The sequence below is a fragment of the Muscardinus avellanarius genome (genome assembly GCF_963383645.1).
Source record: "Muscardinus avellanarius genome assembly, chromosome: 4".
Lineage (NCBI taxonomy): Eukaryota > Metazoa > Chordata > Mammalia > Rodentia > Gliridae > Muscardinus > Muscardinus avellanarius.
The window spans coordinates 104505972-104794329 of NC_137789.1; the positions used below are offsets into that span (position 1 = coordinate 104505972).

General features: G+C 41.8%; 1 protein-coding gene, 1 long non-coding RNA gene and 1 pseudogene across 3 annotated transcripts; 1 reads left to right on the forward strand and 2 right to left on the reverse strand.

Annotated features, from left to right (window-relative positions):
* Positions 1 to 10032: 10032 nt before the first annotated feature.
* LOC308262379 (large ribosomal subunit protein uL18m-like) lies at positions 10033 to 234446 on the reverse strand (annotated as a pseudogene). The gene is made up of 2 exons: positions 234133 to 234446; positions 10033 to 10212 (listed from the first exon to the last, which is right to left on the reverse strand). The product of its transcript is annotated as a large ribosomal subunit protein uL18m-like (transcript).
* Positions 21181 to 28977, reverse strand: LOC308262224. The gene is made up of 4 exons (XR_013961690.1): positions 28870 to 28977; positions 25670 to 25728; positions 21283 to 21325; positions 21181 to 21204 (listed from the first exon to the last, which is right to left on the reverse strand). It is a non-coding gene; the product is annotated as an uncharacterized lncRNA (long non-coding RNA).
* On the forward strand, positions 194269 to 196332 carry LOC308262223 (protein SDA1 homolog; the record flags this gene model as incomplete). Its single annotated transcript, XM_080694671.1, has 1 exon — positions 194269 to 196332. The coding sequence occupies one exon, from the start codon at positions 194269 to 194271 to the stop codon at positions 196330 to 196332; it is 2064 nt and encodes a 687-aa protein (XP_080550797.1).
* Positions 234447 to 288358: the final 53912 nt, after the last annotated feature.

Here is a 288358-nt window from a genome sequence, read left to right on the forward strand (position 1 = left end):
TGCTCTTGAGAATTATCAATTGCTTTTGTCCTTTTACAGGTGGGTCTCGCGCCCCTGTTATTTGCCCTGCGTGAGAATAGACCACAAATGGCAGCATTTTTGCTAGGGCAAAAGGCCAACATACACGAGGTCGATCTACTGGGAAGGTATAGTAGTATGATCTTTTCTTTTTGAACTGAATGGTGTGGTAACTTCTACTACAGAATATCTCAGTGGGACAAGAGGTTTCCTACTTGTTTTTTCCTTTTTAACTTAGAGTTAATGTATAAAGATGAACACTTGAGTTCCCAAAATGCTGACCTCTGTTACTATGGGTTAAGTGTTAATTCTACATTGGCAACAGATTTCAAATATTAATAAATATTAATTTAGCTATTTAGCTTTAATATTATAGGAGGTAAAATGATCTTTTCATTATTTAGAACAACACTAATGTTAGCTGTAAATTGCAAATCAAAGGCATCATCGACTTTCTGATTCAACAAGGAGTAGATATACATCACAAGGATGGCCGCGGAAGATCTGCACTAGGGTACGCAGTTGCATGTGGCCATCATATGTAAGTATACATCACAAGGATGGCCGCGGAAGATCTGCACTAGGGTATGCGATTGCATGTTGACTGTGAATGGGAAGTCAAGAGACATCGTAGACCATTTAATTATAATGGAGTCGACATATGGTGTAAGGATGCACATGGAAGATCAGCCCTGGCATATGCTCTTGCTTGTGGCCATCATATGTAAGTATTTATCTTAAAATGCTAGTGAACATTAAATGGAAGTTTACAATAATTGCCACTGTCTCATTTTATATGAGCTGGGATTTCATAGCTCAGGTAGTTGTGGATGGCAGTGAGTTAGTTCACTTGATCAGCCAGAAACCCTGTAAACATCTAGACAAGGTAGAAGGAGCAATGGCTACAGGAGCTATCACAGGACTATTGTGGCTAAGCTAGGGACCCAGCCCAGGGCCTCACAAATGCTAGGCACATCCTCTACAGCTGATACTCCCAGCCCCTGCCCTCGTACTTAAAAAAACTTTATCATAGGGATTCCAGCACTATTAATTTTATTCCAAGTTTAAGTGCTATAATGGTGCACAAATAGTGGCACATCTTTGCTTTTCCTAATTAGGTATTTGGGTCTTGAAATATTCTGTTTATCAATAACTTAGCAAGACCCTCAGTAAGTTTGTGAGAATATTTCAAAATAAAAAGTAAGAGGAGCTGGGAATGGTGGCACATGCTTGTAATACCAATACTTGGGAGGCTGAGATAGAAGGATGCCAGGTTCATGCCCAGCCTCAGCTACTTTGTGAGGTTCTTCACAACATAGTGAGATCCTGTTTCAAAATAAAGAGTAAAAAATAGGCCTAGACATGTAGCTTGGAGGTAGAATGCACCTGGATTCAATCGCTGGTACTACAAAAGAAAAAAGTGAAAAGCAGGGGGGGGGTGTAGTTCAGAGATAGAATGCTTCTGGGTTCGACCCCCAATACCAAAATAAATTAATAAATCAAAAAATACTTAAAAGTCTAATTTAGCAAGAAATCTCATCACTTTCACTTGGGAGCTATTTTCTACTATCTCCTTGAATTTACTAAGAATCTAATGGGTTTCTTGCGTACAAGGAAGACAACCCTCTTTCACAAGTCAGGTGGAGGGGGGGAAGGACTTCTTGGTCAATGTTTCTAATTTTTTTGCTGCAGTGCTGCTGGCCATGGAGTCCATGATAATTAACCTCTCCAACCAGCTTGTCCTTCCTGATCCACACTTAAACCTGAGAGTTGATATATGTTTAGGTCACTTACACAGATACCTTTCTGCTCAGCTATCATTCCCAAAGCAGCAGCACCCTGCTTTGGCAGTAGGGCCTCCTAGCTTTAGCCACATGAATAGTCAGCAAATTGAACCTCTCTCCACCCCAAACTTATGAAGAGGCCACTTGGTGGCCTAGACCTTCATGGTGAGTTATCCTTTGAGGCTCTTGTTTATCTTTTTTGCCCACAAAGATTAGTTGGGATCATTTGGGGTTTTTTTTTTTTTTTTTTTACACTTTTATTGGCGCATTATAGTCTCCCATAACAATGCAGTTCCTATAGATAGTGGCATCCATGCACACACAGCTTGGTGAACTTTCTGGCTTCCTCCCCATCTCTCTTTCCCCATACAGGCTATTGAGATTGACCCTGGGGATCTCACATATGTACATCGTGTCTGTGGAAGGAATTCCTTCAGTGATTCTCTTACTCCTTCCCTAGACCAGCTCCTGGCTCCACTGGAGTTTCTCCTCCACTGTCTGCAGTCCCCTGATATTTGTTGAAATCATTTGAAACTATCAGATAGGGTTAAATAATGTTCCAGGAGAAGATCAGACCTGTGTCTCATCTTAACTTTAGTTGTGGGAGCCCATTTCACAATTTCCAGGGGTGGGTTTCACATTTTACTTGGTACTCTAAGTGACTTGTTTTCCATAGTAAGGAACCTGTCCCCAACTACGTGCACCTCTGCCTCTACTTTTCAGGATATTATCAAAATCTGCCTCACAAGGAAGCCATTAAACACATTCATTCATTGATATTCAGAGAGCGATGCCCTCTCATTACTCGTCAGTATTTGTGTCTGAAGGGATTTTGTCTTCCATGTCACTTGGAGATAGACATGGATATTAGTCACCATGCTCATAAAGATCTGTGGGTCCAGTTTGATAGGTGGAGAAGGAGAACAGCAGTCCAAGTCAAATTGCTGCATTTATTAGTTTGCAGCTCTTGGTGCCATGGATGAGTTTCATCAAAGGGGGCGCTTTTGTTATCTAATTTAGTGAAATATCATACTTATAAGCAAATTCAATTCTAAATTATTAATCAGCTTATTTTCCTTGTGTTATAAAGCACAAGAAAGAGCTAATAACCGAAATTAACATTCAATGACATTATCTTTTTTTATTTTTGAGGTATTGAGGATGGAACCTAACTTTGAGCAATACCCTCAGCCCTAATTATTTTTTCTTTATTTTGAAAGAGGATCTCACTCAGTTGCAAAAAGCCTCATTAAGTACCTTAGGCTGGCGCGAACCCTTATCTTCCTGTCTCAACCTCCCAAATGCTGGGATTATAAATGTGCACCACCATGCCTGTCTTCCATGATACTTTCTAACAAGTGTAATATTCGAATTCCTAGAGCCTGGGATTCCAAATATGTAAAAGATTATGCCATCACGTTCCTTTTCCTTTGAGTACGGTCTTCATATTATCTTGTTAAATCTTCCTAACAACCTAACAGCAGTATAGTCCTTATTTCATAGAAAAAGTCTTTGAGCCTAAGAGAAAAGACCCGAGCAAGAACAAAGGGCTGTTGGTGACAGAACAAGAACATCCTCTGTGTGAGGACACTTCCTGTGATGCCAGGCTAATCTAGACAGTGCATGGAGCTGTACTGTCCTCTATGCATGGTCCTTTCACCTTACTTTTTCCCTCTTCAATTACAGTCTTGCAGGCACAGTAGCATATACTTTAATCCTGGCTACTTGGGAGGCTGAAGCAGGAGGATGGCTTGAAATTCAGAGTTCAAGACCAATTTGGGCAACATAGTGAAACTCCGTCTCAAAAACAATCAAAAGCAGAAGCAAAATACATTTACATTTTGATGTGAGACTATAATACACCCTTCAAAGCACATAAAACCTACAAATATACTTAATGACATGTTTCTAGAGTTTTCAAATTTGAAATATATGGGATAAAAATTTTTATATTAGCTCTGGTGCTTTCGAACATACTCTTAAGAATTTAATATAGTTGGTTAATGTTTTTCATGTCAGTATTAAATACTAATTTTATTCCTTTTGCATGCATGAAATAGGCATATAGTTTTTGAATATTCTAAAGGGAGATCTGCAAATTTTCAACAGATCAGTCCAAGCAATCCAGGTAAGACTTCAAGTGGTGAATTACTCTTCATGTTTCTAACAAGTGTAATATTCAAATTCATTGTAACTAAAACCACCACATGTTCATGCAGTGTTAAGATGGAGCTGAATCCTCATGCTTCACTTTGGAAATAATTATGTTTGCTTTTGGAGTTTTTCTCTTTTTTTTGTAGTCTGGACAGCAACATGACAGATATATACTGAAAAAATTCAGGAATATATGTTTAACATCGCATGCACTAAGATTACAAAAGTAGCCGATTTGCTGGTGCACACTGGTAAATCCAGCATTTGTGGGGCTGAGACAAGAGGGTCATGGTTTGCAGACAGCCTCAGCTACTAAGTGAGGCCCTTTGCAACTCAGTGAGATCCTGTTTAAAGAATAAAGAATAAAAAATAGCTCAGAGGAAAAATGCCCTATGGTTCCACTAATAGTACAAGAAAGAAAGAAAGAAAGAAAGAAAGAAAGAAAGAAAGAAAGAAAGAAACAAACAAACAAACAAAGAAAGAAAAGAAAGAAAGAGAGACTGCTAGCATTTCATATGTTGCAATGTACTTTTTTCACAAGTAGCTCCTATGGAGAACTTTACCTGATCTGTTTTTACATCCTTCATTCTTTCTGCCATATGTGAAACAGAATCTTCCATTTCAGTGGTAGGCTGGATGGTTTTAAAACAAGATGTTAAAAAATATTGCATATTTCATGAAATATATAGCTAAAAATTTGAGATGAAATATCAATGTTATTACCGGCAAATCAGGATCTTTCTCAAGAGTCTGAAAAAGGACATATAACCAATTACATGTCAATGTAACAAAAACCACCATCCATTCATGCAGTGTAAACATGGAGCTGAATCCTCCTGCTTCACTTTGGAAATGATTACTTTCACATTTAGAGTTTTTCTTTTCTTTCTGGTTTGAACTACAACAAGACAGAAATAGACTGAATTAAAAAAATAATATATATTTAACAAAGTATGCTGTTAACATTACAAAAGTAGCCAAAGTGGTGGAGAACACCTGTAATTCCAGCATTTGGGAGGTTGAGACAGGAGGGTCATGATTTGCAGACAGCCTCAGCTACATAGTGAGGCCCTTTGCAACTCAGTTAGACCCTGTTTCTTTTTGCTATTGAAAACCATACATTTAAACTGTGCTTGGTGCCCTCTTCTCCCATCCATTTTCCCTCCCCCCAACAATGAGTGTCCAGACTACCATGCTATGTTCATACTTTTACACATATTCGGATGAAACTCCTCCATTATCAACCTCAGCCTTCTTCCTATCCTTCCATTCTGGCTTTGCTGAGACTTCCCCTCCATTATCTGGAGTACCTCTGGTATTCACAATGCTCCCTAGTTTGGGCATAGTAGAGGAAACATATGTCCCTTCTCCTTCTGTGCTTGGCTGATCTCACTTAACATAATGTTCTCCAGGTCTTTCCATCTTCTTGCGGATGGCATGACTTTGTTCTTCTTTATAGCTGAATAGAATTCCATTGTGTGTATTTCCCATAATTTTGCAATCCATTCATCTATTGATGAAGACCTGCGTTGGTTCTATTTTTTGGCTATTACAAATTATGCTGCTATGAGCATGGGTATGCATATGTTACTGTAGTTCTCTGATTTTAACCCCTTTGGAAAAATACCCAGGAGTGGTAGAGCTGGATCATATGGTTGATCTATTCCCAGTTTTCTACAGAAACTGTGTGAAAGGTACCATTATACACACACACACACACACACACACACACACACACACACACACAAATGGAAAAGTAAGGGAGCATGAGAAATTTTTATTTCTGAAAATTTCAAATCCCTAGTCATCTCAAGGATGACTTTATTAACAATCAGCTTTTACTAGAATTTCTCATGCATATTCACTATAAAAAAATCACAAAAAAGAAAGAGGAGATTTGAACATATAATTTTTCCAAAAGGAATCATATGGTAAGCAATGTGGCCTTGGGAGCTTTGGAGATGTCGTTCACAGTAGGTGACCTGAGTTGGGACACACCTGAGCAAGAGAGTTCATGAAGCACTTGCAAAAACCCAGGGTGCCAAACAAATCAGGGACAAAGACAGACAGCTGGCTGATCCTAATGGCATGAGATAGCTTCAAAAGCACAGGAGCAAGGGACTGACGCTCCTGAGAAATCAGCAAACTCTCTTCAGGCGTGAAATGGCTCCTCTAAATAAAATACTGTCAAATAACTAAGATTTTTTATTGGTGCATTGTAATTGTACAGGATAGCTTCCCAGTGGTACATTCACATGTGCACATAACATTATTTGGGCGGCTTCCCTCCCCATACTTCCACCTTTGCTCTCTCTTCCTCTCCCATAACTGCCTCTCCTCTAGAGGGGTCTCCAAAATTCCACGAGGTCCCTTTCCTTTCCTTCTTTCTCTCTAGCTTCCACACATGAAGGAAAACACGTGGTCCTTGCTTTCCTGAGTCAGGTTCATCTCACTTAGCATGACAGTTAAGGAACCAACAGAGGGGTCTGTCAACAGGTAAAGGAAAAAAGGAAATGTGGCATACGCACACAATGGAATTCTACTCAGAAATGAAAAGGAAGGAAATTATTTTTTCTGCAAAAACATGGATGAAGCTGGAGAACATCATAATAAGTGAGATAACTTAAAAATAAAAAATAAAAAGTAGGGAGCCCTCTTCCCACCTCAGAACTTCTACTTAAGGAACATTTATACGTGGGTATATACTGACACAAAGAGATTCTATCAGATTTTATTCAAAGATTTCTTAGCCCTGAAGTTGACATATTATTGAAAATATTTTTATTATTATTCACTTTTCCTGCCATGTATATACCATGTTTTCAAAATATGTACATTATGCTGGGCGTGGTGGCACATGCTTATAATCCCAGCACTTGGGAGGCTGAGACAGGATAACCGCACAGGTTCAGCTACAGAGTGAGGCTCTCAGGAACTTAGTGAGACCCTGTTCCAAATAAAGTATTAAATCAGTCTGGGAGTATAGCTGGAAGTACAAAATCACCTGGGTTCCACCCCCAGTACCACCCAAAATAAATAAATAAATAAATAAATAAATAAATAAATAAATAAATGAAATACATACATTAAGTTCTGTGTGGTGGCAAATGCCTGTAATCCAAGTACTTGGGAGGCTGAAAAAGGACAATCTCATGTTCCAGGACAGCCTCTACAACTTATGGATACCCTCAGGACCTTAGCAAGACCTAGTTTCAAAAAAAAGAAGAAGAAATATAAAAGCCTGGGCATGTCGCAAATAAATAAATTTTAAAAATAAGCTGGGGAAGAGATAGCGAGGAGGTAGCATGCCCTATAGGTCCTACCCCAGTACCAAAAATAACTACTGCATTAAAAATAAATTCTATAAGTTCTTTGTTAACTTGCATGTAAATATTAAAGTACTCTACAGGAAACTTATAAATGGATCAGAAGCCAACTAAAGTTTTCTGTTTTGCTTCTGATCCTGAGAACCTTCTCAGGCTAGCAAATCCCAGGTGATTTGTTGTTTTGTGGTACTGGAGATTTAATCTAGGGGCATTCTATCTCTGAGCTATACCCTCAGGCCCAATTTCATTTTCATTTTGAAACAGAATATCACTAGTCTCACTCACTACTTGCTGAGACTGACCTCGAACCTCTGATCCTCCTATCTCAGTCTCCCAGTACTGGGATTACAAAGCCCCTGGCTGGTCTGATGCTGGCTATGAAGGAGTGGAGGGTGGGGGAGCACAGAAGCCCCCTTGCTTCTCATAGTCACTTGATGACCCACCTCCAGGCCCCCGGAAGCCCCCTTTACCTGTTCTTCCTGTCTTTCTCATTTTGGCCACTTAGCCTGAGAAGAAGCAGGCGCTGCACCTGGACGCCATTGTCGGCCCTGGCGGCCTTGTTTAGCTTGCCCACCACTTTGTACCAGGCACCCTTATTTGTGAAGCCAAAGCAAAAAGTCTCCATCTTGGAGCCCAAGAGCTTCAGAGACACCTTCCCTCTGCCTCAGCTTTTTACCGTTTGAGAACGCAAAGCTTCTCATTACTCAATACCAAAAACACTCAATACAAAATATTCAATACTAAATACTAAATACTCAAAAAATGCCAGCTCAGGCTCCTGTGGCTCTGCCCAGCAGCACCACAGTGGCATCAACTGTCGTTGCTAAGCAACTCAACTGTCCTAACAAGCAGGGCAAGCCCACTCCTGCAGGGTGCCTGGGTGCCAGGGGAAGGCACTGCACCCCTCCTCCTCCAGGTCCCTCTCCTCTTCCTCCTCCTCCTCTCTACTCAGCCCTGCACCCTTCAGCAGCTCCTAGTATTGGGCCCCATCCCCAACTTTCCCCACCCTTCCTCCTGTCCCTCCCTCCTCCTGCCTGCCTCTTAAGGTCCCCCCCCCCCACAGGTACGCAGGGTCTCTGTTCATTACCTTGTGTGCTCCCTGCCTCCAGGCTCCTTGAAGGCTGTTTCAGCAAGTGTGCAATCAACGAATGGTTTAGAAAAAAAATGAGAAAAAAATCTTTATAATAGACCTACATTTGTATTTGTCTAGAAAACAAAGGGAAGGGAGAAAAGATAAAGCAGACATGTGGGGATGGTGGCTGACTGGGAGCAGCAGGCTTCCTCACTAACACCTCCCAACATCAAGAGAGCCCTAACAAGAATCAACCTTCAAAACTTAAAGTACACAGCACCAAAGAGTGGAAATTTCTTTGGCCAATCCATCCTAAAATGAGGAACCTTGGAATAAGGATATTCTAGGCAGAATTATCATTTTTAATCACAAAAGTTTAGAACCAACCTTAATGCTCATCAAGAAATAACAAAGCAGCCTCTACAATTCAGGAGCCAGCTGGGCCTGGTTGTTGTCCTGTTGGACATACCCAAGTTTACAAAACACAAAGAATATGGACAAGGTCACATGATGGCCAGTATGGATCAAGACAAAACAAGGCCTCTCACATCACATCCAAATATAGACACATAGAGCCGGGTGTGTTGGTGCACACTTGTAATCCCAGCACTTGGGAGCTGAGATCGGAGGATCTCACAGCCAGCCTCAGCTACTTAGTGAGGCTCTCAGCATCTTAGTGAGACCCTGTTTCCAAATAAAGTATAAAATCAGTCTGGGGTATAGCCCAGAGGTAGGAAAGCCCCTTGGCTCCACCATCAATACCACACACAAAAAAGTATAGACAAATAAGCTGGGCATTGTGGTGCACACCAACTCATAATCCCAGTATTTTGTAGGCTGAGACAAGAGGATCACAGTTTCGAGGACATCCTCAGCAAATAGTGAGACTCACATCAACCTAGTAAGACCCTATTTAAAGAAAAACTAAAATGGGTCTGGGGGTGTAGCTCAGAGGCAGAATGCCCATGGGTTCACTGCCCAGTACAAAATAAAAATAAAAATAAATACAAATGCCTGAACATGGTCCCAAGCACAAACCGTGCAGGTATTCCCCCGTAGAGCTACTGCACGGCCACATCTTCTTTACTTAGGTCAGCTTGAGCCTCCCTCCTTCTACATAACATTGAGACACTCCACCTCAGAACTGCCCCGCTTCCTAAGAGCTTCCATCCTGAGTGAGTCCACTCTCCACTGCTGTGGCACCTACCCCAGATCATCAGCTTCTCTGGAGGGAAAGTTTGCTTTGTTTTTGTGGTATGGGGGGATTGGACCCAGGAGAGTTCTACCTCCCAACTACACCTCAACCCGTCTTTTTCTTTTGAAACAGGGTCCTCCCTAGTTTTGCTAAGCATCTCACTAAAATCTTTTGTTGTTTTGATTTCATAATGTGCCTTTATTTTGTAACTTACAAATTTAAATTTTTTCTTCAAAAGTTTATTGATGATTTCTTTAATAGTTCTCTCATGTCCAAGAAAGGGAAGAATTTAGCCCTTGATTAAAACAACAAAACTATTTCACACAGAGGGCGGGGCAGATGACCTTAACTACACATACTCTTCCACTGTTCTGTGACTGCTGTCAAACTTCCAACACGCTGATCTTCCAGATGTGTGCTCTTTTCACAGCTGTGGTAGCTGATTGTTCTGTATACATACATGTTCAAAACAGTGCTTCTGTTTCACGCATAGATTCTCCAAGGTTCCTGCATCACCACACCACCTTATGTCATGGCACTTTATAGGCGTTTAATGGAGTCTGAGGCTGCCTCCCAAGGGGTTGAGGGGTAGACCATGGAGATGATTCCTGCCTCCAAGCACCGCCCTGCCAGCACTGGTCTGATACACTCACAAGCCACCACGTTTCTCATACTGTAAAGATGCTTTTTAATAGCCCATTCACAAGTGGATGCTGGAACCACAACCTGGCCGTTTTAGTGTTTATCACACCCTTCTATGTGATGCTGAGTCCTTACGACTCATAACCTGGGCCAGAACTCACAAGAGGGCCACACTGAGTTTCAACCCGCTCTTTTCTGGCTACACCCAAGAGCTCCAGATTTCAGGGGTTCCGGCTGGTAAACTCTGGTGCAACAGCTTAATATTCCAGAGGCTCCCCTCTTTGGGCTTCAGAGAGGAGTGGAACTGGATGAGAGGGGTGTGAACCCACACTCCGTGTCCCTATGAATCCACAACAATTTCCAGAACCACCACTGAAATGCCGTCCATGAGAGGAGCTTGGACCAGTGAACTAGGTCCAGTGAACTAGGGCTGTAGCTTAGTGGTACAATGCCCCTGGGTTCAATCCAGTGGTGGAAACTGAGTTCAGTGTCTGTCTGTCTGTCTGTCAGACTGTATATCTGTTTGTCTGCTTGCCCTCCTTCTCTTTCTTCTCTCTCACTCTTTATCAAACACACACACAACACACATACACAACTTATTCCTGTTTTTCTTTGAAGAGTCAATGAATAAGATCTTTTGTCATCACTTTGCTATAGAAAACAAAACAAAACAAACCTAAGACCTTGCCCAAACTAGCAGAATTATTTTAAGGCTTCTCATTAAATCATAATATGCCTATGGAAAAGCACACCCATGGTGACTGTACAAGACAATGAATTTTCACAAATGTAACACAGCCCTATAATCAGAGCTCAGATAAAAACAAATACATCACTGATGGCCTAGGAGGCCCCTCTTGCTTTTTCTCACCCAAGGCTATATGGCCCCGACGCCTGAAATCACAGGTTAATTCCATCTATTTTTGTGCTTAACAGAAAGAGGATGACATATCCTCATTCTGGTTCCCCTAGGAGCTGACCCCAGTAAAAAGGACATTACTCACGTCATTTATTGAGAGGCATAGGTAACACTGAGTGGGGCACCAGGACACAGGAGGCAGCAGCCAAGGGGGTGTGTTAGGAGGGAAAGCCTCTTGGGAGGCTGGAGCTCTGCCCACAGGAAAGCTCTGAAACACTGCCCAGTCCACTCCTTGGGACTGCCCTGCTCAGGGGAAGGAGCGGGCTATTTGCATACCTGATCAGGAATGGTCCACTAATGCCCTTTTCCTGCTCCAGCACCCACCCCAGGTCCTGCTCTGCGTTCAGATGTCAGGTCTCTTCAGTCCCCTTTCTTCTGGGATGGTTCTTCAGTCTATTTTTGTATGACCGTGGGCTGTGGAGAGTGCTGCTCAGTTATTTTATAGAATGCCCCATTCTATAAAGATTCTGGTTTCTCTGCATTGCTCTCTGTGTTGGTGAGGTTCATATAGCATATATGTAACCAGAAAGGACTCAAATTCAGGGCGTCTGTCTCCAGAGAGCTGGTTTGTGATCACTGAACCCTGGTGAGTTCTTAACATATTTTACTAAATTAGTTTCCATTACAAAGTGGAAGTAGCTGCTCTTGTCTGAAAATGGCTTTTTCTGGACTTTCAATGTATGTTTCAAAATTAAATGAATCACCACATGTGTGATTTTAAAGTTGGGAGATAATGAGTACATAAACAGTTGCTGGGTGCTATGTATGGATAATAAGAATATGAAAAGAGGCTCAACAACAATAATGACCAGGGAAATGTAAGACAAAATCACAATGGGATGCCCATCGGGGATAGTTACTATTTACAAAACTATAGGCGGTGTGGAGGTGCACATCTATCCTGCCAGTACTTAGGAGGCTAAGAGGAAGACTGCAGAATCAAAGCCAGCCTCAGTACCTAGTGAGACCCTGTTTCAAAATAAAAAGTCACAAGGGAAGTGGGTGTAGCTTGGAGGTAGAATGCGCGCGCGCTGGCTTCGAACCTGCACGATCCTCCTGTCTCTGCTTCCCAAGCGCGGGGATTACAAGCGTGCACCACCCCGCCCAGCGAGACAGCATTTATTAATAATGTGGAGACAGGGTCTCTCCATGTGGCCCAGGCTGATCCTGAAGTGTACATCCTTCTACCTCAGCGTCACCAATAGCTGAGATTTCAGGCCTGCAACACTGTACATCTTTTTCTGTTTTTTTTTTTTTAGACAAGGTCATGCTACATTAACAAGGCTGCTTTCATACTCTTGGATTCAAGTGATCCTGCTTCCTTAGTCCCCAGGAGATGAGACCACAGCTACACTTCAGCGAGCCTGGTATCGAGCATTATTTCTAACAGTGTGCTCACCAGATCCCTTAGGCAGTTTAGGTGCCCAGTACCTGCATGGGCCTAAATGCACTAGCCTTATAGCTGCTCGCTCCCTGGAACCCACTGAGTCACCTTGTGATAACTCTGAGTCTTCCCCAGATCCCTTTCCGTATACTGGATGGCAGTGATGGGTTGACCATGAATTATTGTTTTTAATTTTTAAATTTTTTATTGGTACACTATAGTTTCACATCATAATGTGGATCATATTGACAGTGGCATAATTCACACAGTACTTGGTGCCTACCCTCCCCCACCACTTCCTCTTTCCCCCTCTCAACAATGAGTGTCAGGTTGACCATGCTACCTTCACCCTTATACACATATTCGAATGTAGCTCCTCCATTATTTTTTGCAGTACTGGGGACCAAAGCCCAGGGCCTGGAGCATACTAAGCTAGTGCTCCATCCCTGAGCTGCACTTCGGCCCTATTTTTGTCTTTTGTATCAATGTTTTTATTCTACCACTAAGCTACACACTTTTACTTTTTATTTTTTTATTCCTCTCTTTCTTTTGAAACAGGATCTCACTAGGTTGATGAACGTCTTGCAAACTTGCTGAAGATGGCCTCCAACCTGTGACCTCCCTGTCTCAGCCTCCAGAGTACAGAATCTTCTTTTCAAAACACACCACTCCTTCCACAGCCCACTCTCAACTGTGGGATTTCAACCTCTACAGAGTATGTCAGGCCAAGCATTCTCCCCCTGACTTCCAACTGCATGGAGCCACTGGAGGTAAGAGGAAAAGTTGGTGTAAGAGGAGAGAGAGCTCAGGGCTTGGTTCTCCTGGCTCCTTCCCTGATGATGCACACTTTAGTAATAACAATGTTTTTTCTTACTCTATCCTGTGCCACTATGATTATCAGACTATCTAAGACTGAGGAATTTATTTTTGTGCTTTTCTTGGTGCATTAAGGTCTCATATCATAATGTCAATCATGTTGACAATGAGATACTTGCACACCCTCTTAGTGTCCCCCTCCAATTTCCCTCCCTTCCAATATGGAGTACCCAGATTGATGCTGGTATATATTCACATGTATACACATAGTCTATGGTAGTATTTCTATTAATGAGCCTAAGTCTTCCTCCAGCCCTACCCTATATCTCCTCCCTGGCTCCCCTGAGGTTTCTCCTCATCATCTGGAGTCTCTCTTGTATTATAACTACTCCCTATCCTGCACATATATAGTCCTTCACTATGATTGGCTATTCTCACTTAACATAATATTCTCCATGTCCTTCCATTTTCTTGCAAATGATATTTTATTTTTTTATTGTTGAGTAGAATTCCATTGTGTGCATTTCCCATACTTTTGTAATTCATTCATTTGTTGATGGACACCTAGGTTGGTTCCATAGTTTGGCTACTGTGAATCGTGCTGCTATGAACAGGGGTATGTTTCTGTAATTGTAGTTCTCTGGTTTAAACCCCTTTGGAAAGATACCCAGCAGTGGTGTGGCCAGATTATATGGTGGATTCATTCCCAGACTGGGTAATTTATATTGAACAGAAATTGATTTGGGTCATGGTTCTGGAAGCCAAGAAGACCAAGGAGAGGCTGACCTCTGGGAGATTCTTCTTGCTGCATCATCACGTGACAGAAGGCAAAAGGACAAGAAAGCAAGAGAGAAGGAGGGACCAGAGATGAACATAGAGGAAGAAGGAAAACCTGCTTTTATAGCAAACCCACTCGCATGACAATGACATTAACCATGATCTCATTACCTCTTGAAAGCTCTGCCTCCCAACACCCAGCACTGGGGATCAACTTGCTAAGTCATACACTTTGGGGGACACATTCAAACCACAGCACTCCTTCACCACGGTCTTCCATCTGGACCCTCTCTCAAGACAACAGATTTTTTGCCCCAGATTCCAATGATGAGCCCATCTCTGCTGCTCAGGCTCAGGGTTGAGGGTGGCTCCTGGTTACTGCAAGTCTCTGAGAACACAGATGTCCTGGAACTGTGTAGGCCTTGTAAACAACTCCTGTGCTAACTGTGACATCTGTGCATGTGTAGCCATTCTTCTAGCTGGATTCTCAGTGATGGAGCAGCCAAAGAAGGAGGAGGAAAATGAGAGGGAGAAAAAGGAGAAGCAAGAAGAAAACGAAGCAGGAACAAGAGAAGTAGGAAGATGAAGAGGAGAAAGAGCTAGAAGGAGGAGAAGAGGAGTAAGAGCAAGGAGAGGAGCTAGAAGAAAAAGGAGGAGGAAGAGGAACAATAAGAAAAAGAAGATGAGGAGCAAGGAAGAGAAGGAGGAGGAGGAAGAACAAAGAGAAGGAAAAGGAGGAGGAAAAAGGAAGAGCAAGAAGGAGTAGGAGGAGAAGGAGGAGCAGGAAGAACAAGGAGAAGAAACAGAAGGAGGAGAAGGAAGCAGGAGGTGGAGGCTTGAAAGCATGGGAAATGTAAATCTGGTCCTGACTCACTGGATACTATCAGCATTTCACCTTTGTTATCTCGTGTAATCTTCAAACTGACCTGTGATTAAGAATTTGTTCTCTTTACTATCTCATGGGGATAAACAATTGCTCCATATCCTCCAGTCAGTAGGACCTCAACTTGGGTCTTCCTGTGTTTTCTTCTGCCTTTAGAGCTGAAGGAGTTATGGAAAATTCACTACAGTCTGTGCAGCAAAATTTTCAGGAAATAGACATCAGTCTGTATGTGCAATGTCAAGTTCCATGTGAGAGAGTCACATACAAAATATTTGATTAACTAAACAATATTTAATTCTGTTATTTTTAAATCTTATAAATCTAAAAATTTTAAAGTTTAGAAATCTAAATTTTAAATCCAGATTTAAAAATGTACATTTTAGAAAAATCTTAACACAAATTGCATCTCTATTAAGAACTTGGATCGTTTCGCTCTTCCTGGAGAGAACTGTGTGACTTTCTTTGATTTATTGTCTGCCTAAGTTCTGATGCAGACCCCTCCACTTTCTGGAAAGTGCTATTCCCACTGTATGGACTTTGTTTAAAATTGCTTTGGAAAAAAGACATGAAATCAATCATGTATACATAAATATATATCTAAGCTTGGACCAAGATGAAGATGAAGACTCGACTCAGGCCAATAATCTCAAAGAAGGATCTTAGAGGATCAGAGTTGGGTTTAGACCACTGCCAGCCTGGACAGGTCTAGCAGACATCAGCAGAGTTGTCTTTCTTTACACAGAACTTGCATTATACTATTACCATGATCTTCAACTGTAATGAGCCAGTGCTTAATTAAGGGAAGAATCAACATGTATTTACCTCCCACAATTTAGAGCCAAAAGGCATATCAGCGATTTCCTTCTTTCAACACATCCTGTTTGCCAAATGTTTTCCAAGAGTAATTTGTCATGTAAAGGTAAAATCCTTAAATGACACATGGTTTACTTACACAAAATGGATCAGTTTTGAGAGATTGTTACTCCCCTTGATGTGGTTATTGTGAAACAAATGGTGAGAATTTGAATTCGTCCCTCTAATTACAGTACTGAAATTAAGTCTACCTAATTTATCAAGTAATGTCCATGGCCTGATTTGATAGAAGTTTTTTTTTTTTTTTTGGTGGTACTGGGGTTGGAAGCCAGAGGCTTTCTACCTCCGGGCTATACTCCCAGACCCATTTTATATTTTATTTGGAAACAGGGTCTCACTAAGTTGCTGAGAGCCTCACTAAGTAGCTGAGGCTGGCTTCGAACCCACGAGATCCTCCTGCCTCAGCCTCCCAAGCGTGGGGATTACAAGCATGTGCCACCACGCCCGGCGATTTTACATAATTCTGTCTATCAATAAACATTGTGATACTTGAAGGAAAAGAAGAAGAAGAAATCCTAAGGAGCCCACAGCTAATGCGGTGGACCAGCAAGGTTGGAAAGATGCCTTAGTGACACGTCACCCCAGTCATCTTTGACAGCCACTGGGTAATGGAAGTTCACTCACGGTAGAGACAAGTGCAAATGACTCTTCCGAAGTCTCTTTCAGTAACTCAGACAGATGATTCCTCAAATTAAGCAGGCTATTTGTCAAGTTCCGGCTCCTAAATTGCTCATAGTTTAAGATCTGAGAAAGCCAAACTTTTTTTTATAGTGGCATATGTGTGGATTAAGGGGGTTTGTTTTGGTTTATTTGTAATTCAAAGTTAACTGACTTGGCTGGGCATGGTGGCATATCCCTGTACTTAGGAAGCTGAGACAGGAGGGCTGCAGGTTCCAGGCCAGCCTCAGCAACTTGGCAAAACCCTGTTTCAAAATGAAAATAAAAGGGCTGGGGGGTGTAGCTCAGAGGTAGAATGCCCTGGGTTCAATCCCTGGTACCAAACAAACAAAAAGTTAACTGACTCTAGAGGTCAAGTAGATGTTAGCCTGATCACACGGTGTGAGGGTAACTGGGGAGAAGAGGCGGCTGTTTCCTTAACTTGGGTGTTTACTGTGCAACCAGTACAATAATGGGAGCCATTCTCATGGGCAGAGAAAGTTCCCCATCTGGCACCTTTTCTTCTCTCCCAGGACTTCCAGGTGGGCCTTCGGTGTCTGTAGCAGCCCTCAGCAGTGCAGGCTTGATCCTGCAATTGCCGTGTCTTGGCAGCTCTAGGACATGGAAGGCAATCCTTTACAACACTGTGAGTTTGTCAGTCAAATTGCCTAGGGTGGAATCTATCTAACAGCGACTTGTGGCCGTTGAAGCTTCTTGGCCGGCTGGGCTGAGCCTCTCTCTGCACCAGGTGCGCTTGGTTCAAATTGCTGACACTGTGGGTGTGGGGGGCAGCCAGGCCCTGTGCACCTGCTGGTGCTGCTGCTGCTGCTGCTGCTCTGCCCTTCTCTGCACATCAAGGCTGCAGCTGCCTCCTCCCCTTCCCCCCTGCCCATCTCTGATGATACCCCTCCTACAAAACCAACTCCTCCACTGCAGGCAGGGTAGGGGGCTCCCCTCTGACAGGGCAGGGGTCCCCATTTCTGTCTCTCACCTTTCCACTCGAAAAGTGTCTGCTCTAGCAGCCACGAGCCCAAGGCCATCCATCCATCCATCCATCCTACCATCCATCATCCATCCCAATAACCCTCTTGTTATCTGTCCCAGCTTCACCCTTTCTTGGGCCTCAGTTTCCCTTGGGGCCTGGTTCCCATAGGGCCCTGGGGTTGGGCTCCCAGGACCCACTGAACACTACCTGTAGTGCTCCAAGCTCCCAGGGTGAGTGGCAGGCCACGTGACCAGGACAGTTGCCCATACAGTGGACTGAGAGCTGGGGCTCTAGGAGTTCCCTGAGAGGATGAGGCCAGGGGAACCAGGGAGGCTTCCTGGAGGAGGCCATCCAGCGGATGCCTAGGGTAAAATCTAACTAATGGAGACTTGTGGCAGTTGCAGCATCTTGGCAGGCTGGGCTGAGCCTCTCTGCACCAGGAGCCTGTGGGTCAGTGGTAGCAGAGGTGGAGCAGCTGGAGAAGAGGAGGCCAGGCCAGGGAAGCCCAGCGGGACCTTGGGGATAGTCTGCAGAGTTCTTTCACACGGGAGGGAGGAGTCGCTTGGGAGCTGGATTAGGGAATAGACTGCTGGCTGATTCTGAAGGCAAGGACTCCCTGAGGAAGGTCGCAGGCGCTGAGCTGCATGGGGGAGCGCTTTCTAGAAGGCGGTGGGCAGAGGCCCCGGAGTTGGCGGTGGAGGCTTTGCCTGCTCCAGGGAGCATGCCATCTCCACAGCCCCCACCCCTGCCCACCACCATGCTCCCTGCCCAGCCCAGTCTCTAGTGAGAGCTGAGTCTGACTCAGTGCTTACAAGCTCCTTCACCAGGAATGCGCTGAATAAAAGTGGGTGCATCGCTCCTAGGCAGGGTAGGGAAGGCACCTGCCAGGGACTCTCAAGAAGGCCACAGAGGAGCAGGGAGGCGACCCTGACCTTCCACCTCTAGAGGCCAGAGAAGGACAGCTTTCAGCAGGACTCCCTGTACTCACCAAGCAGGTTCTGGGAAAGTACTTAGCGATGAGTGGTCAAAGGTCCATAAGACCTGGAATTAGCTTGAATGGTTGCTGCTATTCTCACCTGGGGCCTGTGAGCACCAAAGTGAGCTTTCCCTGCTCCTCTGTGTGCTAGTTTGTTGTGCTGATCAGTGTAGAAGGAATGAAAGACTGATCATTTGGCACACAACATAGTAAAAAATTGATGCAAGCAGGAATCATCAAGGAAATGCGAAATCCAGGGGGTGAAATTTTGAGGAGCAATCAGATATTTACAGGCTCCCAAATCATCTCCACCTGAATTAACGGAGGACATGCAAAGAGTACATGGTAACTTTACCATGGACCCACCTGACATGCATCCTAGAAGAACTCTCTTCAAGAGTCAAAGTCACAAAGGTCAAGAAGAAACTGAGCAATGTTTGAGACTGCAGGTGTCTAAAAAATACAATTAAGTGCAATGCATGGATCTGAATGGATACTTTGCTGTAAAGGACACTATTAGACAATTAGTGAAATTTAAGAAGTTCTGAGGATTAAGTGATAGGGATTATTACTGTTACAGTGATTATTATGAAGGTTGTATTGTGGTTCGAGATCATATTCTGACTTGTAGTACATATACACTAAAGTAATCATGAATGATAGCATATGTCAGCAATTCACTCTCCAATGGATTGGGGCAAAGTTCTCTGTACTAGAACCTGGACCTTTAATTTTAAGAGTCTTTCCAAAAAGTAATCAAAGTTAAACAAATAAACAGAAAAGGTGAGAAGCAGCCAGGCATGGTGGCTCACACATGCAATTCCAGTACTTGGGAGGCTGAGACAGAAAATCACAGATTAGAGGCCAGTATGAGCAATTTAGAGAGATCCTCACCAATTTAGTGAGACATTGTTCAAAATATAAATAAATAAATTAGGGCTGGGAGAACAGCTCATTGATAGAATGCCCCTGGGTTCAATCTCTAGTACTACAAGTAAGGAGGCGGGAGAGGTGGAGGAAAGAAAAAAAGAAGAGGAGAAGGAGGAAAAAGAGGAGGAGGAGGAAGAGGAGGAAGAGGAGGAGGAAGAGAAAGGAGGAGGAGAAGGAGGAGGAAGGCAGGGAGGAAAGAGAAGAAAAGGAAGGAATGGATGAAAAGCCTCAGACAGCATTGTTTCCCATGAAGAAGGAAGTATAAATCAACATTTAAAAGTATGTAAGTTCAGTGGCACAAAACAGTGAAAAAACATTAAAACATCGGCAATGGCTGTTATCACTGGCATACCAAAATAATGTTAGTCGAAATTTTTAGTGCATATATAGTAATGAAAATTGGAAAATATAAATAAACCACCATTAATGTGTTGCTTACTTATTTATGTATTTATTTAATGTGGTATTAGGGATTGAACCCAGGGATTTTCTACATACAAACCAAACCCAAGCTGTATTTAGTTTTTAGTTAGTTATTCATTTGTTTATGCATGGTACTGCGAATTCAACCTAGAGGCATTCTACCTCCAAGCTCTACTCCCAGCCCTATTTTTTTTGAAATGAGGTCTCACTAAGTTGCTGAAAGCCTCACTAATTTGCAGAGGCTGACTTCAATCTTGCAGTCCTCCTGTCTCAGCATCTCAAATACTGGAATTAGAGGGGTGTGCTGCCACATCTGCCACATTCTTTTTATTTTGTAATGAATATCGCTGAATTGCTGAGATTGGCCTTGAACCTGTGACCCTTCTGTCTCAGCCTTCCAGATACTGGGGGTACAGGCATATGCCACTCTTCTCAGCTTTAGCATGATATTTAACTCACCAAAGTGTTAATGTCTGCTGGTTAGCTGGCATTTCAACAGTTGAACCATTCCGACTCAACAATACTGGTTTGTACTTGCACTTAAAACTTTGTCATAAATGCCAGGAAATGTTTCAAATGTTTTATTAATATTTATCATATATACATAATACAAAACTTATTTCATTCAATAACATTTTCACATTAGAACTTAAAGGGGAACAAAGTATTAAGCCAACAATCCAACTAATAAAATGCTATTACGATTCAGATAATGTCGATCTTCTTTAAAATCTCCTTTTGTGATATTTCTGAAAGTAGATGTTGGCTTCTTAGGAGCGCATCTGGTCCAGAAGCATTAAAGGATCCAGATTAGAATTCTTTATTCACTAGAAAGAAAATTAATTATATTCTTTACCTCAAAGGTTTCATAGTTGATAAACATTAGCCAGTAAATTTGAGAATTTTACCAGTGTTTCTAAGAATAAAAAATACGTATGTTCAAGTCCAGTACAAAATTACTCTTAAATAGAATTTGCCCTTAGTAGCAGACTGAATTTGTTATCCTTGTGACTGAGTAGCAGGGCTTCTGGTTTTTTGCATTCTTCATTCATTAAGTCCGCAACTGCGTGCTGAGTTACTGTGGCAAGCACGGGAATGCCAAGACAAAGATGGCTCCGGCCACTCCTCAACAGTCACAGAGCAGAACTCCGAAACACAGGGGATGAGGCGTTCTGCATACAATGTCCTAGCTACACGACAGGTATAAAACAGGGCAAGCCTGGAACGCAGAGACAGGATTGTGTCACAGTTTTATGCCCCTATTGGGCACTTTCTGGTGGACGTGACATGTAAGTTCATACCTGAACAAGAAGGAGTAACCACACTAGTACGACGCTTGAGAAGGAAGGTGGGTCGTTGAGGTCGGGTAGAAGCCCAAGCACAGGGCTGCCTAGGAGGAATGGCAAGAGAAGAAGCTCAATAACTGCAAGAACCAAACTGGCTGGGGTCAGAGTCCTTTGGAACATACCTGTTAGGTTTCTGTTGACACGTTGTTCCAACCGCTGATGCATCTGAAATAAGTATGATTTATATTGTTTAACATAAAAGGGACATTATGATGGGTGTGATATATAACTTATAAAATGTGGCCTTCTTAGTAAGACATTTAGTGTCTGGACCCAACCTGAGAATAGCTTACTCACACAAGAAAAATAAAATTCCTAAGCTTGGCATGGTGGAAGCTGAAATGGGAGGATCCGAGCTTCTGGGACAGCCTCAGTGATGTAGTGAGGACCTCAGCAAGTTAGTGAGACCCTATTTACAAATAAAAAATAAAACAGGGCCGGAGGTGCAGATCAGAGATAGAATGCCTCTGGGTTCAATACCCAGCACACCCCCCCCCACACACACACATCTACTTATTTTAAGTTGAGAGAATTGATATATGCAATGACAATTTGATAAAAATACAACTAAACTTGGTCTGAATTATACATCATCTCAGAAGAATGCTGGTTCATCTTATTAATACATTACTATACATTTTATACTGAATGCAGTTCAGTGTGATTCTTTGCAAAACTTTGCCCTTTAGAAAAACTTAGGGTTTTTTTTTTCCGTTTAATGGATTTCCCCTTAAAATGAACTTTCATTTCTACTATCATAATGTCATGTAAAGATGTACAAGCAAAAGATTGGAAATGTTATGTGGATGATGACCAAACATTTCTTGATTAATATGAACACAAATATTTCAGAAAGTTTGTCTGAAAATAGAAGTGGGCACAGTGACACACGCCTACAATCCCAATGACTCTGGAGGCTGAGGCAGGAGCACTGCAGGTGGATTTTGTGTTTTAAGCGGTGGGTCTTCCCTGTGTTGCCGAGAGTGGCCTCGGACTCCTGAGCTCCAGCCATAACACTCTTGCCTCAACCTCCGGAGAAGCTGCCCTACAGGGCGCACACGACAGCTCTCCAATGAGCAAAGTTAAATTTTGAAGAAATCTTAGAGTCTCTTAATCGACCTCTGTGAGTCTCTAACTAGTACATTAAATAGGAAACTTCTGAGTGAAAGATTTTATTTAAAAAGCTTTTTCTTTTTCAAACATGGATATTCCCCTTGTGTCAAATCATCTCATCAAGTCTGGAAAAAAGGAAAAGAATTAAGAATGAGAAGACAAGCCAGGCCTGGTGGTGCATTCTTGTAATCCCAGTACTTGGGAGGCTGAGACAAGAGGATCACAGTTCATGCACAGCCTCAGCTACTTAGTGAGGCCCTCCGGAACTTAGTGAGAGATGTTTCATATTTAAACATTCGGCTCAGAGATAGAATGTAGTGCTGATCTTGCCATGGTCCTGTCTTCTTAAATGTCCTGCTTTTTGCTCACAAGCCTTCCACATTTTTTTTTGTTTTGTTTGTATGTTTTTGCACTACTGGGGACTGCACCCAGGGGCATTTTACCTCTGAACTATAACGCCAGCTCTACTTTTTATTCTCTATTTTGAAACAAGGTCTCACTGTGTTTCAGACGGCCTAAGTAGCTTAGGCTGCCTGGCAAGCTGAAATCCTCCTGTCTCAACTTCCCAAATACTGGGATGACAAGTCTATCTTTTAACCTTATATAAAAGATAGACTCTGATGATGTGAAGACAACCTCCATGCTCCATGATGGGAGAAGCCTGCCCTGCTCTCAGATCAGAGCAGTTTCAGCCCCTGTCATGTGGCAACAGATTTTGTCCTCCTTGATGTGAGAGTGGCTTTGGTCCCTCCATGACGTGGGAGCAGCTTCCATCCTCTATGCTATAAGAATGTGTTCCAGCCACTGTGATGTGAAAACAACTCCCATCCTCCATAATGGAAGAGCAGTCTCCACTCTCCAAAATGTGAGCGTGACTTCTAGCACCGTGATAGGAGAGCGGCTTCTGGCCTCTGTGATGTGAGAGCAGCTTCCGGCGTGCATCATGTGAAAGCGGCTTCCCAACCTTCTATATTTTAAAATCAGTTAAAAATAACAACTTTGGTATTCAAGAAATAACTTTTAGAGTGTCTTTTGTTTCCAAAATCATTTTGAGTTGGAATGCCTTCTCAGTCTCTAAAGGATTTTGCTGAAGTGACTATCTTATCAAAAAATTAGCTACCTTGGGCTAAAGATAGAACACCCAAATTAAGAAAATGGGAGACAAAAGAGGAATATTACAACAGAAGCCACAAATTATATGCCAAAAAATGGAAAAATCTAAAAGAAATGGACCGATTTCTGGACACATGTGACTTATCCAAATTGAATCAAGAGGACATAAAAACACGTAAATGATCAGGAACTAAGCAGGTGATTAAAAGAACAATGAAGAACCTCCCAAGAAAGAAATCCCAGGACTGGATAGATTCCTGCCGAATTGTGTAAGACTGCTAAAGAAGCACTAACACCAGTGCTTCTCAAACTATTCCATCAAACAGAATGGGAAGGAAAGCTTCCAAACTCATTCTACAAAGCCAGTATTGCCCTGCTAGACAAACCTGGGAAAGACACACTAGAAAAAGAAAACTCTACCAATGTCCTTTGTGAACACAGATGCAAAGATATTTAATAAGAAACTTGCAAACTGAACACAATAACATATTTCAAAGACTGGTACACCACGGTCAATTTGGTTTCTTTGCAGGGATACAAGGATGGTTCGACATACATGAACAATAAATAAAATACGACACATAAGCAGAATCAAAGATAAAAGTCACATGGTCATCTCAAAAATGCAGGAAAAAAAAGCCTTTGGTAAAATTCAACGTCCCTTCATGACAAAAAGCTGTGAATAAATTAGGTGTGAAAGAATCATGTCTAAGAGTAATAAAGGCCATCCACAACAAATACTTAGCCAACATCATACTGGATGGGGAAAATTGAAAGCATTTTCCCTAAAATCAGGAAAAAAAAAGAATTTTCACTCTCAACACCCAGTATGTACTTAAAATTATAGCTAAAACTATCAGACAAGAGAACTAAACAAATAGTATACAAGTAGAAAAGGAAAATTTCTAATAAGGCTTGTCTGCAGAAAATCAGGTTCTATACTTAGAATACCCTATTAAAGACTCTACCAAAAGACTATTAATTTAAAAAAATTGGTAGATTTTCTAAGCACTAATAATAAACCTGCTGAGAATAAAATCAGGAAAACAATGGTATTCACAACAGAAAAAAAATAAATAAAAAGCTGGGAATGGGGGGTGCATGCTTTTAATCCCAGTGTTTGAGAAGATGAGATAGGAGGAGCTGAGTTTACAATCAGCCTCAGCTAGTTAGTGAGGCCTTTTGCAACTTAGTGAGACCTTGTTTCAAAATAAAGAATAAACTCTCAGAGGTAGAATGTCCCTGGGTTTCATTCCCAGTACCGCACAAAGAGTAAAACCCAAGGAATAAGCCTAACCAAAGAAGGTAAAAAACTTTTACAATGAAAATTATGAAACACTAAAGAAAAATCAAAGAAGACATCAGGAAATGGAAAGGCCTCCAATATTTATGGATTGGGATCATTAATACTGTTAAAATGGCCATACTGATGAAAGCAATCTATAGACTTGATGCAATCCACATCAAAATACCAATGGCATCTTCATGGAACTAGAAAGTTCTACACTTAATATGAAAGCCCAAAAGATCCCAAATAGCCAAAGCAATTGTGAACAAAAAGAGCAATGCTGGAGGCTTCACAATGCTTGACTCCAAAACATACTGCAGAGCCACAGCAACAAAACCAGCATGGCACTGGCATGTAAAAACAGACATGGAGATCAATGAACAGAATAGAGGACCCAGCAGAAAACCCATGCAGATACAGATAACTGATTGGGAACAAAAGCATCTCAGATCAAAGACATCCTTTGATTTAGCAAATGGTGCCGGGAAATCTGAATATCTGACTGTAAAATATTGAAACTAGATCCTCATCTCTCACTCTGGACAAAAGTCACCTCAAAATGGATCAAAGGCCTTGAGGGTCCTTTGGATATCATCTCTGTGATTCCCATGATGTACAATGTTTTTTCATACATTTATTTGTCATTTGTTGTGCTTCTTTTGTGAAGGGTCTATTTAGTTTACTTGCCCATTATTTAACTGGGTTATGCAACAAAATTATGTCCTTTGCCGTAAAATAGATGGAGCTAGAGAATATTATGTTAAATGAGGTTAGTCAGTCCCAGAAGTGAAGGGCCATATGTTTTCACTCCTATGTGGAAACATGGGAGAAATTGGGAAACAAAACACACGTCAGATAATCAAGGGGAAATATTGGAAGAATGGTGGAAGAGGACTTGGGGAGGTGAAAGGGGAGATTTGATGAAGGACACAGTGCAAACAATCTTTTTATATAGGGTAGGAACATGAAGAGTAATTCACCACTTAAGGTCTTACCTGGATTGCATGGACTGCTCTGTTGAGAATATTCTTTGGAATATTGAAAAACTATATGCCTATTTTATGCATGAAAAATTAATATTAGTATTTAATACTGACATGAAACATATTAACCAAATATATTAAATTCTTAAGAGTATGTTTGAAAGTACCAGAGCTAATATAGACATTTTTATCCCATATATTTCAAATTTGAAAACTCTAGAAACATGTCAGTAAGTATATTTGTAGGCTTTATGTGCTTTTATGGGTGCATTACAGCCTCACATCATAATGTAAATGTATTTTGCTTTTGATTTTGTTTTTGAGATGGAGTTTTACCATGTTGCCCAAATTGGTCTTGAACTGTGAATTTCAAGCCATCCTCCTACTTCAGCCTCCCAAGTAGCCAGGATTAAAGTATATGCTACTGTGCCTGCAAGACTGTAATTGAAGAGGGAAAAAGTAAGGTGAAAGGACCATGCATAGAGGACAGTACAGCTCCACGCACTGTCTAGATTAGCCTGGCCTCACAGGAAGTGTCCTCACACAGAGGATGTTCTTGTTCTGTCACCAGCAGCCCTTTGTTCTTGCTCAGGTCTTTTCTCTTAGGCTCAAACTTTTTCTATGAAATAAGGACTATACTGCTATTAGGTTGTTAGGAAGATTTAACAAGATAATATGAAGACATACTCAAAGGAAAAGGAACGTGATGGCAAAATCTTTTACTTATTTGGAATCCCAGGCTCTAGGTATTCGAATGCTACACTTGTTAGAAAGTGTCATGGAAGCCAGGCATGGTGGTGCACGTTTGTAATCCCAGCATTTGAGAGGCCAGACAGGAAGATTAGGGTTCGCGGCCAGCCTAAGGTACTTAATGAGGCTTTTTGCAACTCAGTGAGATCATCTTTCAAAATAAAGAATAAAAAAATCTAGGGCTGAGGGTATTGCTCAAAGGTAGGTTCCATCCTCAGTACCGCAAAAATAAAAAAAAAGAAAGATAATGTCATTGAATGATAATTTCGGTTATTAACTCTTTCTTGTGCTTTATAACTCAGGGCAAATCAGCTGTTTAATAATTTATAATTGAATTTGCTTATAAGCACGCTATTTCACTAAACTAGATAACAAAAGCGCCCCCTTTGATGAAACTCATCCAAGGCACCAAGAGCTGCAAACTAATGAATGCAGCAATTTGACTTGGACTGCTGTTCTCCATCTCCACCTATCAAACTGGACCCACAGATCTTTATGAGCATGGTGACTAATATCCATGTCTACCTCCAAGTGCCTTGAAAGACAAAATCCCTTCAGACACAAATACTGACGAGTAATGAGAGGGCATTGCTCTCTGAATATCAATGAATGAATGTGTTTAATGGTTTCCTTGTGAGGCAGATTTTGATAATATCCTGAAAAGTAGAGGCAGAGGTGCACGTAGTTGGGGACAGGTTCCTTACTATGGAAAACAAGTCACTTAGAGTACCAAGTAAAATGTGACATCCACCCTTGAAAATGGTAAACTGGGCTCCCACAACTAAAGTTAAGATGAGACACAGGGATAAAAGGCCTGATCTTTTCCTGGAACATTATTTAAACCTATCTGATAGTTTCAAATGATTTCTACAAATACCAGGGGACTGCAGAAAATGGAGGAGAAACTCCAGTGGAGTCAGGAGCTGGTCTAGGGAAAGAGTAAGAGAATCACTGAAGAAATTCCTTCCATAGACACGATGTACATAGGTGAAATTCCCAGGGTCAATCTCAATAGCCTGTATGGGGAAAGGGAGATGGGGAGGAAGCCAGGAAAGTTCACCAAGCTCTGTGTGCATGGATGTCACTATCTCTAGGAACTGCATTGTGATGGGAGATCATAATGCACCAATAAAAGTGTAAAAAAAAAAACCCACATATGGTCCCAACTAATCTTTGTGGGCAGAAAATATAAACAAGAGCCTCAAAGGATAACTCACCATGAAGTTCTAGGCCACCATGTGGCCTCTCCATAAGTTTGGGGTAGGAGAGAGGCTCAATTTGCTCACTATTCCTGTGGCTAAAGTTAGGAGGCCCCACTGCCAAAGCAGGGTGCTGCTGCTTTGGGAATGATAGCTGAGCAGAAAGGTATCTGTGTAAGTGACCTAAACATATGTCAACTCTCAGGTCTAAGTGTGGGTCAGGAAGGACAAGCTGGTAGGAGAGGTTAATTATCATGGACTCCATGGACAACAGCACTGCAGCAAAAATGTTAGAAACAATGACCAAGAAGTCCTCCCACCTCCACCTGACTTGTGAGAGAGGGTTGTATTCCTTGTATGCAAGAAACCCATTAGATTCTTGGGAAATTCAAGAAGATAGTAGAAAATAGCTCCCAAGGGAAAGTGATGAGATTTCCTGCTTATTAAACTTTTAAGTATTTTTAAATTTATTAATTCATTTTGGCATTGGGGGTCAAACTCAGAAGCATTCTATCTCTGAACTACATCCCCTCCCCCCCAGTTTTTCACATTTTCTTTTTGTACTACCAGGGATTGAATCCAGGAGCATTCTACCTCCAAGCTACATGTCTAGGCCTATTTTTACTCTTTATTTTGAAACAGGATCTCACTATGTTGTGGAGGACCTCACAAAGTAGCTGAGGCTGGGCATGAAATTGCCATCCTTCTGTCTCAGCCTCCTGTCTCATCCTGCTGTCTCAGTAGTGGAATTACAAGCGTGTGCCACCATTCCCAGCTCCCTTTACTTTTTATTTTGAAATAGTCTCACAAACTTACCGAGGGTCTTGCTAAGTTGTTGATAAACGGAATATTTCAAGACCCGAATAGCTAATTAGGAAAAGCAAAGATGTGCCACTATTTGTACATTATCGTAGTAGCACTTATACTTGGAATAAAATGAATAGTGATGGAATCCCTACGATAAAGGTTTTTGAAGTCTGAGGGCAGGGGCTGGGAGTATAGCTGTAGAGGACTTGCCTAGCATGTGTGAGGTCCTGGGCTGGGTCCCTAGCTTAGCCACAAAAGTCCTGTGATGGCTCCTCTAGCCATTGCTCTTTCTACCTCGTCTAGATGTTTACAGGGTTTCTGGCTGATGAAGTGAACTAACTCACTGCCACCCACAACTACCTAAACTATGAAATCCCAGCTCATATAAAATGAGACAGTGGCAATTATTTTAAACTTCCATTTAATGTTAACTAACATTTTAAGATAAATACTTACATATGACGGCCACAAGAAACAGCATATGACAGGGCTGTTCTTTCATATTTATCCTTGTGCCATATATTAACTCTATGTTGAATTAGATAATCTACAATTCTTCTCGACTTCCCCTGGACTGCCAATATTAGCGTTGTTCTAAAATAATGGAAAGATCATTTTACCTTCTAGGAATGTTAAAGATAAACAGCTAAATTAATATTTATTACCAATTTAAAATCTTGTTGTCAATGTAGAATTAACGCTTTATGCATAGTAACAGAGGTCAGCATCTTGAGATCTCAAGCGTTCAACTTTATAAATTGTCTACAAGTTAAAAAGGAAAAAACAGGACCGAGAAAAGCGAGGCTTAAGAGCCCCGCTAACAACCAATCTCCATTACCACAAAATCAGCGCCTTTCATAGACAGAAAACACCATCACCAGAGAAACAAAAAAATCACCAGCCGCCCCAGAGAGGAGGGGGCTCAGAGCGGAGCTCAGAGCCATAAAGGAGTTACGCCAGCCTCACGCCCGAGGATGCAGCAGCAGCGCCTTGCTGCCAGCGGCAGCGGCGAATTCACCAGACGGCTATGGCTACAAACCAACGCACTCAACAGCCCACCAGGCTCCAGAGAGAAGAGGCGGACAGCGAGCCGAGGGAGTCAGAGCGGAGCTCAAAACCAAAGAAATACGCCAGCCTCACGGCCGAGGGCGTAGCAGCGGAGTCATATTGCCACCGGCGGCAGCAGCAGCGAATTCACCAAGTCCACTACAGCTACAGCTGCGTACTCAACAACAGTGAGTCAAATTGCGGGCCCCAGAGGAGAAACCCCAGTACTGATTCCCAGGGACTTGACCCAGTGAGGGAGTGGCGGTGGCAGAGATATCATACCATAGGAGAACGCCCAACCTGGCACCCCCCCCCCCCATAGTCTAAAGAAGCCTCTATTGACTCCCTGGGTCTGAGACTCTGTGATACAACCCAGTAAAGGAGTAGTGGGGTCTGAGATACCACAGACTCGAGATCCAGAGCACCTTAAGTGAAGTCGTAGTGACCCAAGGGAAGAACCCAGAGAAGGTACAAACTTACAAAATCATGGGAAAGAGGAATAACAATGGAGCAATGAATGCCCACAACCCCACAACATCAGAACCCGATAAAACAGAAATTCAGAGATTTCTAGAAGATCAAATCAGGAAAATAACTGTAGAAATATTAGAGGTGTTTCGAAAAGAATTCAGAGAGAGCCAAAGAGAGATAAAGGATGCAATTAATGAAGTAAAGGCCTCAATTCAAAGTACAAACAACCGATTAGACCACATGGAGAATAGAATCTCGCTCTTAGAAGATGACCAATCCAAAATGAACGCATAGTTTCTAATCTAGAAAAAAATATCCAACAGCAGGAATCTGACATTGAAGAAATATGGGCCCATTTTAAGAGAGCTAACCTAAGAATAATTGGAATAGAGGAGGGAAAAGAAAGTGAAACCAAAGGGATCAACAATCTCTTCAAGGAAGTAATAGCAGAAAATTTTCCAAACATAGAGCAAGAGGTCGATACACAGGTCCAGGAAACTTATAAAACTCCCTTTAGACAGGATCGGAGAAGAGGATCCCCACGCCACATCATTGTCAAAATGACCAATGTGGAAGCCAAGCAGAGAATCTTAAAGGCAAGAAAAACAAAGGGCCAAGTGACATTCAGAGGCAAACCAATTAGAATCACTCCAGACTTCCCAAACCAAGTCATGAGAGCCAGAAGGGCTTGGAGTAACATATTCCAAACTCTGAAAGAAAACAACTTCCAGCCAAATATTTCCTACCCAGCAAAACTTTCTATCAAATTAGATGGAGAAATAAGAAGCTTCCATGACAAACAGAAACTGAAGGAATTTATGTCTTCAAAACCAGCGCTAGAGAAAATACTCAAAGAGATTAACTACAAAGAAGAAATAGGTAACACACACCAGAACCAGAGAAACAAGATTTTCCATCCAACAGACAACTAAGATTAGTTATCTGTGGAGATTCATTATTTATGTTAGTCTTATACCTATCTCTAAATTGTATTGTTTGCTTTTATTGTTGCTAAACTTTTAGGATTTCTAGTTGGGATATTAATATACCTTCAGATACAGCATTTGTAAATATTTTATTCCATTCTATCAGTAACTGTTAACTCTTTTTACATTGTCTTTGGATATACAATATTTTATTTTTTAGGGAGTTTGTATACCCTTCTGTTGCCTCTGCCATTGAAATCATATCCAAGAAATCACTGCCAATCTCAATGTTGTGAGATTTTATGACCCAGATTTTCTTCTAAAAGTTTATAGTCTTAAGATTTATATTTAGGTCTTTTATCTATTTTGAGTTAATATTTGTATATGGGATTAGGTAAGGGTCCAATTTTATTCTTTTTCATGTAATTATTATTTTTCAACAATATTTAGTTAAAAGATTATTATTTCCTCCACCAAATGTTCGTGGAAACCTTGTCAAAAATAACTTGACAATATATGGAAGAATGTATCTCTAGGCTTTTACTTAACTCCAATGGTTTATATATCTGCCTTTAGAACAGTACTACACTGTTTCAATTATTGTAGCTTTATATGGTTTGAAATCAGAAAATATATATCTTCTAGCTTTGTTCTTTTTTGAGATCGTTTTGGGTATCTAGAGTCCATATTCCATATTAGGATAGATTTTTTTCTGAAAAATAAATATATAAATATATGATAGTTTCACCTAAAAAAAAAAAAGAAAAAATATTCTCTGGTAAGAAAGAAAGCAAAAAGAAATATTGAAATGTTATCTTTAAGTTATCAAAAGCTTGGTATTAGACAAATGAAACTGTTATGTGAGATTATCATTTTTAATTTTGGATAAATTGCTATAATACTAGATGTCAACCACTAAGCCAAGCATGGGAAGGAGGGATGGGGAGGGAATGGGGTGGGGATCGGGTGGGGGCTGAATGGGCGATGTGTGCATGTATGTCTACAAAAGTTTGTATCCCACTATGATGTATGAATACAGTGCACCAATAAAAAATTTAAAAAAAGGAAAAAACAAGTAGGAAACTCTCTTGTCCCACTGAGATATTCTGTAGTAGAAGTTACTAATGAGGGTCCTTTGATGGATAGTAACACACTGAGGTCATTAATGTGAAGTAGCCAAACATTTACACACGAAATTTTCCATTTCTTCCCTAGTCTGAGGTAAGATATTGCAAGTTACAGTAAGCTATTTGTCATAAAAGTAAATGCTATTTGCAGACTTAAAGAATACTATTAATAAGAGTGATAATAATAATGGGCATAGTAGTTTCAGGCAATAACACATTTGATAGATGCTGAACTAAGATTATATATGTATATAATCTTTCACTCAAAACTTCAAGCAGACATCCTCCTCCTTTCATGCTAGAAAATATATTTAGTGATAAGTAGTATTTCCAAAGTAACATAGTTAGCAATGGGAAAGACAAGAATTCAATCCAGTCATGCATGCATCTAAAGCCTACCCCTTTATATCACCCACCTAGGACATTTCTTCATTAAAGGAAATGTTTATTCATTGAAAGCTATTTTTCTTTTACCTGCCCATGTCAATTAAAAAAAGCATCAAAATATGTTGGAAATTAATAGGAAAAGAAATGAACTGCATCTGGCAACAGCAATTAATACTCACTGAGGAGTAACCCAACACCAATGTTCTTCAAAGAAAGTAACTAAAGCAGTCATTCAAAAGGCAAACTGAAGAATTGTTTATACATAATCATTACATAACTGTGTGTAATTATTTATGCCTAACGTAGAATTCATGAAGGAAAATATATAGGAAGTTAGAATACTATGAAATGGTTAAGAATAGCAATATTGAATCAAATAGTAAACTGAAAGTCTATACTTTATAAAACTAATATAAAAGCCCCTTAATTAATAGACCAGATGCCCAACAAAGTCAGATTCTAAATAACACACAGAAGTCATTATTATAAGGGAATTACTACTATATTGTCAATAGAATACTACTATATAATGTTTTTGTCCTGCTCTGCATAATTGTTTTTCTGCCAAACTGGTGGTTTGTGTTCAGATTTTTCACTCGACTCGATAATTACAAGTTAATGTTTGTCCAATAATGAATTTAATGCTTATGACTTAAGTGATTGTTACCACACCATTCAGTTCAAAAAGAAAAGATCATACTACTATACCTTCCCAATAGATCAACGGCGTGTATATTTGCCTTTTGCCATAGCAAATATGCTGCCATGTTTGTTCTATTTTCACGCAGTGAAAAGAGCAGGGGCGTGAGACCCACCTGTTAAAGGACAAGAGCAATTGATAATTCTCAAGAGCACATATTTCTCAGCCAAACTGCATCTTATAAAAGACCCCGTGAATAGCAACAGAGCAGGAAATCAACAGGCTCCTTCTGTGCTCCACTGTGCTTTCCCATGTGCTGCTCCTGCCCTTGCAAACCGCCCTCTGTAGGGAGTTGCCACACATTCCAGCCATCTCCAAACTCACTGCACACATGAGCTGGCTCCAGGAATTGTGGCCTCTAACACAGCATTTATCATGGGACTGTGGAGTTATAGAACTGTTAAGGACTCTTGAGGACAGGAACTGTATCTTTCATCTCAAAAGCCCAAACCCTGAAACTTAGGAAAGGGTTGAAGTGTTTTACTGAAACCATGAGCTAAACTCTCAGCTCTAGTGCAGACCTTCCCAATCTATGTTCTAAAGACTCCTGGCATTCTCACAAGTCCATGACTCCACAGATATTCCTTGATTCACTGTTAGAGAAATATCACAAAACTGTGTGCAAGTCTTAAAGAAATCTCTTTAATGTTGCTTCATGCTCATTTAAAATACTTTTCTGTGGTAAAGATTAACATTTCAAATATTCGAGTTTCAGGGATACAGTATTGAGAGATTATCAGTAACATGGAGTTTCCTCCATGTTATATCAGCTTACTTGACTTCTTCTACTTGTAATGTCAGGATTCCAGATAGCAATGTCAGGCCCTCTGGCTCCCAATTGGTCATTAAGGAAATGGGCTCTGAATTAAAAGGTGTAGGCTTGAAATGAACCTCAATTACTTATTAATCATTGGCCCATGGGTTTTCTTCTTTTAAAAGATGAAAGATGCCAGGCATAGTAACACACTCCTATAATCCTGCTCCTTAGGAGCCTGAGACAGTAGGATTGTGGGTTTATGTCCAGCCTCAGGAACATAGGGAGGCCCTCCACAACTTAGCAGGATCTGGCTTCAAAATAAAAGAATAAAATATGGCTAGGGGTGGAGCTCGGAGGTGGAATTCCCCTGGGTTCCATCCCCAGTACCACAATAAAAAAGCAAAGGGGGAGGGACAGGGAAGAAACATGGAAGAAAGGATGGCGAGAAAAAGAATTAAACCTCAAACTCTCATCCTGCACAAGTGTCAACTCAAAATGGATGAAAGACCTGGAAATTAGGCCAGAGACCATGAAGAGAGCACAGGACCCAAACTCTAATATATGGACACTGGTAGAATCTTCCTCAATGACATCCTGCAAAGGTCAGGAAATTAAAATGAAAATTAATAAGTGAGGTGACCTAAAATTAAAAACTTTCTATGCAGCAAAGAAAGCCATCAAGATTTTAAGGAGGTGACATGTGGAGATGCAACTCCTCTAACCCCAATACGTTGGAGGCTGAAACAGTAGGATCACAGGTCTACGGTCATCCTCAGCAATATAGCAAGATCCTCTATAACTTGGTGAGATTCCAGTTTACAATAAAAAATAAAATAGACTAGGGGTATAGCTCGGAGGCAGAATTCCCCTGGGTTCAATCCCCATTATCACACACACACACACACACACACACACACACACACACTCACACACAGAAGTTTAAAGGGACAACCTACTGAATAGAAGATCTTTGCCAGCTACTCCTTTGATAAAGGACTAATATCTAAAACATATAAAGAACTTAAAACATGAAAAAAAATCTAGGCCTGTTGTGGTGGGCCACACTTGTAATCCCAGTGTTTGGGAGGCTGAGACAGGAGGATCGTGGTTTGCAGTTAGCCTCAGCTAACTGCTAAGACCCTGTTTCAAAATAAAAAATACAAAATAGGGCTGGGTGTGTAGCTCGGAGATACAATGCCCTGAGTTCGTCCCCATCACCACACACACGCACAAATAGTTCATATAATCAAGTAGGCCTTTTCAGGGATGCAAGGCTGGTTCAAGTTACACAAATCAGTAAATATAATTCACCCCATTAATGAGCTAAGGACAAAAATCACAAGATTATCTCAATAGATGCAGAAAAAGCATTTGGCAAAGTCCAACACTGTTTCTTCATAAAAATGCTGGGGAAATTAAGAATGGAAGAAACTTACCTAAACACCATGAAGGCTATCTACAATAAATCCAAAGCCAGCATCATTGTGAATAGGGAAAATTTGACAGAATTTCCTGTAAGATCAGGAAAAAGAGAAGGATGGCCACTGTCACCACTCCTATTCACCATCGTACTTTAAACTCTAGCCTCAGTAATAAGACAGGATAAAGCAATCAAAAGAATACAAATAGGGAAAGAAGAACTGAAACTATCTTTGTTTGTAGATGACATGATCACTTTCTTAGAAGATCCAAAAACGTAACCAGAAGAATTTCAGAATAGTTTCAGCAAAGTAGCATGATGCCCAATCAACCTACCAAAATCCTTTGCATTCCATTACACAAATCATGAATTCACTGACAAAGCAACATAGAAAACAATTCCATTCACAATAACTTCTGAAAGGATAAGATCGTTAACAATGAATATAATTGAGGAGGTGAAAGATCTCTACAATGAAAATCATAAATCACTAAAAAATTAATGAAGATGGAAAGATCCCCCCCAATGCTCTTCGATAGGCAAAATTAGTGTAATAAAATTGGCCATTCTAGCAAAAGCAATCCCAATCAATATACTATCATCATTTTTTACAGACATAGAGAAATCAAGTTATAAAATTCACATGGAAAAATAAAAGATCCAGTAGAGCTAAAGCAATTCTCAGTGTAAAGAACTATGCTAAAGGCATCATAATACCTGATTTCAGATTATACTACAAAGGAATAGTACCAAAAGTGGTATTAGCACAAAAACAGACAAACAAAGAAATGAACAGGATAGAAGACTCAGAAACAAAGCCCCATATCTATAACCAGTTGCTCTTTCTAAGGGAGACAAAGACATACAAGGAAGAAACAACCTTTTCAACAAATAGTGCTGGGAAAACTGGCTATCAGTATGTAGAAACAATAGGTTTAAACCTAACCTCAAGCCGGGCATGGTGGCCCACGCTTGTAATCCTCGCACTTGGAAGGCAGAGACAGGAGGATCGTGCAGGTTCAAAGACAGCCATGCTGGCTTAAGAGACCCTGTTTCCAAATAAAAATATAAAAATAGGCCTGGGAGTGTAGCCTGGAGGTAGAAGGGCTTCCAGGAACCCCACTACCACCAAAAAAAAAAAAAAAAACCCAACTTAACCTCTCACCCTGCACAATAGTCAACTCCAGATGGTCCAAAGACCTAGAAATCAGACAAGAAACTTTGAAACTGCTTAAAGAGGGCAAAGGATCAATACTCCAACAAATAAGTACAGGTAGAAATTTCCTCAATAAGATTCTGAAAGATCAATGAATTAAAACTATAATTAACCTGGGCGTGGTGGTGGAGGCTTGTAATCCCCGGGTTTGGGAGGTGGAGACAAGAGGATCTCACAGGTTGGAAGCCAGCAGCGCTGGCTTAAGAGACCCTGTTTCCAAAATAAAAAATCATAAAAATAGGTCTGGGAGTGTAGCCCGGAGGTAGAAGAGTTTCCAGGAACCCCAGTACCACCAAAAAAAAAAAGAAAGAAAGAAAAAAAAGTATTAACAAATGGCATAGCATTAAATTAAAAGTTTCGGTGCAGCAAAGAAAATCATTAACCTACAGAAAGAGAGTCTACAGAATGGGAGAAGATCTTCAACACCTGACCATCAAACAAAGGTCTGATCTCTAGAATATGCAAAGAGCTTATAAAGCTTAACATTAAAACATTGTAAAATAGGCAAATGAACTGTTTCTTTTCAAAAGAAGAAATGCAAATAGCCTACAAATATATGAAAAAATGCTCAACATCTTTAACAATCAGGGAATTGCAAATTAAAAGTACACTAAGATTCCATCGAACTCCAGTTAGAATGGCAAACATTAAAAACACAATGACAGCTGGGCATGGTGGCACATGCTTGTAATCCTGGCACTCAAGAGGAGGAGTCATGAGGATCACAGTTCAAGTACACCCTTAGCTACTTCATGAGGCCCTTTGCAATTCAGTGATACCCTGTATCAAATAAAAATAAAAATAAAAACACAATAATAATAAATTCTGGTGAAACTGGGGAAAGGGAAATTCTATTACACTGTTGGTGGGACTGAAACTAGTACAGCCACTATGGAAGTCAGTGTGGAGGCTTCTCAGAAGATTGGGAATGAAACTACCACAAGACCCAGCAATAGCACACTCGGGTATCTCCCCAACAGAAGTGAAATCAGATTATGATACTTTCATATCCATCTTCATAGCAGCACCATTCATAATAGTCAAATGATGGAATCAGCCTAGATGTCTGTAAACATGAATGGATCACAAAAGTGTGATATATGCATACAATAGAATTTTTATCAGCCAATAAGAACAATAAAATCACACTCCATGCAGGAAAATGGATGAAACTCAGGAATATGACACTAAGCAGATATGGACAGTCTCAAAAACTGAGTAGATATATGTTTTCTCTTATATGTGGAAGCGAGAAAGATATTTAAGAATAAGGGCAACATCAGATAAATGGGCCCACACTTCAGGGGAGTGGCTGAGGGGTTTAGGGACAGGAAGAGGGGAGACAAAGTCATAAATCATGCAATAGTTGAAATAACAATATGAAGGTATACAAAACTACCAATTTCAATCTCAAAGACATGAGCGTGGAGGATGAGGGAGGAGAGACCAGGTGGGAAGGGCACAGAGAGCTGTGTGCATATATCTTTCTGATATTCTCTACACCGATATGAGGTAAATTTATAAAAATAAATAATAAGCCGGGCATGTTGGTGCATGCTTGTAATCCCAACATGTGGGAGACTGAGACAGAAGGATCACGGTTTGTGGACAGCCTCAGCTACTACTTAGGGAGGCCCTTTGCAACTCAGACCCTGTTTCAAAATAAAGAATGAAAATAGGGTTGAGGGTGTCTCCCAGAGGGAGAATACCCCTGGGTTCCATTCTCATTGACACAAGCACACACAATATATATACATAAATAAAACAAAAATAAATGAATGCTTAGCTAGAGAATTTGGACGTTATCTCTAAAATATAAGTCTCAGATGCAATAAATTATTTGCATGCATGATGCTTTGATGCATAAAAAAGAGATGGACAATTAAACCAATAGACACTTCACAAAAGAAAAAATACAAATGGCCAATCAATATATGATAAAAATGATCAACATGATTAGCAAACAGATAGATACAAATCAAAAGTACACTGAGATTCCATCTAATCCTAATCAGAATGGCAATCACCAAGAGGTCAAACAACAGTCAATGCTGCCGAGGATGTGGGAAAATAGGAACTCTTCTACACTGCTGGTGACATTGCGAATTCATGCAGCCACAGTCGAGTTCAGTGTAGAGATTCCTCAAAAAACTGGAATTGGATTCACCATATGATCCAGCTGTACTACTCCTGGGGATCTTTCCAAAGGGATTGAAATCAGAATATTATAATAATTCATCTATATTCATGTTTAGAGCAGTACAATTCATAACAGCCAAATTTTGGAACCAGCCTAGGTATCCATCACCAGATGAATGGATTGCAAAGTCCTGGGATATACAGACAGTGGAATTTTATGCAGCAATAAAAGGAACAAAATCATATCATTTGCAGCAAAATGGATGGACCTGGGGAACATTATGTTGTGAGATTAGCCAGTCTCAGAAAATCAAGGGTCATATGTTTTCTCTCTTATATGGAAGCTAGGGAGTAATTGAAATAGAAGAGGGACTTTTATCTTTGCTGTATGTATTTCCAAAGGGTCACGTGAAAAGTGAAAAGTTATTTGCGCATAAAACACTTCCTTTATTTTCTTCCTTCCTTCCTTCCTTCCTTCCTTCCTTCCTTTCTTTCTTTCTTTCTTTCTTTTTTTTTTTTTTGCAGTACTGGGGATGGAACCCAGGAGCATTCTACCTCCGAGCAACACCCTCAGCCCTACCTATTTTTATTTTTTACTTTGAAACAGAGTTTCACTTAACTGCAAAGGGTCTCATTAGTAGCTGAGGCTCTCCATGAACCGCAATCCTTTGGTCTCTGCCTTCTAAATGCTGGGATTAAAAATGTGCACCACCACGCCGGGATTATTTTATTTATATCTGTTTATTTATTTGGTGCTGGGGACTGAACCCAGGATCATTCTACCACTAAATTACACCCCTAGCCCTTGAATTTTTATGTGCAAACAGGTTCTTGCTAAGTTGCTGAGGTGGATATTGAACCTGCAGCCTCATGTCTCAGCCTCTCAAGTACTGGGACAACTAGCATTCACTACCTTCCACACATGGCTATTTCTTTGTTTATTAATTAATTAATTTATTTATTTGTCTTTGTAGTACCGGGTAGGAACCCAGGGGCATTATACCTCCAAGCTCCACTCTCAGCCCTGTTTGTATTTTAATTTAAACTTTTTTTTTTTATTAATTCATTCACTCATTTATTTGGTGGTACTAAGGGTAGACCCCAGAGGATTTCTACCTCCAGGCTATACTCCCAGCCCTTTTTTATATTTTGTTTGGAAAAAGGGTTTCACTAAGTAGCTGAGAGCCTCACTCAGTAGCTGAGGCCGGCTTCGAACCTGTGCAATCCTCCTGTCTCAGCCTCCCAAGCATGGGGATTACAAGAGTGCGCCTCAACGCACAGATGTCTTGTTTTATTTTTGAAACAGGGTCTCACTGAGTTCCGAAGGGCCTCAGTAAGTAGCTGAGACTGTCTGCGAACCAGGATCCCCTGGTCTCAGCCTCTTGAACGCTCGTTTTTTTCTTAATGGTGCCTTGTAATCACACACCCTTATGAAGTTCAAAGTGATAGAGGCATACATGCACACAGCACTCACGAGCCCTCCCCCAGGCCCCACCTGCTCCCTCTCTTCCTATCCACCTTCCTGTGCTCAGCACACTGATTGGCTTTGATAAGTTTGTCTACGTAATCATGTCTGTTGATGTGTTTCCCTCTTCAAGTCCCCCTCCCCACTCCTGCCTCCCTCAGTTAGGCCCCTCCCTCACTATACTCAAGTTCCTCCTCCTTTGTTTGTGGTCACCTCCCCCCGACCCCGTCCCAATTTTTTCATAAGTTCCACATGATGGAAAATAGCCAACCTTTCAGGTTTTGTGACTGAGTAAACTCACTTAGCATAATATTCTCCAATTCCATCCATTTCTCTGCAAATTACACAATGTTGTAATTCCCGATGGCTGAGGAGATTTCCATTGTGTGTATATCCCATATTTTGTGTGTGTGTGTGGTCCTGGGAAGGAAACCAGGGGCAGTTTACCTCTGAGATACACACCCAGCCCAACCAATATTTTTATTTTTTGTTTTGAAACAAGGTCTCACTGAGTTGCAGAGAACCTCACTAAATAGCTCAGGCTGGCTACAAACCTGCCCTAACAAATTCAATGTTTTCTCAAATATTTGCTAAGGAAGCAGAAAACAAAGCTGTACTGTTGAAAATGTCTTTTAAAATATCAGTACGTAATAGGTGTCCTTCAACAGATAATAGAAAACAAAAATGTTTTCCAACGTATATACACACAGTGGAATTTTACTCAGATATAAACAAAAAAAATATGCCATTTGCAGAAAAGTGGGTGAAACTAGAAAATATGTTCAATGAAATCAGCCAGTCTCAGAAAGTCAGGAGTTGAATGTTTTCTCTCACTGGGGAAGCTCGAGAGAAACCAGGAAACAAAAGAGACTTCAAATATAAAAAGTGACCAGAATAGTGGACGGGAATAGAGGGAGGGGAGGAAGAGAAAAGAAATGATAAAATAAATTGATTACATTATGCCACATCCATGGAGGAAGGTATCACTAATGATCTATTTATGTACGAGGACCAGTGGGCAGTGGGTGAGCTGGAGGAAGACACGCAGAGTCCGTGTGTGTGTGTGTCTGTATGACTTTGAACCTCACCATGATGTATAATTACAATGCACTAAGCAAAAGTATAAAAACTATCAGTATTTAAAGTGAAGTCAGAGCCAGGCGTGGAGGTGGACACTTATAATCCCAGTACCTGGAAGACTGAGACAGGAGGATTGCAAGTTCAAAGCCAGCCTCAGCCACTTAGTGAGACTCCATTTCCAGATGAGAAAATCAAGCTGGGGATATAAGCTCAGAGGTAGAATGCCTCTGGGTTCAATCCCAGTACCAAATTAAATACGTAAGTAAGTAAATAAATAAATAAATAAAGTGAAGTCTTCAACAGTCTATGCACTGCAAAGCGTTTTCTTCCGAGGAAAGCTGGAGCTTCTAAATAGAAAAAGTGGACCCCACGTATGTCACTGTTAAAACTAACGTAGTTGAAATTTTTTTCGAAATAAACGGAGCTGTTGTATACCTCGTTCTTGGCTTCAATGTCTGCGCCGTGTGAAAGAAGCTTGGCGGCGGTCGACTTGTCATTATGATAGATGGCGTAGTGCAGGGCAGTGTTGCCAAAGACATCCTTAGCATTCGGGTCAGCACCATTTTCCAGCAGAAGAGTGGCACATCCCTCTTGCTGGCTTTTAATGGCCTGTTGACATTGTACAAAGAAATGGACTGTACATTCAAGGATTCGAGATGACCTCTCTGCAGTTTTCACTAATCAGATATATTTCAAATGACACTGATCCCCTTTTTTGTGTGTGGTACTGGGGATGGACCCCAGGGGCATTGTACTTCCGAGCTAAACCTCCAGCCTTATGTTTTTGGTAATATATTTTTATGAGTGCATTGTGTCCAAAACTTAATGGAATAAAAAACTTGTGGAGATATACATGCACACATCACCCAGTTAGGCTTTATCCAATCCCCATCCCATTCCCTCCCCCTTCCTCGTTCCCATGCTTGATTTAGTGATTGACTTTGATATGTTTAAGTACATCATGTGCTTTAAAGAATTTCCATCTTCCCTGCTCCTATCTCCTCAGATAGGTCACCTTAATCGATCCCTTTTTCATCTCAGCATTTACATCCAACCCATCTGCTGAAAGCACTGGCTACTATTTACCAGAATGAGTGGTGTGGACATGCTAGTGTCACGGGCATCCAGGTCACACTTTCTATCAATTAGAAGAGCCACCACTTCTGGTTGGCCACAGGCACATGCAACATGTAAAGCAGTTCTATGAAAATATAAGGATTTGTTAGGATATGAGAGAGCACTCTGAAATGATACAATTACTGTGCAATTCTAAACATTAAATAGCATCGGATTCCTCTGCCTCGAAAGCAAACATTTAACTTTCGTCTGAAGAAATAATAATATTTACTGTTGTTATTGCATTAATGAAAAAAGAAGCACACTTCATTGATTTTTTTTTTTGCACGAGGAATTGAACCCCCAAGGGGCATTCTATCTCAGAGCTACACCCTAGCAGTATTTTAGGCTTCATTTTGAAATCGAGTCTTGCTAAGTTGCTGAGGCTGGCCTCAAATTGGCAGTCCTCCTGTCTCAGCCTGCCAAATACTGGGAATGCGGCCACTTGTCGCCACAGCCCACCTGCCTCACTGACTTTTTTTTGTTTTGCTTTTGTGGTACCTGGAATGGAACCTAGTCACTTGAGTATGTCGAGCAAGCACTCTACCACTGAGCCTCATCCCCAGCCCAGAGCAGCCTACTAGTTGAACAGGAAGAGCATGGCCTTTGTGCTCCACCTGCTCCTTCACAGCCAGCCTCAGACCAGCTAAGCACCTTGTAATCCCAGTACTGGGAGACTGAGATAGGAGGATCAGAGGTTCGAGGACAGGCTCAGCAGGTAGTGAGTGAGACTCCCATCAACCTAGTGATATTCTGTTTCAAAATGGAGAGGAAATTGGGCCTGAGGGTGTAGCTCAGAGATAGAATGCCCCTAGATGATATCTTCAGCAGCACACAACAACAAATCACCTGGGATTTGCTGGCCTGAGAAGGTTCTCAGGATCAGAAGCAAAACAGAAAACCTTAGCTGGCTTCCAATTTGTTTATAAGTCCCTTGTAGAGCACGTTAATGTTAACTTATAGAATTTATTTTAATCCTGATTTAAGCTCTGTGGACACGAGCTATTCTTTAGCCCATCTCTGCTTCAATTTCCTCACCAAATAAAGTACAGATTCGGATGAATAGCTACCTCTCAAAGCATAACAGTGATGCTTAAATGGAAAACTTGTGAAGCATTTAGACGTTTCTAGCACAGACATCACTTCAGTAATTGTTAATACTATAAGTATTACAATTACCATTAACAAAGACAATAGTTCAATTAATAAAATACAATTATATATATTATAGATATCATTTAAGGATTATGTATTGTAATGAATCTAAGATGCTTTTTTCATAGTTTAACACTTCTGACATCGGTATGACATTTATGATTCATGATGCATTACAGTTAAAACGGGTAGCTTTTAAAAGACATTCTTATCTGGGCGTGGTGGCACAGGCTCTTAATCCCAGCATTAAGCATGTGAGACGGAGAGACAGAAGGATCATGGTTCATGGACTGCCCCAGGTACTCAGTGAGGCCCTTTGTAACTTAGTGACACCCTGTTTCAAAGTAAAGAATAAAAAAATAGAACTTGGGGTGTATTTTGGAGGTAGAATGCCCCTGGATTCCATCCCCAGTATCTTTCTTGTTAGGCATGGTGGTACACAACTCTAATACCAGTACTTTGGAGGCTGAAGAATATGCACTCTGCTGCTGCTGATTGAAATATTCAGTATAAACCTATAGGCCCATTAGGTTATTAGGTTTCTTTAGTTTTAAAGTATCTGTAATCATCGTTTGCCTTGAAAATTGATATAGTGGCATAAGTGGTGTGTTAAAATCTCCCAATACGCTTCAATTTGGGTCTATTGGAGACCTGATGTCCTGAAGAGTTTGTTTTGCAAATGTGGTTGGAAGTTGTTTTTTCCCAGTACACTTATATTTGGGTCTATTGGAGACCTGATGTCCTGAAGAGTTTGTTTTGCAAATGTGGTTGGAAGTTGTTTTTTCCCAGGGTCTGGGTTACATCATACCAGTCTTTCCCGGCATTCCTGATTTGGGTAGGAAATCTGGTGTGATTTTATTGCTTTTTCCCTGAAAGTCATCCATTCTCACTGCTTTTCAGATTCTTTCCTTAGCCTCTCTTTCGGTCATTTTAATTAGTACATGACATGGGGAGGTCCTCGTGGGGAGGTCCTCCTTTGATCTTGTCATAATGGTGTTCTTTAGGTCTCCTGTACATGAATGCCCAAGTCTTTTTCTATGTGTGGAAAAGTCTCTGAGATTATTTCTCTGTAGAGATTACAGACATCCTTGGTCTGTGCCTTTATTCTCTCTTCAATGCCTTTTATCCATGAGTTAGGATGGTTCATATTCTCCCATAGTTGTTGGAGGTTTAAGTGCTGTTGTTGTAATGTATTCTGTGTACTGTTAACTGTGCTTTCACTTTTGAATGAACTGTCTTCTAAGAGTAATATTCTGTTTTCCATGTCAACTGATCCTCTAGAATTTATTTCTATTGCTTTCTTCATTTCATTTATTGACTCCTTCATCTCATTTCAACCCTCCTTCTGATTCTATCTTATTATCTTAGTTTTCTCTTTCATTTGCTGTACATTTACTGTGTGGCCTTTCATCATATTGAAGATCAGGATTCAGGAGTCTCCTTTGGAAAGATGTGATGCAGGGAATGAGACAAGCGGGCCAAGTAAACAGAAAGGGGTGCTTTATTCTTCACCCCTGGGGCAGGTCCACTGGTCCAGAGGCGGGGCCAGTGAAGCATGCATGTAGGGAGGGCAGGTGGAGGTTTTTCATGGGGCTGTTTCTTTAAGGTTGGGGGAGAACGAGGAATTGAGAGCTCTTTGGGCTGATAGGTGGTTGTTTCTTTTTCTATTCCTTTTTTTTTTTTTTTACTTTTATTTATAAGTGGAGCATATGTGATCTCCTGCCTGTGCCTCACTGATTGCTGGGATTTTCGGCATGCTGCACTGTAGCCCATCTTGCTTTAATTTTCAAGAAACATAAAGCCATGTGAAACATGGAATCAAATGAGTAAATATGGCTCATTTTCTTCAATGGGATCACAGAGTTTATGGAATGTATGAAAATCAGATATTATGAAATGTATGGAAATCATAAAATTACAGAATATATGGAAATCAAATATTTATGATGCTTAATATCAGTATTCAATACCACTGTAAGTTTTCAAAAAGGCAATTTGCAATTCCCTGCCTTCCTAAATGCTTCTGTTTGAAAAGAAAGAGAAGGTGCTTCATTTGAAATTGAATCCTGTTACTTCAATTCTAAATCTATCAACTTGCTAGACTGGTTGGGAAAAGTGAAGTTCGGAAGGATGGAAAGGTCCAGAGAGATACAATAATATATTCACTGTGTAACAAGTACTCTGGTCATGCTTGGTATAAAAATGGGTTCAATGAATGAGCAAGTCTGGTTGGGGAGTTTGATGTTTGACTTATTTATTTTTTATATTTTTGGTGGTACTCGGGTTCCTGGAAACACTTCTACCTCTGGTTTACACTCCCAGATCTATTTTTATACTTTTTATTTGGAAATGGGGTCTCTTAAGCCAGCGCAGCTGGCTTCGAACCTGCGCGATCCTCCTGTCTCTGCTTACCAAGAGCGGGGATTACAAGCGTGCGCCACCATGCCCGGCGAATATGATGTTTTAAAGAAAACCTTTATAAAGTAAAGCAATACTGTTGCAGTGGTAATAGGCATTTATATTTACTATCTCTTATTTTCAAAAGTAGGCACCAAAATCAAATTGTTTATATGTAATAAATCCATATATAATAAAACATATATAAAATATATGCATAGTAAAATCTATAAGCACAGATTAAAAAATGCTCTTCAATTCTGAAGCGGCTCAAAGTTAGCAGAAGATACTTTTACTTACAATTACACACACACACACACACACACACACACACAGAGAAATTAAGGGAGCATGAGAAATTTTTATTTCTGAAAATTAAAATTGCTGATAATCTCAAGGATGACTTAATTAAAAAATTAGCTTTTACTAGAACTCTTATGCGTATTCACTATACAAATCACAAAAAAGAAAGAGGAGATTTGAAGGTATAATTTTACCAAAACAAATCATATGGTAAGCAATGTTCCCCTGGGAGCTTTGGAGATGTTGTTCACAGTAGATGACCTGAGTTGGGACACACCTGTGCAAGTGAGGCAATTGAGTTCATGAAGCACTTGCAAAAACCCAGGGTGCCAAACCAATCCGGGACAAAGACAGACGGCTGGCTGATCCTAATGGCATGAGATAGCTTCAAAAGCACATGAGCAAGGGAGTGACGCTCCTGAGAAATCAGCAAACTCTCTACAGGCGTGAAATGGCTCCTCTAAATAAAATACTGTCAAATAACTTTAAGATTCTTTTATTGGTACATTGTAATTGTACAGGATAGCTTCCCAGTGGTACATTCTTATGTGCACATAACATTATTTGGGCGGCTTCCCTCCCCATACTTCCACCTTTGCTCTCTCTTCCTCTCCCATAACTGCCTCTCCTCTAGAGGGGTCTCCAAAATTCCACGAGGTCCCTTTCCTTTCCTTCTTTCTCTCTAGCTTCCACACATGAAGGAAAACACGTGGTCCTTGCTTTCCTGAGTCAGGTTCATCTCACTTAGCATGACAGTTAAGGAACCAACATAGAGGTCTGTCAAAAGGTAAAGGAAGAAAGGAAATGTGGCATTCGCACACATGGAAATCTACTCAGCCATGAAAAAGAAGGAAATTATTTTTTCTGCAAAAACATGGATGAACCTGGAGATATCATGATAAGTGAGATAACTTAAAAATTAAAACTAAAGAAATGGGAGCCCCGTTCCCACCTCAACACTTCCATTTAAGGGACATTTATATGTGGGTATATACTGACAAAAAGAGATATCAGATTTTATTCAAAGATTTCTTAGCCCTGTAGTTGACATACTATTGGAAATATTTTTATTATTATTCATTTTTCCAGCCATGTATATACCATGTTTTCAAAATATGTGCATTATGCCGGGTGTAGTGGCACATGCTTGTAATCCCAGTGCTTGGGAGGCCCAATTTCATTTCCATTTTGAAACAGAATATCACTAGGTCGATGGGAGTCTCACTCACTACCTGCTGAGCCTGTCCTCGAACCTCTGATCCTCCTATCTCAGTCTCCCAAGTACTGGGATTACAAGGTGCTTAGCTGGTCTGATGCTGGCTGTGAAGGGGTGGGCGGGAGCAGAGAAGCCCCCTTGCCTGTGCTCCTCATAGTTGTCTGCCCGCCTGCCGGCAGACCCCAGAACCCCCCTTTACCTGTTCTTCTTGTCTCTGTCATTTAGGCTGCTCAGCCTGAGCAGTAGCAGGCGCTGCACCTCAGCGACATTACCAGCCCTGGCAGCCTTGTGGAGATTGTAGAAAGCTTTGTACAAAGCGGTGAAGGCCATTTCAGAGGCCACGGGTCTAAGAGACACGTTCCCCCTGAATACAAAAAATATACTAAATACAAAATATTGTAATAGTACAAAAATGCCAGCCCAGGCTTCTGTGGCTCTGCCCAGCAGCACCACAGTGGCATCAACAGTCGTTGCTAAGCAACCCAACTGTGTGAACAAGCTGGGCAAGCCCATTCCTGCTGGGTGCCTGGGTGCCAGGGGTGAGCACTGCGCCCCTCATCCTCCAGGTCCCTCTCCGCTTCCTCCTCCTCCTCCTCTCTACTCACCCCTGCACCCTACAGCAGATCCTAGTATTGGGCCCCATCCCCAACTTTCCCCATCCTTCCTCCTGTTTCTCCCTCCTCCTGCCTTCCTCTTAAGGTCTCCCCCCTCCCAAGGTACTCTGGGTCTCTGTTCCATTATCTGGCCTGCTTCCTGCCTCCAGGCTCCTTGAAAGCTGTCTCAGCAAGTCTGCAACCCATGAATGGTTTAGAAAAAATATGAGAAAAAATCCTTTAAAATAGACCTACATTTAGGGAGAAAAGATAAAGCAGACATGTGGACTGGGAGCGACCGTCTTCATCACTGTCCCCACCCAACATCAAGAGAGCCCTAATAAGAATCAACCTTCAAAACTCAAAGTACACAGTACTAAAGAGTGAAATTTTCTTTGGCCAAACCATTCTAAGATGAGGATCCTTTGAATAAGGATATTCTGGGCAGAGTTATTATTATTTTTAATCACAAAAGTTTAAACCAACCTTAATGGTCATCAAGAAATAGCAGAGCAGTCTCTACAATTCAGGAGCCAGCTGGGCCTGGTTCTTGTCCTGTTGGACGTACCCAAGTTTACAAAACACAAAGAATATGGACAAGGTCACATGATGGCCAGTACGGATCAAGACGAAACAAGGCCTCTCACATCACATCCAAATATAGTCATATAGAGCCGGGCGTGTTGGCGCACACTTGTAATTCCAGCATTTGGCATCTGAGATCGGAGGATCTCACAGGTTCAAAGCCAGCCTCAGCTACTTAGTGAGGCTCTCAGCATCGTAGTGAGACCCTGTTTCACACTAAACTATAAAATTGGTCTGGGAGTATAGCCCAAAGGTAGAAAAGCCCCTGGGCTCCATCTCCAAAACAATACACACACACACACACACACACACACACACACACACACACACAGAAATATAATCAAATAAGCTGGGCATGGTGGCACACACACATCCATAATCCCAGTACTTGGTAGGGTGAGACAAGAGGATCACAGGTTGGAGGACATCCTCAGTAAGTAGCGAGACTCTCATCAAACAAGTAAGACTCTATTTCAAACTAAAACTAAAATTGGACTGGGGGTATAGCACGGAGGCAGAATGCCCATGGGTTCACTGCCCAGTACAAACTAAAAATAAAAATAAAAACAAATGCCTGAACATGGTCCCAAGCACAAACCGTGCAGGTATTCCCCCGTAGAGCTGCTGCACGGCCACATCTTCTTTACTTAGTGCAGCTTGAGCCTCCCTCCTTCTACATAACATTGAGACACTCCATCTCAGAACTGCCCCGCTTCCTAAGAGCTTCCATCCTGAGTGAGTCCATTCTCCACTGCTGTGGCACCTACCTCAGATCATCAGCTTTTCTGGAGGAATGTTTTGCCTTTGTTTGTGGTTTGGGGGGATTGGATCCAGGAGAGTTCTACCTCCCAGCTACACCTTAACCTGTTTTTTTCCTATGAAACAGGGTCCTCCCTAGGTTGCCAAGAATCACTCTAAATTTCTAAGGCTGACCTCAGACCTGTGATCCTCAGTTCTCAATCTCCCAAGTACTCTTCTAAGGGCTGTGGTTGTCACCGGAGAAAAGCAAAGACAACAGAAAGGGAAAATGGAAAGAAGGAAGGAAGGAAGAAAGGAAGGGAGGGATGGAAGGAGGGAGGGACGGAGATGCACTGGACTTTTGTGTCTGGAATTCAGATCATCAAAAGTATTGCTATTGTACTGTTGGGTATCTAACCAAAAGAAAAGAAACCAAACTACCAAACTAATGCATGTGTATCTATGTTCATAGCTGCACAATTCACCATAGCCAAACTATGGAACCAGCCAAGATGTCCATCAACAGATGAATGGATTACAAAACTGTGGGATATGTACACAATGGAATTTTACTCAGCCATCAAAAAAACCTCACATCATTTTCAAGGAAATGGATGTAACTGGAGGACATTATGCTAAGTGAGAGTAGTCAGTCACAAAAAATAAGAAATCAGATGCTTTTCCTAATATGTGAGAGTTAGGGAGAAATGGGTCATAGGAGGAACTCTTGAAAGAGGAAATCCTATAGAGGAGCAAGCAAGACAACCTAAAGGAGGAGAAAGGAGGGGGGAAGAGGAAAATCTCTAAAACACACAATGTACTTAAACATATTGAAGTCAACCACTAAGCCAAGCAAGGGAGGGAGGGACGGGGAGGGAATGGGGTGGGAGTTGGGTAGGGGTTAAATCAGCGATGAGTACATGTTTGTACACACAAGTTTTTTACCTCAATAAATTGTATGAACACAATACACCAATAAAAAAATAGTAAAAAGAAAAGTATTGCTGTTGTTGATCTGAGTGTTTTCCCTACATCATTCTACAATGCCTCTAATTAGATTTGTCCAACCGAAGGATGCATACAGTACTGATTTAAAATAAAGTAAAACTTTTTTTTTTTTTTGGTGGACTGGGATTCCTGGAAACCCTTCTATCTCTGGGCTACACTCCCAGACACCTACTTTTTATATTTTTATTAGAAAACAGGGTCTCTTAAGCCAGCGAGCCTGGCTTCAAACATGCAGGATCCTCCTGTCTCCGCCTCCCATATACGGGGATCACAAGGGAGTGCCACCATGCCTGGCTCAAAGGAAAACTTTTAGGTAGCGAAAAGCATAAGTCTATGATTAATTGGCGGGGGAGAAGCTGAGATAGAGTTGTTCTTTTTCACTGCCAAACTTCAGGAGAGATATTCTCTCCCATTCTTGGTGTCTTGTGTCAGAGTTCAGAATGTAGATAGCTCAAGGGGTCAGAGAAGAACCTAACCGGATTACTGGCTAGAGGGCTCACTGTTTCTCTGAAATCTAATCTCAGTCTAACCCTCCAATCATCTGAGAGGACTCCCACCAGCACTCACACCAGGCTTGCTTAGCAGGGTGCTCAGGCCCTGTGCATCTAGAGTAGGTGCCAGACCATGAGCCCACAGCCCAGGTGTGGCAGCTCCTCACCTTCCCTAAGATTCTGGCTGGGTGAGTACTGTGAGATGAAAGGGAGGGAGGCCAGGAATCTACATAGCCCATTCCCTGGCCACCTGCCCTCATATGGTTTTGATAAGCAAGTCTCCATCTGGGTCAAGGCCTGCCACCCAGGAAAGAGAGAACCTGGTCCTCATCTGAGTCATCCAACCAGTAATGCGTAAGTAATTTTAGTTTCCTCAAAAATGTAGTCAGCCTTTGCTAAGAATACCACATTCCTCACATGTGGCTTGCAAACTCTTTTCAACTTGACACATTCTGCTCATCTGCTCCTTCACCTCCTCAGAAGCAATCTCAATCATGACTTTGATGTTTAATCGTTTTTATTTCTTTCAAGGTGTTTATGCACATAGGTATATCAATAACAATACACATCTACCTTCTTGTTTCATGTGGCTTTACACATATAGAATAACTTTATACCTTTCATTATGTGAATTTTAAAACATTCATAACATGCCTATCTATATTATAAAAATAAATCGACAATACTCATTTTAAATATTGAAGAGTATTCTGTAACGGGAACATGGCCGTGGTTCATGAATCCGGCTAATCGGGGAGCATTAGACTGTTGTCACGATTTCTCTGCTGTAAGCTATGCTGCTAGAATAGGCTTCAATCTCTTTATACACAAATACAGATTCTTTGATTTAAATAAATACCCTAAATTGGCTTCCTAATTGACTGCAACCATATACACTCCCAGTGCTGGGATATGAGGGGTCTCTCTGCACAGCTTCTGTCTAACACTTGATATTGTCAACATTAAAAATACTCACCAGCCCCACAGGATGAAACACACTTGTAATCCCAAAACTTGGGAACCAAACGAAGGTTCACAAGGCAACCTCAGCTACTTAGCTCTAGCACTTAGTGAGACTCTTTCAGAATAAAGAATAAAAAATAGGGCTTGTGGTATATCTCAGAGGTAGAATGCCCCTGCGTTCAATTCTCAGTAAAAAAAAAAAAAAAAAAAAAAAAAAAAAAAAAATCCTGCCAATCTTTCTTTCTATTTTTGTCCCCATTTCTGTTTCTGCTGAGTTAAATGAATTTTCTTGTTTCATCTTCTTTTTTCTCTATGGATGAAATCTCTACATTTCCCTCTTGCTGTTTTAATAAGTTACTCTTCATGTTTAAATGCATACATAAAGATACATTTATCTACCAAAGCAAAAAATGATTACTTTCCTCTGCTGTTCCTCCCCCCACTATACTCTTCTGGTATCATCCAGAATTCCAGTATTAAGTTGTTTTTGTTTTGTTTTGTTATGTTTTTGTGGTACTGGGGACTGAATTCTAGGGCATTCTATCCAAGCTATACCCCCAACTCAATTTTTCATTTTGAAACAGGGTCTCACGAAATTGTAGAGAGCCTCACTAAGGAGCTGATGCTATCTGAGAACCTGTGATCTTCCTGTCTCGGCCTCCCAAGTACTGGGATTACAAGCATGCACCACAATGCCCAGCTTAAATTGTTGATTTAAGCATGTTGGCAATCAATGTTTATTTAATCTTATTCTATAGGATTATTTGATTACACCACTTGGTGCTTCCCCCCTCCCTGCAATGCTTCTTCCTCTTAGTTCTTTATTAATTATTCTTTGCCAGAGCTTGTTTTAGAGCCAGGGTATAGCATTTGCCTAGCATGCCCAAGGGGGCATACTCAAGGGGGTGGGTCATTCCCCAGGAACACACACACACACACACACACACACACACACACACACACCTCAGCAACCTTTGCTATTTACTTAGGAAAGGAAAGATTATCAGTTATGGAGTCATGGGTGGCAGGTTATATGTGCACGGACATGTCACCCGAACTTGTCTAATAATTACAATGAATGTTGTAGTAGTATCAGTGCAGTAAACAATTTGACTTTTAATAGGTTAATCCAGAACCTTATTAGATTTGCTCTGAGTGTTAGTTCAAAATATCAAGCATTAATATCTGTAATGAAGACCTAACAGGAGTTGCTGGCAAAGGTGTACAGACCTCATGATGATGTTTGTCTTTGATGTGAACCTGTTGTTCAGTCCAGCCTAAAATGCGTTCACAGTGGGTTGTCACATCCTCCTTAGGATCTGCCAAGGCCTGCATGTAACTCTCCAAACACACACTGACACCTCACAAAATACCCTCTGCCTTGGCTTTCAACCTGGAGTCCTTTATCTGTGTTAGCCTGACAGGCCACGAGGTAGAAACAGGATGCTGGGGAAAGCGATGTACTTCTTTTTGTGAACGGGGATTAATGCCAAAATTTCCTTCAATGACACTTTCCTTATTGAGTATGAGACAAGATTATAGGAAAATTTCTTTGTTGAATGTGGAAGAAAATCACTTCATGAGTTCCTGTGCTGCTAAGCTTTGGAGAGGGCCTTTAAAGGACATTTGATAGTAAGGAAGGAAAAACACTTTGAAAATATAGAGATAAAAAAATGTCAGAAACAGTGTGTTCATGTATACATATGTATACTTTGCTAACTCTTGCTTCCTTTTATCTCTTTCTTGTTCTGTATATGTTAAACCTCCTTTAGTTCTTCTTTCTTCTTTGTACCTGCCCAACGTCTAATCTTCTTAATCTTTGTCTCTTCCAATTTTATGACCATATATAAGCCATAAAAACAATTATACAAAAGAATTTGTGGTTTGTTTGTTTGTTTGGGCACTAGAGGTTGAACCAAGAGGCATTCTACCTCTGAGCTACACCCCCAGCCCTAATATATTTTTAATTTTGAAACAGGGTCTCACTGCGTTGCTGAGGCTGGCCTTGACACTGAGATCCTCCCTGTCTTCAACCCCGAAGCACTGGGATTACAGGCCTCGTAGTTTGATTTGTTTTACTCAGTGCAAATGTGTGGTGGACACTCCTCTGATCTCAGCCTTTGAGAAGTGAAACTGCAGGATCATGGGTTTGAAACCAACTTAGGTAATTTAGCGAGACCCTCTTTCAAAATTATAAATATAGTGAACTAGGGCTGTAGCTGAGTGGTAGAATGCCCCTGGGTTCAATCCAGTGGTGGACACTGGGTTCACTATCTGTCTGTGTGTCTGTCTGTATATCTGTCTGTCTGCCTGCCTTTATCTCTCTCTTTCTTCTCTCTCACTCTTTCTCAAACACACAACACACACACACACACACACACACACACACCTTATTCCTGTTTTTCTTTGAAGAGTCAAAGAATAAGATATTTTATAATCACTTTGCTATAGAAAACAAAACAAAACAAACCTAAGACCTTGCCCAAACTAGCAGAATTATTTTAAGGCTTCCCATTAAATCATAATATGCCTATGGAAAAGCACACCCATGGTGGCTGTACAAGAAAATGAATTTTCACAAATGTAACACAGCCCTATAATCAGAGCTCAGATCATACAAATATATTGCTGATGGCCAAGAAGGCCCCTCTTGCTTTTTCTCACCTGAGGTTACATGGCCCCGACTCCTGAAATCACAGGTTAATTCCATCTATTTTTGTGCTTAACCGAGAGAGGATGACATATCCTCATTCTGGTTCTCCTAGGAGCTGACCCCAGTAAAAAGGACATTACTCATGTCATTTATGGAGAGGCATAGGTAACAATGAGTGGGGCACCAGGACCTGAGCCAGGACACAGGAGACAGCAGCCAGGAGGGTGTGTTAGGAGAGAAAGCCTCCTGGAGGCTGGAGCTTCTGCCCACAGGAAAGCTCTGGAAACACTGCCCAGTCCACTCCCTGGGACTGCCCTGCTCAGGGGAAGGAGCGGGCTATTTGCATACCTGATCAGGAATTGTCCACTAATGTCCTTTTCCTGCTCCAACACCCACCCCAGGTCCTGCTCTGCATTCAGATGTCAGGTCTCTTCAGTCCCCTTTCTTCTGGGATGGTTCTTCAGTCTATTTTTTTTATGACCGTGGGCTGTGAAGAGTGTTGCTCAGTTATTTTTTAGAATGCCCCATTCTATAAAGATTCTGGTTTCTCTGCATTGCTCTCTGTGTTGGTGAGGTTCATATAGCACATATGTAACCAGAGGACTCAAATTCAGGGTGTCTGCCTCCAGAGAGCTGGTTTGTGATCACTAAACCCTGGTGAGTTCTTAACATATTTTACTAAATTAGTTTCCATTACAAAGTGGAAGTAGCTGCTCTTGTGTGAAAATGGCTTTTTCTGGACTTTCAATGTATGTTTCAAAATTAAATTAATCACCACATGTGTGATTTTAAATTTGGGAGATAATGAGTACATAAACAGTTGCTGGGTGCTATGTATGGATAATAAGAATATGAAAAGAGGCTCAACAACAATAATGACCAGGGAAATATAAGACAAAATCACAATGGGATTCCCATCAGGGATATTTACTATTTACAAAACTATAGTCAGTGTGGAGGTGCACATCTATCTTGCCAGTACTTAGGAGGCTAAGAGGAAGACTGCAGAATCAAAGCCAGCCTCAGAACCTAGTGTGACCCTGTTTCAAAATAAAAAGTCAAAGGGAACAGGGTGTAGCTTGGAGGTAGAAAGCCTGTCGGTTCAATCTCTAGTAAAAAAAAAATCATAAAATAAAAAATAAGCTAAACAGGAAATAGGTATTGTTGGGCTTTGGAGAAATTGGAGCCTTTGTTCACTGTTGGGATGTGAAATGGCAGAGCCAATGTGGAAGACTGTAAGGTGCGTCCTCAAAAGTAAACGAGTTAGAAAGGAGAATGGGGGGCCAGGCCTGGTGGTGTAACCTGTAATCTTAGTACTTAAAATGCAGAGACAAGAGGGTCACAGAGCCAGCCTCACAAAGCCAGTGAGACTCTCAGCAACGTAGCAAGACAGTGTTGCAAAATACAAATAAGAAGGGCTAGATGTGAACCCTAAAGGTAGGATTTCTCAGTACTAAAAAAAGAAAAAGAGAAAAAAACCTCCCATCTGGTAGCTGGGGCTGGTGAGAGAGTGTTATTGCGAGGTACTCTATGATTGGCACAGAGATTCAGTTGGAGAAGATTAAAAAAAAAGTTGTGTAGATGGATGATGGTAACAATAGCAATGCTGATGTGCTTAAAGTCACTTAATTGTACACTTTAAAATGGTTAAAAAGGTAAATTCTATGTTTCATATTGTTTATTCCCTCCTCCCTATTAAGGAAGAAATGTGTATTTTTTTTCAGCAATTGAAACAGAATAGGTTTACATGGAAAGTGTGCTAGTCAGAAACACTGGTCCATCTACCCATCCTCATCCCACAGTAGGGAAAGCATCTGGCTTTTCCCCGTGGTGGAGACAATTGATTGGAAAAGGCTTCATCCAACAGGTGAGAGTTCAAAGACCCTGGGGGCCTCTGTAACACAGAGCTTGAGACACTGAAGGCCCTGGAAGTCCAGGTCCAGTTGTGGGCTCTGCCCATAGGACCTAGAAGCACCACTTCTGGAGATAGGTCCAAAAGAAGCATGGGATTTGTCCACCCTGTTGGCTTTCTACAGTGTTGGGCCATGAGACAGCATTTATTAATAAAGTGGAGACAGGGTCTTTCCATGTTGACTAGGCCAATCCTGAAGTTTAGATCCTCCTAACTCAGTCTCATGAATAGCTGGGAGTTCAGGCCTGAACCACTGTACTCATCTTTAAAACATCTTTTTTTTTTCCTGTTTTTTTAGACAAGGTCATGCATGCTACATTAACAAGGCTGCTTTCATACTCTTGGGTTCAAGTGATCCTGCTTCCTTAGTCCCCCAGGAGATGAGACCACAGCTACACTTCAGCGAGCCTGGTGTCAAGCATTATTTCTAACAGTGGGCTCACCAGATCCCTTAGGCAGCTTAGGTGCCCGGTACCTGCATGGGCCTAAATGCACTAGCCTTATAGCTGCTCGCTCCCTGGAACCCACTGAGTCACCTTGTGATAACTCTGAGTCTTCCCCAAATCCCTTTCCATATACTGGAAAGCAGTGATGGGTTGGCCAATTGAATTATTGTTTTTAATTTTTAAATTTTTTATTGGTACACTATAGTTTCACATCATAATGTGGATCATATTGACAATGGCATAATTCACACAGTACTTGGCGCCTTCCCTTCCCCTTTGCCCCCACCAAAAAATGAGTAATGTCAATCATGTTGACAATGAGATACTTGCACACCCTCTTACTGTCCCCCTCCCCATTTCCCTCCCTCTAAATATGAAGTATGCAGATTGACGCTGGTATATATTCACATCTATACACATAGTCTATGGTAGTATTTCTATTAATGAACCTAAGACTTCCTCCAGTCCTACCCTATATCTCCTCCCTGGCTTCCCTGAGGTTTCTCTTCATCATCTGGAGTCTCTCTAGTATCATAACTACTCCCTATCCTGCACATATTAAAGAAAAAATATGATCCTTCACTCTCTATGATTGGCTAATCTCACTTAATATAATATTCACCGGGTCCTTCCATTTCCTTGCAAATGATATAATTTTATTTTTTTATTGTTGCGTAGAATTCCATTGTGTGCATTTCCCATAATTTTGTAATTCATTCATCTGTTGATGAACACCTAGGTTGGTTCCTTACTTTGGCCATTATGAATCGTGCTGCTATGAACAGGGGTATGTTTCTGTAATTGTAGTTCTCTGGTTTAAACCCCTTTGGAAAGATACCCAGCAGTGGTGTGGCCAGATTATATTGTGGATACATTCCCAGACTGGGTAATTTATAATGAACAGAAATTGATTTGGTTCATGGTTCTGGAAGCTAAGAAGACCAAGGAGAGGCTGACCTCTGGGAGATTCTTCTTGCTGCATCATCACGTGACAGAAGGAAAAGGACAAGAAAGCAGGAGAGAAGGAGGGACCAGAGATGAACATAGAGGAAGAAGGAAAACCTGCTTTTATAGCAAACCCACTCGCATGACAATGACATTAACCATGATCTCATTACCTCTTGAAAGCTCTGCCTCCCAACACCCAGCACTGGGGATCAACTTGCTAAGTCATACACTTTGGGGGACACATTCAAACCACAGCACTCCTTCACCCATGGTCTTCCATCTGGACCCTCTCCCAAGACAACAGGTTTTTTGCCCCAGATGCCAATGATGAGCCCATCTCTGCTGCTCAGGCTCAGGGTTGAGGATGGCTCCTGGTTACTACAAGTCTCTGAGAACACAGACATCCTGGAACTGTGTAGGCCTTGTAAACAACTCCTGTGCTAACTGTGACATCTGTGCATGTGTAGCCATTCTTCTAGCTGGATTCTCAGTGATGGAGCAGCCAAAGAAGGAGGAGGAAAATGAGAGGGAGAAAAAGGAGAAAAAGAAGCAAGAAGAAAACGAAGGAGGAGTAAGAAGAAGTAAGAAGATGAAGAGGAGAAAGAGCTAGAAGGAGGAGAAGGAAGAGGAGTAAGAGCAAGAAGAAGGAGAGGAGCAAGAAGAAAAAGGAGGAGGAGGAGGAACAATAAGAAAAAGGAGAAGGTGGAGGAGCAAGGAAGAGGAGGAGGAGGAAGAGCAAGAAGAAGGAGAAGGAGGAGGAAAAAGAGGAAGAGCAAGAAAGAAGAAGGAGGAGAAGGAGGAGCAGGACGAACAAGGAGAAGGAACAGAAGGGGGGGAAGCAGGGAGAGGAGGCATGACAGCATGGGAAATGTAAATCTGGTCCTGCCTCACTGGATACTATTAGCATTGTACCTATGTTATCTCATGTAATCTTCAACGTGACCCCGTGATGAAGGTTTTGTTATTTTTACTATCTCATGAGGTTAAATAATTGCTCCATATCCTCCATAGTCAGTAGTGGAGCTAGGACCTCAACTTGGGTCTTCCTGTTTTTTCTTTCTGCCTTTAGAGCTGAAGGAGTTATGGAAAGTTCACTACAGTCTGTGCATCAAAATTGTTAGGTAATAGACATCAATCTATATGTGCAGTGTCAAGTTCCATGTGAGAACGTCATATACAAATATTTGATTTATTAACTTAAAAATATTTAATTCTGTTATTTTTAAATTTTCTAAATCTAAAAATTTTAAAGTTTAGAAATCTAAATTTTAAATCTAGCTTTAAAAATATAAATTTTAGAAAAATCTTAACACAAATTGAATCTCTATTAAGAACTTGGATCGTTTCACTCTTCCTAGAGAGAACTGTGTGACTCTCTTTGATTTATCTTCTACCCAAGTTCTGATGCAGTTGTAAAGGCCCCTCTACCTTCTGGAATTCTGCTATCTTCTATTCTTAACCCGATATGCTATTCCCACTCTAGGGAGTTTATTTAAAACTGCTTTGGAAAAATACATGAAATCAATCATGTATATATAAATATATATCTGAGATTGGACCAAGTTGAGGATGAAGACTCAGCCCAACAATCTCAAGGAAGCATCTTAGAGGATCAGAGTTGGTTTTAGACCACTGCCAGCCTGGACAGGTCCAGCAGACATCAGCAGAGTTGTCTTTACACAGAATGTGCACACTACTAGTACCATGATCTTCAACTATATTGAGACAGTGCTTAATTAAGGGAAGAAACAACATGTTACTTACCTCCCACAATTTAAAGTGAAAAGGAATAGAAAAGATTTCCTTGTTCTTTCTACACATCTTGTTTGCCCAATTCTTTTCATGAATAATTTGCCATGTAAAGAAGAAATCCTTAAAAGACACAGGGTTTACTTATACAAAACTGATCAGTTTTGAGAGATTGTTAATGCCCTTGATGTGGTTAATTTGAGTGTGAAACAAATGGTGAGAATTTGAATTGGTCCCTCTTTTTATAGCATTGAAAATAAGTCTACCTAATTTATCGAGTCGTGTTCATGCCCTGGTTTTATATAATTGTGTCTATCAATAAACATTGTGATACTTGAAGGGGAAAAAAAGTAATCCTAAGGAGCCCAAAGCTAATGGGTGGACCAGCTAGGTTGGGAAGATGCCTTAGTGACATGTCACCCCCAGTCATCTTTGACAGCCACTGGATAATGGAAGTTCACTCACGGTAGAGACAAGTGCAAAGGACTCTTCTGAATGAGTCGGTGTTTTTCAGCAACTCAGATGAATCATTCCTCAAATTTAAAGGGCTATTTGTCAAGTTCTGGCTCCAAAATATCTCATAACTTAATATTGGAAAAAGCAAAACTTTTTTTAAGTGGTCTATATGTGTCTTAAGGAGGTTTGTTTGTAATTGAAGTTAACTGACTCAGCTAGGCATGGTGGCATATACCTGTACTTGAGAAGCTGAGATGGGAGGATTGCAGGTTCCAGACCAGCAAAACCCTGTTTCAAAATGAAAAATAAAAAGGGCTGGGGGTGTAGCTCAGAGGTAGAATGCCCCAGGGTTCAATCCCCAGTGCCAAAAAACCAAAAAGTTAACTGAATCTATAGGTAAAAGTAGAAGCCGCTAGCCTGCCCAGATGGTGTGAGGGTAATTGGGGAGAAAAAGGGGTTGTTTCCTTAACCTGGGTGTTTATTGTGCATCGAATACAGTAACAGGAGCTATTTTCATGATCAGAGAAAGTTCCCCATCTGTCACCTTTTCTCCTCTCCCAGGACTTCCAGGTGGGCTTTCAGTGTCTGTACTAGACCTTGGTAGTGCAGGCTTGGTCCTGCACTTGCCAAGTTTTGCAGCTCTATTAGATGGAAGCAATCCTTTTAAACAGTGTGGGTTTGTCATTCAAATTGCTAACACTGTGACAAAATACCTGAGCTAATCAACTAGAAAACTTTAATTGGGCTCATGGCTTCTGAGACCTCAGTCCAGGGTTGTGGGGATCTGTAGTTTAGCAGTGCAGCACGGCTGGAGGGTGTGGCAGAGGAGGTTGACCTCTTATGTTGGTGTCCAGGAAACAAGGACAGAGATAGGAGGAGCCTGAGGCCCAACATCCCCTTTAAGGCAGTCCCCTAAAGACCTAACTTCCTTCCACTAGACCCACCTCTTATAGATTCCACCACCTCCAAAAGCACCACAAGCTGGGGTCCAGGCCTTTAGCCTGTGAGCCTTTGGGGACATTTACCATCCAGGTCCTAATGGTAGGGCAAAGGGAGCTCCAGTTCTAGATTAGAAAGGATGACAAGCAGCATGGTATTTGAGGAGAGATCTGATTTTGGAAAAAGGTAGAGCTGGGGTGGAGTCCTTTATTGGGCAAGGACTTGTAAAGGTCAGTCAGTGTGACCCTGGGCAAGAGCAGCTCTTATCACCCTACAGAATGAAAGTATATGCCACAAAGAGGAAACTGTAAAGGACGTGACATTTCACACTCATTGCTGTTTAAGGAAAATGTTGCACGTGCTTGAATTCATCTCCCTAATTCTCCTCATGTACTAAGAGACCTGCCTTAGGATGCTTGGAACTTGTGCCAAGAACACCTCCTCCACTTCCTTCCTCCCTGCACTCACTGGCCTGACCGGGTCAACCACCTGTTCCATCTGTGCGCTGATCTGTGTTCACATGCTCAGGAAGGCAGTGGCATTTACAGCTCCTACCGCTGGCAAACATGAGCTTCCTTCAGGTGGAACCTGCCAGAGGCATTTCTTGAGAGACCCTTTGATACCCTGAGGAAGACATTGAATTGGAGTGAGAATGAGAAAGGAGACGTGGCATTCCCAATGTGGAACAAGGGGGAAGTTCATCTGTGTTGCCTGAACCTTATGAACAACCCTGAAGACTTTTCATTGATGGATCTATGTTACAAATGGAGAAACACATTCAGAAAGGGAAGCCACTGATATGGGGAAGCCAAATTGAAACCCAACAATGGCTGACGAACTTAGCCAATTTACTAATTACTTTGGAATGCTGACTCACCAGGTTTTGAAAAACTTAGGTGAGTTGCATGCTTTCTCTAAGATATATATGGTGTGGAGATGGAACACAGGGACATTCTAGCACTAAGCTACAGCCCTGGCCCTTTAAAAATATTTTTTAAAATTTTGAAACAAGATCTCATTAAGTTGATGCTGGCCTCAAACCTGTGATCCTCTGTCTCAGCCTCCCAAGTACTGGAATTACAGGTGCACGCCACCATGCCTGGCATGACATAAGAGTCAAAGAAGCAAGTGTGAAAGCACTTTATAAACTCCATGATTATACTCATCTAAAAGAGTTCCAGGATCTAATGGGCCCAAAGAAACTCCTAGGAACATAAAAAAGGAAACTGGATTATGCCAAAATTCATTATTCATTTTTTCATCCATTTCTCTATAGCTTGAACAATATCTGAAATTCCACCCTTGGTTCTCTCTGCCCCCAGATGAGAGCTGGGCCTTGAAAAAATGTAAAGACTGAGAAGGTGAAAGTGGGTTGAAGACATACATCCCTTTTTTCTTTTCTTTTTTCTATTAATTAATTAATTAATTAATTAATGTATTTATTTATTTTTTGTGGTACTGGGGATGGAACCCAGGGCCATTCTACGTCTGAGCTATACTCCAGCCCTGTTTTTAAATTATTTTTAAATTTGGAAACAGGGTCTCACTGAGTTGCAAAGGGCCTCAGTAAGTAGCTGAGGCTATCCAGGAACCACCATCCTCCTGTCTCAGCCTCCCAAATGCTGAGATGACATCTGAATGCAGAACAGGACCTGGGGTGGGTGCTGGAGCAGGAAAAGGACATTAGTGGGACAATTTGTGACTGGGTGTGCAAATAGCCCCGCTCTTTCCCCCTGAGAAGGGCAGTCCCAGGGAGTAGACTGGGCAGTTTTCCAGAGCTTTCCTGTGGGCATAAGCTCCAGCCTCCCACAGGCTTTCCCTCCTAACATACCCCCTTGGCTGCTGCCTCCTGTGTCCTGGCTCAGGTCCTGGCACCTCACACAGTGATCCCTGTGCCTCCAATCAATGGCATGAGTAAAGTCCTTGTCTGGGGTCAGCTCTTAGGGGAAACAAAATGAGGACATGCCATCCTATTTCTGTTAAGCACAAAAAATAGATGGAATTAACCTGTGATATCAGGAGTCTGGGCAAGGATACCCTTAGGTGAGAAGAAGAAAGAGGGGCCTCCAGGGGGATCAGCATGTTTCTTTTTTATCTGAATTCTGGTTATAGGATTGTATTCATTGTATTAACTCTAGTTAGTTTGGGCAGGGTGTTGGAGGTTTTTGATTAGTTTCCTACAGTGAAGAAAAATGGCAAAAGTACTTATGCATTAACTTCTGCAAGAAAAACAAGGTTAATGTAGTGTGTGTGAGTGTGTGTGTGTGTGTGTGTGTGTGTGTGTGTGTGTGTGTGTGTTTACTGGGGATTGAACCCAGGTGCTTTCTACCATTCTAAACCTGAGCTACATTCCAGCCCTTTTGTTTTTTATTTTGAAACAGGGTTTCACTAAGGTACCCAGAATGGCTTTGGGCCTGGGATCGTCTTGTCACAGCTTCCCAAGTATTAGGATTACAAAAGTGCATCACTATGCATTTGCATTAAGTAAATCAACAAACCACTTTTTACAGTGATGGTTCTGGTGTAAATATTGTCACAAAATCGGAAGAGACAAAGAAGATGTGAAGTGGAGCAAGTGGTTAAAAAGAAAAAGATAAAGATGGTTTAGCACACAGAGAACAAGAGATTGAAGGAAGAAATGGGTAGCCATGTATACTTTGCATAGGTGTCTATGATTTACATAACATAAATACATGTATATATAGTGTTTCTGACGTTAGAAACACAGATAGTTTTCTTTCTGTACTGTAAAATGGGTTATAAAGGCCCCTTTCCAAAGCTTAGAAGCAGTAGCATTTGCAGATTAAGAGTCTGCCAGGAATTACAAACATACTCTATGGTTCTGGAAGGAATTTCTGACCCATAAAAACACATGAAACAAGTGATGAAATTCGAATGAGGTCTATAGACTGTTTGATAATAATGTATTAATGTTAACTTCATGTGTGGGAGGGAGGTACTGGGGATTGAACCCAGGGGCATTCTACCTCCAAGCTCCTTTTTAATTTTGTTTTGAAACAGGGTCTCACTAGGTTGCTGAGGGTCTTGCTACGTTGCTGCGGCTGGCCTCAAACCCTGTTTCAAAATTAAAAAAAAAATAGGACAGGGGGTGTAGCCTGGAGATAGAATAATACACTCAAGTTCAATTCCAGTACAAAAATATTAAAATAAAAACTTGAACAAATAATCTTCAGATATGGAACCCTGTTATTTTCCCTGAAAAGTGTGACCTCTTTTAAGGCAATCGTATTGATTATGTTATTGAAACATAAACTGAGATCATGTATGGAAGTGTTATTAAAAGTCATACAGTGCCAAAAATCTAAAGACTTGCAGCAGATTTGAACTTCCAACTCTTTTTATAGTTATTTAAAATTGTTAACTTAGCCGGGTGTGGTGGCGCACACTATATTCCCAGTACTTGGGATGCTGAGACAGGAGGATCTGGGTTCCAGGACAGCTTCAGCTGCTTAGTGAGGCCCTTTGCAACTCAGTGAGACCCTGTTTCAAAATACAAAATAAAAATAGGACAGGGGCATAGCTTGTAGGTAGAGTGCCCGTGGGTTCCAACCCCAGCACTGTCAAAAAAAAAAAAAAAAGTTAACTTATCAAAATAAGCTTGAGCCGAGTTTTAATATATTGGATAACAGGTAGGTTGATTTGAATTCTCATCATGGTTATGACAGTGTAAGTTCTCTCTGAACATGAAAAACTCACAAAAATGTGCTACTTAGAAACATTTGGGCTGGGTCAGCCAGGTGCTGTGGCACAGACCTGTATTTAAGTAATCCCAGTACTTGGAAGGCAGAGACAGGAGAATGGAAGGTTTGACGCCAGGGAATCTGTTTCCAAATAAAAAATATAAAGGCCTGGGGATGTGGCTCAGAGTTGAAATGTCCCTGGGTTCAATCTTCAGTACAAAAAAAGAAAAAAAGTGCATGCCTAGTATGCAAGAGGTTGTGTACCCAGTGGGAGTGAGGGGTACATGTGAAAAGACCAGTGGAAAAAGTGCAAGAGGAAGTTGAAAGCTCCATCCCGCAGAAGGAAGATGTAATTCTATCAACAACAGGCTAGACACTGGCCTTAGGCAAGAATGGGGACTGCCTTTCCAAGACTAGAAGAACAGGGCTAATTGGACACATCTCCTGTCGTTTTTATTTGCCTGAATGACTCAGTCAGTGCCTGTCAGTTCCTGTCTATGCAAATCCACTTCTCTCCCTCGTGATGTGTGCATGTATAAAGTATCATTTTGAATCGCACCATGATGTATAACTACAATGCACCAATTAAACTCTCTTATAGACACAGAGAGAATAACGGAATTAGTGAGTACCAGCCGGGAGCTAGATGGGTCCAGGATGCTTTTAAGTGGATTTTTGCCTGTCATAGGAAGTTTGGCGCTGAAACTTAGGACAACGCCAAGAAGCGAGCATTTTTAAGACGACCCTGCTCAGTGAACTTTAGAATGGAGCAGGTTATCAGGAGATGTTGTTGCCCAGGATATCCAGGATTCTCCAGCTCCAGAGGATACTGAAGAGTTCGAGATATGCTCACCTTCCCAAATAACGGAGAGTACACAAAGGATGTAATTCCAAGCAGGGTTTAATGCTGCAGCATGTTCCTCACCGGCAAGGGGCCTTCCCGGATCGACGGCACTCACCTGTGTGTGTATGGGGGGGGGGATCAGTCGTAGTCCGGTGGCCCCTAGCCTCTGGTTCCCTCTAACTTTATAGCCGGAGTGGGGGGTGGGCACACACACCAGAGCCCGCCAAAGAGAAGCCTGCAAAAGATACATCCAATCAATTAAACTGGTAAACAGGTACAACCGCTAAGTTTAAAGCAATCACACATCCATTTGAATTACAGCAAATGGTTTCACAGAGCTGCCTCCCTACGTCATTGCCCACCAAGGGTTTCCTTTGTCTTCCCTATGGCTGGGGGGATGTGCGCCCCTGCTTCAGGAGCCGCCCCTAGCTGGCAAATGTTTCCCTTCAGATAACTTTTATGGCTTCCAACATTCCTTCCGTATCACCCCTGTCTGAAACAAATGGCTATCTCCTCTGCTTGGACAAACGGCTATCTCTTGACACTTATCTCCGGTACCTCAGCCAGAGTCTTAAGCAGGTTATAACAGAAGTAAGAAGTTTGCCCATTTATTCAATTCATTGCTTACACAAACTGCTACCTTCTTATCCTAACCTTATATAATATCCCTTAACTCTAATATTGGCAAGGGCTTTCTTAACTAAAACCTCAGGCTGGGGAAGACTTTTCTTCCTGCATTCCTACAATACAAACCGCACCGATTGCTGGCCGCCATTAGCCCACTTTGCTGGCAAGGAGAACACCCAAGCCCGAGTTCTCCCCGCGACCCTGAGCGAGGCAGCAGCGCCCTCAGCCGGTCACGTGCGCATCCCTTCATGTGAGGGGCACCATGTCACCTGAGTAGCATCCAGTGCGGTCGATCCACAGAGCTGCTGCGGGATGGTGAGCAGCTGGGGCTGTGAGAGCGACTCGCCGCATGGCTGCCATCCCGGTCGCCTGGCTCAGCCCCTCTTCCCTTTCCTCCCTCCAGATGAACCCCTCAACCCCGATGGGGAGCGGGCGGCCGTCTCGGAGCCCGTGTGGGAGCGGCCCTGGTCGGTGGAGGAGATCCGCAGGAGCAGCCAGAGCTGGGCGCTGGCGGCAGACGCGGGCGTGAGAGGCGACACGGGCACCTGGGCGGAGGGCGGGAGGGCCTGCACCCCGAATGCCGTGCCCCCGCCGCCTGCCCTTTTTAGCAGCAACATGCCCCCTTCCCGCCCCGTCCCTGGCCCGGGGCCCTGGAAAATGCCAAGGTGCCAGGACACAGGGCCTCAACCTGCCCAATGCGGGGTTCTCTTCCATTTGTGGGCGTCCTAGCGCTGCACTCAGCTCCGCTCTATTGGGCACATCCATTCCTGAGGGTTGCACTCTTCAGGGGTCGCCTAGCATTGTGTGGCTATCCAGAAGTGGGTCTTTTTGAGCTCACAGATGAATGAGATTTGAGGAGTGTTTTGTTATCTTACATGTGATCCCTGTAGAATGCCAACCAAACAAAACATTAAAATTCCTTTAGATAAGAGATAGCAAGTGTCCTTTGGCTGTTAATTTGATGTGCTTTTTAGTGGCTGAATACTGTCAAAGCCATCATTCCTTTACCATCCCACACCAACAAAAGTGCAGGAATGTCGGGCTTGGTGGCACATCCATGTAATGCCAGTACTTGGGAGGCTGAGACAGGAGAATCTCTGTGTTGAGGTCAGTCACAAGAAGTAGTGAGACTCATCAACCTAGTCAGACCCTGTTTCAAAATAAAAATAAAACAGGACTGGAGGTTTGGCTCATAGTTAGAATGCCTTTGGGTTCAGTCCTCCATATCTTTGATTCTTCTTTGTTTTGGCACACAGAATAGATGAATAAAATGTTGATATGTGTTGATCTTCAAAATAGCTACTACAGTTCCTACAGGAATGCTCACAGCAGACTATCTCTCGAACCCATGAAATCAAGAAGCAAGTGGATGGGCTAATTGGAGAATCAAAAGCCACAGACTGTCGCCTGCACAATGTCTTCAATGATTTTCTTATGCTGTCTAATATCTAATTCATTGAGAACGTGAGTTGCTTAGTTACATCATAAACAATGCTTGGGAGGCTGAGACAGGAGGGTCGTGCAGGTTCGAAGCCAGCCTCAGCTACTTAGTGAGGCTCTCAGCAACTTAGTGAGTCCCTGTTTCCAAATAAAATATAAAATAGGTCTGGGAGTATAGCCCAAAGATAGAAAGCCTCTGGGTTCCACTCCCAGTACCACAAAAATACATACATACATACATACATACATACATACATACATACCTACATTTTGGGAAGCCAAAATTGTGGTAATTTTAAGTTTACTTCTAAATTTTGATGGATATAGTGGTCATGGGTTATTGAACCTTCTTTAGGCTCAATGCCTGTTTTTTCTTAGTGAGAGTTTGGGGTATTTTCACATCGTTAAAGAAAATATAATAATAGGGTTTTCTCATATTCCAGTTTTTGTGTTCCGTTTTAGTTTTGAGAGTAGTCAGCAGTTGGCTGAATTGTGTGGCACTTGGGCCCTGTGGTGGCACATTCTTTAAGGACAGCAGTATACCTGGTCAACCCTCTTGGCACCAGTTTTTGCCTCTGTTATTGATTAGGTCCATTATGTTCTGATAATCTGTATGTCTGCTTGGACTTTCCTCACTAAGGTTCTCTTATGATGGTTGAATCTCTGATAATAAAATCAGTTGTAACAATAGATGGGTAAATTAGCTAGAGCATCTACCATAGTAAACATATAGTTCTAGGATGAAAAGAGAGAAAGGAGATGTGCCTGGAGCCAACTACAGGGGAAGGTGTTAAGGGAGGAGGATAGAGAAGGAGCTTAGTAGATCCTTGCTTCTCAGGGGATGTTCAACTTTCTGAATGTCTGCATTAATTTGTGAACAAGAGGATTATTAAGACAAGCTATTGCCTGAGACTGTTAAACGTAATAGGGAAGATTTTCAGAATTGTAGAACTCTAAACAGCCTGTGCTTTAGGATGTAGAGAGCACCAGTAAGGCCGTAGCAACTTGTTCAGTAGAGCTTTCTGTGAAGTAAAGATTTTTATAAAGGTCTTAGGATTTCTTTGCCAGGTATTTAGGGAAAGGGAGATGCATGAATTTGAAACATAGTAAGTATTTAAGCAAAATGAGTACAGACTGAATATCCCTTACATGGAATGCTTGGGACCAGATGGATTCCAGATTTCAGACTGGAGGATATTTACAAAGACTGTACTTGTTCAGAATCTCTCATTAAAAATACTCCTGAATCCAAAACTCTCTGAGTGTCACTGAAGTGCTTAAAACATGTTTTAAGATTTGAGGATTCGAGATATTCACTTATAGTCATTTTCTGATCATGTGCACATAATGTCTGTGCTTGGTCCTAGGCAGTTCTCTCACTAAAAGAGTCAGCGTAGCGGGCCAGGGATGTGGCTCAGTGGTAGAGCACTTGGCTAGTGCGCACAAGGCCTTTGGTTTGATCCCCAGCACCCCAAAATAATTGAAATACAGGAAGAGTCAGCTTGGGGGACTCGTGTCCGCCCCCTGGGTTGCAGCGCCACACTTTCTCATCCAGCTGATTTGATGTCCTCAGTGTGCTTGTGGCTCTCATCATGTAGCTTTCTCACGGTGCTGAGCGCTCAGCACTTCTCTGCAGTCAACACCGCCGCTCTAGACTGGGTCAGGAATAGATTTCCAAGGTGTTCTCTCATATCCGTTGTGCCTTTGCCAGGTTGGTACAGATTGGTACCAGATCAATCCTCTAGTGGGGAGGAGAAAGAGGTACGTGTGATTCATTTTCTGGACCACACTCTTTAGATGTTCTCTTTTCTCCAGCCTATCTTTTCTACTGAAGTTTTCTTACATTCTGAGTTTTCCATGGCCCAGGTTTTGTGATGTTTGTGTTTTATTTTGATGATAGTTCTTCTATTTCTTTGGAGTCCCTCTTTTCTAGCCATCTCTCCATCCTCTTAGTGTTAAGTCTTTATGCCTCTTCTCCTAGTCAGCATCAGAATTACCCTCTGTAAATGTGGAAGCCATTTTTACCTTGGCAAAGCAGGCAATGGGTTCTAAAGTACTTTGGCAACATTTACAACCGAATAGTACATAGGTGAGTTCTTTGAAAACTGAGTTTCCCTGTCCTTTCATGATGGCTTTAATTCTTGGTCCTACCAGATCAGAATGATAGACAAATAACTGGTCTAGTGTAGCCCACTCTGAGTGCCTCCTGAAGACTGCAGGCTATGTGAATGCAGAGAATGTGTACAGAGAACACTTCCTGACACTGTAGTAAGACTGCCAGGGGCTTCTGAGTTTGCTTTTAACAGGTTCTAGTCCCAATTAGTCCCACAGGAGTAAACAGTGTCCCATCTGTGAGGTGCATGGATGCCAGGGGCATTCTACCTCTAATCAGCACCCCAGCCCTTTTCATTTTTTCATTTTGAAATAAGGTCTTGCTATCTTGCTGACACTGGCCTCCAACCTACAATCCTCCTGTCTCCCAAGTACTAGGATTACAGGTATGCACCACTAAACCCAGCTAAGATAAACTTTTCTAATGGTTCCTAGTTCTACTGCTTCCTAGTTCTGATTAACTATGGTATTAGATGAACCCTCAATCACTTCTTTTTCAAAATCATTTTCATACAACATTATTTTTCAGAAGCTCAATTCCTAGTTGAGCCTGCACTAGGACCACTCCAGGAAAGACAGGGATTTATACAGGACTGGGATACAAGCAGGATCTGGCCAACTGAAGACCTGTTTACAAAAAAGATCCAGAAATCTCATCGGCAAGAGGACACTCACTCTAAGGCAGGAGTCGGCCTTGATAGAAGGAAAGTCAGAGAATGTGGCTGTGCACTGGAGCAGTGTGGTCCCCTTTACTCACATCATCCCCCATGAAGTGAGGGCTTTATACTGAGTTAAGGATTCTTCCAGGGAAGGCTGTGTAGAACAACATTTCAAGGGATTAGTGACACAGAAAGAAGCAGCTGTTAGCCACAGTACCGACAGTAGCATGGGTGATAATTACCATCTGAGCAGACAACACACAATGTTTGCAGTGACACAGAGGCCCCATTTCTGACCCCAGGCACAGGGGTGACAGCTCTCAGAGCTGCTTCTAGCACCAGCAGGCTGTGTATATGAGCAAACACTCACACATGTGTGTGTGTGTGTGCATGAGAGAGAGACAGAGACAGAGACAAAGAGAGACAGAGAGAGAGAAAGAGAACCCAAACTGTTAACAGTGGCTGTCAGGAGGAAGTAGGTCTAGAATCACCAGAGAACTTTCACTTTTCTTTACTTAACCAGTTTTTAAAAAATTACACAGTACCACAAATTAAACTTACATTTTAAAGAAATAAATATACATAGCACAAATTGATATCTGAAAGGAAGAAATAAATGGTGAAATTTAATATAGAATTTATAGCCAGGCATCATTTCGACACTTCTCATCTCTTTAAAAATCAAATATTCCAGCTGGGCATGGTGCACGCTTGTAATCCCTGCACTTGGGAGGCGGAGACAGGAGGATCACGCAGGTTCGAAGCCAGCCATGCTGGCTTAAGAGATCCTGTTTCCAAAAAAAAAAATATATATATATATATATAAATAAGTCTGGGAATATAACCCAGAGGTAGAAGGGTTTCCAGAAACCCCAGTACCACTAAAAAAAAAAAAAAATTCAAATATTCCAAGTAAATTTATCTTACAAAAGCAAATGTGTGGCTTCAATGTAATAATTTGTGGCAATTTCAGTGTTCTGCTCATCTGGAAATTAGAAGTTAGTAAACACACCATAAACTTCATAAACTGTCAAAAGTAACACATTTGCCAAGCACAGTGAAGGCACACTTGTAATCCCAGTATGTGGGAGGCTGAGACAGGAGGATTGCAGGTTCCCAAACAGCCTCAGCTACTTGATGAGGCTCTCTGCAACTCAGTGAGACCCTCTTTCAAAATAAAGAATAAAAATAGGGCTGGGGGTATAGCTCAAAGGTAGAATGCCCCTGGCTTCAATCCCAAATATGCAAAAAAAAAAAAAAAAAAGTAACACATTTAAACAAGCACCAGACACAGAACCAGGACCTGGTTGGAGGCAGGTTTGCTATCAGTGCTGGCAACCTGTGCAGAGACACATTTACAGAGCTCACCACACCACAGGCCACCTCTGCACATAAAGCAATCCTCACAGCCCACTGAGCTAGATCCTAAGGGGACACCAAGATGCAGGACTGAGGGCTGACGTGTGAAGGCCAGAACAGGTGGCCAGCAGCAAGCCCCACCCCATTCCAGGCTCTGAGTCAGCAAGCCAGCCGTGAAGACTGGCCCAGCCTTGCACAGCTACTGTGGCTAGCACAGCTGCTCATGTCCCTCTGCTGCCTGTGTTCCAACTTAACATTCTAAAAGAACAATGCTGTAATGAATGTGGGAAGTGTCTGCAAACTGCACAGTTGTATGCAGATGACAAGGTAATGGTCTGCCATCCACACACATGCTAGGATTTTTTTCCATTTGATTACATATAATGAGTTTTTCAGAAATGGTTCCTAAAGCTATTTCTTGTATTACTAATTCATACACATAAGAATTTGTTTTTACTTAATTGAAGATGTTTTTATGAATATTGATATTTCAATAAACTGGACCAGTAAGTCTCTGAGATTAAAAGCTCTATGACTGCAAACCCGTATTTCCTCCTTGGCTAGAATCCCAGAAACAAAGAAATTCCGAGTATGCATAAGATTAGATAAATTTCACACAAGAATAAATAGCACAGACATTTTCAATTCCCTGAACACTTCTATCACTCGTTTTTAGGCTGAAGGGCTTTTATTTTTATGCCCCTGTGCCTCTAAGAGGCATTTTAAACAGACCAGAAGTGCACATGTGAGGCATGCCCTCCTTAGAGACAGCAATCACCTTCCTGCCACCAACATGCAGACAGGCGTGCCCAAGAAAGCCAGGTGCTGCTGGGGAGAAGCTCACGTGTGAGACAGCAGGTGAAACCTGGACACAATGGGCCAGAATCCACACCAGGAACTAGGCACTTCCAAGAAGACACACCTGAAAAAATGCACGAAGAGGAACAATCCTCAAATATTCACAAGCAAGGCCACGGACATCAAGAGGTGAGAACCACAAGCAGACAACACAAAACAGAGAAAAATAATGTGAGGATGAGAAAGCCCCTGGCCACAAGGGGACAGGAGGCCGGCGTGCAGAGGAGAGGGCTGCAAGGGTAGCATGGCCGTGCCTGGGACCCTGTCGAACAACCGCTGCTCGGCTCACTTCTTCAAGCAAGAAAATAAACATTCTACTCCTAAAACAAGCACTGAAGTAAATGGCTGCTCCTTAAAATAAAAATGTCTCATAGATACCTACAATGCTAAGGTACACTTAAGAAGACAAGAGAAACCAGGTCAAGAGAAAAAAGCAACAGAGTCCCTTTCCCCATTCTTTACAATAAAACCATGCCAACGCCTGCAGGCAAGAATTTTCCTCTCCGTGATGAAAGAGCACCTCATTGCAATGTGCTAAGAAATGATTAAATAAACAGAAAGGATCCAAAATAAAGCTCATTTCAGTATTTTTTTTAAGAGTTATGTACATTTTACTTGTTTCCGACTTGTTTGGGATATTACTAAAGGTGTCAAAGCAGCCAGGCATGGTGGTGCATGTCTGTAATCCCAGCTACTCAGGAGGCTCAGAAACGAGGATTGCCAGTTTGAGGCCAAACAAGGCAACTTAGGCCCTGTTTCCAAACAGTAATTTTTCAAAGAGCCAGGGATCTATGGTTCAGTGGTAGAGCATCCCTGGGATCAATCCTCAGTACTCCCAAAAGAATAATAACTAAAAAGGGGTCAAATGAGCTACTGATGCTAGTGGCAGCAGGCAAGTGGAGAGGACAGATGTGGAGACAAAGAATGGCAGACTTGATTACAGATACAGAGCAAACTCTTCTCTTGTGGATCTAAAATAATGACATCTTTGGTCTTCAGTAAAACCAGTCTTTCTGTTCAGTGCATACAGTGGTTACAGTTTTACTCAAAAGCAGCATTTTCTCTTGGAAGGTAAGTGCACAGGAAGCACCATCTAGGATCAGGCACACCCTGCAGAGCCTGCAGCAATCACTCCACACACTTTTGAGCATCCCCAAGGATGCTCGTCTTTTCCCAGTCAGAGTCCACATTCTCATTCTGTGCTGGCCACTCTGTGCTTAGGACACAGAGCTGCCAGCAGCTGGTGTCAATATTGTCCTCAAAAAACCTCCTGCATCCTGAAGAATGTCCACCAGCACTGAACATGAGCCTGCCTGCTACTGCTGCGTTTCAGTTCCTGCAAATCCAACTGACTGGAAACTTCCTAAAGCCCTTCCTCAAGGTGTTTGCAATTCTCCAACAAGTATTCCACATTATAAATAAATGGCAAGAGCAGGGTGTGGTGGCACAGGATTGTAATCCCAGTACTTAAGAGGATGAGACAGAAGGATCACAGGTTCGAAGCCAGCCTCCACAATTCAGTGAGACTCTTAGCAACCTAGCAAGACAGAACAGGGTGTGTATCTTGAGGGTAGAACACCCCTGTGTTCAATCCCTAGCAAAATAAATAAATAAATGTGAAGAAAAGGTTCCCAATATGAAATATTTCAAGCTTTTTTTTCTTAGACAAAGGAGAATCTGTAAGCACCTTTATCATGTGGACAAAATCACAGCCACTATGATATGAAAGCCATGTGACATCACAGGAAGCTGCTCCTAGTGTCATAAGCAGCTATGCAAGTGCACCATGTCGGTCCTTTCCCTCTTCATGATTCTGAAACTTCAGCCTGCAGGAAGCAAGAAGGTCGATGGACTCTCAGGAGCACATGTCCTCAGTAGGGGTTAATCTAAAGTTGAACTACCGAGCATTGGTTTTAGAAGGACATTCTTCCTTCTCAATCATGAATATAAGGCCCAACTGGATAGTTGATACTGGTAATCTATAGTAATATAATATCCGCCAATTGGTGGCACCATGACACCTGGAAATTCTGTGTCCACTGCAATGTAACATGATGCAATCATCATGTCGGGACCAGGTTGCCAGTCTAGACGCCACAGCTCATCTACCTGTTCTTCACAAGTGCTGTAGGCATCCTGAAGACATCTAAGAAGCTGATCTCATATTTGATGTGATCCTGGCCTGTGGGGACCCAAGCATCTGGCAGGCAGGATAGCCTCCCTGGTGGCAGGAGCCCCTGACCCACAGCCTTGTATTACCTTTGATCAGGCAAGATCCATCCTCGCTGAACCGCACTCTTGAGACTCTGTTGTAATATAGCTTAATCTGGGTATTTTCCCAAGACTTGATAAGATACAGTCTGGTTCAAATACTTGGTCTCAATTCCATATAGTTTAATTTCATCACCAATCATGTTATTCGTGTCTGGAAAACTGCAATAATGGTAGTGAGTAATGTACTTACACGCACTGCTGTAAGTACATTGCTCACTACTATCATTGCAGTTTTCACAAGCATGGTGTCTAGGATGTGAGATGGAGAGTTCTTATCTACAATATCACTAGCAGTTAATCCAGAAATTTAAACCCAATAGGAAGCTTTTGAATGAAATGGTGGATTAATCATGTGTTTACTTCTACTCTTCCCCAAAATACCAGTAGAAGTGTGGTTAGAGGGATTTTAAAATACATAAAACCAGGTAGAGAAAGAGTGAGAAAGGAAACAAAGCAATAGAATCGCAAGAGTTGGAAAACAGGGAGCAGGCAAGAACTCTGGTAACTGACTCAGCAGACCCCATGCAGCACCAAGAGGGCTGGCAGGAGGGAAGCCAGGAGGCAGCTCAAGAGGGGCTGGGGCACTACGGTGAAGTTGGAATAATAATAATAAAAAAAAAACAGCTGGTCAGTTGATTGTGAGGTAGTTCTTGCTCCTCACACAACACAAGATGCCTATATTTAGCACTAGGATTCTGCTAAATGGCCCAAGTCACTCAAGACAAAAGCATTCCCTATTCCTTGGTAGAGTACAGTAAAATAATCTCTTGAGAAAAAAAAAATCTCCATTTGAGGTCATCAGAACTATCAGAGACCAAATATGAAAAAATAATAAGCTCATAATAAAAAAAATTGCCATATACATAGAGAAGTCTTGATGAGTGAGAGTCAGCAGAAGGAAAACTACAGATACTGCCCTAGCCTATTAGAATATTAAATAACTACATATAAACTACTCAAATAAAGGAATTCTGAGCCAAGTGTGGAGGCATTATATACCTATAATTCCAGGACTTTAGAAACTAAGACAGAAGGATCAGCCTCAGCAACTTAGACCCTATTTCAAAATAAGAAACTAAACTAAAAGGGCTGGGGGTATAGCTCAAAAGTACTAAAAATAAAAAAACATAACAAAGGAATTTTTAATGAGGAAATTAAAAAATTAATCAAGCTGATCAGCTCAAAAAAAAATAAAACACTGCTTTTAGAAATTAAAAATTTAGCCATTTAAAATAAAAGCCAAATGTGTTCAACAATAAGTTAGATATACCCAAAAAAGGATGACCAAACTAGATGCCATATCTGAAGAAATTAATTAGCATTAGGAAATGTAAGATAGTATAGAGTCACAGAAAGGCATTAAAAAATAAGCCAACAGGAACTCACAAATGGCTATATAAGTTCCAGGACAATACTGAGGATAAAGAGAAGTAATATGTGAAGAGATAGAAGCTAAGAATTTTAAGTGACAGATCAAAGATTTGATTCTAAATCCAAGATACATAATATGTACTAAGCAGTATAATTTAAATAAAACTGTACATCTTGGCACATTGAAGTAGATTGCAAAATAAATCCAAAGGGAAGACTTTAAAATGGCCAGAGAGAGAGAGCAGATCATTATGATTGGCTCTGATCCAGAAGTCTTACCAGCAATGACAGTAAAATGCTGTCCTCACAGTATGGGAAAAACACAACTGTCATCTATCACTGTTTGCTCAGCAACACTACCCTTCAAGAATGAAAGTGAAACAAAGTGAAATAAAAACAATGAAACTTCAAGAACAGAGAAGAATAAAAACTAAAATAAAAAAATCCATGGCATGACTTTAACAGTACACAAAATGACCAGGTCAGTGAACTGAAAGACCAAGAGAAATTATTCAAACTGAAAAATGAAGGAAAACGATTGGAAAAAAATGAACAAACTCTCTTAAATCCTTGAGATAATAGCAAGCAGTATAACGTGTATATAAGAGGAGATGTGTGGGGGAGTGAAGTTAAAGCAGAAAAAATATTAAAAGAGACAATAAACTTCCAAGCTTAACATAAAATACTAACATCTAAGCCCAAAAAGCTTGGTGAACAATTAGTAGGACCAATATAAACACAAATGAACCTCAACACATCACAGATAAACTGCTAAAACAAAAAAAAGATCTTGGAAGTAACTAGAAGGAAACAACAATATTAATGATGGCTGATTTTTTTTATCAGAGAAAAAATAAAAAGCCAGAGGAAAAATGCAACAATATCTAAAATAAATAGGGCCTAATTAAAAGAATAAAATTAAAAGAATAAAAAGGGCCTAATTAAAAGAAAACTATCACTCCAAAACAACTAAAACACCCTTTAAAACTAGAAAGCAAAACATATGCAGATAGGCAAAACTAGAAAAATGTATCCCCAGAAAATGACATCAGATTAAACACTAGGATCTACCAAAAGAAATGAAGACTCCTGGAAGTGGTAAGTATGTAGATAAATATAAAGAACAAAAAGAGTTCTTACTGGGAATGGGTTGGGGATGTAGAGCAGAAGTATAATGCTTGCCTCGCATAAATGAGACCCTGGGTTCAATCCCCAATACTGAAACAAAAAAAAAAAACTCTTTTAATTATCTTATAATGTTCCCTTAATTTCCTTAGAAGGCACTGGCTACTTAATACTAGAATAACACATCATGGAGCTTAGAATATAGTTATAAACAAAAAACAAAAAAACAAGCATAGAACAGTAAATAGGGTGGAAATGGTACTTCATTATTGCAAAGTTCCTGCATTTTGAGGGCAAGTGGGTATAATATTAACTCTTAAGTAGATAAGGGTAAAGCCAGGCATGGTGGTGCACGCTTGTGATCCCAGTATTTGGGAGGCTAAGACAGGAGGATTGCAGGTTCGTGGCCAACCTTAGCTACTTAGCGAGGACCTCTGCAAGTCAGTAAGACCGTGTTTCCAAAAAAAGGATTAAAAAATAGGGCTGGGGGTATAGCTTGGAGGAAAAATGCCCCTGGGTTCAATCCCTAGTACCTCAAAAAAAAAAAAAAAAAAAAGTAGACAAGGGTAAGTTAAGGAGGTATGTTCTAACTGCAAATGTAACCACTAAGAACAGTCATTAAATGGAGTACCCAAAAATAGTCAATAGTCCCTAAAGAAATGAGAAGAGTGCCAAGCAGACACACACACGCACGACCTTAACTTCAGTTCTCATTCACAGTAGTTACGCTCCATAAAAATAATCGTGAACACTGACTTCACAAATATGGAATTGCTGGCTCCTCAGGGAGGTGTGAGTTAGTTCCCTGTAAACCTTTGGGCACAACACATTAGTCATCTAGTCGACACAGAAACTTGTTGCATGCATGTTCTGTTTAAGGCATATTATTTCCATCCATTTATTTACCTTGAGCTCACGACCAACAGCACCACAACTCATTCAGAGTGACCATGCCTGACACAGGCATTTTCTCCATGAGGTAGGTGATAGCCTCCTATTTGAAAATACTATATAACACTTCAGCACTAAACTTGGGGTCATTTTAAACAGCCAGTTATCATCAACAACAAAATAATAATAATGCAAATGGAAAATCATGGCACTGAATAGACTGGGGAAAGGGTCTTGTTTACAAAATAAGAAGTGAACCAGAAATGTAGAGCTGCCTTATTCAACCTCAGCTGGGTACATGAGTGTCAAAAGCATTTTGAGGATTGATTGTGGGATTACTAACCAATTTTGCAATTTTTGCAGATATGAAATCCTTCCAAAAATAGGATCAAATGTGCATCATATATAAAGAAATTAAATAAAGGACCTAATTAAAAGACATCAGGAGATAAGACACAACTACTATATCATGCCTACAAGAGCTGTACTTCAAATATAAAGAAATATGTTAAAAGAAAATGAAAAAAGTTATACCACACAAATATTGGTGATAGTGTAGTAAATATGACATTCTGTAACTCTCTAAAACTGACACAGAAACAAAATGAGATTTTAAATATTTGAATAACCATATAGCTTCTAAGTTAAATTAGCTAACCTAACCTTTTGCAAAAAGAAAACTCAAAACCCAAATGATTTCCCTGGTGAACAGTACCAAACAATGAGGAAGAAAATAAAAGAGAAAACAATTCCCAACTCATTTTACAAATTACATAAGTCTATTACCAAATCTTACAAAAATAGTCACAAAAAGATTATAATACATGACCAGTTTGGGAACATAATAAAAACAAAATTCAATGTATTTCTACTTACTTACAAGAAAAAAAAAAGATAATTTCCTTCTTCATTATGGCTGAATAAAACTCTACTGTTTATATATCCCACATTTTTCTTATCCATTCATCTCTTAATAACCACCTAAAATGGTTCTGTGATAGGGCCATTGTGAATGGTGCTGTGGTTTGGGTTTGAAATCTCCCCTAAAGCCTCATGTGTTGGAAGCACACCTCCATTGCAGCAAGGTTCAGAGGCGGAGCATGGCTGGGTCACTAGCGCCTAGTCTTAGGGACTGCATCAGAACTTCTTACCCACTCTACTCCTGATCACCATGATGTGAGACCAGCATCCCTCCACCATGACCTGCTACCACAGTTTCTGCCTTGAAGCCTAATGACTAAACTTCCAAAACTGTGAGCTCAAATAAATCCTTCCTCCTCTAAGTTGTGCTTGTCAGGTATTTTGATCACAGCAATGCAAATGCTGATTAAAATAGAATTAAGTTGGTGCACGCTTGTAATCCCATCATTCAGGATGCTGAGACCAGAGGATCATGGTTCGCGGACAGCCTCAGCTACTTAGTGAGGCCCTCCGCAACTCAGGGAGACCCTGTTTCAAAATAAAGAATAAAAAATTGGGCAGGGGGTGTAACTTGGAGGTTGAATGCCGCTGGGTTCCATCCCTAGACCCGCCAAAAAAAAAAAAAAAAGAACAGAATTAAGTACCAAAGAGCAGAGCCACTACTATAACTAACCTGACCACATGGTTCAGAAGCCTCTAAAACAAGATTGTAGGAAGAATTTGGAAAGGTCTGGAGATGCAGGCTAGAAAAGCGTCGGGATGATAAACAGAGCTTACTGGGTGATTCTGGAGGGAACTCTGAGTGGAATGCAGTCAGTAAAGATGTTGCTCATGAGGTTGCAGACATGAGCTAGGATTCCACAGGGGATTGGTCTAGAGCCTATTTGTGTTATATTCTGGAGAAGAATCTGTCTACATTTTTCCCATGTCTCTTAGATTATGTGAATCTTAAATATTATAGACTAATTAACCTGGTGGTAGAAATTTTAAAGCAGCAAAGCTTCAGGCTGTGACAAGGGTGTTACTGAGAAGCTTTTAGCTGTGATGAAAGGAATCAAAATAGAAATGAGATTTTAAAAATGTGTACTTTGGCCAGAAAAGTGGGTGTGAAATCGGGACAGGGACAGTGTAGTTCCTGAAGAGCTTGGTGTGTGGTGACACATGTTTGTAATCCCAGTACTTGGGAGGCTGAGACAGAAGGATTGCAGGTTCCTGGTCAACATCAGCTACTTAGTGAGGCCTCCTCAATTTAATAAAAGACTGTTTCAAAAATAGCTGAGATCCCAACATTCAGGAGGCTGAGACCTGAGGATCCTGCTTTGCAGACAGCCTCAACTACTTAGGCCCTCCACAACTTAGTGAGACCTTGTTTCAAAAATAAAGAATAAAAAATAGGGCAGAGGGTATAGCTTGGAGGCCGAATGCCCTTGGGTTCCATTCAAGGAAGGAAGGAAGGAAGGAAGGAAGGAAGGAAGGACAGATGGGAGGGAGGGAGGGAGGGAGGGAGGGAGGGAGAAAGAAAGAAAGAAAGAAAGAAAGAAAGAAAGAAAGAAAGGCAGGCAGGCAGGCAGGCCCTGCATGGTGGGTGGTAACACACACTTATAATCCCAGGATTCGGGAGGCTGAGACAGGATTGAGATTCTCGGACAGCCTCAGCTACTTAAGGAGGCTCTTGACAACTCAGTGATATCCTGTTTCAAAAAGTAAAAGGACTAAAAATTAGGTCTAGTGGTGTAGCTCAGAAATACAATGTCCCTGGGTTCCATTCCCAGTACCAAAAAAAAAAAAAAAGAATAAATAAATAAGTAAGTAAGGAAAGAAAAAAAAGAATGAATGAATAAATGAATAAAAAATAGGTCTGAGGGTATAGCTCAGAGGTAGAATAACCCTGGGTTCAATCCCCAGTACCATAAAAATAAAGTTAAATTGCTAGGTGTGGTGATGCATGCCTGTAATCCCCCAGTACTTGGAAGGCTGATACAGAAAGATTCAAGGTTCAAGGACAGCCTCAGCAATGTAGCAAGATTTTCAACAATCTGGTGAGACCTTGTTTCAAAATGTGAAAAATAAGGCCTGACCATATAGCTTGAAGGTAGAATGCCTCTGAGATCAATCTACAAGTAAGGGGGTGGGGATTAAGTACTTTGTACATAGACAACAGGAAAGATGCCTTGAAGGCATCTCAGGAATCAGCAAGACCCTACCTCTGCAGATTCCAGTCATGGGACCAAACCAAGACTGAAACCCAGTAGGACAAACAGAGTCCTATAGCTACATGTCCACCAGTATGGTGGTGAGATGTGATCTCTAAAAGGCTTCCAGTAGCCCTGCCCTTATAACCTTGCCAGTGTATGCCCCTATACCTCCCTTTGGAATGGGAATGATTACCATGTGTCATTGTATATTGGAAGTATATTACTAATTTGCTTCTACTTTGACAGGGGGTTACAGTTAAAGTCTGAAAGGTTCAGAGGTGGGGCACAGCTAGAGGAGGTGGTAACTGGGAGAATGGCCTCAGGGAATATATCTGTCCCTTATCCCCTCCCACCTCTCTCTACTTCTGACTGTCATGGTGAGAAAGTTGTGGCCCTCTGCCCTGCCTTGCTGCCACAGTTTCTGCCTTGGCGCCTGTTGACTATGGACTGAACTTTCTGAAACTGTGAACCCAAATAAAGTTTCTCTCCTCTAAGTTGTACTTGGCCAATATTTTGGTCATAGCAATGAAAATGCTAACAACAAAACCCTGGGTATGCATGTGTCACTCTAATAGTCTCACTTTAATTATTTTGAAATTGGATGAAACTGGAGAATATCGTGCTAAGTGAGATCAAACAGACTCAGAAATCAAAAGCCACATGTTTTCTCTCATATGAGGCAGGGATAGAAAAAAAGAGGAAAAGAAATGTACCAGAATAGTGGAAGGGAGAGAGGTAGAAAAAAGGTAAGAACGAGGCAAAAATTATATAAGTAATCAATGAGTTCAAATAGGATACAAATAAACAGCAGAATGAATTAAAAAATACAATGCAAGTTATTGATAAGTCGGGTCCCTTCCCTCTCCCACATGATCTCGCAGAGGGGACAGGAGGCTGAACTCTGGAAGCGGAGATATCGCAAGACTCCAGGTGCCAGGAGACATACTGGAGGTCTCGAGACCATAGATGTCGTGAGAGGATCGGTGTTCCACCCCCCAAAACACGGCTTAAAAGCAGGACCACTTCCACCTGCCATGTGGGTGACTCAGCAGGCCATCCCTGTGGCTCATCAGTCCCTTCCCCCCGACAGGCTGACCCATCCCCGAAGGTGCTGAGGTGCTGAGTTCTTTGTGATTCTTTCTGATTAAAACCAGATTCTGGTACCTCACTAGCTGCTTGCCTCCTTCACAATCTCCCCAAGCCCCTTATCTCCCAGGACCCCTATTTTCAACGTTTCAGTTATGAAAAAGCAATTCCATAGAGAGGGATAACAAAAAAACCCCAAAAAGTAGACACCAAGGACACCTTCAGCAAGTAGTGAGGCTCTCAACAACCTAGCAAAGCCCTCTGTCAAAGAAAACATAAAAAGGGGCTGGGTTTAGTTTAAAGGTAAAATGCCTCTGGGTTCAATCCCCAGTACCACAAAAGGGGGAGAGAGAGGAAGAGAGAGGGAATGAGGGAGGGAGAGAGGGAGGGAGGGAGAGAAGAGAGGTTGAAGAACTATTCCAAATTAAAGGATATTAAAGAAATGGCAATAGCTAATTTATTTCAGGGTGACTCTACATTAGATACTGGGCAGGGAAAACAAAAGAGCAATAAAGGACATCATAGGGATAACTGCTGGGGCTGCAATAAGGACTACCTGTCCTGACTGACAACTTGACTGGCTCTTAGGAAATAACCATTGAGCTGTTCTTGGGAATGCACAACTTAGACTAAAGAGAATCAGAAGAAAGTGCACTCATATACAGACACAGAGAAAGAGGGAAAGAATAATAAAGCTAATGGGCCAAAAGAAAATCAGAGAGTCTTAGTAAAGCATATGTGGCAGTTCCTTGTATTCTTTATATACTTTTCATGTAAGTTTTAAATCACAAAGCAAAAAATAAAATTGAAATCTGTAAAAATATTTTTGAAAGATAACAGACAAAAAGACTTTACATATATATACTTATTTATTTATTTAGGGCTGAGGATGTAGCTCAGTGGTACTTTCCTAGCATGTCTGTGGCAAACCCAGGGTTTGATCCTCAGCAGTAGAAGAAAAACAAAAGTGTATAAAGCAATTTAAAAATAAAAAAGCACAAATAGTCCCAATGATACATAAGAAATAGGTATTTGCAGTCAATTAACAAGCTAATGTACTTTTAACAAAAAACACAATCAAGTCAACCTCATCAATAACCAGGCAAAGAAAGAAAATAATAAGATGTTTTACTACCTGTTACCCAGTAATTTTCTTTTTATTTTTTCTTTATTTTTTTTACTGTTTATTTTTTATTTGGGAGATACTAGAGATGGAACCTAGGGGCATTCTACCTCCAAGTAACATCCCCAACTCTATTTTTTATTTTTTATTTTTTAAGCAGGGTCTCACTGAGTTGCAAAGGGCCTCACTAAGGAGCTGAGGCTGTCTGCAAACTGTATCCTCCTGTCTCAGCCTCCTGAAAGCTGGGATTACAAGTGTGCGCCACCACACCCAGCTGTAATCTTTATCATCTCCTCCTCCTCCTCCTCCTCCTCCTCCTCCTCCTCTTCCTCCTCCTCTTTTCTTTGCAGGGCTGGGGCTGGAATCCAGAGGCATTTGCCTTCTGAGCTACACCCCCTGCCAAATTTTTTATTCTTTATTTTGAAACAGGGTCTCACTGAGTTGCGAAGGGCCTCGCTAAGAAGTTGAGGCTGGCCGCAAACCACGATCCTCCAGTCTCAGCCTCCCAAGTGCTGAGATTACAAGCGTGCGCCACCACACCCCACTTATGTAATTTTCTTTTTAAAAACATCAATATTGCCAGGTGTGGTGGCGCACGCTTGTAATCCCAGTGCTTGGAAGGCTGTCACAGAAGGATCGCACAGGTTCAAAGGCAACCTCAGCTACTTAGTGAGACCCTGTTTCCAAATAAAGTATAAAATAGGTCTGGGAGTATAGCCCAGAGGTAGAAAAGCCTCTGGGTTCCACCCCCAGCACAACAAAAAATAAATAAATAAAAATTAAAAAACAAAGCATCAATATTGGCAAGGATTTCCTAAAATGGCCACCCACCATCTTGCTAGTAGTAATGTTAATTAGAAACTTTCAAGAAAGCAGTTCCACAAAATGAATCAAGAGCCTTAAACATATCCTCACTACTCTAGTTCATACTATCCTAAAGAAATAATTTCAACTATGGATTCAAATGTATGCACAAAGATAACTGTCAAGGAATATTTTTGTAGCAAAATTCTTCAAAATAATTGATGTGGTAAATAAAAAGGAAATGGTTAAGTAAGTTAGGATAGAACTACAAAATGCACTGTTCAGACATTAAAAGATATTTAAAATGAGAAATGTGGAACAATAAATGTTAAGAGAAAATTTACAAAAAGGGGTGTTCAGAATGATCTTAACTGGGAAAAACCACACAATTCTCAAATTCCAGAAGTCCTCAAAATGAACAGTGACTGAAATGAACACTAAGAGTGTGTGAGGACACCTGCCCTGCCTCCAGCCCATCCAGGAGGTCCTCACTTGCCCCCTTTCCACCTGTCCCCCACATCACACAGAGCACCTGTGCGTCATGGTGTCTCCCCATCTGGCAGCTCCCTTGGCACTTGAGGGCATGGTACCACCTCCAGCTGCACTCAATACACAGTTGCTTATTTACCAACTCTCCAGCCTCACTTCATACATGTAAAAGAATGGACTCCAGCTATTAAAGTCACCTCAGAATCGAAACCCCAACGGCTTCTCAAGTGTACTGAGAAGCAATTTCACTTTTCTTTTGCTGCTTTCAAGTAAGAACACTAAGGAGAAGACATTCCTGGAGCTTCCTTTCCTACCTGATGCCCAAGGCAGGTTTGAGGCAACAGAAAGACACCACATACCTGGTTTGTGTCCTGTGCTAGGATCTCCACTGTCATCCACTCACTTCATATCCAAAGACGTTCACTTCAGCAGTCTAATCATTTGCTGCCACCCTAAACACACCCATCTGTGTGCCACAGAGCTCAGCCACTGCCCAGCCACACCTGTCTCTAGCTCTGCCCCATTCCCCACTGGTCCCACCTAATTAGGTGGCAACTTTCCACCTAATTAACTGAGCAGAGCACAGTCAGAAGAGCGAAGGCCGTGAGCAAGTCTGGGAACACAGAGAAACCAGACAGGAGGAGGATTACCTGAACCCGGCAGAGGGCCAGCCGAGAGGCCTCCACAGGTCCGGGGTCCTCATCAGAGGTGATCTTTCACCCCAGGTGACTTTGGGCAATGTTGTGGAGGTGGGTTTGATCATCACTACTGTGGGTTGCTGCTAGCATCTACCAGGAAGAGGATGAACTGTGATTAAATATCCTACAATGCAGCTGGACATGGTGGCCCACCCTGTAATCCCAGTCCTTGGGAGACTGAAAGGGGAGGATCACAGGTTCAATGTCAACATCAGCAACTTAGTGAGACCCTATTTCAAAATTAAATATTTGTAAAAAGGGGTTGAGAGTGTATCTTGGAGGTAGAATCCCACAGGGTTCAGTCCCCAGTGTGAATAAGTGTGTGTGTGTGTGTGTGTGCATATGCACGTGTGTAGCCTACAAAGCACAGAAAAGCCACCCACAAGGAATGATCCACCCTCAAATGTTAATGGTATCGAGGTTGAAAAGACCTACCACAAACTTAAGTATTCACTAGTACAATCCTATCCAGTCCAGTTTATGAGGACAACGGTGAAGCAAACCTGTGGTAGCCTAGGAAACACACACACACACACACACACACACACACACAAATGAACGCACAACTTTCTCAGTCAGGTACCGCATTGCTGTGAGAGAACTGTCCCTCTGGTGATGAGAATTCTCTCTCAGGCACTGGGATTAAGAGCATTATAATTTAAGTGGTAAGAATGCCTCTTCCCCCAGGGCTGAGCTCCCTATGTATCTTGTACTTCTTCAAAGGCTGTTTCCAGCAGTAACTGTGGGAAGATAACAATATCAGCACCACGCAGACTGTAAACATTTCCAGAGTCACGGGCACAGCACTTGCAGTGCCAATGACTTCAACAGCCGCACATCTCAATAGCACCTAAGAACCCAAACCCACAGTGCCCAGCGGAGATTAGGATAAAAAGTGGCGAGCATTCGACAATCACTCAAAAAGAAGATGGTAAGCATGCTGCTTGCCCAGATGAGTCACCAGAAACACACAAGACTTAGAGAAGCAATATTTTCAAAACCAAGAGCAACCAGTACTTAGTCTGAACTTCAACCAAAATAAATAAATAAATTTCAGATAAAAAGAAAATTCAGTATACAAGTCATCACATTATAATCTGGTTAAAAACATGATCCCTGGGTCATAGTACAATAGGATTTTGTGGATTAACAACTCCACCATGCCATGATTTCCACCCATGGTAGGCCAGAGAGTAGAGAAGTCCTCCAGCACCATTTGAGCTGAGGGGTGAATAACCTCAATGTCTCTCCAAAGTATCATCTGCCCATGTGACCCTGACCTTTGTTTCTGTTGTACTACGGAGTAGTCATCCTCTAAGAAGACCTGTTTCAACACTGAACAGAAGTAACCATTAGAAATGTGCCCTTTATGCTGAAACAAGAATGTATCCCTTCTTGTGCCCATAGGTGGTGCTTTAAATCTCATGAAACAAGACTAACACTGTAGATGTATCAATCCTGAAAGTTTCTCTAAGGTTATTCCACCCTCCCCAACCAAAGCCTTTTCCTTCTCTGGGCTGCAAGTGAACTATGCTATAGCTAGCTCTTCAGGTTGTGCAATTGAAATGCAATGGGAAACAACAACCAGAATGGCAGAACTAGGAGGAATCTTACCAAACCAACCAGTTCCCATCCAATCGCCCTTCTGAATTAATACACAAGGCTGGGAGAGAAGACTCCCTCCCAGAGGTTAAGCAGCTACTCAAAAAGTTGGCGGTAGAACTCAAACTCAAGTTGCCTAACTCTTGCCTTCAGAATACCAAGTTGTATAGTAATATTCTGTGTAACTGGAAGGATCTTTTAAAAATTTTTATGATGAAGTAGAAATATGTTTTCAGTTTTAACAGTTTAAAAAAATTCACAAATCTCACTTTGTAAAAAACTGTTTTATACTTACTCTTGATTATGATACAATCAAAGCCAACTATCAATAGCAGCTGTATACTCAGAGTACTTCCCCTCAGCGTCTATCCTACAGTGACATTTAATCTCCACAACTACCTCAGGAAGGAACTCAATGGTTATCATCTCCACATGTGGATAAAGAAACCCATGACCAAAATCCTATGGCAAAATGGTGAAAATGGTTCTAGAGCCTGCAACCTTAACAAGCCTGCTTCAAACCTGGATAAGTACTAGAACATCCCTAACATCGCCACAACAGAAGTAATAAACTCAAGACTCCCAGTGATCCTGTAAAATGCTGATGCCTAAATACAATCTCTTATAAAAGTTATCCATCCTGAAGTATCCTTAAATCATTTTTAACAAATCAAGATAAATTTAAAGGCTAATAGTAAGGTGCCTCCTGGCATAAAATGAAAGGTTATTTTAACATGAAAGTCAAGTTACAGTATTAAAGTATCAACTTCCCTGAAGATTTCCACTGCAAAGCAAACTTACCCTCCTGGGTGTAACACAGAACAGGCTCATTCATGGCACAGAGCTTCCTGAGAAACCTTAGCTCAGCAGGGCTTCACATGCTCAGTCATCTTCCACAGGCTCTTGAGACTGTACTTTGAACTGAGGGCAAAGACAGGAGAGAACTCTGGACTGCCTTCCTTGGTTAGGGACTGGTGTGTTCTGTGTGTGAGGAGAAGAAAAACAAAACATTCTGAAGACCAGAATGGCCCACTGAAACATGGGCCATGCCCTTTAGTCACTAGTTTCCTGTTCCTGGGTGACCCAGAAGACTACAGCTCCCAGCCTGCTTTGCAGTTATGTTCAATGTCATGTGACTGAGTTCTGACCAATAGAATAAGGGAAGAGTGATGTCAACCCTTTCAGATCTGGCCTTTAAAAACATTCCCTGAGATGTTTTAGCGATGTTTCAGCTCTCTTCCACTGCTGCCCTGGAGCCAAATGGCATAGCTCTACATGGAAGAGGACTTATATCCAATTTGTGTGGGGTTTTACATGATGGAGATATTTTGCAACTCTGATTGTTGTCATGGGCAGGTGCTTTTCAAAGTTTTGGATGCACACAAATCTTGTTCTGATTCAGTAGATCTGGGATAAGGCCTGAAGTCTACAAGCACTGAGATGATACACATGTGGCCTGTTCTCTAGAATACACTTTTAAGAATAAGAACCAAAACTATCTTTACTAATACATGGGGCAGAATGCTGAATTCCCTGGGGAAGCTGACCGTCCCAAAGAAAAGGCCCCTTCTTAATTTCCTTAGTTTTCATATCACTTAAAGGGCCCCATCACATTATCTTTGGATTACACTTGATTTACTTGTCTATCAGAGAGACACATCTGCAGACATACGGCACAGACATCAGCTTGGTTCATAGATGACACTGAGATTTTTGTTGACTGTTCAATGAATAAGTGAATTAGAAAAAAACAGGCATTTCTGGGCCAGGCACAATGGCACATGCCTGTAATCCCAGCTAGTCAGGAAGATGAAGCAGGAGGATCCCAAATTCTTATTGCCAGGCCAATTTAGCTGGAACTTGTCTGAGAGAGGGGGGGAGGGGGGAGGGAGGGAGAGAGATGGAGATTGAGAGAGGGAGAATGAGGGAGAGAGAGAGAGGAAGAGAGAGGGAGAGAGAGAGAGGGAGGGGGGGCACGCGAATGAGCTGGGGATGTAGTGCAGTGGTAGAAAGAGCACCCCTAGGTTCAAATCCCAGTACCATCAACAGACAAAAGAAGGTTCAATCATTTCAGAGTAAATATAAAAACTGGATCTAGCCCAGTCTAAAAAGAAATCTTCAAATATTGAGAAATTAAAAATTATACTCATTGAAAAAGAATTTCAACTGAAACTCTCAGTGTAGCAAAAACAAGGTTGGCAACAGTGAGATAAAACAGAAACTGTTTGCAATACAGAGAGGAGTAATTTTTTTCATGTTCACAGGGTATAGAATGGAGTCAATACCATAACTAATAACAGGGTTGGAAGTCTGATATTTTTCCCGCAAGGAAAAAAAAAAACACAGTATGTGCCATTTCAAGATTTAAATTTAGGTTATCTTAAGAAATTTTAGAACTCACTTGCTTTCAGATATTCTAAACAATTCACAACCAAAAGTATAAACCTAAGTAACAGGTGGTTATGGAAGAAATGGAACAGCTACACAGAGGGGAAAACAGTGGAAGAGACCACAAGTGATAGAGGGGTGTCCCTTAAGAGCTGGGCACTACTACTAATAACAAATGGCTCTTTACCTTTTGGTTGTTTTGATGTTGAAGATTGAAACATAGTGTCTCTAACATATGACACGTGCTGCTCTGCAAGTAAGCTATAACCTCACCTAAAAAGGGATTGATGGTTTAATCAATTAATTCCCATGCATTCTTTGAACTAATTTCTTCCAGCTATTAATTTAAACCTAACAAAAATATTGTAGCTAGGGCTATCAGATTTAGACGGAAAAAAATAAGGAAACCCAGTTAAACTTGGTTTTCAGAAAAAAGATGATTTTTCAGGTTAACTATTACCCATGAATATATTACCCATGTAAAAGTATATTCAATACCCAAAATTCAAATTTAAATGGGTGTCCTATACTTTATCTGGCAGTCCAAGCTGCAGCCAAAAGATGGAGCAGTAATCATTCCAGTTTCCTCACTTTGTAGCAGAAACAGTATCAAAGAAAGAAAAAAACAAAGCCAAGCATTGTGGCAAAAGCTTGTAATCCCAGTACTTAGAAGGCTGAGACAGGAGGATCTCAGGTTTCTGACCAGCCTCAGGGACTTAGCAAGGTCCCCCTCAACTCAGTAAGACCCTGTTTCAAAAATAAGAGACTTAAAAATAGGGCTGGGGGGTGTATTTTGGAGATACAATGGCCTTGGGTTCCATCCCCTGTACCGCAAAAATAAATAAATAAAATAAAAAATAAAGAACAAAAAATAGGGCTGTTGGTGTAGATCCCTACTACTTGAAAAAAAAAAAAAGAAAAAGAAAAAGAACCTGACAATGTTTTTTTGTCCCAGCACTACCACTTCATGTTCTATTTATATGTTCACTCACTATAGGAAACAACATTCTTTTCTCTACACCCAGTTCTCTCAAATGCTCTGCGGCACTATTTCAAGATTTAGTAAAAAGTCAATTGTGGCGACCCACACCTGCATTTCTAGCTACTTAGGCAATAAGTAAGCAGGAGGATTCCTGAGACCCAGGAGATCAAGACAACATAGCAATACCCCTATCTCAAACAACCTTTAGAAAAAAAGGCAGCTTCACATCATTGGGTGACTTGAAGGATTTCACATTCTCTTTCAGTTTTCAGAGGATACATCCTAATCTTTCCGTTGGTCTCGAATAACACTTTCACAAATCTCATTCTGTGCTCAAACAACCTAAACTAGCAACGAGGCGTGAGGTTTCACTAGCATAAGCCCACACCTGAGCTGGCACAGGGGCCGCACCTGTCATCCCCGTACATGGGAGGCTGAAACAGGAGGTTCGCAAGTTTGCCAGGGAGGGGTAACTTAATGAGATCCAGTTTCCAAATAAAAATAAAATCGGGCTGGGAGTGTAGCTCAGTGGATCCAACCCCTAGTACCACAAAACAAACAAAAAAGTACACACTCACACCCCTGGGACTGGAATGCAAGAGAAAAAAAGGAAGAGAAAGTTCTCGATCCAAAATTGTGGGTTCCCGTACATAAAAGATATGCTAATTGTAATCGCATGCCATAATTCGAACAGAAGAGAAGAAAAACAGGAAAGGGTACACACGAAGGATTCACGTTCAGATCCTCCTCGCATTAACAAACCCACACCCCCCCAAAAAAAAATCTCCTTTAACTTCATAATGAAGTTTCTCAACCTTCTATCGGGGAGGATCACGGGGAGCAGGGGACGAGGCCAAAACCGGTTCCATTTTCTTTCTTTCAAAGTGGGCTCTCAAAAGAGGTTTTAAAAAGAAAAAGAAATTTCCAATGTATTCAAGAGGCCAGAAAACAAGCCATTACGACTCGCCTTACTACGTGTTCTATGAAAAATTTCTACCCCCACCGATTCCGAGCCAGGCACATTTAAGGACAGTCAGCAATCGCAGTCACACGAGGACGGGACACTACCTGCGCGGTCCCCGGGCTCCTGGGAGGGCGCAGGGGACGGAGGGTGTCGCGGCGCCCGCCGAACTCGCAGGTCCTGTCCCGGGCCGCCGCCACCTGTCACCGAGCTTCCCGCGCGGCCACACCCCCGTCGGGCTCGCGCGGTCCCCAGGATCCCCGGCGGCGACACCACCAGCACGCCCCGCCGGGCACAGCCTGTTTACAGCGGCGCGGGACGCCCACTGCCGGGTCACGTGACTAGCGCCACGTCGTCACGTGGCCGCCAGGGCGGCGCGCGGAAGCGTTGCCCGGAAGCGTTGCCCGGGTGACCGCGGAGCGTCGGGAGCGGCGGCCACCACGCCCCCTCTGCGCCACCTGTCGGTGGGAAGAAAACGGTGCTCCCGCCCGGCCTTGCCATCCAGGGCCCGGATGAAATGCAGGTGGGAAAAACAAATAAAACACAGAAGAGCAGTGCATCCGTTCACAGTGAGACAATAGATGTGGAACAAGACCCTCTAAGCCCATGATGACTGGGAGAACCGTAACAAATATTTGAATGGCTGACTTTTTTCCAGATTTAATGAAAAAATATAAATCTGCAGGACCAATACATTCAATGAACCCCAAACACTTAGACGCTTGGAGAAGACACACCAAGACACATGCTTAATAGCAGCGATAGGGAGAATATCTTGAAAACAGACAAAATGAAAAGACACTAAATACTCAAAGATACAAATTATAGAGGAATTTCTGTTGACTCAGTGAAAGCAAGGAGACTGTGGAAAAGCATCTTTAAAATACTGAAAGAAAAAGAATTCAATGTAGAGTTTTACATCCAGTAAAAGAAGTTTTCAGTAATAAAGATGAAAAATAATTCAGAAATATGACAAGGATCTCATCACCAGATATATATATACACACACAACAAGAAATATCACTGGAGCGAGAAGGAAAACCACAACATGTGGGAATCTGGAATTTCTCAAGGACTAAAAAAAGCAAATAGCAAAGGTTGCTGAGGTGTGTGTGTGTGTGTGTGTGTGTGTGTGTTTTCCTGGGGAATGACCCACCCCCTTGAGTATGCCCCCTTGGGCATGCTAGGTAAGTGCTATACCCTGGCCCTAAAACAAGCTCTGGCAAAGAATAATTAATAAAGAACTAACAGTAAGAAGCATTGCAAGGAGGGGGGAAGCACCAAGTGGTGTAATCAAATAATCCTATAGAATAAGATTAAATAAACACTGATTGCCAACATGCTTAAATCAACAATTTAAGCTGGGCATTGTGGTGCATGCTTGTAATCCCAGTACTTGGGAGGCCGAGACAGGAAGATCACAGGTTCTCAGATAGCATCAGCTCCTTAGTGAGGCTCTCTACAATTTCGTGAGACCCTGTTTCAAAATGAAAAATTGAGTTGCGGGTATAGCTTGGATAGTATGCCCTAGAGTTCAATCCCCAGCACCACAAAAACATAACAAAACAAAACAAAAACAACTTAATACTGGAATTCTGGATGATACCAGAAGAGTAGAGTGGGGGGAGGAACAGCAGAGGAAAGTAATCATTTTTTGCCTTTGGTAGATAAATGTATCTTTATGTATGCATTTAAACATGAAGAGTAACTTATTAAAACAGCAAGAGGGAAATGTAGAGATTTCATCCATAGAGAAAAAAGAAGATGAAACAAGAAAATTCATTTAACTCAGCAGAAACAGAAATGGGGACAAAAATAGAAAGAAAGATTGACAGGATTTTTTTTTAACTGAGAATTGAACGCAGGGGCATTCTACCTCTGAGATATACCACAAGCCCTATTTTTTATCCTTTATTCTGAAAGAGTCTCACTAAGTGCTAGAGCTAAGTAGCTGAGGTTGCCTTGTGAACCTTCGTTTGGTTCCCAAGTTTTGGGATTACAAGCGTGTTCCATCCTGTGGGGCTGGTGAGTATTTTTAATGTTGACAATATCAAGTGTTAGAAGCTGTGCAGAGAGACCCCTCATATCCCAGCAGTGGGAGTGTATATGGTTGCAGTCAATTAGGAAGCCAATTTAGGGTATTTATTAAAACCAAAGAATCTGTGTTTGTGTTTAAAGAGATTGAAGCCTATTCTAGCAGCATAACTTACAGCAGAGAAATCGTGACAACAGTCTAATGCTCCCCAATTAGCCGGATTCATGAACCACGCCATGTTCCCGCTACAGAATACTCTTCAATATTTAAAATGAGTAGTGTCGATTTATTTTTATAATATAGATAGGCATGTTATGAATGTTTTAAAATTCACATAATGAAAGGTATAAAGTTATTCTATATGTGTAAAGCCACATGAAACAAGAAGGTATATGTGTATTGTTATTGATATACCTATGTGCATAAACACCTTGAAAGAAATAAAAAAGATTAAACATCAAAGTCATGATTGAGATTGCTTCTGAGGAGGTGGAGGAGCAGATGAGCAGAATGTGTCAAGTTGAAAAGAGTTTGCAAGCCACATGTGAGGAATGTGGTATTCTTAGCAAAGGCTGACTACATTTTTGAGGAAACTAAAATTACTTACGCATTACTGGTTGGAGGACTCAGATGAGGACCAGGTTCTCTCTTTCCTGGGTGGCAGGCCTTGACCCAGATGGAGACTTGCTTATCAAAACCACATGAGGGCAGGTGGCCAGGGAATGGGCTATGTAGATTCCTGGCCTCCCTCCCTTTCATCTCACAGTACTCACCCAGCCAGAATCTTAGGGAAGGTGAGGAGCTGCCACACCTGGGCTGTGGGCTCATGGTCTGGCACCTACTCTAGACGCACAGGGACTGAGCACCCTGCTAAGCAAGCCTGGTGTGAGTGCTGGTGGGAGTCCTTCTCTCAGATGATTGGAGGGTTAGACTGAGATTAGATTTCAGAGAAACAGTGAGCCCTCTAGCCAGTAATCCGGTTAGGTTCTTCTCTGACCCCTTGAGCTATCTACATTCTGAACTCTGACACAAGACACCAAGAATGGGAGAGAATATCTCTCCTGAAGTTTGGCAATGAAAAAGAACAACTCTATCTCAGCTTCTCCCCCGCCAATTAATCATAGACTTATGCTTTTCGCTACCTAAAAGTTTTCCTTTGAGCCAGGCATGGTGGCACTCCCTTGTGATCCCCGTGTATGGGAGGCGGGGACAGGAGGATCCTGCAGGTTTGAAGCCAGGCTCGCTGGCTTAAGAGACCCTGTTTTCAAATAAAAATATAAAAAGTAGGTGTCTGGGAGTGTAGCCCGGAGATAGAAGGGTTTCCAGGAATCCCAGTCCACCAAAAAAAAAAAAAGTTTTACTTTATTTTAAATCAGTACTGTATGCATCCTTCGGTTGGACAAATCTAATTAGAGGCATTGTAGAGTGATTTAGGGGAAACACTCAGATCAACAACAGCAATACTTTTTTTTCAATTTTTTTTATTGGTGTATTGTGTTCATACAACTTATTGAGGTAAAAAACTTGTGTGTACAAACATGTACTCATCGCTGATTTAACCCCTACCCAACTCCCACCCCATTCCCTCCCCGTCCCTCCCTCCCTTGCTTGGCTTAGTGGTTGACTTCAATATGTTTAAGTACATTGTGTGTTTTAGAGATTTTCCTCTTCCCCCCTCCTTTCTCCTCCTTTAGGTTGTCTTGTTTGCTCCTCTATAGGATTTCCTCTTTCAAGAGTTCCTCCTATGACCCATTTCTCCCTAACTCTCACATATTAGGGAAAGCATCTGATTTCTTATTTTTTGTGACTGACTACTCTCACTTAGCATAATGTCCTCCAGTTACATCCATTTCCTTGAAAATGATGTGAGGTTTTTTTGATGGCTGAGTAAAATTCCATTGTGTACATATCCCACAGTTTTGTAATCCATTCATCTGTTGATGGACATCTTGGCTGGTTCCATAGTTTGGCTATGGTGAATTGTGCAGCTATGAACATAGATACACATGCATTAGTTTGGTAGTTTGGTTTCTTTTCTTTTGGTTAGATACCCAACAGTACAATAGCAATACTTTTGATGATCTGAATTCCAGACACAAAAGTCCAGTGCTACTCCGTCCCTCCTTCTTTCCATCCCTCCCTTCCTTTCTTCCTTCCTTCCTTCTTTCCATTTTCCCTTTCTGTTGTCTTTGCTTTTCTCCGGTGACAACCACAGCCCTTAGAAGAGTACTTGGGAGATTGAGAACTGAGGATCACAGGTCTGAGGTCAGCCTTAGAAATTTAGAGTGATTCTTGGCAACCTAGGGAGGACCCTGTTTCATAGGAAAAAAACAGGTTAAGGTGTAGCTGGGAGGTAGAACTCTCCTGGATCCAATACCCCCAAACCACAAACAAAGGCAAAATATTCCTCCAGAAAAGCTGATGATCTGAGGTAGGTGCCACAGCAGTGGAGAGTGGACTCACTCAGGATGGAAGCTCTTAGGAAGCGGGGCAGGTCTGAGATGGAGTGTCTCAATGTTATGTAGAAGGAGGGAGGCTCAAGCTGCACTAAGTAAAGAAGATGTGGCCGTGCAGTAGCTCTACGGGGGAATACCTGCACGGTTTGTGCTTGGGACCATGTTCAGGCATTTGTATTTATTTTTATTTTTAGTTTGTACTGGGCAGTGAACCCATGGGCATTCTGCCTCCGTGCTATACCCCCAGTCCAATTTTAGTTTTAGTTTGAAATAGAGTCTTACTTGTTTGATAAGAGTCTCGGTACTTACTGAGGATGTCCTCCAACCTGTGATCCTCTTGTCTCACCCTGCCAAGTACTGAGATTATGGATGTGTGTGTGCCACCATGCCCAGCTTATTTGATTATATTTCTTGTGTGTGTGTGTGTGTGTGTGTGTGTGTGTGTGTATGTGTGTGTGTGTGTGTGTTGTTTTGGAGATGGAGCCCAGGGGCTTTTCTACCTTTGGGCTATACTCCCAGACCAATTTTATAGTTTAGTGTGAAACACGGTCTCACTACGATGCTGAGAGCCTCACTAAGTAGCTGAGGCTGGCTTTGAACCTGTGAGATCCTCTGATCTCAGATCCCAAATGCTGGAATTAAAAGTGTGCGCCAACACGCCCGGCTCCATGTGTCTATATTTGGATGTGATGTGAGAGGCCTTGTTTCGTCTTGATCTGTACTGGCCATCATGTGACCTTGTCCATATTCTTTGTGTTTTGTAAACTTGGGTATGTCCAACAGGACAAGAACCAGGCTCAGCTGGCTCCTGAATTGTAGAGACTGCTCTGCTATTTCTTGATGACCATTAAGGTTGGTTTATACTTTTGTGATTAAAAATAATAACTCTGCCCAGAATATCCTTATTCAAAGGATCCTCATCTTAGAATGGATTGGCCAAAGAAATTTTCACTCTTTAGTACTGTGTACTTTGAGTTTTGAAGGTTGATTCTTATTAGGGCTCTCTTGATGTTGGGTGGGGACAGTGACGAAGATGGTCGCTCCCAGTCCACATGTCTGCTTTATCTTTTCTTCCTAAATGTAGGTCTATTTTAAAGGATTTTTCTCACTTTTTTCTAAACCATTCATGGGTTGCAGACTTGCTGAGACAGCTTTCAAGAAGCTTGGAGGCAGGGAGCAGGCCAGGTAATGGAACAGAGACCCAGAGTACCTTGGGAGGGGGGAGACCTTAAGAGGCAGGCAGGAGGAGGGAGGAACAGGAGGAAGGGTGGGGAAAGTTGGGGATGGGCCCCAATACTAGGATCTTCTGAAAGGTGCAGGGGTGAGAAGAGAGAAGGAGGAAGAGGAAGAGGACAGGGACCTGGAGGATGAGGGGCGCAGTGCTCACCCCCGGCACCCAGGCACCCAGCAGGAATGGGCTTGCCCAGCTTGTTCAACACATTTGAGTTGCTTAGCAACGACTGTTGATGCCACTGTGGTGCTGCTGGGCAGAGCCACAGAAGCCTGGGCTGGCATTTTTGTACTAGTACAGTATTTTGTATTCAGTATATTGTTCGTATTCCGTATTTTTTATATTCGGTATTTTTCGTATTCAGTATTTTTCATATTCAGTATTTTTCGTATTCAGTATTTTTCGTATTCAGTATTCAGGGGGAACGTGTCTCTCAGACTCGTGGCCTCTGAAATGGCCTTCACCGCTTTGTACAAAGCTTTGTGCAAGCTCCACAAGGCTGCCAGGGCTGGTAATGTCGCTGAGGTGCAGCGCCTGCTACTGCTCAGGCTGAGCAGCCTAAATGACAGAGACAAGAAGAACAGGTAAAGGGGGGTTCTGGGGGCCTGCCGGCAGGCGGGCAGACAACTATGAGGGGCACAGGCAAGGGGGCTTCTCTGCTCCCGCCCACCCCTTCACAGCCAGCATCAGACCAGCTAAGCACCTTGTAATCCCAGTACTTGGGAGACTGAGATAGGAGGATCAGAGGTTCGAGGACAGGCTCAGCAGGTAGTGAGTGAGACTCCCATCGACCTAGTGATATTCTGTTTCAAAATGGAAATGAAATTGGGCCTCCCAAGCACTGGGATTACAAGCATGTGCCACTACACCCGGCATAATGCACATATTTTGAAAACATGGTATATACATGGCTGGAAAAATGAATAATAATAAAAATATTTCCAATAGTATGTCAACTACAGGGCTAAGAAATCTTTGAATAAAATCTGATATCTCTTTGTGTCAGTATATACCCACATATAAATGTCCCTTAAATGGAAGTGTTGAGGTGGGAAGGGGGCTCCCATTTCTTTAGTTTTAATTTTTAAGTTATCTCACTTATCATGATATCTCCAGGTTCATCCATGTTTTTGCGAAAAAATAATTTCCTTCTTTTTCATGGCTGAGTAGATTTCCATGTGTGCGTATGCCACATTTCCTTTCTTCCTTTACCTGTAGACAGACCCCTATGTTGGTTCCTTAACTGTCATGCTAAGTGAGATGAACCTGACTCAGGAAAGCAAGGACCACGTGTTTTCCTTCATGTGTGGAAGCTAGAGAGAAAGAAGGAAAGGAAAGGGACCTCATGGAATTTTGGAGACCCCTCTAGAGGAGAGGCAGTTATGGGAGAGGAAGAGAGAGCAAAGGTGGAAGTATGGGGAGGGAAGTCGCCCAAATAATGTTATGTGCACATGTGAATGTACCACTGGGAAACTATCATGTACAATTACAATGCACCAATAAAAGAATCTTAAAGTTATTTGACAGTATTTTATTTAGAGGAGCCATTTCATGCCTGAAGAAAGGTGGCTGATTTCTCAGGAGCGTCAGCCCCTTGCTCATGTGCTTTAGAAGCTATCTCATGCCATTAGGATCAGCCAGCCATCTGTCTTTGTCCCGGATTGGTTTGGCACCCTGGGTTTTTGCAAGTGTTTCATGAACTCAATTGCCTCACTTGCTCAGGTGTGTCCCAACTCAGGTCACCTACTGTGAACGACATCTCCATAGCTCCCAGGGCCACATTGCTTACCATATGATTCGTTTTGGTAAAATTATACCTTCAAATATCCTCTTTCTTTTTTTGTGATTTTTATAGTGAATACGCATAAGAGTTCTAGTAAAAGCTAATTGTTAATAAAGTCATCCTTGAGATGATCAGCGATTTGATTTTTTCAGAAATAAAAATTTCTCATGCTCCATTAATTTCTGTGTGTGTGTGTGTGTGTGTGTGTGTGTGTGTGTGTAAGTGTGAGTAAAAGTATCTTCTGCTAACTTTCAGCCGCTTCAGAATTGAAGAGCATTTTTTTTTAAATTTTATTGGTGCACTGTATTCATACATCATAGTGGGATACAAACTCTTGTAGACATACATGCACACATCGCCCAGTTAGCCCCTACCCAATCCCCACCCCATTCCCTCCCTATCCCTCCTTCCCATGCTTGGCTTAGTGTTTGACATCTAGTATTATAGCAATTTATCCAAAATTAAAAAATGATAATCTCGAGACTTCCGGGAAGATGGCGACCGAGTAAAGCGGGGCTTAAGAGCCCTGCTAACAACCAATCTCCATTACCACAAAATCAGCGCCTTTCATAGCCAAAAAACACCATCACCAGAGAAACAAAAAAACCACCAAGCTCCAGAGAGAAAGCGAACTGAGAACAGAGCTCAGAGCCACAGAGGAGATACACGCGCCCGAGGACGCGGCAGCAGCGCCATACTACCGGCGGCAGCGGCGAACTCACCGGACGGCTACAGCAAGCCAATGTGAGCCGCTGCGGAACAGCCAGGCGGGATCTTTCGGCGCAGGGACCATTTAAAGCTCCCAGTGGCTGAACTCAGCACACGCTGCAGGGACCCAGAGTGGAACTCAAAACCAAGAAGAAATAAGCCAGCCTCAGGGCTGAGGGCGTGGCAGCGGCGCCGTATTGCCAACGGCGGCAGCATCAGTGAATTCACCGAGTCCAGTACAGCTACATCTGCGTACTCAAGAACAGTGAGTCAAATTGCAGGCCACAGAGGAGAAATCCCAGTACTGTACTCCCTGGGACTTGACCCAGTGGGGGAGTGGTGGTGGCAGAGATATCACACCATAGGAGAACGTGAAACCTGGCACCCCCCATAGTTTAAAGCAGCCTCTATCGACTCCCTGGGTCGGAGACTCTGTGATACAACCCAGTAAAGGAGTAGTGGGGTCTGAGATACTACAGACTCGAGATCCAGAGCACCTTAAGTGAAGTCATAGTGACCCAAGGGAAGAACCCAGAGAAGGCACAAACTTCCGAAATCATGGGGAAGAGGAATAACACTGGAGCAATGAATACCCACAACCCCACAACATCAGAACCTGATAAAACAGAAAATCAGAGATTTCTAGAAGATCAAATCAGGAAAATAACTATAGAAATAATAGAGGTGCTTCGAAAAGAACTCAGAGAGAGCCATAAAGAGATAAAGGATGCAATTAATGAAGTAAAGGCCTCAATTCAAAGCACAAACAACCGATTAGACCACATGGAGAATAGAATCTCGCTCTTAGAAGATGAGCAATCCAAAAATGAACGCATAGTTTCTAACCTAGAAAAAAATATCCAACAGCAGGAATCTGACATTGAAGAAATATGGGCTCATTTTAAGAGAGCTAACCTAAGAATAATTGGAATAGAGGAGGGAAAAGAAAGTGAAACCAAAGGGATCAACAATCTCTTCAAGGAAGTAATAGCAGAAAATTTTCCAAACATAGAGCAAGAGGTCGATACACAGGTCCAGGAAACTTATAGAACTCCTTTAGACAGGATCAGAGAAGAGGATCCCCACGCCACATAATTGTCAAAATGACCAATGTGGAAGCCAAGCAGAGAATCTTAAAGGCAACAAAAACAAAGGGCCAAGTGACATTCAGAGGCAAACCAATTAGAATCACTCCAGACTTCCCAAACCAAGTCATGAGAGCCAGAAGGGCTTGGAGTAACATATTCCAAACTCTGAAAGAAAACAACTTCCAGCCAAAAATTTCCTACCCAGCAAAACTTTCTATCAAATTAGATGGAAAAATAAGAAGCTTCCATGACAAAGAGAAACTGAAGGAATTTATGTCTTCAAAACCAGCACTAGAGAAAATACTCAAAGAGATTAACCACAAAGAAGAAATAGGTAACACACACCAGAACCAGAGAAACAAGATTTTCCATCCAACAGACAACTAAGATTGGTTATCTGTGGAGATTCATTATTTATGTTAGTCTTTTACCTATCTCTAAATGGTATTGTTTGCCTTTATTGTTGTTAATTTTTAGGATTTCTAGTTGGAATATTAATATACCTTCAGATATAGCATTTGGAAATATTTTATGCAATTCTATTAGTAACTTTTAACTCTGTTTACATTGTCTTTGGATATACAATATTTTTTTTATTTTTTAGGGAGTTTGTATACTCTTCTGTTTCCTGTGCTATTGAATTCATATCCAAGAAATCACTGCCAATTTCAATGTTGTGAGGTTTTATGACCCAGATTTTCTTCTAAAAGTTTATAGTCTTAAGACTTATATTTAGGTCTTTTATCTATTTTGAGTTAATACTTGTATGTGGGATTAGGTAAGGGTCCAATTTTATTCTTTTCCAGGTAATTATTATTTTTCAACAATATTTAGTTAAAAGATTATTATTTCCACCACCAAATGTTCGTGGAAACATTGTCAAAAATAACTTGACAATATAGGGAAGAATTTAGCTCTAGGCTTGTATTTAACTCCAATGGTTTATATATCTGCCTTTAGAAGAGTACTACACTGTTTCAATTATTGTAGCTTTATATGGTTTGAAATCAGAAAATATATATCTTCTAGCTTTGTTCTTTTTCAAGATCGTTTTGGGTATCTAGAATCCATATTCCATATTAGGATAGATTTTTTTCTGAAAAATAGATATATAAATATATGATAGTTTCACCTAAAGAAACAGAAAAAAATATCCTCTGGTAAGAAAGAAAGCAAAAAGAAATATTGAAATGTTATCTTTAAGTCATCAAAAGCTTGGTATCAGACAAATGAAACTGTTATGTGAGATTATCATTTTTAATTTTGGATAAATTGCTATAATACTAGATGTCAACCACTAAGCCAAGCATGGGAAGGAGGGATGAGGAGAGAATGGGGTGGGGATCGGGTGGGGGCTGACTGGGTGTTGTGTGCATGTATGTCTACAAAAGTTTGTATCCCACTATGATGTATGAATACAGTGCACCAATAAAATTAAAAAATTAAAAAAAATACTGGGAATGGCTGCATTCCCAGAATTTGGCAGGCTGAGACAGGAGGACTGCCAATTTGAGGCCAGCCTCAGCAACTTAGCAAGACTCGATTTCAAAATGAAGCCTAAAATACTGCTAGGGTGTAGCTCTGAGATAGAATGCCCCTTGGGGGTTCAATTCCTCGTACAAAAAAAAATCAATGAAGTGTGCTTCTTTTTTCATTAATGCAATAACAACAGTAAATATTATTCTTTCTTCAGACGAAAGTTAAATGTTTGTTTTCGAGGCAGAGGAATCCGATGCTATTTAATGTTTAGAATTGCACAGTAATTGTATCATTTCAGAGTGCTCTCTCATATCCTAACAAATCCTTATATTTTCATAGAACTGCTTTACATGTTGCATGTGCCTGTGGCCAACCAGAAGTGGTGGCTCTTCTAATTGATAGAAAGTGTGACCTGGATGCCCGTGACACTAGCATGTCCACACCACTCATTCTGGTAAATAGTAGCCAGTGCTTTCAGCAGATGGGTTGGATGTAAATGCTGAGATGAAAAAGGGATCGATTAAGGTGACCTATCTGAGGAGATAGGAGCGGGGAAGATGGAAATTCTTTAAAGCACATGATGTACTTAAACATATCAAAGTCAATCACTAAATCAAGCATGGGAACGAGGAAGGGGGAGGGGATGGGATGGGGATTGGATAAAGCCTAATTGGGTGATGTGTGCATGTATATCTCCACAATTTTTTTATTCCATTAAGTTTTGGACACAATGCACTCATAAAAATATATTACCAAAAACATAAGGCTGGAGGTTTAGCTCGGAAGTACCATGCCCCTGGGGTCCATCCCCAGTACCACACACAAAAAAGGGGATCAGTGTCATTTGAAATATATCTGATTAGTGAAAACTGCAGAGAGGTCATCTCGAATCCTTGAATGTACAGTCCATTTCTTTGTACAATGTCAACAGGCCATTAAAAGCCAGCAAGAGGGATGTGCCACTCTTCTGCTGGAAAATGGTGCCGACCCGAATGCTAAGGATGCCTTTGGCAACACTGCCCTGCACTACGCCATCTATCATAATGACAAGTCGACCGCCGCCAAGCTTCTTTCACACAGCGCGGACATTGAAGCCAAGAACGAGGTATACAACAGCTCCGTTTTTTTCAAAAAATTTCAAGTATGTTAGTTTTAACAGTGACATACGTGGGGTCCACTTTTTCTATTTAGAAGCTCCAGCTTTCCTTGGAAGAAAACGCTTTGCAGTGAATAGACTGTTGAAGACTTCACTTTATTTATTTATTTATTTATTTGTTTACTTACTTACATATTTATTTTGGTACTGGGATTGAACCCAGAGGCATTCTACCTCTGAGCTTATATCCCCAGCTTGATTTTCTCGTCTGGAAATGGAGTCTCACTAAGTGGCTGAGGCTGGCTTTGAACTTGCAATCCTCCTGTCTCAGTCTTCCAGGTACTGGGATTATAAGTGTCCACCTCCACGCCTGGCTCTGACTTCACTTTAAATACTGATAGTTTTTATACTTTTGCTAGTGCACTGTAATTATACATCATGGTGAGGTTCAAAGTCATACAGATACACACACAGGACTCGGCATGTCTTCCTCCATCTCACCCACTGCCCACTGGTCCCCACACATAAATAGATTGGTAGTGATACCTTCCTCCATGGATGTGGCATAATGTAAACAATTTATTTTATCATTTCTTTACTCCTCCTCCCCTCCCTCTATTCCTGTCCACTATCCCGGTCACTTTCTATATTTGAAGTCTCTTTTGTTTCCTGGTTTCTCTTGAGCTTCCCCAGTGAGAGAAAACATTCAACTCCTGACTTTCTGAGACTGACTGATTTCATTGAACATATTTTCTAGTTTCACCCACTTTCCTGCAATGGCATGATTTTTTTGTTCTTTGTATCTGAGTAAAATTCCACTGTGTGTATATACATTGGGAAACATTTTTGTTTTCTATTATCTGTTGAAGGACACCTATTACGTATGTTGAAAGACATTTTCAACGGTACAGCTTTTTTTTTTTCTGCTTCCATAGCAAATATTGGAGAAAACATTGAATTTGTTAGGACAATAAATTTTTATGTCAAACAATATTTTCATTGAAGGTTTTTTTTCTAGCTATGTAAAAGAAAAGCAGAAAAGCAAAGTTTGCCTAGCACACGGGCTTTATATTTATCTGAAAAATGAGAGCATGAAAGAGATTAATTGCCCAGATGTCAAAAACATAAATATCTGGAAGAGCTGGAGTTTGGTTAGGTGCTGCTTTCTTCCAATCTCATTTCCAATAACAGTATTAGCAGAGCTCTCTTTGTCTTCCCCTCCCTCTCTGTTAGGGAAGTTAAAAGAGTACTACTGGTGACACTTTTTGACTTGAGAATAAAACCTTTTTCCTTCCAACCATCAACCACCCACTGTTGTTCAGAAGGTCTCTAGATATTTGCTTCTGTACATCTTCTGATAATAGAGGCTGGAGTGGGGAGAGGACTTGAAGAGGGAAACACTTCAACAGCCATGATGTACGTAGACAGACTTATCAAAGCCAATCACTGTGCTGAGCACAGAAAGGTGGATAGGAAGAGAGGGAGCAGGTGGGGCCTGGGGGAGGGCTCAGTGAGTGCTGTGTGCATGTATGCCTCTATCACTTTGAACTTCATAAGGGTGTGTGATTACAAGGCACCATTAAGAAAAAAAAAAAAACTAGCGTTCAAGAGGCTGAGACCGGAGGATCCTGGTTCGCAGACAGTCTCAGCTACTTACTGAGGCCCTTCGGAACTCAGTGAGACCCTGTTTCAAAAATAAAACATGACATCTGTGCATTGAGGCGCACTCTTGTAATCCCCATGCTTGGGAGGCTGAGACAGGAGGATTGCACAGGTTCAAAGTCGGCCTCAGCTACTGAGTGAGGCTCTCAGCTACTTAGTGAGACCCTTTTTCCAAATAAAATATAAAAAAGGGCTGGGAGTATAGCCTGGAGGTAGAAATCCTCTGGGTTCCACCCTCAGTACCACAAAATAATGAATGAATTAATTAATTAATAAAAAAAGAATAAATTAAAAAAAAAAAACGGGCTGAGAGTGGAGCTTGGAGGTATAATGCCCCTAGGTTCCATCCCCGGTACTACAAAAATAAACACATAAATAAATAAATAGCCATGTGTGGTAGGTAGTGCATGCCAGTTGTCCCAGTCCTTGAGAGGCTGAGACATGAGGCTGAAGGTTCAATATCCACCTCAGCAACTTAGCAAGACCTTCTTTGCACATAAAAAGTCAAGGGCTAGGGGAGTAATTTAGTGGTAGAATGATCCTGGGTTCAGTCCCCAGCACCAAATAACTATACAAATATAAATGAACTAAGCCAGGCGTGGTGGTGCACGCTTGTAATCCCAGCATTTGGAAGGCAGAGACCAAAGGATTGCGGTTTATGGAGAGCCTCAGTTACTAATGAGGCCCTTTGCTATCAAGTGAAACCCTGTTTATTCAAAATAAAGAATAAAATAGGTAGGGCTGAGGGTGTTGCTCGGAGGTAGAAGGCTCCTGGGTTCCATCCCCAGTACCGCACCAAAAAGAAAGAAAGAAAAGAAATGAAGTGTTTTGTGTGAAAATAACTTATGTTTCACGTGACCCTTTGAAAATATATGCAGCAAAGATAAAAGTCCCTCTTCCATTCCGATTACTCCCTAGCTTCCATATAAGAGAGAGAACATATGACCCTTGATTTTCTGAGACTGGCTAATCTCACAACATAATGTTCCCCAGGTCCATCCATTTTGTTGCAAATGATATGATTTTGTTCTTTTTATTGCTGAGTAAAATTCCACTGTCTGTATATCGCAGGATTTTTCAATCCATTCATCTGGTGATGGATACCTAGTTTGGTTCCAAAATTTGGCTCTTGTGAATTGTACTGCTATAAACATGGATATAGATGAATTATTATAATATTCTGATTTCAATGCCTTTGGAAAGATCCCCAGGAGTAGTACAGCTGGATCATATGGTGAATCCAATCCCAGTTTTTTGAGGAATCACCACACTGAACTCGATTGTGGCTGCATTAATTTGCAATGTCACCAGCAGTGTAGAAGAGTTCCTATTTCCCCACCTCCTCGGCAGCATTTACTGTTGTTTGACCTCTTGGTCCTTGCCATTCTGATTAGGATTGAATGGAATCTCAGTGTACTTTTGATTTGTATCTACCTGTTTGCTAATGATGTGGATCATTCTTATCATATATTGATTGGCCATTTGTATTTCTTCTTTTGTGAAGTGTCTATTTGGTTTAATTGTCCATCTCTTTTTTATGCATCAAAGCATCATGCATGCAAATAATTTATTGCATCTGAGACTTATATTTTAGAGATAAATCCCCAAATTCCCTAGCTAAGCATTCATTTATTATGTATATATCGTGTGTGTGGTAGTGGGGATGGAACTCAGGGGCATTCTACCTCTGAGAGACACCCTCAACCCTATTTTTATTCTTTATTTTGAAACAGGGTGTCACTGAGTTGCAAAGGGCCTCCCTAAGTAGTAGCTGAGGCTGTCCACAACCCATGATCCTTCTGTCTCAGCCTCCCAAATGTTGGGATTACAAGCGTGCACCAACGCGCCTGGCTTATTATTTATTTTTATAAATTTACATCATATTGGGGTAGAGAATATCAGAGAGATATATGCACACAGCTCTTGGTGCCCTTCCCACCAGGTCTCTCCTCCCTCATCCTTCACACTCATGTCTTTGAGATTGAAATTGGTAGTTTTGTATACATTCATATTGTTATTTCAACTATTACTTGATTTATGACTTCATCTCCCCTCCTCCTGTCCCTAATCCCCTCAGCCACTCTCCTGAAGTGCGGGCCCATTTATCTGATGTTGCCCTTATTCTTAAATATCTTTCTAGCTTCCAAATATAAGAGAAAACATATATCTACTCAGTTTTTGAGACTGTCCATATCTGCTTAGTGTCATATTCCTGAGTTTCATCCATTTTCCTGCATGGAGTGTGATTTTATTGTTCTTATTGGCTGAGTAAAATTCTATTGTATGCATATATCACACTTTTGTGATCCATTCATGTTGACATCATCTAGGCTGATTCCATCATTTGACTATTATGAATGGTGCTGCTATGAAGATGGATATGAAAGTATCATAATCTGATTTCACTTCCGTTGGGCAGATACCCAAGTGTGCTATTGCTGGGTCTTGTGGTAGTTTCATTCCCAATCTTCTGAGAAGCCTCCACACTGACTTCCATAGTGGCTGTACTAGTTTCAGTCCCACCAACAGTGTAATAGAATTTCCCTTTCCCCAGTTTCACCAGAATTTATTATTATTGTGTTTTTATTTTTATTTTTATTTGATACAGGGTATCACTGAATTGCAAAGGGCCTCACGAAGTAGCTAAGGGTGTACTTGAACTGTGATCCTCGTGACTCCTCCTCTTGAGTGCCGGGATTACAAGCATGTGCCACCATGCCCAGCTGTCATTGTGTTTTTAATGTTTGCCATTCTAACTGGAATCCGATGGAATCTTAGTGTGCTTTTAATTTGCTTTTCCCTGGTTGTTAAAGATGTTGAGCATTTTTTCATATATTTGTAGGCTATTTGCATTTCTTCTTTTGAAAAGAAACAGTTCATTTGCCTATTTTACAATGTTTTAATGTTAAGCTTTATAAGCTCTTTGCATATTCTAGAGATCAGACCTTTGTTTGATGGTCAGGTGTTGAAGATCTTCTCCCAATCTGTAGACTCTCTCTGTAGATTAATGATTTTCTTTGCTGCACAGAAACTTTTTAATTTAATGCTATACCATTTGTTATTTTATTTATTTATTTTTTGGGTGGTACTGGGGTTCCTGGAAACCCTTCTACCTCCGGGCTACACTCCCAGACCTATTTTTATAATTTTTTTATTTTGGAAACAGGGTCTCTTAAGCCAGCGCTGCTGGCTTCCAACTTGCGGGATCCTCCTGTCTCTGCCCCCTTAAGTGCGGGGATTACAAGCCTGCGCCACTACGCCCAGCTTAATTATTGTTTTAATTTATTGATCTTTCAGAGTCTTATTGAGGAAATTTCTATCTGTACTTATATGTTGGAGTATTGATTCTTTGCCCTCTTCTACCAGTTTCAAAGTTTCTTGTCTGATTTCTAGGTCTTTGGACCATCTGGAGTTGACTTTTGTGCAGGGTGAGAGGTTAGGTTTATTTTATTTTATTAATTAATTAATTTATTTATTTATTTTTATGGGTCTGGGGATGGAACCCAGGGAAATTTTACCTCAGAGCTACAGCCCCTGCCCTATTTTTTATTCTTTATTTTGAAACCGGGTCTCACTGAGTTGCAGAGGGCCTCACTAAGTAGCTGAGGCTGTCTGCGAACCGTGATCCTCCTGTCTCAGCCTCCCGAATGCTGGAATTACAAGCATGCCCCACCACGCCTGGCATAAGAGGTTATGTTTAAACCCATTGTTTCGACATATACATAGCTAGTTTTCCCAGTACCGTTTGTTGAAAAGGCTGTTCTTTCTTCCTTGTGTGTCTTTGTCTCCCTTAGAAAGAGCAACTGGTTGTAGATATGGGGCTTTGTTTCTGAGTCTTCTATCCTGTTCATTTCTCTCTTTGTCTGTTTTTGTGCTGATAGCATTTTTGTTACTATCCCTTTGTAGTATAATCTAAAATCAGGTATTATGATGCGTTTAGCATAGTTCTTCACACTGAGAACTGCTGAGAATTGCTGAGAATTGCTTTCAGAGGTTATTGTGAATGGAATTGTTTTCTATGTTGCTTTGTCAGTGAATTCAGGATTTGTGTAATGGAATGCTAAGGATTTTGGTAGGTTGATTGGGTATCATGCTACTTTGCTGAAACTATTACTTCTGAAATTCTTCTGGTTGCATTTTTTGGATCTTCTAAGAAAGTGATCATGTCATCCACAAGCACAGATAGTTTCAGTTCTTCTTTCCCTATTTGTATTCTTTTGATTGCTTTATCCTGTCTTATTGCTGAAGCTAGAGTTTAAAATACTATGGTGAGTAGGAGTGGTGACAGTGGCCATCCTTCTCTTTTTCTGATCTTACAGGAAATTCTGTCAGATTTTCCCTATTCACAATGATTCTGGCTTTGGATTTATTGTAGATAGCCTTCATGGTGTTTAGGTAAGTTTCTTCCATTCTTCTTCCATTCTTCTTCCTCAGCAGTTAGCTGAGGCTAACTGCAAACCACGATCCTCCTGTCTCAGCCTCCCAAACACTGGGATTACAAGTGTGGGCCACCACACCCAGCCTAGATTTCTTCTTTTTGTGTTTTAAGTTCTTTATATGTTTTAGATATTAGTCCTTTATCAACGGAGTAGCTGGCAAAGATCTTCTATTCAGTAGGTTGTCTCTTTAAATTTTTGTGTGTCTGTGTGATAATGGGGATTGAAACCAGGACTATTCTGCCTCTGAGCTATACCCCTAGCCTATTTTATAGTTTATTGTAAACTGGAATCTCACCAAGTTATAGAGGATCTTGCTATATTGCTGTGGATGACCATGGACCTGTGATCCTACTGTTTCAGCCTCCCAAGTATTGGGGTTTGAGGTGTTGCATCTCCACATCTCATCTCTTTAAAATTTTGATGGCTTTCTTTGCTGAACAGAAAGTTTTTAATTTAAGGTCACCTCACTTAATAATTTTCATTTTAATTTCCTGAGCTTTGCAGGGTGTCATTGAGGAAGATTCGACCAGTGTCCATATGTTAGAGTTTGGGTCCTGTGCTCTCTTCTAGTCATTTCAAGGTCTCTGACCTAATTTCCAGGTCTTTGATCCATTTTGAGTTGACACTTGTGCAAGAAGAGAGTTTGAGGTTTAATTCTTTTTCTCTCTTTCCTTTCTTCTGTTTTTCCTTCCTGCCCCCCCCCTTGCTTTGGAGGGCCTCCCTAATTTCCTGAGGCTGGACATAAACCCACAATCGTACTGTCTCAGGCTCCTAAGGAGCAGGATTATAGGAGTGTGCTAGCATGCCTCACATCTTTCATCTTTTAAAAGAAGAAAACCCATGGGCCAATGATTAGTAAGTAATTGAGGTTCACTTCAAGCCTACGCCTTTTAATTCAGAGCCCATTTCCTTAGTGACCAATTGGGAGCCGGAGGGCTTGACATTGCTATCTGGAATCGTGACATTACAAGTAAAAGAAGTCAAGTAAGCTGATATAACATGGAGGAAACTCCATGTTACTGGAAACCTCTCAATACTGTGTCCCTGCAATTCTGATATTTTAAAAGTTACTATTTACCACAGAAAACTATTTTAAATGAGCATGAAGCAACATTAAAGAGATTTCCTTAAGACTTGCACACAGTTTGGTGATGTTTCCCTAACAGTGAATCAAGGAATATCTGTGAAGTCATGGACTTGTGAGAATGCCAGGAGGCTTTAGAACATAGATTGGGAAGGTCTGCACTAGAGCTGAGAGTTTAGCTCATGATTTCAGTAAAACACTTAAACCCTTTCCTAAGTTTTAGGATTGGGGCTTTTGAGATGAAAGATCTAGTTCCTGTTCTCAAGAGTGCTTGGCATATATGGGGAACAGTCATGTAACTCCACAGTCCCATGATAAATGCTGTGTTAGAGACCACAATTCCTGGAGCCAGCTCATGTGTGCAGTGAGTTTGGAGATGGCTGGAATGTGTGGCGACTCCCTACAGAAAGAGGTTTGCAAGGGCCGGAGCAGCACATGGGAAACACAGTGGAGCACAGAAGGAGCCTGTTGATTTCCTGCTCTGTTGCTATTCACGGGGTCTTTTATAAGATGCAGTTTGTTTGAGAAATAGGTGCTCTTGTGAATTATCAATTGCTCTTGTCCTTTTTCAGCTGGGTCTCACGCCACTCTTATTTGCCCTGCGGGAAAAGAAACAAAAAATGGCAGTATTTTTACTGCAAAGAAAGGCAGATATACATGCAGTCGACCTACTAGGAAGGTATAGTCATATGATCTTTTTTAACTGAATGGTGTGGTAACAATCACTCAAGTCATAAGCATTAAATTAATTATTGGACAAATATTAACTTGTAATTATCGAGTAGAGTGAAAAATCTGAACACAAACCACCAGTTTGGCAGAAAAACAAGGATGCAGAGCAGCCCAAATACATTATATAGTAGTGTTCTATTGAAAATATAGTAGTAATTCTCTTATAATAATGACTTATGTGTGTTATTCAGAATCTGATTTTGTTGGTCATCTGGTCTATTAATTAAGGGGTTTCATATTAGTTTTATAAAGTATAGACTTTCAGTTTACTATTTGATTCAATATTTCTATTCCTAACCATTTCGTAGTATTCTAACTTCCTATATATTTTCCTTCATGAATTCTATGTTAGGCATAAATAATTATGCACAGTTATGTAATGAGTATGTATAAACAAGTCTTCAGTTTGCCTTTTGAATGACTGCTTTTAGTTTCTTTCTTTGAAGAACATCGGTGTTGGGTTACTCCTCAGTGCATATTAATTGCTGTTTCAGATGCAGTTCATTTCTTTTCCTATTAATTTCCAACATATTTTGATACTTTGTTTCATCGACATGGGTAGGTAAAAGAAAAATAGCTTACAACGAGTAAACCTTTCCTTTAATGAATAAATGTCATAGGTGGGTAATAAAATGAGGTAGGCTTTAGATTCACACATGACTGGATTGAATTCCTGTCTTTCCCATTGCTAACTATGTCACCTTAAATACTACTTATCACTAAATATGTTTTCTAGCATGAAAAGGAGGAGGACATCTGCTTGAAGTTTTGAGTGAAAGGTTATATACATATATAATCTTAGTTCCACATCTATCAAATGTCTCATTACCTGAAACTACTATGCCCATTACTACTATCACTCTTATTAATAGTATTCTTTAAGTCTGCAAATAGCATTTACTTTTATGACAAACAGCTTACTGTAACTTGCAATATCTTACCTCAGACTAGGGAAGAAATGGAAAATTCTGTGTGTAAATGTTTGGCTACTTCACATTAATGACCTCAGTGTATGACTATCCATAAAGGACCTTCATTAGTAACTTCTACTACAGAATATGTCAGTGGGACAACAGCTTTCCTACTTGTTTTTTTCTTTTTAACTTGGAGATAATTTATAAAGATGAACGCTTGAGCTACCAAGATGCTGACCTCTGCTACTATGCGTAAAGGGCTAATTCTACATTGGCAACAAGATTTTAATGGGTAACAAATATTAATTTAGCTATTTAGCTTTAACATTATTAAGAGGTAAAATGATCTTTCCATTAATTTAGAACAACACTAATGTTGGCGGTTAATGGAAGCTCCAGGAACATCGTGGAATACATAATCGATCAAGGTATAGATATTCATGTTAAGGATGGGCGTGGAAGATCGGCCTTAGGTTACGCCGTTGAATGTAACCGTCATATGTAAGTATTTATCTTAAAATGCTAGTGAACATTAAATGGAAGTTTACAATAATTGCCACTGTCTCATTTTATACTTGAGCTGGGATTTCATAGTTCAGGTAGTTGTGGATGGCAGTGAGTTAGTTCACTTCATCAGCCAGAAACCCTGTAAACATCTAACGAGGTAGAAGGAGCAGTGGCTACAGGAGCTATCACAGGACTTTTGTGGCTAAGCTAGGGACCCAGCCCAGGGCTTCACATATGCTAGGCAAGTCCTCTACAGCTCATACTCCCAGCCTCTGCCCTCGGACTTAAAAAACTTTATCATAGGGATTCAGCACTATTCATTTTATTCCAATATAAGTGCTACGATAGTGTACAAATAGTGGCACATCTTTGCTTTTCCTAATTAGCGATTTGGGGCCTGAAATATTCCATTTATCAACAACTTAGCAAGACGCTCAGTAAGTTTGTGAGACTATTTCAAAATAAAAAGTAAAGGGAGCTGGGAATGGTGGCACACGCTTGTAATACCAGTACTTGGGAGGCTGAGACAGAAGGATGCCAGGTTCATGCCCAACCTCAGCTACTTTGTGAGGTTCTTCACAACATAGTGAGATCCTGTTTCAAAATAAAGAGTAAAAAATAGGCCTAGACATGTAGCTTGGAGGTAGAATGCATCTGGATTCAATCCCTGGTACTACAAAACAAAAAAGTGAAAAGCAGGTGTGTAGTTCAGAGATAGAATGCTTCTGGGTTCGACCCCCAATACCAAAATAAATTAATAAATTAATAAATTAAAAAATACTTAAAAGTCTAATTTAGCAGGAAATCTCATCACTTTCCCTTGGGAGCTATTTTCTACTATCTTCTTGAATTTCCTAAGAATCTAATGGGTTTCTTACGTACATGGAAGACAACCCACTTTCACAAGTCAGGTGGAGGGGGGGGACTTCTTGGTCAATGTTTCTTACTTTTTGCTGCAGTGCTGCTGACCATGGAGTCCATGATAATTAACGTCTCCTACCAGCTTGTCCTTCCTGACACACACTTAGACCTGAGAGTTGACATATGTTTAGGTCACTTACACAGATACCTTTCTGCTCAGCCATCATTCCCAAAGCAGCAGCACCCTGCTTTGGCATGGGGCCTCCTAGCTTTAGCCACACGAATAGTGAGCAAATTGAGCCTCTCTCCACTCCAAACTTATGGAGAGGCCACAGGTTGGCCTAGATCTTCATGGTGAGTTATCCATTGAGGCTCTTGTTTATCTTTTGTGCCCACAAAGATTAGTTGGGATCATTTGGGCTTTTTTTTTTTTTTTACACTTTTATTGGTGCATTATGATCTCCCATCACAAAGCAGTTCCTATAGATAGTGGCATCCATGCACACAGAGCTTGGTGAACTTTCTGGCTTCCTCCCCATCTCCCTTTCCCCATACAGGCTTTTGAGATTGACCCTGGGAATCTCACATATGTACATCGTGTCTGTGGAAGGAATTCCTTCAGTGATTCTCTTATTCCTCCCCTAGACCAGCTCCCTGGCTCCACTGGAGTTTCTCCTTCACTGTCTGCAGTCCCCTGGTATTTGTTGAAATCATTTGAAACTATCAGATAGGGTTAAATAATGTTCTAGGAGAAGATCAGACCTGTAGCTCATCTTAATTTTGGCTGTGGGAGCCCTTTTCACCATTTCCAGGGGTGGGTGTCACATTTTACTTGGTACTCTAAGTGACTTGTTTTCCATAGTAAGGAACCTGTCCCCAACTACACATACCTCTCCCTCTACTTTTCAGAATATTTTCAAAATCTGCCTTATAAGGAAGCCATTAAGCACATTCATTCATTGATATTCAGAGAGCGATGCCCTCTCATTACTCGTCAATAATTGTGTCTGAAGGGATTTTGTCTTCCATGTCACTTGGAGGTAGACATGGATATTAGTCACCATGCTCATAAAGATCTGTGGGTCCAGTTTGATAGGTGGAGAAGGAGAACAGCAGTCCAAGACAAATTGCTGCATTTATTATTTTGCAGCTCTTGGTGCCATGGATGAGTTTCATAAAAGGGAAAACTCTTGTTATCTAATTTAGTGAGATAGCATACATCTATGCAAATTCAGTTATAAATTATTAAACAGCTGATTTGCTCTGAGTTATAAAGGACAAGAAAGAGACAATAGCCGAAATTAACATTCAATGATATTATCTGTCTTTTTTTTGTTGAGGTACTGAGGATGGTACCTACCTTCGAGTGACACACTCAGCCCTAATTTTTTGTATTCTTTATTTTGAAAGAGGATCTCACTGAGTTGCAAAGAGCCTCATTAAGTAGCTCAGGATGGCTGCGATCCCTGATCTTCCTGTCTCAGCCTCCCCAGTGCTGGGATTACAAACGTGCACCACCATGCCTGGCTTCCATGACACTTTCTAACAAGTGTAATATTCGAATTCCTAGAGCCTGGGATTCCAAATATATAAAAGATCATGCCATCATGTTCCTTTTCCTTTGAGTATGTCTTCATATTATCTTGTTAAATCTTCCTAACAACCTAACAGCAGTATAGTCCTTGTTTCATAGAAAAAGTCTTTGAGCCTAAGAGAAAAGACCTGAGCAAGAACAAAGGGCTGTTGGTGACAGAACAAGAACATCCTCTGTGTGAGGACACTTCCTGTGAGGCCAGGCTAATCTAGACAGTGCGTGGAGCTGTACTGTCCTCTGTGCATGGTCCTTTCACCTTACTTTTTCCCTCTTCAATTACAGTCTTGCAGGCACAGTAGCATATACTTTAATCCTGGCTACTTGGGAGGCTGAAGTAGGAGGATGGCTTGAAATTCACAGTTCAAGACCAATTTGGGCAACATGGTAAAACTCCATCTCAAAAACAAAATCAAAAGCAAAATACATTTACATTATGATGTGAGGCTGTAATGCACCCATAAAAGCACATAAAGCCTACAAATATACTTACTGACATGTTTCTAGAGTTTTCAAATTTGAAATATATGGGATAAAAATGTCTATATTAGCTCTGGTACTTTCAAACATACTCTTAAGAATTTAATATATTTGGTTAATGTGTTTCATGTCAGTATTAAATACTAATATTAATTTTTCATGCATAAAATAGGCATATAGTTTTTCAATATTCCAAAGAATATTCTCAACAGAGCAGTCCATGCAATCCAGGTAAGACCTTAAGTGGTGAATTACTCTTCATGTTCCTACCCTATATAAAAAGATTGTTTGCACTGTGTCCTTCATCAAATCTCCCCTTTCACCTCCCCAAGTCCTCTTCCACCATTCTTCCAATATTTCCCCTTGATTATCTGACGTGTGTTTTGTTTCCCAATTTCTCCCATGTTTCCACATAGGAGTGAAAACATATGGCCCTTCACTTCTGGGACTGACTAACCTCATTTAACATAATATTCTCTAGCTCCATCTATTTTACGGCAAAGGACATAATTTTGTTGCATAACCCAGTTAAATAATGGGCAAGTAAACTAAATAGACCCTTCACAAAAGAAGCACAACAAATGACAAATAAATGTATGAAAAAACATTGTACATCATGGGAATCACAGAGATGATATCCAAAGGACCCTCAAGGCCTTTGATCCATTTTGAGGTGACTTTTGTCCAGAGTGAGAGATGAGGATCTAGTTTCAATATTTTACAGTCAGATATTCAGATTTCCCGGCACCATTTGCTAAATCAAAGGATGTCTTTGATCTGAGATGCTTTTGTTCCCAATCAGTTATCTGTATCTGCATGGGTTTTCTGCTGGGTCCTCTATTCTGTTCATTGATCTCCATGTCTGTTTTTACATGCCAGTGCCATGCTGGTTTTGTTGCTGTGGCTCTGCAGTATGTTTTGGAGTCAAGCATTGTGAAGCCTCCAGCATTGCTCTTTTTGTTCACAATTGCTTTGGCTATTTGGGATCTTTTGGGCTTTCATATTAAGTGTGGAACTTTCTAGTTCCATGAAGATGCCATTGGTATTTTGATGTGGATTGCATCAAGTCTATAGATTACTTTCATCAGTATGGCCATTTTAACAGTATTAATGATCCCAATCCATAAATATTGGAGGCCTTTCCATTTCCTGATGTCTTCTTTGATTTTTCTTTAGTGTTTCATAATTTTCATTGTAAAAGTTTTTTACCTTCTTTGGTTAGGTTTATTCCTTGGGTTTTACTCTTTGTGCGGTACTGGGAATGAAACCCAGGGACATTCTACCTCTGAGATTTTATTCTTTATTTTGAAACAAGGTCTCACTAAGTTGCAAAAGGCCTCACTAACTAGCTGAGGCTGATTGTAAACTCAGCTCCTCCTATCTCATCTTCTCAAACACTGGGATTACAAGCATGCACCCCCCATTCCCAGCTTGTTATATTTTTTTTCTGTTGTGAATACCATTGTTTTCCTGATTTTATTCCCAGCAGGTTTATTATTAGTGCTTAGAAAATCTACCAATTTTTTTTTAGTTAATAGTCTTTTGGTAGAGTCTTTAATAGGGTATTCTAAGTATATAACCTGATTTTCTGCAGACAAGCCTTATTAGAAATTTTCCTTTTCTACTTGTATACTATTTGTTTAGTTCTCTTGTCTGATAGTTTTAGCTATAATTTTAAGTACATACTGGGTGTTGAGAGTGAAAATTCTTTTTTTTTCCTGATTTTAGGGAAAATGCTTTCAATTTTCCCCATCCAGTATGATGTTGGCTAAGTATTTGTTGTGGATGGCCTTTATTACTCTTAGACATGATTCTTTCACACCTAATTTATTCACAGCTTTTTGTCATGAAGGGACGTTGAATTTTACCAAAGGCTTTTTTTTCCTGCATTTTTGAGATGACCATGTGACTTTTATCTTTGATTCTGCTTATGTGTCGTATTTTATTTATTGTTCATGTATGTCGAACCATCCTTGTATCCCTGCAAAGAAACCAAATTGACCGTGGTGTACCAGTCTTTGAAATATGTTATTGCATTCAGTTTGCAAGTTTCTTATTAAATATCTTTGCATCTGTGTTCACAAAGGACATTGGTAGAGTTTTCTTTTTCTAGTGTGTCTTTCCCAGGTTTGCCTAGCAGGGCAGTACTGGCTTTGTAGAATGAGTTTGGAAGCTTTCCTTCCCATTCTGTTTGATGGAATAGTTTGAGAAGCACTGGTGTTAGTGCTTCTTTAGCAGTCTTACACGATTCGGCAGGAATATATCCAGTCCTGGGATTTCTTTCTTGGGAGGCTCTTCATTGTTCTTTTAATCACCTGCTTAGTTCCTGATCATTTACGTGTTTTTATGTCCTCTTGATTCAATTTGGATAAGTCACATGTGTCCAGAAATCTGTCCATTTCTTTTAGATTTTTCCATTTTATTGGCATATAATTTGTGGCTTCTGTTGTAATATTCCTCTTTTGTCTCCCATTTTATTAATTTGGGTCTTCTATCCTTAGCCCAAGGTAGCTAATTTTTTGATAAGATAGTCACTTCAGCAAAATCCTTTAGAGACTGAGAAGGCATTCCAACTCAAAATGATTTTGGAAACAAAAGACACTCTAAAAGTTATTTCTTGAATACCAAAGTTGTTATTTTTAACTGATTTTAAAATATAGAAGGTTGGGTAGCCGCTTTCACATGATGGACGCCGGAAGCTGCTCTCACATCTCAGAGGCCAGAAGCCGCTCTCCTATCACGGTGCTAGAAGTCACGCTCACATTTTGGAGAGTGGAGGCTGCTCTTCCATTATGGAGGATGGGAGTTGTTTTCACATCACAGTGGCTGGAACACATTCTTATAGCATAGAGGATGGAAGCTGCTCCCACGTCATGGAGGGACCAAAGCCACTCTCACATCAAGGAGGACAAAATCTGTTGCCACATGACAGGGGCTGAAACTGCTCTGATCTGAGAGCATGGCAGGCTTCTCCCATCATGGAGCATGGAGGTTGCCCTCACATCATCAGAGTCTATCTTTTATATAAGGTTAAAAGATAGACTTGTCATCCCAGTATTTGGGAAGTTGAGACAGGAGGATTTCAGCTTGCCAGGCAGCCTAAGCTACTTAGGCCGTCTGAAACACAGTGAGACCTTGTTTCAAAATAGAGAATAAAAAGTAGAGCTGGCGTTATATTTCAGAGGTAAAATGCCCCTGGGTGCAGTCCCCAGTAGTGCAAAAACATACAAACAAAACAAAAAAAAAATGTGGAAGGCTTGTGAGCAAAAAGCAGGACATTTAAGAAGACAGGACCATGGCAAGATCAGCACTACATTCTATCTCTGAGCCGAATGTTTAAATATGAAACATCTCTCACTAAGTTCCGGAGGGCCTCACTAAGTAGCTGAGGCTGTGCATGAACTGTGATCCTCTTGTCTCAGCCTCCCAAGTACTGGGATTACAAGAATGCACCACCAGGCCTGGCTTGTCTCCTCATTCTTAATTCTTTTCCTTTTTTCCAGACTTGATGAGATGATTTGACACAAGGGGAATATCCATGTTTGAAAAAGAAAAAGCTTTTTAAATAAAATCTTTCACTCAGAAGTTTCCTATTTAATGTACTAGTTAGAAACTCACGGAGGTCGATTAAGAGACTCTAAGATTTCTTCAAAATTTAACTTTGCTCGTTGGAGAGCTGTCGTGTGCTCCCTGTAGGGCAGTTTCTCCAGAGGTTGAGGCAAGAGTGTTATGGTTGGAGCTTAGGAGTCTGAGGCCACTCTAGACAACACAGGGAAGACCCACCGCTTAAAACACAAAATCCACCTGCAGTTCTCCTGCCTCAGCCTCCAGAGTCACTGGGATTGTAGGCGTGTGTCACTGTGCCCACTTCTATTTTCAGACAAACTTTCAGAAATATTTGTGTTCATATTAATCAAGAAATGTTTGGTCATCATCCACATAACATTTCTAATCTTTTGCTAGTACATCTTCACATGATATTATGATAGTAGAAATGAAAGTTCATTTTAAGGGGAAATCCATTAAACAGAAAAAAAACCCCTAAGTTTTTCTAAAGGGCAAATTTTGCAAAGAATCACACTGAACTGCATTCAGTATAAAATGTATAGTAATGTATTAATAAGATGAACCAGCATTCTTCTGAGATGATGTATAATTCAAACCAATTTTAGTTGTATTTTTATCAGATTGTCATTGCATATATCAATTCTCTCAACTTAAAATAAGTAGATGTGTGTGTGTGTGTGTGTGTGTGTGTGTGTGTGTGTGTGTGTGTGTTGCTGGGAATTGAACCCAGAGGCATTCTATCTCTGATCTGCACCTCCGGTCCTGTTTTATTTTTTATTTGTAAATAGGGTCTCACTCACTTGCTGAGGGCCTCACTACATCACTGAGGCTGTCCCAGAAGCTCGGATCCTCCCATTTCAGCTTCCACCATGCCAAGCTTAGGAATTTTATTTTTCTTGTGTTAGTAAGCTATTCTCAGGTTGGGTCCAGATGCTAAATGTCTTACAAAGAAGGCCGCATTTTATAAGTTATATATCACACCCATCATAATGTCCCTTTCAAGTAAAACAATATAAATCATACTTATTTCAGATGCATCAGCGGTTGGAACAACGTGTCAACAGAAACCTAACAGGTATGTTCCAAAGCACTCTGACCCCAGCCAGTTTGGTTCTTGCAGTTATTGAGCTTCTTCTCTTGCCATTCCTCCTAGGCGGCCCTGTGCTTGGGCTTCTACCCGACCTCAACGACCCACCTTCCTTCTCAAGCGTCGTACTAGTGTGGTTACTCCTTCTTGTTCAGGTATGAACATGAAGGTATTACATGTTCAGGTATTACATGTCACGTCCACCAGAAAGCCCCCAATATGGGCATAAAACTGTGACACAATCCCGTCTCTGCATTCCAGGCTTGCCCTGTTTTATACCTGTCATGTAGCTAGGACATTGTATACAGAACGCCTCATCCCCTGTGTTTTGGGGTTCTGCTCTGTGACTGTTGAGGAGTTGCCGGAGCCATCTTTATCTTGGCGTTCCAGTGCTTGCCACAGTAACTCAGCACGCAGTTGCTGACTTAATGAATGAAGAATGCAAAAAACCAGAAGCCCTGCTACTCAGTCACAAGGATAACAAATTCAGTCTGCAACTAAGGGCAAATTCTATTTAAGAGTAATTTTGTACTGGACTTGAACATACGTATTTTTTATTCTTAGAAACACTGGTAAAATTCTCAAATTTACTGGCTAATGTTTATCATCTATGAAACCTTTGAGGTAAAGAATATAATTAATTTTCTTTCTAGTGAATAAAGAACTCTAATCCGGATCCTTTAGCGCTTCTGGACCGGATGCGCTCCTAAGAAGCCAACATCTTTCAGAAATATCACAAAAGGAGATTATCTGAATCGTATTTTATTAGTTGGATTGTTAGCTTAACACTTTGTTCCCCTTTAAGTTCTAATGTGAAAATGTTATTGAATGAAATTAGTTTTGTATTAAGTATAATAAATATTAATAAAACATTTGAAGCATTTCCTGGCATTTATGACAAAGTTTTAAGTGCAATTTAAGTTTTAAATACAAACCAGTATTGTTGAGTCGGAATGGTTCAACTGTTGAAATGCCAGCTCTCTAAACAGCCCCCAGCTAAACAGCAGACATTAACACTTTGGTGAGTTAAATATCATGCTAAAGCTGAGAAGAGTGGCATACGCCTGTACCCCCAGTATCTGGAAGGCTGAGACAGAAGGGTCACAGGTTCAAGGCCAATCTCAGCAATTCAGCGATATTCGTTACAAAATGAAAAGAAGCCAGATGTGGCAGCACACCCCTCTAATCCCAGTATTTGAGATGCTGGACAGGAGGACTGCAAGATTGAAGTCAGCCTCTGCAAATTAGTGAGGCTTTCAGCAACTTAGTGAGACCTCATTTCAAAAAAAAAAAATAGGGCTGGGAGTATAGCTTGGAGGCAGAATGCCTCTGGGTTGAATTCGCAGCACCATGCATAAAAAAATGAATAACTAATTAAAAACTAAATATAGCTTGGGTTTGGTTTGTAGGTAGAACATCCCTGGGTTCTATCCCTAATACCACATTAAATAAATACATAAATAAGTAAGCAACACATTATTGGTGGTTTATTTATATTTTCCAATTTTCATTACTATATATGGACTAAAAATTTCGACTAACATTATTTTGGTATGCCGGTGATAACAGCCATTGCCAATGTTTTAATGTATTTTCATTGTTTTGTGCCACTGAACTTACATACTTTTAAATGTTGACTTATACTTCTTTCTTCATGGGAAACAATGCTGTCTGAGGCTTTTCATCCATTTCTTCCTTTTATTCTCTTTCCTACCACCTTCCTTCTCCTCCTTCTCTTCCTCCTCTTCCTCCTCTTCCTCCTCCTCCTTTTCCTTTTCCTCCTTCTCTTTTTTTCTTTCCTCCACCTCTCCCACCTCCTTACTTGTAGTACTAGAGATTTAACCCAGGGGCATTCTATCAATGAGCTGTTCTCCCAGCCTTTATTTATTTATTTATTTATTTATTTATATTTTGAACAATGTCTCACTAAATTGGTGAGGATCTCTCTAAATTGCTCATACTGGCCTCTAATCTGTGATTTTCTGTCTCAGCCTCCCAAGTACTGGAATTGCATGTGTGAGCCACCATGCCTGGCTGCTTCTCACCTTTTCTGTTTATTTGTTTAACTTTGGTTAACTTTTTGGAAAGACTCTTAAAATTAAAGGTCCAGTTTCTAGTACAGAGAACTTTGCCCCAATCCATTGGAGAGTGAATTGCTGACATATGCTATCATTCATGATTACTTTAGTGTATATGTACTACAAGACAGAATATGATCTCTAACTACAATACAACCTTCATAATAAACACTGTAACACTAATACTTCCTATCACTTAATCCTCAGAACTTCTTAAATTTCACTAATTGTCTAATAGTGTCCTTTATAGCAAAGTATCCATTCAGATCCACGAATTGCACTTCATTGTATTTTTAGACACCTGCGGTCTCAAACATTGCTCAGTTTCTTCTTGACCTTTGTGACTTTGACTCTTGAAGAGAGTTCTTCTAGGATGCATGTCAGGTGGGTCCATGGTAAAGTTACCATGTACTCTTTGCATGTCCTCCGTTAATTCAGGTGGAGATGATTTGGGAGCCTGTAAATATCTAATTGCTCCTCAAAATTTCACCCCCTGGATTTCGCATTTCCTTGATGATTCCTGCTTGCATCAATTCTTTACTATGTTGTGTGCCAAATGATCAGTCTTTCATTCCTTCTACACTGATCAGCACAACAAACCAGCACACAGAGGAGCAGGGAAAGCTCACTTTGGTGCTCACAGGCCCCAGGTGAGAATAGCAACAGCCATTCAAGCTGATTCCAGGTCTTATGGACCTTTGACCACTCATCGCTAAGTACTTTCCCAGAACCTGCTTGGCGAGTACAGGGAGTCCTGCTGAAAGCTGTCCTCCTCTGGCCTCTAGAGGTGGAAGGTCAGGGCTGCCTCCCTGCTCCTCTGTGGCCTTCTTGAGAGTCCCTGGCAGGTGCCTTCCCTACCCTGCCTAGGAGTGATGCACCCACTTTTATTCAGCGTATTCCTGGTGAAGGAACTTGTAAGCACTGAGTCAGACTCAGCTCTCACTAGAGACTGGGCTGGGCAGGGAGCATGGTGGTGGGCAGGGGTGGGGGCTGTGGAGATGGCGTGCTCCCCGGAGCACTCAAAGCCTCTACCACCAACTCTGGGGCCTCTGCCCATCGCCTTCTAGAAAGCGCTGCCTCATGCAGCTCAGCGCCTGCGACCTTCCTCAGGGAGTCTTCACCTTCAGGATCAGCCCGCAGTCTATTCCCTGATCCAGCTCCCAAGCAAAACCTCCCAAGGTCCCGCTGGGCTTCCCTGGCCTGGCCTCCTCTTCTCCAGCTGTTCCACCTCTGCTACCACTGACCCACGGCCTCATGGTGCAGAGAGAGGCTCAGCCCAACCTGCCAAGAAGCTGCGACTGACACAAGTCTCCATTAGTTAGATTCCACCCTAGGCATCCGCTGGGTGGCCTCCTCCAGGAGCCTCCCTGACTCCCCTGGCCTCATCCTCTCCATGGACTCCTAAGAGCCCCCAGCTCTTAGTCCACTGTATGGGCAACTGTCCTGGTCACGTGGCCTGCCACTCACCCTGGGAACTTGGAGCACTACAGGTAGTGTTCAATGGGTCCTGGGAGCCCAACCCCAGGGCGCTATGGGAGCCGGGCCCCAAGGGAAACTGAGGCCCAAGAAAGGGTGAAGCTGGGAGGGATAACAAGAGGGTTAATGGGATGGATGATGGATGGATGGATGGATGGATGGATGAATGCATAAGGAGGTGGCAGCAAGGTTGCCTCTGGCTCGTGGCTACTAGAGGAGACACTTGTCGAGTGGAAAGGTGAGAGACAGAAATGGGGACCCCTGCACTGTCAGAGGGGAGCCCCCTACCCCGCCAGCACTGGAGGAGTTGTTTTTTTAGGAGGGGTAGCATCAGAGATGGGCAGGGGTGAAGGGGAGGGGGCAGCGGCAGCCTTGATGTGCAGAGAAGGGCAGAGCAGCAGCACCAGCAGCACCAGCAGGTGCACAGGGCCTGGCTGCCCCCCACACCCACAGTGTCAGCAATTTGAACCAAGTGCACCTGGTGCAGAGAGAGGCTCAGCCCAGCCTGCCAAGAAGCTGTAATGGCCACAAGTCTCTGTTAGATAGATTCCACCCTAGGCAATTTGACTGACAAACCCACAGTGTTTTAACGGATTGCTTCCTTCTCCTAGAGCTGCCAAGACATGGCAATTACAGGATCAAGCCTGCACTGCTGAGGGCTGCTACAGACACCGCAGGCCCACCCGGAAGTCCTGGGAGAGGAGAAAAGGTGCCAGATGGGGAATTTTCTCTGCCCATGAGAATGGCTCCCAGATTGTATTGGTTGCACAGTAAGCACCCAGGTTAAGGAAACAGTCGCCTCTTCTCTCCAGTTACCCTCACACCGTGTGGTCAGACTAACATCTTCTACTTGACCTCTAGAGTCAGTTAACTTTTTGTTTGTTCGGTACTGGGGATTGAACCCAAGGGCATTCTACCTCTGAGCTACACCCCCAGCCCTTTTTATTTTCATTTGAAACAGGGTTTTGCCAAGTTGCTGAGGCTGGCCTGGAACCTGCAGCCCTCCTGTCTCAGCTTCCTAAGTACAGGGATATGCCACCATGCCCAGCCAAGTCAGTTAACTTTGAATTACAAATAAACCAAAACAAACCCCCTTAATCCACACATATACCACTATAACAAAAAAATTTGGCTTTTTCAGATCTTAAACTACGAGCTATTTAGGAGCCAGAACTTGACAAATAGCCTGCTTAATTTGAGGAATAATCTGTCTGAGTTACTGAAAAAGACTTCGGAAGAGTCATTTGCACTTGTTTCTACCGTGAGTGAACTTCCTTTACCCAGTGGCTGTCAAAGATGACTGGGGGTGACATGGCACTATGGCATCTTCCCAACCTTGCTGGTCCACTGCATTAGCTGTGGGCTCCTTAGGATTTCTTCTTCTTCTTTTCCTTCAAGTATCACAATGTTTATTGATAGACAAAATTATGTAAAATCGCTGGGCGTGGTGGCGCACGCTTGTAATCCCCGCACTTGGGAGGCTGAAACAGGAGGATCGCGTGGGTTCGAAGCCAGCCTCAGCTACTTAGTGAGGCTCTCAGCAATTTAGTGTGACCCTGTTTCCAAATAAAATATAAAATGGGTCTGGGAGTATAGCCCGGAGGTAGAAAGCCTCTGGGTTCCACCCCCAGTACCACCAAAAAAAAAAAAAAAAACTTCTATCAAATCAGGCTATGGACATGACTCGATAAATTAAGTAGACTTAATTTCAGTACTCTAATTAGAGGGACCAATTCAAATTCTCACCATTTGTTTCACAATAACCACATCAAAGGGAGTAACAATGTCTCAAAACTGATCCATTTTGTGTAAGTAAACCATGTGTCATTTAAGGATTTTACCTTTACATGACAAATTACTCTTGGAAAACATTTGGCAAACAGGATGTGTTGAAAGAAGGAAATCACTGATATGCCTTTTGGCTCTAAATTGTGGGAGGTAAATACATGTTGATTCTTCCCTTAATTAAGCACTGGCTCATTACAGTTGAAGATTGTGGTAATAGGAGAATGCAAGTTCTGTGTAAAGAAAGACAACTCTGCTGATGTCTGATGGCCATGTCCTGGCTGGCAGTGGTTTAAACCCAACTCTGATCCTCTAAGATCCTTCTTTGAGATTATTGGGTTGAGTCATCATCTTTATCTTGGACTACGCTTAGATCTATATTTATATATACATGATTGATTTCATGTATTTGTTGCAAAGCAATTTTAAACAAAGTCCATACAGTGGTAATAGCACTTTCCAGAAAGTGGAGGGGCCTTTACAACTGCATCATAACTTAGGCAGACAATAAATCAAAGAAAGTCACACAGTTCTCTCCAGGAAGAGCGAAACGATCCAAGTTCTTAATAGAGATGCAATTTGTGTTAAGATTTTTCTAAAATGTATATTTTTAAATCTAGATTTAAAATTTAGATTTCTAAACTTTAATATTTTTAGATTTATAAAATTTAAAATAACAGAATTAAATATCGTTAAGTTAATACATCAAATATTTTGTATGTGACTTTCTCACATGGAACTTGACATTGCACATACAGATTGATGTCTATTACCTGAAAAGTTTGCTGCACAGACTGTAGTGAATTTTCCATAACTCCTTCAGCTCTAAAGGCAGAAGAAAACACAGGAAGACCCAAGTTGAGGTCCTAGCCCCACTACTGACTGGAGGATATGGAGCAATTGTTTAACCCCATGAGAGAGTAAAGATAACAAAACCTTTATCATGGGGTCAGTTTGAAGATTATATGAGATAACAAAGGTGAAATGCTAATAGTATCCAGTGAGTCAGGACCAGATTTTCTTTTCCCATGCTGTCATGCCTCCTCCTCCTGCTTCCTCCTCCTTCTCCTTCTGTCCTTCTCTGTGTTCTTCCTGTTCCTCCTTCTCCTCCTCCTTCTTCTTGCTCTTCCTCTTTTTCTTACTCCTTCTCCTTCTTCTTGCTCTTCCTCCTACTCCTCTTCCTTGCTCCTCACCTTCTCCTTCTTTTCCTTATTTTTCCTCCTCCTTTTTCTTCTTGCTCCTCTCCTTCTTCTTGCTCTTACTCCTCTTCCTTCTCCTCCTTCTAGCTCTTTCTCCTCTTCATCCTCCTACTCCTTCTTGCTCCTCCTTCGTTTTCTTCTTGCTTCTTCTCCTCCTTTTTCTCCCTCTCATTTTCCTCCTCCTTTTTTGGCTGCTCCATCACTGAGAATCCAGCTGGAAGAATGGCTACACATGCACAGATTTCACAGTTAGCACAGGAGTTGTTTACAAGGCCTACACAGTTCCAGGATGTCTGTGTTCTCAGAGACTTGCAGTAACCAGGAGCCACCGTCAACCCTGAGCCTGAGCAGCAGAGATGGGCTCCTCATTGGAATCTGGGGAAAAAACCTGTTGTCTTGGGAGAGGGTCCAGATGGAAGACCATGGGTGAAGGAGTGCTGTGGTTTGAATGTGTCCCCCAAAGTGTATGACTTAGCAATTTGATTCCCAATGCTGGGTGTCAGGAGGCGAGGCTTTCAAGAGGTACTGAGATCATGGTTAATGTCATTGTCATGCGAGTGGGTTTCCTATAAAAGAAGGTTTTCCTCTTCCTCCATGTTCATCTCTGGTCCCTCCTTCTCTCTTGCTTTCTTTTACTTTTCCTTCTGTCACGTGATGATACAGCAAGAAGAATCTCCCAGAGGTCAGCCTCTCCTTGGTCTTCTTAGCTTCCAGAACCGTGACCCAAATCAATTTCTGTTCATTATAAATTACCCAGTCTGGGAATGAATCCACCATATAATCTGGCCACACCACTGCTGGGTATCTTTCCAAAGGGGTTTAAACCAGAGAACTACAATTACATACACATACCCCTGTTCATAGCAGCATGATACAATGGCCAAACTAAGGAACCAACCTAGGTGTTATTCAACAAATAAATGAATTACAAAATTATGGGAAATACACACAATGGAATTCTACTCAACAATAAAAAATAAAATTATATCATTTGCAAGAAAATAGAAGGACATGGAGAATATTATGTTAAGTGAGATTAGCCAATCATAGAGAGTGAAGGATCATATATGTGCAGGATAGGGAGTAGTTATGATACAAGAGAGACTCCAGATGAGGAGGAGAGCCAGGGAGGAGATATAGGGTAGGGCTGGAGGAAGACTTAGGCTCATTAAGAGAAATACTACCATAGACTATGTGTATACATGTGAATATATACCAGCATCAATCTGGGTACTCCATATTGGAAGGGAGGAAAATGTGGAGGGGGACAGTAAGAGGGTGTGCAAGTATCTCATTGTCAACATGATTGACATTATGATATGAGACCTTAATGCACCAAGAAAAGCACAAAAATGAATTCCTCAGTCTTAGATAGTCTGATAATCATAGTAGCACAGGATAGAGTAAGAAAAAACATTGTTATTACTAAAGTGTGCCTCATCAGGGAAGGAGCCAGGAGAACCAAGCCCTGAGCTCTCTCTCCTCTTACACCAACTTTTCCTCTTACCTCCAGTGTCTCCATGCAGTTGGAAGTCAGGGGGAGAATGCTTGGCCTGACATACTCTGTAGAGGTTGAAATCCCACAGTTGAGAGTGGGCTGTGGAAGGAGTGGTGTGTTTTGAAAAGAAGATTCCAAGCCACACGTGGCAGTGTACACCTGTAATCCTGTACTCTGGAGGCTGAGACAGGGAGGTCACAGGTTGGAGGCCATTTTCAGCAAGTTTACAAGACGTTCATCAACCTAGTGAGATCCTGTTTCAAAACAAAGGGAGAAATAAAAAAATAAAAATAAAAGTGTGTAGCTTAGTGGTAGAATAAAACATTGATACAAAAGACAAAAATAGGGCTGGGGTACAGCTCAGGTATAGAGCACTAGCCTAGTATGCTCCAGGCCCTGGGCTTTGGTCCCCAGTACTGCAAAGAATAATGGAGGAGCTACATTCAAATATGTGTATAATGGTGAATGTAGCATGGTCAACCTGACGCTCATTGTTGAGAGGGGGAAAGAGGAAGTGGTGGGGGAGGGTAGGCACCAAGTACTGTGTGAATTATGCCACTGTCAATATGATCCACATTATGATGTGAAACTATAGTGTACCAATAAAAAATTTAAAAATTAAAAACAATAATTCATGGTCAACCCATCACTGCTGTCCAGTATATGGAAAGGGATCTGGGGAAGACTCAGAGTTATCACAAGGTGACTCAGTGGGTTCCAGGGAGCGAGCAGCTATAAGGCTAGTGCATTTAGGCCCATGCAGGTACTGGGCACCTAAGCTGCCCAAGGGATCTGGTGAGCACACTGTTAGAAATAATGCTCGACACCAGGCTCGCTGATGTGTAGCTGTGGTCTCATCTCCTGGGGGACTAAGGAAGCAGGATCACTTGAAACCAAGAGTATGAAAGCAGCCTTGTTAATGTAGCACGACCTTGTCTAAAAATAAATAAATAAATAAAAATAAACAGAAAAAAGGATGTTCTAAAGATGAGTACAGTGCTGCAGGCCTGAAATCTCAGCTATTCATGACGCTGAGGTAGAAGGATGTACACTTCAGGATCAGTCTGGGCCACATGGAGAGGCCATGTCTCCACATTATTAATAAATGCTGTCTGATGGCCCAACACTGTAGAAAGCCAGCAGGGTGGACGAGAAACATGCTTCTTTTGGACATATCTCAAGATGTGGTGCCTCTAGATCCTATCGGCAGAGTCCACATCTGGACCTAAACTTCCAGGGCCTTCAGTGCCTCAAGCTCCGTGTTAGAGGCCCCCAAAGTCTCTGAACTCCCACCGGTTGGATGGAGCCATTTCCAGTCAATTATCTCCAACACGGAAAAGCCAGATGCTTTTCCTACTGTGGAATGAGGATGGGTGGATGAACCAGTGTTTCTGAGGAGCACACTTTCCATGTAAACCTATCCTGCTTCAATCGCTGAAAAAATCTAAAAAATACACATTTCTTTCTTAATGAGGAGGGAGGAATAAACAATATGAAACATAAAGTTTACCTTTTTAACCTTTTTAAAGTATGCAATTCAGTGACTTAAACACATTCACATTGCTATTCTTACCATCATCCATCTACACAACTTCTTTTAATCTTCCCCAACTGAATTTCTGGCCCATCAATCAGTACCTCCCAATAGCCCTCTCTCACCAGCCCAGCCACTCAAATTTGATATCTTTCCCTCTCTCTCTCTCCCTCTCTCTCTCTTTACTACTGAGGATTTTTACCTTTAAGCTACACATCCAGCCCTTCTTATATTTAAATTGCAACACTGTCTTGCTACGTTGCTGAGAGTCTCACTGGCTTTGTGAGGCTGGCTCTGTGACCCTCCTGTCTCTGCATTTTAAGTACTAAGATAGATTACAGGTTACACCACCAGGCCTGGCTCCCCATTCTCCTTTCTAACTCATTTACTTTTGAGGATGCACCTTACAGTCTTCCACATTGGCTCTGCCGTTTTTACAATCCCCAACAGTGAACTAAGGCTCCAATTGCTCCACAGCCCCCAAAATACTTATTTTCTGTTTAGCTTATTTTTTATTTTTATGATTTTTGGTACTAGAGATTGAACCCACAGGCATTCTACCTCCAAGCTACACCCTGTTCCCTTTGACTTTTTATTTTGAAACAGGGTCTCACTAGTTTCTGAGGCTGGCTTTGAATCTGCAGTCTTCCTCTTAGCCTCCTAAGTACTGGCAGGATAGATGTGCACCTCCACACCGACTATAGTTTTGTAAATAGTAACTATCCCCGATGGGAATCCCATTGTGATTTTGTCTTACATTTCCCTGGTCATTATGGTTGTTGAGCATCTTTTCATATTCTTATTATCCATACATAGCACCCAGCAACTGTTTATGTACTCATTATCTCCCAAATTTAAAATCACACATGTGGTGATTAATTTAATTTTGAAACATACATTGAAAGTCCATAAAAAGGCATTTTCAGACAAGAGCAGCTACTTCCACTTTGTAATAGATACTAATTTAGTAAAATATTTTAAGAATTCACCAGGGTTTAGTGATTACAAACCAGCTCTCTGGAGACAGACGATCTGAATTTGAGTCCTCTGGTTACATATGTGCTATATGAACCTCACCACCACAGAAAGCAATGCAGAGAAACCAGAATTTTTATAGAATGGGGCATTCTAAAAAATAACTGAGCAACACTCTTCACAGCCCACGGTCATAAAAAAAAATAGACTGAAGCACCATCCCAGAAGAAAGGGGACTGAAGAGACCTGACATCTGAATGCAGAGCAGGACCTGGGGTGGGTGTTGGAGCAGGAAAAGGACATTAGTGGACCATTCCTGATCAGGTATGCAAATAGCCCGCTCCTTCTCCTGAGCAGGGCAGTCCCAGGGAGTGGACTGGGCAGTGTTTCAAAGCTTTCCTGTGGGCAGAAGCTCCAGCCTCCCACGAGACTTTCCCTCCTAACACACCCCCTTGGCTGCGGCCTCCTGTGTCCTGGTGCCCCACTCAGTGTTACCTATGCCTCTCAATAAATGACGTGAGTAATGTCTTTTTTACTGGGGTCAGCTCCTAGGGGAACCAGAATGAGGACATGTCATCCTCTTTCCGTTAAGCACAAAAATAGATGGAATTAACCTGTGATTTCAGGTGTCAGGGCCATATAGCCTCGGGTGAGAAAAAGCAAGAGGGGCCTCCTAGGTCATCAGTGATGTATTTGTTTTGATCTGAGCTCTGATTATAGGGCTGTGTTGCATTTGTGAAAATTCATTGTCTTGTACAGTCACCATGGGTGTGCTTTTCCATAGGCATATTATGATTTAATGAGAAGCCTTAAAATAATTCTGCTAGTTTGGACAAGGTCTTTCTTTTGTTTTGTTTTCTATAACAAAGTGATGGCAAAAGATCTTATTCATTGACTCTTCAAAGAAAAACAGGAATAAATTGTGTATGTGTGTGTTTGATAAAGAGTGAGAGAGAAGAAATAGAGATAGATAGAGATGAGAGAGAGAGAGAGAGAGAGAGAGAGAGAGAGAGAGAGAGAGAGAGAGAGAGAAGGCAAGCAGACAGACAGATATACAGACAGACAGACACTGAACCCATTGTCCACCACTGGATTGAACCCAGGGGCATTTTACCACTAAGCTACAGCCCTAGTTCACTATATTTTTAATTTTGAAAGAGGGTCTCTCTACGTTACCTACGTTTGTTTCAAACCTATGATCCAGAAGTTTCACTTCTCAAGTGCTGTGATCAGGGGAATGTCCCACCACACATTTGCACTGAGTAAAACAAATCAAACTACAACGCCTGTAATCCCAGTGCTTTGGGATTGAAGACAGGGAGGATCTCAGTGTCAAGGCCAGCCTCAGCAATGCAGTGAGACCCTGTTTAAAATTAAAAATATATTAGGGCTGGGGGTGTAGCTCAGAGGTAGAATGCCTCTTGGTTCAACCTCTAGTGCCCAAACAAACAAACCACAAACTATTTTGTATAATTGTTTTTATGGCTTATATATGGTCATAAAATTGGAAGAGACAAAGATTAAGAACATGAGAGGCTGGACAGGTGCAAAGAAGAAAGAAAGAAGGAAGCAAGAGTTAGCAAAGTATACATATGTATACATGAACACACTGTGTTTCTGACATTTTTATCTCTATACTTTCAAAGTGTTTTTCCTTCCTTACTGTCAAATGGCCTATAAAGGCCCCTCTCCAAAGCTTAGCAAAACAGGAACTCATGACATTATTTTCTCCCACATTCAACAAAAAAATTTTCCTAAAATCTTGTCTCATACTCAATAAGGAAAGTGTCATTGAAGGAAATTTTGGCATTAATCCCTGTTCACAAAAAGAAGTACATCGCTTTCCCCAGCATTCTGTTTCTACCCGGTGGCCTGTCAGGCTAACACAGATAAAGGACTCCAGGTTGACAGGCAAGACAGAGGGTATTTTGTGCAGGTGTCAGTGTGTGTTTGGAGGGTTACATGCAGGCCTTGGCAGATTGTAAGGAGAGATGTGACAACCCACTGTGAATGAATTTTAGGCTGGACTGAGCAACAGGTTCACATCAAAGAGAAGCATATCATCATGAGGTCTGTACACCTTTGCCAGCAACTCCTGTTAGGCCTTCGTTACAGATATTAATGCTTGTTATTTTGAACTAACACTCAGAGCAAATCTAAAAAGGTTCTGGATTAACCTATTAAAAGTCAAATTGTTTACTGCACTGATACTACTACAACATTTATTGCAGGCAATTATTAGACAAGTTTGGGTGACACTTGTGTGCACACATAACCGCCAACCCTGAGTCCATGACTGATAATCATTCCTTTCCTAAGTAAATAGCAAAGTTTGCTGAGGTGTGTGTGTGTGTGTGTGTTCCTGGGGATTGACCTACCCCCTTGTGCAAGCTACGCAAGTACTGTACCACTGAGTAATACCCTGGCCCTAAAACAAGCTCTGGCATGGAAAAAAATAATAAAGAACTAAGAGGAAGAAGCATTGCAGGGAGGGGGAAGCACCAACTGGTGTAATCAAATATTCCTATAGAATAAGATTAAATAAACATTGATTGCCAACATGTTTAACCTAACAATCTAAGCTGGGTATGTGAGTGCTGTTGGGAGTTCTCTCAGTTGATTGGAGGGATTCGACTGGGCTTCAATTTCAGGGAAACAGTGAATCCTCCGATCTTTAATCTGGTTAGGTTCTTCTGTGACCCCCTTGAGCTCTCCACTTTCTGAACTCTGACACAGGACACCAAGAAGGGGAGAGAATATCTCTCCTGTAGTTTGGCAATAAAAATGAACAACTCTACCTCCTTTTCTCCCCCTCAATTATTCACAGATTTATGCATTTGGTGGCTTAAAAGTTTTCCTTTATTTTAAATCAGTACTTGATGCATCCTTTGGTTTGGCAAATCTAATTTATGGCATTCTAGAATGATGTAAAAGAAACACTCAGGTCAAAAATAGCAATATTTTTAGTGATCTGAATTCCGCAAACAAAAGTCCAGTGCATCTCCTTCCCTCCCTCCTTTTCTCCCTCCCTCCATTCGTCCCTTCCTTCCTCCCTCCATTCCTTTGAGCAGCTGAGATGGCTGTGAAAAAAAGGCAAGGCTTCGAGAAGCCTGGCTCAGGATCCTCTCATGGAAGGCACTTCAGTGGTGGTTCTGGAAGTCGTTGTGGATTCATAAGGACACGGAGTGTGGGTTCACACTCCTCTCACCCAGTTCCACTCCTTTGTGAAGCCCGAAGAGGACCCTCTGGAAAATGAGGCTGTTGCACCACAGTTTACCAACCGGAACCACTGAAATCTGGAGCTCTTGGGTGTAGCCAGAAAAGAGCAGGGTTGGAAATCAGTGTGGCCCTCTTGTGAGTTCTGGCACAGGTTACGAGTTATAAGGACTCAGCATCACATAGAAGTATACGATGAACACCAAAACAGCCAGGTTGTGGTTCCAGCATTCACTTGTGAATGGGCTATTAAAAAACACCTTTACAGTATGAGAAATGTGGTGGCTGTGAGTGTATCAGACCAGTGCTAGCAGGGCGGTGCTTGGAGGCAGGAAACATCTCCATGGTCTACCACTCAACCCCTTGGGAGGCAGCCTCAGAACCTCGGAGAATCTATGCGTGAAACAGAAGCACTGTTTTGAACATGTATGTATACAGAACAATCAGCTACCACAGCCATGAAAAGAGTACACATCTGGAAGATCAGTGTGTTGGAAGTGTGACAGCAGTCACAGAACAGTGAAAGAGTATGTGTAGTTAAGGTCATCTGCCCCGCCCTCTGTGTGAAATAGATTTGTTGTTTTAATCAAGGGCTAAATTCTTCCCTTTCTTGGACATGAGAGAAGTATTAAAGGAATCACCAATTAACTTTTAAAGAAAAAATTAAATTTGTTTGTAAGTTACAAAATAAAGGCACATTATGAACTCAAAACAACAAAAGAAATTTAGTGAGATGCTTGGCAAAACTAGGGAGGACCCTGTTTCAAAAGAAAAAAATGTGTTGAGGTGTAGTTGGAAGATAAAACTCTCCTGGGTCCAATCCCCCCATGCCACAAAAACAAGGCAAAACCTTCCTCCAGAGAGGCTGATGATCTGGGGTAGATGCTACAGCAGTGGAGAGTGGATTGACTCAGGATGGAAGCTCTTAGGAAGCGGGGCAGTTCTGAGGTGGAGTGTCTCAATGTTATGTAGAAGGAGGGAGGCTCAAGCTGACCTAAGTAAAGAAGATGTGGCCATGCAGTAGCTCTATGGGGGAATGCCTGCACCATTTGTGCTTGGGACCATGTTCAGACATTTGTATATATTTTTATTTTTGTTTTGTACTGGGCAGTGAACCCATGGGCATTCTGCCTCTGAGCTACACCCCCAGACCCATTTTAGTTTTTCTTTAAATAGGGTCTTACTAGGTTGATGTGAGTCTCACTATTTGCTGAGGATGTCCTCGAAACTGTGATCCTCTTGTCTCAGCCTACCAAGTAAAGGGATTATGAGTTGGTGTGCGCCACCATGCCCAGCTTATTTGTCTATATTTTTGGTGTGGGGTTTTGGTGGTGGAGTCCAGGGGCTTTCCTACCTCTGGGCTATACCCCAGACCGATTTTATACTTTATTTGGAAACAGGGTCTCACTAAGATGCTGAGAGCCTCACTAAGTAGCTGAGGCTGGCTTTGAACCTGTGAGATCCTCCGATCTAAGCTCCCAAGTGCTGGGATTACAAGTGTGCGCCAACACGCCCGGCTCTATTTGTCTATACTTGGATGTGATGTCAGAGGCCTTGTTTCGTCTTGATCCATACTGGCCATCATGTGACCTTGTCCATATTCTTTGTGTTTTGTAAACTTGGGTATCTCCAACAGGACAACAAGCAGGCCCAGCTGGCTCCTGAATTGTAGAGACTGCTCTGCTATTTCTTGATGAGCATTAAGGTTGGTTCTAAACTTTTGTGATTAAAAATGATGATTCTTCCCAGAATATCCTTATTCCAAGGATCCTCATTTTAGGATGGATTCGCCAAAGAAATTTCCACTCTTTGGTGCTGTGTACTTTAAGTTTTTTTATATTAAACAAATTTTTATTGAACATAAATGGTATACATTTAAACTATTTTTGCTGCCCTCTCCCCTCTGCCCCCCTTTTCCCTTCCCCCTCCCACCAATGTTTAACCATGTCATATTCATAATTTTACACCTATTCAGATGCAGACCCTCATTAATCAAGATCAGCCTTCCCCCTCTCCTATCTTTCCATTCAAACTTTGCTGATATTTCCCCTCCATTATCTGGAGTCCCACTGGCATCCTCTGTGTCCCTAGTTTGGGCATATTAGAGGAAACATATGTACCTTCCCCTACTGTGCTTGGCTGATCTCACTTAACATAATGTTCTCCAGGGTTTTCCATCTTCTTGCAAATGATATAATTTTGTTCTTCTTTATGGCTGAATAGAATTCCATTGTGTGTATTTCCCGAAGTTTTTCTATTCTTTCATCTGTTGATGGAAATCTGGGTTGGTTCCATATTTTGGCTATTACAAATTGTGCTGCTATGAACACAGGTATGCATATGTTGCTGTAGTTCTCTGAATTCAGCCCCTTTGGAAAGATACCCAGGAGTGGTATAGCTGGATCATAAGGTGGATCTATTCCCACCTTTCTTAGGAATCTCCACACAGATCTTCATAGTGGCTGAACTAGTTTGCATTCCCACCAACAATCCACAATGAAAGAAACAAAGAAAACAATTCCATTCACTATAACCTCCAAACCAATAAAATACCTAGGAATAAACCTAACACAAGATGTAAAAGATCTCCAACAAAAACTACAAAACATTAAAGAAAGACATTGAAGAAGACCTTGGAAGATGGAAAGACCTCCCGTGCTCATGGATAGGCAGAATAAATATCATCAAAATGGCCATTCTGCCAAAAGTGATCTATAGATTCAATGCAAATCCCATTAAAATACCAGAGACATTCTTCAGAGACCTAGAAAAATCAATCATGAACTTTATATGGAGAAAGAAAAGACCCAGAATAGCCAAAGCAATTCTCAGCAATAAGAAACATGCAGGAGGCATTACAATCCCAGACTTCAAACTATACTATAGAGCAATAGTAGTAAAAACAGCATGGTACTGGCACAAAAACAGGTATACTGACCAGTGGATTAGAATAGAAGATACAGAAACAAACCCACACATCTTTAGTCAATTAATCTTTGACAAAGGGGCCAAATTCATATGCTGGAGAAAAGACAGCCTTTTCAACAAATGGTGCTGGGAGAACTGGCTAACCATTTGTAAAAAGATGAATCTAAACCCCTCTATCTCACCAAGCACAGGAATCAACTCAAGATGGATCAAAGACTTAGAAATTAGACCTGAGACTGTGAAGTTAGTAGAGGAGAACATAGGTACAACACTACAACATATTGGCACAGGCAGTAACTTTCTCAACAAAACCTCCAAAGCTCAGGAAATTAAATCAAGAATAAACAAGTACTTTAAGTTTGAAGGTTGATTCTTGTTAGGGCTCTCTTTATGTTGGGAGGTGGTAGTGAGGAAGCCTGCTGCTCCCAGTCAGCCCCCATCCCCACATGTCTCTTTATCTTTTCTCCCTTCCCTTTCTTTTCTAGATGAATATAAATGTAGGTCTATAATAAAATTTTTTTTCTCATTTTGTATCTAAACCATTCGTTGATTGCACACTTGCTGACACAGCCTTCAAGGAGCCTGGAAGCAGGGAGCAGGCCAGGTAATGGAACAGAGACCCTGCGTATCTGGGTGGGGGTCGGGGGGACCTTAAGAGGCAGGCAGGAGGAGGGAGGGACAGGAGGAAGGGTGGGGAAAGTTGGGGATGGGGCCCAATACTAGGAGCTGCTGAAGGGTGCAGGGCTGAGTAGAGAGGAGGAGGAGAAAGAGGAGAGGGACCTGGAGGAGGAGGGGTGCAGTGCCTTCCCCTGGCACCCAGGCACCCTGCAGGAGTGGGCTTGCCCTGCTTGTTAGGACAGTTGAGTTGCTTAGCAACGACAGTTGATGCCACTGTGGTGCTGCTGGGCAGAGCCACAGGAGCCTGGCTGGCACTTTTTATATTGAGTATTTAGTATTTTGTATTGAGATTTTGTATTGAGTGTTTTTGGTATTGAGTATTGAGAAGCTTTGCGTTCTCAAATGGTAAAAAGCTGAGGCAGAGGGAAGGTGTCTCTGAGGCTCTTGGCCTCCAAGATGGAGACTTTTTGCTTTGGCGTCACAAATAAGGATGCCTGGTACAAAGTGGTGGGCAAGATAAACAAGGCCGCCAGGGCTGACAATGGCGTCCAGGTGCAGCGCCTGCTTCTTCTCAGGCTAAGCGGCCAAAACGATAGAGACAGGAAGAACAGGTAAAGGGGGCTTCCAGGGGCCTGCGGGTGGGTCGGCAAGCGACTATGAGAGGCAAGGGGGCTTCTGTGCTCCCCCACCCTCCACTCCTTCATAGCCAGCATCAGACCAGCCAGGGGCTTTAAAATCCCAGTACTGGGAGACTGAGATAGGAGGATCAGAGGTTCGAGGACACTCTCAGCAAGTAGTGAGTGAGACTCTCATCAACCTAGTGATATTCTGTTTCAAAATGGAGATTAAATTGGGCCTGAGGTTATAGCTCAGAGAAAGAATGCCCCTACATTAATTAATCCCCAGTAGCACACAACAACAACAAATCACCTGGGATTTGCTGGCCTGAGAAGGTTCTCAGGATCAGAAGCAAAACAGAAAACTTTAGTTGGCTTCTGATCCATTTATAAGTTTCCTGTAGAGTACTTTAATATTTACAAGCAAGTTAACAAAGAAAGAACTTATCGAATTTATTTTTAATGCAGTAGTTATTTATTTTTGGTACTGGGGCAGGATATAGGGCATGCTACCTCCTTGCTATCTCTTCCCCAGCTTATTTTAAAAATTTATTTATTTGCAACATACCCAGGCTTTTATATTTATTCTTCTTTTTTTGAAACTAGGTCTTGCTAAGTTCCTGAGGGTGTCCATAAGTTGTGGAGGCTGTCCTGGAACATGAGATTGTCCTTTTTCAGCCTCCCAAGTACTGGGATTACAGGCATTTGCCACCACAAGGAACTTAATGTATGTATTTCATTTAGTTGTTTATTTCATTTATTTATTTAGGGTGGTACTGGGGGTGGAACCCAGGTGCTTTTCTACTTCCAGCTATACTCTCAGACTGATTTAATACTTTATTTGGAAACAGGGTCTCACTAAGTTGCTGAGAGCCTCACTCTAGCTGAACCTGTGTGGTCATCCTGTCTCAGCCTCCCAGGTGCTGGGATTACAAGCATGCACCACCACGCCCAGCATAATGTACATATTTTGAAAACATGGTATATACATGGCAGAAAAAGTGAATAATGATAAAAATATTTCCAATCATATGTCAACTTCAGGGCTTATAAATCTTTGAATAAAATCTGCTATCTCTTTGTGTCAGTATATACCCACGTATAAATGTTCCTTAAGTGGAAGTGCTGAGGTGGGAAGAGGGCTCCCTACTTTTTATTTTTGATTTTTAAGTTATCTCACTTATTATGATGTTCTCCAGCTTCATCGATGTTTTTTCAGAAAAAATAATTTCCTTCCTTTTCATTTCTGAGTAGAATTCCATTGTGTGCGTATGCCACATTTTCTTTCTTCCTTCAGCTGTTGACAGACCCCTATGTTGGTTCCTTAACTGTCATGCTAAGTGAGATGAACCTGACTCAGGAAAGCAAGGACCACGTGTTTTACTTCATGTGTGGAAGCTAGAGAGAAAGAAGGAAAGGAAAGGGACCTCATGGAATTTTGGAGACCCCTCTAGAGGAGAGGCAGTTATGGGAGAGGAAGAGAGAGCAAAGGTGGAAGTATGGGGAGGGAAGCCGACCAAATAATGTTATGTGCACATGTGAATGTACCACTGGGAATCTATCCTGTACAATTACAATGCACCAATAAAAAAATCTTAGTTATTTGACAGTATTTTATTTAGAGGAGCTATTTCATGCCTGAAGAGAGTTTTCTGATTTCTCATGAGCGTCAGTCCCTTGCTCATGTGCTTTTGAAGCTATCTCATGCCATTAGGATCAGCCAGCCATCTGTCTTTGTCCCTGATTGGTTTGGCACCCTGGGTTTTTGCAAGTGCTTCATGAACTCAATTGCCTCACTTGCTCAGGTGTGTCCCAACTCAGGTCACCTACTGTGAACGACATCTCCAAAGCTCCCAGGGGAACATTGCTTACCATATGATTCGTTTTGGTAAAATTAAACCTTCAAGTCTACTCTTTCTTTTCTGTGATTTTTATAGTGAATATGCATAAGAGATTCTAGTAAAAGCTGATTGTTAATAAAGTCATCCTTGAGATGACCAGGGATTTGAAATTTTCACAAATAAAAATTTCTCATGCACCCTTACTTTTCCGTGTGTGTGTGTGTGTGTGTGTGTGTGTGTGTGTGTGTGTGTGTGTGTAATGGTACCTTTCACACAGTTTCTGTAGAAAACTGGGAATAGATCAACCATATGATCCAGCTCTACCACTCCTGGGTATTTTTCCAAAGGAGTTAAAATCAGAGAACTACAGTAACATATGCATACCCATGCTCATAGCAGCATAATTTGTAATAGCCAAAAAATAGAACCAACCCAGGTCTCCATCAACAGATGAATGGATTGCAAAATTATGGTAAATACAAACAATGGATTCTATTCAGCTATAAAGAAGAACAAAATCATGCCATCCGCAAGAAGATGGAAAGACCTGGAGAACATTATGTTAAGTGAGCTCAGCCAAGCACGGAAGGAGAAGGGACATATGTTTCCTCTAATATGCCCAAACTAGGGACCAAATGGACCTAATAGACATTTTCAGAGTATTTCAACCAGGAACTACAGAATACACTTTCTTCTCAGCAGCCCATGGAACCTTCTCCAAAATTGATCACATCCTGGGACACAAAGAAAATACCAGCAAATTCAAAAAATGTAATATAATTCCTTGCATCTTTTCAGACCACAACGGAATAAAAGTAGAAATCAACAACAGGAAACTCGAAAGAAAGTATTCAAATTCATGGAGAATGAATGATACACTATTGAATGACGATTGGGTAAGAGCAGAAATTAGGGAGGAAATAAAGAAATTTATGGAAACAAACGAAAACAGAGACACAACCTACCAAAACCTATGGGACACCATGAAGGCAGTACTAAGAGGAAAGTTTATTGCATTGAGTGCCCACATAAAAAGGATGGAGAACCACCAAGTAAAGAACCTAATGACACAACTCAAGGATCAAGAAATTCTGCAACAGTCTATTCCCAAAGCCAGCAGAAGGCAAGAAATCATCAAAATTAGAGCAGAAATAAATGAAATAGAGAACAAAAAAACAATTCAGAGAATCAATAAAACAAAAAGTTGGTTCTTTGAAAAGATTAATAGAATTGATAAACCCCTGGCCAACCTAACCAAAAGAAAAAGAGAATCAACTCAAATTATCAAAATTAGAAATGAAAAAGGAGATATCACCACAGATAGTGAAGAAATTCAAAATATTATCAGAAACTACTTTAAAAATTTATACTCCAATAGACTTGAAAACCTGGAAGAAATTGATAGATTTCTTAGCACAGTTAACCTTCCTACACTTAGCCAAGAGGACATAGCAAGCCTAAACCAACCAATAACAACCAAAGAAACAGAAACGGCAATAAAAATTCTTCCACCAAAGAAAAGCCCAGGCCCAGATGGGTTCCCAGCTGAATTCTACAAAACCTTCAGTGAACAACTAATACCAATACTGCATAACATGTTCCGGGAAATTGAAAGAGATGGAACTCTTCCAAATTCCTTCTATGAGGCCAGTATCACATTAATCCCCAAACCAAATAAAGATACCTCAAGAAAGGAAAACTACAGACCAATATCCTTAATGAACATAGATGCAAAAATTCTAAACAAAATACTAGCTACACGCATTCAAAACTATATCAAGAGAATAATACATCATGACCAAGTCAGTTTCATCCCAGAAAAACAAGGCTGGTTCAACATACGCAAATCAATACATGTTATTCACCACATAAATAGAACCAAGAACAAAAACCACATCATCATAGCAATAGATGCTGAAAAAGCATTCGACAAAATCCAACACCCATTTATGTTAAAAACACTGCAAAAAATTGGGATAGAAGGAAAGTGCTTCAACATCATTAAGGCAATATACTGCAAACCCAAAGCCAACATTATATTGAATGGGGAAAAACTGCAAGAATTTCCGCTACAGTCAGGAACAAGACAAGGATGCCCAATATCACCACTCCTTTTCAATATAGTCCTAGAGACTCTTGCTGCAGCAATCAGACAAGAGAAGGAAATCAAAGGAATTCACATAGGAAGAGAGGAATTAAAATTATCCTTATTTGCAGATGACATGATCCTTTATCTGGAAGACCCAAAGAACTCAACCAAAAGACTTCTGGACCTGATTGACAAATTCAGCAAAGTTGCAGGTTACAAAATCAACCTAAAGAAATCAGTGGCTTTTCTTTATGCCAACAATGAATCCACAATGAAAGAAATAAAAACAACAATTCCATTCACTATAACCTCAAAACCAATAAAATACCTAGGAATAAACCTAACCCAAGATGTAAAAGACCTCTACAACAAAAATTATAAAACATTAAAGAAAGAAATTGAAGAAGACCTTGGAAGATGGAAAGATCTCCCGTGCTCATGGATAGGCAGAATAAATATCATCAAAATGGCCATTCTGCCAAAACTGATCTATAGGTTCAATGCAATTCCCATTAAAATACCAGAGACATTCTTCAGAGACCTAGAAAAATCAATCATGAATTTCATATGGAGAAAGAAAAGACCTAGAATAGCCAAAGCAATTCTCAATAACAAGAAACACGCAGGAGGCATTACAATCCCAGACTTCAAACTATACTATAGAGCAATAGTAGTAAAAACAGCATGGTACTGGCACAAAAACAGATATACTGACCAGTGGATTAGAATAGAAGATACAGAAACAAACCCACACATCTTTAGTCAATTAATCTTTGACAAAGGGGCCAAACACATACGCTGGAGAAAAGACAGCCTTTTCAACAAGTGGTGCTGGCAGAACTGGCTAACCATTTGTAAAAAGATGAATCTAAACCCCTGTATCTCACCAAACACAGGAATCAACTCAAGATGGATCAAAGACTTAGAAATTAGACCTGAGACTGTGAAGCTAGTAGAGGAGAGCATAGGTTCAACACTACAACATATTGGCACAGGCAGTAACTTTCTCAACAAAATCTCCAAAGCTCAGGAAATTAAAGCAAGAATAAACAAGTGGGATAACATCAAACTAAAAAGTTTCTTCTCATCAAAGGAAACTATCAATAACCTAAAGAGGAAGCCTACAGAATGGGAAAGGATCTTTACCAGCCACCATTCTGATAGGGGGCTAATATCCAGAGTATACAAAGAGCTCAAAAGACTCTACACTAGCAAAACAAACAACCCAATCAAGAAATGGGCAAATGAACTAAATAGACACTTCACAAAAGAAGAGATACAAAGGGCTAATAGATACATGAAAAGATGTTCTTCATCACTGGCCATCAGGGAGATGCAAATCAAAACTACACTGAGATTCCATCTAACCCCAGTCAGAGTAGCAAGCATAAAGAAACCAAATAACAACAAATGCTGGCGAGGATGTGGGGAAAGAGGAACTCTTTTACACTGTTGGTGGGAATGCAAACTAGTTCAACCACTATGGAGATCTGTGTGGAGATTCCTAAGAAAGGTGGGAATAGATCCACCATATGATCCAGCTATACCACTCCTGGGTATCTTTCCAAAGGGGTTGAATTCAGAGAACTACAGCAACATATGCATACCTATGTTCATAGCAGCACAATTTGTAATAGCCAAAATATGGAACCAACCCAGATCACCATCAACAGATGAATGGATAGCAAAACTGTGGGAAATACACACAATGGAATTCTATTTAGCCATAAAGAAGAACAAAATTATATCATTTGAAAGAAGATGGAAAGCCCTGGAGAACATTATGTTAAGTGAGATCAGCCAAGCACAGAAGAAGATACATATGTTTCCTCTAATATGCCCAAACTAGGAAACACAAAGAATACCAGTGGGACTCCAGATATTGAAGGGGAAATACTAGCTAAGTTTGGATGGTAAGATAGGAGAGGAGGAAGGCCGGTCTTGATTAATAAGGGTCTACACTTGAACATGTGTAAAATTATGAATAAGACATGGTTAACCTGGACAACCATTGGTGGGAGGGGGGAAGGGAAAATCGGGGCGGGGGGGGAGAGGGCACCAAATATAGTGTAAATGTATACTATTTATGTTTAATAAAAAATTGTTATAAAAAAATAAATGTATAGTTTTCAATAGCAAAAAGAAACAGGGTCTCACTGAGCTGCAAAGGGCCTCACTATGTAGCTGAGGCTGTCTGCAAATCATGACCCTCCTGTCTCAACCTCCCAAATGCTAGAAATACAGGTGTTCGCCACCACACTTGGCTACTTTTGTAATGTTAACAGCATACTTTGTTAAATGTATATTATTGATTTTAATTGAGTATGTTTCTGTCTTCTTGTAGTCCAAACCAGAAAGAAAAGAAAAACTCTAAATGTGAAAGTAATCGTTTCCAAAGTGAGGCATGAGGATTCAGCTCCATCTTTACACTGCATGAATGGATGGTGGTTTTTGTTACATTGGCATGTAATTGGTTATATGTCTGTTTTCAGACTCTTGAGAAAGACTCTGATTTGCTGGTAATAACACTGATATTTCATCTCAAATTGTTAGCTATATATTTCATGAAGTATGCAATGTTTTTTAACATCTTGTTTTAAAACCATCCAGCCTACCACTGAAATGGAAGATTCTGTTTCAAATAAAGCAGAAAGAATGAAGGATGTAAAAACAGACAGATCAGGTAAAGTTCACCATAGGAGCTACTTGTGAAAAAAGTACATTGCAACATTTGAAATGCTAGCAGTCTCCCATTATTTATTTATTTATTTACTTACTTACTTATTTACTTATTTATTTATTTTTAGTACTGTTAGTAGAACCAAAGGGCATTTTACCTCTGAGTTATAACCTCAATCCTATTTTTTATTCTTTATTTTTTAAACAAGATCTCACTGAGTTCCAAAGGGCCTCACTTAGTAGCTGAGGCTGTCTGCAAACCATGACCCTCTTGTCTCAGCCCCCCAAATGCTGGATTTACAAGTGTGTACCAGCAAGTCGGCTAATTTTGTAATCTTAGTGCATGTGATATTAAACATATATTCCTGAATTTTTTTCAGTATATATCTGTCATGTTGCTGTCCAGACTACAAAAAAAAAAAAGAAAAATTCTAAAAGTGAATGTGATTATTTCCAAAGTGAAGCACGAGGATTCAGCCCCATCTTAACACTGCATGAAGACATGGTGGGTTTTTGGTACAATGAATTTGAATATTACACTTGTTAGAAACATGAAGAGTAATTCACCACTTGAAGTCTTATCTGGATTGCTTGGACTGATCTGTTGAGAATTTGCGGGTCTCTCTTTAGAATATTCAAAAACTATATGCCTATTTCATGCATAAGAAGTAATAAAATTAGTATTTAATACTGACATGAAAAACATTAACCAAACATATTAAATTCATAAGAGTATATTCGAAAATACCAGAGCTAATATAGACATTTTTATCCCATATATTTCAAATTTGAAAATTCTAGAAACATGTCATTAAGTATATTTGTAGCCTTTATGTGCTTTTATGTGCATTACAGTCTCACATCATAATGTAAATGTATTTTGCTTTTGATTGTTTTTGAGATGGAGTTTCACTATGTTGCCCAAATTGGTCTTGAACTCTGAAATTCAAGCCATCCTCCTGCTTCAGCCTCCCAAGTATCTAGGATTCAAGTATATGCTACTGTGCCTGCAAGACTGTAATTGAAGAGGGAAAAAGTAAGGTGAAAGGACCATGCATAGAGGACAGTACAGCTCCACGCACTGTCTAGATTAGCCTGGCATCACAGGAAGTGTCCTCACACAGAGGATGTTCTTGTTCTGTCACCAACAGCCTTTTTTTCTTGCTCAGGTCTTTTCTCTTAGGCTCAAAGACTTTTTCTATGAAATAAGGACTATACTGCTGTTAGGTTGTTAGGAAGATTTAACGAGATAATATGAAGACATACTCAAAGAAAAAGGAACGTGATGGCATAATCTTTTACTTATTTGGAATCCCAGGCTCTAGGTATTCGAATGCTACACTTGTTAGAAAGTGTCATGGAAGACAGGCATGGTGGTGCATGTGTGTAATCCCAGCATTGGGGAGGCTGAGACAGGAAGATCAGGGATCGCAGCCAGCCTGAGCTACTCAATGAGGCTCTTTGCAACTGAGTGAGATCCTCTTTCAAAACAAAGAAAAAATAATTAGGGCTGAGGGTATCGCTCAAAGTTAGGTTCCATCCTCAATACCTCAAAAATAAAAAAAGAAAGATAATGTGATTGTATGTTAATTTCAGTTATTAGCTCTTACTTGTGCTTTAAAACAAAAGGAAAATCAGCTGATTAATTATAATTGAATTTGCTTATAAGTATGATATTTCACTAAACTAGATAACAAAAGCGCCCCCTTTGATGAAACTCATCCATGGCACCAAGAGCTGCAAACTAATGAATGCAGCAATTTGACTTGGACTGCTGTTCTCCATCTCCACCTATCAAACTGGACCCACAGATCTTTATGAGCATGGTGCCTAATATCCATGTCTACCTCCAAGTGACCTGTAAAACTTGTGCAATCCTCCTGTCTCAGCATCCAAGATGCTGGGATTACAAGCATGTGCCAGCACACCTGGATGTATGTATGTTTTTAACTACTTTGAATCCTACTATGACGTATAATTAAATGCACCCATAAAAGTATCAAAACAAAAAAAGAAAGTGGAATGGACAAGAAGAGAAGAGTATATACAAAGCATGGTTTCCTAGAAATCTCATACTCAGGAATTATCCTTCAGACTGTCTGTGTCCTTTGCAATAATGAATATTCTATCTAAAGAAACAACTCCAGACCCTCCTTCCTACACCAGTCAGATTATGCTCTGTGGACAGGAAGGCGCTGGAGGCAACAGCAATGCCACAATGCTAGGTGGATGCTTAAAACATCTTTTTATCTAGAAAGTTTTATAGTAAAAAAAGTGCCAAATGTATTTTTTCCCCTCTAGAATTAAAAATAGAATGTATTCCACGCCAGGTGTGATGACTCATGCTTGTAATCCCAGCATCTGGGAGGCTGAGACGGGAGAACTGTGGTTTGCAGACAGTGTCAGCTACTTAGTGACGCCCTCTGGAACTTCATGAGAATATTTCCATATAAAGAATATAAATAGGGCTGGGGGTGAAGCTCATAGGTAGAATGCCCCTGGGTTCAACCTCCAGTACCACAAAAAAATAAAATAGAATGTACTCCAAGACTGTGTCACAGGTAGAAGTTCTCAGATAATATCTAAGCTACCCTCTTCAAAGTAAACTGGAAGGCAAAGGGTGTGAAAGGGAGGGGGAGGTAAGAAGTACAAGCAGATTTCCTTGTTTATATACACAAGACATAAAGCACATCTAACACCAAGCAAAGAAACTTCAGAGTGTGGCTTCTATTACTGTTAAAAGTTTCATAGCTGGGCATGGAAGTGCACACCTAGAGCCTCAGATACTAAGGGGGATGGAATTAAGGAAAAGGGGTTGAGTCTAGCCCGGGCAATAAACAAGATCCTATCTAAAGAAACAAACCAAAAAAAAAAAAAAAAAAAAGAAAAAAGAAAAGAAAAGAAAAAAACATGCAAAAGGTTTAAGTAAACAAATGGTAATTCACAGATATGTTATATACTTAGCCTGCTGAGTACATCCTAAGGTTCATACTAAATAGTCCTCACGTCTTCTTCTTTCTCTTCTTCGCTGTCCACAGGACTGCCATGATTGCTGCCCACAAAACCTTCTGTTGAGAAAAGAACAGTCAGTTCATGAGAAAATATCCTTAGTTCCCTCTCAAAATCACAAACTCCCATGCAAGAGCATCACTGAGGTTGCGATAAGGCCATCTGTACCCATTTACTACAATTAAAAGCTTCTTCAATACAGTTAGGAGTGAAAACTGTATACAGTCTCAAAAGTACCTATCCACAAGAAAAAAATATTCATAAATCCTTCACAGATGTTAAAGGCTAAGAAATTATGAGAGTAAAAGATGACTAGGGAATACAGAGGGAGATCTCACAACTAAACACTGTGAGAAAGCCTGGATTGAGACCTGAATCAGAAAAATGATGTCATCATTAGGACACAGAAAAAATTTGAATGGAACTGATGATTAGATAATAGTATTATGCCAATAAAATTGTGGTTCTAATCGATTGTGGCTATATGGGAGAATATCCTTGTACTCAGAAAGAAAACAAAAATATTTAGGGGTAACGAAGTACCGTATCTCAGATAGGTTCAGAAAAGTCATATATATATATATATATATATATATATATATATATATATATATATATACACATACATACACACACATGCATGAATATACACATATGTATACACATACATATACAGAGAAAGAAGGGAGGAAGGAGAAAGAGTGGGAGAGGGAGAGAAAGAGGAAGAGGAAGAAATGAAACAAATGTGGTGGCAGGTTATCTGGTAAACCTGAGTGAAGGGCCTATGTGAGTTCTTTGAACTATTCTTGCAACAGTAATTGAAAGCGTGAAATTCCTTTAAAATATCGATACCAATCTCAACAACATGTATGCAGAAGGAGAGGAAAGAGGTGGGATATGGCAGGAAACACACCACGTATTGTGGGCATGTATATTCCTATCCCTTTATACCTCTATGATGTACCAATGTGCCAATAAAAGTATTTCTAAAAAGTTATGATACAGATGTTATAAGCAGAACGACTGCTTGGGGAAGAAAAGTACCTTCACTGGACAGCTCTCCAAGTCCTACGTCCTCCTGCTCCATGAAGAGCTTTGACCCAATGAGATAGGGCAAAGGGCGATCGATGTACAGATCCTGCAAGTAATGAAAGAAATGGCCATCAGCCATGCAGGCTGAAAAATAAAATTAAGTGTTCCAATGGACAGCCTGCTCATCTGAGTTACACAATAAAAGTGAAGTATAAGAAACAAAGCAAGATTAAAAGTAAAATAAGTAAATGAACCAAAAATAAATCACTGATTAAAAAATGTCATGTTCCAGGGAAAGCTATCAAAGTAATATGCTTAATCCTCCCAAACTTCTTCACTAATGAAAACAAGGAAAAGCTTGCAGAAAGCTTACTAGCAGCAACCAAAAGAGGACAAGGGCATAACTTCACAAGAAATGCTTAGTACCCTCTGGTCACTCTGCCCCACTCCTCCCTCCCTCCTACTCTCACCAGTCTCTGGTAACCACCATTCTTAACTTCTACGGGATCCAGTTTTTAATATCCCACACATGAGTGAGAGCATATGTTACTTGTCTTTCTGTGTCTGGCTAGTTCCACTTAAAATGACGTTTTCCAATACTATTCATGTTGTTGCAAATTACAGGGTTTTTGTTTGTTCGTTCGTTTGTTTGTTGTTTTGTGCAAGGGCACATCCTTCCTCCAACATGTTTCACCCCACTTCTGACAGTCTCAGGAGACTTTTGCTGACACCAGCTCAAAGCCCTCGCCTGCCCTCTAGAGGGGACAGTATGCAAGTGCAGGCTCTTTCCCTGCCTTTGGGCAGTGTCCCTTTTCACAACTAGAGATTAAGTCAAGTGAAATGAGGGAAACTTTTTTTTTTTTTTCAGGAAAATACAACGTGGAGAACTACCCTAAGTGATTCAATTCATATTTACTCTCCAAGATAGGTATTATTTATCTTTCATGTTCAGATGCAAAAATTCTTATCAGCAGATAAAAAAGACAATGTGGCAGTGTATCATTCCATTTATATACAGTAACTACAGCAGATTCTTGTTTCAAACACTTTTACTTTTAATTCACACATAGTAACTGACCATATTTAATGGATATAGTATGACACTTCTTTTTGTGTGTGTGGTACTGGGGTTCCTGGAAGCCCTTCTACCTCCCGGCTACACTCCCAGACCTATTTTATATTTTCGAAATAGGGTCTTTTAAGCCAGCACGGCTGGCTTCGAATCTGCACAATCCTCCTGTCTCCACCTCCCAAGTGCGGGGATTACAAGCGTGCGCCACCACACCCGGCTTAGTATGACATTTTTATTTTGTGGGAGGCATGGAACGGGGCCTACCTATCCTGGGCAAATCTGAGCCTCACAGGCTCACAGCCCTGGGCCTACTAGGACCACACTACAGAATCCATTTGTTGACAACGCAAATCTTCTTTGGATTCTTCTTCTCCACCACAGAAAAGCTGCATTTTTCACGGTGGTAAATCTTCATGCACTTGATTTCATCATAGCCCACAGGTGTAGCAACTCTGGCATTGACACAAGAGCAAGGTGTGTTAGAGGGGACAGGAGACAGCCCTGTGCAAAAAGTAGCCCAACCCCAGCTGGCCAGGGTGTTCCTCACCAACTTCAGGGTTCCCATTGGCTGAAAGCCCCAAGAATGGCCTCTAGGGCCTGGCTGTTCCACAGACTCACAGGGACCCTCATTATCTCAATCTCACATTCTACCTTGCACAGAAAAGGACAGCAGGATGTTCTGACAGGCTGGGGCAAGAAGTGTTCCGAAGTCCTGTGTCTAGGATGTGGGAGAGAGGAGCTTATCCAGCCCTGGCCTGGAAGCTGAACAGAGCAGGAGCCAGATCAGCCAACAGGATCAGGAGATTCTGCAGGCCAGGCTCAGGGAACCCAGGAGAAGCAATAAAAAAATCAGCTTCCTTCCAGAGAAGTCTACCTACACAAACTGTTAGGGCCCTCTGCTCCCCTGAAGCCAGCCCTATGCCCTGGGTTTAAGTTGTTCCTGCCTAAAGTGTGCACAGGCTGACATTCCAGACCACTTGTGACAATGTTTCCTTCCAAATGAAATTTTTCTTTTCTTCTTCATTTTTTTTTTTCAGTACTGGGGCCTTACTAAGTATCTGAGGCTGGCCATGAACCTGCAATCCTTCTTTCTCAGCCTCCCAAGTACTGGGATTACAAACATGCATCACGATTCTCAGCTTAAAAGGAACATTTTGATCCTCTTCCCAAAGCTCTCCTAAGCCAGTGTCATTAATTGTCTGGCTCCCAGGACACCTGATTTGCAGTTCTTGGTAGTGTCATGAGAGAGGAGGCAAGAAGTCAGTTCTCCACTGACCAGGCCACCAGGCACCAGATGTGAGGACCATTCATGGGTCAGTCCATGGGGCTAACATCCTGTGAGGAGAGGCAGACTCTGGATCTTGCCTTTGTCTCTAAGGTTATGGTTTAATTCTTTATAAGACTAAGGAATGATTAAGTTGTAGTATACATAATACTTTCAACATTTTTGATGAAATATTTTGATCTGATTCTTGTTAAAAGTGGAAAAACCATGCCACAGAATTGCGAAACAAAGTTTTCTGTCATAAAAGTAAATGGAAAAATTCAGCTGGGTATGGTGGTGCACCATTGTAATCCCAGTACTTGAGAGGCTGAGACAGGAAGATTGCAGATTCAAGGCCAGCAGCAGCAACTTAGGGAGACTCTGTATAAAAATAAGAAATAAAGAGTTCTGGGGCAATATTAAGAAATTAAATCTAAGAACAATTGGAGCTGGGCATGGTGACACAGGCCTCTAATCCCAGTATTTTGGAGATTGAGACAGGGTGATTGCAGGTTCAAGGACAGTGTCAGTAAGTCCTGAGACTCTCATCAACCTAGTGAGATCCTATTTCAAAATAAAAACAAAATAGGGCTCATGGCATAGCTCAGTGGTTGAATGCCCATAGTTTCAATCCCCAGCACCAGGCACACTAAGAGGCATTGGAAGATAGAAGATGGATCCGTATTTTCAGGAAAATAGTAGCAGAAAAAATTTTTAAACCTTTGGAATGAGATGAACATTCAAACATAGGAGGAATTTAGAATACCAAATAGACAAGAAAGAGAACTTCTCCATGACAATTACAAGTAAAATGCCCAACATAGCCTCCCAAGTACTATAATATCAGTACTTGGGAGGATGAGACAGGAGGATTGCAGGTTTGAGAATAGCCTAAGTAACTTAGCAAAACACTCAGCCACTTAGTGAGACCTTGTTTCAAAATAAAAAAAATAAAATAGGCTTGGGATAGGGTGTATTTCAGAGGTAGAATATCCCTGGTTTCGATACACACACACACACACACACACACACACACACACACACACACACCAAAACAGAGACTGTGAAAATGGATTAAAAAGCAACACTCAACTGTATATTGCTTTTAAAAGATTCATCTTAGAGGCAAAGACCATAGGCTGAGCACCAAAAGATGAAAAATGATATCCTGTGCAAATTGATCTGGAAAACAAGCTATTCTTATATTTTCCAAAGTCAACTTTATGCCAAAATCAATCAGAAGAGAAAAAGAAGATAAAGCAATAAAGAAAACAAGCAGGATGGCCACTCTCATATATGACAAAGCAGACTTCAAGCCAAAATTAACCAGAAGAGATAAAGATGGTCACTTTATACTGGTAATGGGAACAACCTAACAAGAAGATAGGATGATAGTAAATATTTATGCTCCAAACTTTGGTGCACCTAACAAATACTATGAAGCTTAAAGACTCAGATAGAACTCCATAACAATAATACTAGGTGACTTCAACACCCCTCTCTCACCAATACATAGGTCAGCCAGACATAAACTCAGCAAAGACTCTTTGGATCTAAAAAAATACTCTAAATCAAATGGGTCTAACAGACATCTATAGACTATTTTATTCAACAATAGCCTTTTTAAAAAATCACTCATGAAAACTTCTTCAGAATAGACCTTATTTTAGGTCACAAAGCAATTCTTAGAAAATATAAAACATCTGCATGTAGTTAAAATGCCCCTGGGTTCAATCTCTCATATATCTCCAAACCCTATACACAGAAATAAAAGTTAAAAAATTTTGAAAACCTTTAGCCAAACTAACCACAAGGGAGAGCTCTTAAACTGATAAAAGAATAGAACAGACATCCAATATCTTTTCTATATGCTTATCATGAATCTGCATAAAAAATTCAAGACAATAATTCCATTCACAATAGCCTTAGAAAAACAAATCAACCAAACAAAACCAAAACAAAACCCTAGCAATAAATCTAAATAAGCAGATAGAAAACCTCTACAATGAAAATAATACAATACTGAAGAAATAAATTAAGACACTAGAAGATGCAAAGACCTCCTATCCATGTTCATGGATAGACAGATTTAATATTGTTAAAATGTTCATATTGCCAAAATGTTTGCAAATTCAATACTCATTAAAATACCAATGATATTCTTCATCACAGAATTAGAAAAATAGTCCTAAAATTTATATGAAGAATAAGGTACTCAGAATAGCCAAAGAAATTCTAAGTCAAAATAATGCTGGAGACATCACAAGTTATACTGCAGAGTGTACAGAGTTACTTCAGAGTAACAAAAATATCATGATACTGGCATGAAAACAGACACATAGACCAATGAAAGAGAATAGAAGTCACAAAGAGAAACTCTCAAAGACAGTCATATGAGCCCTGACAAAGACACCAAAGCTATATTAGAAAAAAAGACAGCTTTTAAACATTTATTTTTATCTGTGTATCTATCTATCTTCATCATCACCATCTGCTTATTTATTTTTGTGGTACTGGGGATTAAACCAGGGGCTTTCAACTTCTGATCCCTATTTTATTTTTATTTTGAAACAGGGTCTTACTAGGTTACAAAATATCTCACTACTTGCAGAGGCTGTCCTTGAACCTGCAATTTTCCTGTCTCAGATTTCCTGCAATCCCAAATACTGGGATTACAGGCATGCACCACAATGCCTGGCCAAAAGATTGCCTTTTAAACAAATGGTGCTGCGAAAACCGGATATGCATATACAGAAGAATGAAAGCAGATCCCTATCTCTCACAGTGCCAAAGATGAACTCACTTGAAGTGGATTAAAGGCCAGGAATTTGACCAGAAACTTTGCAACTGTGGGAAATTATATATATCCAACTTTTCAACATTTAGGCACAAACAGCAACTTCTTTGATTGCAAGAATGAAATTATGGTTTGGGTGGAGCTCAGAGGTCAATTGCCCCTTGAATTCATTCCCAGTACCCACTCCACACACTCTGAAATAAAATTTGCTTATTTTGAAACAGGGTCTCTCTAAGTTGCTGAGGTCTCACTAAATTGCTGAGGGTTTCCTTATATCTGCAATCTTCCTGTTTTAGCCTCCCAAGTACTGGGATTAGAGGTGTGTGCCACCTATGAATAAGCCTATTTTGAAACAAAGGAAGATCGGGACTTTCAGAAAAGAATAGCTGTCCTTCTGAGATATCCATGTTCCCCTCTTGGACTTACAAGTTACAGCAGTTAATCCCATCTGAATCGCAAGAACAGTCCTCACACTCCTCTCCGCTCCATCTTGAGTTCATTGGATGTTTGACTCCTTGGATATCAATGCATTCTAAAACAAGATGCAAGGCATAGTCAGTGGGTTCCTGAGCCATGTGACAGGAGCAAGGATCACCAGGACACTGAGGCCTGCCCCTGCAAGCAATGTTAAAAGCATTTTGAAAGAGCTTCTGTGTTCACCCATGGCTAAGTTCTAGCTCTGTGCAGTCCTGATAATGCTTCCTTAGAGCAAGCTTCAATTTTTCTACATTTTATTTCAGAACAGACATTTTAAGAATAATAAAGCTCCTCCTCCTCCTCCTCCTCATCCTCCTCCTCCTCCTCCTCCTCTTCCACCCTCAGCCCCTTTTATATTTTGTTTGGAAACAGGGTTTTGTTAGGTTGCCGAGTGTCTTGCTACACTACTAAGGCTGTCCGTGACTTTGCTCTTACTGTCTTAGCCTTCCAATGCTAGGATGACAAGTGTGCACCACCATGCCCAGCTAAGGCCCTCCTCTATAATCTGGTATCTATTATGAGCAGAGTGGCACTTGGAGCCCAGCATTTTCCTTTTGGATTATCTCTGGATAAATAATTTACTTCTCCACTCACCTCTGATTTGAATCAGCAGTTCTCAACCCTGGTGAACATGGGAAACATCTTGGGCAGTTCTAATTTATCTATAGGCTGGACGTGTAGTTCAGAGATAGAGGACTGTGCTTAGTATGCATGACACCCTGGATTCAACCCCTTACATCAAACAAACAAACAAACGAACAAACAACAAACAAACAGAAACCAAGTAGATGCGCATGGTGGTGCAAGCCTGAAATCTTAGTATTTGATGGGCAGATCGCAGGTTTGAGGCCAGCCTTAGCAATTTATCCAGATGCTCTTTCAAAACAAAACAAACAAAAAACTTAAAAAGAAAGTGGATCCACGCATGATGGTGCACCCCTGCAATCCCAGTACTTGGGAGGTGGAGACAGGAGAATCAAAGTTTTGAGGACAGCTTCAACAAGTAGTGAGGAGATAGAAAGGAAATAGGCAGATAGGGAAAAGGCCTGGGTAGAAAAAAGTTAATTTCCTGAGTTTCCTGAGGGGCGACAAATACCTGAAATTCCAAAGGCTCAGAGATAAGAAGGCCAGAGCTTCACAAAGCCATCGGTTTACTAATCAACAAACCCAGGAGCCCAAACCCAAGAGCAAGTGTCTCACTTCTGCTGAAAGGAGATTCTTCAAAGGACTTGCAAATACCCTATGCAAATTCTGAGAGCTACTTCCCAGAATTCTCCTTGGATTCCCAGAAGTCACCCTCACCAAAAGAGGACTTGCAAGCGATCAGGCCTCTGCTTTAGGCGAACAGCAAATGGGGACTTTCCCTCTTTTCTGGCAGATTGCGTGGACTCTGGGAGTAAGTCGTTTGCAACTAATGGCACTTGGCCCGGGTGACACTCGATTAGTGACCTAAAGGCAACTACTGGACACCAGGAGACCCAACAACCCGAGTGGTGTTCTGCCTCTTTTTCTATTCTCTTCTGGCAGATCATGTGGACTCTGGAAGAAAGCAGCCTGCACCTGAAGGCAATTCGGCTTGGGCTACTCTCAAGTATTGTCCTGAAGGCAGCTGCCACTAGGGTGTAGCTTGGAAGTAGATTGCCCTTCAGTTCATTCCCCAGTAAAACACACACACACACACACGCGCACACGCGCGCACACACACACACACACACACACACACACACACACAGTTAAAGTGAGAATACTATAGTGATACATGCATATCATTTTTATAGTTCACAATTCACAATAGTCAAATTATGGAAGCAATTTAGGTGTCCATCAACAGATGAATAAATAAGGAAAATGTGGTATTGAGGAGATAGAAAGGAAATAGGCAGATAGGGAAAGGCCTCCGTAGAAAAAGTTCATTTCCTGAGTTTCCTGAGGGGGCGACTAATGTCTGAAATTTCAAAGGCTCAGAGATAAGAAGGACCAGAGCTTCACAAGCCATCTGTTTACAAATACCCTATGCAAATCCTGAGAGCGGCTTCCCAGAATTCCCAAAGTCACCCTAAACAAAAGAGGACTTGAAAACGGTCGGGCAGTGGCCCTAGGCAGAGCAAATTGGGGCTTTTCCCTCTTGGGACCCCCTCCCCTTTTGGGGAGCTGTTCTCTCTCTTGCAGATCGTGTTAGCCCTGAGAGAAGGCAGAGTGCAACTGATGGCACGTGGCCCTGGATGCTCTCGGGTAGTGATCTGTAGGCCCCTGCTGGACATCAAGGCTGACCAGGGCCCCTAGGGGTGACCTGCACCTCTTTTCTGGCAGATTGTGTGGACTGTGGGAGAAAGTAGTTTGCAACTGATGGCACTTGGCTCGGGCAACACTCGCGTAGTGACCTAAAGGCAGCTACTGGACCCCAGAGTTCTGAATGCCCCTTTGGGGTGTTTGGCCACTTTTCCCTATTCCCTTCTGGCAGATCGCGTGGACTCTGGAAGAAAGCAGCCTGCACCTGAAGGCAATTCGGCTTGGGCTACTCTCAAGTATTGTCCTGAAGACCCCAGAGTTCCAGCCCCTTTGGGGTGTTCAGCCACCTTTCCCCATTCCCTGCTGCTTCCAATAAACCTTTTACTCCCCTTCCTGAGGTCTGCGGGTGTCATTCTTCGCTCACATTCTGTTTCACACTGTAACAGAATAGTGGAAGGGGACTGGAGAAGGGAGGTAGGGAGAGAAAAAAGTAGAACCGATGAAGAAAACTGTTATGGTGCCACAACAAAACTGTAATGGATCCCCTGTTGTGCACCAAAACTGCAACGGCGTGAGATGTCGCCATGTGTTCTTGTTCTTAGGCATTTGTAGAAAAGAATATAGCCAGTACTCTATGCTGTGAGCTTAAGCAACTTTATTATTACAAAGGCAGAAAGATAGGACAGAAATTACAAAGCACTGCATTAAAGACATAAATGCAGTGGAGTAATTTGAAAATAAGTTACTGGGGTTTTGAATACCAAACAGTTTTTATAAAGATTTTTATCTCACATCTTTGCTTAACCAATTGTCTTCCTGACTGCCATAGGTGTCGACCTGTCAGGGCAAGTCTTTTGATGTGATTATAAGGATTCACTATCTTACATCCTGCTTAACCAAAAGCTTTCTTCCTGGAAATGTGGGCCCACCCTGGTATCTGGCACCATGGTCAAATCTTTAAGACCCCAAAATGTGCTACTTGATTATCAAAGTCAGGGATCCTTTGAAGGCTTGTGCCTTTCTCCCACATCCTTGGGGAATTTTAGGTTGTCTGCTAGAAGAGCCATATGTTAATGCTCAGACCTCAAACTTTGCCTATCAACAAAAAGGTCACAATACCCCACCCCTAGGACTTAGGAAATACCACCTCCCTCCTACCCCTTGATTAAAAGGCCTGCGAGTCACTATTTTGGGGTCTTACCTCCAGTCCATGCGCTGATGGACCCCAACATGTTGGATTCCCCAAAATAATGCTCTTGTGATTGCATACACCCTGGTGGTCTCTTTGCGGAGGACTCCCGAACCCTTACAAGAATGGCATTTTTCTCAATTTTATTCTATTTTGGGTTGCTGGGCATTGAACCTAGGGCCTCAATTGTTCTGGGAAAGTACTGTACCATTGAGCTGATAAATGCATCTTTGGTCGCCACATAGACAAAACAATTCATCTTGGTTAAAATTGCTAAAACCAGGAAAATTAGCAAGCGCCCTCGTCATCTTCTGAGATGAATGAAATAAACAGATCTTAATGCAGTGCTTTCGGGAATCTTATTAAAAATTAAGATGGAAGCAGGGTGTGGTGGCACACACCTGTAATCCTAGTACTTGGGAGGCTGAGACCAGAGGATTGCAGGTTTGAAGTCAACCTCAGAAACTTAGCAAGCCCCTTAGCTACCTAGTGAGACACTATTTCAAAATAAAAAATAAAAATCGGGCTGGGGGTGTAGATCAGAGTAGAATGTCCATGGGTTCAATTTCTAGTATCAAAAGAAAGAGGAGGAGGATGGGGAGGAGGGGGAGGAGGAGGAGAAGGAGGGAGACAAATAAGTACTGGGTAAAGAAACAAGCAAGTTCAACATACTGATACCCAAAGAAAGATCAAAAGAGCATGTATGGGATGGCAGGAACGATCATTCAGTCTTAACAACAGAGGAGAACAGAGGCACACATTGTTTATGTTGGAACCATGTTTATGGAGAACAGTTTGATAGTGTAAGTCAAGATCCTCAAGACCATTTAAAGATCTGAGTTCGCATTCAACACTTCAGCCTTGTTCCTGAGTGGAATGGCACAGAGACAAAGATAGACACTGGCGCAGGAGGCTCACTGCAGAGGTAAAAAGGAAACACACAATGTACCCAGGGTCAGGACTGGTGGAGAGCACAGTGACTCTGAACAAGTCCCCAGCAAGCGGACCAGGAGGGAGGAAAGTGACCTGAGCAGGTTATAGTGAAGTCAGGGCGGTACCTCCCAAGTACGTGCTTATAGGTGTGTACCACCATGACCAGCACTTTATAATTTTTAGAGTTATATCCATGTAACCTTGAATAACTGTTTATCTTAGTATAATCATAAGGACAGCAGAAGAGAGAAAACAGGGAAGGACAGAGTTAAAAGTTTTTACTAGTTGCTTCTATAATTGCAGTTTAAGAGTTATCATAAAAGTGTTCACAGGCATGTAAGTCAAACAAGAATATCAACTTAAGCACACAGAACCCAAAAGTGAATTCAACAAAAAAAAGTGCCTGTTATAAGCTAAAAAAAATAAATAAATAAAAGTGAAGGAGAAATACCTGTCCAAAATGAAGAGGTCACTGGTAATTCAACCAAAGCTATTTTTTAGGAATTCCAGGAGCAGTTTACTAATTTTGAATTAGGTTGTGCCCAATTCTGTCCACGGGGCTTATTTTATGGGAAGCTTGTCTGGTGGCTGGAGCAAGTGTCCATGACATTCACACCTAATAGGACTGTTGCTGCAGTTATTAAATTAATCCTTTAGCTTCTATTAAGTTTACTTATCATTAAACACAAGTGAATAGCTAAATTAATAGGCAAAAGAATGCATAAAACAATTACATCAAATCAGATTGCACTTTTAGATGCATAGGCCATGCTGTATTACTAAATAAACCATTTTTTCTTAATCATAAGGAAGTATAAATAGACTAGATGGCCAAATTTGGGGGGTGTTAAAATAAAACTAGCCCGTATTATTACGCAAATTCCAACAGAGACCTCCTGCCACAGTCTGGGTTCTCCATGCCTTACTTCCCTCCTCTGTAAACTGGCACCACAAACTTATCCAGATTTCCCTGCCAATGAATGGCAGAGCCCAGATTGGCTCAAAAGTACTCAAAGAATAGAATCTCAAATGGTAAAGAAAAGGAAGTGGGAAGCAGGACATGCACTAATGAAAAAATTTACCAGGAGTCTCATCCTTGGTTCACTTCTCTGCTCCAAGCATGGTGGTAAGCCAGCCCAAAAGGAAGGGGTTTCCAGCAGATGCCTGGGACCATCCTCCTCTGCCCTCTTATATGGGGTTGACCAGGGGGGAGAGGCTTTGTGGGCAAGGCTTCCTGGTTGGCTCGTCAAATCTGTTACTGCTCCTAAGGGAGAGGCCAACCCTGAGGGTCTCCAAAGGCCAGGTGTGGCCACTCTCCCTAATCAGAAAATAGATAAGTATTGATGGGCACAGGATTCATTATCAGCATGGCCTTGCTAGGAAGACAGAACTAAAGGTTACTGACAGGACCTTCAGGATCATTATGGAGGCTAGGGACCCTCAGTGGGACACTGGAAGACTCTTTAGTCCAGCAGTATTTGTCACACTAGAGTCTGTTTAATCATTATCTCAGGATCAACCATGCAAAGTCATATCAGCAACTTATCAGAGACAAGACAGTTGCTGCTGTCTGGGAACTCAGTTTGATTCTTGTCACAAATTGGGGGGTGTGTGTGTGTGTGTGTGTGTGTGGCCACTCCCCCCAATCAGAAAATAGATAAGTATTGGTGGGCACAGGATTCATTATCCGCATGGCCTTGCTAGGAAGACAGAACTAAGGGTTACTGATAAGAACTTCAGGATTACTAGCGGGGGGGGGGGGGGGGGGGCTAGGAAACCAAGGTGGGGAATGAAAGATTCTTTAATCCAGCAGTATTTGTCACACTGGAGTCTGTTCAATTATTATCTCAGGATCAGCCATGCAAAGTCATCTCAGCAACATTATCAGAGACAAGACAGTTACTGTTGCCTGGGAACTCAGTTTGATTCTTGTCACAAGATGTTTACTCTGTGTGTGTGTGTGTGTGTGTGTGTGTGTGTGTGTGTGTGTTTGTTTTCTTGGGGACTGAACCTAGGGGCATTCTACCTCTGAGCTATACCCCTGCACTTTTTATTTTTTATCTTGAAACAGGGTCTCATTAAGTTGCTGAGTTTTGCTATGTTGCTGAGGCTGTCTTGAACACATGATCCTCCTGTCTCAGCCTCCAAAGTACTGGGATTACAAGTGTGCACCACTACACCGTGCTTACTAGATTAATTTAAATGAGTCTAAAAACACATTCTGAGCTGGGCATGGTGGCACATGCTTGTAATCTCTGTCCTTGGGAGGCTGAGACAAGAGGATCTCAGGTTCGAGGACAGCCTCAGCAGGCACTGAGACTCTTGTCAACCTAGCAAGAGTCTGTTTCAAAATAAAATAATAAATAAAATAGGGCTGTGAGTATAACTCAGAGGTAGAATTCCTCTGGGTTCCATCTCCAGTACCACAAATAAAATAAGTCTAGAGAAAGACATTGGTCAAAGCCCAATGATACAAGTACAATCCAAGTGCTATTCATCAAGTGGGCAATGTCACCCTGAAGATCCTGAGAAGAACCAGACCATCATCACCACCTGTGCTCCATGGTCAAAGGAATCGAGCTCACGAGGCTGACATCACCCCATGTGCCTCTCATACTCATACTTTGCTCAGCATGTACAAAGCTTCCTATAAAAGAAGAAACCTGCACCCCAAGGGGCTTCTCTCTCACTCTGGAGATGTCCCATGTTCTCCCTTGAATGTGCATTTATTTCTTCCCTAAATAAAATCTGAGTCTATCAGTCTACTCTTTTGTCTTGAAAACTCTTTTCCAAACTGTGTCTCTGCCATGACATTCCCCCAACTTTGCTAAATAGTAAAACTACTGGACAGTTTGCAAAAATCCTTTTGTCTTGTTCTCACCGTAGACTAATGGAATCAAAGTGTTTTCCAGGTGTCAGTATTTTTCAAAGATGCCCAGGTGATCCCATGAGGCAGCCAAGTTTTTAAGTGCTAGGCCTTGAGAGTGGTACATCTGACTTCTCATCTCATTACCACCCCCAAGCCCAAGTGGTAGGCTTTTCTCTTCCCAGGCTCAGATTTCGACCATGCAGCAGCACACATCTGTATCCCGGGATTAGGAAAGCTGAGACAGGAGAGTTGCCAGCCTCAGCAACTTAGAGAGACCCTGTTTCCAAATTAAAAAAAAAAAGTTGTGGAATGTAGCTTGGAGGTAGAGATCTCTGGGTTCAATCCCCAGTATTCATCCCTCAAAATAGTATTACTTGTGGCTCTGAAGTTGTACTTAATTTCACAAATCACTCATGTAGGGCCCAATATTTAGAGAAAGATATGAAAACTTGCCAACTTCCAACATTATGAGACAGAATAACAACTTTGATTTTAAAGAATAGAAATAGTGCTAGGCTCAGCAAGGTTTCCTGTGCCCCCAAATTCCATTTTAACCTACACATTGAATTGCAAGTAACATATATAAGACTCCCAAACCAGCTGCATTTACCATTAAATGCTATCTAGTAGATTATGTGCATCACAGCAGGTTAAAGTCAATGAATATTCCTTTTTCTGGATTTCATTCGTTTCCTACCATTGTGATGAACAGAACTCCAATGGGCAGGTGCCTTCAGCAAAAGCTTCAGCACCTATTTATACAGGAGAGGGTGGATGCACAATCAATATTCTTAGGAAAGACAATGGACTAAGAACACACTGCGTGTTTACAGAAGGTTGATTCTCAGCAGGAAGCTATGGTTTCAGATGGTTTGTTTAATCCATGCATGAGGTCTCCACCCCATTTATGTGTTTATCCACATCCCCACTCCAGGTATGCACTTGCTTTTGGCCAGAAGAGAAAAGAACTCCCTCTTCCTTGGTATTTTGCTCTATGCTGGGTAGGTCACTAAGCACATGGCAATTTCTTTATTGATTTCATCACAAAGGAAGGAAGGCCCAGGAATGCCAGTCATAACAACCAAGTGCTGAACCCAGGTCTCATGAGGGCATGGGAGTCGCCCCACAGGTGCTGGATACAGTGCCACATGCCTGCAATCCCAGGACTTGGGAGGCTGAGACATGAGAATTTTATGTTCCAGGTCAGCTCAGCAACTTCCTGAGATCCTAATCAACTGTTTCAAAATAATAAATTACAAAGGGGCTGAGGGTATATCTCAGAAGTAAAATGCCCCTGGGCTCAATCCCCAGGAATAAAAAGGTAGTAGCCCTACAGGTCAGTCTGAAGGCCCACCTGGCCTGGGGCTCCAGTGCAGAGGCATTGCCCTTAGTGTCTGGTTTGAGGGAGCACAGTGCACCCAGCCATCCTCCATGGTGTAGGAGAGTGGCACCCAACAGCCCAGGTTTCCCTTAATCCGCGTGAACCCCCAAACTCTTCTTGAGTCTTTAGGGTTTGCTCTCTGCTGCATTAAGCCAGACTCTTTTGTAGGAGTGATCTTCTTTATGGAAAGCAATACGGGGGCTAAAATATAGTATACAACATACAAATTAAGGCTAGAACTAGCACTGAGGCAGCAATCTCACAACTGGACACCAGATGTCAAAGAGCCACAGCACTTCCATGTTGATTGCAGCACTATTTACAGTGCCCAGCTGGGACCTGCTATCCTAGCATCCTTCCTTCTAGAGCACAGGTGTGTGACCGCAGCTCCAAGAGGAGGTTGTGTGGGAACTGGGATCCTGCAGAAACCCAGCTTGCGATAGATTGACACACATAGGCAGGACTGTTTGTACTGGGCAGGAGGGGAAGCAGCCCCACTGTTCCTGGTTCCACCCAAGCAGCACACCGTGCCTGTGGAGGAACATCTATTTGCTCCTAGCCTCGCCCCAGGACTTTACCATCCTGGCCTCTTCCTCTAATGAAACTCATGCCGTCCCCTGAGGGCTTCTACATGCCACCCCAGGTTCAGTTTATTAAGAGAAACAATATGCCCCCAGGCCTGGGGATGTTGTTCCGTGGTAGAACATTTGTGTAGCAAGTGCCAGGCTCTGATTTCAATTCTCAGTACTGAAAAACAGAACAACAACAACAACAACAACAACAAACAGATAAAAAGTGAAATGGACTTTAAGGAGATGAGTTTGAAACAGGGTCTTGCTAAGTTGTTGAGGGTCTCGCTAAGTTGCTGAAGTTGGCCTCAAACCTCTGATTCTCCTGTCTCAGCCTCCCACATACTGGGATTCCAGACAGTTGTGTGCTACCATGCCCAGTTCTGTGCCCGTGAATTTAATATTGAATATGACTGTAGCTAAAGGGACAAAGTGAAGACACTCTCCTGGGCAGAGGGATGGCTGGCTTTGCAGCCAGGCCTCTCTGGGTAGTACTGACCCAGTAGGTTCTGGTGCTCTGGGCTGTGAGGCTCGGCATGGATAAATGAGGTTTGTGGACTGATCCACTGCGTGACCTGCTCTGTGACCCCATGGAGTTGTATCAAATTCGTAGGAAGCTGATATTTGAATCAGACCCTAATAAGGTGTCTCATTTCTCCAGGATTGGGAAAGGAAGAAGGACTAAGAGGAAAGGAGAGCATCCATAGGGCTGTGTGGCAGGAAGGCCTTCCCAGTGCATCTTGGATGCAGAGAAGATGGACAGGGTCTTCTGATTCTTCCACAGACCTGCAAAGAGTGTGTCTGAGTCATAGCCCATGGCATAGCAAACCACCACAGACTGGGTGACTTAGGTCCACTGTTCACTGGAGACATGTTCTTTTTATCATTCAGCCTTCAGTGGGTGGTTTGGGGGAAAGGGAATGTGAGAGCAGCTACTGGTGCAGGTGGTTGATCTCCTTACACAGAAGCTTCTACAGTAATCCTTTGTGATCAGCAAGAATAGATTCTAGCACCCTGTGCACACCAAAATCTATGGGCGTTCAAGTCTCTCTTACAAGAAGGCGTTGTGTTTTCACAGAAAGTCTGCACATGCTCTCACGTCTCCAGGTAACTCTGGCCTATGGTTACCGGGCTCCCAGTCAGTACCTTCGTACTCACAGCACTTCCAACTTCACAGTCCCAACCCAGGCTCACCTAATTTTCAGAATAGATGACTCTCCATCACCTAACTTGCAGGAATTTTTGTTCCCTAAATTAATAAGCAGCTGCTCTTTTGAGCACATGGTCAGAGACCCCTGAATTCCCTGGGACCCAGATGTGCACCTGTGTTTTCCACATTCCTGTTGTGCCTCTGGAGTTTTTGCCAAATCAATTGTATTCATGAGTCTATGAAGTATTTCACTGTGACCCAGATATCATGGCCAGTACCTGCTGTTCCAGTGGCTGGGGAGGCTGAAGTGGGAGGATCACTTAAGCCCAGGAGCTCAGGGCCAGCAAGACCTGGTGATGAGGCAAGTGGTAAAGCAAGCCCTGGCAATTATTTCACTGTAGCAAGCCATATTATATCAGTTAAACAAAAACTAGTAATCCTAGCATCTCAGGGATGTAGGGGACCCAAAAGGGCAGTATCATGCTCTCTGATTTGATAGACAACGAGGAGGTTAAAGGACTGAAGCGACTGGCCAGCATGGTGTGGGGTTCTACACACCATAGAGGAGAGTGACTGTAGTCTCAGGGGCATGGCAAAGGACAGCTGAAGAACAAGAGTCAGCGGATGGCAGGTCAGAGTCAGGAGGCAGAGAGAAAACACACACAGCAGGACCAGCCTGCTTCCCTCCCAGGGCTGGTGTGAACATCCAGGAGACTGACCAGTGGGAAAGTTGACCATAATACACACTACAACCAAGCTCTCTGGAACATTTTTTTTGTTGAATGAACATTCTTTCCTTTTTCAATAAAAATGTCCCAGAGTTTCTTGTGGACAGCTATTGGTTTAAAAGTTAACCTCCTAGGATGAGCTGTGATTGGAACAGAGAATTCTGTTTTGGAAGCAGACACTCAGGTCTTCTGTCACTTGATTAACCATCTGGCCACATACAGAATACACTATCCACTGCACAATCTGAAGTTCGACCTGCTGTTCTAAGATGGCCTTGGAAACAAGACTTGGTAATGAAGTTGGCTCTGTGGGAAACATTGCAGGCTACCCATGTGGCTAGGTGATGATGGTCCTCGCATATTTTCCCTGTGCCTTCTACTTGCCAAATTGCTGATTCAGGGATTTGGGCTGCTGTGGTCAGAGGTGTCCTCTCACCTCACTGAAGCATGTGGAGTGCTAAGTTGCTGGCTGCCTCAGATTATCTAACTTTTATTTCATAGAGAGTGTCCAAATGGAACACCTGGTTCACAACAGATAAAACTCTGGCACAAAGAGATGGAGCAAAGCAAACGTGTCAGGGATTAGCCACTAAGAAACCTGAGAAACAAGGCTAGGTTTGTCTCAGAGAAAGGGGAAACCTGGCCTTCGCCCTGGACACCCCGAAGTTCCCTGTATGTCAAGATAAAGTATATTTGTTAAAGGATGAAGAGTTTACAGCTTAGAGCAATTGTGTCAAGAACCCAGGAAGCACAGCCTCCCTGGCATTGACTGGGGCTGTCTCACAGTCTTGACTCCTTTGAGGCCAATGTTTGCCTTCTTTTTAATAGAATAATATGGTTACAAGTTTCTGGTGATAGGAAGGTGGTTTCTTCTTTCTGGAGGTGGTATTGAAAACAAAGAACACTACAGCTCAATCCATCAGCCTGGCCACCAGTGGTCAGCCTGGGGCATGAGGTCTTCTCTTTTGTGATCCTGGTAAGGTCCGGAGGGACTGAAGATTCACTGTGGTGAGTTGGGGTGCCCATTGTCTCTGGCAGCAGCAACCACATGCCCTTGAGAATGTCTGGACTGATACACGCCTGCAGCACTGCCTCTGAGTTTCTCTCCTATTATAGCCACTCGGGAACAGCAGTGCACAGAGGCAGCCAAGGATGTTGTGCTGAGCAGTGGGAGACAAGGGAGGCAGCAGGCCAGGCCCCCATTGCTGCTCACCAGCATGAAGTCTTTGGGTTCTCCCCACAGCACTAGAAGACTGGAATTCTTACTCCCTGTTCATTAGTAGGGTATTAGGGTCTGGAAGTTTCTCCTCAATTCCACATGTTGGAAGCCTGGTCCCCAGTGTGGCACTGTTGAGAGGAGAGAGCAGGGGTGGTGATTGGATCCTGCAGGCCCTGCCTCTCATGAGCTCATGGCTTTCTTACGATGCGCACTCTCTCTGGCAAGCTTGCCTGGCCCTCTGCCCTCTGCTCTGTGGTGATAAAGGAAGAAGCCCCTCACCAGATACTGACACCAGAATTTTGGCTCTCCCAGCCTCCAGAACCACGAGCTAGGTAAAACCTTTATTTTCTTATGAATCACTCCATCTCGGGCATTTTGTTATAGCAACAGAAAACAGACAAAGACCTCGCGGTAAATGAATTGTGGAAGGATGGAGATGTCTGAGGGTTTTCAAGTTATGAGTAAAGAGGAAGAACTTGAGCCCAGGTCTGCTGATTTCAAATCTGTGTCCCTTCGACAGCCCAGGTGATCTTCCTCATGCACCTGCCTGACAGACCTGTAACCTCCAAAGTCAAGTCCAGAGCACTAAGTGCCACAGGCCTGGAGCAACAGGCAGACTGCTGCCACTAGGGCGGGACTTTCAGGGCAGGGATGTCCATGGGCCAACCTCTCTCTCTTCCTCTTTTCTGGACAATGCATTTGAACCTACCATGACCTTTAGTGTTAAGAAATTTTAGTAGATGCTGACCAAGCCTAGTAATTCAGGACAGTCGACAGCTTGCGTGGTTTTGTGTGTTTTCAGCTGCCCTTCCTCGCAGGTGTTCACTGGGAGGAAGAGAAATATCTGTCAGATGCAGTTACTACAAACAACCTACAGATAGCATAATATTTATTGATGAAAGATTAGGACCTGGGGAAGAATGGCAACTCTTACTGTCCTGGAGTCTCTAGCCAGTCATTTAAATCAGGAGTGTGAAGTGGGACAGAGACAGGGAAAGAGAGACAAATCAAAGGCATCTATTATGAGCAGGAATACGTAAAACTGTACTTGTCTGCAGGGTATAGGAGCGACATGTAGAAAACCTCCAAGGAATCTACCAAGATTTTTACCAAAACCAATAACTGTGCCAGGTGTGGTGGAACTTGTTTGTAATTCCAGTACTTAGGAGGCAGAGATGGGAGAATCACAGGCATGAGGACAGCCTCAGCAAGTTGTGAGACTTTCATCAACCTAGTTTCAAAAATAAAAACAAAAACAAAAATCAATATAAAATGGGGCTAACAATTTAGCTCAAAGGTAGAATGTTCATGGGTTCAACCCTCAGTAACCCCCAAACAACCCCCAAAATAAAACAAAAAACTAATGAACGAGTTTAACAAGATTCCAGGTTCAAAACCAACATATAAAGATCAATAGCATTTCTACATACTAGTAATAAACAATATGAAAATGAAATGAAGGAAACAGTTCTATTCACAATAATATTTAGAATATACACAAACCGGCAGCATCTCTGTCCATCACTGTCCTGGATGAGCAACGTCTCCTCTGCCTCCTGGTGTTGGGCCCACTGGTCTTCAGCTGGATACGTGTTCCTTCCACAGAGGCCTCTGTTCTGCAGACGCTGTGATGCCATCAGTGCTCCATGTGCTGAGTTTCCTTTATGACCAGCATCTCAAGGAGCATCTGTCCTAGCTCCCCTGCAAACAGCCACTGTCGACAGATGACATCAGCTTGCCCTAAATCCTAGGGCACCTGAGACAACGCCAGGGTCTTTCAAGGTAACTGGTGTCGGGACATCCTGGTCCAGGCTTGCTCTCATTATTCCCTTAACTTGGCTAGTTTTTTGGCAACAGAAAGGGACGTTCAAGAACACGCTGTTTTATTGTTCCCCTTTACTTGAAGGCTGATAAACCCATATAAAAACTTTGTTAGGAGGAGAGAGGACAATAATTGCGGTAACTCTGACACTGTTAGCAATGTTCTTATAGAGAACTAGTTAAATTATGAAAGTTATCATAAAGGACTACTACATCGCTGTTAAAAAGAATGAGGTAGTTATCTGTGTACTAGTGTGACAGAGATCTGAGTGTACTTAAGAGTTAGAAGCAAGATGCAAACTGGATGTGGTGGTGCCTGCCTGTAATCCCAGTACCTAGGAGACTTAAACAGGAAGACTTGAGGCCAGCCTCAGTAATTTATCAGGACCTCCAAAAACTTAGCGAGACCCCATTTCAAAATAAAATAATAAAATAAGATTAGGGTGTAGCTTGGAAATAGAATGACCCTGAGTCAATCCCCAGTACCAAAAAAAAAAAATAAATAAGCAAAATGCAAAATATGGCATATGTTTTCCAGCGACAGCCATAACTGTATCTGTTTCTCTGACTGTGACTGTGTTTCCCCCACCATCCATAGTAAAGTCTGTCTCCCAGTCCCTTGAATCTGGGGTGGCCCAGTGACATGCTTAGCTGAAGGGAGGTAGTGGCAGTGACCTTCTGGGACTTCCTTGTGGCTCCTGCCCTGCTCCACTGAAATGCCCACCCAGGGGATTATCCAACTCAGAAGCTAGCCACCATGAAATGAGGAAGCCAAGCCTCCAGCACAAACTGCGTGGAGCATTTTTGCTGGCCAGTTGTACCATTCAGCACACTGAGTCTCTGGTCACACAGCCTTTGCTGCCCTGTGACTGCAGCTGCAGGAGAGACATCTTGCAAGGGGGCCCCTCTACTGAGCTCAGTCGACTCACCATCCTCGTCTTGAGGTGATGTCCTCAGAAGTTGAGTGCTCTCTTCTGGTCTCCCTCTTTATCTACCTGAAGTGTAATCGCTGTGTGGCTCTGGTTTTTTTTTTTTTTTTTTTTTTTTTTTTTTTTTTTTTTTTTTTACTGTTTTCTTTGTTCTACTTAATAAAGATCTGTTATAGCCGGGCATGGTGGTGCACACCTGCAGTCCTAGTACTTGGGAGGCTTAAACAGGAGGATGGCAGGTTCATGGATAGCCTCAGCAATTTAGTGAAACCTTCAACAGCTTAGCAAGATGCTGTTCAAAATAATAGCAACAAAATAGGGCCGTGGGTGTAGCTCTGAGGTAGAATGGCACTGGGTTCAATTTCCAGTACCAAATATATAAACAACAAACACTAATAGTATCATGAACACACCATCTTAGGACTTCATTTAAAGTTTTGATTATTTCCATAAAGGCCCTATCTCCAAATATCATCAATTTGGGGTTGGGGCTTCTACTTCGACATCTTGCAGAAATACATTCAGTTCATAACAGGTCAAATGAATCCTTTTGCTTTCCAATAATATAACCCCAATATCTGGGATTTTCCAGGAGTTGCAAAGATCTTTCTACACTCACCCTCTGGATTATCCAACTCAGAAACAATTACTCTGATACGAGTATCCAAGGCCTCCAGAACCAACCACATAGACCACTGCAGAGAGTTCTCTTCCCTCTTCATATTTTTATAATTAAACCAAACAAAAACTGAAAATGCTTCCAGCTATCTCCAATGCAGAACGCAATGGAGAGCCTGGCCTCTCCTTAAACTCCCCATGATCCCTCTCACATTACACCAGCCCAGCACCTCTCAGACCCTGATGCTCTTCTCTGAAAGTTCTGCACAGAAGAACTTTGTCAGGCAGATAAAACACAACACTTAAATTGCAGGTCCTCTGACATTTTTTTGGAACTAGGGATTGAACTCAGGCGTGATCTACTGCTGAACGCTTTATTTATTTTGTGGCAGTAGGGATTGAACCCAGGAGCATTCATCCTCTTGAGCATTGCTTCAAAGGACAGCCTTTTCTATTTTTTGTTTTGAAACAAGGTCTCACAGGTTGCTGAGAGTCTTGCTATGCTGCTGAGGCTGTCATTAAAATTGCAAGGCTTCTGTCTTAGCCTCCCAAGTATTGGGATTGCAGGCATGTGCCACCATGCTTAGCTCCTGGGGATGGAATGCAGGGACTCTACCTCTGAGCTCAACCTCCAGCCCTATTTTATTTTTTAGTTTGAAAGAAGGTCTCGCTAAATTGTGAGGCTGGCCTCGAACCTTCAATCCTACTCTCTTGGCCTCCCAAGTACTGGATTATAAGTGAGCACCAGCATTTCCAGCTTACTTCATGCATTTTAAATTGAGTGCCTTGCTGAGTAGCCTGATGAGATTTCCCACCATCTGCTCCAGCCCACCTGAGACACTTTTCCAGTGTATCCACATCCACTTGGCAGCTGTCTGGGTTATCTGTGTGCCTGTCTTGCCTGGTATATTTACTGCTCCATAATCAGTACTGCAGAGTGTGTGCTAGTAACGTTTCTGTAGTCGCCTAATGCCAACATGCAAAACCTATGCCATTTGCCCACTTCATCTCATCATGACAGCAGTGTGTCATCTGACACCACCACAAGAAAACAAGGACCAGGGCAGTATAATAATCTTCCACGCTTTGAAGGAGATGCCCTGCCTTGCTGGCTCCCAGTCCTTCATCTGGGACTTTCAGTAATCAGAACTGTGAGAAATAAATTTCTGCTGCTTAAGCCACCAAGTGTGTGATATTTTACAGCAGCTTGGGTGCGCTTGTACAACAGGAAGGAAAAACATCTCATATATCATAAATTCATTTTAAAGTTTATTGGTGTTTGAGGTCAGTACCAACAGACACACCTTGCAAACCACTTGCTCTGGCTTGCATACTGGGCAGGTGTGTTTCCCAAAGTTCATGTTTGGGAACCTAATCCTCATTGTGAAGTATTTAGAGGGTGGAAACACAATCCAACTCTGGTGTTGAGAAGTGAGGATTAAATAAATTCACCTGTGTGGGGCCTCGTGATAGAGTAATTATCATAGCTTCATAAGAAGAGCGAGAGAACCAGAGTTTTGTTACTGTTTTATTTTCTTCAGATCAGATATTAAAAATATGTACTGACTTAATCAGCAGGGGGATGTGGTCCAAAACCTTGTCTTTCACTGATCCCCCTTTTTCCACTGGTGCCACCGTGCCATTCGTGCCACCACCTGGCTGTCTTCCGCCTGGTTCTCTGCTGAGCTCCTTCCTTACATGACATGATGTCCAGAATTCTTAAGCCTGTGCTGCAGGAGCAGTTTCACTTCATGGGAATTTTCCCCCCAAAAGTTGCAGGTGAACTGGTTGGAATTTGTCTGCATCTCCTGAGTCCTGGTTGCTGCCACCATCTTGGTATATATATATATATATATATATATATATAGAGAGAGAGAGAGAGAGAGAGAGAGAGAGAGAGAGCGCACTCTGCAGCAATGAATTTTATTTCCCTTCCAAGAGCAGAAGTCTCAGCTTCACCTCGTAGAGCAGGATTTGCTGTTCTGGGCACACTGTGGCCCTCAGCGCAGCATAGTAGTGCGGTGGCCAGGTACGCTGAGTTCCCAGGATGCATGGCTGGACTCCCTGTCTGGCGCTGCTTGTCTCCCTCCACCAAACCCGGGTCGTTTCTTTCTTTCTTTTTTCTTTCTTTCTTTTTTTTTTTTTTTTTTTTTTTTACAAGATATGATGTTAAGAGTCCCCAGCATGTGCAGCTGAAGCAGTCTTTTCTCTATTCCCTTCTTGGGTATTGTTCCAAAAATCCCTTTTCTTGTGTGGCTGGCGCCTCCTTGTCCTCTTGCTTCTAATTCCGCCATTATTCACTCTCTCTCCTGTATTCTAGATATGAAGTCGTGGCTGGAAGTGTCTCCTTAGGTTTTCCCAATCCAGTATTAAGCCAAAATCTGGTGTCTAGGGTTTCCCCGAAGTAAGCTTATCCTTTTCGGCAGCCGTGATCGCCAGTCGACCGTGGCTGCCACCCAATCTCAGCAATACTTTTAATGATATGAATTCCACACACAAAAGTCCAGTGCATCTTTCTCCTTCCCTCTCTCCCTCCCTCCTTTCCTCTCTTCTTTTCTGCCTGCCTTCCTTCCTTCTTTCCATTTTCCCTTTCTCTCTTCTTTCCTTTCCTCCTGTGACAACCACCGCCCACAGAGCAGTGCTTGGGAGATTGAGACAGGAGGATCACAGGTTGAGGCCAGCCTTATAAATTTAGTGAGACTCTTGGCAACCCAGGGAGGATCATGTTTCAAAAGAAAAAAATGGGTAGAGGTGTAGTTGGGAGGTAGGACATCCCTGGGTCCAATCCTCCTATACCACAAAAACAAGGCAAACTTTCCCTCCAGAGATGCTAATAATCTGTGGTAGGTGCTACAGCAATGGAGAGCAGATTCACTCAGGTTGGGAGCTCTTAGGAAGCGGGGTAGTTCTGAGATGGAGTGTCTCAATGTTATGTAGAAGGAGGGAGGATCAAGCTATGCTTAATAAAGAAGATGTGGCCCTTCAGTAGCTTCATGGGGAATGCCTGCACTTTTTGTTCTTGGGACCATGTTCTGGCATTTGTATTTATTTTATTTTTATTTTGTACTGAGGAGTGAACCCAAGGGTATTCTATGTCCAAGCTATACCCCCAGTCTAATTTTAGCTTTAGTTTTGAAATAGGGTCTTACTAGGTTGATGAGAGTCTTACTACTTGCTGAGGATATCCTCAAACCTGTGATCCTCTTGTCTCAGCCTATTAAGTTCTGAGATTATGGGTGTGTGTGTGCCACCAGGCCCAGCTTATTTGTCGTGTGTGTGTGTGTGTGTGTGTGTGTGTGTGTGTGTGTGGTATCAGGCGTGGAGCCCAGGGGCTTTTCTACCTATGGGCTATACTCCTAGACCAATTTTATACTTTATTTGGAAACAGGGACTCACTAAGTTGCTGAAAGCCTCACTAAGTAGCTGAGGCTACTTGTGAAATCCTCCATTCACAGCCTCCCAAGTGCTGGGATTACAAGTGTGCACCACCATGTCCAGCTCTATTTATCTATATTTGGAAATGATGTGAGAGGTCTTGTTTGTCTTGAACTGTACTGGCCATATGTGACCTTGTCCATATTCTTTGTGTGTTTTGTAAACTTGGGTATGTCCAACAGGACAACATCCAGGCCTAGATGGCTCCTGATTATTTGAGGCCGCTCTTCTCTTTCTCGATGAGCATTAAGGTTGTTTCTAAACTTTTGTGATTAAAAATAATAAATCTGCCCAGAATATCCTTATTCAAAAATCTTTGTCTTAGAATAGATTGGCCAAAGAAATTGCCACTCTTTTGTGCTGTGTACTTTGAGTTTCAAAGGTTGATTCTTGTTAGGGATCTCTTGATGTTGGGAGGTGGTAGTGATGAAGCTTGCCCCTCCCAGTCAGCCCCCATCCCCACATGTCTGCTTTATATTTTCTCCCTTCCCCTTCTTTTCTAGACAAATATAAATGTAGGTCTATTATAAAGGGTATATTTCTCATTGGTTGCAGACTTGCTGAGACAGCCTTCAAGGAGCCAGGAGGCAGGGAGCACACCAGGTAATGGAACAGAGACCCTGCGTACCTGGGCAGGGGGGACCTTAAGAGCCAGGCAGGAGCAGGGCTGGACAGAAGGAAGGGTGGGGAAAGTTGGGGATGGGGCCCAATACTAGGAGCTGCTGAAGGGTGTAGGGCTGAGTAGAGAGGAGGAGGAGGAAGAGGAGAGGGACCTGGAGGAGGAGGGGTGCAGTTCCTTCCCCTGGAACCCAGGCACCCTGCAGGAGTGCGCTTGCCCTGCTTGTTAGGACAGTTGAGTTGCTTAGCAACGACAGTTGATGCCACTATGGTGCTGCTGGGCAGAGCCACAGGAGCCTGGGCTGGCTTTTTTGTATTTAGTATTTAGTATTGAGTGTTTTTGGTATTGAGTATTGAAGTTTGTGTTCTTGAGAGGTGAAAACAGAGGCAGAGGGTGTCTCTGAGACCCATGACCTCCAACATGGAGACTTTTTGACTTTTTTGCTTCAGCTTCATGAATAAAGGCCCCTGTACAAGCAGTGGGCAAGCTGCATAAGGCCACCAGGGCAGGCAATGTCGTCCAGGTGCAGTGCCTGCTCCTTCTCAGGCTGAAAGGCCTGAATGATTGAGACAGGAAGAACAGGTAAAGGGGCTTCCAGGGGCCTGCTGGTGGGCAGGCAGGAGACTAAGAGGAACACAAGCAAGGGGGCTTCTGTGCTCTGCCTGCTCCTTCACAGTCAGCATCGGATCAGCCAGGGTCTTGTAATCCCACAACTTGGGAGACTGAGATAGGAGGATCATAGGTTCTAGGGCAGTCTTAGCAAGTAGTGAGTGAGACTCTCATCAACCTAGTGATATTCTGTTTCAAAATGAAAATAAAAATGGGCCTGGTGGTATAGCTCAGAGAAAGAATGCCCCTAGATTAAATCCCCAGTACCACAAAACAACAACAAATCACCTGGGATTTGCTAGCTTGAGAAGGTTTTCAGGATCAGAAGCAAAACAAAAAATTCAGTTGGCTTTTGATCTGTTTATAATTTTTATGTAGTGCACTTTCATATATGCAAGCAAGTTAAAGGAATTATAGAATTTATTTTTAAAAAATTTTTAAATTTTTTATTGGTGCATTATATTCAAACATCATATTGGGGTAAAAAACTTGTGTGTGCAAACATGTACACATCGCTGATTTAATCCCTACCCAGTTCCCACCCCATTCCCTCTCTGTCCCTCCTTCCCTTGCTTGGCTTAGTGATTGACTTTGATATGTTAAAGTACATTGTGTGTTTTAGAGATTTTCCTGTTCCCTCCTCCTTTCTCCTCCTTTAGGTTGTCTTGTTAACTCTCTCTGAATTCTTTTCGAAAGTCCTCTATTATTTCTATAGTTATTTTCCTGATTTGATCTTCTAGAGATCTCTGGATTTCTGTGTTATCAGGTTCTAATGTTGTGGGGTTGTGGGCATTCATTACTCCATTGTTATTTCTCTTTCCCATGATTTTGGAAGTTTGTGCCTTCTCTGGGTTCTTCCCTGGTTCACTACGCCTTTACTAAAGGTGCTATGGATCTCGAGTTTGTGGTATCTCAGTCACCACTACTCCTTTACTGGGTTGTATCGCAAAGTCTCAGACCCAGGGAGTCAATTTAGGCTGCTTTAGTCCATGGGGGGGTGCCAGGTTGGGCATTCTCCCGTGGGGAGTTGTGACTATGGTGTGATATCTCTGCCACCGCCACTCCCCCCCGGATTGGACTGCAAAAATCTCTGACCCAGGGAGACTATCTGTGAAAGTCCCTGGGAGTGCAGTACTGGAATTTCTCCTCTAGGGGCCTCAATTTGACTCACGGTTGTTGAGTGCGCTGATGGAGCTGTAGTGGACTCGGTGAATTCGCTACTGCCGCCGCTGGCAATATGGCACTGCAGCCTCACCCTTGACCGTGAGGCTGGCATATTTTTCTCTGGTTTTGAGCTCTGCTCTGAGTCCCTGCGGGGTGTGCTGAGCCCAGCCCTTGAGAGATTTAGACACTCCTTGCACCGAAAAAAAACTGCTGACTGCTGCCCAGCTGTTCAGCAGCTGCTCACCTCAGCATGCTGTCTACCCCTCCTCTCTGGAGCTTGGTGGCTGTTGAGTGTTGGTCTGGAGCCGTCTGGTGAACTCACAGCTGCCACTGGCAGTAAGGTGCTGCTGCGGCGTCCTCGGCCATGAGGGTGGCATATTTCTTCTCTGGTTTTGAGCTCTGCTCTGAGTCCCTGCAGGGTTTGGTGAGCCTGGCCCTTGGGAGCTTTAGACACTCCTTGCACTGAAAAAACTGCTGACTGCTGCCCAGCTGTTCAGCAGCTGCTCACCTCTGTTCGCTGTCCACCCCTCCTCTCTGGAGCCTGGTGGCTGGTTGAGTGTGTTGGTCTGGAGCCATCCAGTGAACTCACCGCTGCCACCAGCAGTAAGGCGCTGCTGCTGCGTCCTCGGCTGTGAGGCCAGTGTATCTCCTCTCTGGATTTGACCTTGTTCTGAGTCTCCCTCCTCTCTGGAGCCTGGTGCTGCGAGGGAAAATGGAGCCTGCACTGCTCTGCGCAGCGGCTCCGGCCGCGGCACTACGGACTGGTTTCTTTCTGGTGTCTCGTTTTTCCAGCCCTCTTTTTCTCTGTCCCTTGTATTTAGAGTTTTTATTTCTTTGCTAATGATGTTTTCTGGGTCTGAAAGGCTCTGGTTTTGTGGTAATAGAGATCAATATTTAGTGGGACTCGTAAGTGCTACTTTTCTCCATCGCCATCTTCCCGGAAGTCCTAGAATTTATTTTTAATGTAGTATTTATTATATTTGGTACTAGGATCCAGATATAGGACATGCTACCACCATGCTATGTCTTTCCTGTTGTTGATATCTACTTTTGTTCCATTATGGTCTGAAAAGTTGCAGGGAATTATATTACATCTTTTGAATTTGCTGGTGCTTTCATTGTGTCCCAGGATGTGATCTATTTTGGAGAAGGTTCCATGGGCTGTTGAGAAGAATGTATATTCTGTATTTCTTTGTTGAAATATTCTGTATATGTCTATTAGGTTCATTTGGTTTATAGTTTTCTTTATTTCTAAAGAGTCATTACTCATCTTTTTCCTTGAAGATCGATCCAGTGGTGTGTTTTTCTGTCTATTTGAGATCTGATGTCCAGAAGGGTTTGTTTTACAAATGAGGTTGCACCCACATTTGGGGAATAAACATTTACTATCATATCTTCTTGGTGGATTATTCCTTTTTTCTTTCCTTTTTTTTTTTGGTGGTCCTGGGGTCTCTGGAAGCCCTTCTACCTCCAGGCTACACTCCCAGACCTATTTTATATTTTTATTTGAAAACAGGGTCTCTTAAGCCAGCGCGCTGGCTTCGAACCTGCACGATCATTCTGTCTCTGCCTCCCAAGCGCGGGGATTACAAGTGTGCGCCACCACACCCAGCCAAGGATTATTCCTTTTAATAAAAGGAAGTGTCCTGTTTTCTCTCTTCTGATGTGTTTAGTTTAAAGTCTGTTTTGTTGGATATCAGGGTTGCTTCCTCTGCCCTTTTTTGGCCTCCAATAGCATAGTATCTCTTTCATCATCTTTCACTTTCAGTCTGTGAATGTCTTTGGCTGTGAGGTGAGTTTCTTGCAAACAGCATATATTTGGATTATGTTTTTTCATACACATTGCCAATCTATGACTTTTGATTGGTGAGTTATGTCCTTTGATGTTAAGAGTTATTACTGACATATATTTTTTGATTTCTGTCATTTTGTGTTCTGTCTTCTGTTTGGTAGCTTGCTCTTTGTTCTTTACTTAGATGCCCCACAGATCAACTTCCTCTCTTCTCTGGTTCTGAAGTCTGCTTCTTTTTTCTTCTTTATGGCTTATTTCTTTTAAGTATTTTCTCTAGTGTTGACTTTGAATTAATGAATTTTTTGAGACTCTGTTTATCTTGAAACACTTTTGTTTCTCCATCAATTTTGGGTAGTATGTTTGCTCTCTATAGTAATTTTGGTTGTAAGTTGTTTTCTTCCAGGGTCTGAATCACATCGTACCAGTCTCTCCTAGCATTCATGACTATGGTTGTATAATCTGGGGTGATTATTATTGTTTTTCCTCTATTTGTCACCCATCCGTTTGTTCTCACTGCTTTTAAGATTTTTTCCTTATCTTATATGTTGGTCATTTTGACTATTATGTGGCATGGGAAGGTCATTCTTTGATTTTGTCTTAATGGTGTTCTGTATGTCTCCTAGACATGAAGATCCAAGTCTCTTTCCATGTTTGGAAATTTCTCTGAAATTATTTCTCTGAAGAGATTATGGATGCCCTTGGTCTGTACCTCTATCCCTTCTTCAATGCCTTTTATTCATAAGTTAGGGTGCTTCATGTTGTCCCTTAGTTGTTGGATGTTTAGGTTTTGTTGCTGTAATGACTTCTGTATACTGTTGACTGTGTTTTCTGTTTTGAATGAACTGTCTTCTAACAGTGATATTCTACTTTCATCTAATCTTCCAGAATGTCTTTCTATTGTTGTCTTCATTTCATTTATTGATTCTTTCATTTTATTCCAGACCTCTTTCTGGTTCTTTCTTAGTATTTCTAATTTATCTTTCATCTCCTCTAGACTTGTTTTAAATCCTTTCATCATATTGTAGATCAAGATTCAGAACTCCCCTTCTTGCATTTCTTGTAGGTCAGTGTTCATGACTTCTGTCATTTCTCCACTATTTCTTGTTCTCCTATTTCCAAAGTTCTCAGGCCTGTTTTTCTGATGTCTTCCCATCGTTTGTGTGTGTTATGTCTAGTCCAGTCTTAGTAGGAGGAATTTAGAAAAGTCAACAGGTAAGCAGTACCTTTTCAAGTGGTGAGGATTGGGTGATGGTAGAGTAGTTAGAGTGATGGGTGCAGAAGTTAGGTAAAGTAGAGAATATAATTAGATTGTGGAAGAATTAAAGTATAATAAGGTTGAATCAGGTTGAGAGTAAGAGAAAGTTTTGAGGGAAGATAGTAGATAGTCTAAACTAAAGACTTTTGTAGAAGGCGTGGGGGGAGAGGAGTAAACAGAAACAAAAAATGACAAAATAAGGTAAAAAGGCTAACTATTACATATTAAATATAAACAACAGCATTGACAAAAACAGACCACCAAGAGAGAACATAAAGGGTTAAGAGAATAAACAGGATAAAAATAAAACAAAATAAATTGAACTAGCAACCATGTGAGATGAAGTGAAAGACCCGAAAAAGAAACCCAAATAAAAGTAAAAAAGGAGAAAAAATGCCCCCCAAAAAACCATAAACCAAAAAAACAAAAAACAAAAAACCCAAACAAAACAAAACAGCAAAAATAAAAAGAAAAGCAAACAAAATAAAAGTCCTACTACTTTATGAATTAACTTCTGTAGTATATCCCAAAGTCTCGTATTTGCTTGGAGTGACCCCTTGTGGCCCTGTGCAGGTATTGCTCTTTAAGCACCCTTTCTGTGTCAGTGGAGTTGTACTTGTTCCATTGGTGCACATTGGTGCCCACAGTTATCACCTTGTCTGGTGGCTCTCACTGTGTGCCCACTGGGTCCCATGGCTCATCTGAGCTCATGCTGTTACCTGGCAGCACAGTCTGGGGCTCGAAGGCTGGCAGCTCTTCCATATCCCACTGATTCTCTGTGCACAAGACAGGTCTGGTTCTGGGTCACTGAAGGTATCCCTCTAGTTTTGTGGGTGCCCCCTCTGGTGAGCAAAGAGTGCCCCTCAGTGCTTGGATGAGCTCGCAGCTTAAGATGTTGGAGCTTTATGGCCACTTCAGACTCTTGGGTTTTTTTTTTTTTCCATGCAATTCTATGACTGTTGGGCTGTTTGGGCCAGCGCTATGGCACCAACGGCCACCCACATCTGCAGCTCACTTGTGCTTTTTGTGTTTGTTGTGCTGAATCTTGCAAGTCTGAGTTACTGGATTTCTCCCACTGTAGTCCCCAAGTCTGTTGTGGGTCATAAGGGGAATTTAATTTTGTTTATTAAAATGCTGCCTTCTCAGTAGTGAACTTAATTTGCTTCCGCTAGTGAGATATGCTTCATCTTTCCGTCATCATTTTCTCCTCTATTTTTTATTCTTTACTTTGAAACAGGGTCTCACTGAGTTGCAAATCGCATCGAAGAGTAGCTGGGCTGTGCATGAATCACTATTTTCCTGTCTCAGCCTCCCAAATGCTGGAATTAAGAATATGCAACACCACACCCAGATAAGCCAGGCGTGGTGGTGCAAGCTTGTAATCCCATGCATTTGGAAGGCAGAGAGCAAAGGATTGCGGTTCATGGAGAGCCTCAGCTACTAATGAAGTCCTCTGCAATTAGGTGAAACCCTGTTTCAAAATAAAGAATAAAAATAGGTAGGGCTGGGGGTGTTGCTCAGAGGTAGAATGCTCCTGGGTTCCATCCCCAGTACCACACACACACACAAAAAATAAATAAATAAAATAAAGGAAGTGATTTATGTGCAAATAACTTACTTTGCATGTGACCCTTTGGAAATACATACAGCAAAGATAAAAATTCCTCTTCTATCCTGATTACTCCCTAGCTTCCATATAAGAAAGAAAATATATGACCCTTGATTTTCTGAGACTGGCTAATCTCACAACATAATGTTCCCCAGGTCCATCCATTTTGCTGCAAATGATATGATTTATTTATTTTTTATTGGTGTACTGTATTCAAACATCATAATGGGATTAAAAAGAAAACTTGGAGACATACATGCACACATCGCCCAGTTAGGCCCTACCCAATCCCTCCCCATCCTTCCTTCCCATGCTTGGCTTAGTGGTTGACATCTAGTATTATAGAAATTTATCCAAAATTAACAATGATAATCTCACAGAACAGTTTCATTTGTCTGATACCAAGCTTTTGATGACTTAAAGATAACATTTCAATATTTCTTTTTGCTTTCTTTCTTACCAGAGGATATTTTTTTTTTAGGTGAAACTATCATACATTTATTTATTTATTTTTCAGAAAAAAATCTATCCTAATATGGAATATGGACTCTAGATACCCACAACAATCTTGAAAAAGAACAAAGCTAGAAGATGTATATTTTCTGATTTCAAAGCTTATAAAGCTACCATAATTGAAACAGTATAGTACTCTTTTAAAGGCAGTTATATAAACCATTGGAGTTAAATAACAGACTAGAGATAAATTCTTCCATATATCGTCAAGTTATTTTTGACAAGGTTTCCACGAACATTTGGTGAAGGAAATAATAATCTTTTAACTAAATATTGTTGAAAAATAATAATTACATGGAAAAGAATAAAATTGGACCCTTTCCTAACACCATATACAAATATTAACTCAAAATAGATAAAAGACCTAAATATAAATCTTAAGACTATAAACTTTTAGAACAAAATCTGGGTCATAAAACCTCACAACACTGAAATTGGCAGTGATTTCTTGGATATGATTTCAATGGCACAGGCAACAGAAGGGTAAACAAACTCCCTAAAAAAATTGTATATCCAAAGAATGTAAACAGAGTTAAAAGTTACTGAGAGAATGGGATAAAATATTTCCAAATGATATATCTGAAGGTATATTAATATTCCAAATAGAAATCCTAAAGATTAGCAACAATAAAAGCAAACAATATAATTTGGAAATAGGTAAAAGACTAACATAAATAATGAATCTCCACAGATAACCAATCTTAGTTGTCTGCTGGATGGGAATTCTTGTTTCTCTGGTTCTGGTGTGTGTTACCTATTTCTTCTTTGTAGTTAATCTCTTTGAGTATTTTCTCTAGTGCTGGTTTTGAAGACATAAATTCCTTCAGTTTCTGTTTGTCATGGAAGTTTCTTATTTCCCCATCTAATTTGAGAGAAAGTTTTGCTGGGTAGGAAATTCTTGGCTGGAAGTTGTTTTCTTTCAGAGTTTGGAATATGTTACTCCAAGCCCTTCTGGCTCTCATGACTTGGTTTGGGAAGTCTGGAGTGATTCTAATTGGTTTGCCTCTGAGTGTCACTTGGCCCTTTGTTTTTATTGCCTTTAAGATTCTCTGCTTGGCTTCCACATTGGTCATTTTGACAGTTATGTGCGTGGGGATCCTTTTCTCCGATCCTGTCTAAAGGTAGTTCTATAAGTTTCCTGGACCTGTGTATCGACCTCTTGCTGTATGTTTGGGAAATTTTCTTCTATTACTTCCTTGAAGAGATTGTTGATCCCTTTGGTTTCACTTTCTTTTCCCTCCTCTATTCATTCCAATTATTCTTAAAATGGTCCCATATTTCTTCAGTGTCAGATTCCTGCTGTCGAATTTCTTTTTCTAAATTAGAAACTATGCGTTCATTTTTGGAGTGATCATCTTCTAGGAGAGAGATTCTATTCTCCATGTGGTCTAATCAGTTGTTTATACTTTGAATTGAGGCCTTTACTTCATTGATTGCATCCTTTATCTCTTTTTGGCTCTCTGAATTCTTTTTGAAACACCTCTATTATTTCTACAGTTATTTTCCTGATTTGATCTTCTAGAGATCTCTGGATTTCTGTGTTATCAGGTTCTGATGTTGTGGGATTGTGGGCATTCATTGCTCCATTGTTATTCCTCTTTCCCATGATTTCAGAAGTTTGTACCTTCTCTGGGTTCTTCCCTGGGTCACTACAACTTCACTTAAGGTGCTCTGGATCTCGAGTCTATGGTATCTCAGTCACCACTACTCCTTTACTGGCTTGTATCACAAAGTCTTTGACCCAGGGAGTCAATTGAGGCTGTTTTAGACCATGGGGGGTGCCAGGTTGGGCGTTCTGTGGGGAGTTGTGACTATGATGTGATATCTCTGCCACTGCCACTCCCCCACTGGGTCAAGTCCCTGGGAGTGCAGTACTGGAATTTCTCCTCTTGGGGCTGCAATTTGACTCACTATTGTTGAGTGCACTGATGGAGCTGTAGTGGACTCGGTGAATTCGCTGCTGCTGCTGCCAGTGGCAATATGGCACCACTGTCATGCCCTTGGCCGTGAGGTTGGCATATTTCCTCTCTGGTTTTGAGCTCCACTCTGAGTTCCTGCAGGGTGTGCTGAGCCCAGCCCCTGGGAGCTTTAGAGGCTCCCTTCGCCCAAAGATCTCCTGAATTCCTCCAGCTGTTCCACAGCCGCTCACCTCGGATCACTGTCTGCTGCTCCTCTCTGGAGCCTGGTGCACTGTTGAGTGCCTTGGTTAGGAGCCATATGGTGAAATCGCCACTTCCGCCAGCAGTATGGCGCTGGTGCTGCGTCCTTGGCCATGAGGCCAGCGTGTCTCCTCTCTGACTCTGAGCTCTGTTCTGAGTTCCCCTCCTCTCTGGGGCCTGGTGCTGCAAGGGAAGATAGTGCCCACACCTCTCCGTACCACGGCTCCAGCCGCAGAACTGCGGTCTGGTTTCTTTCTGGTGTCTCGTTTTTCCAGCCCTCTTTTTCTCTATCCCTTGTATTTACATTTTTTGTTTCTCTGCTGATGGTGTTTTCTGGCTATAAAAGGCACTAATTTTGTTGTAATAGAGATTAGTTGTTAGTGGGGCTCGTAAACGCCGCTTTTCTCCGTCACCATCTTCTGGAAGTCCTCTGATTTTGTTCTTTGTATTGCTGCATAAAATTCCACTATCTGTATATCCCAGGATTTTGCAATATATTCATCTGGTGATGGAAACCTAGGTTGGTTCCATAATTTGGCTCTTATTATTATTATTATTATATTCTCATTTCAATTCCTTTGGAAAAGTCCCCAGGAGTAATACAGCTGGATCATATGGTGAATCCAATCCCAGTTTTTTGAGGAATCTCCACACTGAACTCGATTGTGGCTGCATTAATTTGCAATCTCACCAGCAGTGTAGAAGAGTTCCTATTTTCCCACATCCTCAGCAGCATTTACTGTTTTTTGACCTCTTGGTGATTGCCATTCTGTTAGGATTAGATGGAATCTCAGTGTACTTTTGATTTGTATCTACCTGTTTGCTAATGATGTTAATCATTTTTTTTATCATATATTGATTGGCCATTTGTATTTCTCCTTTTGTGAAGTGTCTATTTGGTTTAATTGTCCATCTCTTTTTTATGCATCAAAGCATTATGCATGCAAATAATTTATTGCATCTGAGACTTATATTTTAGGGATAAATCCCAAATTCTCTAGCTAAGCATTCATTTATCATATGTGTGTGTGTTTGTGTGTGTGTGTGTGTGTGTGTGTGTGTGTGTTTGTGGTCGTGGGAGTGGAACCCAGGGCATTGTATCTCTGAGCTACACACCCAGCCCTATTTTTTATTTTTATTTTGAAACAGGCTCTAAGCAGTTAGCTGAGGCTAACTGCAAACCTCAATCCTCCTATCTCAGCCTCCCAAACGCTGGGATTACAAGTGTGGGCCACGACACCAGGCCTAGATTTTTTGTGTGTATGTGTTTTAAGTTCTTTAATGTTTTAGATATTAGTCCTTTACGAAAGGAGTAGCTATCAAAGACCTTTTATTTAGTTGATTGTCTCTTTAAATTTCTTTGTGTGTGTGTGATAATGGGGATTGAACCCAGGGGAATTCTGCCTCTGAGCTATACCCCTAGCCTATTTTATTTTTTACTGTAAACTGGAATCTCACCAAGTTACAGAGGATCTTGCTATATTGCTGAGGATGACTGTGGACCTGTGATCCTACTGTTTCAGCCTCCCACATATTGGGGTTAGAGTTGTTGCATCTCCACATCTCATCTCTTTAAAATCTTGATGGCTTTCTTTGCTGCACAGAAAGTATTAAATTTAAGGTCACCTCAGTTATTAATTTTCATTTTAATTTCCTGAGCTTTGCAGGGTGTCATTGAGGAAGATCTACCAGTGTTCATATGTTACAGTTTGGGTCCTGTGCTCTCTTCTAGTCATTTCAAGGTCTCTGGCCTAATTTCCAGGTCTTTGATCCATTTTGAGTTGACACTTATGTAGGATGAGAGTTTGAGGTTTAATTCTTTTTCTCTCTTTCCTTTCTTCTATTTTTCCTCCCTGCCTCCCCTGCTTTGTTTTTTTATTCTTGTACTGGGGATGGAAACCAGGGGAATTCAATCTCTGAGCTCCACCCCTAGCCATATTTTGTTCTTTTATTGTGAAGCCAGATCCTGCTAAGTTGTGGAGTGCCTCCCTATGTTCCTGAGGCTGGGCATAAACCCACAATCGTACTTTCTCAGGCTCCTAAGGAGCAGGATTATAGGAGTGTGCTAGCATGCCTGGCATCTTTCATCTTTTAAAAGAAGAAAACCCATGGGCCAATGATTAGTAAGTAATTGAGGTTCATTTCAAGACTACATCTTTTAATTCAGAGCCCATTTCCTTAGTAACCAATTGGGAGCTGGAGGGCTTGACATTGCTATCTGGAATCCTGACTGCAAGAAGAAGTCAAATAAGTTTTATATGACATGGAGGAAACTCTATGCTACTGGAAATTTCTCAATACTGTATCCCTGAAACTCTGATACTTGAAATGTTAATCTTTACCACAGAAAAGTATTTTAAATGAGCATGAAGCAACATTAAAGAGATTTCTTTAAGACTTGCACACAGTTTTGTAATATTTTCCTAACAGTGAATCAAGGAATATGTGTCGAGTCATGGTACTGTGAGAATGCCAGGAGTCTTTAGAACATATATTGTGAAGGTCTGCACTAGAGCTGAGAGTTTAGCTCATGGTTTCAGTAAACCGCTTACACCCTTTCCTAAGTTTTAGGATTTGGGCTTTTGAGATGAAAGATACAGTTCCTGTCCTCAAGAGTCCTTGGTTTATGTGGAGAACAGTTCTATAACTCCACAGTCCCATGATAAATGCTGTGTTAGAGGCCACAATTCCTGGTGCCAGCTCATGTGTGCAGTGAGTTTGGAGATGGCTGGAATGTGTGGCGACTCCCTACAGAGGGAGGTTTGCAAGGGCAGGAGCAGCACATGGGAAACACAGTGGAGCACAGAAGGAGCCTGTTGATTTCCTGCTCTGTTGCTATTCACGGGGTCTTTTATAAGATGCAGTTTGGCTGAGAAATATGTGCTCTTGAGAATTATCAATTGCTCTTTTCCTTTTACAGGTGGGTCTCACGCCCCTGCTCTTTTCACTGCATGAAAATAGACCAAACATGGCAGCATATTTGCTATGGCAAAAGGCAAATATACACGCGGTTGATCTATTGGGAAGGTATAGTAGTATGATCTTTTCTTTTTGAACTGAATGGTGTGGTAACAATCCTTAAGTCATAAGCATTAAATTAATTATTGAACAAACATTAACTTGTAATTATTGAGTAGAGTGTAAAATCTGAACACAAACCACTAGTGTGGCAGAAAAACAATTATGCAGAGCAGGACAAAAACATTATATAGTAGTATTCTATTGAATATATAGTAGTAATTCCCTTATAATATTTACTTCTGTGTGTTATTTAGAATCTCATTTTGTTGGGCATCTGGAACAGTTCTATAACTCCACAGTCCCATGATAAATGCTGTGTTAGAGGCCACAATTCCTGGAGGCAGCTCATGTGTGCAGTGAGTTTGGAGATGGCTGGAATGTGTGGCGACTCCCTACAGAGGGAGATTTGCAAGGACAGGAGCAGCACATGGGAAACAGTGGAGTACAGAAGGAGCCTGTTGATTTCCTGCTCTGTTGCTATTCACGGGGTCTTTTATAAGGTGCAGTTTGGCTGAGAAATATGTGCTATTGTGAATTATCAATTGCTCTTGTCCTTTTACAGGTGGGTCTCACTCCCCTCTATTTGCCCTGCGTGAGGAGAGACAAGAAATGGCGGCATTTTTGCTGGGCCTAAAGGCAAATATACACACGGTCGATCTATTGGGAAGGTATAGTAGTATGATCTTTTCTTTTTGAACTGAATGGTGTGGTAACAATCACTTAAGTCATAAGCATTAAATTAATTATTGGACAAACATTAACTTATAATTATTGGACAAACATTAACTTATAATTATTGAGTAGAGTGAAAAATCTGAACACAAACCACCAGTTTGGCAGAAAAACAATTATGTAGAGCAGCCCAAATACATTATATAATAGTATTCTATTGAAAATATAGTAGTAATTCCCTTATAATATTGACTTCTGTGTGTTATTTAGAATCTGATTTTGTTGGTCATCTGGTCTATTAATTAAGGGGGTTTCATATTAGTTTTATAAAATATAGACTTTCAGTTTACTATTTGATTCAATATTGCTATTCTTAACCATTTCATAGTATTCTAACTTCCTATATATTTTCCTTCATGAATTCTACGTTAGGCATAAATAATTACACAGAGTTATGTAATGATTATGTATAAACAATTCTTCAGTTTGCCTTTTGAATGACTGCTTTAATTTCTTTCTTTGAAGAACATTGGTGTTGGGTTACTCCTCAGTGAGTACTAATTGCTGTTGCCAGATGCAGTTCCTTTCTTTTCCTATTCATTTCCAACGTATTTTGATGCTTTTTTAATTAACATGGGCAGGTAAAAGGAAAATAGCTTTCAATGAATAAACATTTCCTTTAATGAAGAAATATCATAGGTGGGTGATAAAAAGAGGTAGGCTTTAGGTGCATGCATGATTGGATTGAATTCTTGTCTTTCCCATTGCTAACTCTGTCACCTTGGAAATACTACTTATCACTAAATATGTTTTCTAGCATGAAAAGGAGGAGGACGTCTGCCTGAAGTTTTGAGTGAAAGATTATATACATATATAATCTTAGTTCAGCATCTATCAAATGTGTTATTGCCTGAAACTACTATGCCCATTATTATTATCACTCTTATTAATAGTATTCTTTAAGTCTGCAAATAGCATTTACTTTTATGACAAATAGCTTACTGTAACTTGCAATATCTTACCTTAGACTAGGGAAGAAATGGAAAATTCTGTGTGTAAATGTTTGGCTACTTCCGATTAATGACCTCAGTGTGTTACCATCCATCAAAGGACCTTCATTAGTAACTTCTACTACAGAATATCTCAGTGGGAGAAGAGGTTTCCTGCTTGTTTTTTTTCCTTTTTAACTTGGAGATGATTTATAAAGATGAACGCTTGAGCTACCAAGATGCTGACCTCTGTGACTCTGCATAAAGCATTAATTCTACATTGACAACAAGATTTTAAATTGGTAATAAATATTAATTTAGCTATTTATCTTTAACATTCTTAGAAGGTAAAAAGATCTTTCCATTATTTTAGAACAATGCTAATGTTGGCCATAAATGGTAAATCAAGAGACATCATAGACCATTTATTTAAAAATGGAGTCAACATATGGTGTAAGGATGCAAATGGAAGATCAGCCCTGGCATATGCTCTTGCTTGTGGCCGTCATATGTAAGTATTTATCTTAAAATGCTAGTTAACATTAAATGGAAGTTTACAATAATTGCCACTGTCTCATTTTATACTTGAGCTGGGATTTCATAGCTCAGGTAGTTGTGGATGGCAGTGAGTTAGTTCACTTCATCAGCCAGAAACCCTGTAAACATCTAGACGAGGTAGAAGGAGCAATGGCTACAGGAGCTATCACAGGACTTTTGTGGCTAAGCTAGGGACCCAGCTCAGGGCCGCACACATGCTAGGCAAGTCCTCTACAGCTGTACTCGCAGCCCCTGCCCTCAAACTTCAAAAACCTTTATCGTAGGGATTCCAGCACTATTCATTTTATTCCAAGTATAAGTGCTATGATAGTGTACAAATAGTGGCACATCTTTGCTTTTCCTAATTAGCAATGGGTCTTGAAATACTCCATTTATCAACAACTTAGCAAGACCCTCAGTAAGTTCGTGGGAGTATTTTTTTAAAAAAAGTAAAGAGAGTTGGGAATGGTGGCACATGATCATAATCCCAGTACTTGAAAGGCTGAGAAAGAAGGATGGCAGGTTCATGTCCAGCCTCAGCTACTTTGTGAGGTCCTCCACAACATAGTGAGATTGTGTTTCAAAATAAAGAGTAAAAAATAGGCCTAGACATGTAGCTTGGAGGTAGAATGCTCCTGGATTCAATCCCTGATAGTACAAAAAGAAAATGTGAAAAACTGGGGGGGGGTGTAGTTCAGAGATAGAATGCTTCTGAGTTTGACCCCCAATACCAAAATGAATTAATAAATTTAAAAATACTTAAAAGTTTAATGAGCAGGAAATCTCATCACTTTCCCTTGGGAGCTATTTTCTACTATCTTCTTGAATTTCCCAAGAATCTAATGGGTTTCTTGCATACAAGGAATACAACCCTCTCTCACAAGTTAGGTGGAGGTGGGGGAGGACTTCTTGGTCATTGTTTCTAACATTTTTGCTGTAGTGTCCCACCACACCTGGCACAGTTATTGGTTTTGGTAAAAAATTTTGGTAGATTCCTTGGGGGTTTTCTTTTTTTTTTTTTTTCTTTTTTCAGGTCTGGGGATGGAACCCAGAGGCATTTGACTTCCAAGCTACACTCCCTGCCCTATTTTTTATTCTTTTGTTTTTGAAACAGGGTCTCACTAAGTTGCCGAGAGCCTCACTAAATAGCTGAAGCTGTCCACAAAGCAGAATCCTCCAGTCTCACCTCCTGAATGGTGGGATTACAAGCGTACACACCCACGCCTGCCTTCCTTGGGGCTTTTCTTTATGTCACTCCTATACCCTGCAGACTAGTACAGTTTTACTTATTCCTGCGCATAATAGATACGTTGATTAGTCTCTATTTCCACTATCTCTGTCCCTCTTCACATGCCTGATAAAATAACTGGCTAGAGATGCCAAGACAGTAAGAGTTGCCATTTTTCCCCAGGTCCTAAACTTTCATCAATAAATATTATGCTATCTGTAGGTTTTTTGTAGTAACTGCACCTGACAGATATTTCTCTTCCTTCCAGTGAACACCTGCGAGGAAGGGCAGCTGAAAACACACAAAACCACACAAGCTGTTGACTGTCCTGAATTACTAGGCTTGGTCAGCATCTACTAAAATTTCTTAACACCAAAGGACATGGTAGGTTCAAATGCATCATCCAGGAAGGAGGAAGAGAGAGAGGTTGGTCCATGGACATCCCTGCCCTGAAAGTCCCGCCCTGGTTGCAGAAGTCTGCCTGTTGCTCCAGCCCTGTGGCACTTAGTGCTCTGGACTTGACTTTGGAGGTTACAGGTCTGTCAGGCAGGTGCATGAGGAAGATCTCCTGTGCTGTCGAAGGGACACAGATTTGGAATCAGCAGACCTGGGCTCAAGTTCTTCCTCTTTTCTCATAACTTGAAAACCCTCAGACTTCTCCAACCTTCCACACTTCATTTACCCCCACGTCTTTGTCTGTTTTCTGTTGCTATAACAAAATGCCCGAAATGGAGTGATTCACACACAAAAAATAAAGGTTTCATCTACTTCGTGTTTCTGGAGGCTGGGAGGGCCAAAATCCTTGTGTCAGTATCCCTTGAGGGTCTTCTTGAGGGTCTGCCATAGAGCAGAGGGCAGAGGGCCAGGCAAGCTTGCCAGAGAGAGTGCACATCGTAAGAAAGCCATGAGTTTATGAGAGGCAAAGCCTGCAGGATCCAATCCCCTCCCCAGGTCTCTCCTCTCAACACTGCCACATTGGAAACCAGGCTTCCAACATGTGGAATTGAGGAGAAACTTCCAGACCCTAATACCCTACTAATGAACAGGGAGTAAGAATTCCAGTCTTCTAGTGCTGTGGGGAGAACTCAAAGACTTCATGCTGGTGAGCAGCAGTGGGGGCCTGGCCTGCTGCCTCCCGTGCCTCCCACTTCTCAGCACTCCATCCTTGGCTGCCTCTGTTCGCTGCTGCTCCCAAGTGGCTCTAGGAGGAGAGAGACTCAAAGGTAGTGCTAGAGGCATGTATCAGTCCAGACATTCTCAAGGGCATGTGGTTGTTGCTGCCAGAGACACTAGTTACCCAAACTCACCACATGAATCTCCAGCCCCTCCGGATCTTACCAGGAGCCCAAAATAGAAGGGATAACACCTCATGCTCCAGGCTGACCACTGGTGGCCAGGCTGATGGATTGAGCTGTAGTGTTCTTTGTTTTGAATACTACCTCCAGAAAAAAGAAACCACCTTCCTGTCACCAGAAACTTGTCACCATATCTTTATATTAGAAAGAAGGCAAACATTGGCCTCAAAGGAGTCAGGACTTTGAGACAGTCCCAGTCAATTTCAGGGAGGCTGTGCTTCCTGGGTTCTTGGCACAATTGCTCTAAGCTGTAAACACTTCATCCTTTAACAAATATACATTATCTTGACATACAGGGAACTTCTGGGGAATCAAGGGGGGAATTCCAGCTTTCCCCTTTCTCTGAGACAAACCTAGCCTTGTTTCTCAGGTTTCTTAGTAGCTAAACCCTAACACATTCGCTTTGCTCCATCTCTTCCTGCCAGAGTTTTACCTGTTATTTTCATTTTATTTGGATAAGCTTTCCAATTGCCTTCCAGAAAATAAAAGATTATTCACCAGTGGGCTTCCTGTTCCCTGACACACCAGCTTCAAGCTATCCTTTCAACAATTCAGTCAGAATTGATACAGTTCAGGCCACATCCCAAAGTGGCCCAGGTAGACGCACCTGCAGCATTCCTCTTGCCCACCTTGAGGCTTGTTGGAAATGCAGAGCCTCTGTCCCACCACTGCCAAGAGGCCCTCTGTTGCATCTTTTGGCCAATGGAAGTGAATTTGTCTTACCGTGTGATAGAAGTAAATAGAAATATTGACTAGGCAGAAATTGGTACAGGGATGGGGTGGTTTCCGTCTCTCTGACTTATGGAGGGTTCACCTCATGTCTGGCATGGTCTGAACCCTTAAACCCAGAAAATGGTTGACTTAACATTTCTTTGTGTTTATGCTGATTTGGATTTGGTGTGTAAGACAGCCCGCTGACACAACTCTGAGAAACACTGAAGCTGTCCTGCCATATTTGCATGGATGGGCCAGGGTAAGCAGACCTCCAGGAAGAATGGCTCTTGCCTGCTTGGGGTCCTAGGAGTCCTCACATACTGAATCCTTCCCCATCTGTCCTTTCCTGTCTGCTTGTCATCCAGAGGTCCTGGAGAGGTTGGAGAAGGCACATTGCATGCTTGGGATAGAGAAGGGACCAGGTAGGATGCTGAAAAAAAAGCATGCAGGTGGAGGCCTATGTGTAGGGGTGCACCAGGTGTTTCTTTTGGCCAGTCCCTCTATGAAATAAATGTTAGATAATATGAGGCAGCCAGCAACTTAGCACTCCACCTAATTCAGTAAGGTGAGAGGACACCTCTGACCACAGCAGCCCAAATCCCTGAATCAGCAATTTGGCAAGCAGAAGTCACAGGGAAAATATGCCAGGACCATCATCACCTAGCCACATGGGTAGCCTGCAATGTTTCCCACAGAGCCAACTTCAGTCCCAAGTCTTGTTTCCAAGGGTATCTTAGAACAGCAGGTTGAATGTCAGATTGTGCAGTGGATAATGTATTCTGTCTGTGGCCAGATGGTTAATCAAGTGACAAGACCTGAGTGTCTGCTTCCAAAACAGAATTCTCTATTCCAATCACAGCTCATCCTAGGAGGTTAACTGTTAGACCAATAGCTGTCCACAAGGAAGTCTGGGACATTTTTTATTGAAAAAGAAAAGAATGTTCATTCAACAAAAAATGTTCCAGAGAGCTTGGTTGTAGTGTGTATTATGGTCACCTTTCCCACTGGTCAGTCTCCTGGATGTTCACACCAGCTCTGGGAGGGAAGCAGGCTGGTCCTGCTGTGTGAATGTTCTCTCTGCCTCCTGACATTGACCTGCCATCCGCTGACTCTTGTTCTTCAGCTGTCCTTTGCCATGTCCCTGGGACTACAGCCACTCTCCTCTAAGGTGTGTAGAACCCCACAACATGCTCGCCAGTCACTTCAGTCCTTTAACCTCCACCTCGTCTATCAAATCAGAGAGCATGATACTGCCCTTTTGGGTTCCCTCCAGCCATGAGATGCTAGGATTACATTTTTTTTGTTTTATAGATATAATATGGCTTGCTACAGTGAAATAATTGCCAGGTCTTGCTTTATCACTTGCCTCATCACCAGGTCTTGCTGGCCCTGAGCTCCTGGGCTTAAGTGTCCTCCCACTTCAGCCTCCCCAGCTGCTGGGACAGCAGGTACTGGCCATGATATCTGGCTCATAGTGAAATACTTCATAGACTCACGCGTACAACTGATTTGGCAAAAACTCCAGAGGCACAACAGGAATGTTGGAAACACAGGTGCACATCTGGGCCCCAGCGAAGGCTATGGTCTCTGTCCATGTGCTCAAAAGAGCAGCTGCTTATTAATTTAGGGAACAAAAATTCCTGCAAGTTAGGTGATGGAGAGTCATCTATTCTGAAAATTAGGTGTGCCTGGGTTGGGACTGTGAAGTTGGAAGTGCTGTGAGTACGAAGGTACTGACTGCGAGCCCGGTAACCATGGACCAGAGTTACCTGGAGATGTGAGAGCATGTGCAGACTTTCTGTGAAAACACAACACCTTCTTGTAAGAGGGACGTGAATGGCCATGAATTTTGATATGCACAGGGTGCTAGAATCTTTTCTTGCTGATCCCAAAGGATGACTGTAGAAGCTTCTGTGTAAGGAGATCAACCACCTGCACCAGTAGCTGCTCTCACCTTCCCTTTCCCCCAAACCACCCACTGAAGGCTGAATGATAAAAAAAAAAACATGTCTCCAGTGAACAGTGGACCTAAGTCACCCAGTCTGTGGTGGTTTGCTATGGCAGAGCAGTTGGCATACAGTGAGACACAGGAGAGGGAGAGTCTGGGTGCCATGGGCTATGACGCAGACACACTCTTTGCGGGTGTGTGGAAGAATCAGAAAAACCTGTCCATCTTCTCTGCATCCAAGATGCCCTGGGAAGTTCTTCCTGCCACACAGCCCTATGGATGCTCTCCTTTACTCTTACTCCTTCTTCTTTTCCCACTCCTGGAGGGATGGGATGCCTTATTAGGGTCTGATTCAAATATCAGCTTCCTACAAGTTTGGTACAACTCTATGGGGCCACAGAGCAGGTCACGTAGTGGATCAGTCCATAAACCTCATTTATCCATGCTGAGCCTCACAGCCCACAGCACCAGAACCTACTGGTTCAGTACTACCCATAAAGGTCTGGCTGCAAAGCCAGCCAGCTCCCCAGGACAGTGTCTTCACTTTAGCTACAGTCATATTCAATATTAAATTCATGGGCACAGGTCCGCGCGCCGCTTCCGGTCGCACAGGGAGCAAGCGTCCCGGCGGGGGGACTGAGCGGCGGCCCGCGGCGGCGCGAGCTTTCTTCTAACAGCTGCGGGGAAGCCAGTTGGCCGCCACCATGTCCAACAGAAACAACAACAAGCTGCCCAGCAACCTGCCGCAGCTCCAGAATCTGATCAAGCGCGACCCGCCGGCCTACATCGAGGAGTTTCTCCAGCAATATAATCACTACCAATCCAATGTGGAAATTTTCAAGTTACAACCAAATAAACCCAGCAAAGAACTGGCTGACCTGGTGATGTTTATGGCACAGATTGGTCACTGCTACCCAGAACATCTCCATAATTTTCCTCAAGAGCTGAAAGATCTTCTCTCCTACAATCATACTGCCTTGGATCCAGATCTTCGAATGACATTTTGCAAAGCTTTGATCTTGCTGAGAAATAAGAATCTCATCGATCCATCAAGTTTGCTGGAGCTCTTCTTTGAACTTCTGCGTTGTCACGATAAGCTTCTACGAAAGACTTTATACACACACATTGTGACTGATATGAAGAATATAAATGCAAAACACAAGAACAATAAAGTGAATGTAGTATTACAGAATTTTATGTATACCATGTTAAGAGATAGCAATGCAACTGCAGCCAAGATGTCTTTAGATGTGATGATTGAACTCTACAGAAGGAACATCTGGAATGATGCCAAAACTGTCAATGTTATCACAACTGCGTGTTTTTCTACAGTCACCAAGATATTAGTTGCCGCCTTAACATTCTTCCTTGGGAAGGATGATGATGAGAAACAGAACAGCGACTCAGAATCTGAGGATGAAGGCCCCACAGCAAGAGACCTGCTAGTACAATATGCCACAGGAAAGAAGAACTCCAAAAACAAAAAGAAGTTGGAAAAGGCAATGAAAGTACTCAAGAAACAAAAGAAGAAGAAAAAACCAGAGGTGTTTAACTTTTCAGCTATTCACTTGATTCATGATCCTCAAGATTTTGCAGAAAAACTACTAAAGCAACTAGAGAGCTCTAAGGAGAGGTTTGAAGTAAAGATGATGCTCATGAACCTCATCTCCAGATTGGTGGGAATTCATGAGCTTTTTCTCTTCAACTTCTATCCCTTTGTGCAAAGGTTTCCCCAGCCCCACCAGAGAGAAGTAACAAAGATCCTTCTGTTTGCTGCACAAGCCTCTCATCATCTAGTGCCCCCAGAGATCATTCAGTCATTGCTCATGACAGTGGCCAACAATTTTGTCACAGAAAAGAACTCTGGGGAAGTCATGACAGTAGGAATCAATGCTATAAAAGAGATAACAGCTCGATGTCCTCTAGCCATGACTGAAGAACTCCTCCAAGACTTGGCTCAGTATAAGACACACAAAGATAAGAATGTAATGATGTCAGCTAGGACTTTGATTCAGCTCTTCCGGACACTGAATCCTCAGATGTTGCAGAAGAAATTCCGGGGTAAACCTACAGAAGCCTCTGTAGAAGCAAGAGTACAAGAATATGGTGAATTAGATGCTAAAGATTACATTCCAGGAGCAGAGGTTCTAGAAATTGAGAAAGAAGAACATGCTGAAAATGATGAAGATGGATGGGAAAGTGCCAGTCTCAGTGAGGAAGAGGATGCTGATGGTGAATGGGTTGATGTGCACCACTCTTCCGATGAAGAACAGCAAGAAATTTCTAAGAAACTAAACAGCATGCCCATGGAGGAGCGGAAAGCCAAAGCTGCAGCTGTCAGCACGAGTCGAGTTTTAACTCAGGAAGACTTCCAGAAAATCCGCATGGCCCAAATGAGGAAAGAACTCGACGCTGCGCCCGGGAAAGCCCAAAAGAGGAAATATATTGAAATAGACAGTGATGAGGAGCGCAGGGGTGAATTACTTTCTCTTCGGGACATTGAACGCCTTCATAAAAAGCCAAAGTCAGACAAGGAGACAAGACTGGGAACTGCAATGGCTGGAAAGACAGACCGAAAGGAATTTGTGAGAAAGAAAACCAAAATGAATCCTTTTTCTAGTTCCACAAATAAAGAGAAGAAAAAACAGAAGAACTTTATGATGATGCGATATAGCCAGAATGTCCGTTCAAAAAACAAGCGATCCTTCCGAGAAAAGCAGCTGGTGCTACGAGATGCACTTTTGAAAAAGAGAAAAAGAATGAAGTAACTTCCAAGCAAATTTTCTATTCCAAAGAGAAGTTTGTGTCATTACTCTGAAAATTAGTAAATCAAGAATGTTTACATTAAAATGTCCACTGCAGGTGTGCTAGCACACCCCTGTGATACCAATACTTGGGAGGCTAAGACAGGAGGATCACAGATTCAAGGCCAGTCTTAGCAATTTAGTGAGACCCTGTTTCAAAACAAAAAAATAAAAATTAGAGTTGAAAGTCTAGCTCAGAAGTAGACTGCCCCTGGTTCAATCCCCAATACAAAAAAAAAAAAAGTCTAGAAGCACTGTATTGTGAAAACCACAGTAAACATGGTTGCAATTTGGAGATAGATGATGGTGGTGATGTTTAAAATGTAAATAGTGGTGTTATAAAATCATTTTCATTTAAACATTCATGCAAATAAATTATCAAGTACCTACTGTCACTCTAGATATAAAATTGAATGAGCTGTAACCCCTTCACTAAGGGCAGTCAAAGCTGGGGGGGGGCAATGTATATAAGTGTGTTATGGTGCCTTGTAAATAGTCTCTTGTAGAGATGGGCTCGTATTTCTGTGGAGTCACTAAGGCCCTACAGGCTAACTCTACAAGGGTGGGAGTTATATATTTCTTAAAACAAAACAGGACAATGTTACAAGAGTAAGAGGTTCTTACTTGTAAATAGGCTTACCTGCTGAAAACAGGTCCCTGCTGTACAGATTCTGGGTAGACATTTAGTTCTTTTAGTTAATCCAAAAGATTTCAATATTTTTTAATGCTATGTAAAGGCTTTGTTATTGTTGTTGAGACCTCACGTTTAAACTGCCTTCAGTATAAATAGTCACTTAGAAGCTACCTGATCTTTATATTGCTTTCCTCAGCTCCCTTTATTCTGTAATATTTTCAGGCTGTTGTTTGCCTTTCCTCATTAAAAGTTGCTGCTATCAGAAAAAAAAAAATCATGGGCACAGAATTGAGCATGGTAGCACACATCTGTCTGTAATCCCAGTACTCGGGAGGCTGAGACAGGAGAATCAGAGGTTTGAGGCCAACTTCAGCAACTTAGCGAGACCCTCAACAACTTATCGAGACCCTGTTTTGAAACTTATCTCCTTGAAATCCATTTCATTGTTTATTTGGCTTTCTTTTGTTCTGTTTTTCAATAGTGGGAATTTAAATCAGAGCCTGGCACTTGCTACACAAACGTTCTGCCACGGAACAACATCCCCAGGCCTGGGGACATATTGTTTCTCTTAATAAACTGAACCTGGGGTGGCATGTAGAAGCCCTCAGGGGACAGCATGAGTTTCATTAGAGGAAGAGGCCAGGATGGTAAAGTCCTGGGGCGAGGCCAGGAGCAAATAGATGTTCCTCCACAGGCACGGTGAGCTGCTTGGGTGGAACCAGGAACAGTGGGGCTGCTTCCCCTCCTGCTCAGTACAAACAGTCCTGCCTATGTGTGTCAATCCATAGCAAGCTAGGTTTCTGCAGGATTCCAGTTCCCACACAACCTCCTCTTGGAGCTGCGGTCACACACCTGTGCTCTAGAAGGAAGGATGCTAGGATAGCAGGTCCCAGCTGGGCACTGTAAATAGTGCTGCAATCAACATGGAAGTGCTGTGGCTCTTTGACATCTGGTGTCCAGTTGTGAGATTGCTGCCTCAGTGCTAGTTCTAGCCTTAATTTGTATGTTGTATACTATATTTTAGCCCCCGTATTGCTTTCCATAAAGAAGATCACTCCTACAAAAGAGTCTGGCTTAATGCAGCAGAGAGCAAACCCTAAAGACTCAAGAAGAGTTTGGGGGTTCACGCGGATTAAGGGAAACCTGGGCTGTTGGGTGCCACTCTCCTACACCATGGAGGATGGCTGGGTGCACTGTGCTCCCTCAAACCAGACACTAAGGGCAATGCCTCTGCGCTAGAGCCCCAGGCCAGGTGGGCCTTCAGACTGACCTGTAGGGCTGCTCCCTTTTTATTCCTGGGGATTGAGCCCAGGGGCATTTTACCTCTGAGATATACCCTCAGCCCCTTTGTAATTTATTATTTTGAAACAGTTGATTAGGATCTCAGGAAGTTGCTGAGCTGACCTGGAACATAAAATTCTCATGTCTCAGCCTCCCAAGTCCTGGGATTGCAGGCATGTGGCACTGTATCCAGCACCTGTGGGGCGACTCCCATGCCCTCATGAGACCTGGGTTCAGCACTTGGTTGTTATGACTGGCATTCCTGGGCCTTCCTTCCTTTGTGATGAAATCAATAAAGAAATTGCCATGTGCTTAGTGACCTACCCAGCATAGAGCAAAATACCAAGGAAGAGGGAGTTCTTTTCTCTTCTGGCCAAAAGCAAGTGCATACCTGGAGTGGGGATGAGGATAAACACATAATTTGGGTGGAGACCTCATACATGGATTAAACAAACCATCTGAAACCATAGCTACCTGTTGAGAATCAACCCTCTGTAAACACACAGTGTATTCTTGATCCATTTTCTTTCCTAAGGATATTGATTGTGCCACCACCCTCTCCTGTATAAATAGGTTGATAGGTTGATAAGGCTTTTACTCAAGGCACCTGGCCATTGGAGTTCCACTCATCACATTGGTGCAAAATGAATCTCTAGCATGAAAGCCAGAAAAAAGAGTATATATTGATATTAACCTTCTGTGATGCACATAAGCTAGTAGATAGAATTTAATGGTAAATGCAGCTGGATCAGGAGTCTTACATATGCAATTCACTGTGTAGGTTATAATGGAATTTGGGAGCTTAGACATCCTTGCTGAGCTTAGCACTATTTCTATTCTCTAAAATCAGAGTTGTTATTTTGTCTCATAATTATGGAATTTGGCATGTTTTTACATCTTTCTCTAAATATTGGGCCCTACGTGAGTGATTTGTGAAATTAAGTACAGCTTCAGAGCCACAAGTAATGCTATTTTGAGGGATGAATACTGGGGATTGAACCCAGAGATCTCTATCTCCAAGCTACATCCCCACCAATTTATTTTTTTAATTTATTTTTATTGGTGCATTGTAATCATACATCACATTGGAATATAAGACTTGAGAGGATATACAAGCACACATCATCCAATTAGCCCTCATCCAGTCCCCATTTCATTGCCTCCCTCTCCCTCGCTCCCATGCTTGTTTGGTGATTAACTTTGATACATATGTTTATGTATTTCCTGCTTTTTAAAGAGGCTCTATCCTCCCCTATTCCATACCCTCTGATGGGTCACCTTAATTGCTTCACTATAGGGCCCTTTCTATAGCTCGACCACTTCCTGTTGCCCCTTTCCTCCTAGTTATTGCTGATTAGGGGAAGCATCTGGTTTTAATTTTCTGCGATATTTCTCTGTGCATGCCATGTTGCAAATACTGATCCCACTCTTGACAGCCCCAGTTGTGGCCTGGCTACCTGGTGGACTGATCCAGACCTCGCTGGCTCAAGCAGCGGCCTTTCCTCATGGGAGGCCCCGATCTGGCCTCACTGGCCCCGACACTGGCCTAACCCCTAAGCTGGCTCCGATCCTGGCCTCAGAGGCCCCAGCTCCGGCCTTCCTCACAGCAGGCTCCGATGTTAGCCAATGGCCCCGCAATCGGCCTAACACCTCGGCAGGCTCCGATCCCGGCCTCGGAGGCCCCAGCACCGGCCTTGCCTCACGGAAGGCTCCAATGCCGGCCGTTGGCCCCAGCATCGGCTTAACCCCTTGGCAGGCTCCGATCCCGGCCTCGGAGGCCCCAGCACCGGCCTTGCCTCATGGTATGCTCTGATCCCGGTCTCTCTGGCCCCGGCACTGGCCTAACCCCTCGGCAGGCTCCAATTCCAGCCTTGGAGGCCCCAGCACTGGCCTTGCCTCACAGCAGGCTCTGATCCCGGCCTTGCTGGCCCCAGCACCAGCGTAAAACCTCAGCAGGCTCCGATCCCGGCCTCGGAGGCCTCAATAGTGGCCTTGCCTCACGGAAGGCTCCAATGCCGGCCGTTGGCCCTGGCACCGGCCTATCCCCTTGGCAGGCTCCGATCCTGGCCTCGCAGGCCCCAGCAGCAGCCTTGCCTCACGGCAGGCTCCGATCCTAGCTTTGCTGTGTCTGTTGCCGGCCTCAACCCTCGGCAGGCTCTAATCCGAGCACCCTCTTCGCCCAACTATTTGTCCCATGTTCTCAAGGGTGTGTGGTGGTGGTAGCACTCTGCCTCTGGGGTCATTACTTCAAAGGTTGCATGTGTAATGCATCAGATTTCTGCCTCCCCTGAGTACTGGCCATTGCCACTGCCACTGCCTCCACCATTTCAAATCTTTCTCAAGTTCTTTTTCCACTCTGAATGTTGTCCAGTCTTCCTAAGCATGCGCGATGGTAGCATTCAACCTTTGGTGTAATTTCTCCAAAAAAAAAGAAAAAATACGGTTGTTAGGCTCCGATTTCTGCTCCTCCTGAATACAAGTCTCCACCGCCAATGTGGAGACGGCTTTCAGCATCGCCTTTCTCCTTGGTCTCTGCTAAAGTCTCTTTTCTTACAGGTGATGTCCAAGATTCTTAACAGTGGAGAGAAGAAACAGTCCTCCGTAGCGGGGAATTTTTCCAATAATTCCAGTTCATTTGGATAAGTTTTGTCTGCATCTCCAGTATCCTGGTATCCACCACCTCCTTGACCCCTCTCCAATATTTTCCTTTTTTCTTTCCTTTCTTACAGGGTTCTTCCGGGTGGAAAGGGGGTCGCTTAGGGGTGCCCCGCCAGTGCCTGCCCACCCGCTCAGGGTAGGGGCCTGGGGACCCAGACCATGGGGTCCTTCCGGGTGGAGAGGGGGGTCCCCTAGGGGCACCCCGCCAGCGCCTGCCCACCCGCCTAGGGTCGGGCGGGGGCCACCACTACATTTTTTAAAAATTTGGCAACAGGTTCTCTCTAAGTTACTGAGGCTGGCAACTCTCCTGTCTCAGCTTTCCTAGTCCCGAGATACAGGTGTGTGCTGCTGCATGATCGGAAGCTGAGTCTGGGAAGAAGAAAGCCTACCACTGGGGCTTCAGGGGTGTTAATAAGATGAGAAGCCAGGTTTACCGCTCTTAAGGCCCAGCACTTAAAAATGTGGTTGTCTCATGGGATCACAGGGGCATATTTGAAAAATACTGACACCTGGAAGACACTTTGATTCCATTAGTCTACGGTGAGAACAGGACAAAGGAATTTTTTCAAACTGTCCAGTAGTTTTTACTATTTAGCAAAGTTGGAGGAATGTCATGGCAGAGACACAGGTTGGAAAAGAATTTTCAAGACAAAAGAGTAGAGTGATAGACTCAGATTTTATTTAGGGAAGAAATAAATGCGCATTCAAGGGAGAACATGGGCCATCTCCAGAGTGAGAGAGAAGCCCCTTGGGGTGCAGGTTTCTTCTTTTATAGGAAGCTTTGTACATGCTGAGCAAAGTATGAGTATGAGAGGCACCATGGGGTGATGTCAGCCTCGTGAGCTCTATTCCTTTGACCATGGAGCACAGGTGGTGACGATGGTCTGGTTCTTCTCAGGATCTTCAGGGTGACATTGCCCACTTGATGAATAGCACTTGGATTGTACTTGTATCATTGGGCTTTGACCAATGTCTTTCTCTAGACTTATTTGTGGTACTGGAGATGGAACCCAGAGGAATTCTACCTCTGAGTTATACTCACAGCCCTATTTTATTTATTATTTTATTTTGAAACAGAGTCTTGCTAGGTTGACAAGAGTCTCAGTACCTGCTGAGGCTGTCCTCAAACCTGAGATCCTCTTGTCTCAGCCTCACAAGGACAGAGATTACAAGCGTGTGCCACCATGCCCAGCTCAGAATGTGTTTTTAGACTCATTTAAATTAATCTAGTAAGCACGGTGTAGTGGTGCACACTTGTAATCCCAGTACTTGGAGGCTGAGACAGGAGGATCATGTGTTCAAGACAGCCTCAGCAACATAGCAAGACTCAGCAACTTAATGAGGCCCTGTTTCAAGATAAAAAATAAAAAATGCAGGGGTATAGCTCAGAGGTAGAATGTCCCTAGGTTCAATCCCCAAGAAAACACACACACACACACACACACACACACACACACACACACAGTAAACATCTTGTGACAAGAATCAAACTGAGTTCCCAGACAACAGTAACTGTCTTGTCTCTGATAAGGTTGCTGATATTACTTTGCATGGCTGATCCTGAGATAATGATTGAACAGACTCTAGTGTGACAAATACTGCTGGATTAAAGAATCTTCCATTCCCCACCTTGGTTTCCTAGCCCCGCTAGTAATCCTGAAGTTCCTGTCAGTAACCCTTAGTTCTGTCTTCCTAGCAAGGCCATGCTGATAATGAATCCTGTGCCCACCAATACTTATCTATTTTCTAATTGGGGGGAGTGGCTCCACCTGGCCTTTGGGGATCCTCAGAGTTGGCCTCTCCCTTAGGAGCAGCAACAGATTTGATGAGCCAGCCAGGAAGCTAGCCCACAAAGCCACTCCCCCTGGTCAACCCCATATAAGAGGGCAGAGGAGGATGGTCCCAGGTTTCTGCTGGAAACCCCTTCCTTTTGGGCTGGCTTACCACCATGCTTGGAGCAGAGAAGTGAACCAAGGATGAGACTCCTGGTAAATTTTTTCATTAGTGCATGTCCTGCCTCCCACTTCCTTTTCTTTACCATTTGAGGTTCTATTCTTTGAGTACTTTTGAGCCAATCTGGGCTCTGACATTCATTGGCAGGGAAATCTGGATAAGTTTGTGGTGCCAGTGTACAGAGGAGGGAAGTAAGGCATGGAGAACCCAGACTGTGGCAGGAGGTCTCTGTTGGAATTTGCGTAATAATACGGGCTAGTTTTATTTTAACACCCCCCAAATTTGGCCATCTAGTCTATTTATACTTCCTTATGATTAAGAAAAAATGGTTTATTTAGTAATACAGCATGGCCTATGCATCTAAAAGTGCAATCTGATTTGATGTAATTGTTTTATGCCTTCTTTTGCCTATTAATTTAGCTATTCACTTGTGTTTAATGATAAGTAAACTTAATAGAAGCTAAAGGATTAATTTAATAACTGCAGCAACAGTCCTATTAGGTGTGAATGTCATGGACACTTGCTCCAGCCACCAGACAAGCTTCCCATAAAATAAGCCCCATGGACAGCATTGGGCACAACCTAATTCAAAAATTAGCAAGGTAAACTGCTCCTGGAATTCCTGGAAATAGCTTTGGTTCAATTACCAGTGACCTCTTCATTTTGGACAGGAATTTCTCCTTCACTTTTTTTTTAAGCTTATAACAGGCACTTTTCCTGGTGAATTCACTTTTTGGTTCTGTGTGCTTAAGTTGATATTCTTGTTTGATTTACAGGCTGTGAACACTTATAACTCTTAAACTGCAATTATAGAAGCAACAAGTAAAGCTTTTAACTCTGTCCTTCCCTGTTTTCTCTCTTCTGCTGTCCTTATGATTATACTAAGATAACCAGTTATTCAAGGTTACATGGATATAACTCTAAAAATTATAAAGTGCTGGTCATGGTGGTACACACCTGTAACCACGTACTTGGGAGGTACCTCCCTGACTTCACTATAACCTGCTCAGGTCACTTTCCTCCCCCTGGTCCGCTTGCTGGGGACTTGTTCAGAGTCACTGTGCTCTCCACCAGTCCTGACCCTGGGTACATTGTGCGTTTCCTTTTTACCTCTGCAGTGAGCCTCCTGCACCAGCGTCTATCTTTGTCTCTGTGCCCTTCCACTCAGGAACAAGGCTGAAGTGTTGAATGCGAACTCAGATCTTTAAATGGTCTTGAGGATCTTGACTTACACTATCAAACTGTTCTCCATAAACATGGTTCCAACATAAACAATGTGTGCCTCTGTTCTCCTCTGTTGTTAAGACTGAATGATCGTTCCTGCCATCCCATACATGCTCTTTTGATCTTTCTTTGGGTATCAGTATCACTTGCTCATGTCTTTACTCAGACTTATCTCCCTACTCCTCTTCCTCCTCTTCCTCCTCCTCCTCCTCTGTCTCCTCCTCCTCTTCCTCCTCCTCCTCCTTTTCCTTGTCCTCTTTTTCTCCTCTTTCTTTTGATACTAGAAATTGAACCCAGGGACATTCTACCTCTGATCCACACTCCCAGCCATATTTTTATTTTTTATTTTGAAACGGTGCCTCACTGGGTAGCTAAGAGGCTTGTTAACTTGCAATCCTCTGGTCTCAGCCTTCCAAGTACTAGGATTACAGGTGTGTGCCACCACACCCTGCTTCCATCCTAATTTTTTAGTAAGATTCCTGAAAGCACCACATTGATCTGTTTATTTCATTCATCTCAGAAGATGAGGAGGGCGCTTGCTAATTTTCCTGGTTTTAGCAATTTTAACCAAAATGAATTGTTTTGTTTATGTGGTGACCAAAGATGCATTTATCAGCTCAATGGTACAGTACTTTCCCAGAACAACTGAGGCCCTAGGTTCAATGCCTAGCACCCAAAAATAGAATAAAATTGAGAAAAATGTCATTCTTATAAGGGTTTAAGTGTCCTCCACAAAGAGACCACCAGGGTGTATGCAAAACAAGAGCTTTATTTTGGAGAATCCAGCCTGCTGGGGTTCATCAGCACATGGACCAGAGGTGAGACCCCAAAATGGTGACTCACAGGCCTTTTAATCGGGGTCAGGGGGAGGTTGTTTTTTTTCTAAGTCCTAGGGGTTGGGTATTGTGATCTTTTTGTTGATAGGCAAAGTTTGAGGTCTGAGCATTAACATATGGCTCTTCTAGCAGACAACCTAGAATTCCCCAAGGATGTGGGAGAATGGCACAAGCCTTCAAAGGATCCCTGACTTTGATAATCAAGTAGCACATTTTGGGGTCTTAAAGATTTGACCAAGGCGCCAGAGACCAGGGTTGGCCCACATTTCCAGGAAGAAAGCTTTTGGTTAAGCGGAATGTAAGATAGTGAATCATCATAATCACATCAAAGACTTGTCCTGACAGGTTGACACCTATGGCAGTCAGGAAGACAATTGGTTAAGCAAAGATGTGAGATAAAAATCTTTATAAAGCTGGGTGTGGTGGCCCATGCTTGTAGTCCCTGTCCTTGGGAAGCGGAGACAGGAGGATCACGCAGGTTCGATGCCAGCTGCGCTGTCATAAGAGACCCTGTTTCCAAACACAAAATGGTTCTGGGAGTGTAGCTCAGAGGTAGAAGGGCTTCCAGGAACCCCAGTACCACCAAAAATAAAATCTTTATAAAAACTGTTTGGTATTCAAAACCCCAGTAACTTATTTTCAAATTACCCCACTGCATTTATTTCTTTAATGCAGTGCTTTGTAATTTCTGTCCTATCTTTCTGCCTTTGTAATAATAAAATTGCTTAAGCTCACAGCAGAAGAGTTCTAGTTATTCTTTTCTACAAATTCCTAAGAACAAGAACACATGGCTACATCTTATGCCGTTGCAGTTTCGGTGCCTAACAGGGGATCCGTTACAGTTTTGTTGTGGCACCATAACAGTTTTCTTCATCACTTCTACTCTTTTTTCTCCCTACCCCCACTCCCCAGTCCTCTCCCACTATTCTGTTACAGTGTGAGATGGTATGGTTTTGGGGAAACTGTCCCCGGGGATCCCTGTTAGGGTTCTGGACACACCTTCCCTCAAAACACAAAAAAACCCCAAAACAGAAAGAGCATGGGTTCTTGTCCTGAGCTAAGAATAATTATTAAATAGCCCAGACTCTTGATGGAGATTTAAAGAAGTTTATTAAAAAGATAGAAATACAGAAGACAGTTAACGCTCCATGCCATTCAGGGAGTCCTTGCCTTCAGGATCAGCCAGCAGTCTATTCCCTGATCCAGCTTCCAAGCACCAACTCCCTCCCTGGTGAAAGAACTCTGCAGACTGTCCCCAAGATCCAGATGGGCTTCCTTGGTCTGGCCTCCTCCCCTCCAGCTGCTCCACCTCTGCTACCACTGACCCATGGGCTCCTGGTGGAGAGAGAGGCTCAGCCCAGCCTGCCAAGAAGCTGCGACTGCACAAGTCTCCACTGGATTCCACCTGAGGCATCTGCTGGGTGGCCTCCTCCAGAAAGGCTCCCTGACTCCCCTGGCCTCATCCTCTTTGTGGACTCCTAGAGCCCCCAGCTCTCAGTCCACTGTATGGGCCCCATGGGAGCCTGGCTCCAAGGGAAACTTAGGCCCAAGAAAGGGTGAAGCTGAGAGGGATAACAAGAGGGTTAGTGGGATGGGGGATGGATGGATGGATGGATGGATGGATGGATGGATGGATGGAGAGGTGGCAGCAAGGTTGCCTCTGGCTCGTGGCTGCTAGAGCAGACACCTGTCTAGTAGAAAGGTGAGAGACAGAAATGGGGGACCCCTGCCCTGTCAGAGGGGAGCCCCCTACCCCACCAGCACTGGAGGAATTGATTTTGTAGGAGGGCTAGCATCAGAGATGGGCAGGGGTGAAAGGGAGGGGGCAGCTGCAACCTTGATGTGCAGAGAAGGGCAGAGCAGCAGCAGCAGCAGGTGCAGAGGGGCTGGCTGCCCCCCACACCCACAGTGCCAGCAATTTGAACCACGCACACCTGGTGCAGAGAGAGGCTCAGCCCAGCCTGCCAAGAAGCTGCAAGGGCCACAAGTCTCTGTTAGATAGATTCCACCCTAGGCAAATTGACTGACAAACCCACAGTGTTTTAAAGGATTGTTTCCATCTCCTAGAGCTGCCAAGAGATGGGAAAGGAAGATGGATTAGACTGGGCTTAGATTTCAGGGAAACAGTGAGCCCTCTAGCCTTTAATCTGGCTAGGCTCTTCTGTGACCCCCTTGAGCACCTCACTTTCTGAACTCTGACACAGGACACCAGGAATGGGAGAGAATATCTCTCCTGCAGTTTGGCAATGAGAAAGAACACCTCTACCTCAGCTTCTCCCCCACCAATTAATCACAGATTTGTGCATTTTGCTACTTAAAAGCTTTCCTTGGGTGTACTCATTCAAGTCATCCCCTCATGCCATCTCGGCATGGGACTGTATTTCTATTTTCTGTATTTCTATCTTTCTAATAAACTTCTTTAAATCTTCAGCAGCTGTCCAAGCGATGAATACTTATTTTTAGCTTAAGACAAGAATCCACGGTTTTTTCTGTTTGTCTGTGTAGTGGGGGGGGGCATTACTTCACACACATGCCACGCACCCCTCCCCAACCTATCCCCGCAATATATTTGGCGCCCACGCAGGGCTATCTACAGCTGCAGGTGACTCCAGCCGACGGTGGTTCTAAAGCCACTGCATCTTGAAGGTCAGTAACCTTCCCTAAAATGGGACCAGATCTCAGAGGATGACTGGATTGCCGGCGCCAATGAGCTCTCTGGAACCATGGAGACCCCCCTGCCACGGCCTAGCTACGGCAGAATCTCCAGGGGAAGGGAGAATTTCCCATTAAATAGTGTAGGGGACAATAGAGGACTGAGAACCTCCTCGCGGACTACTACAAGGCTTAGTGGTGGCCAGTACCCGATCTGAGATCCGTACCCTGCGGGGGTAAGATCTTTGCTGCCTATGCCTATGTAGGGGGTGCCACGGGACCCCCTCTCATGCCCACAGGACCAAACCAAACTAAGGCCCCTCCACCTCAGGGTAGCAACCCTGATATGTGGGAGACCAAGGGGGTGCCCGATGCTCAGGGGCAAAGAGGGATGTTTCCTCTCATTTCAGTAGGAGGGGGAAAAGCGGGGTCGAAGTGAGTCCATCAGCCTTTCTCAGTAGCAGAATTGAAAGAAATTAAAAAGGACTCGGGAAGTCATACTACTGACCCTGACATCAAGGCATTCAAGTTACTCAGTTCGTTGTATGATCTTACTTGGAGAGATGTTAGATTACTTCTTGAACAAACTCTGACTTCTATAGAAAGGAAGAGGGTATATAAAGAGGCTAAAGCAGTGGGGGATGATTATTTTGCGGCCTCCACGAATGAGGAATCAGAGGATAGACGGAATATTCCTACAGGGGAACAGACAGTGCCACTCGTAGACCCCAGCCCCTTGCTAGAAAACAAAACAAAACAAAAAACTCGCAAAATGCAAAAGTTCTTGAGCCTGGCCACAATAAAGCTAGTGCATTCCAGGTGCAGCTTTAGCAGCCTGGGATCCGCAGGGTCTTAGTGCTGCCAGATTAGTTTCCAATTGGTTTTGCCTGCGGGCCTCAGACCGCCTCGAGAGGAAAGTTCACAGTTCAATCTGTCCACATGCAGTTCTTTCATGAGGATTAAATATAAGGCTATAACACCTACTCAAAAAAATAGATGCTAACATTATTAGTTAATTCTTTACCCAGTAGAAGGGAAGGCCATCCTCAGACAGACTAATACTTCAGGCTGCCAATTTGATTTAACAGAGACTTGAAAAGGGAAAGATAGATGGACAAAAACCATTTAAGTCTTCTGGCTGCTCGCAAAAGCCTAGGCTCAAGTCTGTTTAAGGTGGAAAAGCAAGAGCAACTCTGGAGAAAATGCTCTCAACCAGGAGGCCATACAGGCCCTCTGAGGCCTGGCTCACAGTGCAAAGGGAGACCATTAAATGGCTGAGCGCCCCCAGTTCCGGAGGGAATTGGGGTCCTCAGACCTACGTTCCCAGTGAGTCCTCCCACTTACCACCACCTGAGTTAACTAAAAGAGCCCTAGGCGATCACACAGTGAAATCTCGGAGGCCAGATCTGAGGCAGTGTCCATCTTGCCCGGCCCAAGGACCAAAAGCTTAGCCAGGGTGGGGAGTTGTTTCAGGCCAGCCCTGAGCCATCTGTTTACTCAGCCTGCAGAGGTGTTTAAAATGACCTTCCATTCTACATTCTTAGCCACACCAGAAAATTCAGCTCCTCTGGTAACAAAGGTTTTTTTTTTTCTTTTGCTGGTTGCACTAAAGTTATTACTCGAATATATTTTTATCTCAGTCTTAGCTAAAATGGTTACTTCAGGAAAGTTGTCCAATTAGACTCCTGTGAGAGATAATTAAATTAAGTTATTTTCTTTAACAAAAATCAATGTTTTAATACACTAGAAATATTTTTATGTCATGGATTTCCGTGTTAACTTATGATACATTTTTTTAAGATGTGTGGTCAAATAAAATATACAGTGTTTTTTTTAATATTACTCCTTTTGCAAAATTAAGGTTTTAAGGTGCTAATGATATTTATCTGATGTCTTAATTTTCCAGGTAATTTATATTTCATTTATTAAAATGCCAAATGCAATGTTTTAAAATGCTCTTAACTTCATGAGGTTTAAAGTAACACTTAAGTATTGCAAATGGGTTTCTTTAACTGCTGATATATAAACAACGTTATTAAATGATATGCTTTTTTGGGGTTTGCTTGTATGTAACAACAAAAGACAGATTTAGAAAGACTATAGATGTATTTCTTTATATGTTGGTAAATACAGAGAAAGGAAATGTTGTGAGACTAAAAAAAAAACATGTTGTAAGGTTTATCCTGATTGTCTGAAATGGGAAACAAGGACCAGGATAAAAAAAAAAATCAAAAGGTTAAAGTAAGTTGTAGAAATTAATTCCAAAAGCTTGTTAAGTCCACCAGACAAGCAATCTAGAGACATACGTCCAGGTAAAAATGGACAACTTGGTTTCACTCATGCCAAGGGAAGCTTTTATATCTTTTCTGACTGGGACATAGTCCTAGATACCAATGTTACCCTATTGTCAGCTACCAGCAAATCTTAAGTAAACCTCAAACAATGCCAGAGAAAAAGGATAAATTCTGTTTTGTCCAGGTGACCTGGTGCTCATCAAATCATCTAAAATCTTTATTCCAAAGACTATTTCAGATTTCCACAGCACTACTTTCTGGATTCACATGGTGCAAAATAAACTTAATGCATCCCACTTTTATGTGTTTCAGCTTAAGTCAACAAAAGTTTTAATTTTTCATTTAAATGATGTTATTAACCTATATCATAAATATTATCTCATAGGAGTAAAGCTTTCTGACAGACAGAACCTGGCAAACATCTACCGAGGCCTTTGGCTCGTCATAGACACAGATGACATGGACCCATCTGACCTCCCCATGCCAATTACATATGTATCCTAAGCCGGGGCCCCCTTACACGTCGCCCCTGTTCAGCTTCGAAGCAGCTCGATGAGTCATCGCCCTGATTCCTTTGCTAGGGGTACATGTATGTATGTAATAATAATGGGGTAACATTGATGGAAACTTAGCTCATGTTAAATGTTTGTAAGATTATATATGTCAAACTGTATTTTCTGTACCTACCTTTGGCCTGACAGATGTCAGGGAGTTACTAGACAGAGGGGGGAATGTGCCAGTATGGGGAATGACCTAAAAAGATTTGGGAAAGCTCTGATTATTAATATATTTCAAAAGAAAATAATTGGTATATTTCAAAATAGTTGTGTAAAAATGGAGGCAGACATGGATAAAGAAAGGACTTGGTTTCGGCCTAACAACAGGCAGCTATTCCAGTATAAATCAACCTAGCTCAAAGTACTTAACAAGTCAATAGAGGAGAGCTAGGGCTTCCTCTTTCTAAAGACAGATCTACATGATCTAGGGGGGATGGGGCAGGGTTTTACCTTGCCCTTTATGAAATGAGACACCTTACCCCATCTTGCTAGGGGAGGAACCTTACAGGGACGTTCACATCAGAGTCACGCGAACAAGATGGAGGTCATGGGTATAAAAAGGCCTGGTCCATGTGTAAGCCCTTTGGTGTACTCATTCGAGTCATCCCCTCATGCCATCTTGGCATGGGGCTGTATTTCTATTTTCTGTATTTCTATCTTTCTAATAAACTTCTTTAAATCTTCAAAAAAAAGTTTTCCTTTATTTTAAATCAGTACTTTATGCATCCTTCAGTTTGAAAAATCTAATTAGAGGCATTCTAGAATGATATAGAAAAAACACTCAGATCAACAACAGCAATACTTTTGATAATCTGAATTCCACACACAAAATTCCAGTGCATGTCTCTCCCTCCCTCCTTTCCTCACTTCCTCCATCCTCCCATCCTTCCTTTTTCCCTTTCTTTCTTCTTTCCTTTCCTCCTGTGACAAACACAGTCTTCAGAGCAGTACTTGGGAGATTGAGACAGGAGGATCACAGGTTTGAGGCCAGCCTTAGAAATCTACTGAGATTCCTGGCAACCCAGGGAGGACCCTGTTTCCAAAAGAAAAAAAAAATGTGGTGAGGTGTAACTGAGAGGTAGAACACCCCTGGTTCCAATTCCCTTGTACCACAAAAACTAGGCAAACCTTCCTTCCAGAGAAGCTGATGATCTGGGGTAGGTGCTACAGTAATGGAGAGCAGACTCACTCAGGTGGGAAGCTCTTAGAAGTGGGGCAGTTCTGAGATGGAGTCTCAATGTTACATAGGAGGAGGGAGGCTCAAGCTGTACTTAGTAAAAAAATGTGGCCATGCAGTAGCTCCCTGGGGGAATGCCTGCTCCTTTTGTGCTTGGGACCATGTTCAGATATTTGTATTTATTTTCATTTTGTACTGGAGAGTAAACTCATGGGCATGGTCCATGCCCAGCTTATTTGTCTTATATATATATATTTGTATGTAGTATTGGGGGTAGAGCCCAGGGGCTTTTCTACTTTCAGGCAATACTCCCAGACTGATTTTATACTTTATTTGGAAACATAGTCTCACTAAGTTTCTGAGAGCTTCACTAAGTAGCGAGGCTAGTCTTGAACCTGTGAAATCCTCCAGTCTCAACTCCCAAGTGCTGGGATTAAAAGTGTATGCCACCACCCCCAGCTCTATTTTTCTATATTTGCATGTGATGTGAGAGGCCTTGTTTTCTCTTGATCCGTACTGGCCATCATGTGACCTCGTCCATATTCTTTGTGTTTTGTTAAATTGGGTACGCTTAACAGGACAACAACCAGGCCCAGCTGGCACCTGATTATTAGAGGCTGCTTTGCTCTTTCTTGATAGGCATTAAGGTTGGTTCTAAACTTTTGTGATTAAACATGATAATTCTGCCCAGAATATCCTTATTCAAAGGATCCTTGTCTTAGAATGGATTGGCCAAAGAAACTTCCACTTTTTGGTGCTGTGTACTTTAAGTTTTGAAGGTTGATTCTTGTTAGGGCTCTCTTGATATGGAGGGAGGGTAGTGATGCAGCCTGCTGCTCCCAGTCAGCCACCATCCCCACATCTATCTTTTCCACACATTTATCTTTTCTCCCTTCCCCTTGTTTTCTAGACAAATATAAATGTAGGTCTATTGTAGAGGTTTTCTTCTCATTTTTTTCTAAACCATTCGTGGGTTGCAGACTTGCTGAGACAGCCTTCACAGAGCCAGGAGGCAGGGACCAGGCCAGGTAATGGAACAGAGACCCTAGGTACCTGGAGTGGGGGAGACCTTAAGAGGCAGGAACAGGAGGAAGGGTATGGAGAGTTGGGGATGGGACCCAATACTAGGAGCTGCTGAATGGTGCAGAGCTGAGTAGAGAGGAGGAGGAGAAGGAGGAAGGGGAGAGGGACCTGGAGGAGGAGGGGTGCAGTGCTCACCCCTGGCACCCAGGCACCCAGCAGGAGTGGGCTTGCCCTGCTACTTAAGCATAGTTGGGTTGCTTAGCAATGACTTTTGATGGCACTGTGGTGATGCTAGGCAGAGCCACAGGAGCCTGGGCTGGCTATTTTTTGTATTCAGTATTGAGTATTTAGTATTGAGTATTTTTGGTATTGAGTATGCTATATGCAGAGTTAGTGGGAAATGACTCGAGAGGAGTTCAAGGGAATATGCCAATTGAAGCCTTTATTAGCTGGCCAGCAGTGGAGCCCTCAGTCTAGAAATCAGACTAGAGGGCTGCCCCGACTGACCGGGGTTAGGGGCTTATAAGGGATAAGCAATCAGGTTACAGAAGCGGAAACTCACAAGTTAGCCTACCTAGGTGGTCAGGTGCTGGGTGAGACCTACGCTCCACCCAAGATCAGAGGGTGGAGTAATTTTGGGGAGGGCTATCACAAAACAGCAATTTCAGGTAGCAAAGCCATTATCATAGGGCAGGGGGGTTTAGTTACATGATAATGTTAGGGTAGACAAAATGGAGTCTCTTCTGCTTTCACATTCCCCACTGGTTCTCATAGACGTTAAAGCAATTCTTTGCTTCTACAACCCTTAAGGAGTATCCAATTAGTGGAAAGCACGATTAGGGAAACTAGTAGCTTAATGCTTCCCTTTATTTGTAATGTCAAAAAAACCCCGGATGTCCGCTTGGTGCCTGATGAGGCAAATCCTGGTGGGGTGTCCAGGGGTTTGTACACTCTGCTGGTCCTCCTTTAGGTCCTAGTAGGGGCCGGCTTTACATGTGTCCTATGTATCCAGGCAGGCTTTGCAGCAACCTTAATAGAGGTAGGTGTGACAAGAATCATTACCCATGGTCCAGTCCACCAAGGCTCAAAAGAAGAAGGCAGTTTTGTTTTGTTTTTTTTATAAACACCTGTTCTCTGAGTTGAAGGCATGGAGCAAATTACATAGGTCCACCATGGTCCATATTTCAGTTCTGACTTTATGCCGAGGTTGAGCAAATCTTGAGGGTATGAGGAAGTCACTTGTGGGGGTTAGGTCAACCAATGTTTGAAGTGTCCATAGCTGTTTAAGGGCTCCTGCAGATGTTCATCTGGGATATTATCTGGAGCATCATCTGGAATTCAACAGCTTTAGGTCTGTGAGAAGACTTACAATACAATATACCAGACATGGCCCAAAAAGTAGAAGCCATGCCACCCATAGGAAACACATAGATTTTCTAGGCAGCTGTGATGAACTGAGATAGCCAAACTGACTGGTGTTTTGTCTAACACCTATTTATACATTTTTAACATTTGGGAAGTACAAATACAGCATTACAGTTACACAGAAGTTAACTTCTACTTTAGAAATGTAACCATAGAAAACAGAAACAGTACACAGGACATTAGCTTAATACAACCTCACTGTAAACCTTTTGAATGATTTTTAAACATAACCATCTTTATCACATGTATTTTTTCATAAACTTTATCCCATGTAATCATTCTTTAACATGCTCAGACTGCCTGAAACTTGCTTTTAGCCTTCTAATATTATCCTATTCCTTGCTTTTCCATTTGGGACAATCTTAAGATAAACTTTTCACCATGCAAGATACTTTATTTTTATTCTTATACATATACAATTTTTACATCTCTCTTTTATCCCTCCAAGAGGGACAGTTTTAATTGTGTCCCTGTGGTTAAAATAATTGCAGGAGTGTTAAGAACTCAGAAAGGACTTTGGGAGACGCTGATCTAGGGGAGAATCCCATTTTAACCGGGTCCCCAAAGTATCTGGAGGAGGCAGTGTCTCTCTCTTTTTTTATTACTAATTCCTGAAGTCTAAGTACTGTATGCTTGGTTTTTGAGTTTCCTCACTTATGAAGCTGTTCTCATTAGCAACCATTTTACACTACAGTTAGTTAGAGGCTGATCATCAGGGTCAAGCTTGCTAACATACAAGAGTAGACTACACTACCTTTTTACAGGTTTGTAGACATTACAAATTTATTTGGCCTTAGGGTGCTATCAACCCCAGGTACAAAATAGGTCTCTATAAAAGAACTCTAGGAGAGACAAAGCGAGCAGAGAACTAAGCCCTGTGTGTGAAAAAAATCAGTATTTTGCCTGACACCTCAAGAGTCACCCAGGCTTTTTTATTGCAATATGCAGCTGGTTAGAGGGCTGATCAGAGGGGGCCTTGCCAATGCTTGGGCATCCTCAGTCTTCAGTCCTTGAGGGCAGCCACGATGGGAGCAGATGACCCCACTTCCCTTCAGAGGTGAGGGCAATATGCTTTCCAGTGTTTTCTCTTTGCAGAGGTGGCACAGCCCAGGTGCAGATGGACTCCACTTAGGGCAGTCCTTGGGGCAATACCCAGGCACTTTTGCAATGCCAGGCCTCCAGCTCCTTTCCCTCTCTCTAGAAGAAGCCTTTGGTTTCTCTGAGGGGGCAACAATTTATTACCCAATGCAGGGCTATTAAATGGGCATGTCCCTGTGTCTACATTTGTCTCCTTTGGTGCTTAATTTTCTCTACCTCATCTCTGTTGTTGAGAAACCCCAAAGGCCAAACTTAAAATCTCATTAATGAGATCCTGAATCCCAGAAAAACAACAGGATATGCATCTCATTATTTTTTGTTAGATTATAATAGCCAGGTTTTGAATTCCAGTAATATATGCATCAGGTTTTTCTGAACATGGACCCATTTTTACACTGGCTTACCTCTGATAGTCAATTGACTCATTCTTTCACTGGACTACGCTGGTAACTATAACCATAACTCTTTGTAAGGTAACAGTATTGACAAGAATCAGATAGTTCTATATTTTATATAATTTTAGAGAACAGCATTAGTAATTAAAAATAAACTTGTTACCTGATGGACACTTGCATTTTTCTTATACAATAATAAGACATTTACTCAATCAGGACAAACAGAAGTAAACCAGATCTTAATGCTGAATCTTGGAATCAAAATTACAAAAATCTTATTGGTCAGCTCACATACAAATATAAAACCCATACATCTTTAACTTATAGACTCTTTTGACACATTTAGATGAATCCAGATACACAGTACATTTAGTTCTCAGATATGGACACATCTATGGTCACAGATATATATTTTAGACACAAATTTTCTTACATTTACCCACTAATTTATCCATTTTAAAGCCAGCCAGTAGCTTAAACCATTATTTTAACAAAAATAAATGGTGATTTTTTTTAAATTACCAATAAACTTAAACCTTTTAAAAATTTAAGCCACATGAACTAAGATGTCCTCTTACTTTTGCCTTTTTACTTATTTAACAAACACAAAAGGTTTTCCTTTAATAACAAAAGCTGCTGGGGATTGAGCCTGTAACAAGAATAAGATTTCATATGTAGGCAAAACAATAAGATCCTTTCTTTTTTACTCTAAGCTGTCAGCCTAGAGCTGCAACCAACATTGACCTTGATCAGCCAAAAGCTAGCCATTAGTCCAGCTGAACACCAAGTGTTAAAACACAAACACATGTACTTAGAAAAACTATCATATAGATTGTTATAACAGTTTAGGCTAAAGTTAAAAGGAAGCTGTATTATGAACCCAATATTAATTACCAATTATACAAAAGAATCTTAGCCCAAAGCCTCCATACCTTAACCGACTATATCCCTGTATTTGAAATTACCATTATAAGTCAAGCTTTTGACACATAAACAACTTCTAGCACACAGAGATAGGAAATGGCCAAAAGTTCTCCAAGGACACATGTGGACAGAACATGCCCCAAACTTCAAACTGGGCATGTACCATGTAACCCCTGTTCTTGCTAACCAAGTATAATATTTTCATTGTTAATCTAAAACAAGAGACAAGAATAATTGGCAGGTTTGCCTGCAGCTATAAGGAGTCAACAGATTAGCTGCTAAAACATGCCAGGTACAAATATGTGCTGTTCAACCACAGTGCCTTTAAGCACTCCCTTTAGGGGAATGGAGTTGGCCAGGAGGAGTTTGCTTTCTCCTCCAGTCCAGAGAACTGATGCTTAAAGTCAGAGGGGTCAGCTCTAAGCAACCAAGAGATGTTTCCAGTAGAGAGTGCCTTTCTAGAAAGGGTCAGCCTGATAAGAGGGATAAGACAACTTACTTTAAATACTTCTCTGATACTTGGCTGAATGGAATGGTATAGGGTTAAAATATCAGTTTATGGCTCCGGTCCTAGAAGCCTAATTAACTGCCTGGACTTCAGCTAATTGTAGAGAGACCCACTCTCCTACTCATCATTCTCTGGAGCTTTCTTTATCTCTAAAATCCAGCTGGGAAATACTCTCCTAGGAAGGGAAATTTTGGCCTTTTCCTTCAATAGTTTTGGAGGTCTCCTAGAGTTTTATGACATTAGGAGGGCCTTAGGTCTGAGACCTGTAAAGAGGCATTGCCCTTTTTGCAAATTCCAGTTATGAAAATCACTGGTAGAGCAGGGAAAATAGACTAGACAGGGGTCCCTTCTTCACCAGGAGGTCCAATCTCCATCAGGGGAGATGCTCTCTCTGAGGCTACCCTGCTCCAAAAGCAGGATACTCCACTTCACAAAACCTGTGGAAGGTGAACAAATCGACCAATTTTCCATAATCTGCAGCTTGTCTTTAAATCTTTAAAGCTGTCAAAAATACACTGTAGAATGGTTGGACATGACTGGAGAGAGGACTGTATTTGTCCCTTGGTGAGGTTAGGGTGGACCTCAAGTTGGGTTTGGAATGCAGAGGGTTGGTATAAACTCCCAACATAGATCCTGCTATTCCTTAGGGGTTACAAGTGGGAGGAAAACCACTCAAGCAAGCTTGGCAGAGGGCCTCCTGGAGTCCATACACATGATCTGAGGTCTGGGGAGAGGCCTAGTGTTTCAGGTCTGAGTGAATGGTACTTTTTGGATGGGACTTCACCAAGTTTTACCTCAGGGCTGTATGCCTCCACTGGGTCTCAGGCAAACCCTCTCCTGGAAGGGGGGAAGATGGCCAATTCAGAGTGCTAAGGTGACCAACCTCTTATGTGCACACCCCTGGACAAACTGTCCTTTTCCATTTCTGACCCAGGTGTGGGCATATGTATTCTCTCCAGAAGTTAGTGACTGCTCCTAACTTCAACACACTCTAAGACTCAGACATGCTTCCTGTGACCTTCCTGTCCACCAACAGTCTACCACAACTGCTGTATAATGAACACTAACTAGAAAGAAAGAAACCAAAACAGAGCAGAACAATAGCAGCACCTTTTGGACCTTATTCCATTCTCGAGGGGCAATTGCCTCCAATCCTATTGAGAGAGCAAAAACTACAAGCACCATAGAAAGAACCAGACACATCCTTCGACAATATTCAACATGCAGAGAGATGGTGCTCATAGGGAAAGTAGAACATAAATTATACAAAATTTCAGACCAAATCAACAAAAATAAACAAGATCAAACCAAATTACGGAGATACCAGAATAGCGCTGAAGCAGGTCCTACCAGGACCAGGGTAGAGCACAACAGCCTCACCAGGGGGAGGGATAACAGAGTAGGGCACAACATTTTCTCCACCAGGTTTGGGGCAAGGATAACTGAATAAGGTAAGCCACTTTACCAAGAGTGGGGCAGGTATAACAGAATGGAGTGCTGCGGCCGTACAAGACCAGATCAGGGCACATTGGCCCTAGAAGAAGGATGGAAAATGATGTCTCATCCACCCCATGGGCCAGAGTCACCAAATGCATCCACCCTGTCTGTACCCTCCCCAGATGATCGACCACTTACCAAAAATCCAGATTTTTGGTGGCTTCACCAGAGTGCATTCGATCATGGACTAGGAGAGGCATCGGAGAGTGAGGCTGAGAAAAAGTCTTCTCAGAAGCTCTCCTCTCCCCCCTCAGCCTGTTCAAAGGACCACAAGCGGAGGCAAATTTGGTTCCCTTTGGAAACTCTGAACTTCTCTCAAGTTTCTCACTGGGGCCTCCAAATGTTATATGCAGAGTTAGCAAGGAATGAGAGACTCGAGAGGCCAAGGGAATGTGCCAATTGAAGCCCTCAGTCTAGAAATAACACTAGAGGAGCACCCTGACTGACTGGGTTTAGGGGCTTATAAGGGATAAGGAAGCAGGTTACAGAAGCAGAAACTCACAAGGTAGCCTATCTAGGTGGACCAGTGCTGAATGAGACCTAGGCTCCACCCATGGTCAGAGGGTGGAGTAATTTTGGGGAGGGATACCACAAAACACAGGAATTTCAGGTTAGCAGGATAAGCCATTAGCATAGCGCAGGGGTTTTTTAGTTACACAATAATGTCAGGGGAGACAAAATGGAGTCTCTTCTGCTTCCACAAGTATTGAGATTTTTGTTCCTGAGAGGAAAAAACAGAGGCAGAGGGAAGGTGTCTCTGAGACTCTTGGCCTCCAAGATGGAGACTTTTTGCTTTGGCTTCACAAATAAGGTTGCCTGGTACAAAGCGGTGAGCAAGCTGCACAAGGCCACCAGGGCGGGCAATGTCGTCCAGGTGCAATGCCTGCTTCTTCTTGGGCTAAGCAGCCTGAATGATAGAGAACGGATGAACAAGTAAAGGGGCCTCTGGGGGGCAGGAGGGTGGGCAGGCAACTATGAGGGGCAAAGGCAAGGGGGCCTCTGTGCTCCCGCCCATCCCTTCACAGCCAGCATCAGACCAGCCAGGGGCTTTGTAATCCCAGTACTTGGGACTCTGAGATAGGAGGATCATAGGTTCGAGGACAGTCTCAGCAAGTAGTGAGTGAGACTCTCAACAACCTAGTGATATTCTGTTTCAAAATGAAAATAAAATTGGGCCTGGGGGTATAGAACAGATAGAATGCCCCTAGATTAAATCCGCAGTAGTACAAAACAACAAGAAATCACCTGGGATTTGCTAGCCTGAGAGTGTTTTCAGGATCAGCAGCAAAACAGAAAATGTTATTTGGCTTCTGATCCATTTATAAGTCTCCTGTAGAGTACTTCAATATTTACAAGCAAGTTAACAAAAAAAGAACATATAGAATTTATTTTCTTCTGTTTTTCCTTCCTGCCCACCCCTGTTTTTTTATTATGGTACTGGGGATGGAACCCAGGGAAATTCAACCTCTGAGCTCCACCCCAGCCATATTTTATACTTTTATTTTGAAGCCAGATCCTGCTAAGTTGTGGAGGGCCTCCCTAATTTCCTGAGGCTGGACATAAACCCACAATCGTACTGTCTCAGGCTCCTAAGGAGCAGGATTATAGGAGTGTGCTAGCATGCCTCACATCTTTCATCTTTTAAAAGAAGAAAACCCATGGGCCAATGATTAGTAAGTAATTGAGGTTCATTTCAAGCCTATGCCTTTTAATTCAGAGCCCATTTCCTTAGTGACCAATTGGGAGCCGGAGGGCTTGACACTGCTATTGGGAATCCTAATATTACAAGTAGAAGAAGTCAAGTAAGTTGATAACATGGAGGAAACTCCATGTTACTGGAAATCTCTCAATACTGTATCCCTGAAACTCGGATACTTGAAATGTTAATCTTTACCACAGAAAAGTATTTTAAATGAGCATGAAGCAACATTAAAGAGATTTCTTTAAGACTTGCACACAGTTTTGTGATATTTCCCTAACAGTGAATCAAGGAATATCTGTCGAGTCATGGTACTTGTGAGAATTCCAGGAGTCTTTAGAACATAGATTGGGAAGGTCTGCACTAGAGCTGAGAGTTTAGCTCATGGTTTCAGTAAAACACTTCAACCCTTTCCTAAGTTTCAGGGTTTGGGCTTTTGAGATGAAAGATACAGTTCCTGTCCTCAAGAGTCCTTGGTTTATGTGGGGAACAGTTCTATAACTCCACAGTCCCATGATAAATGCTGTGTTAGAGGCCACAATTCCTGGAGCCACCTCATGTGTGCAGTGAGTTTGGAGATGGCTGGAATGTGTGGCGACTCCCTACAGAGAGAGGTTTGCAAGGGCAGGAGCAGCACATGGGAAACACAGTGGAGCACAGAAGGAGCCTGTTGATTTCCTGCTCTGTTGCTATTCACGGGGTCTTTTATAAGATGCAGTTTGGCTGAGACATATGTGCTCTTGAGAATTATCAATTGCTCTTGTCCTATTACAGTTGGGGTTCACGCCACTTGTTATTTGCCATGCATGGGAATAGACAACAAATGGAAGTTTTTTTTTTACTTCAACAAAAGGCAAATATACACGCGGTCGATCTACTGGGAAGGTATAGTAGTATGATCTTTTATTTTTTGAACTGAATGGTGTGGTAACTTCTACTACAGAATATCTCAGTGGGACAAGAGGTTTCCTACTTGTTTTTTCCTTTTTAACTTGGAGATAATTTATAAAGATGAAAGCTTGAGCTCCCAAGATGCTGACCCCTGTTACTATGGATGGGTAAAGGGTTAATCTGACACTGAGAAGCAAGATTTTAAATTGGTAATATATATTAATTTAGCTATTTAGCTTTAGAATTCTTAGGAGGTAAAATGATCTTTCCATTATTTTAGAACAACTCTAATGTTAGCTGTCCAGGGAAAGTCCAGAGTCATTGTCGACTATTTAATTCAAAATGGAGTCAACTTATGGAACAAGGATACATATGGAAGAACAGCCCTGGCATATGCTCTTTCTTGTGGCCGTCATATGTAAGTATTTATCTTAAAATGTTAGTTAACATTAAATGGAAGTTTACAATCATTGCCACTGTCTCATTTTATATGAGCTGGGATTTCATAGCTCAGGTAGTTGTGGATGGCAGTGAGTTAGTTCACTTCATCAGCCAGAAACCCTGTAAACATCTAGACAAGGTAGAAGGAGCAATGGCTAGAGGAGCCATCACAGGACTTTTGTGGATAAGCTAGGGACCCGGCCCAGGGCCTCACACATGCTAGGCAAGTCCTCTACAGCTCATACTCCCAGCCCCTGCCCTCAGACTTCAAAAACCTTTATCGTAGGGATTCCAGCACTATTCATTCTATTCCAAGTATAAGTGCTACAATAGTGTACAAAGAGTGTCACATCTTTGCTTTTCCTAATTAGCTATTTGGGTCTTGAAATATTCAGTTTATCAACAACTTAGCAAGACCCTCAGTAAGTTGTGAGACTATTTAAGAAAAAAAAAAAGTAAAGGGAGCCGGGAATGGTGGCACACGCTTGTAATCCCAGGACTTGGGAGGCTGAGACAGAAGGATGGCAGGTTCATGCCCAGCCTCAGCTACTTTGTGAGGTCTTCCACAACATAGTGTGATTCTGTTTCAAAATAAAGAGTAAAAAAAATAGGTCTGGACATGTAGCTTGGAGGTAGAATGCACCTGGATTCATTCTACTGGAAATCTCTCAATACTGTATCCCTGAAACTCTGATACTTGAAATGTTAATCTTTACCACAGAAAAGTATTTTAAATGAGCATGAAGCAACATTAAAGAGATTTCTTTAAGACTTGCACACAGTTTTGTGATATTTCCCTAACAGTGAATCAAGGAATATCTGTCGAGTCATGGTACTTGTGAGAATTCCAGGAGTCTTTAGAACATAGATTGGGAAGGTCTGCACTAGAGCTGAGAGTTTAGCTCATGGTTTCAGTAAAACACTTCAACCCTTTCCTAAGTTTCAGGGTTTGGGCTTTTGAGATGAAAGATACAGTTCCTGTCCTCAAGAGTCCTTGGTTTATGTGGGGAACAGTTCTATAACTCCACAGTCCCATGATAAATGCTGTGTTAGAGGCCACAATTCCTGGAGCCACCTCATGTGTGCAGTGAGTTTGGAGATGGCTGGAATGTGTGGCGACTCCCTACAGAGAGAGGTTTGCAAGGGCAGGAGCAGCACATGGGAAACACAGTGGAGCACAGAAGGAGCCTGTTGATTTCCTGCTCTGTTGCTATTCACGGGGTCTTTTATAAGATGCAGTTTGGCTGAGACATATGTGCTCTTGAGAATTATCAATTGCTCTTGTCCTATTACAGTTGGGGTTCACGCCACTTGTTATTTGCCATGCATGGGAATAGACAACAAATGGAAGTTTTTTTTTTACTTCAACAAAAGGCAAATATACACGCGGTCGATCTACTGGGAAGGTATAGTAGTATGATCTTTTATTTTTTGAACTGAATGGTGTGGTAACTTCTACTACAGAATATCTCAGTGGGACAAGAGGTTTCCTACTTGTTTTTTCCTTTTTAACTTGGAGATAATTTATAAAGATGAAAGCTTGAGCTCCCAAGATGCTGACCTCTTGTTACTATGCGCAAAGGGTTAATTCTACATTGGCAACAAGATTTTAAACGGCCGTTATTGGCCGTTAATGGGAATTCAAGAAACATCGTGGATTACATCATTGATCAGGGCATAGATATCCATCTTAAGGATGGCCGTGGAAGATCGGCCTTAGGGTATGCCATTGCATGTAACTGTCATATGCAAGTATTTATCTTAAATAAATGTTAGTTAACATTAAATGTAAGTTTACAATAATTGCCACTGTCTCATTTTATACTTGAGGTGGAATTTCATAGTCAGGTAGTTGTGGATGGCAGTGAGTTAGTTCACTTCATCATCCAGAAACCCTGTAAACATCTAGGCAAGGTAGAAGGAGCAATGGCTACAGGAGCTATCACAGGACTATTGTGGCTAAGCTAGGGACCCAGCCCAGGGCCGCATACATGCTAGGCAAGTCTTCTACAGCTGATAATCCTAGCCCATGCTCTCGGACTTAAAACACCTTTATCATAGGGATTCCAGCGCTATTCATTTTATTCCAAGTATAAGTGCTACGATAGTGTACTAATAGTGTCACATCTTTGCTTTTCCTAATTAGCTATACGAGTCTTGAATATTCCATTTATCAACAACTTAGCAAGACCTTCAGTAATTTTGTGAAACTATTTCAAAATAAAAAGTAAAGGGAGCTGAGAATGGTGGCACACGCTTGTAATCCCAGAACATGGGAGGCTGAGACAGAAGGATGGCAGGTTCATGCCCAGCCTCAGCTACTTTGTGAGGTTTTCCTCAACATAGTGAGATCCTGTTTCAAAATAAAGAGTAAAAAATAGGCCTAGACATGGAGTTTGGAAGTAGAATGCTCCATGGTTCAATCCCTGGTACTACAAAAGAAAAGTGAAAACCGAGGGATGAGGGGTGTAGTTCAGAGATAGAATGCTTCTGGGTTCGACCCCCAATACCAAAAAAAAAACTAATAAGTTTACAAATACTTAAAAGCCTAATTTAGCAGGAAATTTCATCACTTTCCCTTGGGAGCTATTTTCTACTATCTTCTTGAATTTCCCAAGAATCTAATGGGTTTCTTGCGTACAAGGAATACAACCCTCTCTCACAAGTCAGGTGAAGGGGGGGGGCATCTTGGTCATTGTTTCTAACATTTTGCTGCAGTGCTGCTGGCCATGGAGTTCGTGATAATTAACCTCTCCTACCAGTTTGTCTTTCCTGACCCACACCTAGATCTGAGAGTTAAGATTTGTTTAGGTCACTTACACAGATACCTTTCTGCTCAGCCATCATTCCCAAAGCAGCAGCACCTTGCTTTGGCAGTGGGGCCTCCTAACTTTAACCACAGGAATAGTGAGCAAATTGAGCCTCTCTCCTACCTCAAACTTATGGTGAGGCCAAATGGTGGCCTAGACCTTCATGGTGAGTTATCCTTTGAGGCTCTTGTTTATCTTTTCTGCCCACAAAGATTAGTTGGGATCATTTGTGGTTTTTTTTATACTTTTATTGGTGCATTATAGTCTCCCATCACAATACGGTTCCTAGAGATAGTGGCATCCATGCACACAGAACTTGGTGAACTTTCCTGGCTTCCTCCCCATCTCCCTTTCCCCATACAGGCTATTGAGATTGACCCTGGCAATCTCACATATGTACATTGTGTCTATGGAAGTAATTCCTTCATTGATTCTCTTACTCTTTCCCTAGACCAGCTCCTGGCTCCACTGGAGTTTCTCCTCCATTGTCTGCAGTCCCCTGGTATTTGTAGAAATCATTTGAAACTATCAGATAGGTTTAAATAATGTTCCAGGAAAAGATCAGGCCTTTTATCCCTGTGTCTCATCTTAACTTTAGTTGTGGGAGCCCAGTTTACCATTTCCAAGGGTGGATGTCACATTTTACTTGGTATTCTAAGTGACTTGTTTTCCATAGTAAGGAACCTGTCCCCAACTACGTGCACCTCTGCCTCTACTTTTCAGGATATTATCAAAATCTGCCTCACAAGGAAACCATTAAACACATTCATTCATTGATATTCAGAGAGCAATGCCCTCTCATTACTCGTCAGTATTTGTGTCTGAAGGGATTTTGTCTTTCAAGGCACTTGGAGGTAGACATGGATATTAGGCACCATGCTCATAAAGATCTGTGGGTCCAGTTTGATAGGTGGAGATGGAGAACAGCAGTCCAAGTCAAATTGCTGCATTCATTAGTTTGCAGCTCTTGGTGCCATGGATGAGTTTCATCAAAGGGGGCGCTTTTGTTATCTAGTTTAGTGAAATATCATACTTATAAGCAAATTCATTTATAATTAATCAGCTGATTTTCCTTTTGTTTTAAAGCACAAGTAAGAGCTAATAACTGAAATTAACATACAATCACATTATCTTTCTTTTTTTATTTTTGAGGTATTGAGGATGGAACCTACCTTTGAGCAATACCCTCAGCCCTAATTATTTTTTCTTTGTTTTGAAAGAGGATCTCACTCAGTTGCAAAGAGCCTCATTGAGTAGCTCAGGCTGGCTGCGATCCCTGATCTTCCTGTCTCAGCCTCCCCAATGCTGGGATTACACACATGCACCACCATGCCTGTCTTCCATGACACTTTCTAACAAGTGTAGCATTCGAATACCTAGAGCCTGGGATTCCAAATAAGTAAAAGATTATGCCATCACGTTCCTTTTTCTTTGAGTATGTCTTCATATTATCTCGTTAAATCTTCCTAACAACCTAACAGCAGTATAGTGCTTATTTCATAGAAAAAGTCTTTGAGCCTAAGAGAAAAGACCTGAGCAAAAACAAAAGGCTGTTGGTGACAGAACAAGAACATCTTCTGTGTGAGGACACTTCCTGTGATGCCAGGCTAATCTAGACAGTGCGTGGAGCTGTACTGTCCTCTATGCATGGACCTTTCACCTTACTTTTTCCCTCTTCAATTACAGTCTTGCAGGCACAGTAGCATATACTTGAATCCTAGATACTTGGGAGGCTGAAGCAGGAGGATGGCTTGAATTTCAGAGTTCAAGACCAATTTGGGCAACATAGTGAAACTCCATCTCAAAAACAATCAAAAGCAAAATACATTTACATTATGATGTGAGACTGTAATGCACATAAAAGCACATAAAGGCTACAAATATACTTAATGACATGTTTCTAGAATTTTCAAATTTGAAATATATGGGATAAAAATGTCTATATTAGCTCTGGTATTTTCGAATATACTCTTATGAATTTAATATGTTTGGTTAATGTTTTTCATGTCAGTATTAAATACTAATTTTATTACTTCTTATGCATGAAATAGGCATATAGTTTTTGAATATTCTAAAGAGAGACCCGCAAATTCTCAACAGATCAGTCCAAGCAATCCAGATAAGACTTCAAGTGGTGAATTACTCTTCATGTTTCTAACAAGTGTAATATTCAAATTCATTGTACCAAAAACCCACCATGTCTTCATGCAGTGTTAAGATGGGGCTGAATCCTCGTGCTTCACTTTGGAAATAATCACATTCACTTTTAGAATTTTTCTTTTTTTTTGTAGTCTGGACAGCAACATGACAGATATATACTGAAAAAAATTCAGGAATATATGTTTAATATCACATGCACTAAGATTACAAAAGTAGCCGACTTGCTGGTACACACTTGTAAATCCAGCATTTGGGGGGCTGAGACAAGAGGGTCATGGTTTGCAGACAGCCTCAGCTACTAAGTGAGGCCCTTTGGAACTCAGTGAGATCTTGTTTAAAAAATAAAGAATAAAAAATAGGATTGAGGTTATAGCTCAGAGGTAAAATGCCCTTTGGTTCTACTAACAGTACTAAAAATAAATAAATAAGTAAATAAGTAAGTAAGTAAATAAATAAATAAATAAATAATGGGAGACTGCTAGCATTTCAAATGTTGCAATGTACTTTTTTCACAAGTAGCTCCTATGGTGAACTTTACCTGATCTGTCTGTTTTTACATCCTTCATTCTTTCTGCTTTATTTGAAACAGAATCTTCCATTTCAGTGGTAGGCTGGATGGTTTTAAAACAAGATGTTAAAAAACATTGCATACTTCATGAAATATATAGCTAACAATTTGAGATGAAATATCAGTGTTATTACCAGCAAATCAGAATCTTTCTCAAGAGTCTGAAAACGGACATATAACCAATTACATGCCAATGTAACAAAAACCACCATCCATTCATGCAGTGTAAAGATGGAGCTGAATCCTCATGCCTCACTTTGGAAACGATTACTTTCACATTTAGAGTTTTTCTTTTCTTTCTGGTTTGGACTACAAGAAGACAGAAACATACTGAATTAAAATCAATAATATACATTTAACAAAGTATGCTGTTAACATTACAAAAGTAGCCAAGTGTGGTGGCGAACATCTGTATTTCTAGCATTTGGGAGGTTGAGACAGGAGGGTCATGATTTGCAGACAGCCTCAGCTACATAGTGAGGCCCTTTGCAACTCAGTGAGACCCTGTTTCTTTTTGCTATTGAAAACTATACATTTAAACTGTGCTTGGTGCCCTCTCCTCCCATCCATTTTCCCTCCCCGCCAACAATGAGTGTCCAGACTACCATGCTATGTTCATACTTTTATACATATTCGAATGAAACTCCTCCATTATCAACCTCAGCCTTCTTCCTATCCTTCCATTCTGGCTTTGCTGAGACTTCCCCTCCATTACCTGGAGTACCTCTGGTATTCCCAATGCTCCCTAGTTTGGGCATATTAGAGGAAACATATGTCCCTTCTCCTTCCGTGCTTGGCTGAGCTCACTTAACATAATGTTCTCCAGGTCTTTCCATCTTCTTGCGGATGGCATGATTTTGTTCTTCTTTATAGCTGAATAGAATCCATTGTTTGTATTTACCATAATTTTACAATCCATTCATCTGTTGATGGAGACCTGGGTTGGTTCTATTTTTTGGCTATTACAAATTATGCTGCTATGAACATGGGTATGCATATGTTACTGTAGTTCTCTGATTTTAACTCCTTTGGAAAAATACCCAGGAGTGGTAGAGCTGGATCATATGGTTGATCTATTCCCAGTTTTCTACAGAAACTGTGTGAAAGGTACCATTACACACACACACACACAGAAAAGTAAGGGAGCATGAGAAATTTTTATTTGTGAAAATTTCAAATCCCTGGTCACCTCAAGGATGACTTTATTAACAATCAGCTTTTACTAGAATCTCTTATGCATATTCACTATAAAAATCACAGAAAAGAAAGAGTAGATTTGAAGGTTTAATTTTACCAAAACGAATCATATGGTAAGCAATGTTCCCCTGGGAGCTTTGGAGATGTCGTTCACAGTAGGTGACCTGAGTTGGGACACACCTGAGCAAGTGAGGCAATTGAGTTCATGAAGCACTTGCAAAAACCCAGGGTGCCAAACCAATCAGGGACAAAGACAGACGGCTGGCTGATCCTAATGGCATGAGATAGCTTCAAAAGCACATGAGCAAGGGACTGACGCTCATGAGAAATCAGCAAACTCTCTTCAGGCGTGAAATAGCTCCTCTAAATAAAATACTGTCAAATAACTAAGATTTTTTATTGGTGCATTGTAATTGTACAGGATAGCTTCCCAGTGGTACATTCACATGTGCACATAACATTATTTGGTCGGCTTCCCTCCCCATACTTCCACCTTTGCTCTCTCTTCCTCTCCTATAACTGCCTCTCCTCTAGAGGGGTCTCCAAAATTCCATGAGGTCCCTTTCCTTTCCTTCTTTCTCTCTAACTCTATACTTGAAGGAAAACACGTGGTCCTTGCTTTCCTGAGTCAGGTTCATCTCACTTAGCATGACAGTTAAGGAACCAACGTAGGGGTCTGTCAACAGCTGAAGGAAGAAAGAAAATGTGGCATACGCACACAATGGAATTCTACTCAGAAATGAAAAGGAAGGAAATTATTTTTTCTGCAAAAACATGGATGAAGCTGGAGAACATCATAATAAGTGAGATAACTTAAAAATCAAAAATAAAAAGTAGGGAGCCCTCTTCCCACCTCAGCACTTCCACTTAAGGAACATTTATACGTGGGTATATACTGACACAAAGAGATAGCAGATTTTATTCAAAGATTTATTAGCCCTGAAGTTGACATATGATTGGAAATATTTTTATTATTATTCACTTTTTCTGCCATGTATATACCATGTTTTCAAAATATGTACATTATGCTGGGCGTGGTGGTGCATGCTTGTAATCCCAGCACCTGGGAGGCTGAGACAGGATGACCGCACAGGTTCAGCTAGAGTGAGGCTCTCAGCAACTTAGTGAGACCCTGTTTCCAAATAAAGTATTAAATCAGTCTGAGAGTATAGCTGGAAGTAGAAAAGCACCTGGGTTCCACCCCCAGTACCACCCTAAATAAATAAATGAAATAAACAACTAAATGAAATACATACATTAAGTTCCTTGTGGTGGCAAATGCCTGTAATTCCAGTACTTGGGAGGCTGAAAAAGGACAATCTCATGTTCCAGGACAGCCTCCACAACTTATGGACACCCTCAGGAACTTAGCAAGACCTAGTTTCAAAAAAAGAAGAATAAATATAAAAGCCTGGGTATGTTGCAAATAAATAAATTTTTAAAATAAGCTGGGGAAGAGATAGCAAGGAGGTAGCATGCCCTATATCCTGCCCCAGTACCAAAAATAAATAACTACTGCATTAAAAATAAATTCTATAAGTTCTTTCTTTGTTAACTTGCTTGTAAATATTAAAGTACTCTACAGGAAACTTATAAATGGATCAGAAGCCAACTAAAGTTTTCTGTTTTGCTTCTGATCCTGAGAACCTTCTCAGGCCAGCAAATCCCAGGTGATTTGTTGTTGTTGTGTGCTACTGGGGATTAATTAATGTAGGGGCATTCTTTCTCTGAGCTATAACCTCAGGCCCAATTTAATCTCCATTTTGAAACAGAATATCACTAGGTTGATGAGAGTCTCACTCACTACTTGCTGAGAGTGTCCTCGAACCTCTGATCCTCCTATCTCAGTCTCCCAGTACTGGGATTTTAAAGCCCCTGGCTGGTCTGATGCTGGCTATGAAGGAGTGGAGGGTGGGGGAGCACAGAAGCCCCCTTGCCTCTCATAGTCGCTTGCCCACCCACCCGCAGGCCCCTGGAAGCCCCCTTTACCTGTTCTTCCTGTTTCTATCGTTTTGGCCGCTTAGCCTAAGAAGAAGCAGGCGCTGCACCTGGACGCCATTGTCAGCCCTGGCGGCCTTGTTTATCTTGCCCACCACTTTGTACCAGGCATCCTTATTTGTGACACCAAAGCAAAAAGTCTCCATCTTGGAGGCCAAGAGCCTCAGAGACACCTTCCCTCTGCCTCAGCTTTTTACCGTTTGAAAACGCAAAGCTTCTCAATACTCAATACCAAAAACACTCAATACAAAATCTCAATACAAAATACTAAATACTCAATATAAAAAGTGCCAGCCAGGCTCCTGTGGCTCTGCCCAGCAGCACCACAGTGGGATCAACTGTCGTTGCTAAGCAACTCAACTGTCCTAACAAGCAGGGCAAGCCCACTCCTGCAGGGTGCCTGGGTGCCAGGGGAAGGCACTGCACCCCTCCTCCTCCAGGTCCCTCTCCTCTTTCTCCTCCTCCTCTCTACTCAGCCCTGCACCCTTCAGCAGCTCCTAGTATTGGGCCCCATCCCCAACTTTCCCCACCCTTCCTCCTGTCCCTCCCTCCTCCTGCCTGCCTCTTAAGGTCCCCCCGCCCCCCACCCAGATACGCAGGGTCTCTGTTCCATTACCTGGCCTGCTCCCTGCTTCCAGGCTCCTTGAAGGCTGTGTCAGCAAGTGTGCAATCAACGAATGGTTTAGATACAAAATGAGAAAAAAAATTTTATTATAGACCTACATTTATATTCATCTAGAAAAGAAAGGGAAGGGAGAAAAGATAAAGCAGACATGTGGGGATGGGGGCTGACTGGGAGCAGCAGGCTTCCTCACTGCCACCTCCCAACATCAAGAGAGCCCTAACAAGAATCAACCTTCAAACTTAAAGTACTTGTTTATTCTTGATTTAATTTCCTGAGCTTTGGAGGTTTTGTTGAGAAAGTTACTGCCTGTGCCAATATGTTGTAGTGTTGAACCTATGCTCTCCTCTACTAGCTTCACAGTCTCAGGTCTAATTTCTAAGTCTTTGATCCATCTTGAGTTGATTCCTGTGCTTGGTGAGATAGAGGGGTTTAGATTCATCTTTTTACAAATGGTTAGCCAGTTCTCCCAGCACCACTTGTTGAAAAGGCTGTCTTTTCTCCAGCGTATAAATTTGGCCCCTTTGTCAAAGATTAATTGACTAAAGATGTGTGGATTTGTTTCTGTATCTTCTATTCTAATCCACTGGTCAGTATATCTGTTTTTGTGCCAGTACCATGCTGTTTTTACTACTATTGCTCTATAGTATATTTTGAAGTCTGGGATTGTAATGCCTCCTGCATGTTTCTTATTGCTGAGAATTGCTTTGGCTATTCTGGGTCTTTTCTTTCTCCATATAAAGTTCATGATTGATTTTTCTAGGTCTCTGAAGAATGTCTCTTGTATTTTAATGGGAATTGCATTGAATCTATAGATCACTTTTGGCAGAATGGCCACTTTGATGATATTTATTCTGCCTATCCATGAGCACGGGAGGTCTTTCCATCTTCCAAGGTCTTCTTCAATTTCTTTCTTTAATGTTTTATAGTTTTTTTTTGGAGATCTTTTACATCTTGTGTTAGGTTTATTCCTAGGTATTTTATTGGTTTGGAGGTGATAGTGAATGGAATTTTCTTTGTTTCTTTCATTGTGGATTGTTGGTGGGAATGCAAACTAGTTCAGCCACTATGGAGATCTGTGTGGAGATTCCTAAGAAAGGTGGGAATAGATCCACCTTATGATCCAGCTATACCACTCCTGGGTATCTTTCCAAAGGGGCTGAACTCAGAGAACTACAGCAACATATGCATACCTGTGTTCATAGCAGCACAATTCATAATAGCCAAAATATGGAACCAACCCAGATCTCCATCAACAGATGAAAGAATAGAAAAACTTTGGGAAATACACACAATGGAATTCTATTCAGCCATAAAGAAGAACAAAATTATATCATTTGCAAGAGGATGGAAAACCCTGGAGAACATTATGTTAAGTGAGATCAGCCAAGCACAGAAGGGGAAGGTACATATGTTTCCTCGAATATGCCCAAACTAGGGACACAGAGGATGCCAGTGGGACTCTAGATAATGGAGGGGAAATATCAGCAAAGTTTGAATGGAAAGATAGGAGAGGAGGAAGGCTGTTCTTGATTAATGAGGGTCTACATCTGAATATGTGTAAAATTATGAATATAACATGGTTAACCATTGGTGGGAGGGGGAAGGGAAAAGGGGGGCAGGGGGGAGAGGGCAGCAAATATTGTTTAAATGTATACCATTTATGTTCAATAAAAATTTGTTTAATATAAAAAAACTTAAAGTACACAGCACCAAAGAGTAGAAATTTCTTTGGCAATCCATCCTAAAATGAGAATCCTTTGAATAAGGATATTCTGGGCAGAATTATCATTTTTAATCACAAAAGTTTAGAACCAACTTTATTGCTCATCACGAAATACCAAAGCAGCCTCTACTATTCAGGAGCCAGCTGGGCCTGCTTGTTGTCCTGTTGGACATACCCAAGTTTACAAAACACAAAGAATATGGACAAGGTCACATGATGGCCAGTATGGATCAAGATGAAACAAGGCCTCTGACATGACATCCAAGTATAGACAAATAGAGCCGGGCGTGTTGGCGCACACTTGTAATCCCAGCACTTGGGAGCTTAGATCAGAGGATCTCACAGGTTCAAAGCCAGCCTCAGCTACTTAGTGAGGCTCTCAGCATCTTAGTGAGACCCTGTTTCCAAATAAAGTATAAAATCGGTCTGGGGTATAGCCCAGAGGTAGGAAAGCCCCTGGACTCCACCACCAAAACCCCACACCAAAAATATAGACAAGCTGGGCATGGTGGCGCACACCAACTCATAATCCCTGTACTTGGTAGGCTGAGACAAGAGGATCACAGTTTCGAGGACATCCTCAGCAAATAGTGAGACTCACATCAACCTAGTAAGACCCTATTTAAAGAAAAACTAAAATGGGTCTGGGGGTGTAGCTCAGAGGCAGAATGCCCATGGGTTCACTGCCCAGTACAAAACAAAAATAAAAATATATACAAATGTCTGAACATGGTCCCAAGCACAAATGGTGCAGGCATTCCCCCATACAGCTACTGCATGGCCACATCTTCTTTACTTAGGTCAGCTTGAGCCTCCCTCCTTCTACATAACATTGAGACACTCCACCTCAGAACTGCCCTGCTTCCTAAGAGCTTCCATCCTGAGTCAATCCACTCTCCACTGCTGTAGCATCTACCCCAGATCATCAGCTTCTCTGGAGGGATGTTTTGCCTTGTTTTTGTGGCATGGGGGGATTGGACCCAGGAGAGTTTTATCTTCCAACTACACCTCAACACATTTTTTTCTTTTGAAACAGGGTCCTCCCTAGTTTTGCCAAGCATCTCACTAAATTTCTTTTGTTGTTTTGAGTTCATAATGTGCCTTTATTTTGTAACTTACAAACAAATTTAATTTTTTCTTCAAAAGTTAATTGGTGATTCCTTTAATACTTCTCTCATGTCCAAGAAAGGGAAGAATTTAGCCCTTGATTAAAACAACAAATCTATTTCACACAGAGGGCGGGGCAGATGACCTTAACTACACATACTCTTTCACTGTTCTGTGACTGCTGTCACACTTCCAACACACTGATCTTCCAGATGTGTACTCTTTTCATGGCTGTGGTAGCTGATTGTTCTGTATACATACATGTTCAAAACAGTGCTTCTGTTTCACGCATAGATTCTCCGAGGTTCTGAGGCTGCCTCCCAAGGGGTTGAGTGGTAGACCATGGAGATGTTTCCTGCCTCCAAGCACCGCCCTGCTAGCACTGGTCTGATACACTCACAGCCACCACATTTCTCATACTGTAAAGGTGTTTTTTAATAGCCCATTCACAAGTGGATGCTGGAACCACAACCTGGCTGTTTTGGTGTTCATCGTATACTTCTATTTGATGCTGAGTCCTTATAACTCGTAACCTGTGCCAGAACTCACAAGAGGGCCACACTGATTTCCAACCCTGCTCTTTTCTGGCTACACCCAAGAGCTCCAGATTTCAGTGGTTCCGGTTGGTAAACTGTGGTGCAACAGCCTCATTTTCCAGAGGGTCCTCTTCGGGCTTCACAAAGGAGTGGAACTGGGTGAGAGGAGTGTGAACCCACACTCCATGTCCTTATGAATCCACAACAACTTCCAGAACCACCACTGAAGTGCCTTCCATGAGAGGATCCTGAGCCAGGCTTCTCGAAGCCTTGCCTTTTTTTCACAGCCATCTCAGCTGCTCAAAGGAATGGAGGGAGGAAGGAAGGGACGAATGGAGGGAGGGAGAAAAGGAGGGAGGGAAGGAGATGCACTGGACTTTTGTTTGCGGAATTCAGATCATTAAAAATATTGCTATTTTTGACCTGAGTGTTTCTTTTACATCATTCTAGAATGCCATAAATTAGATTTGCCAAACCAAAGGATGGATAAAGTACTGATTTAAAATAAAGGAAAACTTTTAAGCCACCAAATGCATAAATCTGTGATTAATTGAGGGGGAGAAGAGGAGGTAGAGGTGTTCATTTTTATTGCCAAACTGCAGGAGAGATATTCTCTCCCCTTCTTGGTGTCCTGTGTCAGAGTTCAGAAAGTGGAGAGCTCAAGGGGGTCACAGAAGAACCTAACCAGATTAAAGATCGGAGGGCTCACTGTTTCCCTGAAATTGAAGCCCAGTCGAATCCCTCCAATCAACTGAGAGAACTCCCAACAGCACTCACACACCCAGCTTAGATTGTTAGGTTAAACATGTTGGCAATCAATGTTTATTTAATCTTATTCTATAGGAATATTTGATTACACCAGTTGGTGCTTCCCCCCTCCCTGCAACGCTTCTTCCTCTTAGTTCTTTATTATTTTTTTCCATGCCAGAGCTTGTTTTAGGGCCAGGGTATTACTCAGTGGTACAGTACTTGCGTAGCTTGCACAAGGGGGTAGGTCAATCCCCAGGAACACACACACACACACACACACACACACACACACACACACACACACCTAAGCAAACTTTGCTATTTACTTAGGAAAGGAATGATTATCAGTCATGGACTCAGGGTTGGTGGTTATGTGTGCACACAAGTGTCACCCACACTTGTCTAATAATTGCCTGCAATAAATGTTGTAGTAGTATCAGTGCAGTAAACAATTTGACTTTTAATAGGTTAATCCAGAACCTTTTTAGATTTGCTCTGAGTGTTAGTTCAAAATAACAAGCATTAATATCTGTAACGAAGGCCTAACAGGAGTTCCTGGCCAAGGTGTACAGACCTCATGATGATATGCTTGTCTTTGATGTGAACCTGTTGCTCAGTCCAGCCTAAAATTCATTCACAGTGGGTTGTCACATCTCTCCTTACGATCTGCCAAGGCCTGCATGTAACCCTCCAAACACACACTGACACCTCACAAAATACCCTCTGCCTTGGCTGTCAACCTGGAGTCCTTTATCTGTGTTAGCCTGACAGGCCACCGGGTAGAAACAGGATGCTGGGGAAAGCGATGTACTTCTTTTTGTGAACAGGGATTAATGCCAAAATTTCCTTTAATGACACATTCCTTATTGAGTATGAGACAAGATTTTAGGAAAATTTTTTTGTTGAATGTGGGAGAAAATAATTTCATGAGTTCCTCTTTTGCTAAGCTTTGGAGAGGGGCCTTTATAGGCCATTTGACAGTAAGGAAGGAAAAACACTTTGAAAGTATAGAGATAAAAATGTCAGAAACACAGTGTGTTCATGTATACATATGTATACTTTGCTAACTCTTGCTTCCTTCTTTCTTTCTTCTTTGCACCTGTCCAGCCTCTCATGTTCTTAATCTTTGTCTCTTCCAATTTTATGACCATATATAAGCCATAAAAACAATTATACAAAATAGTTTGTGGTTTGTTTGTTTGGGCACTAGAGGTTGAACCAAGAGGCATTCTACCTCTGAGCTACACCCCCAGCCCTAATATATTTTTAATTTTAAACAGGGTCTCACTGCATTGCTGAGGCTGGCTTTGACACTGAGATCCTCCCTGTCTTCAATCCCAAAGCACTGGGATTACAGGCATTGTAGTTTGATTTGTTTTACTCAGTGCAAATGTGTGGTGGGACATTCCCCTGATCACAGCACTTGAGAAGTGAAACTTCTGGATCATAGGTTTGAAACAAACGTAGGTAACGTAGAGAGACCCTCTTTAAAATTAAAAATATAGTGAACTAGGGCTGTAGCTTAGTGGTAAAATGCCCCTGGGTTCAATCCAGTGGTGGACACTGGGTTCAGTGTCTGTCTGTCTGTATATCTGTCTGTCTGCTTGCCTTCTCTCTCTCTCTCTCTCTCTCTCTCTCTCTCTCTCTCTCTCTCTCATCTCTATCTCTATCTCTATCTCTATTTCTTCTCTCTCACTCTTTATCAAACACACACATACACAATTTATTCCTGTTTTTCTTTGAAGAGTCAATGAATAAGATCTTTTGCCATCACTTTGTTATAGAAAACAAAACAAAAGAAACCAAAGACCTTGTCCAAACTAGCAGAATTATTTTAAGGCTTCTCATTAAATCATAATATGCCTATGGAAAAGCACACCCATGGTGACTGTACAAGACAATGAATTTTCACAAATGTAACACAGCCCTATAATCAGAGCTCAGATCAAAACAAATACATCACTGATGGCCTAGGAGGCCCCTCTTGCTTTTTCTCACCCGAGGCTATATGGCCCTGACACCTGAAATCACAGGTTAATTCCATCTATTTTTGTGCTTAACGGAAAGAGGATGACATGTCCTCATTCTGGTTCCCCTAGGAGCCGACCCCAGTAAAAAAGACATTACTCACGTCATTTATTGAGAGGCATAGGTAACACTGAGTAGGGCACCAGGACACAGGAGGCCACAGCCAAGGGGGTGTGTTAGGAGGGAAAGTCTCGTGGGAGGCTGGAGCTTCTGCCCACAGGAAAGCTTTGAAACATTGCCCAGTCCACTCCCTGGGACTGCCCTGCTCAGGGGAAGGAGCGGGCTATTTGCATACCTGATCAGGAATTGTCCACTAATGTCCTTTTCCTGCTCCAACACCCACCCCAGGTCCTGCTCTGCATTCAGATGTCAGGTCTCTTCAGTCCCCTTTCTTCTGGGATGGTTCTTCAGTCTATTTTTGTATGACCGTGGGCTGTGAAGAGTGTTGCTCAGTTATTTTTTAGAATGCCCCATTCTATAAAAATTCTGGTTTCTCTGCATTGCTTTCTGTGGTGGTGAGGTTCATATAGCACATATGTAACCAGAGGACTCAAATTCAGATCGTCTTTCTCCAGAGAGCTGGTTTGTAATCACTAAACCCTGGTGAATTCTTAAAACATTTTACTAAATTAGTTTCCATTACAAAGTGGAAGTAGCTGCTCTTGTCTGAAAATGCCTTTTTATGGACTTTCAATGTATGTTTCAAAATTAAATTAATCACCACATGTGTGATTTTAAAGTTGGGAGATAATGAGTACATAAACAGTTGCTGGGTGCTATGTATGGATAATAAGAATATGAAAAGATGCTCAACAACAATAATGACCAGGGAAATGTAAGACAAAATCACAATGGGATTCCCATCGGGGATAGTTACTATTTACAAAACTATAGTCGGTGTGGAGGTGCACATCTATCCTGCCAGTACTTAGGAGGCTAAGAGGAAGACTGCAGAATCAAAGCCAGCCTCAGAAACTAGTGAGACCCTGTTTCCAAATAAAAAGTCACTTGAACATGTGTAAAATTATGAATAAGACATGGTTAACCTGGACAACCACTGGTGGGAGGGGGGAAGGGAAAATGGGGGCGGGGGGGAGAGGGCACCAAATATAGTGTAAATGTATACTATTTATGATCAATAAAAATTGTTATAAAAAAAAGCAGAAGGGTATCTGCATGAAAAGAGACAAATTAACCAATGGAATAGAATAAAAGATACAGAGCTAAATCAGCTGATCTTTGGCATAACTTTCAAAAGTATGTATTGGAAAAAAAGCTTTTCCAACAAATGATGATGGGAAAATTATATTTTCACATGTAGAAGAATAAAACTAGATCCTTATCTCTCACCCTGAAAGAAAAAAAAAACAAAATAAAAAGTCAAAGGGAACAGGGTGTAGCTTGGATGTAGAATGCCTGTGGGTTCAATCTCTAGTACCAAAAATCATAAAAATAAAAATTAAGCTAAGCAGAAAATAAGTATTTTGGGGGCTGTGGAGCAATTGGAGCCTTTGTTCAATGTTGGGGATTGTAAAACGGCAGAGCCAATGTGGAAGACTGTAAGGTGCATCCTCAAAAGTAAATGAGTTAGAAAGGAGAATGGGGAGCCAGGCCTGGTGGTGTAACCTGTAATCTTAGTACTTAAAATGCAGAGACAGGAGGGTCACAGAGCCAGCCTCACAAAGCCAGTGAGACTCTCAGCAACGTAGCAAGACAGTGTTGCAATTTAAATATAAGAAGGGCTGGATGTGTAGCTTAAAGGTAAAAATCCTCAGTAGTAAAGAGAGAGAGAGGGAGAGAGAGGGGGAGAGAGGAGAGAGGAGAGAGAGAGAGAGAGAGAGAGAGAGAGAGAGAGAGAGAGAGAGAGAGAGAGAGAGAGGAGAGAAATGAGAGAGAGAGAGGGAAAGATATCAAATTTGAGTGGCTGGGCTGGTGAGAGAGGGCTATTGGGAGGTACTGATTGATGGGCCAGAAATTCAGTTGGGGAAGATTAAAAGAAGTTGTGTAGATGGATGATGGTAAGAATAGCAATGTGAATGTGTTTAAGTCACTGAATTGCATACTTTAAAAAGGTTAAAAAGGTAAACTTTATGTTTCATATTGTTTATTCCCCCCTCCTCATTAAGAAAGAAATGTGTATTTTTTAGATTTTTTCAGCGATTGAAGCAGGATAGGTTTACATGGAAAGTGTGCTCCTCAGAAACACTGGTTCATCCACCCATCCTCATTCCACAGTAGGAAAAGCATCTGGCTTTTCCGTGTTGGAGATAATTGACTGGAAATGGCTTCATCCAACCGGTGGGAGTTCAGAGACTTTGGGGGCCTCTAACACGGAGCTTGAGGCACTGAAGGCCCTGGAAGTTTAGGTCCAGATGTGGACTCTGCCGATAGGATCTAGAGGCACCACATCTTGAGATATGTCCAAAAGAAGCATGTTTCTCGTCCACCCTGCTGGCTTTCTACAGTGTTGGGCCATCAGACAGCATTTATTAATAATGTGGAGACATGGCCTCTCCATGTGGCCCAGGCTGATCCTGAAGTGTACATCCTTCTACCTCAGCGTCATGAATAGCTGAGATTTCAGGCCTGCAGCACTGTACTCATCTTTAGAACATCCTTTTTTCTGTTTACTTTTATTTATTTATTTATTTTTAGACAAGGTCGTGCTACATTAACAAGGCTGCTTTCATACTCTTGGTTTCAAGTGATCCTGCTTCCTTAGTCCCCCAGGAGATGAGACCACAGCTACACATCAGCGAGCCTGGTGTCGAGCATTATTTCTAACAGTGTGCTCACCAGATCCCTTGGGCAGCTTAGGTGCCCAGTACCTGCATGGGCCTAAATGCACTAGCCTTATAGCTGCTCGCTCCCTGGAACACACTGAGTCACCTTGTGATAACTCTGAGTCTTCCCCAGATCCCTTTCCATATACTGGACAGCAGTGATGGGTTGACCATGAATTATTGTTTATAATTTTTAAATTTTTTATTGGTACACTATAGTTTCACATCATAATGTGGATCATATTGACAGTGGCATAATTCACACAGTACTTGGTGCCTACCCTCCCCCACCACTTCCTCTTTCCCCCTCTCAACAATGAGCGTCAGGTTGACCATGCTACATTCACCATTATACACATATTTGAATGTAGCTCCTCCATTATTCTTTGCAGTACTGGGGACCAAAGCCCAGGGCCTGGAGCATACTAGGCTAGTGCTCTATACCTGAGCTGTACCCCAGCCCTATTTTTGTCTTTTGTATCAATGTTTTATTCTACCACTAAGCTACACACTTTTACTTTTTATTTTTTTATTTCTCCCTTTCTTTTGAAACAGGATCTCGCTAGGTTGATGAACGTCTTGCAAACTTGCTGAAAATGGCCTCCAACCTGTGACCTCCCTGTCTCAGCCTCCAGAGTACAGGATTACAGGTGTACACTGCCACGTGTGGCTTGGAATCTTCTTTTCAAAACACACCACTCCTTCCACAGCCCACTCTCAACTGTGGGATTTCAACCTCTACAGAGTATGTCAGGCCAAGCATTCTCCCCCTGACTTCCAACTGCATGGAGCCACTGGAGGTAAGAGGAAAAGTTGGTGTAAGAGGAGAGAGAGCTCAGGGCTTGGTTCTCCTGGCTCCTTCCCTGATGAGGCACACTTTAGTAATAACAATGTTTTTTCTTACTCTATCCTGTGCTACTATGATTATCAGACTATCTAAGACTGAGGAATTTATTTTTGTGCTTTTCTTGGTGCATTAAGGTCTCATATCATAATGTCAATCATGTTGACAATGAGATACTTGCACACCCTCTTACTGTCCCCCTCCACATTTTCCTCCCTTCCAATATGGAGTACCCAGATTGATGCTGGTATATATTCACATGTATACACATAGTCTATGGTAGTATTTCTATTAATGAGCCTAAGTCTTCCTCCAGCCCTACCCTATATCTCCTCCCTGGCTCTCTTCCTCATCTGGAGTCTCTCATGTATTATAACCACTCCCTATCCTGCACATATATGATCCTTCACTCTCTATGATTGGCTAATCTCACTTAACATAATATTCTCCATGTCCTTCTATTTTCTTGCAAATGATATAATTTTATTTTTTATTGTTGAGTAGAATTCCATTGTGTATATTTCCCATAATTTTGTAATTCATTTATTTGTTGAATAACACCTAGCTTGGTTCCTTAGTTTGGCTATTGTATCATGCTGCTATGAACAGGGGTATGTGTATGTAATTGTAGTTCTCTGGTTTAAACCCCTTTGGAAAGATACCCAGCAGTGGTGTGGCCAGATTATATGGTGGATTCATTCCCAGACTGGGTAATTTATAATGAACAGAAATTGATTTGGGTCACGGTTCTGGAAGCTAAGAAGACCAAGGAGAGGCTGACCTCTGGGAGATTCTTCTTGCTGTATCATCACGTGACAGAAGGAAAAGTAAAAGAAAGCAAGAGAGAAGGAGGGACCAGAGATGAACATGGAGGAAGAGGAAAACCTTCTTTTATAGGAAACCCACTCGCATGACAATGACATTAACCATGATCTCAGTACCTCTTGAAAGCCTCGCCTCCTGACACACAGCATTGGGAATCAAATTGCTAAGTCATACACTTTGGGGGACACATTCAAACCACAGCACTCCTTCACCCATGGTCTTCCATCTGGACCCTCTCCCAAGACAACAGGTTTTTTCCCCAGATTCCAATGAGGAGCCCATGTCTGCTGCTCAGGCTCAGGGTTGACGGTGGCTCCTGGTTACTGCAAGTCTCTGAGAACACAGACATCCTGGAACTGTGTAGGCCTTGTAAACAACTCCTGTGCTAACTGTGATATCTGTGCATGTGTAGCCATTCTTCCAGCTGGATTCTCAGTGATGGTGCAGCCAAAAAAGGAGGAGGAAAATGAGAGGGAGAAAAAGGAGGAGAAGCAAGAAGAAAACGAAGGAGGAGCAAGAAGAAGTAGGAGGATGAAGAAGAGAAAGAGCTAGAAGGAGGAGAAGGAAGAGGAGTAAGAGCAAGAAGAAGGAGAGGAGCAAGAAGAAAAAGGAGGAGGAACAATAAGGAAAAGAAGGAGAAGGTGAGGAGCAAGGAAGAGGAATAGGAGGAAGAGCAAGAAGAAGGAGAAGGAGCAAGAAAAAGAGGAAGAGCAAGAAGAAGGAGGAGGAGAAGGAGGAACAGGAAGAACACAGAGAAGGACAGAAGGAGAAGGAGGAGGAAGCAGGAGGAGGAGGCATGACAGCATGGGTAAAGAAAATCTGGTCCTGACTCACTGGATACTATTAGCATTTCACCTTTGTTTTCTCATATAATCTTCAAACTGACCCCATGATAAAGGTTTTGTTATCTTTACTCTCTCATGGGGTTAAACAATTGCTCCATATCCTCCAGTCAGTAGTGGGGCTAGGACCTCAACTTGGGTCTTCCTGTGTTTTCTTCTGCCTTTAGAGCTGAAGGAGTTATGGAAAATTCACTACAGTCTGTGCAGCAAAATTTTCAGGTAATAGACATCAATCTGTATGTGCAACGTCAAGTTCCATGTGAGAAAGTCACATACAAAATATTTGATGTATTAACTTAACGATATTTAATTCTGTTATTTTAAATTTTATAAATCTAAAAATATTAAAGTTTAGAAATCTAAATTTTAAATCTAGATTTAAAAAGATACATTTTAGAAAAATCTTAACACAAATTGCATCTCTATTAAGAACTTGGATCGTTTCGCTCTTCCTGGAGAGAACTGTGTGACTTTCTTTGATTTATTGTCTGCCTAAGTTCTGATGCAGTTGTAAAGGCCCCTCCACTTTCTGGAAAGTGCTATTACCACTGTATGGACTTTGTTTAAAATTGCTTTGCAACAAATACATGAAATCAATCATGTATATATAAATATAGATATAAGCGTAGACCAAGATAAAGATGATGACTCAACCCAATAATCTCAAAGAAGGATCTTAGAGGATCAGAGTTGGGTTTAAACCACTGCCAGCCAGGACATGGCCATCAGACATCAGCAGAGTTGTCTTTCTTTACACAGAACTTGCATTCTCCTATTACCACAATCTTCAACTGTAATGAGCCAGTGCTTAATTAAGGGAAGAATCAACATGTATTTACCTCCCACAATTTAGAGCCAAAAGGCATATCAGTGATTTCCTTCTTTCAACACATCCTGTTTGCCAAATGTTTTCCAAGAGTAATTTGTCATGTAAAGGTAAAATCCTTAAATGACACATGGTTTACTTACACAAAATGGATCAGTTTTGAGACATTGTTACTCCCTTTGATGTGGTTATTGTGAAACAAATGGTGAGAATTTGAATTGGTCCCTCTAATTAGAGTACTGAAATTAAGTCTACTTAATTTATCGAGTCATGTCCATAGCCTGATTTGATAGAAGTTTTTTTTTTTTTTTTTTTTTTTTTGGTGGTACTGGGGGTGGAACCCAGAGGCTTTCTACCTCCGGGCTATACTCCCAGACCCATTTTATATTTTATTTGGAAACAGGGTCACACTAAATTGCTGAGAGCCTCACTAAGTAGCTGAGGCTGGCTTCGAACCCACGCGATCCTCCTGTTTCAGCCTCCCAAGTGCGGGGATTACAAGCGTGCGCCACCACGCCCAGCGATTTTACATAATTTTGTCTATCAATAAACATTGTGATACTTGAAGGGAAAGAAGAAGAAGAAATCCTAAGGAGCCCACAGCTAATGCAGTGGACCAGCAAGGTTGGGAAGATGCCTTAGTGCCATGTCACCCCCAGTCATCTTTGACAGCCACTGGGTAAAGGAAGTTCACTCACGGTAGAAACAAGTGCAAATGACTCTTCCGAAGTCTTTTTCAGTAACTCAGACAGATTATTCCTCAAATTAAGCAGGCTATTTGTCAAGTTCTGGCTCCTAAATTGCTCGTAGTTTAAGATCTGAAAAAGCCAAACTTTTTTGTTATAGTGGTATATGTGTGGATTAAGGGGGTTTGTTTTGGTTTATTTGTAATTCAAAGTTAACTGACTTGGCTGGGCATGGTGGCATATCCCTGTACTTAGGAAGCTGAGACAGGAGGGCTGCAGGTTCCAGGCCAGCCTCAGCAACTTGGCAAAACCCTGTTTCAAATGAAAATAAAAAGGGCTGGGGGTGTAGCTCAGAGGTAGAATGCCCTTGGGTTCAATCCCCAGTACCGAACAAACAAAAAGTTAACTGACTCTAGAGGTCAAGTAGAAGATGTTAGTCTGACCACACGGTGTGAGGGTAACTGGAGAAAAGAGGCGACTGTTTCCTTAACCTGGGTGTTTACTGTGCAACCAATACAATCTGGGAGCCATTCTCATGGGCAGAGAAAATTCCCCATTTGGCACCTTTTCTCCTCTCCCAGGACTTCTGGGTGGGCCTGCGGTGTCTGTAGCAGCCCTCAGCAGTGCAGGCTTGATCCTATAATTGCCATGTCTTGGCAGCTCTAGGAGAAGGAAGCAATCCTTTAAAACACTGTGGGTTTGTCAGTCAAATTGCCTAGGGTGGAATCTATCTAACAGAGACTTGTGGCCATTACAGCTTCTTGGCAGGCTGGGCTGAGCCTCTCTCTGCACCAGGTGCACTTGGTTCAAATTGCTGACACTGTGGGTGTGGGGGGCAGCCAGGCCCTGTGCACCTGCTGGTGCTGGTGCTGCTGCTCTGCCCTTCTCTGCACATCAAGGCTGCCGCTGCCCCCTCCCCTTCATCCCTGCCCATCTCTGATGCTACCCCTCCTAAAAAAACAACTCCTCCAGTGCTGGCGGGGTAGGGGGCTCCCCTCTGACAGTGCAGGGGTCCCCATTTCTGTCTCTCACCTTTCCACTCGACAAGTGTCTCCTCTAGTAGCCACGAGCCAGAGGCAACCTTACTGCCACCTCCTTATGCATTCATCCATCCATCCATCCATCCATCCATCCATCCATCATCCATCCCAATAACCCTCTTGTTATCCCTCCCAGCTTCACCCTTTCTTGGGCCTCAGTTTCCCTTGGGGCCCGGCTCCCATAGCGCCCTGGGGTTGGGCTCCCAGGACCCATTGAACACTACCTGTAGTGCTCCAAGTTCCCAGGGTGAGTGGCAGGCCACGTGACCAGGACAGATGCCCATACAGTGGAGTAAGAGCTCGGGGCTCTTAGGAGTCCATGGAGAGGATGAGGCCAGGGGAGTCAGGGAGGCTCCTGGAGGAGGCCACCCAGCGGATGCCTAGGGTGGAATCTAACTAATGGAGACTTGTGTCAGTCGCAGCTTCTTGGCAGGTTGGGCTGAGCCTCTCTCTGCACCATGAGGCCGTGGGTCAGTGGTAGCAGAGGTGGAGCAGCTGGAGAAGAGGAGGCCAGGCCAGGGAAGCCCAGAGGGACCTTGGGAGGTGTTGCTTGGGAGCTGGATCAGGGAATAGACTGCGGGCTGATCCTGAAGGTGAAGACTCCCTGAGGAAGGTCGCAGGCGCTGAGCTGCATGAGGCAGCGCTTTCTAGAAGGCGATGGGCAGAGGCCCCGGAGTTGGCGGTAGAGGCTTTGAGTGCTCCGGGGAGCACGCCGTCTCCACAGCCCCCACCCCTGCCCACCACGATGCTCCCTGCCCAGCCCAGTCTCTAGTGAGAGCTGAGTCTGACTCAGTGCTTACAAGCTCCTTCACCAGGAATGCGCTGAATAAAAGTGGGTGCATCGCTCCTAGGCAGGGTAGGGAAGGCACCTGCCAGGGACTCTCAAGAAGGCCACAGAGGAGCAGGGGGGCAGCCCTGACCTTCCACCTCTAGAGGCCAGAGGAGGACAGCTTTCAGCAGGACTCCCTGTACTCGCCAAGCAGGTTCTGGGAAAGTACTTAGCGATGAGTGGTCAAAGGTCCATAAGACCTGGAATCAGCTTGAATGGCTGTTGCTATTCTCACCTGGGGCCTGTGAGCACCAAAGTGAGCTTTCCCTGCTCCTCTGTGTGCTGGTTTGTTGTGCTGATCAGTGTAGAAGGAATGAAAGACTGATCATTTGGCACACAACATAGTAAAGAATTGATGCAAGCAGGAATCATCAAGGAAATGCGAGATCCAGGGGGTGAAATTTTGAGGAGCAATCAGATATTTACAGGCTCCCAAATCATCTCCACCCGAATTAACGGAGGACATGCAAAGAGTACATGGTAACTTTACCATGGACCCACCTGACATGCATCCTAGAAGAACTCTCTTCAAGAGTCAAAGTCACAAAGGTCAAGAAGAAACTGAGCAATGTTTGAGACCGCAGGTGTCTAAAAATACAATTAAGTGCAATTCGTGGATCTGAATGGATACTTTGCTATAAAGGACACTATTAGACAATTAGTGAAATTTAAGAAGTTCTGAGGATTAAGTGATAGGAAGTATTAGTGTTACAGTGTTTATTATGAAGGTTGTATTGTAGTTAGAGATCATATTCTGTCTTGTAGTACATATACACTAAAGTAATCATGAATGATAGCATATGTCAGCAATTCACTCTCCAATGGATTGGGGCAAAGTTCTCTGTACTAGAACCTGGACCTTTAATTTTAAGAGTCTTTCCAAAAAGTTAATCAAAGTTAAACAAATAAACAGAAAAGGTGAGAAGCAGCCAGGCATGGTGGCTCACACATGCAATTCCAGTACTTGGGAGGCTGAGACAGAAAATCACAGATTAGAGGCCAGTATGAGCAATTTAGAGAGATCCTCACCAATTTAGTGAGACATTGTTCAAAACATAAATAAATAAATTAAGGCTGGGAGAACAGCTCATTGATAGAATGCCCCTGGGTTCAATCTCTAGTACTACAAGTAAGGAGGCAGCAGAGGTGGAGGAATGAAAAGAAGAGAAGGAGGAAAAGGAGGAGGAGGAGAAGGAGGAGGAGTAGGAAAGTGGTAGGAAAGAGAAGAAAAGGAAGGAATGGATGAAAAGCCTCAGACAGCATTGTTTCCCATGAAGAAAAAAGTATAAGTCAACATTTAAAAGTATGTAAGTTCAGTGGCACAAAACAATGAAAATACATTAAAACATCGGCAATGGCTGTTATCACCGGCATACCAAAATAATGTTAGTCGAAATTTTTAGTCCATATATAGTAATGAAAATTGGAAAATATAAATAAACCACCATTAATGTGTTGCTTACTTATTTATGTATTTATTTAATGTGGTATTAGGGATAGAACCCAGGGATGTTCTACCTACAAACCAAACCCAAGCTATATTTAGTTTTTAATTAGTTATTCATTTTTTATGCATGGTACTGCGAATTCAACCCAGAGGCATTCTACCTCCAAGCTATACTCCCAGCCCTATTTTTTTTTTTTTGAAATGAGGTCTCACTAAGTTGCTGAAAGCCTCACTAATTTGCAGAGGCTGACTTCAATCTTGCAGTCCTCCTGTTCAGCATCTCAAATACTGGGATTAGAGGGGTGTGCTGCCACATCAGGCTTCTTTTCTTTTTGTAACGAATATCGCTGAATTGCTGAGATTGGCCTTGAACCTGTGACCCTTCTGTCTCAGCCTTCCAGATACTGGGGGTACAGGCATATGCCACTCTTCTCAGCTTTAGCATGATATTTAACTCACCAAAGTGTTAATGTCTGCTGGTTAGCTGGCATTTCAACAGTTGAACCATTCCGACTCAACAATACTGGTTTGTACTTGCACTTAAAACTTTGTCATAAATGCCAGGAAATGCTTCAAATGTTCTATTAATATTTAATATATATACTTAATACAAAACTTATTTCATTCAATAACATTTTCACATTAGAACTTAAAGGGGAACAAAGTGTTAAGCCAACAATACAACTAATAAAATGCTATTACGATTCAGATAATCTCCTTTTGTGATATTTCTGAAAGTAGATGATGGTTTCTTAGGAGCGCATCTTTTCCAGAAGTGCTAAACGATCCAGATTAGAGTCCTTTATTCACTAGAAAGAAAATTATATTCTTTACCTCAAAGGTTTCATAGATGATAAACATTAGCCAGTAAATTTGAGAATTTTACCAGTGTTTCTAAGAATAAAAAATACGTATGTTCAATTCCAGTACAAAATTGCTCTTAAATAGAATTTGCCCTTAGTTGCAGACTGAATTTGTTATCCTTGTGACTGAGTAGCAGGGCTTCTGGTTTTTTGTATTCTTCATTCATGAAGTCCGCAACTGTGTGCTGAGTTACTGTGGCAAGCACTGGAATGCCAAGACAAAGATGGCTCTGGCAACTCCTCAACAGTCACAGAGCAGAACCCCAAAACACAGGGGATGAGGCGTTCTGTATACAATGTCCTAGCTACATGACAGGTATAAAACAGGGCAAGCCTGGAACGCAGAGACAGGATTGTGTCACAGTTTTATGCCCCTATTGGGCACTTTCTGGTGGAGGTGACATGTAAGTTCATACCTGAACAAGAAGGAGTAACCACACTAGTACGACGCTTGAGAAGGAAGGTGGGTCGTTGAGGTCGGGTAGAAGCCCAAGCACAGGGCCGCCTAGGAGGAATGGCAAGAGAAGAAGCTCAATAACTGCAAGAACCAAACTGGCTGGGGTCAGAGTCCTTTGGAACATACCTGTTAGGTTTCTGTTGACACGTTGTTCCAACTGCTGATGCATCTGAAATAAGTATGATTTATATTGTTTAACTTAAAAGGGACATTATGATGGGTGTGATATATAACTTATAAAATGTGGCCTTCTTTGTAAGACATTTAGCATCTGGACCCAACCTGAGAATAGCTTACTAACACAAGAAAAATAAAATTCCTAAGCTTGGCATGGTGGAAGCTGAAATGGGAGGATCCGAGCTTCTGGGACAGCCTCAGTGATGTAGTGAGGCCCTCAGCAAGTGAGTGAGACCCTATTTACAAATAAAAAATAAAATAGGGCCTGAGGTGCAGATCAGAGGTAGAATGCCTCTGGGTTCAATACTCAGCACCACAAACACACACACACACACACACACACACACACACACACACACACATCTACCTATTTTAAGTTGAGAGAATTGATACATGCAATGACAATCTGATAAAAATACAACTAAAAGTGGTCTGACTTATACATCATCTCAGAAGAATGCTGGTTCATCTTATTAATACATTACTATACATTTTATACTGAATGCAGTTCAGTGTGATTCTTTGCAAAATTTGCCCTTTAGAAAAACTTAGGGTTTTTTTTTTCTGTTTAATGGATTTTCCCTTAAAATGAACTTTCATTTCTAATATCATAATGTCATGTGAAGATCTACTAGCAAAAGTTTGGAAATGTTATGTGGATGATGACCAAACATTTCTTGATTTATATGAACACAAAGATTTCAGAAAGTTTTTAAAATAAAAGTGGGCACATTGACACATGCCTACAATCCCAGTGACTCTGGAGGCTGAGGCAGGAGCACTGCAGGTGGATTTTGTGTTTTAAGTGGTAGGTCTTCCCTGTGTTGCTGAGAGTGGCCTCGGACTCCTGAGCTCCAGCCATAACACTCTTGCCTCAACCTCCGGAGAAGCTGCCCTACAGGGCGCACACGACAGCTCTCCAATGAGCAATGTTAAATTTTGAAGAAATCTTAGAGTCTCTTAATTGACCTGTGTGAGTCTCTAGTACTTTAAATAGGAAACTTCTGAGTGAAAGATTTTATTTAAAAAACCTTCTTCTTTTTCAAACATGGATATTCCCCTTGTGTCAAATCCTCTCATCATGTTTGGAAAAAGAAAAAGAATTAAGAATGAGGAGACAAGCCAGGCCTGGTGGTGCATTCTTGTAATCCCGGTACTTGGGAGGCTGAGACAGGAGGATCACGGTTCATGCACAGCTTCAGCTATTAGTGAGGCCCTCCAAAACTTAGTGAGAGCTGTTTCAAATTTAAACCTTCAGCTCAGAGATAGAATGTAGTGCTGATCTTGCCATGGTCCTGTCTTCTTAACTGCTTTTTGCTCACAAGCCTTCCACATTTTTTTTTTCGTTTTGTTTTTTGTTTGTTTTTATTTTGTTTGTATGTTTTTGCACTACTGGGGATTGCACCTTACCTCTGAGCTATACCACTAGCTCTATTTTTTATTCTGTATTTTGAAACAAGGTCTCACTGTATTTCAGAGGGCCTAAGTAGCTTAGGCTGCCTGGCAAGCTGAAATCCTCCTGTCTCAACTTCCCAAATACTGGGATGACAAGTCTATCTTTTAACCTTATATAAAAGATAGACTCTGATGATGTGAGGGCAACCTCCATGCTCCATGATGGGAGAAGCCTGCCCTGCTCTCAGATCAGAGCAGTTTCAGCCCCTGTCATGTGGCAACAGATTTTGTCCTCCTTGATGTGACAGTGGCTTTGGTCCCTCCATGAGGTGGGAGCAGCTTCCATCCTCTATGCTATAAGAATGTGTTCCAGCCACTGTGATGTGAAAACAACTCCCATCCTCCATAATGGAAGAGCAGTCTCCACTCTCCAAAATGTGAGCGTGACTTCTAGCACCGTGATAGGAGAGCGGCTTCTGGCCTCTGTGATGTGAGAGCAGCTTCCGGCGTGCATCATGTGAAAGCGGCTTCCCAACCTTCTACATTTTAAAATCAGTTAAAAATAACAACTTTGGTATTCAAGAAATAACTTTTAGAGTGTCTTTTGTTTCCAAAATCATTTTGAGTTGGAATGCCTTCTCAGTCTCTAAAGGATTTTGCTGAAGTGACTATCTTATCAAAAAATTAGCTACCTTGGGCTAAAGATAGAACACCCAAATTAAGAAAATGGGAGACAAAAGAGGAATATTACAACAGAAGCCACAAATTATATGCCAAAAAATGGAAAAATCTAAAAGAAATGGACTGATTTCTGGACACATGTGACTTATCCAAATTGAATCAAGAGGACATAAAAACACTTAAATGATCAGGAACTAAGCAGGTGATTAAAACAACAATGAAGAGCCTTGAGGTTCCTTTGGATATCATCTCTCTGATTCCCATGATGTCCAATGTTTTCTCATACATTTATTTGTCATTTGTATTGCTTCTTTTGTGAAGGGTCTATTTAGTTTACTTGCCCATTATTTAATCGGTTATGCAACAAAATTATGTCCTTTGCTGTAAAATGGATGGAGCTAGAGAATGTTATGTTAAATGAGGTTAGTCAGTCCCAGAAAGCGAAGGGTTATATGTTTTCACTCCTATGTGGAAACTGGAGAGAAACTGGGAAACAAAAAACACTTCAGATAAACAAGGGGAAATATTAGTAGAATAGTGGAAGGGGATTGGGGAGGTGAAAGGGGAGATTTGATGAAGGACACAGTTCAAACAATCTTTTTATATAGGGTAGGAACATGAAGAGTAATTCACCACTTAAGGTCTTACCTGGATTGCGTGGACTGCTCTGTTGAGAATGTTCTTTAGTATAGTGAAAAACTATATGCCTATTCCATGCATGAAAAAGTAATAAAATTAGTATTTAATGCTGACATGAAAAAATTAACCAAATATATTAAATTCTTAAGAGTATGTTCGAAAGTACCAGACCTAATATAGACATTTTTATCCCATATATTTCAAATTTGAAAATTCTAGAAACATGTCATTAAGTATATTTGTAGGTTTTATGTGCTTTGAAGGGTGCATTATAGTCTCACATCATAATGTAAATGCATTTTGCTTTTGACTTTGATTGTTTTGGGGATGGAGTTTCACCATGTTGCCCAAATTGGTCTTGAACTCTGAAATTCAAGCCATCCTCCTGCTTCAACCTCCCAAGTAGCTAGGTTCAAAGTACATGCTACTGTGCCTGCAAGACTGTAATTGAAGAGGGAAAAAGTAAGGTGAAAGGACCATGCATAGAGGACAGTACAGCTCCACGCACTGTCTAGATTAGCCTGGCCTCACAGGAAGTGTCCTGAAACAGAGGATGTTCTTGTTCTATCACCAGCAGCCCTTTGTTCTTGCTCAGGTCTTTTCTCTTAGGCTCAAAGACTTTTTCTATGAAATAAGGACTATACTGCTGTTAGGTTGTTAGGAAGATTTAACAAGATAATATGAAGACATACTCAAAGGAAAAGGAACATGATGGCATGATCTTTTATATATTTGGAATCCCAGGCTCTAGGAATTCGAATATTACACTTGTTAGAAAGTGTCATGGAAGCCAGGCATGGTGGTGCACGTTTGTAATCCCAGCACTGGGGAGGCTGAGACAGGAAGATCAGGGATCGCAGCCATCCTGAGCTACTTAATGAGGCTCTTTGCAACTCAGTGAGATCCTCTTTCAAAATAAAGAATACAAAAAATTAGGGCTGAGTGTGTCACTCGAAGGTAGGTACCATCCTCAGTACCTCAACAAAAAAAAGACAGATAATATCATTGAATGTTAATTTCGGCTATTGTCTCTTTCTTGTCCTTTATAACTCAGAGCAAATCAGCTGTTTAATAATTTATAACTGAATTTGCATAGATGTATGCTATCTCACTAAATTAGATAACAAGAGTTTTCCCTTTTATGAAACTCATCCATGGCACCAAGAGCTGCAAAATAATAAATGCAGCAATTTGTCTTGGACTGCTGTTCTCCTTCTCCACCTATCAAACTGGACCCACAGATCTTTATGAGCATGGTGACTAATATCCATGTCTACCTCCAAGTGACATGGAAGACAAAATCCCTTCAGACACAATTATTGACGAGTAATGAGAGGGCATCGCTCTCTGAATATCAATGAATGAATGTGTTTAATGGCTTCCTTATAAGGCAGATTTTGAAAATATTCTGAAAAGTAGAGGGAGAGGTATGTGTAGTTGGGGACAGGTTCCTTACTATGGAAAACAAGTCACTTAGAGTACCAAGTAAAATGTGACACCCACCCCTGGAAATGGTGAAAAGGGCTCCCACAGCCAAAATTAAGATGAGCTACAGGTCTGATCTTCTCCTAGAACATTATTTAACCCTATCTGATAGTTTCAAATGATTTCAACAAATACCAGGGGACTGCAGACAGTGAAGGAGAAACTCCAGTGGAGCCAGGGAGCTGGTCTAGGGGAGGAATAAGAGAATCACTGAAGGAATTCCTTCCACAGACACGATGTACATATGTGAGATTCCCAGGGTCAATCTCAAAAGCCTGTATGGGGAAAGGGAGATGGGGAGGAAGCCAGAAAGTTCACCAAGCTCTGTGTGCATGGATGCCACTATCTATAGGAACTGCTTTGTGATGGGAGATCATAATGCACCAATAAAAGAGTAAAAAAAAAAAAAAAGCCCAAATGATCCCAACTAATCTTTGTGGGCACAAAAGATAAACAAGAGCCTCAATGGATAACTCACCATGAAGATCTAGGCCAACCTGTGGCCTCTCCATAAGTTTGGAGTGGAGAGAGGCTCAATTTGCTCACTATTCGTGTGGCTAAAGCTAGGAGGCCCCATGCCAAAGCAGGGTGCTGCTGCTTTGGGAATGATGGCTGAGCAGAAAGGTATCTGTGTAAGTGACCTAAACATATGTCAACTCTCAGGTCTAAGTGTGTGTCAGGAAGGACAAGCTGGTAGGAAACGTTAATTATCATGGACTCCATAGTCAGCAGCACTGCAGCAAAAAGTAAGAAACATTGACCAAGAAGTCCCCCCCCTCCACCTGACTTGTGAAAATGGGTTGTCTTCCATGTACGTAAGAAACCCATTAGATTCTTAGGAAATTCAAGAAGATAGTAGAAAATAGCTCCCAAGGGAAAGTGATGAGATTTCCTGCTAAATTAGACTTTTAAGTATTTTTTAATTTATTAATTTATTAATTTATTTTGGTATTGGGGGTCGAACCCAGAAGCATTCTATCTCTGAACTACACACCTGCTTTTCACTTTTTTGTTTTGTAGTACCAGGGATTGAATCCAGGTGCATTCTACCTCCAAGCTACATGTCTAGGCCTATTTTTTACTCTTTATTTTGAAACAGGATCTCACTATGTTGTGAAGAACCTCACAAAGTAGCTGAGGCTGGGCATGAACCTGGCATCCTTCTGTCTCAGCCTCCCAAGTACTGGTATTACAAGCGTGTGCCACCATTCCCAGCTCCCTTTACTTTTTATTTTGAAATAGTCTCACAAACTTACTGAGTGTCTTGCTAAGTTGTTGATAAATGGAATATTTCAGGCCCCAAATCGCTAATTAGGAAAAGCAAAGATGTGCCACTCTTTGTACACTATCGTAGCACTTATACTTGGAATAAAATGAATAGTGCTGAATCCCTATGATAAAGTTTTTTAAGTCTGAGGGCAGAGGCTGGGAGTATGAGCTGTAGAGGACTTGCCTAGCATATGTGAAGCCCTGGGCTGGGTCCCTAGCTTAGCCACAAAAGTCCTGTGATAGCTCCTGTAGCCACTGCTCCTTCTACCTCGTTAGATGTTTACAGGGTTTCTGGCTGATGAAGTGAACTAACTCACTGCCATCCACAACTACCTGAACTATGAAATCCCAGCTCAAGTATAAAATGAGACAGTGGCAATTATTGTAAACTTCCATTTAATGTTCACTAGCATTTTAAGATAAATACTTACATATGACGGTTACATTCAACGGCGTAACCTAAGGCCGATCTTCCACGCCCATCCTTAACATGAATATCTATACCTTGATCGATTATGTATTCCACGATGTTCCTGGAGCTTCCATTAACCGCCAACATTAGTGTTGTTCTAAATTAATGGAAAGATCATTTTACCTCTTAATAATGTTAAAGCTAAATAGCTAAATTAATATTTGTTACCCATTAAAATCTTGTTGCCAATGTAGAATTAGCCCTTTACGCATAGTAGCAGAGGTCAGCATCTTGGTAGCTCAAGCGTTCATCTTTATAAATTATCTCCAAGTTAAAAAGAAAAAAACAAGTAGGAAAGCTGTTGTCCCACTGACATATTCTGTAGTAGAAGTTACTAATGAAGGTCCTTTATGGATAGTCATACACTGAGGTCATTAATGTGAAGTAGCCAAACATTTACACACAGAATTTTCCATTTCTTCTCTAGTCTGAGGTAAGATATTGCAAGTTACAGTAAGCTGTTTGTCATAAAAGTAAATGCTATTTGCAGACTTAAAGAATACTATTAATAAGAGTGATAGTAGTAATGGGCATAGTAGTTTCAGGTAATGAGACATTTGATAGATGTGGAACTAAGATTATATATGTATATAACCTTTCACTCAAAACTTCAAGCAGATGTCCTCCTCCTTTTCATGCTAGAAAACATATTTAGTGATAAGTAGTATTTAAGGTGACATAGTTAGCAATGGGAAAGACAGGAATTCAATCCAGTCATGTGTGAATCTAAAGCCTACCTCATTTTATTACCCACCTATGACATTTATTCATTAAAGGAAAGGTTTACTCGTTGTAAGCTATTTTTCTTTTACCTACCCATGTCGATGAAACAAAGTATCAAAATATGTTGGAAATTAATAGGAAAAGAAATGAACTGCATCTGAAACAGCAATTAATATGCACTGAGGAGTAACCCAACACCGATGTTCTTCAAAGAAAGAAACTAAAAGCAGTCATTCAAAAGGCAAACTGAAGACTTGTTTATACATACTCATTACATAACTGTGCATAATTATTTATGCCTAACATAGAATTCATGAAGGAAAATATATAGGAAGTTAGAATACTACGAAATGGTTAGGAATAGAAATATTGAATCAAATAGTAAACTGAAAGTCTATACTTTATAAAACTAATATGAAACCCCTTAATTAATAGACCAGATGACCAACAAAATCAGATTCTGAATAACACACATAAGTCATTATTATAAGAGAATTACTACTATATTTTCAATAGAACACTACTATATAATGTATTTGGGCTGCTCTGCATCCTTGTTTTTCTGCCAAACTGGTGGTTTGTGTTCAGATTTTTCACTCTACTCGATAATTACAAGTTAATATTTGTCCAATAATTAATTTAATGCTTATGACTTGAGTGATTGTTACCACACCATTCAGTTAAAAAAGATCATATGACTATACCTTCCTAGTAGGTCGACTGCATGTATATCTGCCTTTCTTTGCAGTAAAAATACTGCCATTTTTTTTTTCTTTTCCCGCAGGGCAAATAAGAGTGGCGTGAGACCCAGCTGAAAAAGGACAAGAGCAATTGATAATTCACAAGAGCACCTATTTCTCAAACAAACTGCATCTTATAAAAGACCCCGTGAATAGCAACAGAGCAGGAAATCAACAGGCTCCTTCTGTGCTCCACTGTGTTTCCCATGTGCTGCTCCGGCCCTTGCAAACCTCTTTCTGTAGGGAGTCGCCACACATTCCAGCCATCTCCAAACTCACTGCACACATGAGCTGGCTCCAGGAATTGTGGTCTCTAACACAGCATTTATCATGGGACTGTGGAGTTACATGACTGTTCCCCATATATGCCAAGCACTCTTGAGAACAGGAACTAGATCTTTCATCTCAAAAGCCCCAATCCTAAAACTTAGGAAAGGGTTTAAGTGTTTTACTGAAATCATGAGCTAAACTCTCAGCTCTAGTGCAGACCTTCCCAATCTATGTTCTAAAGCCTCCTGGCATTCTCACAAGTCCATGACTTCACAGATATTCCTTGATTCACTGTTAGGGAAACATCACCAAACTGTGTGCAAGTCTTAAGGAAATCTCTTTAATGTTGCTTCATGCTCATTTAAAATAGTTTTCTGTGGTAAATAGTAACTTTTAAAATATCAGAATTGCAGGGACACAGTATTGAGAGGTTTCCAGTAACATGGAGTTTCCTCCATGTTATATCAGCTTACTTGACTTCTTTTACTTGTAATGTCACGATTCCAGATAGCAATGTCAAGCCCTCCGGCTCCCAATTGGTCACTAAGGAAATGGGCTCTGAATTAAAAGGCGTAGGCTTGAAGTGAACCTCAATTACTTACTAATCATTGGCCCATGGGTTTTCTTCTTTTAAAAGATGAAAGATGTGAGGCATGCTAGCACACTCCTATAATCCTGCTCCTTAGGAGCCTGAGACAGTACGATTGTGGGTTTATGTCCAGCCTCAGGAAATTAGGGAGGCCCTCCAAAGCAAGGGGGGGGGCAGGAAGGAAAAACAGAAGAAAGGAAAGAGAGAAAAAGAATTAAACCTCAAACTCTCTTCTTGCACAAGTGTCAACTCAAAATGGATCAAAGACCTGGAAATTAGGTCAGAGACCTTGAAATGACTAGAAGAGAGCACAGGACCCAAACTCTAACATATGGACACTGGTCGAATCTTCCTCAATGACACCCTGCAAAGCTCAGGAAATTAAAATGAAAATTATTAAGTGAGGTGACCTTAAATTAAAAACTTTCTGTTCAGCAAAGAAAGCCATCAAAATTTTAAAGAGATGAGATGTGGAGATGCAACACCTCAAACCCCAATACTTGGGAGGCTGAAACAGTAGGATCACAGGTCCATGGTCATCCACAGCAATATAGCAAGATCCTCTATAACTTGGTGAGATTCCAGTTTACAATAAACTATAAAATAGGCTAGGGGTATAGCTCAGAGGCAGAATAGTCCTGGTTTCAATCCCCATTATCACACAGACACACAAAAATTTAAAGAGACAACCTACTGAATAGAAGATCTTTGCCAGCTACTCCGTTGATAAAGGACTAATATCTAAAACATATAAAGAACTTAAAACACAAAAAGAAGAAATCTAGGCTGGGTGTGGTGGCCCACACTTGTAATCCCAGTGTTTGGGAGGCTGAGACAGGAGGATCGTGGTTTGCAGTTAGCCTCAGCTAACTGCTGAGGAAGAAGAATGGAAGAAGAATGGAAGAAACTTACCTAAACACCATGAAGGCTATCTACAATAAATCCAAAGCCAGAATCATTGTGAATAGGGAAAATCTGACAGAATTTCCTGTAAGATCAGAAAAAGAGAAGGATGGCCACTGTCACCACTCCTACTCACCATAGTATTTTAAACTCTAGCTTCAGCAATAAGACAGGATAAAGCAATCAAAAGAATACAAATAGGGAAAGAAGAACTGAAACTATCTGTGCTTGTGGATGACATGATCACTTTCTTAGAAGATCCAAAAAATGCAACCAGAAGAATTTCAGAAGTAATAGTTTCAGCAAAGTAGCATGATACCCAATCAACCTACCAAAATCCTTAGCATTCCATTACACAAATCCTGAATTCACTGACAAAGCAACATAGAAAACAATTCCATTCACAATAACCTCTGAAAGCAATTCTCAGCAATTCTCAGCAGTTCTCAGTGTGAAGAACTATGCTAAACGCATCATAATACCTGATTTTAGATTATACTACAAAGGGATAGTAACAAAAATGCTATCAGCACAAAAACAGACAAAGAGAGAAATGAACAGGATAGAAGACTCAGAAACAAAGCCCCATATCTACAACCAGTTGCTCTTTCTAAGGGAGACAAAGACACACAAGGAAGAAAGAACAGCCTTTTCAACAAACGGTACTGGGAAAACTAGCTATGTATATGTCGAAACAATGGGTTTAAACATAACCTCTTATGCCAGGCGTGGTGGGGCATGCTTGTAATTCCAGCATTCGGGAGGCTGAGACAGGAGGATCACGGTTCGCAGACAGCCTCAGCTACTTAGTGAGGCCCTCTGCAACTCAGTGAGACCCGGTTTCAAAATAAAGAATAAAAAATAGGGCAGGGGCTGTAGCTCTGAGGTAAAATTTCCCTGGGTTCCATCCCCAGACCCATAAAAATAAATAAATAAATAAATTAATTAATTAATAAAATAAAATAAACCTAACCTCTCACCCTGCACAAAAGTCAACTCCAGATGGTCCAAAGACCTAGAAATCAGACAAGAAACTTTGAAACTGGTAGAAGAGGGCAAAGAATCAATACTCCAACATATAAGTACAGATAGAAATTTCCTCAATAAGACTCTGAAAGATCAATAAATTAAAACAATAATTAAGCTGGGCGTAGTGGCGCAGGCTTGTAATCCCCGCACTTAAGGGGGCAGAGACAGGAGGATCCCGCAAGTTGGAAGCCAGCAGCGCTGGCTTAAGAGACCCTGTTTCCAAAATAAAAAAATTATAAAAATAGGTCTGGGAGTGTAGCCCGGAGGTAGAAGGGTTTCCAGGAACCCCAGTACCACCCAAAAAATAAATAAATAAAATAACAAATGGTATAGCATTAAATTAAAAAGTTTCTGTGCAGCAAAGAAAATCATTAATCTACAGAGAGAGTCTACAGATTGGGAGAAGATCTTCAACACCTGACCATCAAACAAAGGTCTGATCTCTAGAATATGCAAAGAGCTTATAAAGCTTAACATTAAAACATTGTAAAATAGGCAAATGAACTGTTTCTTTTCAAAAGAAGAAATGCAAATAGCCTACAAATATATGAAAAAATGCTCAACATCTTTAACAACCAGGGAAAAGCAAATTAAAAGCACACTAAGATTCCATCGAATTCCAGTTAGAATGGCAAACATTAAAAACACAATGACACCTGGGCATGGTGGCACATGCTTGTAATCCCGGCACTCAAGAGGAGGAGTCACGAGGATCACAGTTCAAGTACACCCTTAGCTACTTCGTGAGGCCCTTTGCAATTCAGTGATACCCTGTATCAAATAAAAATAAAAATAAAAACACAATAATAATAAATTCTGGTGAAACTGGGGAAAGGGAAATTCTATTACACTGTTGGTGGGACTGAAACTAGTACAGCCACTATGGAAGTCAGTGTGGAGGCTTCTCAGAAGATTGGGAATGAAACTACCACAAGACCCAGCAATAGCACACTTGGGTATCTGCCCAACGGAAGTGAAATCAGATTATGATACTTTCATATCCATCTTCATAGCAGCACCATTCATAATAGTCAAATGATGGAATCAGCCTAGATGATGTCAACATGAATGGATCACAAAAGTGTGATATATGCATACAATAGAATTTTACTCAGCCAATAAGAACAATAAAATCACACTCCATGCAGGAAAATGGATGAAACTCAGGAATATGACACTAAGCAGATATGGACAGTCTCAAAAACTGAGTAGATATATGTTTTCTCTTATATTTGGAAGCTAGAAAGATATTTAAGAATAAGGGCAACATCAGATAAATGGGCCCGCACTTCAGGAGAGTGGCTGAGGGGATTAGGGACAGGAGGAGGGGAGATGAAGTCATAAATCAAGTAATAGTTGAAATAACAATATGAATGTATACAAAACTACCAATTTCAATCTCAAAGACATGAGTGTGAAGGATGAGGGAGGAGAGACCTGGTGGGAAGGGCACCAAGAGCTGTGTGCATATATCTCTCTGATATTCTCTACCCCAATATGATGTAAATTTATAAAAATAAATAATAAGCCAGGCGCGTTGGTGCACGCTTGTAATCCCAACATTTGGGAGGCTGAGACAGAAGGATCATGGGTTGTGGACAGCCTCAGCTACTACTTAGGGAGGCCCTTTGCAACTCAGTGACACCCTGTTTCAAAATAAAGAATAAAAATAGGGTTGAGGGTGTCTCTCAGAGGTAGAATGCCCCTGAGTTCCATCCCCACTACCACACACACGATATATACATAATAAATGAATGCTTAGCTAGGGAATTTGGGGATTTATCTCTAAAATATAAGTCTCAGATGCAATAAATTATTTGCATGCATGATGCTTTGATGCATAAAAAAGAGATGGACAATTAAACCAAATAGACACTTCACAAAAGAAGAAATACAAATGGCCAATCAATATATGATAAGAATGATCCACATCATTAGCAAACAGGTAGATACAAATCAAAAGTACACTGAGATTCCATTCAATCCTAATCAGAATGGCAAGGACCAAGAGGTCAAACAACAGTAAATGCTGCCGAGGATGTGGGGAAATAGGAACTCTTCTACACTGCTGGTGACATTGCAAATTAATGCAGCCACAATCGAGTTCAGTGTGGTGATTCCTCAAAAAACTGGGATTGGATTCACCATATGATCCAGCTGTACTACTCCTGGGGATCTTTCCAAAGGCATTGAAATCAGAATATTATAATAATTCATCTATATCCATGTTTATAGCAGTACAATTCACAAGAGCCAAATTTTGGAACCAAACTAGGTATCCATCACCAGATGAATGGATTGAAAAATCCTGCGATATACAGACAGTGGAATTTTACTCAGCAATAAAAAGAACAAAATCATATCATTTGCAACAAAATGGATGGACCTGGGGAACATTATGTTGTGAGATTAGCCAGTCTCAGAAAATCAAGGGTCATATGTTCTCTCTCTTATATGGAAGCTAGGGAGTAATCGGAATGGAAGAGGGACTTTTATCTTTGCTGCATATATTTTCAAAGGGTCACGTGAAACATAAGTTATTTGCACACAAAACACTTCATTTCTTTTCTTTCTTTCTTTTTGGTGCGGTACTGGGGATGGAACCCAGGAGCCTTCTACCTCCGAGCAACACCCTCAGCCCTACCTATTTTATTCTTTATTTTGAATAAACAGGGTTTCACTTGATAGCAAAGGGCCTCATTAGTAACTGAGGCTCTCCATAAACCGCAATCCTTTGGTCTCTGCCTTCCAAATGCTGGGATTACAAGCGTGCACCACCACGCCTGGCTTAGTTCATTTATATTTGTATAGTTATTTGGTGCTGGGGACTGAACCCAGGATCATTCTACCACTAAATTACTCCCCTAGCCCTTGACTTTTTATGTGCAAAGAAGGTCTTGCTAAGTTGCTGAGGTGGATATTGAACCTTCAGCCTCATGTCTCAGCCTCTCAAGGACTGGGACAACTGGCATGCACTACCTACCACACATGGCTATTTATTTATTTATGTGTTTATTTTTGTAGTACCGGGGATGGAACCTAGGGGCATTATACCTCCAAGCTCCACTCTCAGCCCGTTTTTTTTTTAATTTATTCTTTTTTTATTTATTAATTAATTCATTCATTATTTTGTGGTACTGAGGGTGGAACCCAGAGGATTTCTACCTCCAGGCTATACTCCCAGCCCTTTTTTATATTTTATTTGGAAAAAGGGTCTCACTAAGTAGCTGAGAGCCTCACTCAGTAGCTGAGGCCGACTTTGAACCTGTGCAATCCTCCTGTCTCAGCCTCCCAAGCATGGGGATTACAAGAGTGCGCCTCAATGCACAGATGTCGTTTTATTTTTGAAACAGGGTCTCACTGAGTTCCGAAGGGCCTCAGTAAGTAGCTGAGACTGTCTGCGAACCAGGATCCTCCGGTCTCAGCCTCTTGAACGCTAGTTTTTTTGTTTCTTAATGGTGCCTTGTAATCACACACCCTTATGAAGTTCAAAGTGATAGAGGCATACATGCACACAGCACTCACTGAGCCCTTCCCCAGGCCCCACCTGCTCCCTCTCTTCCTATCCACCTTTCTGTGCTCAGCACAGTGATTGGCTTTGATAAGTCTGTCTACGTACATCATGGCTGTTGAAGTGTTTCCCTCTTCAAGTCCTCTCCCCACTCCAGCCTCTATTATCAGAAGATGTACAGAAGCAAATATCTAGAGACCTTCTGAACAACAGTGGGTGGTTGATGGTTGGAAGGAAAAAGGTTTTATTCTCAAGTCAAAAAGTGTCACCAGTAGTACTCTTTTAACTTCCCTAACAGAGAGGGAGGGGAAGACAAAGAGAGCTCTGCTAATACTGTTATTGGAAATGAGATTGGAAGAAAGCAGCACCTAACCAAACTCCAGCTCTTCCAGATATTTATGTTTTTGACATCTGGGCAATTAATCTCTTTCATGCTCTCATTTTTCAGATAAATATAAAGCCCGTGTGCTAGGCAAACTTTGCTTTTCTGCTTTTCTTTTACATAGCTAGAAAAAAAACCTTCAATGAAAATATTGTTTGACATAAAAATTTATTGTCCTAACAAATTCAATGTTTTCTCCAATATTTGCTATGGAAGCAGAAAAAAAAAAGCTGTACCGTTGAAAATGTCTTTCAACATACGTAATAGGTGTCCTTCAACAGATAATAGAAAACAAAAATGTTTCCCAATGTATATACACACAGTGGAATTTTACTCAGATACAAAGAACAAAAAAATCATGCCATTGCAGGAAAGTGGGTGAAACTAGAAAATATGTTCAATGAAATCAGCCAGTCTCAGAAAGTCAGGAGTTGAATGTTTTCTCTCACTGGGGAAGCTCAAGAGAAACCAGGAAACAAAAGAGACTTCAAATATAGAAAGTGACCGGGATAGTGGACAGGAATAGAGGGAGGGGAGGAGGAGTAAAGAAATGATAAAATAAATTGTTTACATTATGCCACATCCATGGAGGAAGGTATCACTACCAATCTATTTATGGGTGGGGACCAGTGGGCAGTGGGTGAGATGGAGGAAGACATGCCGAGTCCTGTGTGTGTATCTGTATGACTTTGAACCTCACCATGATGTATAATTACAGTGCACTAGCAAAAGTATAAAAACTATCAGTATTTAAAGTGAAGTCAGAGCCAGGCGTGGAGGTGGACACTTATAATCCCAGTACCTGGAAGACTGAGACAGGAGGATTGCAAGTTCAAAGCCAGCCTCAGCCACTTAGTGAGACTCCATTTCCAGACGAGAAAATCAGGCTGGGGATATAAGCTCAGAGGTAGAATGCCTCTGGGTTCAATCCCAGTACCAAAATAAATATGTAAGTAAGTAAACAAATAAATAAATAAATAAATAAATAAATAAATAAAGTGAAGTCTTCAACAGTCTATTCACTGCAAAGCGTTTTCTTCCGAGGAAAGCTGGAGCTTCTAAATAGAAAAAGTGGACCCCACGTATGTCCCTGTTAAAACTAACATACTTGAAATTTTTTGAAAAAAACGGAGCTGTTGTATACCTCGTTCTTGGCTTCAATGTCCGCGCTGTGTGAAAGAAGCTTGGCGGCGGTCGACTTGTCATTATGATAGATGGCGTAGTGCAGGGCAGTGTTGCCAAAGACATCCTTAGCATTCGGGTCGGCACCATTTTCCAGCAGAAGAGTGGCACATCCCTCTTGCTGGCTTTTAATGGCCTGTTGACATTGTACAAAGAAATGGACTGTACATTCAAGGATTCGAGATGACCTCTCTGCAGTTTTCACTAATCAGATATATTTCAAATGACACTGATCCCCTTTTTTGTGTGTGGTACTGGGGATGGACCCCAGGGGCATGGTACTTCCGAGCTAAACCTCCAGCCTTATGTTTTTGGTAATATATTTTTATGAGTGCATTGTGTCCAAAACTTAATGGAATAAAAAAATTGTGGAGATATACATGCACACATCACCCAGTTAGGCTTTATCCAATCCCCATCCCATCCCCTCCCCCTTCCTCGTTCCCATGCTTGATTTAGTGATTGACTTTGATATGTTTAAGTACATCATGTGCTTTAAAGAATTTCCATCTTCCCCGCTCCTATCTCCTCAGATAGGTCACCTTAATCGATCCCTTTTTCATCTCAGCATTTACATCCAACCCATCTGCTGAAAGCACTGGCTACTATTTACCAGAATGAGTGGTGTGGACATGCTAGTGTCACGGGCATCCAGGTCACACTTTCTATCAATTAGAAGAGCCACCACTTCTGGTTGGCCACAGGCACATGCAACATGTAAAGCAGTTCTATGAAAATATAAGGATTTGTTAGGATATGAGAGAGCACTCTGAAATGATACAATTACTGTGCAATTCTAAACATTAAATAGCATCGGATTCCTCTGCCTCGAAAACAAACATTTAACTTTCGTCTGAAGAAATAATAATATTTACTGTTGTTATTGCATTAATGAAAAAAGAAGCACACTTCATTGATTTTTTTTTTGTACGAGGAATTGAACCCCCAAGGGGCATTCTATCTCACAGCTACACCCTAGCAGTATTTTAGGCTTCATTTTGAAATCGAGTCTTGCTAAGTTGCTGAGGCTGGCCTCAAATTGGCAGTCCTCCTGTCTCAGCCTGCCAAATTCTGGGAATGCAGCCATTCCCAGATTTTTTTTAATTTTTTAATTTTATTGGTGCACTGTATTCATACATCATAGTGGGATACAAACTTTTGTAGACATACATGCACACAACACCCAGTCAGCCCCCACCCGATCCCCACCCCATTCTCTCCTCATCCCTCCTTCCCATGCTTGGCTTAGTGGTTGACATCTAGTATTATAGCAATTTATCCAAAATTAAAAATGATAATCTCACATAACAGTTTCATTTGTCTGATACCAAGCTTTTGATGACTTAAAGATAACATTTCAATATTTCTTTTTGCTTTCTTTCTTACCAGAGGATATTTTTTTCTGTTTCTTTAGGTGAAACTATCATATATTTATATATCTATTTTTCAGAAAAAAATCTATCCTAATATGGAATATGGATTCTAGATACCCAAAACGATCTTGAAAAAGAACAAAGCTAGAAGATATATATTTTCTGATTTCAAACCATATAAAGCTACAATAATTGAAACAGTGTAGTACTCTTCTAAAGGCAGATATATAAACCATTGGAGTTAAATACAAGCCTAGAGCTAAATTCTTCCCTATATTGTCAAGTTATTTTTGACAATGTTTCCACGAACATTTGGTGGTGGAAATAATAATCTTTTAACTAAATATTGTTGAAAAATAATAATTACCTGGAAAAGAATAAAATTGGACCCTTACCTAATCCCACATACAAGTATTAACTCAAAATAGATAAAAGACCTAAATATAAGTCTTAAGACTATAAACTTTTAGAAGAAAATCTGGGTCATAAAACCTCACAACATTGAAATTGGCAGTGATTTCTTGGATATGAATTCAATAGCACAGGCAACAGAAGAGTATACAAACTCCCTAAAAAATAAAAAAAAATTGTATATCCAAAGACAATGTAAACAGAGTTAAAAGTTACTAATAGAATTGGATAAAATATTTCCAAATGCTATATCTGAAGGTATATTAATATTCCAACTAGAAATCCTAAAAATTAACAACAATAAAGGCAAACAATACCATTTAGAGATAGGTAAAAGACTAACATAAATAATGAATCTCCACAGATAACCAATCTTAGTTGTCTGTTGGATGGAAAATCTTGTTTCTCTGGTTCTGGTGTGTGTTACCTATTTCTTCTTTGTGGTTAATCTCTTTGAGTATTTTCTCTAGTGCTGGTTTTGAAGACATAAATTCCTTCAGTTTCTCTTTGTCATGGAAGCTTCTTATTTTTCCATCTAATTTGATAGAAAGTTTTGCTGGGTAGGAAATTTTTGGCTGGAAGTTGTTTTCTTTCAGAGTTTGGAATATGTTACTCCAAGCCCTTCTGGCTCTCATGACTTGGTTTGGGAAGTCTGGAGTGATTCTAATTGGTTTGCCTCTGAATGTCACTTGGCCCTTTGTTTTTGTTGCCTTTAAGATTCTCTGCTTGGCTTCCACATTGGTCATTTTGACAATGATGTGGCGTGGGGATCCTCTTCTCCGATCCTGTCTAAAGGGAGTTCTATAAGTTTCCTGGATCTGTGTATCAACCTCTTGCTCTATGTTTGGAAAATTTTCTGCTATTACTTCCTTGAAGAGATTGTTGATCCCTTTGGTTTCACTTTCTTTTCCCTCCTCTATTCCAATTATTCTTAGGTTAGCTCTCTTAAAATGGGCCCATATTTCTTCAATGTCAGATTCCTGCTGTTGGATATTTTTTTCTAGGTTAGAAAGTATGCGTTCATTTTTGGAATGCTCATCTTCTAAGAGCGTGATTCTGTTCTCCATGTGGTCTAATCGGTTGTTTGTACTTTGAATTGAGGCCTTTACTTCATTAATTGCATCCTTTATCTCTTTTTGGCTCTCTCTGAGTTCTTTTTGAAGCACCTCTATTATTTCTACAGTTATTTTCCTGATTTGAGATTCTAGAAATCTCTGATTTTCTGTTTTATCAGGTTCTGATGTTGTGAGGTTGTGGGTATTCATTGCTCCAGTGTTATTCCTCTTCCCCATGATTTCAGAAGTTTGTGCCTTCTCTGGGTTCTTCCCTTGGGTCACTATGACTTCACTTAAGGTGCTCTGGATCTCGAGTCTGTAGTATCTCAGACCCCACTACTCCTTTACAGGGTTGTATCACAGAGTCTCCGACCCAGGGAGTCGATAGAGGCTGCTTTAAACTATGTGGGGTGCCAGGTTGCACGTTCTCCTATGGTGTTATATCTCTGCCACTGCCCCTCTCCCACTGGGTCAAGTCCCAGGAGGTACAGTATTGGGATTTCTCCTCTGTGGCCCGCAATTTGACTCACTGTTCTTGAGTACGCAGATGTAGCTGTACTGGACTCGGTGAATTCACTGCTGCTGCCGCCGGTGGCAATATGGTGCTGCTGCTACGCCCTCGGCCGTGAGGCTGGCATATTTTTTCTTCTCTGGTTTTGAGTTCCACTTTGAGTCCCTGCAGCGTGTGCTGAGCTCAGCCACTGGGAGCTTTAAATGTTCTCTGCTCCGAAAGATCCCGCCTGGCTGTTCTGCAGCGGCTCACCTCGGCTTGCTGTAGCTGTCCGGTGAGTTCGCCGCTGCCGCCGGTACTATGGCGCTGCTGCCGCGTCCTCGGGCACGTGTATCTCCTCTGTGGCTCTGAGCTCTGTTCTCAGTTCGCTTTCTCTCTGGAGCCTGGTGGGTTTTTTGTTTCTCTGGTGATGGTGTTTTCTGGCTATGAAAGGCGCTGATTTTGTGGTAATGGAGATTGGTTGTTAGCGGGGCTCTTAAGCCCCGCTTTTCTTGGTCGCCATCTTCCCGGAAGTCTCGAGATTATCAGTTTTTAATTTTGGATAAATTGCTATAATACTAGATGTCAACCACTAAGCCAAGCATGGGAAGGAGGGCTAGGGAGGGAATGGGGTGGGGATTGGGTAGGGGCTAACTGGGCGATGTGTGCATGTATGTCTACAAGAGTTTGTATCCCACTATGATGTATGAATACAGTGCACCAATAAAATTTTTTAAAAAATGCTCTTCAATACTGAAGCGGCTGAAAGCAGAAGATACTTTTACTCACACTTACACACACACACACACACACACACACACACACACACACAGAAATTAATGGAGCATGAGAAATTTTTATTTGTGAAAAAATCAAATCGCTGATCATCTCAAGGATGACTTTATTAACAATTAGCTTTTACTAGAACTCTTATGCGTATTCACTATAAAAATCACAAAAAAAGAAAGGATATATGAAGGTATAATTTTACCAAAACGAATCATATGGTAAGCAATGTGGCCCAAGGAGCTTTGGAGATGTTGTTCACAGTAGATGACCTGAGTTGGGACACACCTGTGCAAGTGAGGCAATTGAGTTCATGAAGCACTTGCAAAAACCCAGGGTGCCAAACGAATCAGGGACAAAGACAGACGGCTGGCTGATCCTAACGGCATGAGATAGCTTCAAAAGCACATGAGCAAGGGACTGACACTCCTGAGAAATCAGCAAACTCTCTTCAGGCTTGAAATGGCTCCTCTAAATAAAATACTGTCAAATACCTTTAAGATTCTTTTATTGGTACATTGTAATTGCACAGGATAGTTTCCCAGTGGTACATTCTTATGTGCACATAACATTATTTGGTCGACTTCCCTCCCCATACTTCCACCTTTGCTCTCTCTTCCTCTCCCATAACTGCCTCTCCTCTAGAGTGGGTCTCCAAAATTCCACGAGGTCCCTTTCCTTTCCTTCTTTCTCTCTAGCTTCCACACATGAAGGAAAACACGTGGTCCTTGCTTTCCTGAGTCAGGTTCATCTCACTTAGCATGACAGTTAAGGAACCAACATAGAGGTCTGTCAAAAGGTAAAGGAAGAAAGGAAATGTGGCATACGCACACATGGAAATCTACTCAGCCATGAAAAAGAAGGAAATTATTTTTTCGCAAAAACATGGATGAACCTGGAGATATCATGATAAGTGAGATAACTTAAAAATTAAAACTAAAGAAATGGGAGCCCACTTCCCACCTCAACACTTCCATTTAAGGGACATTTATATGTGGGTATATACTGACACAAAGAGATATCAGATTTTATTCAAAGATTTCTTAGCCCTGTAGTTGACATACTATTGGAAATATTATTATTATTCATTTTTCCAGCCATGTATATACCATGTTTTCAAAATATGTGCATTATGCCGGGTGTAGTGGCACATGCTTGTAATCCCAGTGCTTGGGAGGCCCAATTTCATTTTCATTTTGAAACAGAATATCACTAGGTTGATGAGAGTCTCACTCACTACTTGCTGAGCCTGTCCTCAAACCTATGATCCTCCTATCTCAGTCTCCCAAGTACTGGGATTACAAGGTGCTTAGCTGGTCTGATGCTGGCTGTGAAGGGGTGGGCGGGAGCAGAGAAGCACCCTTGCCTGTGTTCCTCATAGTTGCTTGCCCGCCCACCGGCAGGCCCCCAGAACCCCCCTTTACCTGTTCTTCTTGTCTCTGTCATTTAGGCTGCTTAGCCTGAGCAGTAGCAGGCGCTGCACCTCAGCGACATTACCAGCCCTGGCAGCCTTGTGGAGCTTGCACAAAGCTTTGTACAAGGCGGTGAAGGCCATTTCAGAGGCCACGGGTCTAAGAGACACGTTCCCCCTGAATACTGAATACGAAAAATACTGAATATGAAAAATACTGAATATGAAAAATACTGAATACGAAAAATACCGAATATAAAAAATACGGAATACGAACAATATACTGAATACAAAATACTGTACTAGTACAAAAATGCCAGCCCAGGCTTCTGTGGCTCTGCCCAGCAGCACCACAGTGGCATCAACAGTCGTTGCTAAGCAACTCAAATGTGTTGAACAAGCTGGGCAAGCCCATTCCTGCTGGGTGCCTGGGTGCCGGGGGTGAGCACTGCGCCCCTCATCCTCCAGGTCCCTGTCCTCTTCCTCTTCCTCCTTCTCTCTTCTCACCCCTGCACCTTTCAGAAGATCCTAGTATTGGGGCCCATCCCCAACTTTCCCCACCCTTCCTCCTGTTCCTCCCTCCTCCTGCCTGCCTCTTAAGGTCTCCCCCCTCCCAAGGTACTCTGGGTCTCTGTTCCATTACCTGGCCTGCTCCCTGCCTCCAAGCTTCTTGAAAGCTGTCTCAGCAAGTCTGCAACCCATGAATGGTTTAGAAAAAAGTGAGAAAAATCCTTTAAAATAGACCTACATTTAGGAAGAAAAGATAAAGCAGACATGTGGACTGGGAGCGACCATCTTCGTCACTGTCCCCACCCAACATCAAGAGAGCCCTAATAAGAATCAACCTTCAAAACTCAAAGTACACAGTACTAAAGAGTGAAAATTTCTTTGGCCAATCCATTCTAAGATGAGGATCCTTTGAATAAGGATATTCTGGGCAGAGTTATTATTTTTAATCACAAAAGTATAAACCAACCTTAATGGTCATCAAGAAATAGCAGAGCAGTCTCTACAATTCAGGAGCCAGCTGAGCCTGGTTCTTGTCCTGTTGGACATACCCAAGTTTACAAAACACAAAGAATATGGACAAGGTCACATGATGGCCAGTACAGATCAAGACGAAACAAGGCCTCTCACATCACATCCAAATATAGACACATGGAGCCGGGCGTGTTGGCGCACACTTTTAATTCCAGCATTTGGGATCTGAGATCAGAGGATCTCACAGGTTCAAAGCCAGCCTCAGCTACTTAGTGAGGCTCTCAGCATCGTAGTGAGACCGTGTTTCACACTAAACTATAAAATTGGTCTGGGAGTATAGCCCAAAGGTAGAAAAGCCCCTGGGCTCCATCTCCAAAACAACACACACACACACACACATACACACACACACACACACACACACACACACACACAAGAAATATAATCAAATAAGCTGGGCATGGTGGCACACACACATCCATAATCTCAGTACTTGGCAGGGTGAGACAAGAGGATCACAGGTTGGAGGACATCCTCAGTAAGTACCGAGACTCTTATCAAACAAGTAAGACTCTATTTCAAACTAAAACTAAAATTGGACTGGGGGTATAGCACGGAGGCAGAATGCCCATGGGTTCACTGCCCAGTACAAACTAAAAATAAAAATAAATACAAATGCCTGAACATGGTCCCAAGCACAAACCGTGCAGGTATTCCCCCGTAGAGCTACTGCACGGCCACATCTTCTTTACTTAGTGCAGCTTGAGCCTCCCTCCTTCTACATAACATTGAGACACTCCATCTCAGACCTGCCCCGCTTCCTAAGAGCTTCCATCCTGAGTGAGTCCACTCTCCACTGCTGTGGCACCTACCTCAGATCATCAGCTTTTCTGGAGGAATATTTTGCCTTTGTTTGTGGTTTGGGGGTATTGGATCCAGGAGAGTTCTACCTCCCAGCTACACCTTAACCTGTTTTTTTCCTATGAAACAGGGTCCTCCCTAGGTTGCCAAGAATCACTCTAAATTTCTAAGGCTGACCTCAGACCTGTGATCCTCAGTTCTCAATCTCCCAAGTACTCTTCTAAGGGCTGTGGTTGTCACCGGAGAAAAGCAAAGACAACAGAAAGGGAAAATGGAAAGAAGGAAGGAAGGAAGAAAGGAAGGGAGGGATGGAAAGAAGGAGGGACGGAGTAGCACTGGACTTTTGTGTCTGGAATTCAGATCATCAAAAGTATTGCTATTGTACTGTTGGGTATCTAACCAAAAGAAAAGAAACCAAACTACCAAACTAATGCATGTGTATCTATGTTCATAGCTGCACAATTCACCATAGCCAAACTATGGAACCAGCCAAGATGTCCATCAACAGATGAATGGATTACAAAACTGTGGGATATGTACACAATGGAATTTTACTCAGCCATCAAAAAAACCTCACATCATTTTCAAGGAAATGGATGTAACTGGAGGACATTATGCTAAGTGAGAGTAGTCAGTCACAAAAAATAAGAAATCAGATGCTTTCCCTAATATGTGAGAGTTAGGGAGAAATGGGTCATAGGAGGAACTCTTGAAAGAGGAAATCCTATAGAGGAGCAAACAAGACAACCTAAAGGAGGAGAAAGGAGGGGGGAAGAGGAAAATCTCTAAAACACACAATGTACTTAAACATATTGAAGTCAACCACTAAGCCAAGCAAGGGAGGGAGGGACGGGGAGGGAATGGGGTGGGAGTTGGGTAGGGGTTAAATCAGCGATGAGTACATGTTTGTACACACAAGTTTTTTACCTCAATAAGTTGTATGAACACAATACACCAATAAAAAAAATTGAAAAAAAAGTATTGCTGTTGTTGATCTGAGTGTTTCCCCTAAATCACTCTACAATGCCTCTAATTAGATTTGTCCAACCGAAGGATGCATACAGTACTGATTTAAAATAAAGGAAAATGTACTGGTATTGGGAAGAGAGTTTAAAAAGTATTAATGTGTCAATACTGGGAAAGATGTCCAATCTTAAAATATGTCTTCTTTACTAAGAAAGCCAGGGTTAAGCTAACATGTCCTTGCATTCCTAAGAACAATTTAACACATTTTGGGGGAGAAGACGAAAGGTAAAAGCCTGTGTCTGGAGACAGAGATGCCTCCCTCTCAGGCCATAAATCTGGGCCTGTGTTTGGAGACAGAGATGTCTCCCCCTTTCAGGCCATAAACCCAGCTGGAGAGATAACAGAAGCAGAGCCGGGGCTGGCGATAAGGTGTAACATGATCTCCAAAAATCAAAGGGACCTGCTGGACTTAGACAGGATAAATATTCAGTGAACTGGAGTTTGTTGGCATTTTCGTTCGAATTGCCCCCCTGTGTCTCCTCCGGCACAGGGCTGTGACTATCTCTATATTTCTATCTTTTAATAAACTTCTTTAAATCTGCAGCAGCTGTCCAAGCGATGAATACTTATTCTTAGCTTAGGACAAGAATCCACGGTTTTTCTGTTTGTCTCTGTGTGTCTGGGGGTGGTGGGGGGATTATTTCACACCACACACCTTTCCCCCCCCCCAACTTATCCCCTACAACATATTTGGCGCCCACGTGGGGCTATCTACAGCTGCAGGTGACTCCAGCCGACGGTGGTTCTAAAGCCACTGCATCTTGAAGGTCAGTAACCTTCCCTAAAATGGGACCAGATCTCAGAGGATGACTGGATTGCCGGCGCCAATGAGCTCTCTGGGACCATGGAGACCCCCCTGCCACGGCCTAGCTACGGCAGAATCTCCAGGGGAAGGGAAAATTTCCCATTAAATAGTGTAGGGGACGATAGAGGACTGAGAACCTCCTCCCGGCCTACTACAAGGCTTAGTGGCGGCCAGTACGCGATCTGAGATCCGCACCCTACGGGGGTAAGATCTTTGCTGCCTATGCCTACGTAGGGGGTGCAGGGCCAGTGCTTGGTCCTTATTGAGGCTTCTCGGAAACCGCTATTGTCTTGTCAGGCCCAATGAGTGCCCATCTATTAGGCCCACATCACGGATGGGACACTGTTAAAATCCCTATACAAAGTTAAATCTAAAAATGCCCATGGCCCACCTTGAAAAAGATTTCCAAACAAGAGACTCGAGCTAGGGGATGGTAGTTTTTTTTTCTGTAGTTTGAAACAGATTCTAGGGAGATAAGCTAGCGCGTTTGTTTTAAAGACGGCATCTAGGTAGCGTTGCCATTGGCAACTGGAGCCACGTGTAATAGTCTTAAATTTCAGAGCATGAAGGGTTAAGCTTTTTCAAGAGGTCAAAAAAAAAAAAAATAGATGCTAACGTTATTAGTTAATTCTTTACCCAGTAGAAGGGAAGGCCATCCTCAGACAGACTAATACTTCAGGCCACCAATTTGGTTTGACAGAGACTTGAAAAGGGAAAGATAGATGGACAAAAGCCATTTAAGGATTCTGGCTGATCGCAAAAGCCTAGGCTCAAGTCTGTTTAAGGTGAAAGAGCAAGAGCAACTCTGGAGGAAATGCTCTCAACCAGGAGGCCATAAAGGTCCTCTGAGGCCTGGCTCACAGTGCAAAGGGGGACCATTAAACGGCTGAGCGCCCCCAGTTCCGGAGGGAATTGGGGTCCTCAGACCTACGTTCCCAGTGAGTCCTCCCACTTACAACCACCTGAGTTAACTAAAAGAGCCCTAGGTGATCACGCAGTGAAATCCCGGAGGCCAGATCTGAGGCAGTGTCCTTCTTTCCCGGCCCAAGGACCAAAAGCTTAGCCAGGGTGCGGAGTCTTTTCAGGCCAGCCCTGAGCCATCTGTTTACTCAGCCTGCAGAGGTGTTTAAAACGACCTTCCATTCTACGTTCTTAGCCACACTAGGAAATTCAGCTCCTCTGATAACAAAATGTTTTTTTTCTTTTGCTGGTTGCACTAAAGTTATTGCTCAAAGATATTTTTATCTCAATTAGTCTTAGCTAAAATGGTTACTTCAGAAAAGTTATCCAATTAGACTCTTGTGAGAGGTGATTAAATAAAGTTATTTTCTTTGAAAAAATCAATGTTTTAAGACACAAGGGATGCTTTTATGATGTCGTAAATTTCTGTGGTAATTTACAATAATTTTAAGATATGTGGTCAAATAAAATATACAGTGTCTTTAATATTGCTCCTTTTGCAAAATTAAGGTTTTAAGGTGCTAGTGATATTTATCTACTGTCTTATTTTTCCATGTAATCTATACTTCAATTGAGTTAAAAAAATGCTAAATGCAATAAAAGGCTCTTAACTTCATGAGGTTTAAAGTAACACTTAAGTCTTTTAAATGGGTTTCTTTTAACTGTTGATATATGAACAACATTATTAAGTAATATGCTTTTTTGGGGGTTTGCTTAAATGTAACAACAAAAGACAGAGTTAAAAAGTCTATATATTTCTTTATATGTTAATAAATACAGAGAAAGAAGGTTTTGTGAAACTAAGAAAGCATGTTGTGAGGCTTGTCCTAAGGTTGTCCCTAAGGGAAACAAAGGACCAGATAAAAGGTTAGAGGGTTAAAGCAAGGTATAAAGCATGGATGAAATTTGTTTGGTTGTAAGTTTTATCAAAAAAAAAAAAAGGATAAAACAAGAAGGTTAAAGCACATTGCAAGAGGTGTGTGATAAGTTGCAAAACAGTGTTTGTGATATGTTTGGGCATGTGATGAAGATGGAGTATTAAAAGGAAATACTAAAGTTCACCAACAGGGATGTACTGTTGATAAAAAGGCTAGAGGATTACTTTATGCCATAAAATTGGGAGACCCCAAAGTCTATAATAATTCTTTAAAACCTACATTTAAGAGTGTTTACTATAAAAAGTTATGGAAAACTATCAGTCACATTGTGCTGAGATGTAAAATTGGTCTTAGAGATAACCCTAAAAATAGCTTGTTAAGCCTACCAAACACAAAAGCAATTGAGGAGCGCATATCCAGGTAAAAATTAACACCTTGGTTTCACTCATGCCAAGGGAAACTTTTAGATCTTTTCTGACTGGGACATAGTCCTAGATACCAATGTTACCCTATTGTCAGATGACCAATAAGTTTTAAATAAACTTCAAACAGTGCCAGAGGAAAAGGATAAAATCTATTTTGTCCAGGTGAACTGGTATTCATCAAATCATCTAATATCTTCATTCCAAAGCCTATTTTAGGTTTCCACAACACTAATATCTGTATTCACATGGTGCAAAATAAACTTAATACATCCCACTTTTGTGTATTTCAGTCTAAGTCAACAAAAGTTTTAATTTCTCATTTAAATGCTATGTTATTAACCTATATTGTTAAATATTATCTCATAGGATCAAAGCTTTCTGACAGACAAAACCTGGCAGACATCTACCGAGGCCTTTGACTCGTCATAGACACACACCACATGGACCCATCTGATCTCCCCATGCCAATTTCATACATATGTACCCTAAGCAGGGGCCCCATTACGTCGCCCCTGTTCAGCTTCGAAGTAGCTCGATGAGTCGTCGCCCTGATTCCTTTGCTAGGGGTACATGTATGTATGTAATCATAATGGGGTGACATTGAAGAAAACTTAGCTCATGTTAAATGTTTGTAAAATTATAGATGTCCCACTGTATGTTCTGTACCTACCATTGGCCTGACAGATGTCAGGAAGCTACTAGAAAGAGGGGGGAATGTACTGGTATTGGGAAGAGAGTTTAAAAAGTATTAATGTGTCAATACTGGGAAAGATGTCCAATCTTAAAATATGTCTTCTTTACTAAGAAAGCCAGGGTTAAGCTAACATGTCCTTGCATTCCTAAGAACAATTTAACACATTTTGGGGGAGAAGACGAAAGGTAAAAGCCTGTGTCTGGAGACAGAGATGCCTCCCTCTCAGGCCATAAATCTGGGCCTGTGTTTGGAGACAGAGATGTCTCCCCCTTTCAGGCCATAAACCCAGCTGGAGAGATAACAGAAGCAGAGCCGGGGCTGGCGATAAGGTGTAACATGATCTCCAAAAATCAAAGGGACCTGCTGGACTTAGACAGGATAAATATTCAGTGAACTGGAGTTTGTTGGCATTTTCGTTCGAATTGCCCCCCTGTGTCTCCTCCGGCACAGGGCTGTGACTATCTCTATATTTCTATCTTTTAATAAACTTCTTTAAATCTGCAGCAGCTGTCCAAGCGATGAATACTTATTCTTAGCTTAGGACAAGAATCCACGGTTTTTCTGTTTGTCTCTGTGTGTCTGGGGGTGGTGGGGGGATTATTTCACACCACACACCTTTCCCCCCCCCCAACCTATCCTCCTGCAACAGAAAACTTTTTTTTTTTTTGGTGGACTGGGATTCCTGGGAACCCTTCTATCTCTGGGCTACACTCCCAGACACCTACGTTTTATATTTTTATTTGAAAACAGGGTCTCTTAAGCCAGCGAGCCTGGCTTCAAATCTGCAGGATCCTCCTGTCCCCGCCTCCCATACACGGGGATCACAAGGGAGTGCCACCATGCCTGGCTCAAAGGAAAACTTTTAGGTAGCGAAAAGCATAAGTCTATGATTAATTGGCGGGGGAGAAGCTGAGATAGAGTTGTTCTTTTTCATTGCCAAACTTCAGGAGAGATATTCTCTCCCATTCTTGGTGTCTTGTGTCAGAGTTCAGAATGTAGATAGCTCAAGGGGTCAGAGAAGAACCTAACCGGATTACTGGCTAGAGGGCTCACTGTTTCTCTGAAATCTAATCTCAGTCTAACCCTCCAATCATCTGAGAGAAGGACTCCCACCAGCACTCACACCAGGCTTGCTTAGCAGGGTGCTCAGTCCCTGTGCGTCTAGAGTAGGTGCCAGACCATGAGCCCACAGCCCAGGTGTGGCAGCTCCTCACCTTCCCTAAGATTCTGGCTGGGTGAGTACTGTGAGATGAAAGGGAGGGAGGCCAGGAATCTACATAGCCCATTCCCTGGCCACCTGCCCTCATGTGGTTTTGATAAGCAAGTCTCCATCTGGGTCAAGGCCTGCCACCCAGGAAAGAGAGAACCTGGTCCTCATCTGAGTCATCCAACCAGTAATGCGTAAGTAATTTTAGTTTCCTCAAAAATGTAGTCAGCCTTTGCTAAGAATACCACATTCCTCACATGTGGCTTGCAAACTCTTTTCAACTTGACACATTCTGCTCATCTGCTCCTCCACCTCCTCAGAAGCAATCTCAATCATGACTTTGATGTTTAATCTTTTTTATTTCTTTCAAGGTGTTTATGCACATAGGTATATCAATAACAATACACATATACCTTCTTGTTTCATGTGGCTTTACACATATAGAATAACTTTATACCTTTCATTATGTGAATTTTAAAACATTAATAACATGCCTATCTATATTATAAAAATAAATCGACACTACTCATTTTAAATATTGAAGAGTATTCTGTAGCGGGAACATGGCGTGGTTCATGAATCCGGCTAATTGGGGAGCATTAGACTGTTGTCACGATTTCTCTGCTGTAAGTTATGCTGCTAGAATAGGCTTCAATCTCTTTAAACACAAACACAGATTCTTTGGTTTTAATAAATACCCTAAATTGGCTTCCTAATTGACTGCAACCATATACACTCCCACTGCTGGGATATGAGGGGTCTCTCTGCACAGCTTCTAACACTTGATATTGTCAACATTAAAAATACTCACCAGCCCCACAGGATGGAACACGCTTGTAATCCCAAAACTTGGGAACCAAACGAAGGTTCACAAGGCAACCTCAGCTACTTAGCTCTAGCACTTAGTGAGACTCTTTCAGAATAAAGAATAAAAAATAGGGCTTGTGGTATATCTCAGAGGTAGAATGCCCCTGCGTTCAATTCTCAGTTAAAAAAAAATCCTGTCAATCTTTCTTTCTATTTTTGTCCCCATTTCTGTTTCTGCTGAGTTAAATGAATTTTCTTGTTTCATCTTCTTTTTTCTCTATGGATGAAATCTCTACATTTCCCTCTTGCTGTTTTAATAAGTTACTCTTCATGTTTAAATGCATACATAAAGATACATTTATCTACCAAAGGCAAAAAATGATTACTTTCCTCTGCTGTTCCTCCCCCCACTCTACTCTTCTGGTATCATCCAGAATTCCAGTATTAAGTTGTTTTTGTTTTGTTTTGTTATGTTTTTGTGGTGCTGGGGATTGAACTCTAGGGCATACTATCCAAGCTATACCCGCAACTCAATTTTTCATTTTGAAACAGGGTCTCACGAAATTGTAGAGAGCCTCACTAAGGAGCTGATGCTATCTGAGAACCTGTGATCTTCCTGTCTCGGCCTCCCAAGTACTGGGATTACAAGCATGCACCACAATGCCCAGCTTAAATTGTTGATTTAAGCATGTTGGCAATCAGTGTTTATTTAATCTTATTCTATAGGATTATTTGATTACACCACTTGGTGCTTCCCCCCTCCTTGCAATGCTTCTTACTGTTAGTTCTTTATTAATTATTCTTTGCCAGAGCTTGTTTTAGGGCCAGGGTATAGCACTTACCTAGCATGCCCAAGGGGGCATACTCAAGGGGGTGGGTCATTCCCCAGGAAAACACACACACACACACACACACACACACACACACACACACACACACACACCTCAGCAACCTTTGCTATTTGCTTTTTTTAGTCCTTGAGAAATTCCAGATTCCCACATGTTGTGGTTTTCCTTCTCCCTCCAGTGATATTTCTTGTTGTGTGTGTATATATATATATCTGGTGATGAGATCCTTGTCATATTTCTGAATTATTTTTCATCTTTATTACTGAAAACTTCTTTTACTGGATGTAAAACTCTACATTGAATTCTTTTTCTTTCAGTATTTTAAAGATGCTTTTCCACAGTCTCCTTGCTTTCACTGAGTCAACAGAAATTCCTCTATAATTTGTATCTTTGAGTATTTAGTGTCTTTTCATTTTGTCTGTTTTCAAGATATTCTCCCTATCGCTGCTATTAAGCATGTGTCTTGGTGTGTCTTCTCTTTCTCCATATAAAGTTCATGATTGATTTTTCTAGGTCTCTGAAGAATGTCTCTGGTATTTTAATGGGATTTGCATTGAATCTATAGATCACTTTTGGCAGAATGGCCATTTTGATGATATTTATTCTGCCTATCCATGAGCACGGGAGGTCTTTCCATCTTCCAAGGTCGTCTTCAATTTCTTTCTTTAATGTTTTGTAGTTTTTGTTGGAGATCTTTTACATCTTGTGTTAGGTTTATTCCTAGGTATTTTATTGGTTTGGAGGTTATAGTGAATGGAATTGTTTTCTTTGTTTCTTTCATTGTGGATTGTTGGTGGGAATGCAAACTAGTTCAGCCACTATGAAGATCTGTGTGGAGATTCCTAAGAAAGGTGGGAATAGATCCACCTTATGATCCAGCTATACCACTCCTGGGTATCTTTCCAAAGGGGCTGAATTCAGAGAACTACAGCAACATATGCATACCTGTGTTCATAGCAGCACAATTTGTAATAGCCAAAATATGGAACCAACCCAGATTTCCATCAACAGATGAAAGAATAGAAAAACTTTGGGAAATACACACAATGGAATTCTATTCAGCCATAAAGAAGAACAAAATTATATCATTTGCAAGAAGATGGAAAACCCTGGAGAACATTATGTTAAGTGAGATCAGCCAAGCACAGGAGAAGGTACATATGTTTCCTCTAATATGCCCAAACTAGGGACACAGAGGATGCCAGTGGGACTCCAGATAATGGAGGGGAAATATCAGCAAAGTTTGAATGGAAAGATAGGAGAGGGGGAAGGCTGATCTTGATTAATGAGGGTCTGAATCTGAATATGTGTAAAATTATGAATATGACATGGTTAACCATTGGTGGGAGGGGGAAGGGAAAAGGGGGGCAGGGGGGAGAGGGCAGCAAAAATAGTTTAAATGTATACCATTTATGTTCAATAAAAATTTGTTTAATATAAAAAAACTTAAAGTACACAGCACCAAAGAGTGGAAATTTCTTTGGCGAATCCATCCTAAAATGAGGATCCTTGGAATAAGGATATTCTGGGAAGAATCATCATTTTTAATCACAAAAGTTTAGAACCAACCTTAATGCTCATCAAGAAATAGCAGAGCAGTCTCTACAATTCAGGAGCCAGCTGGGCCTGCTTGTTGTCCTGTTGGACATACCCAAGTTTACAAAACACAAAGAATATGGACAAGGTCACATGATGGCCAGTATGGATCAAGACGAAACAAGGCCTCTGACATCACATCCAAGTATAGACAAATAGAGCCGGGCGTGTTGGCGCACACTTGTAATCCCAGCACTTGGGAGCTTAGATCGGAGGATCTCACAGGTTCAAAGCCAGCCTCAGCTACTTAGTGAGGCTTTCAGCATCTTAGTGAGACCCTATTTCCAAATAAAGTATGAAATCGGTCTGGGGTATAGCCCAGAGGTAGGAAAGCCCCTGGACTCCACCACCAAAACCCCACACCAAAAATATAGACAAATAAGCTGGGCATGGTGGCGCACACCAACTCATAATCCCTTTACTTGGTAGGCTGAGACAAGAGGATCACAGTTTCGAGGACATCCTCAGCAAATAGTGAGACTCACATCAACCTAGTAAGACCCTATTTAAAGAAAAACTAAAATGGGTCTGGGGGTGTAGCTCAGAGGCAGAATGCCCATGGGTTCACTGCCCAGTACAAAACAAAAATAAAAATATATACAAATGTCTGAACATGGTCCCAAGCACAAATGGTGCAGGCATTCCCCCATAGAGCTACTGCATGGCCACATCTTCTTTACTTAGGTCAGCTTGAGCCTCCCTCCTTCTACATAACATTGAGACACTCCACCTCAGAACTGCCCCGCTTCCTAAGAGCTTCCATCCTAAGTCAATCCACTCTCCACTGCTGTAGCATCTATCCCAGATCATCAGCCTCTCTGGAGGAAGGTTTTGCCTTGTTTTTGTGGCATGGGGGGATTGGACCCAGGAGAGTTTTATCTTCCAACTACACCTCAACACATTTTTTTCTTTTGAAACAGGGTCCTCCCTAGTTTTGCCAAGCATCTCACTAAATTTCTTTTGTTGTTTTGAGTTCATAATGTGCCTTTATTTTGTAACTTACAAACAAATTTAATTTTTTCTTTAAAAGTTAATTGGTGATTCCTTTAATACTTCTCTCATGTCCAAGAAAGGGAAGAATTTAGCCCTTGATTAAAACAACAAATCTATTTCACACAGAGGGCGGGGCAGATGACCTTAACTACACATACTCTTTCACTGTTCTGTGACTGCTGTCACACTTCCAACACACTGATCTTCCAGATGTGTACTCTTTTCATGGCTGTGGTAGCTGATTGTTCTGTATACATACATGTTCAAAACAGTGCTTCTGTTTCACGCATAGATTCTCCGAGGTTCTGAGGCTGCCTCCCAAGGGGTTGAGTGGTAGACCATGGAGATGTTTCCTGCCTCCAAGCACCGCCCTGCTAGCACTGGTCTGATACACTCACAGCCACCACATTTCTCATACTGTAAAGGTGTTTTTTAATAGCCCATTCACAAGTGAATGCTGGAACCACAACCTGGCTGTTTTGGTGTTCATCGTATACTTCTATGTGATGCTGAGTCCTTATAACTCGTAACCTGTGCCAGAACTCACAAGAGGGCCACACTGATTTCCAACCCTGCTCTTTTCTGGCTACACCCAAGAGCTCCAGATTTCAGTGGTTCCGGTTGGTAAACTGTGGTGCAACAGCCTCATTTTCCAGAGGGTCCTCTTCGGGCTTCACAAAGGAGTGGAACTGGGTGAGAGGAGTGTGAACCCACACTCCGTGTCCTTATGAATCCACAACGACTTCCAGAACCACCACTGAAGTGCCTTCCATGAGAGGATCCTGAGCCAGGCTTCTCGAAGCCTTGCCTTTTTTTCACAGCCATCTCAGCTGCTCAAAGGAATGGAGGGAGGAAGGAAGGGACGAATGGAGGGAGGGAGAAAAGGAGGGAGGGAAGGAGATGCACTGGACTTTTGTTTGCGGAATTCAGATCACTAAAAATATTGCTATTTTTGACCTGAGTGTTTCTTTTACATCATTCTAGAATGCCATAAATTAGATTTGCCAAACCAAAGGATGCATCAAGTACTGATTTAAAATAAAGGAAAACTTTTAAGCCACCAAATGCATAAATCTGTGAATAATTGAGGGGGAGAAAAGGAGGTAGAGTTGTTCATTTTTATTGCCAAACTACAGGAGAGATATTCTCTCCCCTTCTTGGTGTCCTGTGTCAGAGTTCAGAAAGTGGAGAGCTCAAGGGGGTCACAGAAGAACCTAACCAGATTAAAGATCGGAGGATTCACTGTTTCCCTGAAATTGAAGCCCAGTCGAATCCCTCCAATCAACTGAGAGAACTCCCAACAGCACTCACATACCCAGCTTAGATTGTTAGGTTAAACATGTTGGCAATCAATGTTTATTTAATCTTATTCTATAGGAATATTTGATTACACCAGTTGGTGCTTCCCCCTCCCTGCAATGCTTCTTCCTCTTAGTTCTTTATTATTTTTTTCCATGCCAGAGCTTGTTTTAGGGCCAGGGTATTACTCAGTGGTACAGTACTTGCGTAGCTTGCACAAGGGGGTAGGTCAATCCCCAGGAACACACACACACACACACACACACACACACACACACACACACACCTAAGCAAACTTTGCTATTTACTTAGGAAAGGAATGATTATCAGTCATGGACTCAGGGTTGGTGGTTATGTGTGCACACAAGTGTCACCCACACTTGTCTAATAATTGCCTGCAATAAATGTTGTAGTAGTATCAGTGCAGTAAACAATTTGACTTTTAATAGGTTAATCCAGAACCTTTTTAGATTTGCTCTGAGTGTTAGTTCAAAATAACAAGCATTAATATCTGTAACAAAGGCCTAACAGGAGTTGCTGGCAAAGGTGTACAGACCTCATGATGATATGCTTGTCTTTGATGTGAACCTGTTGCTCAGTCCAGCCTAAAATTCATTCACAGTGGGTTGTCACATCTCTCCTTACGATCTGCCAAGGCCTGCATGTAACCCTCCAAACACACACTGACACCTCACAAAATACCCTCTGCCTTGGCTGTCAACCTGGAGTCCTTTATCTGTGTTAGCCTGACAGGCCACCGGGTAGAAACAGGATGCTGGGGAAAGCGATGTACTTCTTTTTGTGAACAGGGATTAATGCCAAAATTTCCTTTAATGACACATTCCTTATTGAGTATGAGACAAGATTTTAGGAAAATTTTTTTGTTGAATGTGGGAGAAAATAATTTCATGAGTTCCTGTTTTGCTAAGCTTTGGAGAGGGGCCTTTATAGGCCATTTGACAGTAAGGAAGGAAAAACACTTTGAAAGTATAGAGATAAAAATGTCAGAAACACAGTGTGTTCATGTATACATATGTATACTTTGCTAACTCTTGCTTCCTTCTTTCTTTCTTCTTTGCACCTGTCCAGCCTCTCATGTTCTTAATCTTTGTCTCTTCCAATTTTATGACCATATATAAGCCATAAAAACAATTATACAAAATAGTTTGTGGTTTGTTTGTTTGGGCACTAGAGGTTGAACCAAGAGGCATTCTACCTCTGAGCTACACCCCCAGCCCTAATATATTTTTAATTTTAAACAGGGTCTCACTGCATTGCTGAGGCTGGCCTTGACACTGAGATCCTCCCTGTCTTCAATCCCAAAGCACTGGTATTACAGGCATTGTAGTTTGATTTGTTTTACTCAGTGCAAATGTGTGGTGGGACATTCCCCTGATCACAGCACTTGAGAAGTGAAACTTCTGGATCATAGGTTTGAAACAAACATAGGTAAAGTAGAGACACCCTCTTTCAAAATTAAAAATATAGTGAACTAGGGCTGTAGCTTAGTGGTAAAATGCCCCTGGGTTCAATCCAGTGGTGGACACTGGGTTCAGTGTCTGTCTGTCTGTATATCTGTCTGTCTGCTTGCCTTCTCTCTCTCTCTCTCTCTCTCTCTCTCTCTCTCTCTCTCTCTCTCATCTCTATCTCTATCTCTATTTCTTCTCTCTCACTCTTTATCAAACACACACATACACAATTTATTCCTGTTTTTCTTTGAAGAGTCAATGAATAAGATCTTTTGCCATCACTTTGTTATAGAAAACAAAACAAAAGAAACCAAAGACCTTGTCCAAACTAGCAGAATTATTTTAAGGCTTCAAAGCACACCCATGGTGACTGTACAAGACAATGAATTTTCACAAATGTAACACAGCCCTATAATCAGAGCTCAGATCAAAACAAATACATCACTGATGGCCTAGGAGGCCCCTCTTGCTTTTTCTCACCCGAGGCTATATGGCCCCGACACCTGAAATCACAGGTTAATTCCATCTATTTTTGTGCTTAACGGAAAGAGGATGACATGTCCTCATTCTGGTTCCCCTAGGAGCTGACCCCAGTAAAAAAGACATTACTCACGTCATTTATTGAGAGGCATAGGTAACACTGAGTGGGGCACCAGGACACAGGAGGCCGCAGCCAAGGGGGTGTGTTAGGAGGGAAAGTCTCGTGGGAGGCTGGAGCTTCTGCCCACAGGAAAGCTTTGAAACACTGCCCAGTCCACTCCCTGGGACTGCCCTGCTCAGGGGAAGGAGCGGGCTATTTGCATACCTGATCAGGAATGGTCCACTAATGTCCTTTTCCTGCTCCAACACCCACCCCAGGTCCTGCTCTGCATTCAGATGTCAGGTCTCTTCAGTCCCCTTTCTTCTGGGATGGTGCTTCAGTCTATTTTTTTTTATGACCGTGGGCTGTGAAGAGTGTTGCTCAGTTATTTTTTAGAATGCCCCATTCTATAAAAATTCTGGTTTCTCTGCATTGCTTTCTGTGGTGGTGAGGTTCATATAGCACATATGTAACCAGAGGACTCAAATTCAGATCGTCTGTCTCCAGAGAGCTGGTTTGTAATCACTAAACCCTGGTGAATTCTTAAAATATTTTACTAAATTAGTTTCTATTACAAAGTGGAAGTAGCTGCTCTTGTCTGAAAATGCCTTTTTATGGATTTTCAATGTATGTTTCAAAATTAAATTAATCACCACATGTGTGATTTTAAATTTGGGAGATAATGAGTACATAAACAGTTGCTGGGTGCTATGTATGGATAATAAGAATATGAAAAGATGCTCAACAACCATAATGACCAGGGAAATGTAAGACAAAATCACAATGGGATTCCCATCGGGGATAGTTACTATTTACAAAACTATAGTCGGTGTGGAGGTGCACATCTATCCTGCCAGTACTTAGGAGGCTAAGAGGAAGACTGCAGATTCAAAGCCAGCCTCAGAAACTAGTGAGACCCTGTTTCAAAATAAAAAGTCAAAGGGAACAGGGTGTAGCTTGGAGGTAGAATGCCTGTGGGTTCAATCTCTAGTACCAAAAATCATAAAAATAAAAAATAAGCTAAACAGAAAATAAGTATTTTGGGGGCTGTGGAGCAATTGGAGCCTTAGTTCACTGTTGGGGATTGTAAAAACGGCAGAGCCAATGTGGAAGACTGTAAGGTGCATCCTCAAAAGTAAATGAGTTAGAAAGGAGAATGGGGAGCCAGGCCTGGTGGTGTAACCTGTAATCTATCTTAGTACTTAAAATGCAGAGACAGGAGGGTCACAGAGCCAGCCTCACAAAGCCAGTGAGACTCTCAGCAACGTAGCAAGACAGTGTTGCAATTTAAATATAAGAAGGGCTGGATGTGTAGCTTAAAGGTAAAAATCCTCAGTAGTAAAGAGAGAGAGAGGGAGAGAGAGAGAGGGAAAGATATCAAATTTGAGTGGCTGGGCTGGTGAGAGAGGGCTATTGGGAGGTACTGATTGATGGGCCAGAAATTCAGTTGGGGAAGATTAAAAGAAGTTGTGTAGATGGATGATGGTAAGAATAGCAATGTGAATGTGTTTAAGTCACTGAATTGCATACTTTAAAAAGGTTAAAAAGGTAAACTTTATGTTTCATATTGTTTATTCCCCCCTCCTCATTAAGAAAGAAATGTGTATTTTTTAGATTTTTTCAGCGATTGAAGCAGGATAGGTTTACATGGAAAGTGTGCTCCTCAGAAACACTGGTTCATCCACCCATCCTCATTCCACAGTAGGAAAAGCATCTGGCTTTTCTGTGTTGGAGATAATTGACTGGAAATGGCTTCATCCAACCGGTGGGAGTTCAGAGACTTTGGGGGCCTCTAACACGGAGCTTGAGGCACTGAAGGCCCTGGAAGTTTAGGTCCAGATGTGGACTCTGCCGATAGGATCTAGAGGCACCACATCTTGAGATATGTCCAAAAGAAGCATGTTTCTCGTCCACCCTGCTGGCTTTCTACAGTGTTGGGCCATCAGACAGCATTTATTAATAATGTGGAGACATGGCCTCTCCATGTGGCCCAGGCTGATCCTGAAGTGTACATCCTTCTACCTCAGCGTCATGAATAGCTGAGATTTCAGGCCTGCAGCACTGTACTCATCTTTAGAACATCCTTTTTTCTGTTTATTTTTATTTATTTATTTATTTTTAGACAAGGTCGTGCTACATTAACAAGGCTGCTTTCATACTCTTGGTTTCAAGTGATCCTGCTTCCTTAGTCCCCCAGGAGATGAGACCACAGCTACACATCAGCGAGCCTGGTGTCGAGCATTATTTCTAACAGTGTGCTCACCAGATCCCTTGGGCAGCTTAGGTGCCCAGTACCTGCATGGGCCTAAATGCACTAGCCTTATAGCTGCTCGCTCCCTGGAACACACTGAGTCACCTTGTGATAACTCTGAGTCTTCCCCAGATCCCTTTCCATATACTGGACAGCAGTGATGGGTTGACCATGAATTATTGTTTTTAATTTTTAAATTTTTTATTGGTACACTATAGTTTCACATCATAATGTGGATCATATTGACAGTGGCATAATTCACACAGTACTTGGTGCCTACCCTCCCCCACCACTTCCTCTTTCCCCCTCTCAACAATGAGCGTCAGGTTGACCATGCTACATTCACCATTATACACATATTTGAATGTAGCTCCTCCATTATTCTTTGCAGTACTGGGGACCAAAGCCCAGGGCCTGGAGCATACTAGGCTAGTGCTCTATACCTGAGCTGTACCCCAGCCCTATTTTTGTCTTTTGTATCAATGTTTTATTCTACCACTAAGCTACACACTTTTATTTTTATTTTTTTATTTCTCCCTTTCTTTTGAAACAGGATCTCACTAGGTTGATGAACGTCTTGTAAACTTGCTGAAAATGGCCTCCAACCTGTGACCTCCCTGTCTCAGCCTCCAGAGTACAGGATTACAGGTGTACACTGCCACGTGTGTCTTGGAATCTTCTTTTCAAAACACACCACTCCTTCCACAGCCCACTCTCAACTGTGGGATTTCAACCTCTACAGAGTATGTCAGGCCAAGCATTCTCCCCCTGACTTCCAACTGCATGGAGACACTGGAGGTAAGAGGAAAAGTTGGTGTAAGAGGAGAGAGAGCTCAGGGCTTGGTTCTCCTGGCTCCTTCCCTGATGAGGCACACTTTAGTAATAACAATGTTTTTTCTTACTCTATCCTGTGCTACTATGATTATCAGACTATCTAAGACTGAGGAATTCATTTTTGTGCTTTTCTTGGTGCATTAAGGTCTCATATCATAATGTCAATCATGTTGACAATGAGATACTTGCACACCCTCTTACTGTCCCCCTCCACATTTTCCTCCCTTCCAATATGGAGTACCCAGATTGATGCTGGTATATATTCACATGTATACACATAGTCTATGGTAGTATTTCTCTTAATGAGCCTAAGTCTTCCTCCAGCCCTACCCTATATCTCCTCCCTGGCTCTCCTCCTCATCTGGAGTCTCTCTTGTATCATAACTACTCCC